This window comes from Aythya fuligula, chromosome Z, assembly GCF_009819795.1.
Source record: "Aythya fuligula isolate bAytFul2 chromosome Z, bAytFul2.pri, whole genome shotgun sequence".
Taxonomy (NCBI): domain Eukaryota; kingdom Metazoa; phylum Chordata; class Aves; order Anseriformes; family Anatidae; genus Aythya; species Aythya fuligula.
The window spans coordinates 80978716-81267073 of NC_045593.1; the positions used below are offsets into that span (position 1 = coordinate 80978716).

Genomic DNA, 288358 nt, shown 5'->3' on the forward strand with positions numbered 1-288358 from the left:
GTGCTTGGCGAGACGGCAAGACGTGAGTAGAAGCAATGAAAAAAACCCACGCGCACCCCGAGGTGCTGAAGGGAACCCCAGAACCTGTCGTAAGAGGAGCCGCGAGCAGATTTCGGCTGCTTTTTAAAAAATTAGTATTATATTAGGCGCTCCGCCGCCTACCATGCTGACACTCCCAGAAATCACAGGCGCGGATCTCACCCCTTTTACCCCGGACGCGCCCCTCCCAGCCCCCATTCCGCATCCTCCCTCCCCAGGGAGGGCAGGCAGGACGGAACGGACAGAAAGACGGACAGACGGCGCTGCTCGGACCGGTTCCCACATCGTCGGGGCCTTGGCACCCTCGTTAAAACCCAGCTTCGTTAAAAACGGGAGAGGGGCGGGGGTAACACAAAGTTTTGGGTGTCCGCCGCGCACTCCGGAGGCGTGCGCACGGCGGAGATGCTGGGGAGGTCTCCGCGCCCCAACCGAGCCTTCGCGCCCCCGAAATCACACTCGTGAGGGGCAGGGGGGGCTTCGCGGCAGAGGTCTTCCTTCCACCCATGTCCCCCCCGTGTCCCTCACCCCAGGGACGAGGCAAGGTGACCGTGACAGCCAGCGCGACCACCCGCCCCAGCCCTCCCACCTTTTTTTTTTTTTTTTTTTTTCCTGTTTTTGTGCCGATTTATCCAGAGTTATTCAACAGAAGGTGCGTCTTTAAGAAGCCCGGGGGTAAAGTCCCGCGGGGGGGGGTCCCTAGGGGTCCCTGGAGGCACTCACCCGCTGGGTCCGCTCCCCGCACCCCGTCGCTGACTTTCCTATCCCGACCCGACTGGGGAAGGACGAGGGTCGGGGAGAGGAAGGGGGCGGCCTCGGAAGCTGTCCCCCCTCGTTTCCCACCTCCCTCCCCTCTCCCGCCCCCAGAAACACGCGGAGGAGGAGCTGGGGAGCTCCCCCCGCCCCGTGTCCCTGCACTTTCGGGACCCAGTTTGGGGACGAAAAAGGGAGAAGGGGGGTGTTGCCGCTGTTAATGACGCCTCGGGGCTAATTGGGCGTGAATTTGGCACCGTGTCGTGGGAGGGTTTAGGGTTACGTGTGCGCTGTTCCGGACCCTGCTCCACGAGGCCGCCGGGGGAGGGAGAGCGCTAATGGCGTCAAATTAATGAATTAGCCGGAATTAAGTTATGTGGACAAAGAGGCTGGAACTATTTTTTTTTTTGATATTTTACGATTAAAAAAAAAAAAAAGGAAAAAAAAGCGTTGTAAACATCCCATGTTACGTTCAGAAGTTGTCTCTGTTTTTGTATCTAGGTTGCTGTTATATAAAGTGATAACACAATAAATACAAATAGCTACGTCGGAGTAAATTATTAAAAAAATGATTTAAATTAACTAAATAAAATCAATCGATTGTTGATTTTCGTTCTAAGGAGCACTGAAACGTTTTCCTTCTAATTTACTCATTTTCAGAAAAGAAATAACAACGTGTTGCGAGTGGCTTCCTCTCAGATCGGGAAAGTTGGCATCAGAACAGCAGTCTGCCGGTGCTATAGCCCGTAACAATTACTACGCAAGCTCTGGAATTTGCAAATCACTTTTTCTTTTCCTTTTATTGTTTATAAACATTGCTTTTGATTGCACAGACTCATTTTCTCGTTCAGACAACGTATTGTCTGCTGTCGGCAGTTTCAGAATGTGCTAAAAGCCAGGTTTCTTCTTCAAAGTAGTTACTGGAACTACGATAACTTCAGCGTGTATTTTGATTTTCTTTCTCTCTTTTTTTTTTTTTTTTTTTTTTTTAAATTTATAATTCTGTAAATGTAGGAATACAGGAAAATTATTTTCGACTAGAAAATAAGAGCTAAGCTATTTCTGGCTAAAACAGCTAAAGTGATGTCGAACTGTTTTCAACCTCGAAAAAGCAAAGAAAGGAAAATAAAAGGAAAGAGTGGGTTGTTCAGGATCGAATGATTTCCAAACTGCTCTAAAGCCGTTGAAATCGGTACAGCTGATTTTAAACGGGCAGCATTTGGCCCAGTTTTCAAGTTACAAGGGAGTGTAGCTGCTCTTTTTAAAATACGTCTCTCATCCCCACCCCTCGTTAAGCTCATGTTTTACATGTGGCAGGTGAAAGCAAAATACACAGCTTTTACAGAGAAATTTAAAGGAGGGGACTGTTGAACTCACACACAATCAACCCCCGAACTTACTGGCTTGTTTCTCCTTCCCAATAGCAAACTTGAACGGGACATTATTATTATCATCTGGAGAAGCCTCTCCAAGAGGCAGATGCCCTTCGGCCGGGGGTGCAGTGCTTTAAATCCTGATTCTCCACTTGCCACGACTCAACTCCCCCTCCCCATCCCATCCGTGACAAGCTTGAAAAATCGCGATCCTGACAGGAACAGGTCCATGGTAAGGACAGGGCAAGAATTTTTTATTATTATTATTTAATTTTAGTTTAATTTTATCTTAGTTTCATTTTATTTAATATTGTATTTTGGATTTTTATCTTATATTGTTCCTTTTATTTTCTTTCTTTATTTTACTTTATCGTATTTTTATTTATTCTTTTTTTCTTTTTCTTTTTCTTTTTCTTTTTCTTTTTCTTTTTCTTTTTCTTTTTCTTTTTCTTTTTCTTTTTCTTTTTCTTTTTCTTTTCGACCTTAGTCACTGAGATGCTTTCAGGCTGCGGTCCGGCAGCCGGGCAGGACGCTTCTGCCGGGGAAGGACCGGGGGCAGCCTCGAGGCGCGGGCAGCGCGCTCGGTGCGTGTACAGGCAGTCATTTCCTAAAAAAAAAAAAAAAAAAAAAAAAAAAAAAAAAAAAAAAAAGAAGACCTAGACGGGGCGTTATTATGAAAAAGCACAGAAGTGACAGCCCCGAGCTCCTGCACACACAGCGCGAGGCCCGCTCCCACTCCCACGGGGCTGTGACGCAGCCCCTAGGCGAGGACATGACGTCACCTTCCTGTTCTATGTCAGAACGAAGGAAGGAAGCAGCGAGCCTGACCCGCCCCCAAAACGAAAGAATTTGGGATTTTTCCCGGCCGACAGGGAGCGAGGAGCAGCAGGCGGTACCACGGCGAGTTGGGCTGCGATCGTCGCTCTCCCCGCAGGAGAGCGGGGAGCTGCCTACGTCTGCGGGTTTGCTTCGTTAACTTCTCTCTTCCTCTCTTTCTTTCTTATTTTCTTCCTTTTCTTTTCTTTTCTTTTTTTTTTTTTTTATTTTCTTTTCTTTCTTTTTTCTTTTACTTATTTTATTTTATTTTATTTTATTTTATTTTATTTTATTTTATTTTATTTTATTTTATTTTATTTTATTTTATTTTATTTTATTTTATTTTATTTTATTTTTTCACTTATTTATTTATTTATTTATTTTATCTGTTTTTCCCTTCCTCCTGTTTTGGGGGATATATATATATTTTTTTTCTCTTTCCCTGACACGCTCAAAGCGGACTATTTTCCCCAAGTGGCTTTAGAAAACCGGCAGGAGTCATTTCCAAAAGAGCGCGCGACTTCTCTGCCAGTTTGTCGCCTTCCCCAGACGAACAACTCCAGCTGCTGCACCCCGAGTCGGGGGCGAGGGAGGGGAAAAATATAAAAGAAAAAGAAAAATCTTCTAAAGAACCTCTAAAGCCCCCAGGTGTACAGAGCCGAGAGGTCAGGGGAGCCGCCTGCAGGTGGGAATCAACCATTTAAATAACACAGTAATAATAATAATGGTAATAACGATAATAAATAATAATAATAACAAATCAAACCAACAATAATAGCAGCAACAACAACAATACAACAACAATAATGATGATGATGATACAAAACCCACAACCCCCCCCAAGGGCCTGCCCTGCCCCATTCCGGTCCCGGTGCGGCGGGGGCGCGCAGAGGCGCGGGTGCGCGGGTCGCTGCTGCCCCCTGGCGGATCTGCCCCGCTCCGCACCCGCGGAGCTGCGCGCAGCCCTGGGAGAGCGGCGGGGCTGGGAGCGCGGATCGCCGCGTCCGTGCGGGGAAGAAAGGAAAAAGGGAGTACGAAAAAATCAGAAAAATCCTAAAACGCCAATGAAAGGAGGCGTTCTGCTGATTTGGAGTTCTCCAAAAGTTGGGAAAAAGCAGTGGGAAGCATGGAAATGGGCATGAGACTTTGCTACTGGGTGGGCAGAGCTGGGAGCAGGGAGAAAATTTGGAAATTGTGCTGGGGTTGGAAGCCTTTGAGGAAAAGTGACCAAATTTTGGAGTCACTGCCTAGGCAGCTTCTCCATTGCAGGTTGGCTCTGCAGGCCTCTCTCGGGCCCAGGGCTGTGGTGATGCTGGCTTCAGAGCACTACAGTTGGGATTTTGGCTGCTGCAGGTGCCAGCTTCCTTCATCAGGGCCATGGGGATGGATCAGTGGCCTCATTTCTGCTGCCAGGCCTCCACCTACCACATGGCCCTCCTCCCCCTGCTTTGGTTGTTGTCGTTCATCCCAAAAGACAGGGAAAAAATAGAATTTCTTCCTAAAATATGTATATTTTCCGCTTTTTTTTTTTTTTTTCTGAATTTTCAGTGGAAGGATTTTTCCTCAAGATGCATGGCAAATGTTTTCTCTGGTATTCAGCAAATGAAATTCAAAAGTCAGGTACAATGAGAAGAAAGCTCCAAGTTATCTCAAACACAATCACCTTACAAGCACTGCTGTATGTTATCAAGATTATTTTCTTGGCTAAACTCTTCTTCCTCCATGGACACGGGTACAGTAGTCTTCCTTTCTGATTTCTTGTTTAACAGTTGCTAAATACAATGGTTAGATGTACAACTGCCTCTCCAGAACTGTATCAAAAGGTTAATCACATAATTTTACCAATTAGAAAACGGACAATTCATAAAGAAGAATCCAAAGTCCTTTCTCTGCGTTACATGCTTTTGAAACCAAGGGATAAAATGGATTGTAGTAAACAACAATTTTTAATTCCTGCTGTGTTCAGAACTACAGAGGTAAAAGACATATTTTAAATGTTACATGTTTGCAATGGGGCTTGGGGCTTCCTTCCCTTCCTTCTATACCTACATCTAGTTTTGAGGATCCCCAGGTTTTTCCTGTGTTTGTACTCTCTTGGTAAAGCAAACTGTGGGCTGCAATATGGACATTCACTTTCTCAGCATGAGTTACTGTAACACAGAACAGTGACAATACTGTGTTTTTTGTTATGTATTTAATAACTAATCAAATATGTGAATATATTGTGAGGGTGCAAAAAAGTAACACCAAGTTCAACTTTATGATTCCTTTTTCTCTGCATTGATTTTATTAAAATGTTGTGTTTTAGACTATTTCACTTTCAGAAACATTGAGCAGTCCTGCATTGACAAGTTTTTTATTTTAGCATTGCAATGTAAAACCAACATGCCCTAAGCTTTGCTGTCCCGTGTGGGTGACTCTCACAGCACAGTGGCATGCAGAGACCTTCACTTTCTGACCTGCAGATGAACTTGTAACATCGCTGCTTCTCTTGCTGCAGTAAGGCCAAGGAGGATGGAGGGAATTGCCAGCTCCAAGACTTCACTGAGTCTCCCCAAGGCAGGAAAAGAGCTTCAGTCCTAGAGGTGAGGGGCACGGACCATGACTGAAGTCATTGCTATGGTAATCCGCACACTGTGGGAACCAGTGAGAGATTTAAAAATGTTTTAAGCACACATTCAGAAATTCAGGTTGTGTGTGTTTCGTGATTTTATAAGGATGAAAGCAGCAGTTTATCCCTGAAGATGATGTCCAGCACAAAATCAAGACTCTTCCTGACACACTGCCTTATTACACCTTATTTTGGTGGCCAGGAGGTGGATTCTTCTGTGGGTAGAATTAGCTTCAGCAGAGGAAGGAAATATTTTTAACAGAACAGTAAGTAAGAAACTTAGGTTGTCTCTTCGGCTCCCTGGTACTTGATACAACTCAGGGTTACAAATGTTTGCCAGGCCAGAAATCAGCAATTTGTCACTGTCTGGAGTATAAGTTGTGTGTTCCTGTAGATGTTACTTTTATAGCTGTACCAGATAAAACAATATTTATCAAATTGCCCAAAGAGATCCACTGAAATGAGCACCTGTCCCTAGAAAATACAGCTCTCTTCTTTTTTTAAAAAATATTTATTTTATTATTATTATTATTATTATTATTTTTAACAGCAGACAGATAGCCTCTTTAATTTCCTAAAAGCCACCACTTGCCTCCTTCACTTTCCCATACCAACTCAACCTTTAAAACTGGAGGAAGATTGTGATTAAGTAAACCGTAAATATTCAAACTTTAAGCTCTATTTTCAGTTTTTGCTCACATGAAAAAGAGCCAGATAGTCAAAGAATTATGTTATTATTAGCATTTTTTTGCTATGAAGAAACTGATGCACTGTGGTAATAGGCAGCAGTGTGGGAAAGCAAGGCTGAGTTAAATAGGTTAGTTTTGTTATTTATTAGCAAAAGAAAAAAACACACATAGTTTATGGATAAGCTTTTTATTTCACAATCATAGCCATTTCCTGCTATGCATATTGTCCTGCTCAATTGTACAAACATTGGTTCTCACATTTGCTGCTGCTAGATTATGATAGCATGCTCCTTTGGCATCCAGCATGGGATTTCTTTCCCATTGCCTGCAGTTTTATCTCAAGGTGACACAGGCTGTGTGTCCCAAACACATCTGCACTTTGCTTACCCTCCTGCCTTCTTACATGCAGCACCATATTTCTTCAGCAACCGGCTTGCAGCCGCCCTCCTCACCTTCATCCATCCTGACTACTTAAGTCTGCATTTGTCTTGTCCACTCTGCCAAATCCACCCTCGGTCACCGACCAGATTCTCATTAAGAATTCCACAACCCCTGTTGCACACTGCCTGGATCCACTTTCAGAACTGCATCTTCTCTGAAGATGCTGCTCTTTCTGGCTCCTTCTAGCTTACAGAGCCTTTATTTAGCATTTCTTTTCAGCTGCACCCAACCTGATGAGCTCCCAGTGCTAAGACATGAGGGACATCTTTAGCAACATAAAGTACATAATACACTAAATTCACACTACTAGTGACCTACTCTTTGCCCCCAAAAATTTAAATGGAGAAACACCGCTCTCTATTAATTAAAAGAAGAAAAGTGGTGAGTTTCTTCAGAGGTGTCAGCGATATCATAAAGCTCACTGGTTTGTGTGGATTGCAGGAATAGAAGCAGCATCAAGTCAGACAGTGTTTTCTTAACATCTTTTGTAGTCATGTATCACCACACTAAATGAAAATGCACAATCAGATCTTGGCTTTTGATCGTGAGGTCAAGGAAGGAGAGAGAAGAGAAAACCCACTTCACGTGACCTCGCTCTGTTTAATTTTGCTTCATTATGGAACGGCAGCCTGGGAAGGATGCATACCAAGTGTTAAAATTGCTAGTATGGTCACTGAAGGCTTTCCAAACTCACGTGTCTTTCTGAAAAGGTCATTAAATTTAGTAGGGCTCTAGGGCCTAGAAACTTACCCCTGGTCCCTGTAGTCCTCTGATAATATTATTTCCTCAGGGTTAACATGCTTCCAGAAGTTATTTGGACTGATGCTCTCTCTCCATGCATTCCTCAGCACGAGGAGAAATGCATGGCTTTCTGAGTGCATCCTGGAGTTGATGGAGGACAGAGGCACTATCATGACCATCACCTATAGAGTGTCAGGCAACGCAAAGAGCCATCTGCTTGCCCTGCTACCAGAAACTCTCTTAACATGATGTCCCAGTTCTTCCTCTCTTCAGCTGATTGAATGTTGAATGATGAATGTTGCAGTTTCACTGCTTAGGAAATGCAGCAGTCATATATACAACAATCTGTTGCTAAACAACAAATACAGATGATAAGTTGTAAAAGAGAGTCAAAATGCAGCCAGAGTTGGCGGATGTTGTATCTAAAGCGTTCTGAAGAAAAATGTCCTCACTTCACACAAAATTTCTTTAAAATCCAAACTTTCATGTCTGGGAAAGTCAGTTCTGGAGATTTATACTTCACTCAACACATCATCTATTAACTATCTTTGAGTTATCATTGATTTCAGTACATTGAAGAGAATCTTTTTTGATGGTACTATTGTGCAAGTGCCCTTAGGGAAAAGAGGGCAATTTATTCCTTCTTTTCCGATGTATGTTGCTTATTCTCCAGTCTTGCACAAAATCTGAACTGTTGACACATTTTGTTAGTTATTTATTGAAGAACATAGGCAATTTTGAATAGTTTTGTTTGCTTGCTATGCTTTGGGACCATATTTATTGTCTCCTGTGTCAACAAATACACACACAAAAAATCACATTCAAGATTTATTTTGAAATAAGTAATTTTCTCTCATGATATCATGCTCTGTGACCAAAAGTTGATGCTTTGTTGTGAAACCTATCTGATTTTGTACACAGAATTCTCAGCCTCATAACAGTAAATAATAGAAGAGTGGCTGTCTGAAAATTCAGTGCTTTTCCTGTATAAATATATATTTTAATATATCAGGTTGTGATTGAAGTTGTTAGGACTATTTTTCACCAAATATTGAGTTTTTGTGAACCACACTTAAATTTCATCTCTCAAAAGGTGTACCTTACTGCCCCTAACAATCCTCTTTGTACTAACCAAAGTATTGAGAACAATTCTGAATTGCTTTGGTAAATTTTCTATCTTTCTGTACAATTCTAAATTTTATTTGGAATATGGTTTAACTCAGGACAAATTAGATAATGAATTTAGCATCAATCTGAGTCAGCACAATGAAGAAACTGATGCCCAATTAATCAATAAGAAATTGAAGAAAAGGTGTGCAACTAGTACCAACTCACAGTTTTATGGAAAGTTGTTTTATTCAAACAAACATGACATCATTTTGTTTTATGAGATAACTGAGTTGGCTGATAAGCGTAACCACACAGTCCTGCACAGTGCTGTTTGTTTAGCCATAAATGACTATCTGACTGAAGACTATCAGGTTATCAGTAAAGCACACATTATTATGGATTAAGAACTGTTTGACCAGTAGACCTCAAAAAGTAGGTTTTAGTGGAAAAACTATCAAATAAGTGTTTTTCTGATGAGATTCTCATCAATCAGTTGAAGACACTGTTCTTTCCAATATTTTATTAACTCTCTGAAATTAAGCAGAAAATCACAACCAGGCGTATTTTCTGATGAAGTCAGCTTTGGACAAGAGGGAAACAGTGATGATTTCAGAGCAGTCATACAGAGCATTCTTGATTTGTACCTAATTAGGATGAGTCAAGGCATTTTCTAGCACATGCAAATGAAACGCAAAGCTGTGTATCACAAGACAACTACTGTACACCACACCTGTGCTGTGGTGGCAATTCCAAAAAAGACTTGCTTACAGGACATAGGTAGCTTGACAGTGGGTACTCAAGGGGTCTTCCCTGCATGAGGAAACTACATCACGGATGGGAAGCCATGTGAGCCAAGCAGAGACACTTATCATTAACCAGCAGGGGTTAACAACCTGTTGCAGAGATGAGAATTGCTCCCTATCTCTTTCTATCTCTCCTCAAGGATGTATTTTAGCAGGTTATTGGCCAGCTCAGTGCAGGGCTTCATGTGAAAATTTGCGGCCCACGAGGCACAAGAAGTCAGCTGTGACCACCTCAGGTTCCCTGTTTTCCCAGCCTGTGGGGAACACTTAAACCACCCATCCTTACACACTTAATTTGTGAGGCTGCTTCCTGCGGGCACTCAGCAGTCACTGGAGGGAGACAGAGTCCTCTGTGAGAGCGTCTGAGGACTCCATTCAGTATGAGCCCTGTCTTTGATTCCAGATTTGGGATGTTACTGGCGCGGGAGCACTGCACCTCCATCTCATGCTTCTCAGCAACTGGAAACACCTGGGCAGGCAGCTCTTACCTGGGCACGGTGGGAAGAAGACACCCCAAAAGTGTCGTCTTTGGAGCAGGTGCCCCCCAGAGAAGGAGAGGCTGAGTGGTCTTCAAGATCAAGGAGCGTGTGGCATTTCAGGTGAGGCGTCTGCACTGAAGCGAAGGAAGACTGGGTATTTAAGGGACTAGCTCAGCTCTGGAACAGCAGCAGGTGTCAAGATGAGTGGCATGTTTGGGTGCCAGCTCTGTAGCATACATTGCTGGGACAGGAGCGTCAGACAGCTGGTGTGCGAGGCTGGGTTTCATCTGCTCCTGCTGCTAGGAGGGAGAGGTAGCACTCTGCTACAGGCAGTGATAGCCAAAGGGGAGGAGGGTGACAAAAGCTGGTGGCACAGCACGCATCCAGCTTCTCTTCTTGCACAGGCGAGACGCAAAATGACGTTCCTGTGAAAGCAGAAATTCCAGCTGCCAAACCACATGCTCCTCTACACAGTAAGGAGAATCAAAACATGCTTACGCTCATGGAGCAAAATCGTTGTGTTTTCATCCCAATAAATCTTCACACAGCCCATGAAGAGGGATGTGCCTCCCTCTGTGAGCACCCTTTATTTCCTGCAACCATGAAATAAAGAACCACAGGAGCTGCCCCTTTTCCCTTTTTGACTCATCCACGTCCAAATGGTGTTGTCCAATTGGTGTCACATATTTTGGGGCTGAGTCTGGGCAGTGATGTGGGTGGCTTGGTGGTCATGGTCATGCCAGAGACACCACCCAGTGGGAGGACTCGTTGTGGCTACACTGGAGCTGGTCTGCAGCATGGTAGATGAATGACCAACAAGCATGGGCTCCTGTCCCAAACCACCTGAGACCCTCTGCTCAGGTCCTTGTTTGATGGTGGCTTACAAGGGGGTGGTGACAATGTTACAAGAAGGCAGTGGAAAGAGATTTTCATGTAGGAAAGTCTACCAGGCCCATTAGAAGAACATCTTTAAGATGTCTCTTCAGTACCTGCTATCAGCTACTGATTTTACAAAGTGGTGGGGCTAAGCTCACAAAGTCTCCTAAAAGTTTATATTACGTTATTGTGCATCACAAACAGTAAGTTTAACTAGCTATACGCATAAAATGTATCACACAGAATTCACACAGAATTTCTAGGTTGGAAGAGACCTCAAGATCATCGAGTCCAACCTCTGACCTAACGCTAACAGTCCCCACTAAACCACATCCCTAAGCTAATACAATTCCTAAGCTAATACAATATACAATTTAACTAACTATACACACAAAATATATACAATTTAACTAACTTAAACATAACTAAATGCTTAGTTTGCCTTACTCAGGCTCTGTGAGATACAGAGAACATCAGCCATGCAGGATGCAGCAGCAAATCCAGTTCACAACTAGTGATTGATTTTGCCCACAGGCAGACCAAAACAGGTGGCTGTTGGCCTTGCCGTGGGCAGGGAGAAGGTTCCAGTGAGGGTAGGCTTTGGGGCAGCTGGTCACACAGCAAGAAGCCTTAAAATCTGCCTTTCTGCTTCGCCTCCCCCAGCCATGGCCTGCAGGCCTACACTCGTCCCTGGGGAGGTGCCAAGGTGATGAAGGAGACATGGTCAGAGACTGCACAGGAGGAATATCTATTCCTGTGAATTTAAGTCGTAATTAAGGAGGAAAAATGCCTAGACAAGACTCTAGGCATCTAACACGCAGTTAATAACATTATAAGGTCCCAGCAGCAGAAGTAATGATTTCAAACAGGAACTTAGCCAGACAGCTACAAAGGCCTCGCCGCGGCCCAGCATTGCTCCGGAAAACATTTTCCTCAAACCCTTCCTGAGCAGACGTCTCTTGCAGCATGCCCAGAGGAGTGACAGCCCGAAATCATATATGTAGGTTTCAGAACAGACAGGAGGTTAAGGTTATCAGTGTGGCCTCGACTTCAACATAGCACTCCTATGCCCTGGCTTGGTGTGTTCCTGCAGCATCCTTTAATGAAGACCTTTAAAAGTGTTTCTGTCTGGTTGTCTGCCTATTCACTTATTCTGTTATTAAAAATAAGATTATAACCTGCTAGCATTCATTAGAAGAGAACTATTTTGTAATTAAAGGTCTACAGGGTACTGGAAATGAGTGGAAAAAATTACTATTTTTTTTTTCTTTAAAAACATTGTGAAGCTCTTTTGAGCACAGAATTTAATTTTAATTTTATTTTAAAATCTGATTTTAATTTATTTTTATTTTCATTATTTTCATTTTAATTTCCATTTTCATTTTCATTAATTATTTTGATGAAAAAAGGCACAACTCGGTTAGAGAGACACTTTTTTTTCTCTCCTGTGCCATACAGGCAGGTAAGCAGTCCAAAACAAGAGATCCAGAGCACATCCCCTGATCCCCCATGGTGGCATAGATGGTTCAGAGAAGGACCATCTCTCTGTAGGTGGTCCCATGCAGACACCTGTGCAGTAACTGCATGTGCCACCTCAAAGCCCCACAACTGCTGTGCCCAGGACCTAGGTAGTCTCTGAAATGTCTCCCCCATCCCCTGGAGCTGTTCCCCTTCTCTTCCAAAGCCCAGGTTTCAGCAGAGGCAACCCCACCCTCAGCTCTAGCCCCCCTCCGCCTCGGTGCACACCTCATATTCCCTGCTGTGGACGTGGTGCATGCGCACCCTACAAAGCCAAGCAAGCCTCTTCCTTCCACCTGGCCAGCAGGGCTAGAGAGGTTTTTCCTCACTCTGGCCCCAGGCAGCATATTTATGCTGAAGGAGGAGGGTGTGGGAAGGTTTAGAGGGTGCTGTGTGTGTGCAGCCAGAAGAACTGCCTTTGGTTCTGGTGAGGAACAAGTGTAGCTGCCCTCAGGCACTGGCTGCCTCTTGGACAAAATCACCAAATGCATGGGTGATCGAAAGGAAGGCTCTTTCTAAAGCCTCATACTCTGTGTCTGCACAAACAGGACTGAAACGCTGTTTAGAAGAGTCTGCTGGCAGTTATCTTCCTGAGAGGTGTGCAGCCATTCAGGAGATGGGAAGACTAAGTCTGGCTAATGCTCAGAGGTGTCTGAAGGTGACTGCTATTAGCCTTTGCAAAACAAACAAACAAAAAACAACAAAAACACATCCAAGCTTGGCTTCATGGCCTGACCCCAGCTGGCAACATAAAGAGCAGCCAGCTCTGAGTGGACAGCCTGTACTCTCACAGCTACAAAAACTTACATGATAGGACACTGAATTAGATGGAAAACATGTAGAGGGTCATGCTTCCTACTGAAAAGTGAGCCCTACTGTAAGGAAAATTTACAGTCTTTTACAAAGTGTTATCATTCCAGTGTTTGGTGTTGTGAGGAGAGTTGTTTCTCCATGGGATAAACGTATTATCACATTCCATCTTCCAACTTCTGACTAGGGAAATATAATTTCAGTAAGTAAGGAACCAGAGAGCAATTTTACAGCTTAATGCACAACAAACATTTTGGTACATCTTGTTTGTGCATTGACAATGGCCTAAAAACCCCATATCCTCAAATAAATGTGTGATGAGACTGGGCTAAGCTCAGCCTTGGGGTGGCACTGTCCAGCTTTACTTACCATGAGCATCCCTGACCTCTCAAGCAAGACTTTCATAAAATGTGAATTGCTGCACATGTGAAAAAATTTCCAACAGGAAAATTTTTCTCAGGCCTTCAGGAAGACGTATCAAATACATGCAGGGGAATTAGCTCCCTTCTCTCCCTCTACCTTGCAGCCTTCCTTCTGCTCCAGTCCAGCAGCCTTTGATGTCCTCTTGTGCTGCACACTTACAGAAGTGCAGTGAAACTCTCTTTCATGCAAAGATCTCCTCAAATGGAGATTTTCAATATTTCCACAAACCATTTCTTCATGGCCAAGTGTTCTTGCAGGTGTAGACACACATTTAAACAGCACTGTGTAGACTGAACCCTAATTCTTAGCTTAAATTTTCTAACTAAAATGATTTTTTTTTTTTTTTTTCTGGAAATATATGATTAGCTCTCTTTCTAGTATGGTAACACTCTGCCTTCCATTCTGGTAAGTAATATAAAAACATCATCAGAAATATAAAAAAGGGACAAATTGGCACCTCATATAGAGGGGATATTAAAAATAATAAAAAATCATGACAACTCAGGAAAATTTCGGGATATCACTTTGCATAAGGAAATGTTCTGAATACAAATCCATGCAGATATGCTCTTATATTAAATCGTCTATTTTTTTCTGTCCCCCATCCTAAATGTGCCAGAAGGAGATAAGCAACCTCTGAGGTCCAGCATGAAAGAAATGTGCTTCAGAGTCTTGCCAGAGCACAACTGAGGCAACACAGCAGAAGGTGGCTGAGGAAAGAGATTTTTTTTCCCTCTCCTGCTTTCTGTCACCAAAGGGATGGAAGGACAGCAGAATGCTTGTTACGGCTTTTGCTCTGCTGACTATACATGCACACACTTTTACCTGTCTATGCAGCACTTTTTTTTGTGTGGCTTTTCTGTAACCAGCCTTCCCTAAAACGATATCTGAGTTGGGACTGTGGCTCAAAACTGCTGCTCATCGGAGAGTTTGCTGAGGCAGAAATAATCTTGTTTGTTCTGGGGCATATTGAGACAAGGAGGAGGTTTTGAGTGTGTCCTGAAAGTGTTTCAACATGACGACGACTAAAAAGGTAAAATGGTATCAGTTTTGGCTTAGAAGTTTAATTGTGATATGTAGCTAGAATTTAGGAGTGAGAGGCTCTGAAAGGCCATCAGTGGAAAGAAGTTGCAATGAAAAACTCAGGAGCTGATTGTTGGGTATCGGTTTCATGTAGGAAGGAGAAAAGCCCCCCAGATTGTATCAAATCTGTGTGTATACCTCACGCATATCCACATTTCATTTTATGTAAATAGAAGGAATCAGGCATAACACTGGATCAGAATGAACTCTTCTACATTTTTAGCAGGCAGGGTGTGCACTTCCTCTACTAAATTCAGGAATTAAGAAAAATCAGAAATTCCTGCCTGTATCACATTCCTGTGTGTGTTGATCAGACATCTTTGCTATTCTCAAAGCCTGGTTCAGTGTCATGCTGTTCTTACTCTTTTCAAGTTCCCTTACTTTTGAAAAAGGATCAGAAGCCATCCCACTGGTAGTTTCCCTGGCTTGACCTGCAGGTTGATTCTAGTTCTGGAAACTCCAGAGTGATTGCTATTTACACTTCTGAGCAATACTGGCACTGTTGTATAGAAAGCTAGATCAGAATTAGCCTTAGAAGCATTTTAATGAAACTTCTACATTTTAGCCATTCAAATTTAGAACAGCTGAGATTTCAAACAGATTTCAGAAAGATGGCTCTGAAATGATGTTCGCAGACTGTTTACTCTTGCTGTTTCTTTTGTCCAACTGTCTTCTTCCATCTTTTCTACGATCTTGGGACAAAGTCTGTTTTTCAGAAAAACTTGGTACACTGAATTGTTCAGTTAGTATTCACAGGGCAAAAGGAGAGAAGAAGTCACTGCAGGAGACTGCATTTGGCGAGGGCTCAGCCTCTGCCTCTACATGCTTAGGTAATACAAGTTAAGACCTTTAAAAACAATTGCTATATTTGTGCTGCATCTGTCATGAGCATTTTCCATGAGTTGTTAAATTACTCCCACTAAATGATTTCATGGTTAGACTATTAATAAACTTGACTAGTTCACAGTCTCACAGATACAACAGCATTTTTGGAAACTCCCAAAATACCTCAGTCTACCCTGAAAGATAATGGATTAGAAATCATCATCTGGAAGTCTTTGAGTGTGATCCATGTAATATATCTGTGGAGTTTCACTCAGGAACTTTTGCACTAAGCCCCCGTAGTTTTAATTAAAAGGCAGCATGTCTTTTGTCAAGGTGGTCAGTCTAGATACAGAAAACAAAGTCTGCACAGGGCTGGCTAGTCCAGCGTATCCCTCTGTAAAGTGGTCTAGCAGACCCCTTATAAAAACAGTCTTAAAGCCCTGGCATGACACCTGGAACACATTTTCTCTAACATGTTCTGTGGAATTTCCGGCGTAACTGGGTACTCTGACCCTAGACAAAGTTTTTATTATTTGTCCTATGCATTTATATGCTTTCATAATTAAAGCTTAATGCCTATGTGGGCATATTTGCATATGGTACTCATTTCTTTTTCTTGGTGGGAATAGTCCCAGCGCATTAGCTGGCACTTTGCAGGTACCTAAAAATCCCTCTAGTGCTCTTCTGCCACCTCTCTGCATTTTTACCCCCATACCCACACAATCTCATATTGTATCTTTTTTTGTATGTGCACACCTTAATTCTACCAATCACTCATCTCTAACTGTACCTGTGCATCTGTAAGTTATGCAGTTTCTCCTTTTGCCTTGTTGTTTCAAAATAAATTAGCAAGTGCATGCTTACACTTAACTGTGTGTGCTCCACAGTATTGGAAAAGCAAAGCCATAGTAAATGGAGAAGTCTGACAGTCTTAGCTCTGGGTTTATTGTGCATGCTGATTTCTTCATTTGTCCTGCATTAACTCCTCTCACTGCAAAGTCAATATGTATAGTCAGAGAAAAAGGGTTTACAAAAAAAGAAAAAAAAAAAAAAAGGTTGGTTACATTATGTGATTTATCTAATTATCTTCTCCCTGACAGAGGTCTGTGAGGGATTTTCAGGGTGAAGAACATAAAACAACAGGGCATGTAAGAATTCTCCCTTAAAATACCTCTCGTTTTCCAGCAATGAGCAATGGAAAATCTTCCTTTTCTCCTTCGGTGGGTAGCTGTGAAAGTATTGTCATGCTTTATAGGACAGATGGAGCTGTGTCCTGTGAACTTGCCTGACTCCTTAAGGATTTACCCAGGCTTTTGGTTTCCACAGCATTGTTTGGCAGTAAGTCCCACTACGTAATGACATGCAATGTGGATGTCACATTTCCTTGTGAACCTGGTGCCTGATGTTTTCTTTGGACATCCCTTGGTTCTCATATTTTTTTGGGAGAGCACACACAGTAGCTCCTTGCAGATCTGCTGTCTGCACACCCTTCAGGTAAGGATATACTGCCAATTTCATTTATTTTCCAAGCTGAAGACTCACTTTTTTTGTAATGTCTCTTTCCAAGGAGATCTGTCTCCAGCTCTTCATATTCTATATTCCTTCTGAGGTGCAGTAACCTCTGTGTTATATATCAGGGTTTCCCATGGTAAGAAAATAACTGCAGAAATGTCGTAATGACGTTCTCTAGTTTAGTTCTCGGTTTCTTTCCAAAAAATTCCTAACGAACCAAAAAAGTTGCAGAAAAGTAACTTGGGCCTCCCACAAAGACAGGCAAATTTACTTCAGATGACTAAGTGCCAAATGTATTATATTTTCAGAGCCTTATCCTTGAAGGTGTAGAGTGTTGCTGTGAGTCAGCAACTGCAGTGCAATCTCCTCCAAGAGGCTGCCTGAAGCTTTGCTGACTGAAAGTTCAGTACCCACAGTCTGAGACTGCTGATGTACATCCGGCTTCTTTTCTCTGGCTACTCACTCTGAGCCAAGCACACTTAGGTCAGCAAACTCTTTTCAGCTTTCCCAAGTTAACTAATACGTATGTAGTACAGTACTCTGTGGTTATGTAAAGCAATTTTTTCTTAATAAATAAGTATCAAAGAGAAACCGATGTGTTGCATTTCAAACACCACTCTTCTGACATATACGGAGATATTTAGAAACAGGAAGGTATATTTTTTAAATTATTATTATAAAATTGTTTCCTTTATAATGATTTTCTCTGTGATTTACTTTATATGGTTCAGAATGTAAGCAGGTAAATGCAATCAGTTGCAACTCCGTTGGATATTTTGGTGATCTGACTGCTGTTACCTCAGCATCTCCACTCTTTGTAGTCAAATTTTATATGATTTTTTCTTGTTTCCTCCTTTTGAGCTGTTGCTATACAACACATGTTCATACACGCTGGTCACAGGATGCTGTGCTCTCACTGTGAGACTACACGACATATCCAGAGCAACTCCCCCAAATACAGAAAATAGGTGATGTAAAGTGCTGTCACTGAAAAAGTGTTTTACCACAATGATGCTTATCAGGCAAATAAACTACCTTTATCACCGTTAAGTTTTTCCCATACAGTAATAAGTATTCCACTTCATGTCTCCAGTCAAAGAAAGGAAACCTTCATAGCTAACAGAGATCAAATTCTCCCCTTCCCACCCTAAATGAGGCAGTATGTTTTCCAGCCTAAAACAGCATATGGTTCACTGTCCAGAGAAATAAAAACAAGTACTTGTCGTTGAAAACTGTGCAGGATACAAATGAATCACAGCCAGAAGCACAAGGACAGAACAAGGTAGAAAAGACAATTAGAACGGCACACTTCACAGCTTTTCTAAGTGATGTATTCATTTCAAATTCAACAGTCACAAAAGCATCCCTGTGTTAGCTTTGAACTATCTCTAGCAATTAAGCTGAGGCAGAATGGACTCATTCTGCTCTGATTGCATGCTCTGAAATCTGCTACAAGGGGAGGAAGAAACACATTCATCAGAAGAAATAGCAGTTTGCCATAACACCTGCTAACAACAATTAAAGTTATCTTGGACACGTGTACATGATCTGCATGGAACGAAGTAGATTTACCTATTGCAGGTGCTCTGAATACACAGCATGAAGTGTCAGGCACAGCATGTGAATACAAAATAAATGTGACTTTACTATGGCTACAATGTCTGAGCTTCCCAAAATCAGGAACCCCAGAAAACCTGGGTTCCATTTATATATGTAGGTGGGAACATTCACGGAACAGATAAAGCCTTGCTGTGCTTATAAAATCTCTGCAGAATTAATGAAGAATAGGCTATGCTTGTCGCTAGAGGCATAACCAAATTTATTTCTGCAGTTTCCAGAGTACATGACCTGATTGTTTTAAAATCATTCCTCCTTCCTCCTCCTTGGACCCTCTAACCTCTCAGTATTTTACCTGGGAAATGTTTGGCACTGTGTTTGAGGAAGGGTTGGGTATGAACAGGTCACAGCTATAACAGCAACAATATAAACAGGAACAGCAGCCTCTGCTTTCTCTTGGGAGGCATAATGTAAAAACCCTCAGGTGCCACAGACCATTCACTTCAGAATTGCTCTTCAAAGTGACATAGGTGAGCATGAAGTAAGAAACATTTAAAGAACTTGTGACCTCCACACTTGTATTGCAACACACATATTTTAAAAATGTTCAGAGCATCTAAAGCAAAGCAATCTGTATATATATGATCATGTTCTGGGAGGAAAACACAACAAAGCAAAACAAAGAATGCAAAAGAATTGCTAAGCAATTCCTTTTTCAACACAGGTGTAGTGCTATATCACTGCTAATCACACAGAGGAGTGACTGCAGGAGCCTGTACTCCCAGATGTGAATTGTGTAAGATTTCAGACAATATTACACTTCCATTGCTTTTCCAGAAATCTTTTGCTTATCCTTGCCAATAATGAGAAATAGTGTTTCTCTTGAGGAAAACATATTACATAATAAAACCACTGACATTTAATCTCAGTTTTAGCATCTAATTATTATGCTGTGTCTAGCACTCCAATACTAGAAACACTGCTGCTTAAAAAAAATTGTCATTACAGGCAACAGGTAAATAACAGCACAGCTGTTTTCTTTCACAAGTATATTTAGAAACTAGGCCTTGTAATGCTATTATGGAAATTGCCACATTCACTAAGCACCTTAAAATATTAATAGGTTGTCTGCATTAAAAAACAGCTGGTTGAAATAAAGTGATCCTTGTATTCTCAGAACTGAAAACTATAAATGTTGTGGGGTAGGGGGTGGGGAATAAACCCCCCAAAAATGCACAAGAGCAAACAGATCAATTCTGACACAGTCCCTATGAAGTTATGGCATGTTAGAGAATACACATATAAGGGATAGGTCCAATGATAAATGATGTAGACAATGAGCATGCTTTTTATGTGTTTCTTGCATGGTTCTCTGCACTGGTAGGAGTTACAGGACATGAATATTAGGGAGTCTGGGTCCCTGTCAGGGATTAAATAGCTAGAAGCCAGGCAGTATCTTGCCTAGCTACTCTTCTAGCTCAAACATCAGGGCCAGATTCAGGCAGGCTCATGCCATGACTACCAGGGCAGCACTGCTACAATCACTCGATTTCTGGCCCAAAGAACACAATTCAATCATTAAAATCCAGGTTCATTGAAGTTAATGAGACAGGATTTCAATGTCACACCCTTAAGGGTATTTGGCCATGAACTCCCTTGTTCATAGTCCTCCCTGCGAAGTGAGAGCCATTGGAGTTTCCCCGATTGTCTGGTGGGATGATGCCTGGTGGGATGATGTGTGGTGGGGCACTGAGATGCTCAGGGCGGCACAAAAAGGCACTTGATTTTCTAGCCAAGCACAAGTGACAGGTACAGAGACCTCAAGAAACTTCCGTTTGTTAAAAGTGTTGATTGTCTCACATACGACAGTGCAAAACACTAAAAACGGAACATAATTTAAATTAATAAAAAATACACCACAGACACCGTATCACTAAGAAAGCCAGTAACTTTACTGATTTGTCTGCAAAATACAAATTATACCTTATTTCCAGCAGGAGAATCTTTTGAAATTTTTCCATTTTTGTTCACTACAGACAGCTGAATTAAGTCCCTTGAGATACACAGATGTGGTTTAACTTAGTTATAACATCTTGTCATCTAGTGGCGACAAAGTCCAGCTTATGCCGCTGTGAGCCTCTACTTTAATATTTGTTGCAAATGCTTGTATGCTCCCATTTACAAGCTATTTTGTTATCACCATTGTTTTATGGAAGCAGATCCCCATGAAAGAGAAGAAAAAAAAAAAAAAGAAAAAAAAAGATACAACAAACCATCTGAAGCAATCCAAGTATAATGCCTGCGGTAACCCAGGTCTGACATTAGTTACTCCACAAAAGACTCTGGTACTGCAATTTTTTTTTTTTAATTTTTTTTTTTTTTTTTTTTATGAGTTACTTAACTGACCTTTTTGATTCAAACTGAGGTACGGATCAGTCTGAGGTATGAACAGGGAAGGTAAAAATGCAACACCTGATTATGAAAATAATCAAATGGATCCTTTTGATGCAGAAGGTCTGTGGCTCAAAGCTTGGATTGCTCCACATCTTTGGTTAAAATATATTAACAAAAGCCTTTTATTACATCTACAGTCTGAAGCATTCTAACAGACACCAATGTTCCATCAGTCCTTCAAGAGACCTGTAGTGGCAGGAAATTAATGCCATATAACTGACGACATCACAGCAGATGGCACAAACAGGAACAGATGAAGTATGCCATGCTTAGGCAACAGCCTTTATTGAGGTTTCAAGTGGCTTTTAAAAAATTACAAAGCATTTACCTTCAAGGCGAAGGAAAAAGGAAAACAAAACAGCTCTGTTAGGACTATAGATAAAAGAGGGTATATAGGATAACACATACAATACAAAAGGGTTGACATCCTTGAAAACAGTCTATGAGTTCTTTTATTCTTGTGTTAGCTTTACCTGAAAAAGATCTGATGACAACAGACATTTTTATATTATTCATTAAAAACTGCTAAATTCCTCTTCCAGGAAAAATATAAGCCATTTTGTTATAAAACACAACTTTTGAAAAACACTGAAATGATAAAAGCTTTACTGTGAATGGCTCAATGCGTACAATATACAGATTGTGCAGGTTGGGTATATCATATAATTGTCACCAGCAATTAAACACTAAACAACAACACCTTTTAATAGAGGTTAACTTAGCTATAACAATACTTGCAGATGTCTAGAATGCCACTTCAGGTGTTTGAACTTGCAATTAAGAATGTTGCCTAAAACATTATATAGCATGGGTTAAGGTAAAGTAAATGTTAATACTCTTTCAGGGCTCTGCCCCAAACTCCTTAAATACAAAGGAATCACACAATAAACCCAAATAAGCTTTGCAAATACAATAAATGGTAAGGTACAGATAAAGGAACAGAGAAAGGTAGACAGTTATAGTTTACAGAAAGTGACTTCACAATCAAAGTTGTGCTTCTTATCATTAGATCAGTTTGCAAATATGCATTATCCCCCACAATTTCGCCAGTACGTGTTAGTTGCCCTCAGTAGCAGGAACAAGAGGGATGACTGGCGTTAATTTTCACGTGATTCTATTCTATTTGTGTTTATATAAAAATCACTGTCAGAATTAATATACATTGCCCAGGCAATACGTTTCACGCTACTTTCCGCTTAGTTACTTGCAGTAATATATTACACTGCATCTTCCTTAAATATGTTATCTTTTCTTTTTCATGCGTTGCTGAGGCAAATCGCAAGGTAAACTATTTATATGGCTATTCTTCATATTTCAATAGACCAAATCCCCTTCCCCACTGACAAGTTTCTACTACAATACTGATAAAGTTGTATTTCTTGTTGAAATGTCAAAGTACATTTGCGATATATTTGCATATTTTTGACACACCAAAGTTTAAAATTCTCATAAGAGAATATGAGTATAGATTTATTTGAAGGTGAAGAAAGTGGTTTTGAAAAACAGTTTTGTGTTTTAAAATTAATTACGGGCCCCATTTCCCTCCCGATTTTTTTTTTAAATTTTTTATTTTTCTTTAACATGCGTATCTTTTTCTTTTACCCTGCATATCGCTACGCGAGATATGGTGGATGCATTATTAGCACAGTATTCTGCTTAAATAGTTTCCAGATAATGCACAAGCCCCTGCGTGGCTGAAAGTGCCTGTAAGGCAGGCTTCTGTAAGTCACGGTAAGTGAAAAGCGTATGTCCTAAAGCACGCTGCAGTCTGTTAGTCATCTGCTGCTACAGGGAGGTAGACTCTACCATCGAGCAGTGTGCAGCAACTGTGTGTTTAGAAGGGAAACAGAGTGTAGATTTCCCCTAAGACAATGCTCTGTGCTGATATTTACCTGTTGCAGCATATCTGTGTCCTTCATCAGAGTCTCAAGGTACGTGATCGAGAGCTGAAACAGCTCTCAGAAAGAAGAGAATGATTACAGTCCTACTATGGCACTAACATGTTGCTCGAACACAGTTTCCCTCCAACAGAAAGGTTAAACTGAAACACGTGAACATCCCATTTTCTTCTAATAAGCAAGAGGGAAAGAGAGGAACTAAAAAAACCACAATACTTCCCTTCTGGTCAAGCTGTTTTAGTTGAAGAAACGATATGAGGCAGGAGAAAAGGCGGGCGCTGTATGCCGAAGCAAATCTTTCTAGGGCGTAAATGCATGGGCAGCGCTGTTCAGCAACGTCCCCGCTGTGAGACAACATGACTGCAGAGGTCCGAGAAAAACACAGCAGCCTGGCCGCCAGCATCAGCCACGCACTGCAAACTGGTCCTGTAATTGTCGGTCTCTCTGAAAGCTTTAAATCTGAGAGAGGGGAGTCACCTTGGCAACAGGTGGGACTGCCGAGCCAATCCCTCGCCCGCTGCTCTCCCTACTGCTCCTGGAAACATTCACCTGCGCTCAGGTAACTGGCAGCCGCGAGAGCTGTACGTCCGATTCTAACAGGCAGAATACCAGCCTCGCTTGTGAGGAAGGGCCAAGCGATGCCGCTTTGTCATTTACCCCACGGGAATCTACAAGATACGCAGGACGTGAAGTAGTAGAAGGGCCCTCAACTTGTTACAATGCACAAAACAGCATGAAAGAACTAATCAGTATATACAATGAATCGCAGTTCACTCAACTGATTGTAAAATGTTGTATTAAAATGACTTTAAGTTGTTACACCATGGGTAAATTCAAACTTTTTACAGATCAGTCTCTCAACAGCTGACTTCGATCTGTAAAATGTATGCCCAGTAAAATAAAACTGAAAGAAAATAGTTAAATGTGCAACTGCACAAATATAATTCCCCACTATTAAGATAACAAAACCTTTTGCTATTACCATAATTATTATATATATTAGAAAGCTATACACAAGCATGTTAATTTCACAGATTTTTTTTTTTTAAAAGATTCTTAATATTTTATATAATTAGAAATACACATTTCAAAAACAAAACTTCTGCAAAGAGAAAACAGTTATCTTGGTTAGCAAAGCATGGAGTTCTTCATGGCTTAGGGTAGTGCTTTCTATACAAAAAGTCCTCTGTTTTCTTCAGGACTGTTTAAAAGATTAGCGAAGCTATCAAGGAAAAAAGAACACATTTTGGCTTAAGGAAACTACAAAAGCCACAAATGCTTTGCAAACTCTGTCTTACTTTTTAATATGAAAATAAGCAAAATGTAATGTACATATTTTTATATTTTTTTTTTATTTAATAAGTGATGCAGACCCAGAATTTGTTAAAATTAAATATGTTAGCCCTCGAACTCAACTTTTTTTTTCTTTTTTTTTTCTTTTTTTTTTTTTTTACAAGTATGGTCCTCTGTAAATGCTTTGATCCTTCTTAAACTGAGTGCCATACTCCAAAGATATGCCTGCATGTTTCCAAGCATTTTCACTACGTTAGGTGACCCAGTCTTTTTCTAGCATGGATTCACGGCCACCCAACTGCTGGGTCTGTCAAAACATCTGTACATTTTCTATATGTTGCATAACAGCTGCTTTCTCTCTCAGTAAAGGCCTGCCATTGCTGGCAGACGTTTTCCTTTTGTATATTTACATGTAAATAACGTTGAACCTGCAACATGACACTATCTATTGTAACATACATTTTGCAAGGGAGCACAACAGTGAGAAGAAGTTAGCCTTAAAATCTATTTTGTACAAGTGTTCTGTTGTACAGCTCAAGTGCTAAGCTTATCTCAGCATTTCTGTTTATCCTTATACTGTATCACTGAGGCAATTTAAAAGTACTTTTACAAAACAGAGTACCTGACTTTTTTTTTTGTTTGTTTTTTTTTTCCACACACGGCACATATAATGCATATCGACCCCCCCCTCCCCCATTAAGGTATAGCACACACACACTGCAAGAAAAAAAAAAAAGAAGAAGAAAAGAAAACCTAATAGATAATAATGTTATCATGTCGCCCATCCTTCAGAGAGCCGCATGCGCTTGACAGAGGGGCTTTCCCTTTCGTCCGGCGAAGGTCTGGTGAGTCCAATGGGGGAGTGGAATTCGTTCCGGTGGTCTTCACGGTCACTCCCGTCGTAGGAACTGCTGCAGCTGCTCAAGCTGTCAACGGGAGATCTCCCCGCCTCATGGCGCGTGTGCTGTGGGTATCTCGAGGGTGTGGTGGTACGGTCTCTAGGAGGAGAAACAGGTTCTGACTTGATGTTGAGGCTTTGAGTAGAAGGCAGGGAGAGATTTGTACTCTGAGATAAATGAGTGCTAGTGCAAGCTCTGTAGGAGGAAAGGAAACCCAGTTACAGACGGAGGAGGCATGGAGCCCCCGGAAATGCACAAACACTCACACAAAACACCAGTGTAAAGGCTCACGCAGTACCAGAGAGCACGGGGACGCTTTTCCGGGCACAATTTGGAAATACAAAGAGGCCAAAACGTTGGGACAAAAACAGTTGGATTGAGTGGGGCATGCCTGAGGTTTGTGAGTAGGCCTCTCTCTCTGTCTCCTCAAGAGTCACAACAAATTTGGGAAGCTGAGCCTTTGCACTGTTGGAACCACCTGCAGGTTTCGTTATTGTTAATGCTTGTGTGTGTGTAGGCACTGTGTGAGACAGGGGAGGCATGGAGTCTTGCCGGGATCAATTCAATTACATTTGTCCCTGTTCATTTTGACATGAAACTTCAGATGTAAAACGGAAACCAAAATTTTGTCCCTGCACATTTGATCTCTTTCAGAACAGAGTTGAACTTACTGGTCCTTGGACTAACATTTACAAAATTACACAGGCTGGGTGGGATTTAGGTATGGCTTTATACTATAGCTCTATTAATTCTTAATTCAACACAGAACATTTGTGAATAAACTCCCAAAGAGAAGTTGAAGAGCTGTGGAAGATGCCAGAGGGCTGCCGTGCTTGCATGTCAGACAACCCAGCTCAGAGGATGTTCAAAATTCAAGAGAAACTGATACTCTAAAAGTATTCAGAGACTGTATGCCTGTTCTGAGTTCATTCTCTTTCAGTGCATCTTTGTGGGCAGGTAACGGCACAAGAAATTTGAAGTAGGCAGGGTACCAGTGAGTACTTTAGTTCTATGGGAGAAAATGAGATCGCTTGCATCTGCAGAATGTTCTGTACAAAGTCGCCACCTACCGGTAAAATCTGACTTTGTTTATTATTTATTATTATTATTATATTTAAATAAAATTCAGCTATGAATGTGTGTTTCCCTCTATGTCTTATGTATTGATCCACTTCAGGGACCATCTGCTAGGCTGAAGATACAGTCTAACCCAAAGACACAATTTCAAGGTTTCTAGTAGTGAGAAATACTGAAGACAGTGGGACAACAGGACACTCAGCCTCACTGAGACTCTAAACCCAAAGGTGCAAGCAGAAAAAATACTTGGATTCAGAAGTATTTTTTTTAAACATGTAGAGGAAACAAAAAATAAGTTCAGATGCAGTCTTTTCCATTTATTGAGGTATTCCACTTTTTCTAATATCTCACTGACTGCGAGTTGAGCTTTACTTAAGCAACAGTTACTGTAACTGATGAAAGCCAAAATGTCATTTTCTTTTTTTTTGACAGATTTACAGTGGAACTCTATGGCGTTATTACTAAATGATATCAGATACTGTTTTCAGGAATCATTTCAGTGTTTAATAATGGATGGGTCTTGTTAGACAACAGAGAAAACAGGATGTTCTGCCTCCAACTGCTTTCATCTACCTTTCATTCCTATACAGACAAGTGTGTCAGCATTTGCAACGTCACACAGTATGTGAGTAATAGCCCTCACAGGAGCAAACGTAGGCAGTTTTTGGCAAAGAGGACTTTTTTTTTTTTCTTTTTCTTTTATAACTACAAAATTAACATATTTAAGAAACTGTAAATATCAAACTTGGTTATTACACTCTAGAGAAATATTCCACTCTCTTTTTTTTGTTTTTTCTCAAAAAAAAAAAATGTTGAAAAGAATAGAACAAGAATCAAAAATACATTCCTGTTTTTTTTTTTTTTTTTTTTTTTGCTTTTCATTTCCAGTGACTTTAATTTTCAGTTCCTTTGGAGATGCTAGGACTTCAGGTGGGAAAACAGGCTGCCGGTTTAGCAAGTGTGATAAGATTACATATGATTTTGGATGTCAAGCTTATAGCTAAACCTGCAAGTGCCTTAATACAGGATGGTGGATCCTGGGGATTTGATCTAGGAGTGTTTGATGTGACCAGATGATGTGTCACTTTGCAAAGCAGGGGACAGTTAAAAACCCATGCTAGTTAAAAACAGCATTAGTCAGTCAATTTTGTTCACATGGACCCTACTCATATTCTATTCTGGGACAACCCCCCCAAAAAAATAGAATAGCTGTATTACCTAACAAATAGATTTAGTACTGATACAGTGCAATGCTGATTTCTTAACAGTGTTTCTGAAGTGAATGTGAGAATGCATCTTGATAGACCTTCTTTTTTAGGTTCCTTGTGCTTTCTGAGACGCATTATGTAAACACCTGGCATGAAAGCTTTTGGCAGTATTAAAAATGCTACAGGTAGGTCTGCATTTTGAGGACATTTTTTGTAAATTGAAAAAAAAGGTTTATGAAGACATTTTGGCAGGTAAGGACTATTTTTTTCTAGGTTTTAAACAATAGAACTATTTAAGCTGTTGCTATGCATTATTTATTTATTTTTCTTTTAAAATTCTGTCTGATTTTTTTTTTCCCTGATAAATCTGTTTTTGAAATTTTGAAATTTATTATCTTTTTGTTGTTTTTGTTGGCTGCAATCCATATATTTGGTTAAAATTTTCTGAAATGTTTTTACCAGAATCTCATGTAAACTGATACAGTCAATCGAGGGAAAGGTCAGGCAAGGGAAACCTGCTACTACACGTAGAAGTCAATGGTGAAAGAGTGCCTACTTAGGTGCAGTCTTTAAGCTGTGTTCTCAGCAGAGAATGGATCTCTATTTTGAATAGAAGCTGTATTATAAATATATATAATTCTTTTTGCTAGTATTTTTTTTTATTATGTTATTTATTTATTTATTTATTTTTGGTGAGTGCATGTGTGTGAATGTAGAAACGGCTTCATATAAATACGCAGTTTTGGTTCTGGCTTGTGCTATTTTCATCACGTGAAATCTGCACTAAGTTCATTGAAAAACAAACAGGTTTTGAATATGGAAAATCCACAGAGAAAATAAAGCAAATGACTTTAAAGGATTGTGTATAACTACAAGCACTCTCTAAGTGCCACACAATATGTTATTGTTGATGTAATCATCTGTTTCCTTATATTTACTGTAAGAAAACATGTAACTTTTCTCTTCCTCATTGTCCCTGTAAAGTTTAAATTTTACACAGCAGTTTCTGCTCCGATCAGCGTGAGCGCAAATGTGACGTTGATTTAGCAGCCACATGGGAGAAGTGCTGGTTCCTATCCAGGTTCAACATTATACAGTGACAATTAAAGGAAGAAAGCACCTCACGTTTCTTTCCTTTTCCTTATAAACTTGTTTCTCTAAATCTGTGTACCTTTCTGCTTCATATATATATATATATATATATATATATGAATTTATATATTCATTAGGAAATAGAAAATTCACAGTAAAATTTAGTTATATCTGTACCTGGGAGAATACTGGATATTTTTGACCTGTTTGTAATGCAACCTTCCCTCCCCTCCTCCGTTTGCCTTTCAGGTAGAAGCAAAGGGTTTGTGTTTGTTTGTTTGTTTGTTTTTATATTATTTTGTTTTTCATATTTTTTGATCAATGTAAAAGCAGAATAACGATTTCTGTGTCCAGATATTTTGATCAGCACTCGCACTTTTTGGTCCACACTGTTAAAGGAAGTTTCTAAACACAGAATATTATGAAACTGAACCACTAGAGTATCTTATTTACAATGGTGGCATAATAAAAATTCTCTATCTGAAATATTTAAGGCTTTCATTCAAAACAATCAAGTTGGCAGAAATGATACATAAATTCTGATAATGATACATAAATAATGATACATAAATGACAAAACATAATGTCACTGCATCTAAATTTTTCAGTAAAAATGTTCTAAAGAAAATATTTAACCATATCTATCTCTGGCAATGAGCTAATCAAAAGTAGCTCTGATAAGTAGCTTGCTGGATAAGAAATACAGAACAAATCAACAGTATAAATTTATTTGAGTAAATCTTTCATTCAGCTTGGCTGAAGTTTGGAGAAACTTCTCTTACGTAAACAATTGTTTATATTGAAGATTCTCAAAATTAAATACTTTGACTGCATTTCTATGCCTGCACTTATATTTTAGGAAAGCCAAAATTTCAACTGTGGATGGTACTTGAGGAAGAAAAGATCCTCTCTTAAACTGAGAAATACAGAATGAGAACATTTTCTATCTAATGGACTGGTGTTTAAAGAATTTAGATTATTCATTTCAAAATTAGGAATGATGTAACCTTCTGTCTGTAACATGAGAGATGTTGAAGCAATATTCAGACAAAACCCTTAAGTTTTGGGAGGAATACATTTTGATTTTTAATAGAATTAATGTGTATTTTTTTTCCAGACATAGACCTAGTTAAAAAGCTGCAAAAGTACTACTTTGTTTTTTAATTAGAATGTTGAAGAGTCTGACTTGTTTTAATATCATAGTCACGTCAAAAGAGATGTTACTCTATGTTTCTGTCCTGTTCACCAGGCTTAGTACAAGCACGGAAAGTGAACTATTCCCATCTCAGACACTTTCCCTGAGGCTCACTGGCACCGGTATGGTTGCTAATTGCAGGGTCAATGTGACAGGTTAGACCTGGGTTGTAGAGATCCTCTGCAGTTATCTGAAAGATGGTTGTGAGAGTGCTGCTGAAACAGCGGGGGACTTATATGGAGCCAGCCAACGTACCTGAGTATCCCCTATTCTATTGCTAACCACATACTTCTGCCGTGCCTTGCAGAAGTAGAGCTGGTTTTCACCTTTGTACTCCGGTGTAAAACAAAACCTGCTGGAGAACTGGGTTGTCTCTTCCAGTAACTGTTCTTTTGCAGGTCTTTACAGCTAAATGTTACCAACAAACATCTCACTGTTTCCAAATCTTTCCAACATGTGAAAGATTTCCTCAGGATATGGGTGGTCAAATCTTTCTACATTCATTTTCTCAAATGCCTGGGGGTTACTACACTTTTGTGTGTTTGTTCTTATTTTTCTGCTAATTCTAGCTTAGGCTGACATGGACTAAATACGATCTGTACAATTTCAAGTTTTTTAAATAATCCAAAAGTTAGAGAATAGGTCCTTTTGCATGTACAACTCAGTGACTAAAATAAAGTAAAGAAATGCATGTGATTTTCTGCACACATGGAAGGCTTCATCAGAACTGTCAGTGAAGCAGCTTTTATAGCTGAATTCATTTACAAATCACTGAAAGAATAATAATAAAAGTAGCGACTCAGAATGTATTCCACCAGCCACAGCCATTACACTTCGGCATTCTGTGATATGAATTAGAAACAGATGATGATGTGTGACATATCTGGAAAGGCATGTAGTTAGTTTAGGATTTAATTTATACTTTTTTTTGGTTAACCAAATATCCTTATTACATTCTTTGGTACACCACTGAAAACAATCAGCTTATTGTAAGGTTATACATTGATACCTAACATGTGAGCTTTCAATTTATTTGAGATGTTATGTCTTTAGTTGACCAGTTAACCTAAATGTTGCCCCAGAAACACTGCAACCTCAAAAAGAAAATAGAAGAAACATAGCAGAAAGGTATTAAGACTACTTTTTCTAACACACCAACTATTTCAGTTTTATGTTTTTATGTAGAAAGTATCCACGTATGCTTATATATGTGGTGTTTCAAAAAGTCTATGCTTCTTCTAAGGCACTTGTATAGCTGTTCTTTAAAAATTCAACCTATTTGTACATGGTAAAGAAATTACAGTAAGTTATAAAATGTGGTCAGATAAATTAGAAGGCGAATTTTGAAATTTAAACCACATTTATAGTATTAAATATTTTCAGATTATGGCAACTGTCTTGCAAAAATTACTGCACTTGTGCAATGCCTCTTTCTGGAAAGAACTTTGCTTTTCAAATGCTTGAGAATTAAATTTGTCTCATAAATATACTTTAGTTGCTTCAGTTTGTATTTTTACAATGAAAACTCGATAAATCCAAACATCTCTGTCCAAACCTTAGTATAAGCATGTAAGCATACTGGTGAATAACTACAACCTTACTCAACAGAAACTGCAGATATGAGGATTTTTGAAAATCTTACTAGTCTCATTCACTTGAATAAGCAATTAGGTTTATTTTTCAATAATGCATTAGGTAAATTCCCCGTGTGAAGTTTTAGACTTTTAAAAATATTGAAACAGTTTAGCAGTGTGCTTCACCAATCTTGGAAGAAATGTCTCGAAATTAGCCACTAGAGGGCACGAACACCTATCCTCAACGTAGGCAAACCACCATGAGTTCTAAGGGTTTACTGATTCTTAGACCTAGTTATGTTATTTGCTTGCAGAAAACATTTCCAAAGAAACGAAACTTGAATGTCAGAACTGAGTAGAAGGGAGTGTGTGAGGGAGCCTTATATAAGGCTGAGGCTTAATCTCAGGTCAAATCATTTTGTAACCCTTACTTGATTAAAAATATTTGGAAAAATTCCAAGTTTATTGTAAATGTTTGTGCTATAGTAACTGGAAATAAAAAGCATAATGGCAAAATACAACAGCACGAGGTAAGTGTTTAGTTTTGCCCTTGTTGTGAGGTAAAATGCCATTTAAAAAAATAAAGAGTAAAACATAACCACTACTGAGAAAATGTCATAGACACAGAATATTCCATTCTAGCTACCTGGCAACCTTTTCATGAAATATGTTGTACCAGTCTGGGGAAATGGAGCTCCTAGAGATAGTAAGTATGTGCTGATCTGTTGTGTTGATTTATTGCATATTTGGGACTCCTGGGGATACTGAAGACATTGTAGAACAATATAGTAGTTTAAAGAAAACACTGCTTACCCCAATTGACTGAGGGCAGACGGCGGCATGTTATGTAGGTGTTGCTGTTGCCAGCCAGTCACAGAACCAAGATGAAGAGCACTGGCTGTATTAAATCCAGAGAGAGACGATATATCTGCACTACTCAGAGAATATTCTAGATTTGAAAATAGAACAGAAAATGATTAAAAGAGAATTAAGGAGGAAGCAATTAAACAATAACTTGCATCATAATTTTCACATGACAATTTATAAGCCTTTTTATCTTAATTACACCAATCACATCCAGTTTCAGCAGAAAAAGTAGACTCTCCTCTTCCCTCAACTCATTAAGTTGGTAGCAAATAATGCACTAATAATTATTCCATAATTTACTGGCTCTTTTTCTGGGTCTGCGAGATCCAAAGAATTCTTAGTCTTTATATAACCAACGTGACTATACATGCATTCTGACAATGTCAAAAAGTTGAAAAATATTGTAACACTTGGTTACAGTCTTTGTTGCAGAACCTGGTGCGTAGCCAGTGTCTGAACAGTGCATGTCTTCTCTAGAAGGACAGAATCTGCAGATCAACATGATCTATATAATAGCAATGTGCAACGGGAAGTTGAGGCTCTTTTGAGGCTTCATTTCAGTCTCCCAGGTAATTACGCGACGGCCCACAAAGATGCTGACCTCTGTTTTGAAACCAGTGAAACTGCTCACTAGCACTACCCTTGTGACTTTAGGAAGGTGCACCCAACTACAGGAAATTACCTGTTGTATGAAGAGGATTGAGAAGTTTCTTTTGAGTATTTTTTTGAGAAGTTTATTTTGTGTATTTTTTTTAGCAGTTTTCTATTTGAACAACTTAGCTTTTAAATAGACATCTCTCGAGTCAGTGACAGATAGAGAGTAAGCAAATGAGGTGTAAAAGCACATCAGCTATGAATCCTTCAGCTTCTCCCGAGGAACAGAAGCTAATTCATTACCAGTGCGGCCGACACTTGTCAGCATCTCGCTCCCTCCCCCAGCCCTCGCACGGCGCTCCGATACTCACCAGTACCATATGTTGTTGAGATGGCTGATGGGTATCCTCCCATCCCTTGCCCTGGTAGAGTAGGAGTTGCTACGGAAACCACTGGAGTAGCCAATGACTGAGCAGACTGGGAGTTATTTATCCTCTGATTCTTTTAAAGTAAGTAAAATAAACATATTATTGACCGGGTTTAAGCCATCCGAGCGCATTACCTTTCTGGGTGTGCTTTGTGCATAAGAAACACAAGCCGGTACAAATTTCTGGGAATTAATCGTTTAACATGTGGCTTTTATGAACTCTGCCAACCCTATCATTTGCAAGCCTCTGAGAGACCAGCAGTCACCATAGTAACCCTTTACATCAGTATCTCCTAGGTAACTGCCCTAGAAACGGGGAAGATTGATTTTGTTGTGGGTAGAGGAACAGATCGTGTGAGAAACTGATGAAATATGTAGGCTCCATCCTCATTGTCTTCCCTTTTGTTCAGATGCAAAGGAGAGACAGGAGGCAGAGGGAGGAACCCCAAACCCGGCCCTCCTGGCTGCTGTGCTCCTTTGGGGCTGCTGAGTGGTGACCCCTCACCAGCAGATGGTGCTCTGAACACTTCGTTTTTTGCAGAAATAAAGCAAACTTACAGAGCACTGGGCGCCACAGCAGCTAACGTGTTCCGCTGTAACTCTGGGGCATTGCACATTTTGCTGCAAAACCTGCACCAGAGAGCTCTAACCCTGGAAGTCTCAGGGTAAAATGTCCAGAGAGCCATCAAAAAGTTGTAATAAGGCCATGCCATCCTCAGCGGCACCAGGTTACATGGTAGCAAAACATCAGCACCAGGAAAGCTTTATATTGGCACGAGTAATTTGAATATGTGCAACAACTGCACCTTGTCTTCCATATTGCTGGATTTCAAAGATTATGATAACCTTTTTTGTTCATGATATAGCTATTATAATGTTTTCAGTTTGGCTTCAACCATTTCATCAATACAACATACAAAATAACATTTTTTTTTTTTTAATTTTATTTTATGGTTTCATTATTAGGATGAACATCACTACCACTTACCAGGAGCAGATCAACATCCTCAGACTGAGTGCATAGGAAAGGAGCATTAAAAATCAGTGAATGTAGATATTTACCAGGGTGCAGATTTTATAGCCTAGTGAATAGCTTCAACTGAGAGGGGCAGCAAATTAAATAATTTCTGAGCATAGTCTGGAAAAATAACACAGATCTCTTCTTTGTCCTTCTACCGAGATGTTTCTCTCAACTGCGAGGACAATCTATCCAGCTTGAAGAACGAGTCTTTCTCTAAGAGTTCATTAATTCTTCCACAGCCTGAGTGGCTGCAGACTGTGTAGCTATACCTGGTTTCAGGAGACCTGACCATTCACAGATTCCCTTGGAAAGTATCATTTTTAAGGACCTTGGAATAAATCATTCAATGCAGACAGCTTGTCACTGCCTTGGTCGACTTTGAGCTTTGCCTTGTAGGAGATTATTTGTTACTTAACCTCTCAGAAGCCAGCATCCCATTTGTGGGGAGTTTAGTTTGAAGTTCAAAGTTAATTTATAATGCATCAGGCTAAAGCAGCCAGCTTGGAAGTTGTTTTAATAGTGTCTGTTACATAACAGAAATATGTGTTTATAGCATCACTTAAATTTACCATCAAGATCCTTTTTTTAATCAAGCTCACTTCTAGTGTTGAAACACTCATGAAAGATTTACTTGCAACCACTAACCCACTTTTGGAAGGGAACTGCAAGATACTCACATAATACCTTCATGATTCAACCTTCTATCATAATAGCCTGCTTACATCTTGTTAATCCTGGCAGGAGGTAGAGCAGTTTGTTGCTCTGCCTTATCCTGCTTTATCTATGTACTACCTCTCATCATTCTAAAATTTGTCTGTTGTTGCTCAGAGTGATAGAGTTCAAATTCATTTATTTGTAGTTAACCTGTCATCTGCTGAGAGTCTGCATGACTAAATATTTAAGAAAAATATAGTAGGTTAGGAGTACTTTGGATTAAATTTAGGATTATAATAAATCCAGGGAAGGCTCCCCAGACTACTAGGAAGGAGAGTGAAGAAGTTCAGACTGTGCAGGACACAGTTCCTACTTTGCAAGTCCATAGAAAAAAGGGAGGAAGTAAAAATGGCTTCATAAATGCAGTCAAAAGGATCTGCCTACATCCTCAGCTCACTGTCAAGACTTAAGGCTATCTAGATAGAAAGACAAAACGATCAAGAATGTGGAATGTTATTCTACTGATTTTGGTTGGCTTAGCAGGCCTTGAAATTCTTAAATACTTTATCTGAAGGAGATTTAAAAAAAAAAAAAAAAAAAAAAAAGCTTTGAAAATGCATTACCACTGATGGCATTGTATTCTTGCTGCCAGGTGGAATAAGCACTCGGAGATCTGGTTTACGGTTGTTCATTCCCAAATTCATTGGAGGCGGAGATTTTGCTTGCATATTCTTGTTCAAGTTGCCAGGTGAGACCAGCAGACCTGGTGAGTTGCGGGGGTTGCCATACCCATTTCCTGTTAAGAAAGAAAAAGAAAAACCAGGAAAAAAAAAAAGAGAGAAGGATTGTAAGCACAATGGTATTTCTTAAGATCGAACATTAAAACTTTCATATACAACAAGTCAAGGTAAATGCTAGTGTTGTATAATGTGTCTTTATAAAAAAGACATGTTATAAAGTATGACACATGCCATGTTTGGAACAACTGCTCTTAAAACACTTTCTGTCATGGTAGCTGACATCTTGGTGATGTGCCGAGGTCAATGTGATTACATGACTCTGTTTACCATTGTATAGTACATAGCACGATATACCATGCACTCAGAACAGAAAAGATCTTATTTGTTCCTTACAAAAGAGTCAGAAAAAGTTGGCTTAAAAAAAAACTTCAAAGCTGTGTAGTGTTTTCTTGACAACTACGGAAGGTTCTGCCATGCCTGACTCAGCCCTTTCCAGTTTATGATTTTGTTTTGTTTTTAAACAAAGGATGAGTATAGTGAGGCTATAATTTCCAGAAAAGGCAGGGGTAGGACTAGGAAGATTCTTAAATGTTTTTGCACTCTCTCACCACAGTTTTTGGACCCGATTCTGTCAACACTAAAGTCAATGAGAGCAAGAGCATAGCCTTATTTGGAGAATGCCTCTATATCTTTCATCTTCATCTCTTTGCTGCTCTCTGCAAACCCCAGGAGCTCTGACAGGCAAATGCTTCATTAGTTTTTTTTTTTTTTTTTTCCTCCTCTCTTTTTATTTTTCATAAAAGGGTTTCTTTCTCTCACTAAGTAGTACTGGCAAGTGTGTATCTGTACTGCTACTGACCTACCACCGCACTAAAAATGTGACCTTCCTTTTCCATCCATGAAGTCTCATCTCCCACCTACAAGGTCTGGGGAAAGAGACAACTTTGTAGTGTAGTACTAAAAATCTGCCTCAACATGGTCAAGAGGAATACAGAAACTGCCCAGTCATAATACTGTCTTCATATGAGAACTAATACAGCAAAGGAAAACTTTCAGACAAATACTGGTAGAAAAAATGTTAGGGAAGACAAGTGTTAGGAAGACCAAATGTTTGGGCTCACTGTTAATTCACAGCTAGCAAGCTGTGACACACCACCTAGGAACAGTGTGGGAAGAAGAGTTAGGGAGAGTGGAGGTAGGTGCCTTGCACCAACACCATTTCTTTTGCAGTACTGAAGTCAGGGAGATACTCAGTGCCTCACTCTTTTCACATGTAAAATGGGGTTTATAGCCCTCCTGGACATAAATGGATTACGGAACTAAATTTGTTAAATCTGTGATGTGGTCATAAAAGTGACAGTAAATGCAAGTGAACCTGTTTTCTAGTTATGTTAATGAAGTGTGTCCAAGTACGACTAACATTAAATCATATTTTGAATCAGTGAGCACATCAGTTAATTGTATTTACCAGAACAGAAAACCCATGGAAGAAAAATCTTGCAAAGGCTATTAACCACAAAATCACTTTAGGCTCTGGAAGACCTTGAACTGTAACCATTAAGTTTTGGACAACAGGAAAAGTATCACAAAGCTCTTGACTTCCTTATTCATTAGGTACCTTTAGCCACTGGTCTTGCCAGGCTTGTTTGTTCTCTTGATTTTTCTTATAACCATCTCCCAAGCCTCGGCAAAGTGGAATTATGATCAAAGCTTAGAAGAACATAGATAATTTCAGAGATTTTAAAATAAAAATATTCTTTACAGTTAATCTTGTTATTTCCTTGATAATAGCTTACAGATAGTGAAATAAAATTAATTTACTTAAAAAGTGTATTTTATTCTTATCAACTTAAACCAGCAGAATGCTGGCAAGTTTTCCATTTTGTGTCAGTAGGCTTTTTTTTTTTTTTTTTAAACAAACAATTGTTCTCAGCATGGACTTGATACATACTATGCTTTAATTAATGCTATGCACTGTTAGAGATAATGAAATTAGAAGGGGCATTTGGAATATAAAGTTTTTTTTTTTTTTTTCTGGAAACTACAGCACCTTTTAGAATGTGATTGTACACAAACCGAATACTGCAAAACAGTTATGCAAGGAAGTGATCGACAGAAGAAACTGAAGCAGATGCAGGGTTGCTCTGGTGCTGGTTTCATACAGGAGGTATTTTAACAACAGGAAGTAAAGCTACCTTGTGAAATCTGTTGTATGACAAGCATTGGTTCAGAGAGTGAAAATGAAGCTAAAGTATTTTATATATATGTCTTTTATTCTGCAATATACTACCTGAGATACTTAATGATAAACAGCACATTGTGTGATTTATATACTCTTTTCTATGGTTGTGTCTTCTGGGGAAAATAAATCCTTACAAGAAAAAACTCTCACTTTCCACAGAAGACCAACTTCATATAATTTTCTATTAAAATTAAGAGAAAGAATGCACCCTTATCAAACTTCAGTCTTCAGAAACTTTAGCCAGGCCTTTATATTATTTACTAATGTAAATGTAAATGTAAAATATTTTGAACAGTGATAACACATCTTACATTTATATTTTTGGAACATCAAATTATTTTAAGCGCTGCTGCAATCTTCTCTTTACTACTAGATTTCTGCTGTTCATGGCATATTATTCCAGCTAGCATTTTGGAGCCATATAATAACCACCCCTCTTTCCAGCCACCAAATTGTTATTCTTTTGGTATCATGTGGATTCAGGAATTCAAGACTGTGGACCTTAAACCAGTGATATAGAAACCCGTCATTTGAAAATCAGTGATGAATGCATGCATGCGGTTTACTGCTAAGAAGAGTCTGCATTTAAACCAGCTCTTTAAACCGTATCCTCTTTACTCAGAAAGCTGTGGCCTGCTCTGAGGCAGCTGTCCCACCTTCAGATAAATCTGCCAAAGAGAATGGTCTCATTTACATGCAGAGGCAAAAAAATGTATAAGACTTCTAATATACAAATTAAACCTTCCTTCATCCTATACTTTAAAATTACGCTTTGTCTGGACAATTATCAATTTAGATGTGACTGTATGCAGAACATCACATTCCACTATCCACTTGAAAGCACAAAAATTATATGTCATGTATGAATGGATTTCCTGATTATAGATTATATGAAAATGAAAAACAGATGGATTTTTGAGCAAGTTGGCTTTACATTTTTATTTGGTTAAAAGCCATATTTTTTCTGGAATAGAACATTTTTAAACATTATTGATAGCACTTGTAATGCATAATGAAAATAAAAACAGTAGATGTACAAGTTTTAAAGGGCATATGTCACAATTTGTAAATTTATAGCTTTCTCAATTCAAGAAGTTTTCAGAGAAAATTATTTTTCCACTTGTTGTTTGTTATACTGATTTGAAAGAGTAAAAATATTTTACACATAAAAGAGCTTGTTTCTAGACAGAACTAGTGGAGCAGCACGTATCATGAAACGCAGTGCCAGACTTTGTACTGGGACTAATGGCAGAATATAAAGACAAATGCCTTCTGAGCATAGAATGCTCTTCTTGGGTATGTTCCCACATTCTGCAATTAGGCACAAGTGCCATTGACTTCAGTGGGAATTTTGTCCATGTAGACACTGCATAATTAATCCCTACAAGATCACTTTTTAAAAACATCCAGAAAAGGTATTTTTATGCACCAGTAGTTAGTCAATACAAACAAAATATATTGATATATTAATATCAATATATATTAATATTGATATATTAATTAATCTACCTATGATTTGAACTATGTTGAAAATTCATGCAGTGCTATCTTGAATTTAAGGGCATAGGCAAAGCACGGGTTTATTCAGGACAGGACAGGGAGCAAAGTTTAGCTCTCTTCCTTCATAGTGGTGTCATTTGTGTCACAGTGATTGCAAAGTGGCTGCAATTCTTGATATTCTGTTAGGACAATGCTTCTCTAGGGAACATTTAAGATAGGAAGCTTCTCAAATGTTAAGGTAAAACCAATCAGGAGTCAATTATTTATTTCCATATCGCTCAGCATTTTAGAGCAGCAATGTTATGATTCAAAGTCTCAAAATCTTGAAAAAATGGACAATTTTTACATTCTGATTTCTTAAAGATTTGATCCTGTCACATTCCAACTTGATTTTTTCTTAATTTGTAATTTCAAATATATAACAATATGATGAATGAACAAAAACACTATAGTAGTCCTAGAAGAACTAAGAGCAAGACACACAATGTATATGTCCTTCCTTTGATCTTTCTTTCATTTCTCTAAAGCATCTCACTCACCATATGGATTGAGAATTTACAAGATCTTTAGGCACCTGGGATGCTTACTTCCCATTAATTTTAATAAGAAAAGAGCTTTCAAATTCTTGAACTAGTCTTAATAAATATTAATGGTAATTTCAACTTCTCAACAAGCATATGCTCTTACGTGTGGAAATTATCATAATTCTTCCACTAAGGATATGTACATTCCATTTCATGCAGGATTCCTGGTTCTTACTGGGTTATGTTAAATGCGCATCACATACATGACATTATGATAGACCACCAAGCCTCCCAAAAGGATTGTTAAATTTAGAATAAATCTATATAAATATGAGACCTAAGTATGCTATAATTTACCCTGGACTTGAAAATGTATAAAGAAGAAAAAAGAAAAAGATAAATAAATAAATAAATAAAGGAAGGAAGGAAGAAATAAATCAAGAAGAAAGGAAGAATAAATCAATGAAGTAATAAACATTCTGTTAATTTTACATCCAGTTTTGCACTCTTCACTTGATTTTGCTTCCCACTACCGAGAAGAATGATAATTGTTCCTAACAGTAATTAAAAAACAAAGAATGTGCTCCTTTTCTCTTTTTATGTCTTATATGTATATGTATTTTTTAATGCATACACACCATTGGAACAGGCTATTGTTTACGACCCAAACAACATAGATACTGACAATAATGCACTCATGCCAGGAAGCTGTACTGGTGTTTACCTACACATAATTTTTAAAGGAGATAATTGGAGGTTCTTACTCACGTCTTGCAGGCTAGTCATGTCACAGTACAAGACCTTTAACAGCTGCAAGCGGTAGAAGAAAACCAATCTGCAGATACACTCACCCAGAATAAAAGAAAATCTTTATGTTAAAGTAGCTGCCTATTCCCAAAGCATTACTCTAATGGACCTTCTTTGCTGAATTGCTGGGAGCCAACTGAGACAGATGTGGTATATAAAATCTATGGACTGTATGTGGAAGAGTTCTCAGGCATCTTATGAAATATCAGCCGCTTTTTGGATGGAAAGAGTAAAAAAGTGTAGTGAGTGTACAGACATTTGGAAGAGCAGTAGAAAAATGATCTCAACAACTCTTTGCTCTTGTTACAGTTTTAGAAACCAACCATTTAGAAATAAGGTAAGTATAACAGCAGAGATTTCTACAAGAACACACTTTTTCTGTGTCCCTGAGCAGGTTGCAGCACTTAGGCTCTGAACCTACACATACAGTATGGGCCTTATGGCTACATCTCACATCGACTGTCACTAACAGCCCTCTAATCAGTCCTCTGGCTCCCTGGGCCTGATCCTTATCCCCACCCAGGGGCCAGGAGCCTGATTCCCAGGGCTGGGACTGCCCTGCCTCCCCCGGGAAGCCCTCCTGGCTCCCCAGCTCAGCTTCCCCCTGCCCCTGTGGTGTCCTGGCAGTGTGCTCCTCATCATTAAGGAGATAAAGACCACCAGCTCCTCCTCTTTGTATCTTCATGCAGAGGATCTTAATGAATAGTTTACACGGATGTAGTAGTCAGAATTAGTTCTGACCCTGGGACAAGTGCCATCTGAAACCTGGAACGCTCTCACAATCTATTCTGCACGGAGTGTTTGCAGGTACACGTAACTACGGCTGAAAAAGGACACGTGTGTCCTATACTTCAGCAGGTTTCCTTCAGAATAGACAGGGTGCTTCTCAGGCAGAAGCTGGAAGTAAAGAAGTGGCCCTTTGGCCACCTGATGACAGAGAAAGCACTGAAAAACTCATTTCTGGAAATCTAAGGCAATGCCGTGTATCTAGGAGGCTAGCAGTATGAGATGCTGTTTCAGCCAAGCGGAGAAATGCATAGGTATATTTACATGCAGGATGAGAACAGAAATCTGACCATTACATTTCATGCAAATATTTTACTGCTGAGTCAACTGCGTAACTAAGTGCATCACAAACCAACCTGATCACTAATTCTGTGGTCATGTTTTGTTGCTATAATAAGATCCATATTTAAATATTTTTGAAGTAGTTCTTGTATGAAATATTCTCCCACCTTAGTCTGTTAGGAGTTCACACCTTAATAGAGTACATGTAAAAATGTCACCTGACTGTCTATGGAATTACCCTGTTTCTGCCCACACAAGGAACAGCAAGCACCCCTTCAAAACATTTCAAAATGAGGTTTCCCAAGCTGCAGGCAGGTGTTTCAGCACACCTCTGGACTCCCTCCTTGCAACCTTCAGAACAGGAGCATATACATCACAGCAAAAGTCTGTCTCAAGCTCTGTGTACACTGACAGAAGGGGGAGGCATGCTCTGCCTTCCTCAAGCTGACACAATTATCCTTATTCCTCATTCCTCAACACAGAAGGAAAGCAATGGGTAACCCATGCTTATGTTCTTAAATTGTCTGATGATACCATCTTACTATTTGCTTTCATAATTCTTTAAGGTATCCCATTTCATGAATCTCAAATTCAATTAGCTGCAATGCAGAAATGCTCTGTTTCCTATATCTTTAATTCTGATTGTATTGATTCATTTATTTCCACTTCTACAACACTGATTTGTTCTAACACAATTGTATCTATGTCTATCTCTAAAACCATATATTTCAAGTTACCTTGTTTATCTTGAATCTTCACCTAATCAGCACAGTAACTAAATCGAAAATTTCAAGAAAAATCACAGTGTTCTTCAGTTTTGTGCTTTATAAAGACTAAACTTCTGTAGGACAAAAATGAGGGCCCTGCATAATGTTTTTAAGGTCCAAGCAAGATTTCTGGGATCAGACTGACACTTGAAAGTGTATTGCCATGGTGAAAAAGTTATTCTAGTTGTAGCTGTTCCCCTGATGTCCCCGATTCAATGTTACCCTGCCTTGCACAGTGCTCCTGTGTCACTGACTGCTCACTTCTGCAAGGCTTAGCCCATTCCTTCCATTAGGAATGTAGCAATCTTCTGCACTACACTCCCTTAGATTAGGTCAACACAAAAAATCAAGGATGGTTTGCAAAAATGTTTATCAGAAATTTAGCTGGTATAACCACATTTTCTGAAAATCTTGCATTAATATCACAGACTTGATCTCTTAATGTGTAGTATGCACAAACCATAAATGGATCTCACTTGTGATAACCACCTGCCTGTGATAACCACCTCTCCAAAGTATATTTTCAGGACCGAGCTGGCTACTAGGATTATAACTTAATTATTATTCCAGAAAAACTATTAAATACTGTGTAATGTGCTTGTAGTGGAATCTTCCTTTACATTGTTTGCTAGCTGAAAAGCTACTCCATTCTAGTCCTGTCTAAAAACAAAGCAAAACAAAAATACCACCAAACTCATCCCAAAGCAACAACAAACAAAACCAAAACAAGCAAAAGATGCAAAAACAAGCAAACTTTTTTTTTTTTCTTTTTTGTTTGTTTGTTTGTTTTTAATACATAAGATGTTCTAGTGTCAGAAGAAAGCAAAAGCAGACTTGTGTGAGACGGAAAACTACACTGCTGGAAAATATAATATTATCTGAAGACATGTAGGAAAAATATATGAGCCTGGGAAGGGGACTTATCTCTTCTCCTGACTGCCTGAGTGAGAGCTGTTGACAAATCATCTGCTTTTGAAAAAAATATTTGCTGATGATGTATCCTTTGCTTTTTTGGATATTTGAAATAAATTACCGCTTTGCAGAAAATGCTTTTCAACAAAAAATATTTCAGGACAAGAAGTCATTCCAATTACAAAATGAGTATATAATTTGAAAATATACTTTATTGTGTCCCCAAAGACCTATCTGTTAAGATTTTTTTTTTTTTCCCTTAGGCATATAGCTACATGTAAAGTTGTCTTTACATGTCTGCTTTTGTTAAATGCACAATTATGAAAGATGATGAATGCAGAGTTTAAAATTTAACACCAGGAAAACTTCAAAACTATCTGTTTTAAACACAAATGATGCAGCCTATTTTTTAAAAACTTCCCTATGTTATTACAACTGATACGCGTACAAAAGGAAAGTGTTTTGCACTGAGATAATAGTGCTTAAGTTTGTTTTAAATTTTAAGTAGATACAAAGAATAGATCAGTAACTCACTGATACCTGTCTCCTCCTGCATTTATTTCCGGCAGACTGTTCCAACTGTTATTAAGGGAAAAATCAACTTGCAAGAGGTTTGGAAAACAACTGGAATCTATGTCTCGAATCTTTTAATTGTGGAATCACGTTAAAAGTTAAAGGGCAGGGGTCACATTAACTTAATACTGCCAGGAACTTCCACATGTGGCTGCAGTCCCAGCTTCAGGAGTTTAAAAGCATTTCTTGCTTTCCTTTTCAGAGCAACACCATTTCTGCATTCCAGATCCAGGAGGCATCTACTATACCTGTCAGGACTCGGGACAGACATGAAATCCAGATGTTTGCTTATTTGCAATGCCTTTTTGTGTTTTATGGATTGGAACGAGAATAGGGATGGCACTGTGCAACAGCAGACAGTGTAATGTCCTAATGAGCAAGAATGCACATAGAAAACCAGTAATTGTGAATTCCCTGTCTCACAAAAGTAAAGCAAGAAATTCCCACAGACCTCCCTAGGAAAAGGATTTTTTCCTAAGAATCCAAGCCATTCTACAGGAATATTTGTAACTGCTTGTCATAAAGGAAAAGGAGAAGTCAATCATGCCTGTCTTTGAAATCCTACTCACAAAGAACCACAGTTTGTATGACTCACTTAATTGTTCATTACATGTGAACTTAGGGCTTTCTCCCTTTCAATCCTTTCAAGCTGTCTTTTTATAAATACAAATATTGAGACACTGTTGATAATGGAGACAATGAGACAGAATAACTAAATAAATTACCAAGTCAACACACAATTGATGGAAAGATACTGCAGGCCAAATTTTCACAGATTTTCACTGAGATCTACTCCAAATGAGCCTACGCAGACCTCTTCATCAGTAAGAGCTAGCTGAAAATACATACACCCGACATTTGCATCTGACATATGCTGCAACGTTTTGTTTGACTTTTACATGGACAGAGGTATCCATCATTTCAAAGCCATATTCAGAGTTTCACCAATGTGACTTTTACCTGTGTGAAAAAGAGTCTGAAGAAGCTGTACAAAACAGATCAGTTGCTAGGGGCAGGAAGATAACTTAATTTTGGAAAGGTCTGTATTGACTGCTTGCATGGGTATGAAATTATATAGACTGTTTCCTTCATAGTATGCATTAGAAAACACATTCCCATGTTACTGCTTCATCATAAATCTGCTACTTATAGACACTTGCTGTAAACAACAACTCCTGGATTAATACAGGACTAAAAAACCAGCATGTATCCTTCCTATATGGATGAAAGCTTGGAAAAGCAATACTTACTGGCATACATTGAGTGGAAAAAGGCAAAAGAAAAAGAGAGCTGTTGTATTTTTCATTTGTCACCCCCCTCCACAGCTTTAAGCCAACCTGCCAATTTATGATTTCTTATTGTTTGGATTTGGCAGTGTTGCATCATGAACTCTGTTATGAATGGCTGCGTGTTCTTTCTTTTGGACTGTACACTTCCTTGGACAGGAACTGTTGTTTACTACACTGTTGTACCACATCTTGCCCAATCTTTAAATGAGAGGTCTGTGGGCAAGTGCACTGACTGAGCTGTAAGGGAAGGGCAATGACTATAATGCTCTCCTTGGCAAACCCAGTCCCAGCAGGATGCCCATAAGCTGTTTTGGGAATCGTTGTTCTAAGCTCACTTGTTTGTTTAACATATGCCACACTTGTAGCCTATGAATTACCTTCTCTTGCCTATGCCAAGCATGATTTCAGGGCACAGAAGAGAATATTTAAGTAACACTTTGAATTTTCATTGTTTAGTGCTCATTTGCTTTATTTATATTTAAGACTTCAAAAGACACTAATAGAACTAGATGCCTTTGAAACCCTTTTTTTATTTTTTTTATTTTATTATTATTTTTTTTAATCTATAATTGTATTGGTACTCCTAATAGGCTTACTTGGGCAGATAATTGTTTCTTGCTAGTAAATATTTTTTTTTTTTTTTTGAGATGGTACCACTCCCAGATTGCCTCTACCCTAACAGCTTAGAAAGAAAAAAAAAAAAAAAAAAGAGAGAGAGAAGAAAAATAACTATTATTTTAATAACTATAACTAATACATCCCTGTGTTTCTTGAAATGTTAGCAGAATACATTCACCCAGAGTCTGCACATGATCAAGAAAAGAAAAGTTAGCAGAAAATCACAAACAATTGTGATATTGGCAGGTAGATCCAGGTCCTCATTTCTCAGAAGACAAGAAGATAACTGTTAGCCTGTGCTTCATTTCCAGAAGAATATAACTAGCTGCTGGTTTACAGGTAAATATGAGATTCAATTACTGAAGAGACCTGGGATGAATTTTTCAAAATGCACTACTGACCTTTTCAGTGTCTAATGATTTAAAAGAACAAACTTAAAGGCAGTTTAAGGCTGCCTCATTTACAGAGAACAAGTACTTGACACAATGACAGCATTTTTAGACTCACAAATAATTTTGAATCACTTGCTCCTTTACTTTAATACTAATGTCAAGATGGAGCCAGTACAGAAACTGAACAGTGAAACAAATTATGGAAAAAAAAATAGAAATTAAAAATATGATTTTTTTGTGAATATTATAATACCCATCCCTGATTTAAAACTTGCTATTAAAAATTTCTTTTGATTTTATTATTTATAGTGGTCTAAAATCTAAAGAAATTCTGTTGACTTAAGAGGACTTATTTCAGTCAAGAAAAAAGTTAATTATAAAATACAAAATGCCATAATCTGAAAACCGTATGGAAAAAAATAAAAATATGACTCAATCTGAAAATACAACTCAGTTTAAAAATCAAGTTTAGAGTAAGATGCAAAGAAACACTTCCTCCAATACTGTAGCAGTTTGTTTTAAAACTACTGAATATTTTTGAAGTTGTGATCTTTTATCAGGCATTCAGCATAATCATTAAGCCATTACATAAAACTGGAGTTCAGATAATTTGCAGAACTAAAAGCACTACTTCACCGTTGTTATTAATTTCTGGTAAAGTTATTGTTGACTTAGCCAGTTTTGTTAACAACTAAATCCATTCCTCAAAAATTAAAAAGAACTTCATATGGTCTATTATGGGAATAGGTAACATGCTGCTTATAGTTTTCATGTTATAGTGTAAGCTGATGGATTTGATTCCAGAATGAGACTGTGACCCAGCAAACCAATCTGAGTCCAAAAAGAGCTTGTTCTCTCTTTCAGTCAAAAGCTTCTGGTTGGACAGAATAGTGCCAAAGACTTTGCTGTAATTTAGCAAATATACTAAATGTGAAGTTCACTTCAAAAGTTTTGGCAGTTGGTACTGTCACATGATAGAAACTATTCAATCAGTGTTTGGCTTAGAAGAAATTTACTTTAACAAACCTGAGATAACCTTTCAGTTAAGGTTTAAGTTAAGGTTTAGTTTAGGTTTAAGTTAAACATACCACTGCTGGTATTTAGTTGTGCAGGATAATAAAGAAGTAGTCAGCTTTCTTATGTTCTATTTACATCTTCGGTTGACTCCCAAGGTAAATTGTGGATGACTTCAGGGTTATTACTTAAAATAATCCAAACCATCAAAATAACATAGTTTTCAAAACACAGGCTTAACTAATCTTTTTCCATTTGTGATATTGCAGTTATAATGCAATTTGCAATAATGTAATTTGTTACAGTGGTGCAGAAACTGAGGCCTGGTGTTAGCAATCAAAAGTAGTTTCATTTTGTAGTGACAGAAATGAAACTTTTTAGACTCCTCTTCTTGGAGTATGTTATTTTGAATATATGCTATTTTTGTACGCTGCAGAAAAATGCAAATTTATAATGTTCTAATTTGGCCAGAAATATGAACCCTAACAGATTCAACCACATGATCATGCTACCAGCTTTTAAGATGCCAATTAGAAAAAAAACACAGAGGTCTCTGTTTCTTATGAAGAATGATGAACAAAGAGAACTTTTGATGTTTATTCTTCTGCACCCTTAAGAGAGAGGCCTGTCCAAAATAATGCCATTGTAGAATAATGCAACTAAGACAGAGGATTTAACCTTATAGTGACCTTTCATCTTCCTTCAGCCCTGTATCAAATTCTTCCTACTGCTCTGCATTTAAGAGATCTAGAAAACACTTCTTTAATGGTGCTTAAAGCTCTTATTGCCAGATAAGAAGAAAGACTATTCATATGATTAAATATTTATGGTGCATTCCTAGCAATGCCCCCCATATACATGCCCCTCAAATCAATTGCCTACTCCAAAGTTAGATTACTTGAGAGCTTAATGCATAGCATTGCATGCAGGAGATACAAATTCTTAATTAATGAGTAAATAATCAAACTATCCCTCTTACTATGCTTATATATGCTTTTAACATATTTCCAAGAAAAAATGTATTTAGAAAGAATATACATTTTAAACTAGCATACTGATATAGAGATTTTATTAATCACAAGAATTATTAAACCAAATGCATGTGTTGATGAGCTATTGTTTTAGTATGTGACCCTTTCAGAAGAAGACATTGCCTTTGTTAACTGGTTTCCAGCCTCTTTTTAAAGAAATTGGGAAACCAAGAACGAGAGAATGATATTTCTTAGCACACCAGTAGAGGGAGCTCCTTAACAGGACAATCAATTTACTATCCGAGTTCCTCCGCTGCCGTTCTTGAAGTTTCTACTATACATAAGATTAAAAAACGAGATGAAGTGCGAACATTTCCAGAATGAATCTTTCTTTATCTGTTTCACAGAATAACAAAAGATAATTAACAAAACTATAATTTTCTACTTTTTTTTTTTTTTTTTTTTTTTTTTTTTTTTTTAAATGATAAAGGGCACTAATATCTAAGTTCTGGTGTTCTGCTTACCCTACTGCTAAATTAATACAAAATTACCTCTCAAAGTATCAGCATGTGTTTAAAGCAGCTTTTTCCTACAATGCTGTGCAGTTTCAATTTTACTACAAATGCATCACACAAACATCTGTGACTCATCTATGTGTGAAGATAAAAGGGGGGTGGTCTAAAGCAGGCTGAGAAGAGCCAAGAAAAACAAAATAAAAATCACTGTATCCAGAATTTCTTTATAAATCCTTTTATGATAGAGGTTCAGAATGGCCAGATATATCAGCCTCAGTTTACAATGCACAAAATGTATCTTCCAACTATCTTCTGTACAATTCTGAGAGCAGTTAATCCAGTAACATGGGATATGCTCTGTGTTTTTACCACTCAGCTTATTTTCCTTGAACATATGTGTTTACTTCTACAACTGAAACAGTAATCCTGCCATTGTCTTTTGTAATCTGTATTTGTAATAATGCAACATTGCTGACATTGCTAACAAACCACTGAGTTTACTGAGCAAAGGGGACTACTCTGACAACATTGCTTTGGTAACACCGACCTTAACAAGTACAGTTCTCATTAGTAGCACAGGGACAGAATTAAAGGGGAAAATCTCTTCCTCTGCATGGGCATTTGGAAAATCCTTTCCCTGTCATGTCCCTGAGCACTTAAGTAAAAACATACAACTAAGCTTGAGTTAGTTGATGATTATTTAAGTAAACGTTAACAGATTTTGATTACTATAAATGATTTTATGTGTGAGCCTGAAATAAGGTATGTGCTTAATAGATGAAAGTTTAATGAGAAACTTAATAGCAAAATTTTTACGCAAGTCCAGTGAAGTCAATGCAAGAACTCCCTGTGACTTAAAAAGAATCAGGGTTCCAGATGCTGGCCTCAGCAGGAGTTTTGCCTGACCAGGGCAATGCAATGGATTCAGGTTTTTATGGAAAGGCTCTTGTGAAGGAAAACGAGCGCTTGTACCCAGGCAATTTGTTGAAGTGCAAGATTTTAAACACTGCTGAAAACAAGTCTAAAAAAACATACTCTAAAAAAACAACAACAAATACCAACTCCCTGGCCCTCATCTGGGGGAAATAAACCAACACTGATCACTTTCCAATATCCCATCTCCGATATGGAGCTATTTTAGGATTTAGCCTTCAGAGGAAGTCCTTTGTTCAGTTAAAAAAAAATAAATACAAATTATTTTCTCTTTACCTGCACTGGTGCCTGCACCGGTAGTGAGGTCCCCACCCATCAGGCCACCTAGGAGGTTGAAATGAAATACTATGAGTGAGTACAATAATTTATAACAGGCAAACATGCAAAACATTTTCTCTGACTTCAAACAGTCTGCTCCAATATGCACTACAATTTTCCTCTTACTTCAGCAGGCATCAGATCAGACCCATAGTCATAATATCATAACGTTTAATGTCACACATACAAGGTATTTGCCTTTCAAGGACAAATAAAATATGCAGTACCCAACAATTCATTATTTTACTTTCATACTTCCACAGCACAGGAAGTCAATTATTTTTGAAAGCTAAGTATTCATTCACTTGAAAATTGCCTTTAGGTCAGTGTTAGTCAGAGAAGCAAGGCTTCCACACAGGATTTGGAGGAAGAGACTAAAAGTTTCTGTTAGACAGCATAATTCACACACTGTCATACGTACTTGCACAGTTTTTCATTTTAATTTCCTCAGCTTTTCATAGGCATCCATGCTAAGGATTTTTGAAACTTCTTTTTGCAGTTGGAGACCTCACAGGTCTCTTTGAACCCTTAAGGGTGTTGATGTTGCTTCAACCAGGCACATTGAATTAACTTAATCCCCATTTATCCTATTCGGAGGTGAGCCCTCATCATTACCAGAGTGAAGCACAGCTTCTTGCTACACAAGCCACTCAACTATCATTTAGCCATTGCAGAACTACTGATAATAATAAATTCTGTGTTTAGCCTCTAAACTTGAAATTTAAGCAACGAGTGTCCTATTTTACTTGTTTCAATTTGTTTGCATTGGCCACGTTTCCCTCTGCCCCCTTAAGTTTTATGGTGTAGTGAGCTCTTACATGAATTAAGTAGACAAGCTGCATTTTTATGAAACAGAAAATTGTCTGCCCTTTTATCCTTTATTGATTTCCCTTAATCTCAGTCAATACTCAGCTTTTTCTAGAACTCTTTTTTTTTTTTTTTTTTTTTTTGTTTTTTCTATATTGGGAATAGAAACCTCTTCGGCTCTTTTGATTTTTCAACACAGCAATTTTGGACAAACTGTTATGAGTTGTACAAACAGCATTCTTGTCTGTAAGAGTACAGTTTAAAGTGACCCAAGGCACGCAAGCAGCCAATAAAAGAACATTTAAAGGGATGGGACAGAGTAGAGCCTACCTGTGTTACCTGCACTCGGAGGCCGATGTGTCACGCCAGGAGACATGCTATTTCTTTGCAAAGAAGGATGAGCCAGCGGCAAAAGGTTGGGGTTCCCCAGTGAGCTGACTGGGTTACTGTACACCAAGCTGTTGTGGTTGGACACTGGGATAGAAACTGGCATCTCAAAGTTTGGTGGTGGAACAGCCTGTACAAGCAAAAAAAAGGGAAACAAAGACGAGAATAGTACAGAAGCACAACAGCCTTCAAGTACAGTTACTCTATATTTAGTTCAAATATTTTGTAGTTGGTAGTTAAAATATTTAAGCTCCCTCAGACTAAGAGTCAAGAGAATAGTTTCAAAGAGTTACCAAAGCTTTTAAGTATGATTTTTTAAAAATCAAACTTCCATCTTCCATTAATACAGCTTGCCTATTTACTCGGTATAACTGGGAAAAATTTATCTTTTTCTTTTTTTTTTCCCTTTTCCTATTTTTTTTCTCCTATCCTTTTCCTCTCTCTTTTTTCTTCTTTTCTTTTTCTTTATCCTTTTTCTCTGTTTCTTCTTTTTCTTTTTCTTCTTCTTTTTCTTCTTCTTTTTCTTTTTCCTTTTCTTCTTCTTCTTCTTCTTTTAAACAAAACCCTGCTTTTATGAAGCTTAATTTGCTTTTTTTTTCTTTCATTCAGTGAAGTCGTAATTGTTCATTTGTGATATCTTAATCTAGTGTCACAGATGACTGCAAGATCAAAGGTGGATGATTATGATGACTTCATTGCATGGAGAAAAATTAGAAGGGGTGGAATGCAAAAAGGAAAGCTTTAATTTCAGCTTATGTTGCTTTAGCAACCAGAATGATCGCAAATTATGTTAAAGCCACCAACACAGTAAATGACATTTTTTAAAGTTTCTAATTGAGCTTGGGAAGGGCTTACAAGAAACAAAGTTCTACTCAGGCACATTTAGCAAAAGCAAGAATTTTAGAAATATATGACTCCCTGGGATCTTTGTATTTTATTTTTATGTGTGTGTTTGGTGATGTCTTTTCAACATAAAGTTGTCACCCTTTAAGGTAGCACCCTCTCCTGAGCCACCTTCCTTAGTAAGTATCCCTTTCAAAAGCACAGCAAATTGTGGACTACTCTGACCCTGTATCTGACAGGGAGTATGAGATGATTCTTACTAACTTCTCAGAAAGACCAGCTCAGTCTTTTTTGGTTGGTTGGTTTTCTTGTGTGCCTGAATTTCTTTAAAATCTTTGATTCTGGCATCACTCAAATACACCAGAACTCCATATTCATTTTTTTTTTTAAATAATTAATTTCCTTCCTTTTTGAATGGAAAAAAACTTTCTTATTTTTTTTCCGTCAGCATCTTAGTTTTTTCCCAACAGCATCTTAAATGTTAGAATACCTTTATGCAAGCAAAGTACCCCTTAATTTAATTTAAACCCCTTTAAAAATCTTACAAACCTCAACAGTCTCAACTCTTCGAGAAAATCTTTAAACCAGAATTGTAATAATTTCAGAGGAAGGAACTCACACATTCTAATTTTATTGTTGGCAGTTGATAGCACTAAGTCTTCAAGATCCTATGTCAGGCAGCAGAGACACCCTGACCTTGTACCACCCACATTTATTTTCTCTGGGTGGTTAGATCTCTTGGCTGTGCCCTGCATATTACAGCACTGGTCGTCAGATTACTTTTAGCCTTCCAGGGCTTTTTTTTTTTTTTTTTTTTCCTTTTCTTTTCTTTTCTTTTCTTTTCTTTTCTTTTCTTTTCTTTTCTTTTCTTTTCTTTTCTTTTCTTTTCTTTTCTTTTCTTTTCTTTTCTTTTCTTTTCTTCTCTTCTCTTCTCTTCTCTTCTCTTCTCTTCTCTTCTCTTCTCTTCTCTTCTCTTCTCTTCTCTTCTCTTCTCTTCTCTTCTCTTCTCTTCTCTTCTCTTCTTTTTTCCTTTCTTTTCTTTTTTCTTCTTCTTCCCTCTTCTGCCTTCTGTCAGCAGACATAATTTTGCTCTAAGTATATAGCCACCATTCTGCTTAACCACTAAAACACAGAGCAAGGTTTTAGTTCAGAGCCTGATGTGAAGGATGCATTACACAAATGCTTTGGGACTTATTTCAAGATGTTAATTTAGCTCTGAAACCTTCTGCATGGCCTGTGGCCTGGTTTTGTGAGAGATGGCTTCTCTCGTCTGTAATGGCTCAGACCAGTTAGGGCACCTGTCCAGATGGACCTGCTGACGTGGCTCCTCAGCTGATACCCCACATCTCTGGAACTTGCTTCCATTTGGCTGAGAACCTGAGGTGCATCCTAATGGCCATTTTTCCTGAAGAGTTGGTGGGTTTAAGTAGGGCTGGGTAGGGAAGAGTAACTACTTTGACAATCTCATTCTCCGTGTGTTCAGTGGATAAGCAAAAAAACTGCATGTGCTGCTATGTCTGTGTAGAGATTCTGAAATATATATATATATTTTTTCCCTCACAAATTAAAAAAAAAAAAAAGAGAACGTGATTACATCTTGAAAAGTGAAATTGCTGAGGTAGATTTTTTTGTCCTAGTTGTTCTTTGTTTCTTTTAGGAGCAACCTTCTTCTTCTGCATACATTTTTACACTTGAATTCCATCTCATGTGTGGCTTGTCTTTCAAAGGAAAATTTACAAAGCACATTTCTCAAGGAGCACCAGTTTATGTCATGATGAGTCCAGGCTCCTTGGAAATAGATTGACTGCATAATCTGAAACATTTTATCAATCTCTATGTACATTTTGCAGTGAGAAGTTCTCTTCATTAACTGTGAAAGGATCTAAGAGGTTCCCAAATTCCACATAAAGAAGAGGTGCAGCTTGGACCTCTCAATGCCCAGCTGCTTCTGGAATTTAAAGATACCTGCTGCTGCTGGTTTCTGCCTTTTCAAAAAGTTTAACCAGTGAATTCTCATGAGGATTGGCATCTTAGCTTCACATCCAGCCTAATGTAAGACTTGAATAAGCCCATGTAGAGCCTCTTGGCATTATAATACTCATTGCTGTGATGCAGATCTTTCTGCCTGATTGCTCTGAGCACACAGTCCAATTCCAAAGGCTTCAAACAATTCCTAGCTGCTTGAGTGCCATCCTATGTTAGATTGAGTGTCACTCACTGCAGATCTCTTTGCACTGTATCTTCTTCATCAGTGTCACAAGATTTGTGAAATCTGCACTCAGAGACAAGGTAGACAGCTGTTTTCACTGGCCTGTTTTCCTAATCTCAACTTCTGTCCATCTACCGAATATAAAACCCTTGAACAATGCAAATCAAGCTCATCTGCTTTTATTATTATTTTTTCTTCCACATTTGGACACTTCAAAGTTTGGAACCTTCTTTTTCCTATGTTAGTACAGAACAAAAGAGCCCCAGTCTTGGTTTCCCTTGTGGCTGCCACTCAGTAGTCATCACTGAATCATACAAAACATTGTTGAAACAGTTCCTTCGTTTTCCATTTTGTCATTTTAAAATAGTATTTAAACTACTTAAACATTTTATTGGTTTCTGCATCTGTAATGGATTCATTTTTATTGTTTTATCTACTATCTGGATATACTGACACTTGTTTATGGACACCTAAGAAGCAATTTTATTACTGCAAAGTCAATTTACTCTATGCTTTGCGGAGCAATACACATGATATTCTGGAGTATCATTGTTCTTCTTATCAGTAGCCAAAGGTTAGAGAGGGAATTTGTCTGGATAAGCACTGGTATTAAGCGGTATGTGTCTAGCTACAGTTTTCCTCTGGCTGCCCAACTTGTGTTACAGTCTCGTATATCCTTTACCAAGAAGTGCAACCTAGTATAGATCCTCTAGTCATTCTTGGTGGTAAGTCACAGGGCATATCTATTCCAGTTAGGCCTGATGGACTTTAAAGCTTACGATGTACTTGCGTAATATCTATATTAGTAAATTAAATGTGCCTAGGAACGAAGGCCATCTGAGGCCACAGGGCAGTACATGTTCATACTATTAAACTTTCTCAACCTCGACAACATCATGGCTACATATAAGCCAACAACTGGGAAGTGTTCCTGGCCTGGGCTAACTACCAAATAGAGCTAAGAAACAGTCTGGGAGAGCATTATTTGGCCTGTGCCAAAAGCATGCCAGGGACTGTTCAAACGATCCGCTGCAGAGATAAGTGCCTTCTGCTGCCTCAGAGTGCTCTTTGCTGTTCATTTACTAACACAGACATGGTCTGACTCTTAACATGTATGCAGTTTGCCACATTTTAGTCTTTTTCCCATCTTTTCTCCTTTGGACAAAACTGCTAACAAAAGCAGATTGCTTACTTGAAAGGGAAGTGACAGTGTCCAGCACTCTATGTTAGATGTGAGCTCCATGAGCTGAAGAGTGTTGTACAAAGCAAAATGCTGGGGACTCGAAACCCTTGAAAATTCATGGGCCAAACATTCTGTGTCAAATATTGTTTTTTTTCCCCTCCTATGTTCAACTAGATTTTCATTTATTTAGAGACAGAGATACTTATAGCTCCCTTTTGGAGGACTATTTCTGTCTCCTCTGCTTTCATCACTTATGAAAACTACAAATAAATGTGTAATTATTATCAGATGTTTTAGAACAATATAAATACTTATCCCCAGAAAATTATCTGAGGAAACATTATTGGCCTTAGCTGTTAGGAGGAAAAGCCAATTTTTTTGTCATTTGGCAGCAAATTTTTTCTCTTACAAGATGAGGCATAGGCTTTGCATCTTTTTGCATTTTTTGTAAATAGTGATTTAATGACTTGTTGACTTTTCGTTTAATTTTGCTTTCTTCCCCCAAAATTTCTTGGCTACCTTTGACGATCACAAGCAAATTAATATAACTTCTCTGACTTCCCTGAAGTTATACTGAATTGTACAGTTAAGGTTGATGTCTTATGTATACAAATGTCAGTTATGTACAAGCTTTGAGCTCCACCTTGCCCGTAAAATCTAGGCTTATGCTAAGAGAAGGAGCTCCTGTTGCATTAGGGGAAATCACCTACTGACTCTTCCTTTTGTGGTGAGCAGCTTGATGGAGCACACAAGCCTTTAACTCTGTGTGAATTATTCAAAGAAGGGATATCCTGTCTTACACAAAAAGAAATGGTGACATTTTGTAGTTCTGTGTCTCTGAAGCACCTTCAGAGCAATTTCACAGAAAGATAATGCATTGTACCTGATAACATCCCAGCAAGGTAGGTAGTTACATTGTAACCAAAATCCAGATCAGGAAAGCAAGACAATCGAAAAATTAATGGCCAAACAGGACTGTATTTGATATAGAAGTGGGAGATTTAATGAAAACAACTAGAGAGAAATTTCATTATTTTTTTGGGAAGGTGAATGTGACATACTATGTGTAGATTAACTATGCTGTTTTTCATTCCTTGAACTTTCTCAGTTTTGTTGTGAAGGTGATTTTCTCAAATGCTTAGAAGGTAAAGTAGGTGGTGGAACTCACTAGCAGCCAGAAATGAATTTTCTTATTGTTTTTCTTTTTCCCTCCATATCTTAATTAGAATGGTTATAACATGAGCTCCTTTGTCAAAAGAAAAGAGAGAATGCAAGAGAGAAACAGATGATCTGAAGAATCATGACCTCAAACCCTATTCAAATGTGGAACAGTTTCTTGGTTAAATCCTATCGGATTGAAATTTTTGTCACTTTATTTGAACAAAGGAAAGGTCATTCTTGAAAGAGGAAAGGAATAGTGATGGCTAAGATTTTGATGTGAAAAAGGGCTAAGCCTTTTAGCTTATAGTAGTCACGCTAAATGTTGCAGTCATTGTTTGTCAAACTGAGTTCCACCCTGAGAAACCAAACTCGTGGTGACAGCTTTAAAACTATTTTGTTGAGAAAAACTCGTACAGAAATAAAGTAAATAAAAAGGGAGGTAAGAAAGACGGAATATACATTTATACCTCCCTGATGTTCCATATACATGTTGGGCATTCTTAAGAAGTCATTCCCAACACTCATTTGTCAAATTTGGTGCCATTGTGGACTACCTGAAAAATCTTTATTATTATTTTTGCAAAAACATGTTTGACAGGATATCAAAACTTCATATTTTAATTAACTCGGGTGATTCTTTTTCTCCTGAAAATTCATTGAAAGAACATTTACACTGTATGAGACAGAATCTGTAAGAGGTACTCTCAGCTTAGATATCAGACTTTGTGCACAACAGAACCAACTTTGTCATTCTGGGTGAGCAGACATCCTCTGTGGTAGCTAACCATACAACCTCATGTGGGAATGAGTAAGGAACATATCCAAATGATCTTTCTTAGAAGCAAGCAGTTATTTATCCAAATTCAGATGCTTCCTTGGAGCTGGGCAAATCTTTGGACTGCTATCCTTTCTTCCATACAGAAGAAGGGCCAAATATATAGTCTTCATAACCTCCATATTCTTTTTGTCAGTTTTTAAAATCTTGTATTAAGCATAATGACAAAATGTTTTCCCCCTGTATGTCTTGTGCAAACAAAATAGCACATGCAGAGTTATTTCTCTTAGATATCTGGCAAGGCATATGACTGATGGTTAGAAATTTTGACTTGGTTAAAACAAAATTTAGCTCATGTTAAAGCATTAAAGAAATGCTGATGAGGTCAAAGCAAATTCTCTGATAAAGCTGTAAAATCACCCCAACACACAAACATGTCTGAATCCTACCATTAGGCTCTCATGCAGTCTGTTTCTCTGCAGCGAGCAAGTAGCTGTAACCCTTCAGTGCTGAAACTGAATTTGGCAGAGACACTCGAGAACTGAAGTGACACGCACAGAATGTACTAATTGCTATATATAAAGGAATTTCAGTTCTACATCATTTTTTCTATATCACCACAGAAAGTATTCTGTGGGTTTGTTAGCCTGTCCACAAAGAAAGATTTCCATCGTTATTTTTTAGGTATAATTTGTGCAAGTGGTGTGGTAAAACAGTTCTGTAAATCAAGTGAATATAATGTATATATGTATATTTCACTTCCTTCTGTAGGTTTCACCTATAGTAGGCTTTGTCTGCGTGTCAGAGGTAGAGACTTGGAAAAAAAATATGTTGTGTGAAATTTTCTGACCACAGTGTTTAATTATATATCAGGCTATTAAAGCCTGTTTCCAGCTGAAATGTTTTCCTTAAGAAGCCAGAACTGAAAGGGTTATGGTTTGTTACTGCAGCAGTTATCAGCAGACAGCCATCTAACCTTTGGTACTTACAGGTATTTTATGGCTCTTGATCATATTATCAAATTCTTCATTAATTTTTTTGTATTTTTCTTCAGTGCGTGGGGTGAGGGCGTAAGAGGAGTCAGGATCGGGGCTTTCACAACCTTTGTTTTCTTTCTTGTTCAATGCCTGCCAGGTTCAGAGAAATATCAAAAAGTAAAAAAAATGAATGGGAGCTCAGAATACTTACACATAATCTTTGTCTGCTGATCATTAGATCAATATCTTCATTAATTTTCCTGTACTTGTCCTCAGACTCAGGGCTGTGACCTACTGAATCGTCTGCATCGGGGTCTGGACTGTCACAGCCATTAAGTCCTTTCTTTCTCAATGTCTGAAATACATAATTTGGAAAGTTCAATCCTTGACATAGGCTGCAAAAAAGACTCAGCAGTGTTAGAGTAACATAAACCGTCCGAAGGTGGAAGGTTTTACATTATAATTTAGGGAAAGAAACTGTCTACGCCACAGTGATGCTATAGGTCTCCTGTTATGAGTAGCAAGACAAGACTATACAGACCTCCTCCCTCTGAAACTGGAAGCTGTCAATAAAGAATGAAGCTAGCAATATGGCAAAGTGTCTGTGTTAGTACCCCCCACTCCCACCACAACTGATAGCATTAAGAGGTTAAGATACCCACCCAGAAAACAACTCATTTAAACGTATTTACACATATTAATAAACACTAACAGCAAAGGACACATACTGTTTAGACTGGAATACCCTGTGTTTTCCTTTTTTTTTTTCTAAAGAAAGATATAGGAGGAAGAAATTGAAAAAAAAAAAAAAAGTAGCAGGCAGCAATTCATGTTCTTCACAGAAGAAGTAGTAACTAAATCAAATTCTTCCTTTGAATTTGATGTAAGGGATGACATTAACAGTGCCCTGCCATTCCTAAATGCATGCTTTTGGCAGGACAAGTGGGAGGAGAGAGTTGTGAACATGGCTGTGAAATACTGATTCAGAGCTTCTAGACATAGTGTTTACTTTTTATTGACTCCAGTATGCTACAAATGTGTAGTGCTGAAGTTTAACATAAAGGAAAAAAGCACTGCTAGAACAGATGCTTAGTAAAGAGTCAAAACAGATGAATTTCAGGTTCAGCAGCTCAAGTTGACGCTCAGAACCATGAACATCATCACCAAGATAAATAACAGAGATGAAAAAGATAAAAACCAAATAAAATCAGTAGCTAACAATTTAGGTATGTTGCCTGGCCTCTAACAGGCTTTAACTGATCTACCAGTCACCCACTGCATTAAGGTAAAAGAATATGAGAAACAGGTCTTTGTGGACTGTCCAATACAAGCAACAGTACACAAAGTCAATATTCGTAAGATTTCTCAAATTTAGCTTTAAGAGTTCTTTGGTCAAAAACACTTCAAAGAGTCCATTTGGCTGTCTACAAACATTATGAAACAGTTCACAGGTTTCAGCTGAAGCCTGGCTGAGAAATCTCAGTTACAACACATAGATTACATAGCACTCCTGTGTTGTTAAGTGGCTATGCTGATGCTGTGTGATTAGTGTCTGATGCTCTACCTTGTTTTTTTTTTTTTTTTTTTTTTTGGCTCCTAAGAAAGGCTGCCTCTACTCTGAGCTTTTTGTTTCTTTGGAAAAGTACTTTCCTTAATTGCTTTCTTTATGGCAATGCCCAATTTTGCACTGTTAAATATCCAAGTACTACAATTTCATACTTTGATTTTGTATACTGCATTTATATATTAAAAATTAGACTTCATTTCTGTATTTTACACAAGATGGAAGAAAAAGGCCATCTTAGTCCTGCAGAAGCCATAATGCTACTGAACTTGTGGAGACACATGACTTGAATCTCGTGTTTTCTTCACACCAACAAAATGGTGGTGTTCACCCTTATGAGATCTGAGCCTTCCAAGTCCATGTTGTGGACCTCTCAAACACATTTTGGTAACTGTGGAAGGCTAGCTCAGTGTAGCGCTTTTCAAAATTCAATTACCTATAAAACTTCACATTTAATCCTATGAGCTATTTCTGATTCACAGAAAAAATTAAAAATGCATTTGAATCGAACCTTAAGATGAGACAACTTGAATGACTCTCTCCACTTCTCCACACCCACTTATCTCTCCTTTATGGTTTAGATGTTAGCTACATGACAGAGTCATGTTTGATTTCTACTGCTAATAGCTTGAAACAAGCCAATTATAAAGAGGACTTCTGCAATCAGCTGTTGTTTTACAGAGTTAATAGACACAATACAATGCTGTAAAAATGAAAATTCCCTTATATATATATAAACTAATCCATTTTATATTCATAAACTTAGCAGGCACAGTAAACCAATTGGGTTTACATGGCAATGTTTTGGTATCAGAGGAGCTGCAGGGTGGCCTCTGTGAGCAGAGCCCAGCAGCTGCCCCATGTCAGAGAGGAGCCAGCTCCAGCTGCTCCAAAAGGGACCTGCCACTGGCCAGAGCTGGGCTGTCAGCGATGTAGGTTGGGCCTCAGAGAGCAGATTGAAGAACGGGGAAAACAAAAATCTGTGCTACAGCACCTGGGAGAGTGAGAAGTGAGCACCAGCCCTGCAGCCCCCAGTTGAGTGCAGCAGGAGGGCAGGAGGTGCTGCAGGCAGGCAGGCAGCAGTGGTTCCCCTGTGGGCTGTGCAGGGAGAGGCCCCTGGTGGAGCAGGCTGTCCCCCTGCAGCCCATGGGTCCCACATGGAGCAGATCTCCACGCTGCAGCCCCCCCATGGGTGGAGGAGCCCCCGGTGGAGCAGGTGGATGTGGCCTGGAGGAGGCTGCGGCCCATGGAGAGCCCCCGCAGGAGCAGGCCCCGGGCCGGAGCTGCAGCCCGTGGAGAGGAGCCCCCGCAGGAGCAGGGGGTCTGGGGGGAGCTGCCGCCCACCCGTGGGGGACCCGTGCTGAGCAGTTTGCTCCTGGGGGATGGATGGACCCCGTCGGATGGAGCCGTGTGGGAGCAGGTCCTGAAGAGCTGCTGCCTGTGGGCAGCCCCCGCAGGCTCAGTTCAGGAAGGACAGCATCCCATGGGAGGGACCCCACGGGGAGCAAGGGCAGAGAGGGACCCTGAAGGAGCAGCAAAGAAGAAGAGTCAAGGACTGACTGCAGCCCCCATTCCCCATTCCCCTGCACTGCTCAGAGGGAGGAGGCGATGGAGGGAAAGTGTTTTTTGTTTGCTTTTAGTTCTCACTGTTCTAGTCTGTTGTTAGTTGGCAATAAATTACATTAATCTTCCTGTTCAGAGTTTGTTTTCTCCATGACAGTAATTGGTGAGGGATCTCCTTGTCCTTATCTCAACCCATGTGCTTTTTTTTTTGTTTGTTTGTTTCATATTTTCTGCCCCAATCCTTTTGTGGAGGGGAAATCAGAAAGTGGTATGGTGGTGCTGAGCTACCTGCTGGTGTTAAACCACAACAAACCCAAAGACCAAAATCAGAAAAACCATGCTGGTATTCTACCCTAAATTAACTTTAACAGAGTAGAGGCAAAATTTTCCCTTGCAAAACTCCCCAGTCCAGTGTGATTGACTGGTGCCTTGGCTGACATGGCTAGTCCAGCTCACTGATCCTGTGCCCTTCTCCCTGCCCACCTCCCCTGAATTGCAATGTGATAAGGTTAGGCAACATAATTATCCACAAGTGTGCTTCAGTCCCAGCTCTAGCTTTTTGAGTGCTGGAACTAATGCCTTGTTCTGTATGAATTGCATTTTTGGGGAAAAGTGCAATGAACAGAGAAGATTTCCTGTCTCTGGGTCTCTCGAGGCATCTCTTGCCCCTTGCCCATCCTTCTGTAGGTCCATTGTTGCCTCTGTGTGTAAGGAATCATGCTGCAACCCTGCCTTCAGCTGGGATACTTTCTCACTTTCTGGGAATATTTTCCTGATCTCTTTTTTTTTTTTTTTGCACAGGAACACATTTTCATGAACCTTGTTGATATTTCATTGTCTGTAAGACCCCTGCTTTTGTCTCTCTTTTTGTGCCAGATTACCTTGGCACTGAATAAAGAATGAAAAAGTTATAAGGAAAAAGACAGAAGAACAGACTAGTAGACTGTGCAGACACATACACACAAATGCACAGTCCTCCTCTGGAGAGGGTAGCACGCTAAAAGTGACATACTTATCCTCTGCAGTAAGGTAACGAGTGGTATTCAGGACAAATATAATGATCCTAAGCATCTTATCATTATCTCTGGCTTCTCAACATGCAATACTGTTTTGTCTGTTCTGCTGCATTGTGTGTTACTTTACTCTCTACATTATTACCAAACCCATACCTCTCATAAAGCTCTTTTGTTATTGTGCTTCAACACATCTGATACAACACAACTAAAAGTGGAACTGACCGATATCTAACAGATTCCTCCTTATTCACAAGCTCTCTGGACTCCATGTCAAACTTTCCCTCTCCTGCTCAGCTCTGCGTCACCTCTTGATTACAGAGGCTGATTCTGAACCTCAGAGAAGAATGGAGTCATTAAGAAGGCCAACTGGGTTTCAGCAGGCTAGGGTCTTTGACCCAGTCTTGCAGTGACTTAGAAATATTTTTTCTTACCATGTTAAGCTGTCATAGCCTCTTGCAAACCCTGGAAAATAGCCAGACCTATAGCATCCTCCTGGAGATTAGCTAGTTTCCAAAGATTTAATGACTATTCAGGGAATTTTTAAGAGGATAAAATTACACAATTGTATAGTGCATTGCATTCTAGAGAACCCCAAGCCAGATTTCAGTTATTTTTAAAGAAAATAAGCCTTTTTATTTTTTATTTATTTATTTTTTTTTTTTGGTGCTATGGAGGCTCTACTTTTTCCAAGCAATTAAAGAAGTAATTATACTCCAATAACCTAAAACAAGCCATGGCATTTGAAAAACAAAATGGTTAAAGGAAAACAACCTTTGGCTGAAATCTCATATGCCAGCAATTTAGCCTAAATCCTGCTCTATAAATCTCTGAGGAGAAGTGCTGACTTAGTGACATACTGGCTGCTGTAAAATGAAGTATAAACAACTATTTACTTGCACTTCATGCAAAATTTATCATCACTACAAAAGCACAAAAGAAAATATGGCACTATCAGCCGGGTGTGGTTTTATCAAGGCAATGGAAATCATCACAATTTGAAGGCTTTTGAGGAGGAAAAGCCTTTCATTTTCTTTGTTTGTGCAGTACAATCTTCTTTTAGAATTTCTTTAACATGAAGAATGGAAAAAGCCAGAAATTCATTTTTTTTCTTTCTTTCTTTTATTTTTTTTTTATTTCTTTTATTTTTCATCCTATCTTTTAGTGTGTTCATCTTTGATCTTTGTAGAGGGGTTTCTCATTTCTTCTTAATAGCTTTATCTGCCAGGGAGCTGATCTCCATAACACTGTAAGGCTTGAAAAGCCACAGATACTTGGGCTGTAAATGCTTACATTAGCTGACAAAGTAAAAGACCAGGTCAGCTGATAAGGTCCCCAAAAAGTTTAGACTAGCCCAATCTGCATGTTCTATTTATATATCCTGTGGATGAAAGACTCAACTATCTGTTACAAGGTTAATCACTATCTTCATTTGTGTTATGAGAAGTACTATCTCATTGTCATTTCATCTGTACTCAAAACTCCCACTACAGAAAAATTAAGAATTGCGGGTCTGCTTTTACTAATTCCCGTATTTGTTATGTTGTCTAGAGGTTACCATAATGATGTCTAACTGATAACATCACTAGCAACCATAAGAATCCACAAAGATGTAATTTGGTGTATTACACTCAACTGTCAGGAGACAAAAACCACAAGTGCCCTCTATTTTCCACTATCTCTTTCCTCTATCTGGATAGGAGAAATCTTCCAGCCACAAATGAAAAATGGTTTGGTCTCCATTTTGCTCACTGGAGCCACATATCTACGTGGCAGGGCAGAAAATAACCAATTATAAAGAAATCATATGCTATTGTGTTCAATTGCTTTAGCATTAATAGCCATTCCAAAGCACCCAGCCAAATTTATGGAAACCCTCTAAAATGCAGGAAATATTTAAATCATGGGCCTGATTCATTTAAGCATCTGTTTGCTCTCTGTGCAACAGAAACGTTAAAGTTAGTAAGTGTGGAGTGAAGACAACCTTCACTGTCTTCTCTTGCACAGTTATATAATGATGAAATTTTATGATGAAATTGCACTGTACAATGTATGGTGCAATCAAGTAATGAAAGATTCTAGTGAAATGAAAAACACAAAGAGGAAGAGGTAGGTTGCTATGGGAACCGTCCATCTGAATTCCCTGACTTCTGTGTAACTAAAATCTGAAATTTTATGTTCCATTAATGTAGAGTTAGATTTTTACGTTGAATAATGAACATAAACTAGTATGCTGGTACTAATGCACTTTAATTGCATGTTTAGGAGAATCAGATAAAACATTATTATACTTACTGTTATCTAACAAGCTCCAGGCAGAAAAAAAAATGTATACCAGTAACAGAGAAAAATGGAACATTTCTTACCTCTTTTGTATAAATTGTAAAATGCTTTTGTGGTTTATGCCTTTTTTGAGATAAGCTACAGGGCTTATACAATAGCTGAACTTCTAGAACCACATGTTAACCTTTTTGTTACTATTTTATTTTCACATAAGTTTCAAAGAAAAAAAAAAATTTCCATTGTCTGGTCCTGTACGTCTCTCTTCTTCAAATGAATACACATAAGCATGTTTTTCACTACAATACACCAACCCTCAGCTTGGATTTGTGGCTCAGTTTTGCATGCCAAGTGATTATTCTCTCCTCCTTCAAGTACCTTCTCTAATCACACCTCTTGTGAAACCAAACAATGCCGACACCCTGTGCCAGTAGCATCTGCTTCTCTTTGCTTTCAGATGATCAACCAGCATGTTATGGATGCCTTTATGTATATACTGCAAGCTCCTTGGGCTGCAAGGTTTCTACCTGCTTGCAAATTTCAGCCTGTTCCTTTCCACTCCTGCTCCTGACACGGGCCAAGACATATCCTCCATAATATTTTGTCATGCAGGTACAAACCCAAATTAATCCACAGTGTTCGGAAAGAGCACTGGGACAGTGGGGTGTTTGCTTCTCCTCCCTGTAGGTCTGCTAGGTGACTCAGGCACAAGGGAGCTTCTGTGCACCCTTGCTGCCTTGACTGCCTTTTGGGGAGACAGGGAGGCTGGAGGTGGGGATAGAGTGGAGGTTTGCTCCCTAAAACAGGCCCAGCAGGTTCAACTTGCCAGGGTTTGCATTATGCAGGACACCATTGGCTTTATAGAAGTACAGACAGAAGATGGATATGTCAAATTCAGAGATCTCATAGCAACTAATCTAAACCATGCATATTTCTGGGTTTTCTCAGAAGGAAACAAAACCGAATCGCATGACAATGCTGGCATTAAAGCTTTGTATTGAAATTTCTGTCATTGCACATAACACAGCTCACACCGCTATGCTCACAATTATTTCATGGGATGTGGAAAACATGCCCATCCGTCATCACATTTGTAAACTATTTTTTAAAAATTTCAATCTGAGTAATTCCTGAGACTATAAGCAGGGTCATTTCCTTATCCCTCAAGCTTATCCTCATCTGTCTTTGCAGGTATGAAGACCCCGCATATCCTGTGGGCAGCTGAGGTAGGATTCCTGCACTACCCTCAGTGGAGGAGATCACACTTACTGGCTTTGATGGTAGGGACAGGCACAGGCAGCAGCGGGTGAGGCTGTGCATCCCTGCCACCCATGGGTGGCTCTCCCTGTCCCCAGCCCTGTCCCCAGCACTTTACCAGTGTACCACTGTCACGGTGATGGGATTAGTGACATAAATGCAATGCCAATCTAGTTGTGATTACACCTTCTGATAAAATCATCCCTGCAGATGATTTAAACCCCTACATAAGAGTGAAATGGTAAAAAATAAAATTAGATGTTTTAGATGTTAGTCAAAATTTACCGTACTATCAAATGCACCCTTTCCATCCAAAGACAGGGTTAAAATTAAAATCGTGCGCAGCTCTGCTGTGTTTAATAAATAAATAAATAAATAAATAAAATAATAAAAAAAAGCAGACAACTTCCATGAGATTGACTTTAGTGCTTCATATACTAAATTAGCAGATTATTTACCTGGATCAAAGGTATATTCTCAGGATATTTGTGTTTTAGGATTGAACAGGTCTCACTGCTCCTTGTGCAACCCTGTGACTATAACCTCAGACTGGGGGCCCAAAGACCAGTTGCAGGCCCTGTGTTCAACTAATGGAAATATGGAAGATGTGGGTTAGGACAGAAAACTTCATCCCGCTCCCAGTTCTTGCCAGCAGTCTTTATGCATGCTGCCCTGTCTACATACGTATGCCTTGGGCTACAGCACTATGACCTTAGGGACATGATTTAGTGGGTGACATTGGTAGTAGGATGATGGTTGGCCCAGATGATCACAGAGGGCTCTTCCAAACTTAATGACCCTATGATTCAATGACCATCTGTAGAATGAAGGTCAACGCCACAGCACTGTGGCAAATACCCAGCTTTCCATTCTCTGTCTTGGGATGTGGGTTTACAGAAAATAGACTTCCATGGTCTCACAAGGGTCAGTATTTGTGGGACGACCCTGTGAAGACAGCGCTTCTACATCCTGGCTACTTGCAGAAGCTTTGAGGCAGACACACCACCAGCCTGCAAGCAGCCTGTCTGCCAAGGGATGCAAAGATGGCCTCAAGCCAGAATAGATGCATCTCTGGCTTGCCTCTTGCCCCTGGGCCACAGCATGGTATCAGTCCATTATGTCTTTAACTGACTTTTCAAAACAGTTAAAATATACAAAGTATTAAAAAAGCCAGATTTTCTCTAAACTTTATTGGGCATATTTAAAACAGAAGAAGATATTGTGTGACATAGTATATTTGATTTGTACTAGGTTTTGCTGCCAAACACAGAAAGTGTATGAATGGAAAAATAAACTTTACAGTAGTTCAGCAGAATCCTCATAGCTTCTTTAGGGAATAGGAGGCCACTTAAAAATAAACACTGTAATCATCAACAGGTTGTTATTTCCCTCCTTTTTATGTTTGTCTATCTATAATCCTTCTCCACTGACTCCATCCCTTCCAGATGGAGCGCTGCCCTCAACATTTTCATTTGTGTCTAATTTAGTCAGATATATACACAAATGCAAGGCTGAAGTCAGATCTCATTTACACTAGTGTAAATCTGTGGCTGGAACAGCTGTAAAGACACCAGTTGAGTTATTCTAGATGTACAGTGGTGTTACCAAGTCTGTTAACATCAGGGTTGCTATCGCTTCAAACACACAGTATTTGAAACATGCAGGCCTTAATATAAATGGCTGCAGAAACAATTAACTATTTCAAATGCAGCTGGTGTTTTTCCATGATATAAATGATAACCTTTAATACTAAATGCCATAGTCAAAATACTTGAGAAACATGATAAACAAAGTAACGCATATTTTACAGAATCTTTTTGTTACAAAAAAAACTTATTAAAGAAAGAATGGCAGCTGATAATGAGGTATACTTTGCATACATTTTGAACATTATCTATGTTCTAGAAGATCCTAAAAAGACTCTGAAATTGAATGTTTTAGGACTGCTTCACACATCATTAAAAATGCAGCCATTCTGGGGTGAACATATAGTCAACTTGTGTCAGCTATACTAGGCAATGAAGTTTCCAGGAGTAGAAATGGCAAATATCTCTGACAAACAAAGCTGTAACATAGGATGTAAGTTATGGAATATTTCCTTGACCAGGGGCAAACACCTTTATTCTTAGTCAGGGGACGAGGGAATCTTTGATGACCACAACATTTTGCTTTTCCATTTCATCTGAAACAGAGCACCTCCAACATCACTGAACTGGTGCAGCAGTACTGACGCAGCAGTAAAAATGCCACCCACTGAGGCAAGAACACCACTTCCTTCAGCACCTGGGTTTTCTTTGGAGGTCTCCCATAAAAACCTTGAATGTATCAATGTTCTGAACAGAGGGTTGTGTTTTTTTCTTTTCTTTTTTTTTTTTTTCCTTTTTTTTTTTTTTTTTTTCTTCCCAGAATTTGAACATCTATTTTACAGCAGATCAAATTGCAGGTTATTAAAAAAAAAAAAAAAAAAAAAAGAAAAAAGAAAAACACATAAAAAAACACCACCAACAAAAAAACCCCTACCAATATGACAATGAGCAAATGTTGCTGAATAGCTGTTCCTTTTAAAGGCAAAAGAACATCCCCTTTTATTTTTATAGTACCATAATTGTTTTATCCATTGGTAAAAATGCTCAAATCAATATATATATATTTTAAATGGTGAATTATAATAGAGGTTAGATCTCTGAAACTCTAGCCTTCTGTTCCTTTGGAGAATGGAGGTCTTAAATAGCAACAAAGCAATAACCATCAGCTCCCTGTTCTGCTGATAGAGTCAAGTTTTCACCAAGGAGAAAGAGAAGGAAATTTCTCCACAAGGCTTAGAGTGAGCGAGCACTATTTGAGAGGAAAAATTGGCCCGTAGTTTTAAATGTGAAAACAGATGACTCAATTGATGCAGACTTTCATACTTGATTTAAGACATATTTTTTTTTCTTTTATTTTCTTTTTCTTTCCTCGTTAGACCAACAATTTATATGAGTTCTGTTATTTACCAGAAACATTTGTGAAAATTGTATCTATCATTAAACAGCTGCTAAGATCTCCAGACTGTGATATACATTTGTCTGCTTACCATAGTGTCATCTGCAAGTAACAAAGGAGTGGGTCCTGTTTTCCCATGGAAAATCCTACAGAGGTAGCAAGATTCAGACAGCAACTTTTCAAGCTGAACCTTACAGACATCTCACCTAAATACTAACCAAAGAAGGAGTGAGAGCTTACAGTGAGAAGTTGTGTGGAGGAGCTGGATGAAACTACCAGACTGGATGATCATCCCAGGAAGCCAGTCCTTCAGACAACCTCACAAATACCTGCAAAAAAAGGGCTTACATGCTACCTGCTGTAGCTTTGTTGAGTACAGGCTAAGTTGAACTAACATGACAATGGTCAGCTTCAGCACTCTGTTTGGTAGGGAAAAAAACTTGAGAAACAGAGCACTTCTAGTATTGTCACTGCTTGAGAAAGGCAAGCAGACTCCAGTTAGAACAGTTTGACCAGAAATGTGTATGTGAGAGCAAAGTTTATGGACCTACTAGTACCTTAATGGTGGAGAGGGTAAAATATACAAGAAAAACAAATAAGTAACAAAAAAGTCTTCATTCAGAAACTGAACATCTTTCCGTGAAAATTTCAGCTTCTTTTAGAAACAGCTAAAGCATATTTTAACTGGTAGGGTTTTTCATTGTAAAACTGGATTTCTTTTTTTGGACAAAATTACAGTTTTGTAAAGAAAAATTGGTATATTGGCCTGCCAAAGCCCCGCTGTCTGAAATCTTCAAGCCTTTAATCATATGGTATTCCCACACAGAGAATTATGTGGGCTACAAAAGATGTTTCTCCCTGGGCCCACTAACTTCACAGGAGGACCAACAGAGCAAGGCTTAGGCCTGTTTCCATGCCTCCATGACTTGGTGGAGGTGGAAAGAAGGCCTCTGCAATGAGTGCATGCGCAGTGCTGTCTCTGTAAGGATGTCTGAGGGCTCTGGGAGACCAGCTTTGGTGTCTTCTGCCACTGTGGAGTAAATTACCTTGCATTGCTGCCCAAGAAGAGCAACTTGAGGCTGCTTGGCCTGCACCCAAGTGGCGGAGCTGGAGCAGCTGAGGGGTGGGCATGCATTCCCCTCCTGTGACTCTGCTGGTAACCTCTGTTGGGGAGAGGCAATAAATAACTTGGTGGTATAATGCTGTCACAGCTGTTTCCTCAGACAGCCTCAGTCAGAGTCTTACAAAACCATGTTGCGTGTGAGGAATTGAGCTTTTCTTAAGGAATACTACAGGGTCTCTAATATTTTCTGTACATTTGAATTTGAATATGAAAATTAAATTTTAAAATCAAGCAGAAGCTGATTGTACAAAAGAAATAAGAGACTATGACAAGACAAGATAAGCTTGCCTCAAAATACATGTGGTTTTGCCTCTTACTATAGAAATCTTAAAATCAAAAGTCTGGCAAACAGATCTTAACTGACTTCAGCAGGCCCAGACTTTCTCACAGCACTTACAGTAGCAAATGGGACAAGCAATATCCCAAATAATAAAAATTTCAGTGAAAACCACTGCTACAAGATTCTTTACATGAAGAGGACAGTTGGCACATAAAGAAAAAAAAAATATGAATTAGACATATAGAAACATCTTGTGTTTGGAACTGCACAATTCTGTTCCTAGTCTCTGCAGGCAGTTTCACAGTCTTGAGGTTTGTTTGGAGTTTCTCAACAACGTGAAACTTTCAAATATGCTACAGCATATTACTTAAAGTGTTTCTAAAGTTTGGCAGGAGTTTCTGCCTGGGGTATGCTAGATCACAAGATCCCTCAATAAAATATCAGTGGGGGGAATGGATAAGTACTTCTTTTATTCCTGCTAGTGAATTGGTCATGGAGATAAGTAGGAAGCAGATGTTACTGCAGAATGTTTGGTCATCTCTGTTTTGCTCCATCACTGTCAGTTAAGGAAGAGGTGGAAATAAGACCATCTCTCCCATGAAAAAGATTATACAGAAGGAGTAAGAGGGACTCTCAGACTTCTTAATGGGAAGGGAATGAACAATTTATTCTGTAAGAGAAAGAGGTTTGTATAACCCTCAGGGACCCAGCATTTTACCTGAAGTCCAAGGTCAGAAGCTTCTTACCTTTGTTCAGCCTACAGCATAAAATGTCTGTGCAGCTTCAGCTGTGAACCCCTCATGGGTGTTACCATCAGGTAAGTTTCATTCTAGAAAATGAACTCCTTACTGCTGATGCAAGCCAACTCAGAACTGTTGCATATAGGTATCTACAAGGGTCCTCACAATTCAGCAGTTTGGCTAATGAAGCCAATTAGACAGAACACACCCCTATACCTGCCAACATCTGAAAGCTATAAATGAAAACATCTAGGGACAGAGAAATGAGAGCACACCTTTTTAAGAGTCGTTTGGAAAATAAACATTTTTTTAAAGGGACATTGTAGAAAAATGGTCATCGAGGAGTGTTCCATTTTGGCCACATTGCTTTGACATGCACCCAAGAGCTTACAGTGAAGCCATAAAAAGCAATCCACACCCTGCTGTAACTCCCTTGCCGCAAGAAAGGGCCTTGTAACAGGAAATGGCTATGGAACATGTCCAGTAAAGGATTTAGGGACATAGAAAGTTCAATTTGGCAATAGTTAATATTTATGCACCTGACCTCCAGAGAGGCATTCTCACTGCTAGGGTGTGAGGCTTCCTATTAAGGACACAGTATGAACTTGGTGCTGTAGAACAGGCTCCAAGCCCAGCAGCATGTGGTTAGTATGTGAGTGGCCCAGATCAAGCAAATACGGTTTCAGAAATCCCATTCCTCATCAGAAGTTACAATGCAGAGACGCCTTCACCCATGAAGACCTATGGGGCATTCAAGCATTCTTTCCAACAATCAGTCTTTCAAAGATCTGCGGAAGAGTCACTTTTCCTTTTAAGAAAAAGCTGCTGATGATTTTCCATATCATAACTAGCCCTTAGAAACCTGATACAAAACTGGAAACAGTTTTTGTTTTTGGTTTCTTCCTTGACGTGAATGTGTTGAAACTATTATCAAATTATTATTATCTCCCATGTTCCTATCAAGGTTAGGATTTACACAACTTCCCATGCTTTGTACAATTCTAGATGGATTAAATCTCTGCACTTCCTGGTTATATTCTCTCTCTCTCTCTTTTTTTTTTTTTTATTATTAACAAATATATCATTTGTTGGGTCAGAGAAACAGAACTCAATAGGCAACAGAGCTTTGTGGCTTGTTACAGCATTTTCATCTGAGGGGAGAGTCTGTTGAAATATGATTTCTGCTCCAGAGGTGGTGTTTGCATTTTGCATTAAAAAGACTCTGTTCAAATGCAGAAAGAAAGCTTAAATAAAGGAACAAAACTATAGTCTCTGTTCCTTTGTTATGGTGGACCAGCAGTATTTTCTGAATCTGTTTTGCGTAAAGCTTGGTTTGTGCATTGCATTAGGTATACCTAGAAAATGCTTGCCAGGGTTAATTTATTCAGAGAGTGCTGAGAGTTCCTAGATATTTGGGGGCTTAAACAGGGAAAAGACTCTCCATTTTGGTCCAGATTGGGTTCATCCTAAGTGAGCACAGTTCAGGCCCCTACAAATCTTCAATATCGAACAACAAGGTTTCTCACAAAGTTCATATGCCTCCAATTAGGCTTTTTGCTAAATGACCTTTGTTGCCATATTTTAAAGGTTTTGCGTAGCTGCTTCTCTGAAACACTTTAGGGTATAGGATGGAAAGAACGGAGCGTAATTACATTTTTTATTCACAAGTTAAACAATATATGTGGGTTGTAGGAGAATTTACCCTTTTAAAGGAAAGCTTCTTTTCACATAGGTTATAACAGAGTACAGAGGAAATGCTAGAGCGCACACTTACAACTGCTGGAGACAAAAGTGTAAAGCTTCTATTTTATTGATAAGTGTTTGAACATGCTAGAAGTATGTAATAACCAAACCTTGGATTATAACTGTGAAAGGATAAATTATGTGTTTTTATGTTTGGTCATGTTATAGCTATGATTCTATTGTAGTAATCTAAATACACTTTAAACAACATACATTCCATTAGGAATTGCTTCTTTGTCAAGATTTTGATCTCTTTTGAATCAATCTATAACAGCTGTGTGTTGTTTAAAATACTCTTATTGACTCTTCTATAATTTGCTTTCTTTGAACAGGCTGTGTGCTCTAACATTTGATCAAAGAAATAAACATATACTTTAACAACCCAAAGTAAAGTGCATGCACATTTTTTATAACTGTGCACTATAAAATGTAATTATAGTTGTCTATATATCAAACAGGACGATGTAAATAATGGGTTTGCGATTTTTTTTAATGCAAGCCTATTCAATATATCACAGATTTTTCCCTTTAACATAGTGCTCTATCATGCAAGAGCATTAATGCAGTTAATTAAAATTTAGAGCACAAATGATGCAACTTCTTTTAATAGTGTGTTTACTCCTTCATTAACCGGTAACCATATGTAAAAGCACCCATGGCAAAATTAAAAGAGAAAGGAAAATCTTGACTGAAACCCTGTTTTAAATGCTTTTTTTTTTTTTTTTTTTTTTGGTCAAGGAACAATGGATGTTTAAGTACTGCAAATGCTTAACAGTTATGGCCTATGGACTTCAATTCATTGCTGACCACTAGACTTGTGAATATTAAAAATGTAGAATAATAAAACAGATGTGTTTGAGGTTTTATAGCCTTGCAAATTTGGTAACTTACATTAATTTCAATTGTCTTTTATATAAACAAACACATAGTGGCCTCCTTGAATTCAGGGCAAATGGAGTCCAATCAATACGAGCTACATAATACATAAAGGATGAATGCAAATCTTATAGTACACAAATAAATAATTAATTTATTCCTTCTTACAGTAACAAGGAAGAAAAGTCAGCACATTCTGAAGTTTAACAAAGCTTTTGCCAGAACTATGAAAACTGTGGGAAGACATCTCAAGAACTGACAGCGTTACCTGTGTGCAGACCAGGGGAGAAGAGAAGTGAGATATTTTGCATAGTGCAAGACAGATGGGTAAGGTAAGCAGGCCAGCTCCCTATAACAGGTCAGGCAAAGTACACAGAAAGTCAGGGCTAGCCACACTTTTTGTATCCCCATCCTCCCTGGTGTTTCGTGATGAAGCACCTCCTGTGCAGTGCCTTTGTTGCTCGGAGAGGGGGTTCACTGATGTTAACTCTGTGGCACCGAAGGGATGTGCACATTTACTTACAAATGTAAGGAGAGTAAATGCTACTCATTGTATGAGTAGCATGTAGGTCCCAATTCTGCCACTTGTACTGACAGGGAAACTGCTTCAGAAATGAAGCTACGATACTGCAAATTTTTACTGGAGCATTCAACTCTCCCCTTCTAAATAGTTTCACTGCCTGAAACAGAACTTCTGTAAATGTTTGTAGAAATAAAACCTATCATAGTCTTGCTTACTACAAAATGCGATAGAATCCGTAGAAATTGGTGTCTGTATAAATTGTAACCAGACGGTTTTGAAGTCAGTCAGAAGGCTCTCATTGACCACTTCAGGCTTTAAGTCAGGGGTGTAATCAGACCCGAATGGTGGAGTTTACATCACAGAGGTTTTTGATTGTTGATAGAGTAGGACTCTTTTTACTGATACAACTATGAGCAATGGCTAAGGGCCCACATCTGGAAACATTTATACACTGAAGAAAAACCTTTCCCTGTTGTAAGCATATGGAGAACTGTGCATCACTGGCTGATTTTGCAGGAACCTCAGAACACCCAGTCTTCAATGGTGGTTTGAAAAAAAGGAGCTGACAGCTTATGGGAGCCCAACAAAACAAAAAATTTTGGGGGACAGGAGGGCAAGTCCAGCAGTTTACACTAAAGGTAGTTGTGAGTTAACAGAAGACATAACATTTTTGAACTTCTTATTAATATTGCTGTGTAAGAATCCAGGTAAATTACCACATTTTGTATTTACCTTTCAAAGCAGGGATGTCTCAAAAATGAAAAATGGGTTTGCTCACAAAAGCCTTTGTCTCTGGAACACTGCTATAAGTAGCTCACTATCTAGGTTGAAAATGGTAATACAGGGTAGTGTGTCCTATTTTTCCATGCTTGCAGAGAAGATACAATACGGGAATTCAGCCTTGGTAATTACTAATACACCACACAGACACAATTACACGCTGTGTACTGCATAAAGGAATCACTTGTGGTCTGCCTCCATTACAAAGAGCAGTAGGGGGCCGGCATGCAAGAAGACAAAATGCTTTACAAGGAGGAAGGAGACCAGAAGAGTTGATGTACCCAAATACAAGGACCTTGATTCTTTTTGGAGTGATTTAAGTCCCCTTCCATCAATTATCGTCCTTTGTCTCCAGAGTCTTATCACAAGCAGCATTACAGGAACTGAACAAAACAATACTCAGGCCCAAATAACCCTGTGAACTGTGCTGACATTTCCACACCCTGTTGCTGTGTTTGACCAGGTTACTCAGATTTAAAAAAAAAAAAAACTCCACACAGAACAACAACAAACACTCCTGTTTTAAATAACATGCTCAGTCCTTCCTGGTGTCTTTTCTGCTGTCATACCATGGTGGTGAGGTGATATAAAAACCTTTTTAGCACAAATTCAGATTGACTTTCTCTAATATGACAGCTTTTCAAATTAAGATTTTCAGCTTTGTAGAGTTCTTAATAGGATTATTTTTAAGTTAATTAGATCCTTCCCCTTGCCATTTGCATGTCCTCTAACCCCTTGCACAAATCTGAGCTTTGGGTAAATGAAGAATTACAAATAAAAAACTTAAATGTATTTCAAGAAGTGCTCTGCTGATATACTTTGATTTCTGGATTAAATTGGTCAGCTCTCTACTCATCCACTTTTACTGCTCAGAACCAGAGTAATAAACTTTTCTTTATGAAGTTTTGAGGGTAAAAACGTGAGTATGAGATCAATGAAAAGCATCTATTTTTTCATTCATTCAAACTAGATATGTGACATTTCATGGTATTTCTTGACAGGACATTGCAGCCATTGCTCATCTGAAAACAAATTAAATAACATGTGGAAAGTAAAAAAAAAAAAAAAAAAAAAAAAAAAAAAAGGACCTTAGGAAAGTCAGCTATTTTTGACAGTAACTCAGCTTCTGTGAAACAAAGCCTTGTCTTTCAGAAAGTATTTATGATCTATGAGAAAAAAATATATATCCTTGGGCTAAAATGTTTATTGGCACCTAGGAGTCTGAAGAGAGCAAGTCAGGCCTGTGGTTTTTTGAGGGCACTTTATCATCGCCTGCATTCTCAAAGGGATCTGTGAATGAATAGAGCTGGATTACTCAGCCTTCTATTCCACGCCTATTCCTCTCCATTTTCCTTGGCAAGACTGAGAGCCAAGTTATTTTTAGTTAGGCAATTTTCTATTTTTAGACAAATATCAGTTAAGAGACATTTGTTAGGAAAAATCCGAAAAAAGAAAAACACAAAAGGGGGAGGGGATGAAGCTTCCCATCTCATATTGTGAAGCAAGCCCTTCAACCTGTAACTCCAGGCGTTTCAGCTGCTTCCAATCTTGGAAAAATAAAGAAAATTCAGAGTTCAGGGATTTAAAAATAAACCTACCCTCTGGCAAACAGACCAAAATACAACAAGCTGTTACTATGTGAAACAGTGACTACAAAAACAAAGAACATTCTCCAATGACTAGATTGGGATAAAACTTTGGAGCTATTAAGCTATAAGAATGTTACACAGACATGTAAGATTTTTCCAGTTTCTCGGCCAGATATATCATGTTTTGGAGAAAGAAACAGTCATCTGTGAAATAGACCTAGCTTTAAGACATACAGATTTAAGTTCCCAGTTTGACAAAGAAAGGAAACATGAACAGAGTTTGAAAGATGTATACTCTGTACGTATTTTTACCCTTGTTATCACATTATTTTTACAACAATCCAGCCAAAACCTTTCCAAAGATATTAAAATATTTTAAAAATGATTACTAAGAACAAAAGAGTGAAAGAAAAATAACACGAGGATATGACCAAAAACAAGGACTGATCCTCAATAATTAAAACCAAGGTGGCCCCTCAAAATATAATCAAAAGTAGCTTTTGCTATAACATGTGCTTCAGAGCAACTGAATTTGCATCTATTCCACTTTTCTCTGTCCCTATTCTCTACAACCAGTTATGGAAAAATGAGCTATCAGGTGAGCTACTTCACTTTATTTGACATCCATTAGGATTAAAAAATAGGTTTCATGCCAAATAAGTCCTTCTTGCAAATGAATCAGTGGAAAACTAGCCTTCATTATTATTATTATTATTATTATTATTATTATTATTATTATTATTATTATTATTATTATTATTATTCAGAGAGAGAGAGAATGTAAAACAAAAAAGCCAAAGCAACTAATTATGCAACTTTCCCTTAGCTTCATTTTTTGAGGTATACTCAAAAAAAAAAAAAAAAAAAAAAGTCTACATTTGTCCTGTTATCTTTCTTACAGGTTGTAAAGCATCAAAACTCTATCAGTTATTAGAGTTATTAACAAGATGCTGCATTTATCAAGGAAAGCTTAAATAATAGCTTGTGGATGGAAAGATAAAGAGTCAAAATCTCATGTGGATAGCTGGAATGGAACAAACTGTTACCTACTGGGTGTAGTAGAGAGACTAATTTGGACAGTCCCAGTGACTGGAATAGCTATCCCATTCAGGGACTACTTTGGACAGAATAGAGTTGCCTTTCACAATTTTTCAGTTTTGATTTTTTTCTTGTGGTCTTGTAGTAGCTAATATTTACAAAAAGTCCAAATTGCTGGAATCATGAGATAAGGTAAGAATATCATCTTTTGTTTAAAAATATTCACTTCTAAATTATTTGCTTGAAAAAACTAATGAAATTAAGATTTAATTGTTTTTTTTTTTTTTTTTTTTTTTTTTTTCATTATTTGAAAATGGGATATTTTCCCCTTCATGACCTTTTTGTACTTACCATGGTTAGGAAAAATATAGGAAAAAACTCATATGAAAATATTAGGTTACAAACATGTTTTCCAAAGGCTCAAAACTCAGAAAGCAGAGAAAGACCAAAGTAGTATTGCAAAAATGCTGAAGATCTTGAAGCCCATCCCATGATTTTGTCATACGTGAGGTTAGCAATAATGGTTTGGCTCATACTTACTAAAAATGAAACAAGAAGCAAGCACTTAAAAAGTCTAAATCATCATTTAAATGAAATTCTTTGGCCAGTTGACCCTGTCCAATCATCTTCTGGCCTGTGGAAACTGGTAATAGTAGCTGTTTTTTTATCTAGCTGGTCTTCAACCAATTTACAGAGGAAATCAATAATGCTATCCCCATTTTACAGACAGGGAAACTGAAGCATTAAGAGGAAATGTAACTTGTCCAAGGTCACACAACAGTATTTGGCAAAGCTATTAATAAAATTCAAGTCTCATGAGTCCTAGTCCAGGGCAGTATCCAATAGACTGTACTGTCTTTAGATCACCCTGAATAACCTTTCTTACATTCAAGTTTACTTTCTATACTGTCCCAGATCTTCAGCCCATGGTAAGCTGAAATAATTCCACCGATTTTAACAGCTGAAGAGCTGACTTGGTGTGTATTTCTTGGCTTGTTTATATTCAGTATTATGTTATGATGCCAAGACAAGAAAATACTCTTATTACATTAAACAAACTCCAACAGTTGCCTTACTTCTCCTAAAAGAAGCACATTTAGGGAGTTATATGGGTTTATTTACTACAAATATACAGATAAGAGTCTTAATTGATATGAAGAGGCTTTCAGAATCTAATTAACCTCCCAGCTAGTCATTAGCTCTGTGACCTTTAGAAATAATTGGCAGAATGATATTTTTTTCCTTCATCTCATTCAGAACTTCCCCAACAAGTGACTAATCCTGCATGTGCTATAGGACCCCAGCTCACCTGTTGGTGAGATAAAGTGCAGTAAGTCCATCATCAAAACAGGACTGTGGTATTCCTCTCAGGCACAATACACAGCCTACCACATGCACATAGCTTTTGCCGCTTTAATGCTATTCTCATCATCTCCAACCTTCCAATGTGCTAAAGATGTGCTAAGTTTTATGTCTCAAGGGGACTCATTGGAGACTCAGTGGCATTTCTTGCATGTTACCCCTCTGTTGCTGGTCAACCTAAACATCTATCAGATTTTCAGTTTAAGCAAGTTCTTCTAGAAAGCCACAGAAGTATTCATTTTTACCTATCTTTAGTTGCATGTTTTCACTGGACATTTTTTAGAGCAAAATCATTTCTTAGAAAGCAGCAACACACACACACAAGCAATATTATGAATGCCACCACCCTACAAGCCTTGGTATTACTTTGTTTCCTAACATCTTAACAATAAGTTGTGTAAAGATGTCTCTGTGTGTTGTAGAACACATAGGATGTGCAACCTGCAGTAAGAGTTTCAAGTGTTTACAAGTTTAGCTCTTTCCCTAGGTGGGAAATGCTGTTGTGATTGGCACTAATCTCTCTTGCTATGTGCAGTTCATTCTCCTGCACCAAACACAGGAGTACACTGGGGAAGGAAAATGCTCTACAAAAGGTAAATGCAACAATTACTAGAACAATGAAGTTGTATGAACCTACAGAGAACAAATTAAAATGACAGTGCCAGATTCTGATTATCTTTAAGACAGAATTTATCATTGGCAAATTACTCAAAAACATGTAAAAAAACTCAAAACTTCTTGCAAATCAGAACTACTTTTTTTTTTCTTTTTTTTTTTTTCTCTTTTTCCCCATGGCCAACCAGCAATGCTAACACAACAACCCTAGGCTAATTAAGGTCTCCTAAAGTAGCTCAGGCTAATTCTTGACACAGTCTTTGGTGTCTTTAAGAGTTCACCCAACATGAGAGAGAGAAATATGTTTTGACTAAAACAGAAACTAAAAGAGGATAGATTTAGATTAGGTGTTTAGAAGAAATTGTTTACTCTGAGGCACAGGCCCAGGCTGCCCAGAGGAGCTGTGGCTGCCCCATCCCTGGCAGTGCCCAAGGCCAGGCTGGATGGGGCTGGAGGCAGCCTGGGCTGGTGGGAGGTGTCCCTACCCATGGCAGGGGTCTGGAACTGGATGATTTTTAAGGTCCTTTCCAACCCAAACCATTCTGTGATTCTAAGATAATCATGTTACAGGATCGTTATCACCTTATTTTGCTACCTGTTCTTACTGTGCCATGTCTGAAATAGGACTGTAAATACTGTAAGGTGGGACCAGTTAGTGTCCATTAAAATACAGTAAAATGCAGTTTTGCGAGAGTGAATGGAGAGGTGGTTGAAATGGTATATTATGCTTGTAAATATTAAGGCTAAAATAAAACAAAACAAAATAAAACAAAAAAACAACAAACCAAAACCAGAGTAGGACAATGTACAGCTGAAAAGCCAAATGATGATAAGGTTTTATTGAAGGAGAAGGATTTGATGGTGTATTGCAGGAGCTGACTTCTTTCTATCTGTAAAGCTAGGTGCTTGAACTCCTTCAAAGTGTAAAAATGATTTAGAAGACATAAGAAAGAAAAAAAAAGAGAGAGAAATAAAGGATTATTTGAAGAAAGATGCCACTGAAAGACAGAACCAAAGGCAGATAGGAAGTCAGATATATCAAAAAAAGGAAAAGACAGAGAGGTCATGGAGGAGTTCTTGTAAGATAAAAGACAACTGCAAAGATCACAGACAAATGTTTATGCATGCATGAAAAGTAGCAGTTTTAAGGAACAAACTTAAAAAAATCAGAGAAGATCTGCTGGGTGATCAGCATTGATAACAGAAGCTCAGTTAGCAAAGAGAAAAAACGGAGGAAGTTAGTGTTGTTCCTCTTTTTTCTCTACCAGTGATTAGTGGTATGGCAGAGGGGAACTGAGGAGGTGGATCTGTCTGTGCCAGAAAACGGAAGATATGGTTAATGGGATGAATTTGAAAGGGCTGACCTAGTAGGAGAACTTGAGTTAAATGTAGTGACCACTGAATCAGCAGACAAATAGAAGCCAGCTAGAGAAATGGGGATGATAAGAGCAGAAGGGTCAAAGCAACTGACAGATCAGCGACCTGAAAAGAGCTGAAAGATGAGGCAGTTCGTGAGTTGTGGGGGAATGATTTACGTGCACACAGAGAAAGGATCAGGGTATTAATGTCAAATAAATAGAATCAAAACAGGGCTTGGTAAAAACTCACTGGAAACCTGCTAAAGCCAAGACAGTGGCTGATGCTTTGATGTGAAAAAAATGACAAGGAAGACAGGACAGTGAGAGAGAAAACAGGCAGGAAATTTCACCTTAAATCAGCAAAGTCTTGATGGCTTAGCTGAAGAACCACAGTAGATTTCTGTAACATGGCTAGGATTGTGACTGTAATTACATTTGCTGCCAAGATGCAGTATTTATACTGTAAAGTACACCCCTCCAATGGGATGTCCTTTCTGAGCTCCTAAGCACCAAAGCTTGCTGTGCTTTCGCATGAATTCTCTTCTTACTTACAGTGTGACAAAGAAATATCACTGAAATAAGTTGTGTTGCATCCAATTTGGTTTTACAGAAGAAAGGAGATCTGGCCTTATGCTAAATAAACACAAAAAATGCATAATGCATGTAGTTGTCAGTTGTAAAACTCTGACACACTTGTTCCCCATTTCCTCATTGCCATAAAAGAAAAAACACACACACAAAAACAAAACCTCTTGACAATACAATTGTGCTGATAATGTTAAATGACAGACCTATAAAGTAATTTTTTTTCTGTTAAAGCGAATAGTAGCTGGAGGTATTGAAAAACTTCTAAGGAAAATTGTAAATCTAGTTGTAAAAAAGCTACTTCTGCACCAAAAGTATGTAGTAAGTACTGCAGGATTTTGTAATGACTGAAAATGTAGTTCCATTTTAAAGTAAAGAATTACTAATCTTCTAGTAATTGTGTGACAGGACTCTGAATGAGAGCTGCTGAATGTATTGTTTTTGGTATATACATATGCCACTGGGAAGTTAACATAAAGGTGAAATTAATCTTTCCTTTTCAGTGTCCAAGGGTATAGCAACCTGGCACAGGTTCTGCTATTCCCTAAAATAAGTTACTATATCCAGCAACCAGCATGCACTTTTTAACTGAAGCAAAATTGAATGAACGTCTGTGGTTTTGTGGGTGAGGACATAAAAGCTTCAATTTTAGGAATACAGTTAACTCTAAACAGAATTCTCAGAATGAACATCACTCTTTTTTTTTTTTTTTTTTTTTTTTTTTTTCCAGAACTAATACATTTTATAAAACTGCCACACAGACTTCAGTGAGATTTGCAATAATTGTCATTGTCGCTGAAAATGGACAAACATGAGAATGGAGCAAATTATTTCTCCTTCAAGAATATGAGCTGATTTTTGGTTACCAGTGGAAGTCAGAAGTCTATTTACTGGGTAATAACTGAAATACATTCAGCTGATATATAATTTTTATGAGCTGAAGAACTCAGATAAGCCAAATTGCATGTTAATCATCTCAATTTTGAATGAGGCAACTGGAAAAGATGATCTCAATTACATAGTCTTATAATTATTAATATTACATGTGAATAAAATTGCTACATGTGTAAAGAAAGTATAAGCTATTTTTTAAAATCATTAAACAAAAAGAGTTTAATGAACAACACTAATTGAACTCAAAAAAGAGTTTTAGAATTCTCTTTAATCTTAACCACTTCATTTCACATCACACCAATAATCCGATTATATAGAGATAGGTTGAATAGGACCAAATTGCTTGATCTGCAGAAACACAAATATTAAAATTAATTTAAAATATTTTTCCCTTGAAAAACAGTGCAGTGCATGTTAGATACATAACAGTTGGTGTTTTCTGATATTTCAAATAATAAATAATAGCCTGAAGACTCATTCTTTTGGAAATGCTAAACATAATTAATCTGAGTAAATAGATTGAAAATGTCTGATTAATAAAATGAATAACCTACATGAAAATTTGTGTATTTTTTCTATTTGAGTAACAGTGGTTTAACTTAAAAGTAATTAACTACATATTACAAACCTACTCTTTTTTATTTTAAATACAGATTTTTCAAAAAAGTGATACCATATTCTAATGACTGATAACACAGTTCTACCACAATTGAGAAAGTAACTAAATAGTTAATTTTGTCCAATGTGAACAGAAATTGGACTCTAAATTAAAGACCTTTATACAGTTGACAGTTATATTTCAAATTTTCATGTCTACCTAAAAAAGTTTTCTTTCTATAATTCTATGCAGAGATCTAAAAGCACAGCTATGCCCTTTTCTTCCACTGAAATATAGTTATTGAACAGTCATTTAGTTAAAAACGATCAGATTTAATAACACTGTCTAATTCTCAGCTGCTGTTGATTGCCCTAGAAGAACATGATTAAAAACCTGTAAGTGTGAAATCTAGCTGTCAGAAAGCAAGAAAAAATGGACTACTTACATGGAAAATATGTGTAATGTAGTCACTCTAACTGATCAATTTAAATATTTAAATGTGTGGCAGATTTATATCTTGTATCTAAAAATATATCCAAACTATTTCTCAGATTGCATACTTTTGTGGGCCTTGGTTCTCTATTGTACTATTGTTAAGTGATAATATTAATTAATACTGTTAATTATCAAGTAAAGGCATGGTAATATTGGACACTTGTTCAAAACCTGTGCTTGCACAAGCACTCCTTTGATCCTGAAACAGAAAACATGGTGTGGCTTATGCATTTTGCATCACAGGCAGAACATTGAAAACCATAACAGCAAAACAATCAAATGCCTTAATTTAGAGCTGACAAAACAATTAAAAAACAAAACAAAAGCAGCCAAAATAATGAACAACAAACCACCCCAAAACATAAAAATGCACTTCATTGGTAGGTTATTGAAATAAAATACTGTTTGTTTCAGGTACTTACTTTCATTTGGCTGCTTTTAGAGCAATGAAAAGGGATGCCCAACAAATTTTGGATATAGCTAGAAAAATATGCATTGGCATGAAAAATTGCCTATCAGCCTACCCAGACTGGGACACTGTTCATGCAGGAAATGGACTTGGTAGGTGCAGAAATTACTCTTTCTTAAAATCACAGTTACACCAGAATGGACGTTATCTTACATTTTGTTTTCACTGCCCCGCCCCCCCCCCCCCCCCCCCCCCCCCCTTTTTTTTTTATAAGAAAAAGCATCTTCATCCAATGTGAAGAAGTAGTGAGTCCCTTGCAAGTGGCTAACTTTCCCAGTTCCCACAAGAAAGCCTGCAGGAAGAAGTAAAGATATCACAGGAAACTTTTCCTGCTAAGAATAATCTGGCTCTGTGCCACTGAAAAAGGACAGGGAATTATTTTGGGGACAGATTTTGAATTCCGCTGAACAGGACATGGGCTGACCAGCTTTGGGTGACAGGAAAGGCTTCATGTCAATATAAGAGATTTGAACTATGAGAGGAAAAGAGATGATGGAGAGGAGGAAGAAATTATGTACTTTCCTCTTAGTCCTAACTCACATTAATTTTGCTTCTGCTGACAGAACATCACCTTCTCCTAACAGGGGAGAAAATCTGCTAGGAGATCATGAACAGCCCCATCCTATATGCTGACATGACGATACACAGAAATGTGATATACATTACTGTGTTACAGTCTTTGCAAACCAAGGTGTTGGACTGTGACATCTCGCAACAAGTGTAATGATGCCCATTATGCAGTATATTTTCTCCATCAAAACAGCATATTTGTAACTTACACATTTTCCTTCCTCCATTGCTAGTCTCAAATACAGGGATGATGCAGGTGTTAATTCCAAAAGCAACAAACTCTCATTTTTGACAACATACAGATTATTTAAAAATCTGAAATTAACATTAAAATTATCTGAAATAATTTAAATGTGTAGGCGAATGATGAAAGTTTCATTGATTTTCCTTCCAAAACTCTGTAAATGATACCACTAGATGCCTGACCAATTAGGTGCTTTGAAAAAAAGGACTTGTGTAAGCCACGTAGGCAATTTTTCAGATATTACTCTGAGTATTTTGCTATTCAAACAGAATTATTGAAAGCTTCATTTACTTGGGATGGCTTGAATCTTAATGTGATTAGATATTAAACTGATTTTTCTGTAAATAGTACAGCTTAACATTGAAAATACTGAATTTTAATGAATAATTTCCAGTAATGGTAAATACAACTTGCCCTGACTAAATTAATTTTTGAAAGTAATTATAAGGTGTCTCCATCATTTTGATAGTGTTGCTTCAGTACTGTTATCATTATTATTACCATTACAGCATTCTGTATGAGAGAGAGATGTAACATTTGTTATTATGTGTAGTTATCAAGTAAACTTTCCTTGCAATCTGTTAAACTTCCCATTTCTGTAAATAAGCAAGAGCTTCTAAAAAAGTCACTTGAATGCCTTAAAACAGTGGTTCTAAATCTCTTTAAATTTTCTTCCATGTCTCTTAGAATGCCTTTTTTCTGTTCCTCCTGGCCGGAGGACATCATAATTTTTGGAATGAGGAGACAATGCATGCAATGTTTTCTGGGGAGCACATCTTTAGGAGCTGCTAGGAGACAAGGAGAAGATTCATCTGGGAGGTAGTGGCTAAGACATGGAGAGGACTCAAGGGACAAAGCAGCACAGAAATCTGAGTAACTGGGGGCAAGAGATCCCATCACAGGAATTTCTGTTGAGCATTTGAGGCTCAGCAGGAGAACACAGCTCACAAAATATATGGGTTCCCTCCAGTCTCTGCTGTTCTTCCATGTCTCACACCATCTCCATCCCCCCCAGCAACACTCCTCCATCCATGTTCTGTTCTCTTGCTGCTAGGTCACTCCCAGGGTGTGACCCTTAAGAAAACACGATTGGGTCTGTCAGTTTGAACACCTTGGTCTCAAAGCAAAGTCAAAAAAGAGCCCTCAGAGAACACAAAATCTTACCTCAACAATATCTGAATTCGTTCGACTCTCATGCGGCTCATTATACTCGGTATATTTCAGCAGCACTTTGTCCATATCGGTGCTGGCATACTGGAACAGTTTGTTGGTGCTGTTGAATATGATCAGAGCAATCTCGCAGTCACACAGAACACTCAGCTCATAAGCCTTCTTCATTAACCCAAATTTCCTCTTTGTAAATGTCACCTAGAGAAAAAAAAAAAAAAACTGTCAATAATCCCCAAGTTAATCTTTGTAGTCCTTCTTATTTGTTTTGGAAATATACATGACTGCTGTTGTCCTTGAATTGAGCAAGTTCAGAAGGAAAGCATGTAAGTACAAAGAGAGTTCCAAAATAGAATATAAGTATGTGTATTTACTATGTAAGTGAGGAAATGTATTTACTCTCATTACAAAATATTCAAGGTACCGATAAAGGCTACAGTACATTTTCTTGTACTTCTACAGATGCTACATCTTTGTAACTTTTTAATTCCTGTAGTTTTCCCTTAAACACTCTTTATACTGTGTACATCTCTGTCATCAATGTCTTAAAGGTGCAGCTTCGATTTGCAATGGCAAATAGCTAGAAGCCATGCAGTCAGTTTCTGGTTTTGATAGTGATTCACTAAGATTCAATTGCCACACAACTCACACTAAATTTTAGTAGAAGAAATTACTTCATACAGAATGTAAGTAGTGTAAAAAAGATACGTTGTTCATGGAAACACAGAATAGTTTTGAGGAAATATCTAGGACTAAAAAGTTAAGAACACCTTATTTAACGCTCAAGTTCTTATTTAAAAAATTAAAAATATAAAGAAAGAATGAAGAACATTAGTTTTCCAGCAAGTAATACCATCTTTAAATAAGGTCTTTTTTTTTTTTTTTTTTTTTTTTTTTTTTTAATACATAGATGTAGCACACTTTATCTCTTTTCAAATTAGATGCTCAGAAATACGAACTGACATTTTTTAGTACAAAGGACTTTGGGTCATGTTATAGAGGTAAAAGCAGGGATATGCTGAGTGTTCTGAGTAGGCCAGCTCATGTCCTAACACTTCATGAAAGCCTAGGCAGTAGGAAAAACATCTGAACTCTACATAACTATAACTTTCTAGAGAGACTGTTTTGACAAAGAAAGATTCTGCACAGCATATAAATGCTTTTCCTCTTTCTTTTCTGCACTATCTTACAAGCTCCAGGAAGACATGTGGCTTAGAATAAAAAAAGTCCATTAGTTGCTTTAGCTAATCATATGTTTGAATTTGTTTCTCTTTGTTCTGTTTCTTCATGTACGCAATTTCTACCAAGTGCATGCAATAACTGTGAATTTTTTACATCTATTTTCCTCTCCAATAATTTTGAGTGAAAATATTTTTTTTCAGATAAAATATGGTTTTGCTAAGGCTATAACTAATCAAATTTAATATGTAGACAGGCTATTTGATACAGCAAGGACAGGTGATCGCAAACCAAGTTTGTAAATCAGCCCAATCCCATACTTGTTGCTCAGTTTCTTAATGAGTAGTATCTCTGCACTTTAACGCTGTGGCAAGAAGATTCCTTTCTATGCAGTTCATAAGCCTGCTGTTTTATCTTGTCATACTCCTAAGGCAGGTTAATGCTAACTGCAGCCCCAGCCTACCTTACGATCCCACCAGGCCATGCCTTGGAAAACGTGACCCCTATTTGTTAGCCCATCCCAAAAAGATAAGACTCTATGTATGAACAGGTATTCTCCCAAATGTATATCAAATATCATTCCTTTTCTTGTCATTTCCATCTCTTTAGCCTCTGTCAATGTACTCTTAAGAAAGATGGACTGCTATTAAATACAATTATTCAAGCATTTTATAAACACATTTTCCACAGTCCTGGTCTCAAGTATGTATAGTTGATCGTATAGTTGATTGTAAATTTTATCTAAATTTGTCTGTCTCATTAGCTTTTGATATTTGGAATGAATAATGTGATAGGTAACAAAACATCATTCAAATTCTGAAAAATAGACTAGCATTCCAAATACTGCTTTAATGTTTTCTGTGATTACAGAAAATTGCAATGTATTTGTTGAAACAAATATATATGTTTAACATTTAGAAAAAGCTAAACATACAGAAAATAAAATGGACTAACTCAACATATTTTTCTGCATCTAAAATGCCTTTCAATCAACTTTTTGACCACAGTGCTGTAGGTGGAGTATCTCTACACAGTATGGTTTCTGTTGCACATAAACCTCAGAATTTAGCATGTTACAGCTTCTTACCATCAAAGTACACTCCAGTACAGAAATATCTTTAAAGCCACTGTTTGTGTTTACTGTTAGATCCTCCTGAACATTTAGAGTAACCACACAGCTGTGCTGCATAGCACATACTTATTTCATAATACATATCCCCAGAATGATACTGGTTAGAGTTCCTTTTTGTGGAAATTGAAAAAAGAACATGAGATAAGCTAGACTTTTTTTTTGTTGTTGTTGTTGTATTTTTTTTCCCTTTATTTGAAACATAATCTTAATTTCTCTGAATTTGATTTGCACTTAACAGATCTTTCAAATATTTTCAAAATCTATCAGATAATATTTTAGCCACTGCTGCTTGGTGCATTAAAAGCAATCACTGTCTGTGCAGTGATCTGCAATATTACTTTTCCTTTCAAATATGCTATTCATAGTGTCATATCTTTATGTATATATTGCATATTCATATATATATAAATTAACTTGATTTTACAACAGTTTCTATGAGTCAACCTGTATTTTAAAATGTATAAAGAAAGGTCCGTAACCTCAGGAAATATTAAGAATAGTCTTCAAGTCATATAGAAACGAATGGCCATCTTTCATACTCTCTTCTATGTGGCTACCTAAGTAAGATGAACAAACTTCTCTTCCATACTGCATAATATTTTGGTGAGCTATAGAAGGAGGCAATATCTTTATTGCTTAGCTTCTCTCTATAGTCAGAATTTGTTAACCATTTGTTATGTTAATCATACTCAAGTAACCTAGAAGTATCTAATAAACTTTCTTATGATAGCATACAGTATTATAGTATTGCAAAAAAAAAAAAAAAAAAATCCAAGTAGTAAAAAATAACACAAATTATTTAAAACATTTGGTCTTTTTTTTTTTTTTTTTTTTTTTTTTTTTTTTGTCTAGGTGGAAGGCATGAAATCATCTCTTAAGATGCTCATCCTTCACTTTTTCTTGAACTGATTCAGCGCTGAAAATGAACAAGACACACACAGTCCACATGAGCTTTGGAGTAGCTGCACGGTACCAAAAATCTGAGTGGTCACATGGTCTCAATGTCCTATACTGCATTCAAAATTTTCAGTCATGATAGTACCGTATATCAGCTTACAATTTAATTTTGTCATTTGACATAAAGAGCATTAGTGAGACTGAAAGTAAACACACGTACAATGTGACAATTCATCAACTTATTTGAAAAAAGTATAACCAAAAGACTGCATGCATTTCAATAGTACCTGCTAATATTTAACTTTTTTTTTTTTTTTTTTTTTTTTTTTCCAGTGGCAATAATCAAAACACTTAAATATTCTTTTCTGTAAATATTAATTAAGATATGATTAATTATGCCTGCTGTCTAAACCACTGATAATTTTCAGATCTTTTTCAGGTTATAGCTTTTCTGATTTTTAGAAATGTGATAGGCAATGTATGAAGTCCTTCTCTTTGTGGGCTATAGTATTTTATAACGTTGGTGTGAGAATTGGGAGGAATGAAAGTGCAGTGGAGGGAGGAAGTGGAATAGATAAGAGACCAGTGTTCAACAGTTTTTCAAACCCTTTAAGCATGTATATATAAAACACAAGGTTTGCAATAGTGACACTGTTCCTAAATACTTTTATGAGGCTTTTTTATGCATAGTTTAAAATGTATTGCAAAAAGAGCAGTGTGTAGAGAGTACCACACTTGCCTCTTAAACATGAGAAAAAATAACTGAATTCCAACCCTGTACATTAACAACAAAAACAAACACTAGCCTAGTATTACCACTATCTTAACACTATAATTCATTTATTTATTTAAAGTTCACTTTAAAAAACTTAAAACCATTGTCTTAACAGGAATAGTGGTACCTAAAAGTTAGGTTACTAAATCCTGCAGCATTTTTATATGTGAAGAAATATAAATACTTATGACTTTACAGACGCTGTTTTCAAATATTGGGAAAATTAAAAACACAGTGATGGAGTGAGCTTCCAACTTCCTTGATATAAGTCAAGGTAAGCTTTTTATACATTTCAGATTAAATTCTGGCTAAAGATGAAACCTACAGTATGTGCTAAAGGAAAGGCATTTACAAAAGAGGACATCTTTCCACTTCAGCTCTGGCTCTTCTTTAGCAAGATGGAAACACTTCTCAGCTAGCTTTTCAGGCATAAAGCTGCAAGAGTCTTCTGATGGATATTTGATGGACTAGTCACTGTAGACAGCCTGAATACATGGCTACATGAGCACACACTCTGATATGTTCCATTTAGTTGGTAATTTGGCCCAGGGGCAGCCTTTCTTACTTAATCTCTAGTAACTAAAATGTACTAAAACTAAATACACTAGAAGGTAATGTTTTTTGATTATGAGTAAGAATTCATTCATGTCCTGAAATTTAAATGTGTTCATATGTGCATGTGTGAATGAGTCCATCCCGTTTTTCAAACCATAGTCTACTAGTCAATGGTAACAGTGGTCACTGGCAATGGTCTTTATTCAGCTAAATCTGTAACAAGAAGAGTGAGCTTCTTATAGATGCTAATTCATCAGTAATTCATCAGACAGAAACAACTACAAACACTCCCAGCCTTCAGGGACACTTTATGTGTTTATCTATCTATCTATCTATCTATCTATTTAAATTCAGGCCCTTCCAGTCCTTCTTCTGAAAACTCACACACTCTGAGAGGCTGATTTTAGATGGCCAAGCCATTACACTGATACTATTATGAGTACTCCATATTCATCACTAACAATCATATCATATATGCTAACCTTTTCTGGTTTGAAAATAGCAGTCCTGTGATCTTTCAAGCAATTCAGTCCAGTCTGTGGTAAAGTATCAGTGTTCCCCTTACTTATTCCTATCCTGATTATAAAGATATACAGTTGCTGACATAGGAAAATGAGAGAAACAGGCACTGTGCACATAATACTTCCTATGTATGTTTCCTGCCATTAAACATGTGTGAGTGACTAGTGAAAAACAGGGACAACTGATGCATAGAAGTATCTGTTACAGATACTGCCTGGTCAGTAAGAAATACAATTCTCTTTCTCCTTATTTCATCCAGAATGTCTAAATTTTTGACACCAGGGCTGGAGTAGGTATGGCGGATAAAAGACATGTAACAAATGGGAGGTACTATGTGAGCAATCTACCTAACTTTCAAAAAAAATAAAGTTAAACTGGCAACATATAAACCAAAGGGCTCTTGACTAAAATGCACTGTCAGGCACCTAATCCTACCGTATGTTGAAAACCCAAATCACTACCAGAGAGGCAAGAGCTCTTGTTGTATTTTTTTCTTCCACTTCCTCCTATTCGATTTGTGTTTAGAGCTGTTTGTCATATGATGAGCCTTGGCTGCAACAATCTTTACAGCAGCACTCAGTGGGCCTGGGAAGAAGCATCAGTGCAGGATTCACTCTAGACAAACCTCCCTTTATGCAACACTTAGGCATGTCGTATTAAATGAAAGGCTCTTTAAAGAGCAGTGAAGAACCCTTTGGCAGCCTGCTTCCATATTCTTGTTACCCTCCAGCATAATTTACAGGGATGAGACAGCAGTGATTTATGCTGGTAAAAGAGCTATTGTCTTGGAAAGCCTCAAGCATATTGAGCTACAACTTGCTGAATAGTCCAGATAAAGAGGAGTTCTAAGCAGGATGCCCTAAAATTATAGCTATAACAAATAAAATGTTCATGATTAATCTCTTCAAAAAAGAAGGTTTTGTACTCCTTTTTTATGTCCCATTTTTAGTATATCAGTACATAAATAACAGATCAAAAACTTAAAATAGTGATACTGTTCAGTCTGCCCAAATCCTACACATCATGGTGGATCTTTGAAATGAATTTTTCCATTGTAAATCAAGAGAGGAGGGATAATTGGAAGAAGTGTTAATTAACAGATGATACCACAACTCAGAAATTAGTAGGTTATGCTTCCCACTTTAAATTACAAATTAAGATCTAAAAACAGACAGGGAAGCAAGAATAATAATAGTTAATCTCTGATACATCACTTTCTTTGTTGAATCAGAGAGATAAGATTAATTTCATTATATACAGATGTACATATATATATGTATTTTAGGTAAGGAGTTCATATTTATGAAATAATCATCTTTATCAAAACCACAGTCGATAATACACAATATTCAAGAAAACTAATTTTTTTTTTTTTTTTTTTTTTTTTTTTTTTTTTTTGGTATGCTACACTAGTTCAGGCAGGTACAAATAGATGTTTAGGCTAAAAAACATGTTTACTAGTTCTGTGCTGCTTAAATGTTCATAAGGTAAAGGTCAAAGAATATTTCATTCCCTGCTGAGCAAATGGTCAGGAAGCACATTTGTCTGCATTTCCTGTCATAACAGGAAGAGTGTAACTTCTTCCTCTCTACAATGGCTTCAGTTCTGCTTCCCACCTCCAGCTCTTTCTCCCTCAGGGCTTTCCAAGCCATTCCTTGCAAGACAGCAAGGCCGTGCCTCTTTCTGCACTGGTTTTCAGCTCCGCTGTGCTGGCAGATGCCTCATTCACTATTGCTCTCTCCTTAGGCTTCTTGCTCACACTTAAAATTGAAAGTAATTTGACCTAAATATTTACCTTATGCTAATTCACTTTAAATTATGTTCAGAACATACATTTGCAATACAAGCACACTTAAGCTGAAATATAAGGCACTCTCGAAATTCATGGTTCAGATCAGCAGCTCTCTTCCAACTTTACTTCTCAGGTAGTCTCATGCAATGTGAAAAATGCTGTCTCAGTGCTTAAAGATCACTACAGTTTTGGAGTCATTAAAACTTGGGATTGTATTCTTTGCTAATGGAAGCCTAAATTTACCCCTGAAAAACAAAACAAAATAAAACAACAACAACAAAACAGAAATGTGGTCTAACTGTAATGCTAAAACATGTTTTGTGACATGCTTTACTGTGTACAATTTAATGTAAGCAAGCAAGCAAGCAAGGTAATTCAAATATGTAAAAGATAAAGGATATGTCATGATTAAGACAATGGTTCATTGAACAAAATGATGCTTGTTGCAGAGATAAGCATCTATGGCTTTATATGGAAACATTCTCTAGGGTGAGTGTGTGTGTGTGTGTGTGTGTGTGCGCGCACGTGTGGAAATCACACAATTTCTGATTCTGAATAAAATTGAGACTGAAAATATCAGGAAATTGATAGAAAAAAAGTTTCTTGTATAGTTCACATTCATGTTAGTACTAACATGCAATGCTTTCCTCTGTTTCTACAGGGGAGTTTCTGATTCAGCTGACAGTCTCTTACTCTTTGCTTTTAAATAGAAGTGAAGCATAGATAAAAATAGATGCATGAGGCTGAAATTAGTTTTGAAACTAACAGCATTAGGTATCGAAGTCAGTAGACCAAATCTAGGTCTTCCTGCAAATGGTCATTTCCCTCTAGGATATTCTTCCCCTGTTCCATAACCTCACTTTACTTATCTGCCTTAATTTGTTCTCTATGGTGCTGATAGCTGCAGTCAGTCTTGTTTTATAACTTTACAGATCTGCTGGAATCAAAGGATGATAAAAAAATCTATTAATGAAAAAGTTAAGTAGTGAGTGTTTATTACTGTAATATCGCGTATAATTACTTAGACGTGATACTTTAAAAGGGTGTTTTAAATATTTAAGTACCTTGATATAGAAATATACACTTCCTATGGTATTTAATAAAACTTGAGACCCCAGCAACTCATTACAAATTGGGAGAGTTTTAAACAGTGTGATAAGTTCAACTCAGTTTTAACCATGAATCCATCACTAGTGTGCTTCAGAAGCAGGAAAAATAAATGTAGAACTAATGATCAAGGTGATCAGAGTGATCACCATATAAGAACAGATCTTTCTGGATACAAACTAGAAAAATCAGCATGTTAAAATCAGAGGGTATTCCAGACCTGAAGCCAGAATGCCAATGGGTTAACCAGCCCTCTTTCCTGGGTCAATGTACCTCTGGGTTTAGCTCTCAGACCATGGATTTAACAAGACATTTTGCAAGTGACCTTGTGTAGTAGTAATACAATATCATTATGTCATTACACATATTTATTTTAAGCCCTGTCTGGACTGTTGTGAAGGAAATTTCAGATGATCCCAGCCTACAGTAGACCACAAAAGGCCTTCACAAAAGCTAACAAAAAATTTCAAACTGTTGAAAAATAAATAGAAAATTTATAAGGACTTTTCAGAGGAGACTGAATGCAATTTCTCTTTCATATGCTGACAACAACAGAACTAGTTTCTTTTTTTTTTTTTTTTTTTTTAGTTAAAAAACCATGAAAATAATTTTCACCCACGTCTTCGCAAATCCCTTCCTCTTTTTTATTTATTTATTTTTTTAAGTAATCCAGAATTCTTCATAGCAGCCTTCACCAATGTGTTTAATGGCAATTTCTGCATACTGAACTTGTAGCTGTCAGGAGCTTTCAACATCCATTTTCAGTTCTAAAATTTTTGGCTATCAGTTCTATTGGTGGTACAACTAATATCATGTATACAGTTGACCCTGGTGGGTGGTAGTCAAGATTACCATAATTTCACGAGCCCAAGCAACAACAGCAGCAATTTATTCCATACTTATGAAGAGTACATACCCAGTGTCATAATAGAAACAAGAAAGTGTCTAGTCATATTGACTATTTATAACAGGATTCTCTTGAGAATTTTAATTTACATTTAAGACCATGATGGTAACCAAAATACCCAAATAAATATACACTCTAACCCTGTCCGTTATTTATACTCTCTCTCTCTCTGGCTAGAAGCAGAGTGAGAGGGATTTTTTCAGATGGGCATTTATGAAAATTGCACAACTGGGGTTAATCACAGAAGATTCAAACATCCTTGCTGCCTTTGTCATCACACAGTAACTATGACAGCCAGGAAAATATAGCCAACTGGCAGCCCACATGAAGCAACGTTAAATTAATGACTCCTCCCAGTTAAAACACTGAATTCTTCACTCACTGAAGTCAATGACAGAGCTCTTGCACAGTCCAGCATTACAGGACTGGGCCTCTATCAGTAGGTTGAGGCCTAACTGAGGTTGCAGTAGTTTTCCCAGAATTTTGAATTTTCAGATAGTTTCTGGAAAACTACAGATCACACAGCATATTGCACATTTCCATGAGATTTGCAGCCAGAGAAATATAACTCTTTTCACAGTGTCAACTTATATTTATTACTTGTTTGGTCACTAAAGTACACAAATCCAACCAACTGGACTTGCTCTAGAAGTCCTCTTGAAGGGAGGTCAGCACTATTTTTGTCCTTCCCTATCCACTTGTACAAGCCCTTTGAACAGTAGGGGAGTCTCCTGCTACAGTAGTGTTGAAGAAAACAGCTGTTATACTGAGAGAACAAGGACCCCATTCAATGGTTAGCCTAAAGAGCTAGTCAGGACACTGAGCAAATTAGTAGAAAAGCAAGGACAGCAATCATCTCCCACAGGCCTTGTAGTGGTTTAAAGGTTTTTTTTGCACAAACTGTGTTATCTAAAAAGATTCATCCTTGCAGAGAGGGAAGTCAGAAGAATTCAACTTTAGCTATCACCACTGGTTCAATACACACTTTGCATATTTCTATGTGTGCTGATTGAGAATCCATGTGCTTGATTATGCTGAGGATGCACAGTCATGTACATCATGTTCCCATTTTACATGCCTTATACTTGTGAAACCCATACTGGGTTTGCATTTAAACAAACAAACAAACAAACAAACAAACAAAAATACAGTTTCAAGTCAACTGATTTGCTGCTGCTTTTGTGAACATGTTTTGGACAGGTGGTAAGAAGGGAAACAAAACAGAACAGTTTTGTAAATGGAATAGTCCTTCATCCATATTCAGGTAAGTGGAGTTACAAATAAGTGTTGCAGAACTGTGCTTTAGCTGGTACCTTAATTTTATTAATCAAAACCTTTATTTATTTATTTATTTTGTGCAACTTTTAATCTGTGCTGTTCTTTCAGGATACTTATGTCATCAAATAACAACAACAACAAAAAAACAACAACAATATAAACCAGTTACTGTTTTAAGGTTGCTGTATGTGTATAAGTTAGAAAACAAATCAACTGATGGACCTTCTAACATAAACAGCAATGGCTCATGGGATACATTATATTTGAAGACATAGTGAGGCTTATGAAACAGTACATATCTTAAAAATAGTTAAAAGTATAACCAACTATTAGCAAAAAGCTAGTTATGTTTAATCGTATATATATCTCTAAAACTGAAAAGCCTGATGCTATTGTCCAAATGAATCAGTGGAAATCTTTTCACTGGCTTCACTGAGCTTTAAATAAGGGAACTATATGCAAAAAGGATAAAGTCAGTAGAATTTCTTTCTAAATTATGTTTCAATATATTAATTGAAACAGAGAAGCAGAGTCAAGCCAATTATATAGAGTAAAGTAAGGTAAATCTATACATTCAGCTTGACAGTTTATCTGACTAATCAAAATGATGGAAATTATCAAATACTAGCAAGATAAACACTTTGTGTACAAGATAAACACTTTGTGTACTAGATAAACACTTTGTGTACTAGCACCACAGTTGTTCATATTCTAGCATTTTAGTTTTATTGATGATTATTAGACCTGAATGCTGGTCACAGAAGCCTTGAAACTCTACAGTAATTTACTTGAAACACTAGCTGTATTTATTTTTAAAGTAAATTTAGCCTATTGAAAAGTATATCTTGTGCAAAACTGGGGATTATGTTTTCCATAAATATTATATTTGAGTAAATAGTTTTCCATAATAGCAAAATTTTTCAATATTATTTGCAATATGATAATTCAGATTCACTTCATAAAGAAAACCTGGCAGTGTGGCAAAGTTCTGAACAACTGGTGTCTTAATGTTTAATGATAAATGCAGTTCAATATTTCAAATCCAATTTCAATTCCAAGCTATAAAATAATTAAAACAGAAACAGTGCTGTATTTATCTTGATAGAATTATTGCTTCTTGGCTTGGCCCACAGCAATAGGAAACCATTAGGGTTAAAAAAAAAAAAAAAAAAAAAAAAAAGATAAACAACAAACAAACAAAAATCACATAGTTTTTGCTTTTAAGTGTGATTTTATGTCATGAACACAAGTGAGTACACACACTACAGGTTTTAAAAATTTGAGGAAAGAATACTTAAAAATAATAATTCGTTGTTATGCCTAGATTGATTTTTATGATATTATGATATTATATAAAAACCTAGAAGTCTAATGACAACATAATCACCTCTTAAGAAACGACCTGGAAATATGAAGAAATTAATAGAACAAATAAAAATAATTAATATACTAATAGTAACATAGTATCAATTTCTTAAAAAACAACAACAACAAAAAAGCTACTGAAGATTACTGCTAAATTGCAGGCACGTGTATGAAGAGTGCTAATAGTAGCATTACATAATTTTATGGAGAGCTTCTCACACTTGTGAATCTCCACTTGAAACAAAACATCCATCCATTTGTTTACATCAAATGTAAACAGCATCAGCTTTTCACTGACTTTATTTTACGATGCCAGTTGTCGAATTTTATCTTTCTGAAATAGGAAAGCACTTTCTCTAGTTTATGACCATATTTTAACTAGCAGAGATAATGTTGATAACATGTGATGGCTACCCAGTCATTTCACCTGAAGCAGTGATATTAATTAAATAACCAATCCTGTTGGTTCTATTTAGCCATAACATCAGTAAGGGAGATTTTATTTTATAAATACATGTCAGTAGTATTTTATGTTGATTTTAGAATTTCTTAGGTTACTCAAATTCTTTTTAAGATTCATGTTCAGACAATAAAATACATGTTCAGACAATAAATTGTAAGATTTTTATAAAGTAGTGTCATTTTTACATGCTAGAGGTAAAAATAAAAACACTGAAAAGATGTAGAAAAATAATTTGTTATCTATGAATTCAGAAGAATTTTCTTCTGCAAATAAAGTCATAGCATAATAGTTCATAAAATATAGTACTAAAAGCATGAATCCTGTAAGAACTTGCAGATGTGCTTAACCATGTACATTACTCACTGAAGTCAAAGCAAATACAGAGTATTTCAGTATTTGCTGATACATGTTCATCTTTGATAGAGTCAAGGCACTGAGTAATAAATTCCTAGGTATACATGTTTCTAAAATTAAAAATACCTGTGTGTGAAGTTTCTGGTCGTTTCCAAAAGTACTTTTTCTTTCGCAGTATGTTGTTTACAGATATATATGTATATGTTGTTTACAGATTTATATGTATATGCACTTATAAAAAGTTATCATCTTTTCACTCACTTATGAGAGTGCTTGAGTCATCCTGGAGGTAAAATTATGGTGCTCAAAGCCAGTATTTTTTCTGCTTACCTGTCTGTTACGTTCATCCATAATCCTTGTAATCTGAATCTTTTTTCTCCCCATAGTCCCCGTTTTTTTTTCTCTCCTTCTTCCTTAAAATTACGTATTTTTCCCTTCTCTTTTCTTCCTCTTTCCCGTTTCCTCAAAACAAGCCTCCTTCTTCAGCACTTGCACTACTCAGTTCACAGTCCCCTGCATCCGTTCCTGCTAAACACAGAAAGGAAATCAAATATTACTACTAAATTGATAACTTCTTGAAAGTTGTTATATGGAGCCAACTACGCATCATAATTATAATGTACTGTACAAGAAATTATAGTAAATTTGTACTGTTTCTAGAAAGAAACTTACAGAAGTCATAATAATATTCTTCTTCTTTTTTTTTTTTTTTTTTTTCTTTCCTTTTCTCTTGTTTCCCTCCTGCTTATGGACAAACCCATCAATATATCAAGAAATGAAGAAAAGCACTGAAATACACACTGGCAAAACAACAGAATTAAGAACCTGTGGTTTTAAATATCACTTACTGCAGTAATATGAAAAATTAGCTAAATCAGAGACTTAATGAACCTTTCTGTACCTATGTATGCTAAGTAGGCCAGCTAATTCATTTCTGAAAGGAAAACAATCTTGTGTTTTGACAGCAGAGGTGATAATGTCCCTCATTATGCAAATAGGATGGCCTTTTATTAAAGTGCAATTTGATATATGAGAGATGTCAGCTAGTTTAAATCCAACTTTTTAAAACTTTATTCTTTAAGAATGTAGATTACAGCAAGTATTATTCAAGATACTAGAAGAAAACATTAGTGTGTTTTCCCTCATTTCATTTCAACATAAATTCCAAAGGGCTCTGACAAATGATTTATAAGCAGCAAATATGTTCATCTTTCCTTATAAAAATTCTTGCACCAGAAGCTATGCAGCACAAAATAATAGGGACAGATGATAAATTAAGAATGTTTTGAAAAATACTTTCACAGTTTTAGTAAGAAACCATTATTAGCTCACCAAAGTTTACAATACTGATTCTGTCACAAAAGTGAAGACTTAGATATGATAAAAACACATGTTGCAGTAAGCATTCCCTGCTTCACAAAATCTCATAAATCACAAAGTTAATTTCTGTCATGTCCAAAAAATTTTAGCATTACAAGACTAGATAAAAATGAAGAAAATACAGAAGTGATGTTCAATATAGTTCTGACGTAAAAAGCCTTTTTTCTTTTTTTCTTCTACCTTTGTTTGACTTATTTTTACATTTACATATTCTGAACAGAAGAGCACAGAGTTCTTTTTAATACAAAAGAGGAAAAAATCTTATCATCTAAATCATTTAAAATGATTTTTTGTGCTTTTATATTTGTTCCATTGTGTATTAAAAGTATTACCTTGGAAATCGAAATGTAGTGAACTAGAAACAGAGGCTGGTGTTTCCTTATTTATAAGTTCATAGTCTTGCAGCCAACCTGATATATTCTCTCAATATGTTATGTAACACTAAACTGATGTCCTGGCCATTTAATCCATTATTTGGCTCAGATTCAAAGCTACTGAGGTAGAAAAGCTAGACCTCACTCAATCTTCAATTCTCTCTTGCTTTTCTCTGCATACATTAAACATTAAATTGCTCAATGTTCTATCACTCTAAAAAGAAAAATAAGTTAACAAGTAACCAGTCAGTCTGAGTTTTCTAGCTATCCACTATAATATAAACAATTTGTTGGGCAAAACAAACTTTCTAGTGTAACACTTGCTGCCTTTCTTTCCATCAAATCCTTTTTATATTTATGTTTTATATTTAAGCATATTTACACATGCGTTAATCTTTACCATAACGCAGAATGTGTCATATAACACGGACAATTGCCAATTTTATAAAAAGTACATGCTGCAAACATTTTTTGCCATATTTTAACTTTTTGAAAAGAGTTGAACTTTTCACTGCTTAAAAAAAACATAATGGAACTATTTACAACAATAACAACAACAAAAAACTTTGAAAAAAAAGTAAAATTGATCACATGTATTTCTAAAACTTTTTTTTTTTTTTTTTTTTTCTAAACAAAACTTGGAGACAGTCTTATCTGATACTCAGTGTTGACAAACAAAACCAGCCTATTTTTAGAAACAGTTTTGAATTTCCTTGGACTGGGTTTCTTTCCTGTTTTTCCTCCAGTCTTACCTCTGATACAAAGAGCAAGTTAGAATGGTGTTTCCCATGCACATGCAGGACCCAAAGGAGCCTAACAGGCTTTCTCTGTAATGGTAAGCCAATACGCTAATCCACAGCAAATGCATATGGAACAATTTCCTCTCCTTTCATTCAGCTGAAGCCAGTGGCACTATCGGCTTACAGTGCTACGCCTGCCTAAGCTCATATTCACTTCAAGGTGGAAGGTCACAGTGGACAGATTAGAGCAGTGGTGACAGGGTTAGCAAGGATGAGAGCTGCTTTCTAGATCAAGATGCCGATGCTGAGTGAGTTCAGAGAAAATCACTGAATGCTGAGAAAATTGATCAGGAAGGACAAATTTTAGCGAAGGACCTATATGTTGAGTCCTTCCCACACATTTGTCAGTTCCATATTCAACAAAATACATTTTAGTTCCACATTGAACAAAAACATTTATAGAGGGTTTAAAGGCAGAACCATAACAAGTCCTACAATCTACACAATGTTGCCTTAAAATAATTCATAAAACAGTTGAATGGTTGAATTTTGTTCTTCATTGCCTGGAATAATCCACTAACCACACTAACTTTATCTTAAGTGGCAAAGTGGATGTGCAGGTAGACAAAGATGTAGGAGCAAGGATGTCTTTGTTATTAAATATTATTATACAGTCTGAGAGAAACTGAAGGAGAAAACAGAATGTGTTAGATCATATGTATCTGACATACAGTTTGCAAGGAAACATGTTTCTGCTTTAACAGGCAGCAGGTTATGTTTTCTTGCACAGAAAAAAAGTCTCTCTCCATTTGCTTTTTGCTTACTAGTCTAATTCCAAATGAAAGGTATTCAGTTTGTCTGGCAAATATATTTCCTTTATTTTATTTTATTTTATTTTATTTTATTTTATTTTATTTTATTTTATTTTATTTTATTTTATTTTATTTTTTCTTTCTTTCTTTCTTTCTTTTTTTTTTTAAAGGAAAAAAACCAACAAACAATAACTTCTGCTATTTATACTGCTACTAGAAACAATCTGAGAATGCTGTAGTTTCCTGTATCTCTGTCCTCCTCTTTATAAACGTATATATATACCAACACATACTGCTCTACATGCTATGCTTAATATGTGTTTGCCTATAGTTCTAATTGTGTCTTCAGCACATACATTTGCACACATGCATACATAAAGCAGATAGCTGGTCTGATTCCAAATCAATTGGATTCAGATGAGTGAATCTAGACATCTGATTCAAGGGTTATAACCTTCAAAGGCTGGTGACTTCTGAGTCTAACAGAATGCAAAGAACAGTCGAGACCAACAAATCCCCACGGCTGTTTTAGGACTTCACCAATGCTCCTAACACTTTTTGAAAGTTCCTGCAGGATTAAGCACTACAGTATCAACTATTCAGTTTCCATTAACTGATAAATTGTATTTCCCTAATATAAATAAAGCACACTAGCTAGAAAAGTTGAAGATCCTACATGACTCAATAATACTTGCAAGCTTTCATTATCTAAAAAAGAACTTAAAATAATTCCAGAAGCTTTGCTGAAGTAACTGTCCACATAAAAGAAACCTTCCAACTTAATGACATGGTTACATGCAAGCAGTTTGTATTTAAAGAAACACAGTTACATGCTATAGTGCTACAGTCTTCAGCATTTTTTTCTTTTTGCAAACCCAAACATGGAAAAAAAATCAGACTGCTTACAAAAAGAGGAACTTCATTTTTGGCGGGCTTCTGTTCACTATATGATTTGGCAGAGGCTGTGATAGCTGACAGAATATTGATCTGAGATTTGAGAAGGGTGAAGAAGACTAATGGACAAATGCAGCAGACCATTCGACTGCTCCTGTCTCTCTTTGCGAATGCTCGTGCACAGACATACACATGCGCGCACACACACACACACATGCACACACACTATCCCTTCTCTGCAACACAGAAGAATCTTGATAGAATGGCAGGAAACACGCACAGAGCGGGCAGGGAAGGATATGATGTCAGCAACCACAAACAATAAAAGGTGTAAAGGTGCTTCCTTCCCTAAACTGTTCCAGAAGTGCAAAATGGGAACCAAAACTCTCCACTTCCTTCTCCGAGCAGAACTGTCTGAATCTGCTTTGCTGCAACACCCCAGATAGAGTTCTTTGAACAAGGCACACCAGGGGCAATAAGGAGTATCAAAACAGGAGAGTCACAGTATTTAATTTATAAACAAGAAGGTGGCCAGAGAACAGCTAAATTGAAAGGTGTGGGGGCTTAGTATTTTCATGGTTGCTTTACAGAAGAAACAAACTCATCATCAAGATTTACCTGTTCCATTATGTAGCTTGCATTCGGAATGGATTAGTTTAAAACTAAAGAACCAAACCAAATCTTTTTTATTTTCATCATGTAAGGAAGCAAACAAACAAACAAAAAATGCTGTTCCTGTTCTCTCTCCAATCTTACTTAAGACAAAAGTCACTTCAAAGTCTATGAAAGCTTTGTGTGTAAGCCCTTTTGTTTATTCAAAAGAGTTTTGAATCAGATTATAAATAAAAATCTAGATGTACCATGAATACATCAGCTATTTGCTTAATGAAAAAATAGCTGCAAAAAATGCAACATAACTGTGAAAATTCACAGCAGGGAATACATACTTTAAATGAAATGGTCACTGAAATATTATCTGTAAAAGCCTTAGCTGACCAAGACCCATATGCAGACAAAGACCGTAAAGAAACAACTGGGCATACTGCATCAAATAAAGTCACTGCTCATTTTGGGTCTGTCACCTTGAGCCAGATAAACTTGCAATAAATACAGAAAAGAGCGAAAGTAATATTCATCTCTCATGTTATCCTACTGAGATTAGCTGATATTATATCCAAGATAGAAGTAGTCCTTCACATTTAATGTGGTTTGGTTGCAGAGTCATTACAAAGGACACAGTTTGGCCCATTAACAGAAACGTTATGATAAAATTATATATGTCATCACCACGGTAATACATCAGTAAAGCAGAAATGGCACAATCTATGGTATGGTTATCCAGGCAGAAAGCCATGCAACAAATGAATCTGAGTCATCTTAAGGTTTCAAACATCTGTCCACAACATTCTGATTTAGAAATTAAACATAACCTACATTTATGTGTTTTGATCTTATGGCCAGATTGCCACATTAAAAGATGCGGAAGGGAGTTCATTTTAATCTACTAAATTTAACTCTCAAGAGATCATGCATTTTGCATGAAGCAAACATTTAGGCCATAATGAATGTAATATAACAGATGAAATACTATTGACTACTCAGTATGTCAAACTGAAAAAGACCACAGATAGAGAAAATATTTGTAATCTTTAAGTACCAATGCTCATTCATCTTGTCATTTACCTAATCTAAAACAAAAAGGAACTTCGGAAAACAAACGCAGCCTTCCCTCTAATTTATGATGCCAGTTTAATTTACAACAGAGAACAAATCAAGGGCAATGAAGTTCTGCATTAATCCAGGATTAAAAAGTTCATTAACTTGCAAACAGCAAAATAAATCTCTGCATTTAAGTTATTAATTGAAAGTTTTACTGAAAAGTTGAATTATTTGATATGAATGCATATTTTTTTTGCTACTGATTTTGAAATCATCTGCTGAATTTTTAAGATTTTTTTCTCTAACAGATATTTCCTGTATTTATGTATTTATTTATGCTTAAATGATAGTAGAATGTGTTTATTTTTAAGTCTTGTATTCAGGAGATCTCTCTCTCTCTCTTTTTTTTTTTTTTTTTTTTTTTTTCCCATTGACATTCGTATTTACTTATAATTTGATTTATTCTCATTATACTGAAAATTTAGTAATGAATTTCAGAAAATTCTTCTTTTTCAACTGATTTGTTGTCTTGTAACTGATACCATTAGTTAGTTGTATGGCCAAGAGGAAGAGACATGAGAATATCTGGCATTTTCAGATTTTTTAAATTTGGAGTTAAATGAATACTTTGGATCCCTTGAATCTGACAGCTGTGGTCACTGTAGCCTACAACTCAAATACTGTACCAAGTTATCTCATAGAGCAAAAACTTATGCAATATGGGTGCAGGAGTTTCAGTTGTTATAGTTTTGTGAAGTTTGCCTGAAAAGCTTGTCTGGGCAAACTCAGCATCATTGCCAAAATAGCTGAGAAGATGATACTCCCTACCAGTGGTCCTACCTCATCATGCCACAGACACTGCTTCTGAAAGGACTGGTATCTGGATTCTGAAAGTGGAGTCTGCAGCTGCAGAGTTTCAGCTGATCCACACCTAAGTCAGAAGGAGAGGAGTGACTCTAGCCCACCTTCCACAGATCGTGCTGTGAGTTGTCCGTCAGGCACAGAGGATAGCTTTCTGAATGGTGCACACATACTATATCAGCCCTGGATATGCTGATAAAGATTCACGGAAGGAGGGCCAAAGGCCTTCCGAAGGATTGTGGAATTTGCTACAGACGGTGAGTCATTCCTTGCAGCAGTGCACCAAAAGAGGAAGCAAACACTGGTAATCTAGATGAAAACTGATTGCCTGCAGCCCAACAAGAAGAGATATGTGCCTGCTATGCTTGAAAAAGAAAGAAAGACTTGGCTAGTTTACAACATTTTTTTTTTTTTTTTTAATGGAATAGGTGAAGAAGAATATTGGATTTGAAAAGCAAAGAACATATACAGTAATGCATATTTTAAGGAAAGCAATTAAGTGAAATGCTAGAATTCTAAAAGAAAACATGCTCACAAAAAGTTGCTTTTAAATCAACAGTGACTTGCAGGTGATATTTCAGTGTCTATCCACCACAGAATTGGAAAGAAAAACAAGTATTCTGAAGGAAAAGCTTACAGGTTCATGGCAAATCTTTGGGTAGCTAGACAGATATAATGGGAGTCTGACCAATAAAAATGGAATAGGATCCTTGAAGTGTTTGGGAGACTGGCTCAAGTTTATCAAATCAAACAAACTAATAGTACAAGGGAATAAAGGATTGAAAGCTGAATCACTTAAATTTGTCTCAAATGGAGACAGTGACTAGGAAAGTGAACCTGTCTGAAAATTAAGCAGGGAAATTGGACTGTTGGAATTTCAGCTGGAAGTCTGAATAGTTTTGAACTAATATTTTGATTGCATGGCATTATAGCTAATAGATGTCTACTAAATACCAGGAGAAGTGTTTTACCAGTTCAGTCCTCCACAGAACTGTCTGGAGGAGTAGAGGAATCATTTCAGTGTTCAACAGGCTAAGATTTAGCATCTTTTGTTTTGCAGAGGTGCCTTGGAACTACTTTGGTCTTGATTTAGCTATACTTAAAGAAGATATTCATGTTTACAGTTTGGGAGTAAAGAGTTTTGGAGGGTGTTGGCTTTTTACAAGAAAAGTCTAAGATTTCTAGAGCTAAGTCATCGTATAACCTGTAAGTAATCTCTAGCTGTGGTTAAGGTCTAGATTTACAGATTTGTTACCATTGCTTGTATGTGAGGAAGTCTGTGGTAAGGAACACAAATCTCCACAATGGCTTTTAAGAAACAGGGGACAATTCCAGGTATTTCTTGAAGAAATTATGTACTGTAATTTTGAGTCTAAACCCAGGTACAAGTACCTGGAAATGCTGATACAGATGGCACAAAACTTTAGATACACTTCCATTGAAGAAAATAAGGTCTGATTTTCTGAATTATTCTTTGTTATTGGAAAAGATGTTTGAGTACTTCATAATTTGCTGAATTGCAGTAAACTTGGTTCATGCACTTAGACAAAAGAGCTGGAGACGGCTGTCTGAGCTGTGATCAATGATCAGTACTGAAGCAATAGAGAGAATATATGGAGGAGACAAGAGAATTCTGGGTAAAACAAGTGGACTTGTTCAGACTACACAGACCTTCTTCATCCAACATGCTCCAAAGGAATTTCAATCCTCCCTTTCTCACTCAAAGGGCATGGCAATTTGTAACAAAAGCTGAGTTCTGCTATTCTAAGTTTGTGCTGCACCACCACTTCATCTTTGTGAGGAGGAACAAAGATTAAGGTTGTAGAAACCCAAAAATCATTTAGAAAAGTGATATCTTGCACATTTGCTAATTAAAAATTTAATTTTTAGAGAAAACAATATTTTATAAACAGGAATTCTGTGACATGATTTAAAAGGCCAAAGCATAAGAAACAAAAGTCTTTTTAAAATACTAAGCAAGCAAATGAGTGAGCACTGTATTTGGCTGAAGGACTACACTGAAAATTAGGAAGGATCATATAGAATGGAGACAAAAACCAGGATGAAACTATCTTTAAGCTGAGAACATAAGTGCATAACTGAAAAACAAAACCCAAGATATGAATAACTTCCTCATTATAAAAAATATATGGGCCTCTGCCAGAAAACAGATTCTGTAAGAAATGTTTTGAAGGGGTTGATAAAAAGGAACGCTCTGCAACTTGAGCAAAAAAAGTGACAAAAATTATCAAGGTACAGCTTGGATTCAAGTAAAACTGTTTTGGATTAATAATGGGAAAAACCTTGACAGATAAACTGTATAAATATGATATGGTTGTATAGCTTATTTTTTTTTCTGCCTGCAAATTGTTGCTTGTGGTGTTGCTATTTTAAGTGTTGTTTAAGTAATGGTTGGAAGATGAAAGAAGACAGAGTGGATAAGCTTACTGCTGGTGAGTATAACTTCTCTGATCTTATAGACCTGGATACTTCAATAAAAGGCAACAAATAAAATATGTTCAGTATTGTTTTATGGAGTCTTGATTTATGACCATGAAAGAGAAGCTGAAAACTGAGATATATTGGAAGACAGTTCAGTTATAGAAAATACAAGAAGAGAACTATTAAGTAAAACTAAAACAGAAACATGTTTGGAGATACCAATGATGAAGAGGGGAGCTCATACTGTGAGCTGCGCATTAATACCTGATAACGCACATTAATTCTCAAGTCTTGCTAAATTTAGAGAAAAAAAAAAAAATCTTGTAAAGAGACAGTATCAAGGAATTATTTTAGTCCCTTGCAAGTTTCCCTGTCCCATAACTCATAAGCAACTCATAACTCTGTGAATTTGGATAACTATTCAAGCCCAGAAGGGGCAGTATCTCTTACTGATATCCCCTAATGTGGGTGCTGGCTGCACATTTCAGCTTCCTGACAGGGAGCCAAAGCAATCAAATGTGAAGGACTTCAAGTAGGTGTCTGAAAGCCACAGACGATCCTCAAATTCTGACCAAATCTTGTAAATATCTAATGGTTTTGTTCCTTTTATTTTTGAAAAAAGTACTCTGTTGTAACCAGTCACCCACAGCCATCACTGACATGTCACAATGGACCGCTTCTGAGGCAGAAATTTTAAATCCAGAAAATGACTTAGATTTTTGTGGATCTACCCCTTTATACTAATGTAAATATAAGGAATGATCCATCATTAGCACTGGAAAAGTTTGACAAGGTTTGCAGGCAGAGGTAATATCTATCAATTGATTATATTGAGTAACATAGTTGGAAAAAATAAATCATCTTTAGGCTGTACGAGTTGTTTAGATCCTCAGGGTACCCAAAACTCACCTTTATTTCCAGCTGTATTATCTAATACAAACATTCTCCTATTTACGATGTTACACCATCTCAGCTACAGTTATATTAGCAGATTTTTTTCTACAAAATAGACCTAAGCACATAACTTTAACAAATAATTACTTTTATTAGTTTTCTAAAGCAACCTAGGGTAATTCACCCCAGCAATCTATTTCTTAGACAGGAATGATCATACACAAAGATGTCCTACTTCTCTCTTTTGTGTATCCATTTCCATAAACATGCTCTTTTCATGTTAATTCCTGACCTTCCCAGAATTGTGAAGAATTAAATATAGTTCTAAAATCTAAAGTAGACTGCACAATATGGAAAACTGCTGAACCACTAAGTTTTCATACATTTTGTGTAAATGTTAATATGATAAATATGAGCATTAAAAGCTCTGACACTCCCTGGACTGAACTGCTTGCCCAGAGACAGCTGCAGGCTTGGTAAATAAATAAATAAATAAATAAATAAATAAAGGCAAGGGAAAGAAGGAAATATATCAACCTTCCCGATGACCATGACAGCTGAAAAGTCTATGTTAGTGCTTCCAATCCCACTCAGACATTTATTTATTTATTTATTTATTTTTTCCCAAGGACAAAAGGAGATGAAATGTATGTCAGGTACATAATAAGGCTAATAAAAAAAAAGAATGCACCTGTATTTCACTGAATGACAGTGAGGAACTGTCTCTGTGAAATAAACATCTTTTTCTAATGACAAAGCTCCTAAATTAGGATGGGTTGCTGCTTTTAAATACACGAAGTACATACAATTTAAGCAGAAACTACTGAAATCAGAATACACCTGTTCTTTAAAAAAAAATAAAAATAAAAATAACAGATGAAAGAAGAAAAGTACTGCGGCATCAGTATAGCAAAACAGCAGTTACATTGTCATTATGAAAATCTGATACCTCTTATGAGCTACATGATAAGAAATGTGTGCATATTGGCCAGTGTCTGCTGCATGGAATTTTGCTTGTTTAGGATGAGACATACGTTAGAAAAATGTAAGGTTCTGACCGCCAAGAAATGATATAAACTAGCTGTACCTGCTGTTGCTAGCACCCATCATTCATACACTGCGGCTACTTGCTTTCTGCTTCCTGGCTGTGTCTTGCCAAGAAGCATCTCTCCAGACTGGATTCTCACTGGTTTTGAACCAGAAAAGATGCAAAAGCAGACTGTACTATAGGAAAAGATAACAAGGAATTTGTTATGATGGAGATATCAGGAAAAAAAAGATTCCTTGAGACAAGAAATAAGCAAGGTGCCTGAAGGATAACCTGAGTTATATTATCTGTTAAGGAAGAATTTTTCTGTTGTTCTGGCTTAATGGAATATTCTTTTTTTTTTTTTTTTCTTCTTTTTTTTCTTGCTGGTGCTGAAAAGGGAAAGCAATACGTGTGTTTATGTTAACAATATTAAGTGAGAAAGAGAATGGTGGAACAGAAGATACATGTCACACTGCAGAGTTTGATATGATAAAGAGCTAAAAAAACTCCAGTTTAGATACTGAAGATACGCCTTGAACCAGAAACAAAGACGTAAATAGCCCCTTCTAGTTTATGGTGCTATTCAACCACATTACAGTTCACCTTTGGTTTTTAAAAATTGTATTAGGTAAGTAATTTGTACTGTCCACATGAAGATCTGTTCTAATTTTTCACAGAATTGGAGCCTAACCGTTCTCACATTAAGACCTGTAGAAGCAAATTCTCTACTGAAATAGAAGGTGTTTACCACAGAGATACACCTAACACTGTACAAGTGCAAAAGCCACATGTGAACATCACACCCTGCCTTCCAAACCCTAGCTGTAACCGCTCCATTAACACATACAGCTGTATTTATTTATTTCTTACACAAGCAAAATACATTATATTTGGTAATAGCCAATGCTAAAAGTCAACATCTTTGTCAGATATTAGTAGAAAATACTAAAACATGTTTAGTTTGCAGAGGGTAATACAGTGCAAATTGCTTGACAGTCTCTTCTATTTTGAATGAACAGTTTTTTCTAAACAAATCATTGACAGCATTGCTTGTATTATTGTTGTCTTATGAGTATACTGAAGAACAAAACAAAACCTTAATCAATAAACACAAAGATACATTAGCTAAATTTTTTTGTGGCCTTGAATATGCATTACTTTTTCTCAAAAGTGACACTCTTTGAGCTCTATTGGTATGCAAGGTGATTTTTGACAAAAATATTCTCAGAAACAGAAGGCTATGGCTAAATTATCATGCAGTATAGCATAAAGAATTGAATCTAAGATTGAGATACAAACACAGCTGAGATGTGCTCTTCTTCCTGCCAAAAATATTTCATGTCACCTTCATTTTTGACTCAGTTTTTCTCTTGGAAACCTGGAGATAAGAAACCTGGGGATTTGTTCACGTAAAGATTCTGAAAAGTAAGGTGAATATTTATTAAAAGATAATAAAATTATGAGTGCTTTTAGTAAACATACTGTAATTTCCCTTTAAAATAGTAAGCAAATCATTTGGCATATTTTAAAATTATCAAAGTAAAGGGCAAGATTACGACCACAAAAATAATAATATCCATATTTAAATCACTGATTTCAGAAAGTTATAATTATCCTATATATCTCAAACATTTATATACACAAGTTGTTCTAGCACTATAACCTTTTATGCTAATGCATATCTTCTTAAAATAAAGATATTTGACAGTACTGTCATATAAGGTCCAACATGGTACACAGCAGATTCATCAATTTCCTGTTTCTTACCCTCTTTATCTTACAGCATCCTAATCAACCTAATTAAAGCTTCGTTCATTTGAAACCTCAGATGACAATTTGTTTAACTCTATCCCACTGTGGTCTTTTTATAAAGAGAATTAAATTTGATCTTCTGACAGCAATTATTAAATGATCCCAACTGGCCCCAATTAAGACACATGGCTTACAGGCCTCAAAATCCAATAAAGTGCCAAGCCCTCTCTTTCACTTGTACATCTTCCTTTACCTTGTTTTATTTTTCTGAAAGCCAATTAAGCTTATCTTATCAAGTGGAACTGAATGCTATTGTGTAGACTAATTCAAGATACAATTCATCAACTCACTTTTATAGTTATACTGAAGTAAGAAAATCATGCCCCAAATTATCCTTTTGAAACCCCTCCCTGATTCAATTCATCCAGCTTTTAAGGAAAAGAAATGCTTTAACACCTTTCACCATGTGCACGTGACCTATATATACTTACTTTTAAAACACTGCCTACAAAAAGCAGTGATTAGAGTAATAAATCATGCTCCTCACTATGTTTTAATATATTAAAACTCCTTGCTATGAGTTTTACATTACTCACAATTCTTCTTATAGAAATAAGTCTCTTCTACAAGCGTTTCCATTGGGTTATCATCTTCTCATTTCAGAAACCTTGAAGAAATGTGACACTAACTTCTGAGGTTAACCTTTTTTTACCTTTAATTTCTGCTCTAATTTTTTCACATTTTTTCAGTAGTATGCTGTGAAAAAATGTTCCCATGATTTCACATAAAGGCAGGTAGCCCCAGGATTTGGAACTCATTGATTGTGTGATACTCCAGGGATACAGCTGAATTAAAACCAGCCTCATGAGACTGAAGTAACTTCCATACACATCTGGCTTTTCTTATTCTAAACCCTAACACCTGCCTGGAAATTTAACCCCTGTCTTTTCTCTGAAGAACAAACGGGACAGATTTATCTACTGCCATTTGGTTTAGGTCAAAGCTGAGCTGTATGATGTTCTGCTAAATTAATTGCAATGTAATTGATATTGTTTGACACAGTTTTTGAAAAGATGATGCTCCATCCATTTTATGACCAGACTGCGTTCTCTGTACTAAAATATCTTAGATCTTATGTTTCTGTAGATTCACCTTGAGCACAGCTTTGAGTAATAACTTATTAAAAAACAGCACACATTTTCTATCTTAATATTTCTAATGAATTGCTATATAAGATAAGATCATGGGCACAGACTTCATCAAGGGAGTAAGTAAAAGGGAAAAAAAAAGCTCAAAGCAATACTATTTCAATTATGGTGAATGTTTTCTATATTTCTGTAATTTACATTCTGAACAAATGCATTCACAATATTCCTTAAACACAAAGAAGATTGAAATGTACTAAATTTCAATGCAATAACTCCTTTATTTGCAGGAAGATGTAAAACATAATTAGACATGTTTCCTGTCCAGCTTGGAAACACACTTGTCTTTGTAAAAAAATAAAAATAAAATGTGATGCTAACCACTTTTCAAAAAGTAAAATAAATTGCTAAATAACTGCAAATGTTGTTTTTATGAAATTAAAAAAATATTGACTTAGAAGAGCAGGAATCAGATTTACTCCCACGAATGCTATGTGACATCACTAAATATGAACTACAACAAGCAGTAACAGTTGATGCAGAATTTCTAATGGAGCATTGAAATTTCTGAAAAGTAAAAAAGATTTGAGTACACTGTTTCACATTTTTTTTTTCTCATTGTATTCTAATAATCCCTTACAAGATGTTAATTTTAGATCATTCTTTTGCTAAAAACAGCAAACCCTGAAACAAAACTAGTGCAAAGAGCTGAAAATATCCCGTGGAAAAAAATCTGTACAGAAATCAGATCAACCCAAATCCTGCCATTACTCAGCACTGCAGTGACGTGCAGATGTTTGTAGTGGTTTAAAGAGCCGGGGGGGCTGGAAACTCTACGTACTCAACTCCAACATGATTGCAATTGAACCTCATCAAAGTAAGAGCTCATAATTTGTCACAGAAAACAGCCAATTAACATATGTTAGAAAAAGGCTCCCATAAAGATAATATATGATTAAAGATCCAATGCAGCTGTCACAAATAAAAATTTTGCATTTTAAATAGAAATATCAGCCTGGGTTTTTGAATTTTTATTTACATTGATATACCATATATATATATAAATATAGGAAATAAAATAAAATAAAATAAAATAAAATAAAATAAAATAAAATAAAATAAAATAAAATAAAATAAAAACAACAAACAAACAAACAAACAAACAAACAAAAACACCACAAAGCAAACCAAAACAAACCAAAAAAACAAAACAATCAAAAACCCATTAACCCTAATTATAGTATTTCCTCCAGGTTTGGACTTACAACTTAGGGGGATCTGGGAGCTAAGGCAGTATTTACTGTTCTGACTGTTGTGCTGTGAATAGCTAAGACCCTTTCCAAAACACAACAGTTATTTTGTTTTAGTACTACTTTAGAAGACAGACCTTCATTGTGAGAGAGATGGCCTTCATTGATGCACTCTGTTGTCAAGACATTCCTCTGAAAACGCAGCAGATCCTTATTGCTTCAAAAAATACAGTACTGTGTATGATAGCCCCACAGCCAGTGCTGTGATCCTGGCCCTTCAAATGCACAGCCATAAGTAAATCTGGACTGCAGCCAGTTCCATTATTTCACATTTACATTGGCGAACGTGAGATAGAATGTAGCCTGCAACCACCTTTTAAATAAATACTTTGATTAAATAGTTTTCACATATATGTGCATAGAAAATGAAGCCTGTTGCTTTATCAACACAGAATTCTGACTGTGACACTGACTGCTACCTATTCTGAACAATAATTTTTATTCCTCAAGTTTTGCACAGCAATATTTTAATTACTGAAACTGCATAACTGGGATGCTATTTCTTATAAGCATTATTTGTTTTTCCTGCTATCATTTAGGGCTCTATGTGGGAGTCAACAAACTGAAATTATTTGAATGGTATTCTATTTTGTATGTCTGAGTGTGTATGTCCTTGTCTTGACATCATGTTGTAAAAGGAAGTGCTTCCTCTTTTCTGTTTGAAAGAGACCCAAGAAAAACAAAGTTTTGAAACTCAGTGGTCTTACTGGATATTAGTCTGTATATATTTTAATATTGCTTTAATTCCTGTTCAGCCAAATATAAAAGTAGGGACAAATTTTAATCAAAGTGAACAAGTAATAGAATGGAAAAAAAATATTCATAAGTGATGATGATTTTTAATATATATATATTTTTTTAATCTTTGAATTCTTGTAATGTTTCAGAAATGCTGTTTCCATTAAATTAAAGACCAAGACCAAAAGCACTGCGTGTTTCTGATTCACTTACATGGTGCAAAATATCCTAATATCCTTTAATATTCTTTATTACATTATATTAACATGAAAAATATTCCTTGTGAATCACTGTATTGTTTTAACAAAACACGGTGAATAATGTTAAGGTTATGCTGCCTTTCTTTTCCTCAAGAGTGTGTTCATTGATTCCCAAGCAATCAGTAAAATTTTTGATTAAGATCTCAGAAATAGCTGAAAATCCCAAAGCTTCTCTGCTATTGAAACTTCCCATGTCTTTGACTGTCCCCAACTAATGACAGTAAACTATACAGCCTCAAGCTAAAGAGATTAATTTCCATTCTGCAATGAATAGACAAAAAGTGGACAAAATCCATTTTACCATCAAGTACATTGTTATGTCTATTCAAGGAAATACAATTTTGGCCCTAGAAAACAAGGGTGGAAATAATAAAATTCAAGGTGCAAATCAATTTGTACTTCATAAAAGATATAATAAATAAGAATTAGCCAAGAACTATATTTTGTTTGTATTTTTTTTTTTCCTTTAAGAACAAGGCTACATGTCATGGAGAAGCCAACTTCAAAGTTAGTATTTATTCCTGATTATAAAAGTGCTTTACAAAACCACTGCCAACAGTAATAACAGAATAATAAAAAGCAAGTTTTGCATGGTAAGGAAATATTGTGTCAGTGATTTCCTATTCTGTAAATCTAAATTTCCTCTCTTCACAGGTAAAATCAGATAATTTTAGAAGTTAATGACAAGTGTCAATCAAATGCTATTAAGTAATGCATATTTCAAGCAAAATTATGAAATTGACGTGCTGTTTATTTCATACCTGGGATACCTCCAGGTATGAAATTTCCTTTTTTTTTTTTTAAATTTAGATTTAACAGAGTGTGCATGATGAAACATTTCCAAAAATTACTTCCAAAATATACATTCTTCTATCTATCTATCTATCTATCTATCTATCTATCTATCTATCTATCTATCTATTTAATGTTGCAGAATATTAAGTGAAAACCATCCAAGGCAGTAACGGCTTCTACTAACTGGAATTATTGAAGACATGTCACAACGTAATTCAAAATGTATTTTTTTTTTTTCTGCAGTTATTTAAAAAATCTAATTGTGCAGCTTGGAAACAGAGTTCCAGAAAACAGCACTATACTTTCTGATTCTTTTGGTGCAACTATAAGTTTGCAGCATTTGTTCCGTCTATTTTAATATTAACACTAAGACTTTGGATGATGAAAAAAAAAAAGAGGGTATTGTACTAAATGTCCAAAACCACTCTGGTTTCCAAGCTGCAGACTATATAAACTCTTGCACACACATCTCTATAGCATTATCTTGTTGAAATAAAGGAAAAATATGTTGATGCATCTCAGCATCTCTGATGAGTCCAGTGCTTGGCTCTGGAGAGGAGTGATGATGAGTTACTATTACACAGAAGGCTCTAAATCCTCGGGCTACAACAATGTGGTAGAGTAATAAAATATCATAAAAATGAAGCATAAAACTTTCGAAGTACTTCTCACAATTAAAAAAAATAAATCTGTACAGTCATGTTAATAGTGTTAATAGTTATGTAATGTTATATGTAATAGTTATGTAGTGTTATATGTAATGTATAAGTAAATAGTAATGTTAATGAATACTAACACTTTTGCAGTTAGTGTATATAAGCTATAGATGAGCACTGAGGAATTGAAGGCTTCATTTTGCAGTTTTTGCAGGTTTTTGCAGTTTTGCATTAAACAGCTACAGAACCTATTGAAAATATTCAAGTATAAATTAGGAACTTCAATTGCAACTACACTTTTCTCTGTTAAAATTTCTAAGTTACTGAAAACTAAAAGGGATACTTTCAAGTCATTTTAATCATCCAGCATTTCCCATACCAGCTCATGGATTTACTTTTCAACACCAGCAGCTTGAGACAAGAACAATCTGATTTATAGCCTATGCTAGAGGAGCTTGCTGTTCAGTTGTCATTATTTTCTTGGCTCCAGTAGATGGAAGCAACTCTCTTGCTGTGTTTTAAGTTTAGTGTGGTTTGGGGGCTGCTTTTTAGGCCAAAATCTTTATTTTTATATTTATTTTGTTGTCTGTTGATCCTTTGATGTTGGATTCCCAGATAATTTGTTCCAGTTCCCAGAGTAGTTTCTTCAGATGAGGGCCATGCGTTAGTAAGTCTGTAACTCCTGCTGAAACCTCTTGCAGGGATAAACAGAGACTGTTGCAAATCCGCACCAGCTTGTTTCTAGAAACCTCACTGCTGCTTAGTTGGGCAGAAATAGCCACTGACAAGAGACATCTAAGAAATTGTCTGTGGTCTCAATTCAGGTGTATATGGGCTGGTACTTGGCAATCTTACAGTACAACACCTTGCCAGATAAAAAATACACAAGGTCCTGCATTCTTTTCCTATTTCAGTTAAGCCACAGCATCACTCACTTCCCTTCACTGGTAATGAAGTGTGCTGACCATGACACTCAGCAAGGTGCCCAGGGTAGGCAGGTGTTAGGCTCTAGGACCACAGGCCACCCTGCTCAGCCTGGAAGGTCTGGCAAGAAGCAGAAGAGCAGCAAGAGCAGTGGTCTGATACTACCTGGAGCAGACTGTAAAGGTTTGTCCAAAATTGAGCAGGCTTTGCACCTGCCATGGACAAAAAGTATTCTGCGTCAAGATAGATTTGCATACAGGAGAGTAATAATATTTGCCCTTATTTTCTCAGCCCATAAGTCAGTGTCATGCTCTTCTGCCACCTAAGAAGGTGAGATTAGACTTTCATCTTTTTAAAGACCTGTCACCCTCAATTAAACAGGTGTCAACTTCTCTTAACCTCTGTGACATATGGTCACCTCGTTTAATGAAAAGATACTTTTTTCCTGAGTCCCTGCAGTCAAACCAATGTGTGCTGTGATCCTGTTGATTCTCAGAAGCTAATCAATGTCAAGCTGGGTCAGATTTATGTACCACACGTTCTTTAGGATAGGGACAGTTTCTCCCTACAAGCTCCTATAATACAGAAAAGTAACAGGTAAAATAAAGAGCCTTCACTCATAACTAGAACATCCAGATATTACTGTATTCTTTCACATATTTACCTGTACCTGACAGAAGACCTCCACACATGTACAGGTCATCTATAAATTGAAACATTTTTCAGCCAATGTTGTTTTGAAGGCTAACAGAAATGAGATTGTTCCCAGTTAGTTGCAAAACCAAGATTCCGATCACCGTGAATGTTAGTTAAAGATGAGTGACACTTTCTCACGGGTTATAGTGATAGGAAAAGGAGTAATGGTTTTAAACTGAAAGAGGGTAGATTTAGATTAGATGTTAGGAGGAAATTCTTCCCTCAGAGGGTGGTGAGGCCCAGACCCAGGCTGCCAAGAGGAGCTGTGGCTGCCCCATACCTGGCGGTGCCCAAGGCCAGGCTGGATGGGGCTGGGGGCAGCCTGGGATGCAGGGAAGTGTCCCTGCCCATGGCAAGGGGGGTGGAACTGGGTGGGCTTTAATATCCTTCCAACCCAAAACATTCTATGATTTCATGACAATCTTTATAAAATGAATTATTTCTAACTTCTTGGCCAAATTACATCTTGGATCATTATTCAGCTCACATAAATTATAATGCAGTTGAACAAGGCATTTTTTGCTTTTTGATTTAGACATATTTGGAGATGTTTTGTCCTGTAACAAGTGTCAGTATTTCACTTTGGCTTTGCTTTCAGATTCAGGTAAACTATATATGTCTGTTGCTTATATTTTGCCTTCAGTGGTTGTATTGAGGCCTGATTTGTACTACACAATTAGAAAGCATTTTTATTAATAGGATTTTTTTCATGTCTGAAGTGAACAAAGTTTTCTTTCTTACTGCCTTTTCACAAAAAGTAATGCATAAAGAAAAAAATACATACAAGAACCTCCTTAGTGAAGATTAATCAGCATATGAACATTTTACACATATACATATATCTATTTTTATTTATGTCTAATTAATATCTACATTTCCTCTTCTCAAAAGTAACTCATTGCAATATGGAGCTTTTGGAAATACCATTTTATAGATGACTATAACAATGCTATGAAAGAAAACCATGAATTAAACCTGAAAGAATGACAATACTTAAAATTCTTGAGTGCTATCTGAATACACCTAACTCAATTGTTAATCTTAATAATCATATGGTTTATGTGGACACAGCTAACAGATAAGAGAAAGAACAGCTTCTTTTCATTCAGGTCAGCTCTTATCACAACATCAGAAACAAAGGTTCCTGTAAAAGCTGTTACAGCCAATACTCTTCTTTGTATTAGTTAACACAGAGAGTGATACAGATCAAACCAGTGGGCATAAATTGGCCAAAAGGTAAATCATGATATTATCCCTGGAATGCAGAAATCATTCTTCATGTAATTTGTTATTTATTTATTTTTAAAAGGTCAAATTTTCCATTTTAAAACTGGATTTAGTACTCAGTGTTTTTAAGAGCCTCTTTCTAACTGTTTTAGTTAGAGTTCTTACAGAAAGCAGATATCTTATGAACAATGGTTTTAGTAGCAGCATTTACAGTCATACCTGTGGGGAATTTGATAGACTTTTAGTGCAGTCTAGCCATTTTTGTCTAATTTTTAATATGGTTGTGGCAATGATTACTTTTTATGGTAAACATGTCACTTATTTCTTAGTAAACTGATGTCCCAGTTTCATGTCAAGATGGAGATGTCAAATCTCCCTATTTTTTAGAAAATGTTTAAAATAGCCAAATTCTGATGACAGGAAGGAGGGGTCTAATTGCATGACTGGTAAATACGGCCACTGAGATTTACCAGAAAATATATGTAAATATATTTTCCAGATCTATTTCTCGGGTATTGTCAGTCTCCATAAAAACAGATTCATATTAATATTAGAATGCATTAACACGAGACACACTGAGGACGTGAAAATCCGTGCTATGCTGCTGACTTGGCATCATGCAAAAGACTACACAGAAAAGTAATCCACATCAAAAAAAATATTATGGAGGCAGGAAAGAACAAGACTTTTTCTTCTCAGACATATTTAAAGTTTGACACAGTCAGTCTAAGAAGGAGGTTTCTGTATTGCATAACATTTTTTTACACTATCCATTTATAACATCTTTATAGGTAAAATCCATTTTCTCTATACTATTTTTGAGCTGGAGAGACCAAACAGGGAACAGATATGTCTGATAAATAAGAAACTCTCTCTGTTATCAAATTTTCCTTCAAGAACTTCTCAGAACAGAAGTTTTCACATTGTGAATGAACAGAAATCACTGATAAACAGCAATGAAGCTATTTATAGGTATACTATAATGCGCTATTATATGATAAGAGTTGGATGCACTTTTAAAAATTGATACTCATAAGTACTATTTAGTAACACTATTCTGGCATGTACAACACAGCTATTGGTGTAGAGATTTTTTTATTTTATTTTTTATTTTGTCAGTGATGCTGGATGAGGTGATTTATGTATTCTCTATTTTACAGGTTGAAAAATTTATGAAAACTAGATTTTCTTCAAATTCTACTGTTTGAAAAATGTTTCGGAGAAATGTTCTTCTGCATATGCATGGCTTCTCACTGAAGTTAGGTAAACTTCTGTGGGTATGAAATCTGCTTGCCTACTCTTCAAGTCATGTTGTAATTTCCAAAACATAAACCAGTTATTCCAGATTACACACATAATGAAATAAACCAGATCTGAAGTGCAATTCAAGTCTTCTAAAGAAAAGGTTCAATGAAAAAGTGCATATAATAATGGCTTTTAGCCTTGTTAAATTTGTGTTTTAACATTAAAAATAAAAATATAAACAAACAAAAACAAACAAAATTACCTGATCCTTTTTATTATGTGTCACAATAAGGAAACCTATATGAGGGAACACAAGTGACATGGGAGTGGGCAGAAAACATCAGAAACTAAGTTTAAATTGGGGGAATAATAGCCATCATTAACTCTGAAAAATTCCTAAATTTTTGACAAACGATGCTTTAGCCTAAAGTCAGGCTGAAGAATAATTCTTTACAGAGCAGTATCTATTATGTACTGAACAACTCTGAATCTGACAAGATATAAGAAGCTTCTTCTTCTGTGTTTAAATGTCTGTCACAAAAACATATGAGTGCCAGCTTTGGGTGTGGTCAAATTCTGTTTCCAATTGGACTGAAAGTTCTCAAAAATGCCTTATATTAATTCTGAGGCAGACACAATAATCAGAAATAGCAACTTCCAGTGGGTGCAGAAGCTGAAATTAACTGAGACTAATCTGAGGAAAAATTATAGCACATGCACTGATTTAGTTTCTATTGAACCATATTAAAACAAGAAAACACAAATTTTAAAACAGACATTTTACTGTGTTACTTTTCTCTGGTTGACCACATTAAACTTTATTTCAAATAGGTTAAAAAGAAAAGAAGTAGTTAAATAAGATAAAGGTGGTGATGCAGCACAAGTTTGAATTTCTTAGTATTCTGTTTGGAAGAGCTCCAAGGGCAAACGCTCTTTCCAAGGCTGTATCTGAATCTATTTTGTCAAATGCCAATGGTGACTTCGAGTAAGTTGTTTAATGTTTGGTACCAGTAATAGGATACTTTAAAAATCTGAAACTGTAGCCTACAATTAAAAATAAAGAAAGAAAGAAAGAAAGAAAAAGTACATTTTCCAAGGTACAGTCTGCAAGATTCGCTTGTATAAATTCATTTATCATTAAATTTATAAAGGACACCTTATATTCCATTTTGTTGTTAAATTCCATAGGATGACATGGTTTTATTTTTACTTAAATTAAAAGGATTTTTTTTCCCAAATTTTGGTCATATTTCAAATCAAATGCATGGCGTTTTCCTCCTGACAGGCTAAAAATCATTCTGGAATATTGAAAGACTGAAAATTAGTCATAAGTAGGTTCTATAGAGGCCTATTCTCACTGAAAGAAAAGCAGATTGTAAAAAATAGGATGCAATATACTTGATACATTAAGATTATTAAAAAGTATTATTTTTAATAAGAATTATAAACTTACATCCTTTGAAAATGATAGGATGAATATTAATATAAACTGTCACATTGTTTTTGATCAACTGCATAGTTTTCTAGTTTTTAGTGCTGAAATTAGGCCCACTGTCATGACTTTATATGCACACAGTAGTCTTGTCATGTACATTATGAAAACAAGAAGTGCAAAGGGTTAATATATGCATACCATAGATATGGTGGCTAATCTCAGAAATGCTGTGTACCTGTTACTCTTTATTTTTTTCCCTGTTCAGGGAATAATGATGAGTAACAATAAGCAATTTATTTCTACACTCCTCTTCTGCCAGTTACATAATAATGAAAAAAAATCCTCGTTTGCATTCGAAGAATGACAGTGATTCCCTGTAACTGAAAATTTGGTAAATCTGTAATATAATGTTTTGTCCTTGCACTTCTCAGTAAATCTAAGATGTTTTTTAAAGATCTGTACTGAAGCAGAGCACTTCAGAAAACATTCTACAACTTCAGTTCACTTTTAGTTCTGTTGCTTACTAATGATTTAACCTGAGATGATGCAGTGTTCCCCAATTCGATTACAGCCTGAAATCTCTGTTCTGACTTTTTTCATCCATGCGCATGTATCTTATTTCCCTTTTGCCATCCATAATAATTAAATGCTTTAGTTATATGAAATGGAATGGAATAGAAAAACACTTTAAAGGTGCAATAATTTCACAGCTTTCATGTATGCTTTTAAGAAAAACTGCAATGCAAGTCAATGTTATATGCAGTATCCTAAAGAGATAATTCTTCATTAGACCATATAGATATTTAAGTAACAGAGAACTAACCAAGTAACTGACTTGGTCAGATGTGTGACTTATCTACTGTCCTCTGTCTCAGTACCTGAACACTCATTAATGCCCTTGACATCACTCCTTTAACTTCTGCTTTGTTTGAAGTCATGTATCTCCTTTGATGATGGACAAATTTCATCATTTTAGTTCTTATGTCAATAGACTAGAAATATGTTCCCCCTCTCCAGCCCCATAAATTCACATGTAATATTTCACTTTTAGTTCACTAAACAACATCACGTGAGCTTGTCCAAATTAATGACAGAAAAAGATTCCAGAAGTTACCTTGACACATTCCATCAAGTCTCAGGGTACTACAAAAAGGACTGAGAGAGATCAAACAAGATCAAATTGCAGATCTTGGGCAGTGCCTTTTTTAAATACATTTGTTCAAGATAAGAAGGAAGAGGAAAAATAAAATATGCATTCTCTTGTTAAAGTAAAAGCATTTTTTTTTGGTGTCAAATATATTAGAGAAATTGTTCAAGAACAGTTCATCCTTATACAAAGATTACTTGTGTAAATGTGAAGTTCAGGGTCAGCCTAGGTTATCAGACATGGACTGTAAGTGCCAGACAGGCAAGCTAAGCTGCCTTCATTCTCCTTTCTAACTGCAAAACAGTCACTTTCTAATCACAGAAAGAAATACAGGTGAGCAAAAAACTCTTTCCCTTAATTTAGATAGAAATGTTGCATTCTGACACACTTATTTTTTAGTTGTATAAATTCAGACTTATGTAGGGCATAAATCCCTCAAGAACAGTGTCCTAAGCGTTCAATCTAGAGGGAAAATCATATAAAATAATGTAATTCTTTAAGGATAATTTTGAATCATCTCACTGTGAGGATATTTCTAGTATGTATTTGCAAACAGCTCTGAAGTATGTTATCTATTATTTAATGTAGCAATTTTATGATTTTGATTTACAGCAGTGCTTTGGAAAAACAGCCTGAAACAGAATAATGCATTATTTAGTAATGCCTTGTGATGCTTTGTAAAATATGCTGCATATCTCTATCTGTAATTGATCAATATCCTTACTGTGAACATTAGGTATAGCATGACTAAGAACAAGTAGTATGTTATATTGGTTATTCAGTCCCTAAACTGTAACAGAGCTATTTCTATACTTTGAATAAAAATAGATTAACACATCTCTTTTACAGTTTTGTATCTAGGGAGAATAAATCATAAAGCCAAAGAACATAGGTATTCAATGATGCCACAATAAAATTTGCTCACAGGAACCGTTGCTATTGAAAACCACCACATTCTGCCGGGACTGTGTTTAAAGGCCTCATGATTAAGACTAAGTTACCCTAAAGACTATCCACTAATGAGGATTTGTAAAATCCCAAATTAATAATGAGCAATACTTTCAGATTGTTTCAAGAATTACTTGGGCTAAAAAAGTTCCTCACTGACTGCAATCCATTAGAAAACTACTAAAAATAACAGGACAAAAAAACTCACTCGTTAAAATAATCATCTATTTAGCTGACCTAGCAGAACAAGGAGGTTGTATTGAAGTTAAATTTAGAAAGATCTAAATATAATGAAGTTAGCTTCAGGTATGCATGTCAACTTCCTCCATTTTTTTTTTTTTTTTTACGGAAATAACTAATTTGTAAAATTTTACTTAAAAAAAAAAAAAACGCCTTTTTTTTCCATTTTCTCAAGAATAGCTTGTACTTTGTAATAATACATACAGTTTAGAAAATGTTCTGAATTCTTATCATTTTAATCAGACTATTTATGTAACTTGCATCTACGGAATACTTTAAAATTCAAAGGATTTCAAATAATTTATAAACTCATATCCAATCACGCAAAAGCTGAAGGGGGGCAGAGTGGAGAGCATTTTACTTGGTGAAAGTAATTGTGACATCGGTACAACTTCCAAAAATAGTAAACTTGAACAAATTGTGAGTCTCTACAGTATTATGGCTTGTAGCCCCAAACCCACAAGCATGAACATATATGTCTAATTTGAAACAATTGAATAGCTCACTGAAGGATGCAGAACTGTTCATGTACCTAAAATTAAGTACACATGTAATGGTTAATATGAATGAAATCATGGAAGTTGTTACTGTGTCCCAATGAGCGAAGCAAGACAATGAGAACCTGAAATCAATGAGTACGTTAGAAATGCAAGATCAAATCCTTGATATCACTCATATATCTTTAGTGGGTACAAGCTGCATACATCTGAACACAGACACTACTGACATGAGAAGTAGTACTGATTATCAGTGCATGGAAGAACATTTAAAGCAATTTGGTAAACATCTCAGATGACTCCAACACCGAATTCAGGAATATAACATACAATTAATTATTGAGCTGAAAATGCACATGCAATAGTGAAGAAAAAAAACAAAAACAAAAACAAAAACACAACATCTTACGTGTTGCATGAAATACTTTATAAATGACCACAAGTGCAGGATCTGTCTGAACTCATTGTGGCCATCAACTTTTGGCATCTAGTTTAAGCTTCTTCAAAGGCTTTCTTTATCATCAATGGAAAAAATCAGACACCACGTAAACATAGATGTAGACCTATGTTTATCTCACCTATAGAACTTTGGTTATCTCACCAAAATTACAACAATTAGAAGTAGCAAGACAAACAAAGAGGAGAAACTTCCTTTACATTGGAAACTGGAGCAGAAGCTTATTGAGTTAGACTGCAGAGTGGGAAGAAGAAAGGAATAATTCCTTGTTAGGAACAGGAGTAAATACTCTTTTATTTGGTTACCAAATGTACAAATGGCATGTGTATTTAGTTACCAATTATATTGACACTCTGCATGTGTTAACATGGAAAAGCTGTTACCTTTATTATGCAATGCTGAACTCACCATTAAGAAGTCACTATCAATAATATACATTCTGATCTTTTTAACGTTTTCCCACACTACACCACTAATATGCTGAGGTTATTCTACAAATAAGGGAATGAAAAATTTGAATTAATGTCTCCAACAAGAATAATTGAGAGCAAACATAATAATTATGGTCCTAATAGGACGCGTGCTGAAAATAATAATGGGGAAAAATAAGTAGCCAAAATTTGAATTGAATGTTAATGTTTTGTGATAAGGATATATAGTTCGAGACAGATTTCCTGGGGGAGTTCCTTAACTGAAGGCCTATCACGGCAAAGGACATAACTTGCCAACCTAAGATGTGATGCTGAGATTCCTAAAATGTGCTATGGGGGTGGTGATATCTGTCAAGATGATATTTGTGGAGGAGTTCTTCAAAATAGCCAGGATCTAAACCATTAAGGATTTCAAAACTAAGAGAGCAAACTTTAAAATCAGCTACTTCATAGCAGACAAAGCAAATGAGTTAAGGTGCAAGAGGGATGATCATATTTGCTCAAGACAGTATGGAAGTGTGTCACTGCATTCTGAGCAGGCTGCAAGTGACAGAGCTGAGCTGCTGGAAACCTTTCTAGGAGGGTATTACAATAATCCTCTCCATCAAGAGGGCATGTGCTGATGCTATGAGGCCATCACAGGATAAATGAGGGCACTGTCTGCATCAAGCACACCCTTAAAAAGACATTTTTCTATCTTGTTCACTGCAGAAATCTCCACAGACGAGAGGAGAATGAACTGGACATCAGAACGTTTGCTACACTTTCCTGCTGCTCTCAAATCCCCTCAGCCAGTAATGACAGGTAAACAGAGAGCAGACTCTTAAAGATGACAAATACACGCTGGTGAGATGTGTGCTTTCACTGCAGCTAAGACAGAGGTAGCTGGCAATCCTGCCTGTATGAAAACAGAGCTACCCTTGTGGAGTTCCTGGGGTGAGAGACACAGCTCCTTATCACTGGACATGGGCTGAAGCCTTTGATATTTAGCATTCCTACAATACTCACCACAAGCAGGCACTTAAGGACTCTGCAAGCTAACCTTGAACTTCAGCGCTGCCCTGAATAGCTATAAAATGCTTTTATCATAAATCTGACATTCTATACAACAGCGTTGTTCCCTAACACAGGCATAAGGTTTAGTATTTGGAATACAAAGTATTTGATTTCCACACCCTTGTACAAACTAAGAGTTCCCTGCTACTGTGCATTTTGAATTGACCCATAAACTGAAAAATATATGGGGTATTAGCACTGAGAACCTCCTTGTGATCTTAAACAATGAAAATATTAAATATTTACACAATAACTTTTTTTCACTTCATCAAACTACATTAAAGTAATAAAGCATAATTAAATACAATTTCTAAAACATATATAGAACAGGTACATCTTGAAAGCATGTCAACTTACTCACGTTGTTTGTGAATTACCGTATTCAAAATCAAAAAATTTTTTTGGCCTTTGGTGAGCCAAAAAATAGAAACTTTTCAAAAAATAGAGAACTTTTTTTTTTTTTTTTTTTTTTTTTTTTAAGATAAAGCTTATGCGATGTACACACTAAAGGAAACTTCTAGTAACATGATTATTAAAAGTAACAGCTTGTACCCTTACAGCCTGACTGGGTTTGAAAGAAAGTTTAGAATGGAGTAGGGAAATTAACTGATGAACTTCTGTCATCTATAGTGGTAGCCTTCATGAATAATTCAATATATGCCCCATTCCCTCTATGTCTCAACAGACTAACAGCTGCAGCTCTCAAATGACAAGTGTTATTTTATTTTATTTTTTATATTTGGAAGCTTCTGAAAATAGTATACTAATTACAAAATAAAGTATATAATAAAATAAAGTTTTGGTCCCCGCTTTTCACTTATTACTTCTGACTTACAGTAACCGAGACATCCAGCCTGGTCTGCAGGGCTCAGCATTACTTTTAAGGTTGAGATTTTCTCCCCCACAATCATTTATTTGTGGGGACTGTTAGTGTTAGGTCAGAGGTTGAACTCGATGATCTTGAGGTCTCTTCCAACCTAGAAATTCTGTGATTCTGTGATTCTGTGAACTAGAGAAGATTTGCAGAAAAAGGAATAATTTTCAAATAGACTTATGTGAGTTATGCAGCAGGTCTAGAGAAGGAGTTGGGAAAATAATGAAGGTCCGCTACTAAGGATTTGGTGGTTTATCTTAACATAACCACAAAATTGACCCAGGTTACTTTGTGCACCAAAACTCATTAATCTTGGTGAGTAGCATTGTATGCCAAAACAGCAAATTTACATTTTCATAACATGATCTTTATCTTGTTTTGATATAAACTGGAAGAAACTTTCTGCTCTGAGGTTGCTGTGTTGAATTAGGCATTTTCCTTAATGTTCTCTGCTTTATACTGAAAACTTGGCACCTCAGGATGTCAGGAAATTCACTGAACATATTTGGTGAATATTCTAACATAGAACAGATTCTCCTGAGCTAAGTAGGCTTCTGTAAAAGAGCAGAAAGTCTTAAGGAGATAGTATCATTAATAGTAACATCAGTTACTAGTAACATCAGTTCAGCTTAGGAGAAATGGTTTTCACAGGATGGCTTCTCAGACTCTAACAAGTCAGAATATAGACTGTAACAGTATGCTTATGTACAGATTTTGTTAAGAAAATAAGCAAAGAAACCAACACCATGCAATCTCTAACCTCTCAGATAGACCTTCCACTATCACCAGGCCTTACAGCATGAAAGAACAGATTTCTCAGAAAAGTGTATTTAAATGATCTGAGCATTTTTGAATTTGCTGAAAAGATTCTTCAGTGCCATTATATAACAGTGGGTAGGAAAACATTAGCTTAATATAATGCTGAAATAGCTACACACATAGCTGTTTCATAATTTACTGAGAAGCTATTGCATACAGCACTTCTGGCTGAAAGCTGTAGTGGGTCTAATCTTTTTGGTGATATGGTCTGAAAGATCAGCTTGCTACAGTTGTGTTCATCTATTTATTTATTTATTTTGCTGTTGGTAGTTTTATTTATTTATTTTTTAAATACAAATAATGTACAATCTTTTTTTTTTTGCCCATGAACTGTCTTCTGTTCCTAGGAAGTATGCTTTAAGTACAGGAGAGGAAAAATGCTTTGCCTTTCATACCCTGGATATACTCCACAAAATTTGAGCAAATATTGAAGGCTTGAAAATGATCTTCTTGCCAAAAGATAAACTGAAAAATTTCTTTAACATCTGTTTTACCGGCTTGTAATGAACTGTTTCTCTTCTCAGCTCCAGAAATGCCCTAAATCTTCTTGTTCAACATAATGGCAAGATCCTTTGCTGCTTGAGGTATTCAGTGGTCTGGCTATGCATGACATTAATTGTGTTGAAAAGTACCGAAAAGACCTTCTGAGTAAGTTTTTGTGCACTAGGTATATATATATAAAATATATATATATATATATTGTGCACTAATTATATATATATATAATATAATATATATACACTTTTTTTTTTTTTTTTTTCCAGAACTGGTGTTCTGTCTCCTACTAATTCCTTGTCAAAGAAACATAAAGAAAGTAGATTTATATTGTGGATTGCAATTTATATTCCTAATTCTGATGGAGAGCTTCCATTTTGTTCCATCAGATGGGCACTTTCTATATAGCAGGAATATGAACAAACATAGAGCTGTAACGTGTTATATTTTCCACTATTTACTATTCATATTTTAACAGTTAAGTTTTCAAACAAACTAAAAGGCAGTTATGGGTCTGGAATCAATAAAGCTATCTGTCTATTTTCACATTTTTTAGCTAACAAAAAATTGGAACAGTGTATTTGAAAACTTAATAACTCTGCCAATTTAAAAAAAAAAAAAAAGAAAAAAGAAGATAACTTAAGAAGTGTTATTATGAAAAGGCTGCTTTGTCTTTAGCCATTGTAACAGCAGAGTTAATTTCTCTGAATACTGTGAACAGTAAACTACAAAATACAACATTTTCCTAATAAATAAATAAATAAATAAAAATAAAAATAGGGTCTGTATTTTTGTCAAGGACAAATTGTAAGAGAAACGGAAAGACATAATAGAATTAACCAGAGGATTGTTTAATGACATTTTTGTTTGTTGAATGTAGTGACCCGGCTCAAAATGAAGGATTGGGAGATATCTACTATGGTATGCAACTTCTATTTATGAGATCTATGCTAGTGAAGAATGGATAGAAGAGAACAGCCAAATCCATGTTCTGTTAAGTGTGAATAGTCAACTCCGACTCTAACCAGACAGTCCCCTTCTCTTTTAGATCATGGATAAGTATAATTTATTTTTGAGTAAATGCATTGGTCCCATATCCTGGAGCAAACAGATAAAAATGGTTAGGGTTCTGTTTAAGAAGAATAAATTTCGCAAACAGTGCCTTCACTAGTGATGGTACTAGCCCAAGATAATTAAGCTGTCATTATTAGTGAAGAGCCCTACTGCATGAGCAATACATTTATGGGACAAGGTCACTTCAAAAAAATAGGTTGTGTCTGTTTGTGAAAGACCCACATCTAGGCTGATAAAACGAAAAAAAACGACTCATACCACTATGAGGGGTGGTTCCCCCATTGGAAACGCTACTGGCAAGGTACTGGAAAAGTGTTTTCAAGTCCAAAAGCCCATTTTGTTCATACCTTGAGAACAGAAAGGAAGTGTAATTTTTTTAGTGTTGATTTTACCTTAATTTCCAATGTATAATCATAAAACAAACTAATATCTCTCTTGATATTTTTCAGTTAGAAAACAAAAAAATATAAATGTGTAGGACTTACCAGTTTATTCTACATATCTGTTTGTACAGATATCTTTACCCTACCACTTAAGTGTTTATTAAAATTTATGAATATTTATTACCTAAATATTATTGGGAGCCTGAAAATACTATTCTTTATTCAATACATATGAAAGTAATGGAAATACAAAGCTAAGTGATCTACTCTATGTTAACTAATGTAGAAAAGCAGCTCTCAGCCTTTTTTTTTTTTTTATGCTAATCACCTCATCACCTTTTTTTTTTAAAAGATGGACATTGTCAGCTATGTATGAGAAAACAAACAAACAAAAACAAACAAACAACAACAACAACAACAACAAAAAAACAACAATAAAGCACTTAAATTTCTTCTGTAATACATCTACAGCTAAGACCAGTAGTGATGCCTGTACGCTCAGTGTGATGCTCTGACACCTATAAATGAAGAGAGTTCTACGTAAGTCCTCAGACTTAGAATTTATCATGTTTTGTCCAACCTGGATGTATGTAAATTTATTCTTTTTTTTTACCGTATCAGGTTCTCAGCAGGATCATGGAGCACCAATCACACAGATTTGAGATTCCTGTTCTTAGCATTTGGATCTAAAAGGAATATATTGCTATTCTGGCCTGTAGTTCAGTTTATACATTCTTTGTTTGTTTGTTTAACAAAGTATAATACATATACTGAATTTTACAGGAAAATGCTTTGAAAAAAATCATAAGGTATATACTAGTTGACAGAATGAAGGGGTATTTCATTCAGTCTTTGGCATTCTTCCTGTCACTTCATAGAAATGTCAATTCTTGTGACATATCATATCAAAAATCTACGTGTTTAGAAATGTATTAATTTTTCCTTTTCACTTTACATAGGCCAAACTACCAATTTCTAGAGTCTAATTAGCAGCCTGGCAGACAGGAAGCATAAGAAATCATCTGAGGACCCTACTTCCTCTTATCATTCATTTTATGTATCACACATTATGTCTGATAATTGATCTACTGAAAATGCTTGTCTGGTGGAGATAAATATATTAACAATTCCTGTCAAAAAACAAAACAAAACAAAACAAAAAAAACAACAAAACAAAACAAAACAAAACAAAAAACAGACTAATTTAAAAAGTAATTAGTATTGCAGAAATCCTAGAAAGATCTAGCTTGTAACAAAAAATAAAATTAAAGATATAGTAATGGAAACTGGAGCTTACAGCCCTTTCTAATCCAACTCGTCTACAAACTAAAAAAGATATGTTTGGGATGCTTGTATATATATTTAATTCACATACTGGCATACACAAAGAAATAGAAAAGTATATATATATAAAAAAAAAAACAAACAAATAACCATAATACAGAAGAACTGAAGTCTAGAGCAGTAACAGAAGAAAAACTTTCACTTTACATATGCAAATAAAGAGCACTGTGTGTTTATGGACTGATTATTTTTATGATATCTAACTATGAAGAGACATTTTGACAGTTTTATTTACATTCTAAGGTATACCCAGAGGCAAGCATATACTTTTTGAAAACCATATATATTTGTATATAAAGCACACGTGTACATATGTACATAACTCAGCACACATGTACATATGTACGTAACTCTCTATATACATGTACACATGCATAAATATATGTACATGATCACAGGAAGTGATTTTACAGAAAAACCACAAACCTAGCTAACATGGCAGCCTTCCACTGTACAGTATATCTGGATGGGACTTTTAAATATATCCAATCAAGAACATAAGTCTGAAATGATTTGAGAAACAAAAATATGATACCCAGAATTCAAAGGTTTAGGTATATAAAAAAAATCCCCACTATGATATAGTGTTTAAAAAGACATCCTAAAAATACAGATAACATTTCTTTAAATATATTTCATTTATGTAGCTACTTCAAATTCAGCCAAATCACTAAGCTTATTATATTGGTCTTAGATTTTGGGGAATTTATGGAGATCTTCACTGTCAAAGAATTACTTTTTAATTTTTTAGTTGTTGATAAAGAAAAACCCAAAACAACTCAGAGACATCAACACCTCTGAACAAAGTACAATTTAATAATAGATGTTAGATTGTTAAGGATGAATCTCATAGGATTACAGGCTACATCAGTTTGTAAAACTAATTCTATTCATTAATAAACATTTCATGTGCCCATACATATTTAATGTCACCAGTTTTTTAACAGCTCAGGCTGTAACCTTCGTAGCCCAGTGTGGAATTTATTATTGTCATCCCTGCCCTTAGAGGGACAGAGGCAGAAGGCAGCGAAGTAGTAAGGTAAAGTTGTGTTTATAAAATTTGAGCTGTTGATTTATTTTCCACTATCAAAGAAATAAAGGGAAAACCCCATCACATCATAAACAGTATTATATTGGTTAGACATCTTTCATGAAGTTTTATTAAGACACTGACTCTTCCTACTGAACACTGAGAAGAACTGCAAGACATTCTTGATAGCAAAAGGACCTGTGTTTCTCTTCCACCATCATCATTGTTTATCCTGGTTTGTTCACACCATTAATTCTTTGAGGCAGAGGCTGTCCATTCACATGTGTTTGCACTATATGGTCCTAAATCTGTTAGAACTTGTAGCTGTTAACACAACAATACAAGGTAACAATAACAATGTTTAAAGATTTTTTTTTATTATTATTTTATTTTTATTTTTTATTCTATCTCCTCAAACTCTTACTGGACAAGTACTTTGCACTAGAAGGAACTCACACTCCTTTATCCAATATCCTTTTGTGTTCTTTGTATGCTTGCAGGATGATTAAGATGTTTCATCTTAATTTCATTTTCAATGTTGAGCAATATTTGTAAATTGCAATATAAAATTTAAAAGAAACACTATAGTATTTTTCTAACTAAAAGTTACAGCATTTGTTACAGAATGGCCAGGAGTGATTTCCACCACTTGAAACAGAGGTCTGCTGACTTACTTTGATGATTTGCTATACAAATTATTGGAAACATTGGAAAATCTATGTTTTACAAAGTAGGCATTAAAAAGAAGCTAAGATATTAAACAAATTCCCTGTTTAATTTGATGTAGAGTAGCCTGGATAAACCCCTATGACTGAACAATCGGTAAAAAAAAAAAAAAAAAAAAAGATCAAATTTATTCTCAGTTACTTTTTAGAAAAGAGATCCTGTATAAGTGACTACAGCAGCATGTTCTGTCACATTCTTTCCATAAACTGAGCCCTGTCAGTGACAGCAAAACAGATTGTGTGCATCTGCTGGGAATGGGCCAGATGACAGTGGAAGAAATACACATGGATACCTTGGCACAACAACTAAAGAAGTGGAAGAAAAATGGACAGAAAGAAGCAGAAAGTTCTAAACTTTAATTAAAATAGGCTCTCTAGCAAAAGTGAAGTTATCTACAAGTCTGCTGCAGACTGCTTTGCTTTACACTACTACTTTCCAAAAGTAACTACATATTTATACTATGCATTGTCTTGTTTACTCCCCATGGTATTCATATGGCCACCATTCCCACACTGTCTGGGCCTCATAGAATTTGCCTCAGAAAATCCTCATTCTATAGACACAAAACTGATGCACCAACAAAGTGAAATCCTCATAGTCATCTAAATAGCTTCTGAAGAAAAGTTCAGTCTACACTGCCCAAATGCATGCTGCCATCCTAAACATTAGAATATCCTTCCTGTGTTTAGTTCTGCTTTCAGACAAAAATGTGGTTATACCTAAAATTAATATTAAGCAAACACCCTTCTAGTACTCTAGCATTACAGCACTAGTGTATCCGACAAGTTAAATTGGCAAAGTCAGCTTTGCTACTGCTGCTTGTAGCCTCTTAAGTTTTACTATTGAGTATATGGATTGAGAGCCCAAGATGTCTACAAATGATCAATTTTTTACAGTCTTCAACACAAAACTTCTACAGCAAAATAGTAATTGTATATTGTCAAATATAAAGAGCACCTGATCTTCACTGATAGTTGAAAAACACTCCCAGACATTGACTCGTCATGGCTGCAGAACCACATGCTTATGTTCAGGAATGAATTCAGGAATCTGCTGAGTCTTTAAAATAAATCTTTTATTTCATGTGGAAAGTAACTTATCCCGTTTCTTTTTTGGCTTTATCAACTGACAAACAGAAGAAACATGGAAACATTTTTTCTTCTAAAAAAAAAAAAAAAAAAAAAAAAAAAAAAAAAAAAGAAACCAGGACATACAAACTCTACCGACTTTACACTGATGTTTTACACACAGTTTTGCCTTATATATCAGGAATAAGATATGACTGCCAGATGAGTAAAGATTAGTATAGCACCTAATGGTCCAAGCAGCTAACATTATCTACTTAGAGCATCTGGAAGCCTCATGAGGCCAGCAGTTACAGTCTGTTATATATTCCATATGCAGTGACTATCTAATATGCTGATGGTATTTCAGAATCACATCAGCAAAATGACATAAATTATTATTTATAAAAATCATATATATCATAGATCATATATTTAACATCCAGACGAGAGAAGCTAACATATAGAAGCTAACATACTTGCCTAGCCTCAGAGAAGCCCTAGAACAGCCTATAAGGCCCCTCCATGTTCTACCTCATTTCAGGATATGTGAATGGCAGCCACCCATGGATTTTCTTTAATCCCTAGATGAGGATGAAAAACTGCCTAAATCTGTTTATAATGTTTTTGATCCAAGGAGTGGTAGATCTCTACATACTCTCATGACTATGAGTATATTTTGTCTGGAACAAAATATAAGGAGATCTTTTGAAATGCTGTTCAAATGGTACCCTTTTTTTCTAACAAGTTTGGCAAAAGTGTCAGAGTGGAATTGAGAAAATGAGGTGGATGTTAATTAACAATGTTAATAATTCTGTACATAGAGCAGTTTTTAGTAGGTCATCAAGTCAGTGGTGTTATACTACATGAACAAAGAATTTAGTTTCATATATTGTTACATCTGTAATATTGCTAATCAAACATTAATATGTGTAGATATAAGTTCTCTTTGCATTCATGAAATCAGAATTTCCCAATTATGGTGGAAAGAAAATAAAAAAACAAACAAACAAACAAAACCCCCCCACATTTTTACAATTTATAAGCTGTTTCAAGCTCTTGGATAAATACTAGTGAAGACTGAATATCAGCACAACGTTTAACCAGAGTTGTTATTCTTTTTCATTTATTCAAACATAATAATGCGGTCAGGAAGTCAGGTTTGGATTCACACCCACATATTCAACAGTCACATTAACTGTCCAAGAAATTGGCTGAAGAGGCATGTATGCTAGGCCACAAGGTCCTAAAGGACCACCCAAGCGTCACTGAAGATGACTGACAACAGGCACATAATGGCTATTTTTGAAATGTTTGTTCTCATAAAAGTATATTAAAACATTCTTAGATACCCTGAGCAATGTATCTTACACTGACTCCGTACTTCCTGTCTCAAACAACTTACAATCAATGCATTACCTACCTATAAAATGTTCATTGTCTCCGCATTTAAGCACCTCTTCGTGTTTCTAATTCCTATCCAAGATTTCAGAGCTTTGCTAGACGTGGTATGGCTCCATTCAAGAAAGACTCGGAAGAATAAGACCACTAAAGGGTATGGAAGACTGGCGCAGAAGTATTTATAAAAGAAGCAGTTTCATATATTTAGATGAATATATTTGTAAATGCAAAGATCAACAGGGCACTTTCTTCCTCTTCTATTGTACTTCATAAAGTAAAATCAAACTTCTCAGATAATGCAATGGAAGACATTGCATGGAAATTAGCTTTTTAAACTAGTTTGAATCTATATTACAGGCTAGAAACATAGAAAGACTTATTTTTTGAGTAAGAGATATAAAAAAACGCAAGAGAACAACTCAACAGCTAAGGAACTATGGCGTTACAGTGAAATATGACTCAATTACAGCCCTTCATTTGATGAATATTTAATTATCTATACAAAAATGGCATAGACTTACATAGGGAAACCGAGAGTAGCTTTCTCGCAGAATTCTCTATAGTCAACTGATTAAGGACCATTCCAGAAAGAAGGAGCTGTATTTTCTGTGAACTGCTCCAAATTAAGGGTATGAAGTAATTTAAATCAGGTTTCTCAGATCCTTAGTTTGTGCAGTAAAAGTTAAACCAGCGCTTATACAGAATTTATAGACTTAATCTGGGGATGTGGACTCCAGCAGAAATTGGGATACATTGCAAACTAAAACTTAAATTCCCATTTTTTCGTGCTGTTCTAAGTCACTTCTAATCCATGCACATACACTCCAGCATCCCGAACAGATTTTAGCTTCTACAGCATCTCAGTAAAGTTTCCAATTTTCATCTGTTTTGTCCTTGGAGAACTGAGACACTGCATATCAGACTTTCACAAAGCAGGTTTGCAGCTGCATTTTGAATTGCATTCTAAATGTAAAAAAGGTTAGGTTCTACAATCTCTAAGTTTTTGAGTCCCTTTCTTACAATGCATGCTTCAGACTGTTGACTAGCTTCTGCTCATTATTTGCAAACTTTTATTTCTTGCTTCTGTTACCTCAGATGAAGTACATATATCTTTCATGAATTATATGTTCTAGATATACAATATATATATATATTAAATACCCTTTAATTATTCTGTTGTGTAATTCATACTGAAGGATTCCACTTCCCAATCTTCTTGAAAATCATCACCGATGGGTTTCATGTGGCACTGCAATTTATTATATTCAAGAACACTGTTTAAAATTTGGAGCACACTACAGAACTGAATTTACTGTGGTTACTTCGTTAATACAAAACCTCTATTCTGAGAAATCTAATTTAGATCACCATGCATTCAAAGTGTTCTGTATGCAGGCATGATAATGAATTTAACCATTCTGCTTTTAAGATTACCGTTTAAACCAAAAAACTAACATATGAAAATAGAATGTTGCTCATTCTTTTTTTTTTTTTTTTTTTTTTTTTGCAAGTATCAGCAGGGGAATTTCACAAAACTATGAACTTACAGATTTTCTTGAGCTTTTCAAGAGGCCTTTTTGAAATAGCTACCTTGTATTTTGAACTTATATCTATCAAATATGGAAGCTCTATTTTTAGGATGATGTTTAAATTACAGAGCAATCTTCTGATCCATTAGTGGAACAGCTTCCTCCTTCCAATCACATCTGGAAAACAGTAGAGTGAAAGGAGAGAACAAATACTTTCTTCCTGACCATCCTCAAAATTAGTTTTTATCAGAAATCTGGAGAAGTGCTATTCCATGTCCTGTTTGGTGTAGTCAAGAAATTTGGTCTCACGACAGGTTTCTCTTTAATCTCCTATAGAAAAATGTGGTAGAACATAGTGCTACTGCTTTACAGACAACATTTAGTGACTTGTAACAGAAGACAGCGCCAGAAAATCACCACTTGTCCAAACTCATGACAAGTACTACTCTTCAAAACAGACCAGAATATCTTTCTTTCATGTCACGCCTCTTTGGTGCATCAGATATTGCTTCATATTGTTATTCAGATTAAAAATAAATTAAAAAAAAATAATAAAAAAGTAGTCTACTTCGATTGAAACATCCTGGTGTGATGACTGAAGTATTTTTCCACAGCATTAAAAGAAGGAAAAAAAAATCCTAAAAGCTTTAAAACACCTTGCAAAAATACCATTTTTTCTATTTCTTTCTTTGTCATAAGGATTTGCATTATTGCTTTTAACAACCATATCCTATCCCTGAATCCTTTTATTTATTTATTTATTTATTTATTTAAATATGAAATTCCAGAGATCATCAGTAAGGATGCAATCAAGTTGACTATTCTGCTGGTCACCAAAATATGTAATACGGAGCTTACAACAAATATCTACTTGAAGCAGAACGGAACTAAATGCAATGTTCTGGGTGGGGATTTAAGTACTGGAACTTGTACTGAAGATAGATCCTCATTTTGCATTATCAATATCAACTTTTGGAAAAAACATGAAAATATCACTGCAGATGTCAACTCCTATACCAAAAGAAAACAAAGAAGAATACTGTTTCTGAGCTATGCATAAACTTCTTTATATATATAGATATATATATTTATTGCAGCATTAACAGTAAAACAGAAGCTCTAGATCCATAGCTGGAATAAATCTATTGTTACTCCAGTGAAGATATGCAGCTTTCTACCGACCCAAGGATATAGGTAGGCAGTCTCAATTTCTGTACATGTAATCACGGGCAGTTTTGCTTTAATTAGGTAACATGCCAATCATTTCATCATGTTTCCTTTTGAGAAAAATATGGAATATTATTTTCCAATTAATAAACATTTTAAAATCAATTGAAAATTATTTCAAATTGCTACCAACGCATCACATGTAAATAAAAGTACTAGTAATCCAACAAGCTTGGGCTATATTTTTAGTGTCTGCTCCGAAGAACTTTAATGAAATTCTGCTTCATTCTATTTAATTTTAAATGTGCATGCCAGTGCATAGGCTCTTACTAACATTTATGGTCATATTTCTGATCTCTAAAAATTTATGTATGTGTGCTTTGGATAAAGTTGTGCATTCTGTATACCACTGAAAGAATGCATTCCCTGCCTCAGTATTCTGACATATAAAAATGTGTCATGTAGAAGTCTGGGTAAGTATGCAGTTTCACACTTATTTCATACATTGCAGTGGAGTAATAAGTTGGCTTTTTCGTGTTCTGGTGCTATATCAATTCCTTATCTACACCCTATACACACAGAGAAGATAAAAGAAAGAACGCTGCTTTGATATTTGGAGGGTAGAAAAGTTCTCATCAAATACTGATTCAAAATCAGTTTCTTTTATGTATAAAACACATTTAAAGAAGTATTATTTTGTTAAGACTGTTGTCCTGCGTCTGCAGCAATTAAGTATTACTCATAACAAGACAAATTCTACATACTTCAGTAGGAAATTTGTTTGAAGTCTCCAAGATTAAGGTTTTAAGTACAACTACTGTGGATTGTCCACTCTCCTCCACATCTTTCCAAATAGTCCATTGCCACATCCTTCCTCATCTTCCTAAAAGCCTTCCTTTATGCTGTTTCTCCTACTTCTCCTATTCAGTACAGACAGAAGTTACATTCAGGACACAGATGGACGGAGATAAAGCAGGCCTGAGCAAAAGCGAACAGAACATACTGTCTCCTGCTGGTTTCACAGAATATTCTCCAACTGTACTAACTTTTTCTACTGAGTGCCCAGGCATTCCCGAGGGTTACTGCAACCAGAGGGGAGTTCCTGGCAGCATATGTCACAAGATAAAATTCCTGGATGAAAGGGATAGAAGGGCCAGCTCTACAAGAGGACCACAGAACCTCAGTGTCCTGTTGTTTCTCTACAGCTCCCCTCCTCCACCATCTTTAGGGACCCAACTCCAAGAAAATGATTTAAAATAGTCTCTACTGAGAACTCCATATGGAATTTTTAAATGAAAAGTGACGTCCTCCAGTATTTTGTGCTGGTGGATACATTCCAGAACATTTTAATTTCTGTGATGATCCTTCGGTAACTAATTTATTTAGATTAAAATAATGCAGTATTTTGAATATGATGTCATATCACAATGTACTTGTCAGTAAGAGGAAGATTTTATTAGAAATCAAATAAATAACACATACTATGTTACTTGTTACTTATATCACTAGAAGTAAAGTTTCACGTGGACAACATTATATTTACTTTCGCGGATGTGTTTTATAAACAATTTCACAATCCTCCCTTGTCCTTTGTACAGATTTTGCTAACAGCTATTGATTGACTACTTAAAAGTAAATAGTAAAATTTAGCTGAGCATGGGCTCGAAAAATGGCATGGTCCCGGTGACTATAAAAGCAACCATAAATAAAGTTATTTCTAATTCAGTTTATTTAAGTGTATATTTTGTAATTATAGGACAAGAGAGGAAAGACAGTAATCGCAGAGGTGAATTCTTTCAATGGGAAATGATTAACAATAATTTTCATGATAATCTTTACTGAAACAATTATACAGTTGGAAAAAAAATAATAATAATAAAAAAAAAGAACCAGGAAAGACCTGTTAGGTTGGAATCCAAGTCCCGTATCAGTAGTGCTTTGTAACCTGGGAAAATGAGGCAGAAGAGCTTTATGCCATCTGTTCAGTTCCATCCCTAATCTGCGTGTTGCCTTATGGTTACCTTAAATTAAGGCAGTAGATACTGACTTTCCAGGACCTGCTGCATTGGCCAGGATCTCTGAAGATTTCTCTGCTCGAACTCTTGAAGCCCTCCACAGTCAGGAAGGTGGCAGATGGCAGAGATAAGTACTTCTACCCTGCTGAAACAGGTGACAGCTAAATCACCTTCTTCAGCAAATTGCAAAAGGAGCAGCCTAGGCTAGAGACCTGGCTTTCGAGAGAGTTTATTCCATGTGATATAAAAATTAACAGTTCTCAAATATTTTATCCAGACCAGTTTCTAAATAAGTCAGATAATGTATTTCTAGAATTTCCTAGGATTTATTTCTGTAATCTAAACATATTTAGCTGTCAAACAAACAAAAATCCCACAAAACAAAAACCAAATCCAATAAAACAAATAAACAAGAAAAGGAAAAACAACATTAACAACAAACAAAACCCACCTCAATGGAGTCCTGTTTAGCTGTATTTCGGAGTAATGAGTAACAGTACTACACTTCTTAAACATTCTTCTCAATGCTTCCTTCTATTTCTCTTTCAAATTTACTTTCTCTTTGCAAGTGAAGAAGCAATGTAACTATATGAGAAAATGACAAAATTCTATCACTTTTGCATTTTAACTTTACTTGCTGAATAATAGATGGCTTTTTCATACTTTGAAATACTTTCAAGATACATGGAACTTTAAAGGCTAGGACACTATTCAATGTTTACTGACAGATCCCAGAATTGCCTCTTTGCAGTTTAGAACTAATGGGGAAGCAATGTAATACAATCAGGGTTGATGGCAGAACATAACGCTAAAAAATACATTTTTTTTTACATATTTTAAAAATAATACTGATTCTGCATGTCTAAATTTAACTTGCCGTACTCGCTAGTTAGTGAATTACTAGTTACTTATAGTTATAATAATTAGTTATTCACTGAAGTTACGCACCACAGGCACCTAACTCCGCATGTTCATTGAGAAGACACAGATTTTCATTACCTTTATTAACTGGTAAACTTACGGTTTTTGATTGCAAAATCACTTTCTTTTCTTTGAATTTTGCTTAGTAGAACAAGTATCTTGCAAATTCACAGCTTTTCTTGAAATTCTTTGAATAACAAGCTATATTTCGAATGTCATCATTAAATTGATCTCATACTTTACATAAAACTGCGTGACATTAAAATGTGCCAAAGTGCTCTCAGCTTTAGCTGCTGCTTTATCATTGTAAGACAGTACCTGACAGTTCAAATATACAGCTGGGCCCCATAAGTTATATTTTGTCACACTGATGCTGGGTAACTTTTTGAAAATTATACCCTCCTGTCAAAGAAATAAAATATGACACTGTTGTATGATATCAATCTAATATAATTGTTTTTTTTTTTTTTTTTTTTTTTTTTTAGGTATTCATAAGTTATATGGCCAGACTAAACTTGTAAGAAAGGACAGTATATTTCAGTCTTTAGCACTCCAAGCTCTGTTTCAATATTTTACACACACAAATTCCTTTTCAAAGGTACTGGTCATCCACATCTAGAAACAAAACTATGAAGTGAGCGTTTCACAGATTGGGAAACTGGCCTAATGCAGTATTTTTTCTAATACAACATTGAAATAACCAGGAACAATTACAAAATGCGACAACTTAACAATTCTTTAAGGACTATATTAAGCAAACATGTCTCAGACTGGTCTTTTTTCTTTTCCATTTTATTTGGCTGTGAGGTAGTTCAGAATATTTCAAACATTTCTATAACTGCAGTTATTGCCTATTACCAGGGGCTTACTTTTGGAAATATTATGCTACGAAAACTTTTTAAATTTCCATTTGAGCCCCATAATATGGTCGTTGAGAAGTTACTGTAATGCATATGGGAAACAAAAGGAGAAAAGGAAAATATATTCGTATGTATATGTATGATATAATCTACAGCTAGACAAAGCAAGAATCAAGGAAAATAAAAATGTGCTTTTAGGGTCCATTAAGATGAAACGTCTCAATTTACAGGAGTTTCCTGTCTGATTATAATAACACATACAAAATTAAATGCATAAATATTAATTTTATGTATCACATAAGATGAAGGCAATGAAAAAAACAATGTTTACATTTATGGTTGACTCATTAGTGTTTTATTATGTGAAACACTAGGAGGCATCAGTTGGGTGAAAAAAAAAGAGTAGGTTTTTTTTTTTTTTTTTAATGCTAAGAAATTAACATAGAAGTAATCAGCTTGCAAGTTTCATATGTCCAAATGCTAAAGGCTGTACATTATAATTAAATCATGCAAATAGCCAAAACTCTCCATTGTCCCGGACATATCACAGACATAGTTAATAATACATGGACAACATTTTATTTCTTAACTATTTTCAAACCAATCTACTGCGTTCACATGTGCAACACAAAGTATAGTTTTACTTTATATTCAGTATTTTAAAAATAACAGAATAAACACAAAGTAAGATGACTTGCTTGTATTCCTCAATATTATACTTTTTGGTAAATCTGCAAAGAACTGACATCTTGTACGTACTCTCCTCTGCACATAAGCTCTTAACAGGGTAAATGCTGTGAATTTAGTGTAGTCCCAAGCACTTTAAGAACTTTTAATTGCTACCTCAAGATATCATCTAGGCAAAAATGATTTTAAAAATCCCAGAACAATCATCTCCTATATTATATTTCCTCAGAACAGTGAATAAACAGAACTTTTAAAATTTTGTGTAACAATGCCACAAGTTGCTATACCTTTTACGATCAAGTAATACAAAACCAGTAAGGTCAAAACTGATTTTTACTTCCTTCTAATTGCATTAACAATGACTAAGCAAGAGAATTATAGTTGTCTTATAGAATAATCAATTGAAATTGAAGTGTGTCTTGCCATGCTGCAGCAATCAGCCTTTATCTCTGCCCAATCAAAATGACATGTGAACTGCCTAATCCTTCTTTTGTAAGGCACGTAAGACTTTGTTGTCACTGTTGGTTTTGTGAATCGCTTCTATAAGCTGGTCTGATTTCCTAAAGATGACAGATCCCGGTGAATAGACAAGCTCTGCTGCACTGCAGTCAATGAGAGGGTGAGATTAAGGTGGAGGACTAAAGACACTAGCTTTTAATCACCTGTCCACATGTAACATTGTGCACCAGTTCTGAGAAAATTACCTTAAAGCTGGACACAAGACCAAAACAATTCCTATACTTAAGGAAAACAGAAAATCAGGATTTTTTTTTTTTACAGTTTTTCTTTTGCACAACCAGTGCAAGAAACCTGAATTGTTCTTCTAAGCCCATTTTGCTTCTGAAATAAGATGCAAAACTGTATTTTAAGACTTCTCAAATACCAGAATTATATCCTTACTCTTAAGGCTGAAGTCTTCTAGCTGTTTGCAATTACACAGATAATTCTTAGTATATTATGTCTCAGTTGCTACAGAGCCTAAGTATGGGCATAGAAAAATTTCCCTGTTGAAATCAAATACCAAGATTTTAAAAGTTCAAAATACATCACAAATATAACTGCTTTGGTTATTCTTCAAAATGCTGAAGAAGAGAGTATAAACTTGAAATTATACGACAACTATATATGCTTATCTTTATAATATGTGTTTTCAAAAGAACACCATCACATTATATATATGATTTTTAGAAAATGTGTGTAATTTAGAATAATGATGTCCAACAGGTAAAATGGAGTCTACGTATCAAAAAAAAAAAAAAAAAAAGAAAAAAAAAAGCTTTTTTTTTCTTTCAAACACCTGATACTTGCTTATGACTGCTAGCTCAATGAGATGTAGAAATACTACTTAGTTGTCTCTGAAGATGAACTGAACTATTTTGCTGAACAAGAAATTAACCTGCGATAAAGAAAAGTAAAATTAAAATAAATGAAGACGGAAAAAGTATTCAATTCACAACTGCTGCTTAATTCTTTATCTTCTATAAAGATACATTTATCTACTAAATAATGAGTATCAAAATCTTTCAGAGGTAACTTTTAGAAAAAGCTTAAGAAAGCCTCATTTTCTTTGTCTGCAATGCTTTATATATCTCAGAAAGCACAGCTGTTTAAGATAAGTATCTGTTTTTTTTTGTTGTTGTTGTTGCTTTTTTTTTTTTTTTTTATACATGTTGCAGACATGCAAATAAAGAGAGATATTAAAATAGTATGAAATTTCAAGAACATTTTTCTGACCCTGTCATTAAAGAAAATTCACGGCATTCTTGTGAATTTTCTTTTGACACTCCAATATTGGAAGCTGAGAAACATAATGCTAAAATATTTAATCTCACACACATTATTTAATACCTCTTTCTATAAGGCTCTTAAGACTAAGTTTCTTTTTTTCTTGGTCAAGTAAACTTAAGAGGATTCAAACATATCTGATTCCCAAATTCATTTACAGGACATCAAAAGTGGCATTCTGTTCATCTTTTTCCAAAGAGAGCTATGGGACAGGCAAGAGCTTTAAGTATTTTAGGGACCTGACCCTGCAAAATATTTTTTATGTAACTTCTTCATTTTCACACAAGTTGTCTCAGCTTTATCAGTGGGACAAGCTGTGTAAGTACTTTTTGCAGGAAAGGTTTTCATAGTCAGGTCCCCACATTACCTTCTGATACTAGCTACATAAGGTATATCAGTATATATACTGATAATATAAAATAAATATAAGTATAATAAGTATATTAATATAAGTATAATAAATATAAATTAAATATATAAACAAGTTTTTAAACTAAAAAGATGTATACTACGAGGAACATGGAAGCCACAAATTAAGGGCCATTCACTCAAATTCATCCCTAAAGAAATTTTCCATTACTTCCAAAGGGACTTAAGTGTTAGCAGAGACTTCAGAATTAGACCCAATATGAACTATGTATTCATTAATATAGAAAGAATAATATAATAGGTGTTTTAATAAAATTGATAAGGACAGAAACTCTTGTGATTATTTTTTTCTGACTTGGGGTTAGGGTCCTAAAATCATGCAACAAAAATAATTTACGAAATAACGAATCCCAAAGTGGCCAATTGCATTTAGTGTTTAAACTGGAAATCCATATGTAATACAGAGGTTAAAACTGGTTCACAGGTGGTTTTATTTCCATGCCCTGCCAAGCCTCTAGGGATTAGAGTTATTATACTCCATATTAACAGTAGTTTTCAACCACAATACCCTGGAAAGTGCCAGTAAAAAAGAAAACTAGTCACATTTACATCTAAAATATTTGGTTTAGCATCCATCCTGTAGTTCTTTTAAAGTAAAGATATGAAACTAGGGCATTTGCCATTAAGCTGATCAACGGATATGTGCTATGAAAATGCATTCTGTGTCAAGACAATTCTTTTCTGATCACCAGTAAAACACAGGCAAATTGTATTTTTCTACTAATTCTCTTAAATATTTTTTCTTAAGTTGTGTATAACACTATCTGATTTTAGGATACAGGTATTTTCTAATAATAATTATTACAGACAATAAAGAAAATAGAACTCTTCTAACTCTTCTGTAACAGACAATGCTTAAGTTCCCACAATAATTCATTACGTTTTATTTGGATTTTTTTTTCCCTTGAGAAAATTCATGATTAATTTATCCTTCTTTTGCTTTTCAGGCTGACATAAGGTCACACTAAGTTTCATGGAAAATGCTAAGTATTATAGTTACATAATGTACCAATAGCCTTACAAGTCTCTTATTTACATTAAACTTTATCTTAGCCTATAAGTACATCAACTAGAATAGCCAGTTTTGTGACTCCCCTGTATTCAAAAATACAAGAATTACTGAAAGTACTATGTAAAGACTAAAACATACTATTCCCAAAGAGGTTCGCTGGCTATGACTTATGTACCCACATCGATGCAAGGGGTCTCTCCATCTCAAACTTAAGTACTCACAGGAAAGATGCACAAACTTAAACAGTTGCAAGCATGCATTACCTAAACTCAAGAACTGAAGAGCCTATGATGCAATGAAGTTCAAGAGCGTTTCCCTCAAACTGGATTGTTTCCTTAGTCTGAAAAATCAGGGTGCAAGCACTACAAGGTCATAGCATTTGGTGAACTATTAAAACAAAACAAGCTTCAAACACTTCACGGTATCAAACATAGAAATGACATAAACTAACTTCATCAAAGTTATGACATGGACAAAGACAAGTCTGCAGTAATTTGAATAGCCAGTGATTTAACTATATTACTTGTCTGAAAAGTTACTTGTAAGCAATTGACAGAACAATCATACTCTTAAAAAGTCTGCAGGCAACCTCACTCCCAGTCTGCATGCACTGACTGACACATTCTTCAAAGGCAATAGTAAACGTACGTAGGGCTTCTGCCCTATGCCCCGTCTATTTTATTCCGACGCTGAATTTCACATGTACTTACATGATAAACATTTAGCTGTTTGGGTGATCAGACTAGTCCTGGAGATATTTTCCTTTCATAGGAAAGAGCAAAAATCCCCTTACTTCTTCCAGCCTTAAATATTCGCCACCTGGTTCAACATGCAGCCTCCTTGAATCACACACACAACCTTCGAAGTCAATCCAATAAGGAGCCAGAAGACGTCTGGTGTGTGTGTGTGTGTGTGTGTGTGTGTGTGTGTGTGTGTGTGCGCGCGCGTGTGCGTGTGCGCGCGTGTGTGCGTGTGTGCAGCGTGGAGGAGGAGAAAGTGGCTGAGCTGCTGGTCGGATTAAAAGTAACCGGACTCGTCCCGAGAGCGTCCAGGAAGGAAGTGACAGCAGGCGAATGGGAAAAGCCGAGCAGCTCACAGCCTTTGTAACATCGCGGAGGGGAAGGGGGAGGCAAGGAAGGGATTCAAACTACACGCCTGACGAGGTGTCTGTCCTTGTGTGCTGCTCTCCCTCTTCCTCCCTTTTCTTCTCCGCGTCTCTATCTCTCTCTCTCTCCCACAATCCCAACCGAGTGACTCTCTCCTCCCGAGCTGGAGAAATAATCAGTTTCACTCTTGCAAAAAGGGGGCGGGATCAGATCCCGAAAGCGTTTTAATAAAACAAACATAGAGCAGCGGCAGCAGCAGCAACTCCTTTCCTTGCCCCTCTAGTCTAAACTAGATTGATAAATTACTCCACTACACTACTTTAATTATGTATATGGTATGCAGAATAAATCACTGAACATCAGCACCTCAATCAAGCACTTTTTAAATGATAATTGCATCTTGGGCGAATCAATCTTTCCATTCCTGACATTTTGCTAATTTTAGTTTTACGGTGGGGGTAATGGCATATGCCACACGCAAACCTAATGACAATCCTTTATTATACCGCGCCACGACAACGCGGCGAGCCAGTGCATATTTTCCCCCTTCTGGCGAGGTACAGTAGCGTGAGGGCGCAGATCCCTGCGAGGAACCAGGGGAGTGGTGGTGGGGAAACACATCCCGGGGCCGCTCCGAAAGCGGCAGCGCAAACGCTGCGCACGCCGAGTTTGCGGCGAGCCAGGCGAGGGGCTGGGAACATCCTCCCCCCCCTCCCTCCCTCCCCCCGGCACGTCCGAGCCCTGCGAGCGGACAGGGACGGCCGTGCGAGGCCGGCGAGGAGCTTTTCGGGAGGGGACGGCGCTGTCAGGGGGGCAGCAGAGCCTCATCCATCGCCGCTGTCACCAGCCGGCTCCTGCAGCGCCCCGGGGACGCCGCTTTGCGCCCCCGCTGCGCTTCGTGTCCCGTCCCCTGCTCCTTGCCTGCCGGGGCTCCTTCTCCGGAGCCCTCTGTCTGCAAAGCCACACAAAAGTCCTCGGGCTCCGCACCCGGCCCCGGGCGCGGAGCTGAAGCGGTGGCGAAGTTTGGGGCAGCATCCCTCAGCCTTAAAACCCTGCTCTCCTCCCCGTGCCCCAGCCCAAATCACAGCCGTCTCTCAGGGATGGTCTCGGCTCAGACTGATCCACGGCCGTGCATGCCGTATAAAAGGGCAGGACATTTTTTTTTTTTTTTTTTTAATAGTTGCATTCGGTCTTACAACCAGGACTGTGCTGTATGTGAGCTTGAATCCAAATCAGGCGCGTGTAATACTCTGCGAGTAAAACTGGACTTTGCAGATACTTGTTTTTATTTTCATGTAGATAGCCAACTTCTACAACCCTTTGAGAGCAGCAGGGGAGTTTATAAAGGCACAGACCATTATTTTTATGATAGATTACAGTACTGGAAATAGGAACAGCATGCATGATAAAACCAAAACACTGAATTCAAACAGCAGTGATAAATATATATTTGGTTTGTTTTAATACAAGTTCTTCGTCTTGCAGTCTTTTCCCCTATAAACATCTCATTGGGCCACTGACCTACTTTGGAAGCTCCATATTTGACAGTGAATAAATGTCTTCTAAATTCTACTGTACTTAAAACACGGATGCGCAAAGCACGGCCAGAGCAAAATGAAGCTCTAACAAGCACCCTGCGATCGTTCTCAGCTCAGATTCCTGGAGACCTGACCTCCACTGACTACAGGTCTCAGGGTGCCCTAAATCTCGTGAGGAGATTTAGACACAGAGAATAGACAACTTTTAACCTGCAGACAGTTACGTGGTATAAAATACCCCGACAAGAGCAGTGCCGATGTGCCTTGAACCACCAGGCAGCTAGACTTCAGCCAAACACCTTGTGTATGGAGGTGAGAGGCACAGGAGTGTGGCAGGGTCAGCAGTGGAGCCCAAGTAACACTGGGAATTTAAACTTTCTCAGCCACAGGTCTGGCATGAAGCGCAGGAGGAGAGGAATATCGAATAGTTACATGGGTTACATCGCCTTGCTATGCCTCTTCTGCAGGCAATTTTAGTCTCCCGGCGCGGCACCCAACTTTCCAGTAATATTCATATTTTCTTAGCGGCAAAAATAGAAAACTGTGTTAAGACTTCACACTTTTGTGCTCTAATTGAAAATGACTGTCATCTGCTTTATTTTGTGCAGGATATGTAAGTTTTCAGGTTTTTGGCTAGTTGATAACACAGCCCTTCAAGTGGCAAGACAGAACTTGAGTACTATCATGTCCCGAAAGCAATTATCAGAGTAGGCAAGTATTTCAGAAAATAAAATATACAGCAGTTTAGCACATTTACAACACCTTCATGTGGGCACTGGTGGCCTAATCTTTAAATAGTTGTGACCTTCACATATTGGGAGTATCTTTAAGCCATGCCAAGTTTTTGTCATGAGTACAATTCATCAAATGCATGTAAAGGACACCTCAATTTTTAAAACAGGGCTCAGATGCTAGATGGACAAACAGATATCAGGAAAGGGATTGTGCTTTCTCACTCATATCAGGGTTAGATAAGGCATAAATTTGTGCAATATCTTTTGAAGTATTTAGGATTTTTTTTTTTTCTATTTTGCTGTATTTAATTTTAAAATCTGGAGTAATTTCAAACAGTGAAAAACCTTTGTTCTGGTGTCTGTACTTGTACTGATGTTCCACAAATGCAACCTTTTCAAATTTCTGGCAGGAGACTCAAATCCACTCTTTCTGCTGTTGACAGGTCGTGTGTAGGTCTGCTGACTTTTTTTTTTTCCCTCAGTCCACCACCTGAGGCATTCACCATCTTAAACAGCGACACATCAGTCAAAATGCAATAATTATAAAATCAGACCTCCAAAGTTTTATCTAAGAGTGAAACGTGCCCAAGTATCTCTTTCCTTTACAAGTATGATTATCTCAAGGTGGGCTTAGAAAACACTCCTTTGAAGATGATTATCAAAGTCCATTTTTGTTCTTTTGTGGCTGCTAAACATACCTTTCCCTTAGGAGAAATGAGGTTGCCAGCTAACATCTTTTAATGGCGTTTAAACTGAGAAGAGGTAAGGTTACTATGAAATGATCCACCTCCTTTGCATCCTAACCCTGGGGTGGCTTGGTTTCTATTTTCCGTTCAAAGTTCTGCTCAACCCCACTCCACTCCACGCCTCGCTCTCTTCCACCACCTCCCTATCTTGTAAGAGCAACGCAGTATAACACTTCTTCCCATGTCTGGCTGCTTTTAAACTTGGCCCACGCTGGGTGCAGCGCTTGAAGTGAGCTTTACAAAATTATTTTAAAGTGAGCTGGGGCGGTTGCCACAGCAACCCACCCTGAGAGAAATCGAGGCTATAGATTAATCTACCCCATAAGATTATTCAACAGTACTGTATTTGTTCTTCATTCATTCAGAATATTCCCTCAATCCATATTCTTTTCTGACGATCAAAAGATATAAACTCGGATAATTTCAAGGATACATATTCCAGGAGCACAATTTAAATGCTTTGCAAACCACAGTACAGAGCTGAAATGTACATGATTCTTTGCAAAATCATTTAATTGCAAAAAATATTTGCAAGATAGGCACAGCTGACACATGAACTTTAAATAAAATGGCATGCCATTACTAAAATGGTGTTATATACATCAGGCAATGATTACAGAAAACCTTTGTCACAGGTGTACCTGTAAGTACATAATACAGCAGAGCTTGCTCTCCAGGCTTTGCTTTTAACATTAAATCTGAAAACAATAAATAGTACTTTGTAATACCAAATGCAATAAATATTAAACACTCACCACATACACCCTCTTTATTGTCAAAATCATCCGCCTCCAATGCTTTACTTAATCTTTTCCATAGTAGTTACTTCACAGTTTACAATTCGTGTTCGGCACCTTGGATGTTTAAAAGCACAAAAGTAGTGTATTATTAAAATGCAAACCCATAGTACTTAAATATATTTAAAGAGATTTATGAAACAATTTCTATAAAAAGAATACAAGCCTTTACCGATGTGCACTTAGGACTAAAAGGAGCATCACTTGTAAGTAACTTGAAGTTTTCAACTGTCATAAACTCCATCTAAATCCTACCTCAGGGATGCTGCGCTACCCATAAAATTACAAAAGCATTGATCTTGGACCCTACTAATCCTCCAGCAGGTACTTAGACAATAATTTACGCGCCGATGTACACTTTGAAAAGAAGCAGTTGTCCCATTGTTTAATAAAGGCCAATTGAAAACACGCCGAAATGTTAAAGCCCAGGCTGTTAATTCCTTCCCTGTTGCCCACAGCTGCTTGCTGTGCCGCTGACCCAGAACGTTCCCCCTGCAGGAACGCAACACCCGGCACCCCAGTGGTGGCTTTACAACAGAAACGCCCGTTTTTGGACAACGTGGGTGTGATTACGTGTGGGGAGGGGGGCGCCTGAGCCCGCAGCAAACACTCGGCTCCACGGCGTGCATCGGGGCAGCGGCGGCTGCGCTCCCACCCCATCCCCGTTCCCTGTGCGCGTTTGGCCGGTACCCTCCTAACGTTTGGAGTTTATTTATCCTCCTAATGAGCGAGGAGGCGGTGCTGGGTCCCCGCAGCCCCGCCGGAGGGCGCCGTGCAGTGTGTGTGAGTGTGCGAGTGTGTGTTTCTGCTCCTGGAAGGCTCCGTGGCCCTTGCACCCCTTATTTTACCCTGGAGTAAAACTCATGGCCTCCGCGGGGACCTTGGAGGTAGCCTCATCGGCGTCATTATCTCTGACTTCCCAGGCTGTCAGAAAGTTGCTTTTTTATTTTTTTTTTAAAATTCCCCCTTTTTACAAAAAGCGGGATTTGTTTTCATGGCATTTTCCCCTCGATGGTAGTTTCAAGGGCTTTAGTGGGGAAGAGACTGATTGCAGAGGGGAAAAGGCTGCCAAATGCACTAAGTCAACAATGAAAAGGGGGGTTGTTTGTTTTGTTAAATTGATCCTGTTCTAGTAATCTGAAGTGTTACATTGTTACAAAAGGCAGTTTCTGAGGCTGTAGCTTGCAAGTTGATATTGTCCTCTAACTACCTCACAAACAGTTGTCCAAATATTATTTTTATCTGTGATTTTTTTTTTTTTTTTTTACTGTAGTGTTTGCTTTGTTTCATTTTTAACAGTGTTTTAAAACTACAGATAAAGAGAAACTTCTCTGTTGACAAATACACTTTCTTTCAAAGATTAGATATTACTAAAATTGTCCCGAAAGTGTAAAAATAGCTTTATTACATTGTGAATGACAACACAGACTAATATTGGACAGCAGAGATCTGGAGCTAGTGATAGCCAGTCTTCCAGTTTGCCACACATACTTTTTAGAAATAGGTTTAAGGCCTGTCACTTCTTTGAAAATGAGGCTGCATTTGCATCCAAAGGAGTTAACAACTCTATGGAAAAGTTAAATTTAGTGTTTTATGTGGAACTGGGATGCTGTGGGGCTTACGCACCAGATCCAAACTCCCCTAAAGTCTGTTGAAATCCAATGCACGCTGATGGGTTTTAGATGAGACCCTAAAATGGAAGCTCAGGCCCACATCAGCAGTCACACAGATCCTATTCCTGCCTCAGACTTAATCTTTGGAAACGATTGAACTCCAATACTGGGCACTGCCTCTCTATAAGGTATTCAAATGTTCTCATCATCCTATGACAGCATTCCACCAAATGTATAAAGTTTATATATACACATATGTATTTTAGGGGGACAACAGTTGTAGTCAATGAGCTTACTTAAGTGTAGCTAAAGGAAGAATTTAACCTACTAACCTTTCCCCTGTTGAGATTTAGGGACTCCAAAAATGTGAGTCTAGACTTGCATGGAAGAAATGTATCAAGGGTTTTGAAGTTCGTCAGTGTTAGCCAGAAGTAACGAACAAAACTTTTGTCTCAGGCAAACTGAAAAGCTCTGTAACAAGTTTCAACTTTTCTATTTTTTTTTCTTTCAGAAATATCTTCTGACATAAAGTTAATTAGGTGAAATTTCAAGCTAAATGGGATTTTTTCCTAAGCAAAAATATAAAAATAGATTAAATATAAGCTTAGAGTGGAAATTTGGAGTCACTTTCCCATCTTAATAGTGTTTAAGTACAGGAATGTATCTGAAGAACAATTTTGGAAATGTTGTCACTTTGCATGAACTGCTGTTCATCAGTCTGATTATTCTGCATCTTCATATGCCTCAGAAACATTAGATTTTTTTTTTTTTTAATTTTTATTTTTTTTAACAAGACATTTGGTGGAAATGTAATTCATATGCTTTAATACAACTGTGACTGAAGTTTACCTAGATTAGCAAAAAGCCTCCCCCACCATGAGATGCAGTATCCTTGCTGTCATTAAAGGCAAATGGTAAACCAAGGAGACGTGCTGTGCTTTGGTGGTCTTTGTCCTGAACCAAACAGAGATGGACCTGGAGCAGCTGTGGGATGCCTTAATGTGCTGTAGGGACCAGGTAGATTGCTGCCTACTGCAAAGGACACCAAGAGTACCTATTGCTAAACTTCCCCATCTATCTTTTGGTATCACATGCAACCTCTAGGCTTGATGAAGTGGAAGATAAATTTGTGTTTCATTTTTAATAGATGTGGTAGTAGATGGTTTAAACCTCTTCACCATTAGTTGAGTTTTAAAAAGTTTCTGTTAGGACAGTTCCCCTTGCCTCTCTCTAAGAAGAAAGTTTCCTGAAAAATAAGCTTCAGAATGAGTACTGTAAGAAATGCTTGTAACTGCCATTTTTTTCATTCCTACTGACACATTTATTTGCCCACATGATTGCCCCCAGTGGAATAAATAGAATCTTCCTTTGATCTCCCTTCATTTTGGAAAAAAGAGTGGGGGGAAGATTTTTTTTTTTTTTTTTTTTTTTCCAGCTATTTATTCCCTATCCTTTAATGAAATGGTATTGCCTAAGGTATTGTGATATTTCCAAATATTTTGCCAAAAATCCCTCAACCCAAAACAAAAAATATGATTGCACCCCCTTACTAATTGTGTGATACTCAAGCATTTGTCTATCTTGCACTGCATGATGATGCGATACAGAAGCAGACAGCCATAGATGGCTAGAAAACGCTTAATTAAGTATTCTGCAGCTGCTACAAATTAGATCAGCATCTGCATCTGTGTAGACAATGAAATTCATGATAATTTTGAGGGCCAAGCAAAGTAGAGATTTGTTTTGGATAGGCCCCCTAGCCACAATTCAAACAAAATTCAAATCAAACCTGTTCTAAGTATAGGAAAACAGTGGTCAACTTCATCTCCTGTTGCTGAAGGCCACTGTGGTTCGTCGTCCTGGCTTCAGATGCAGATTCCAACATACCACAAGAAAGGCTGCTGTTATGGCATTCCTAGCTAGAAGAGGAAATGCCTTTTTTGAAAAAAAATAACATAGATGTATACTTTTTTTTGAGAAGCAAAATTCTCAGGAGTTTTCTAGAGTAGACTGAGATGTATTTCAAATAAGCACCCAGATTTTTGGACGTTTCTCTGAGAATTTGCATCTATTGCAAATTGCTTACCACTTTCTGTAACTGAAGCTTGAGTAAATGATATGCAAATTTAAAAGGTCAATCATCCTGTCTGTTATAACAGAATATGCCGTATGATATTTGCAGCACAAATTGAGTATAGCACAGAAAAGCAATGGATTAGTTTATGGAATGAGGTAATAAAGATTATCAAGAGGTAATATGTTAGTTTGTGGATATTTTGAGAAAATCCACTTTCTATTTTGTTTGTAGAAGTCCTCACTACTAAGTTCCTGTTTTTGTTTTGCATTTGAGCAGCTCCAGGCACAAGGGTTGTCTATAAATGCATCTTCTAAGCATTTCCTAAGTGCTGGTGTAATATCTTGATAATACTTCTATTATCAAGATAATAATTAATATGAAATTTTATTAGCTGTTTCAGAGAGGCCATTTGAAAGTTGACAGCTCTTGTTGATATGTGAGGAAGAACTTGTAACCTCCATGGCTGTAAAATGTAATTGCAGAATAGTTGGGTCAGCCTTTAGATGCGCTTGTGCCACTTGTGTCAGTCTATATTAAAACTTCCATGAGCCTCCAGCTGTGATGTCATCGGTTATAACTCTTCCCATGGAAGCATTTTAAATACTGAGGTTAAAAGGAAACTAAGCCTCAGAGGTCATGTTTGGATATGTACTTTGGTTTAGATGTATTTCATCTGAAGTTATTGTTGCTGTCATATGATCTAGTTTGAGCATCTCTGCACAGCTCCTGGATGATATGGACAGGTTTAAATTCCCAGTTCTGTCCTGTTATGTTCTGCAAGCCTATGCCAATCAGCCCAGTTACACCTGATTTCAACAATAATTTTATGGACAGCTACACTGACATGGTTAAAGGAGAGGAAACCTAGCTGCTAAATCAGGGAAATTTCTGGACTAGGGGTTGCTGTATTTGTCAGCCAAGTACAGACCATATAGAGCCAACGTCCTTCGATTTTTTAATTAGTCAGTTAATTTCCAGTCATATATATATAGAAATCTTTTGAACTGACCCATAAACTGTGTCACTACCCCCCTCCATTGTTGAACTCTTAATAAATAAAAGTTAAATGTTTCCATTCTGGTAGCACTAGCTGTTGTCCTTATGTTTGGTATCTACAGGAGCCCCTTTTCTCCAGTACCTCCAGACATTGTTGTCCTCTTGGTGGTGACTGAGATAAGGAGTAAGGCCTGGAAAATAGGAGTGTGTTTGGTCAGGAATTAGGAGTTTTTTTTTATATGTAAATGAGAGTGGAGGTTCTTTGGAGGTCCAGGTATTTAGAAGTAGTGAAGATGGGGAAAAGGGCATGTGGGTGTAAATACAGAAGGACTATCACTAAGCAGGATAGACAGATTAAGAATTTCTGGATTAAACTGAGAGTCAATGAGTAGTTCCTGCATCCTTTTTGTAGACCCAGAAGCTATTGCAGAATAGCTTCTCTCAGGAATGGAGGGACATGTGCTTCTTTACTCAAAGTGGGAAACTGTTCCCTCGTGTTTCTTGGCCAGAATACAAATCAAAATCTCATTTCAGTGAGGCTCTGTGTGCCTGAGATCTAAATGCTATCAAAAGCATAGTGGTTGAGGAGTGAGTGGCTAATGAAGTCAGACAGTGCAAGGACACATAATTAAGTGGGTAGCCATGTCAGTCCATGGGTAGGGACTATCTCCCAATATGGAAGTAGATTATTTCACAACCTCTTCTATTTTTTTCAGCATTGATAGACTCTTCATTAACTTTTATAATTATTGCGCATGATATTAATTTGTTATTACCAAATATTTTTCTACATTATTTCAAACACAGGAGATGGACTGATACTGGGGAAAAAACTATTTGTGTATAGTTATATTGGATATACTTTCCTTTGCTTTCTTATGCCAGCACATAAGACAGCAAAGAAAAAAAAATAAATAAAAAATGCTGCAGATACCTATAGCACAAATCATACAAACCATTGATTCTGTATACTTCTGTATCATTGTTAAAGTAGAGAGAGAAAAAAAAAATTACTGGGGAGATCATTTTTCCTTTTTTTTTTTTTTTTTTAAGAACAAATACAGAAAGGTTTGTTTTGCTGAATTACTGGTTAACTGCTGGGTATTATACTAATCACCTTTTAATTTTTTGCCTTGATAGATGCTGTCATGTTTCAAGGTACAGCACATTGGGTACATTAACATTATGTTGAACTTTATATACTGCAAGCACAGCTTTTAAGTATGTATGTAGTACTAGCATTACTATACATATATATTTATATTAACAAATAAAGCAGTAATTTCTGTTTCACTCATTCTGTGCAGTTATTTTACATGTTACCATCAAACTGATATGCCCTAGCTTAAATCTATATGTTTATCTTAGTAAACTGCATTTATTGAACTTGATTTAGAACCCTGCGTGTGTAGAGTTGCATTGTGCATCTGTCGTTCTTGAAAATTTCTTTAATGGTACTTCCAGAACTTGCTACATAATGCTAGTTGCTTTCAAAGGAACAAAATCTGATTTAACCATGAAATAAATTGTTTATACTTGCACTGGAGAAGAAAACTCAGTTAAGGGTCTGTGCATCTGTACCTTTCAACAAGGGGCAGGTTTCAAGGCCAGCCTTGTGCAGGGTGAACTGGGATGAAAAGGAATAGTGGGGAGGAGCTGTGAGCAGCTGTGGGGAGTGGCATGGGGACGCCAGGGGTGTCTCCATGTGTCCCACAGGGACCACAGAGGGGTTCAGGGGTGGGCCAGCTGGCAGCCACTGCAGCAGCCTCAGAGTTCATGAGGCAGCCAGGGGAGGCAATGACTGCTCACATTGCTCCTGAACTGGCAAGGAAGAGAGTTCCCTTCTCCGTTGCTCCCTAACGTGCCTCTGTTCCTCTGACTTTTAGGGAGATGCTGTGCAAATGATTACCACTGGATTTTTGAACAAAAAGTGAGTTAATAAAAGGCCTTGAGAAAGCTGTATACATTTGTAGAATTAGGTTTTGTTTACTCTGCAAAGGGTATAAAAAGGGTATCGTTATAAATGTAAAACGTATATATACACATATATATGTACACACACGCTTTACATACACAAATTCATAAAAGAAATATAAAATGGAAAATACTCATGTTTTAAGTGTGGACTTATAAAGCAGTTCTAAGGCAACTCAGCCTACTTTTATCATTTCTACCATGCAATTTCATCTTTGTATCTAACTTCTAAGTGCAACTTCATTGCCTTCAGTGGAAAGTTTCCTGTTTTCACCAGTGTAAGTATAGGATAACAAGGCACAATATGCTTTGAAAATACCACGCAGCACTGTATGAAAAGCCTTGAAATAACTTTTGAAGAACGCAACATAGAGTCACTAAATCATATTTTTGCAAAGCTTTGTGGTTAAATATTTTCATGCGCTGTGGAATAGCTATAATATAGACGTCTTCCTGACACTAGACTTTGGATTTACTGGAAAAAAACTAACGTGGTTGAAAGCTGGGTTCAACTGTAGCTTTTCAAAATAAAAAAGATAAAAAGATAGTTGAAGAATAAATTACACTAGTTAACAAAATAGACAACTGAGAAGAACCAGGGAGTGGATGGGATGTTGATCTCTTAGTTAACAGGGAAGGTCTGGCATGGAAATAAATACATTTTCCACATATTTTAGGGTTGATTCTGCTTCTAGTTGAAATAATTGTGAAGTTTTAGTAAAATAATTATTTTTTTTTCTATTTTTAAAAAAATCTCTCAGTATTTCATATTAATAATAGAAGTATTTTAGAACTTCATTGAACATGCTTATCCCTGACAATGAGAAAAATAAGAAGCAAAAAGACTAGTAAAAGGCACGCATATAAATTTGATTCTTTAGATTGCCAATGTGTAATCTCCACCCTTTGCAATGTTAAACAACCTTTTTCAAGAAAAGTAAAATACTCTGTTTTGGAGTTTCATTTTATGGTGTTTTTTTTTTTTTTTTTTTTTTTTTTTTTTAATTTATTTTTTTTTCCCCAAATACAGTGCAGAATAGACTAACTTGCTAGGAATTTCTTGAAATTACCCAGGAATTTTTCACAGTCATTACTGTTTCTGAGCCTTTAAAATCAACACAGTAAAATGCTGATGAGATTACAGTTCACGGAAATAAAGGCTCTAAAGCAAAGGTTATGAATTTTCCTTGGTTAGTGCAGCATGTACAATGCCTAGTTAACTCTAGAAACTGCCCTTACTATTTACAATCTTCTGATTTAACAGTGCATGGTTTTAATGTCTGTTTAGGGGATTTAGTTTCTATACTACAAATGTTATTCATGAAACAACAATTTTTTACAGGCATTGCTTAGTTCGAAGGCAGTCCCTTTCATACTTCATCCAAGAAAGTATCTTGGATATTTAGAGGTTTACTTTATACTTTGCCTAGTAATGTTTTATTCTATTGGTCTCTTATCCTAAGATTCAGTAGGATATTCTTGTACCAAACAAAGTTGTGATGATTTTCAGACAGCATGTTCCAGAAACAAAAATGATCTCTGCCGGTCTTTTTCTGTCTCCCAAAATGAAGAAACGCCTGATCTATCTCTAGAGGTTGGAGTTCCTTGTCAGTTTTACTGGTCCCACACCAAGTAGTCTAGCTTAAAAAAATAAATAAATCAGGGGATGCTTAAAAGGGCTTCAGATATTATTATCTGGCCTAATCTTAGTCTGTCGATTGCCGATAAATCATTATTTTGACATATGGGGAATATCCACTACAGAAATAGTATAACTGTATATTGACATACAATTCCTTTCTTTCTCCTGTTAGTGTCTTCTATGATGTGCATGTGAATTGTGGATGTGGAATATGTTTCCTCAAAAAGATTCATATGGTCAAGTTTTCTCTCTGTTTACTTGCTTAAATAAATGTTTTCAATTTAACACAACAATTTGTAATGAATACTGTGAAACAAAGTTAAAAGAATGAGTTCTTGAAATAGAAATCATAATGAAAATGCTTTTCTCCCCTCCAAAATATTTATTTTAACATGTGGTCACATTTTCCTACATTTTCACATTAATTGAAATCTTATTGTTCTAGAAGAATAAACCTTCTTCCCTTCCTTTAGTTTCCCAGCTCTTACAGAAATTAAAGAATACACACGAGGGCATAATTTGTGGTTTTAAAGTAAGCATAATTGTGTAAATTCATAATAAAAAGCATTATGCCAAGGCAGTACTCTCATACAGACCATTTTGTAATTTGTCTTTCCACTTTAATGAAAGGAAACAGTTTCTTCTGATAATCTTCTGGTGACTGAGTTTTACAGAATGTTCTAAGTATTCTAAATTTCACTCCTCCTATTACCAAATAATCTTATATTGATGTCCAGAAGGAGTTTCTAAGGCTCTGGAATGTCAGCTGAAGCTTCAGATACTGGGAACCGTCTGGAGACAAACAAAGACTTCCTATTTATTTGGAAATTACCACTATAATTCCTGTATTTTAAAGGAGGCAGTTTGGGGGGGGGGGGGGGAGGGGTTGAGGAGGAAAGGGTACAACACCAGTGCTGCGTCTCTTGGTGTTCCTGTATGTAATCTTGTATGCTTTTTGCTTTTAGATTCATAGAAACAATTTGAAAAAAAAACAGACTATAAATATCCAGTCACTTTCAAGAAACTTTTCTTGGCAACAGAAGCTAAAATCAAGCACCATATCAAATAAAATGAGAATCATGCTACAAAGCTTATCTGCTTTCTCTTGAAGAAAGCTTTGTGAGCATAGCCACAAGCCTGGAGCCGAGTCACCCAGTGCTGTGGCAAGCAGAACCACTCTAAAGACTTAAAATCTTTTTTAATAATTTTCTCTATTAAAACTCACCAGTGCCCTTCTTCTGCTTCTCCAGGAAGTTGTACCCGTCAGCACCTGCTGAGGGCTTCGTTGATCAAACCAGCAGGTAAAAAAAAAAAAAAAAAAAAAAAAAAAAAAAAATATCCCGTAGAATAAAGCCAGACCAGCTGGCTTTGAAGAGAAACCCCCCAGTTTGGGTTGTGTTTGCCTCACTCACCCTCTCCTCATCAGCCCTGGGCTTTTTCTCCTTTGGTTGTTGACCTGTAGGCTGCGTGATGCGGGCGCACAAGTGTCTGGCAGGCTAAGGTGCACCTGCCTCTGTCACTCCTGAGTAAATTTAGCTGTAAAAGGTATCACTGACAAGCAGATCTTTGTCAGCACTGGCAAACGAACACAGCATTGCTGTCCCCCTTCAAAGTCCGCTGCGAGTTCAAGTGGAAAATATCAAATTGGTCGTCTTAACCAGGAATTGCTTCTTCGTGAAGAAAAAAAGGACAAATTGCTTTCACATGGCACAAAACTTTCCTCCTTTATATAGATATTAAAATTACATTCCAAGAATAATCTCTGAACAAGACTGGGTTTTGTTCTATTAATTGTGGCTGGAAGGAAACTTTTTTAATGGAAATACAGCATACACATATTTCAATTCAGGTTATTAAACTGTGTTAAGTATTAAAGTTGATTGCCTTTCTTTTCACTAACTCATTGTGCTTTTTTATCCAAAGAAATATTAGAAGACTAAAACCTCTCAAATAGGAGGTATTAATCTCATTCCCAAAATTAGAAAGCATGCAGTGTTGAGAGACTGGATGTCAAAATTACATGTTCGTAGCACTTATGCGGTGGGTATCTAGGAACCAACCACTTTTAAAAGTGGGAGCTAAAGTAAATGGGAGTCTTCTGAGAGTGAAGCCATCTAAGCTTCATGTTGTTGTCCTTATTGCATTAAGATAAGGGTATTTATCATTTCTATCTGTCCTCCCCACCTTTTTTTTTTTTTTTTTTTTTTTTTTTTTTTTATTCCTGGAAGTGGCTTCTGGTGATAGAAAGATGTAAGCCTTATCAGAGAGTTTCAAAAAAAGATTTGTCAATATAGGCTTGCCAAGATCAGTAGTAGCATACCTAGGTACTCCATTTTCTGCTTGAAAACCATGTCATAAACTCAGACAACTTCAGTGAAAAATTTGAAAAGTGTTTACTACAATATGCTGTTTAAAAGTAGCAAAATGTTCCTTCTAAAAACGCGATGAGAAAAAATGTGGGTCAGGAGCTCTTTGTAAAATAAACAAGGTTCCTATTTACTTACTTGTATAAACAACCACTCACCAAGCTGTATGTCTCTGCAGGGGCACCCTTTCAGATAAAAACATGGACCTGATTGGCATCATCCTGTATCCATGGAAACGTTTTAAGTACCTCTCTCTCAATATGTACTTCTCTTATTCAGGGTTTAAAAGCTGAGTGCTGAATAAGTAAGTGTTTTTATTTAATAATTATACAGGACGTACTTTGTGGAAGGTTGGTGAGGGGAACAGGTTCTTGGGTTTTGTATCTGTCATAATAAAGCTCTTCTGTTTTCATCATATTTGATAAAATCATGTGTTTCATTTCAAGCCTCCCATCAGCTCTCATTCTTAGATTAAAAATAATGTTCACAAAGTCCTAATGAAAGGGAATTCTGAATTTTTTGATGATCCATTAATGTTTGAAAAACAGTGATCATAGTTCATATTACCTTCAGACTTAGGCATAGCTGTAATTGCATAAACTAGAATTTTTATCTCTTTGAAAGAAAAATAGTAGAAAAAATAAGAATATAGTCTGTATTTTCATTTGAAAACAGCTATACCTGCCTATATATCTGTTTAGTAGGTCACAGAAATTAAGAGCTTAACAATCAGCTTGAAATCTAACCAAAAGACTGAAAATAAAGGAGATGCATTAGCGTAGAAATAAGTCAAACAGAAAACAATAATTTTCCTATTAAGATATGTCTGTCTTACAACTTATTTAAAATAACAAGCCAAAGAGCTAATATATATATATTTATTATTATTTTTATTTTTTCCCGTCTCCTATTTCCATGCAAAGAAAGAAGCATAAGGATGAACTACATTTATTTTCAAAACTATTGTTCTGAAGAAATCCACTGCAAATCATATGTAGTTATTGCAAAGTTGGCTTGGCTCAATTTCAAAACTTTTGGAGTTCCACCTATTAGCTGGAAAAACTAATGCATGCTTTAAATGTAGTTTAAATTAAAGGGTATGCATATGATTAATATTGGTTGTCTTCAGTTAAAATTCTAAATGCATTTTTTTCAAAACCTGTCTTAATTTTATTGATAGAAAACATTTTATCCACCTGGGTCAGGTTAAAACACTAAAATGTCTTGCTAATTACGAGTGATATCAGAAAAACACATTTCTGTCTAGAAATATCCAGTAGTTCTCATTGAAACCCAACTGCTTTAGGGTCTTGGTTTGCTAAGTTTGTATCTCTGCATATTATTTTCATTTACTCCTGTTACCTTTATGATTTGCCACCTCATCTTGACAACCCAGTACCTGCTGAGTGCAGATGGCACAAACGATCTCTCCACTGATGAGGCTGGAACAGCCTTTGTAGAAACTCAGTGTAAAACCTCAACACCTAATGAAAATTGATAGCTTTCCACATGCTAGATTCTCCATAAAAGTCTATTTGTTTGCACGTGTTTACAAATAAGTAAAGAATTTAAGTTTTGTAATTTCAGTGTGGGTCACTTAAACGTGCTTGACTTTCTCTGAAAGTTTCAGTGGGTGCTCTGTCTGTGGGATGGCTCACTTGTTCTGCAGATTGCCATATGAGACCTAGGATTGTGTTTGCTCTCAAGAACTTGTACTCTGAGCCAACTAAGCATATCAGAGAGGTGAAACTTTCAGCCTCCAGGGAAGGATGCAGCACACATGACAATTTTGTACATTTCCCTTCTATCATGTGCCTGTCCTTGCTTACAAGGTCAAGGTTGCTGGGGTACAAGTTGGGAAAGTAGAAACAGAGACTAGTCTCAGCTCAGCCCTCTGTGAGTTCAGTCTGATATGGATAAGGAAGCTCTGACCTTGCTCGTCAACCTAAGCAAATAAAATCTCAGTTATGTACTTGAAGGATTGCAGGGTTGACTGCAAAATACAGTGAAGGCTGGACTTGACACTGCCACACTGAAATTGTGGAAGCATGATTTGCCTTGTTGCCACTATGAAATGGGCAAAAATCTGAATTTCCCTAGCCACAGATAATGTGGAAAGAAAGGGATGAGGAAAAATGCTAGTGTTATTGCTCGGGCACATAAATCTTCATCTAAGTAATATGTTCTCAGCTTTATGATTTTTAGCTTTTTAATCCAAGATGTCTTTTTTTTTTTTTTTTTTTTTTTTTTTTTTTTTTTTTTCTTCTTCTCCCTAGCATTTGTTAAAGAATCACTTCCAAAATGCTAGAAAGTCAGCCTGAGCATATTGCAGATAAAATCTGTCTCCCTTCTCCATCACGTAAAATAGAGATACAACATTTGGCCTATATTCAGTTTTTCAGGTGCTAAAAAGCTATGACAAAACTGCACAGATCGTATGATAATGGGCATATTATACAACTGTAGATCATCATCATATGCCCAACTTATTATTACTACTTTAGTTTTTGCTACAGACCACTTTTATAACACCATCAACTTACATGGTACTTCAGAAGCATAAAGGCTCATTACATGCTCATTGTATTTATAGATGAAATATAACAATACAAATAAGCAGGGAAGAAAATAGAAAAATGTTGAGGTGTATGGCAAAGATGTAGGGAGTGCAGCTGTGGAAAGAAAAGGGGGTTGAGTTGTTTGAAGGATTTTAAAGATGATCAGCAGGCTAAAATGTAGACAAGGAATTCTCCAAGGAGACTTCCTATACTTTTGGACACATCACAGTGAAATCAGGCCCCAAATGCTGAACCTTCCAAGCCTGAAATGTACACAAGTGAAAAGGACTGAGTAATAAAACAGGGTAACTAAAAAGTAGCTGCCTATACAGCTTATATACAGTTACATTGGCTCAAATTTGGGCTCTAAAAGAGGGTTGAGAAAACTGAAAATAGAGAAACTGCTTCCACTGATAGGAGCAGACAGTTGCCAGCAGGGGAATACAGTAGTAATATGATAGAATGTTAAATCCCCAGTTCATAAGTGCTGATATATATGTGTAATGTTAAGCCAAGGAGCAAACATTTGTATGTGAAATTGCACGTGGCCTTCCATCTTTCATTATGCATAGTCTGATAGAAGAAAGAATGTAAACACACATTTGGCAAGCAAGAAGGGCAGTGTTATGTAGGTTTTCCTAATACAAAAGTGTAACTGGGATTTTGTTCCTGAAGAGCAAGTAAATCAAGAGCCATCTAACAGTAGGGTATGGTTTGAACAAAAGTAACTTCAGCAGCATTCTGAACAGTTTTGAGGGGTGGCATAGGGTAAAGGTAAATAAAGTGAGATGTCTTTCCACTGAAGTGTGGATGTTAACAGTGCTTGGGAGCCAAATTTCAAATTAGAAGAAAATTATTTAGGAAACTAGTTGCAAGTGAAAAGGTTATGAAGTTCAGAAACATCCAGAATCACAGAATTTCTAGGTGGGAAGAAACCATCGAGTCCAACCTCTGAGCTAACACTAACAGTCCCCACTAAACCATATCCCTAAGCTCTACATCTAAACGTCTTTTGAAGACTTCCAGGGATGGTGACTCCACCACTTCCCTGGGCAGCCTGTTCCAATGTCTAACAACCCTTTCAGTAAAGAAGTTCTTCCTAACATCTAACCTAAAACTCCCCTGGCGCAACTTAAGCCCATTCCCCCTCGTCCTGTCACCAGGCACATGGGAGAACAGACCAACCCCCACCTCGCTACAGCCTCCTTTAAGGTAAATGTAGATAGCGATAAGGTCGCCCCTGAGCCTCCTTTTCTTCAGGCTGAACAATCCCAGCTCCCTAAGCCGCTCCTCGTAGGACTTGTTCTCCAGGCCCCTCACCAGCTTCGTCGTCCTTCTCTGGACTTGCTCAAGCACCTCGATGTCCTTCTTGTAGCGAGAGGCCCAAAACTGAACACAGTACTTGAGGTGCGGCCTCACCAGAGCCGAGTACAGGGGGATGATCACCTCCCTAGCTCTGCTGGCCACACTGTTTCTTATGCAAGCCAAGAGCCAAGATGCTGTTGGCCTTCTTGGCCACCTGAGCACACTGCTGGCTCATATTCAGCCGGCTATCAACCATCACTCCCAGGTCCTTCTCCGCCAGGCAGCTCTTCAACCACTCATCTCCCAGCCTGTAGCTCTGCTTGGGGTTATTGCACCCCAGGTAGGTACATTGGTACATGCACCATATGTAGGTCCATAAGTTAAGAACAAGAATGGAGTAATTAATAAAGACCGAGACAGGAGGTAGGGAAGGAGTAAGAAGGAAGAGACGGTGTTTAAGTTGGAAATTTCAGTCTGTAGCAGAGGCTGCCTGTAGCCAGAGTGATATGCTAGGAATATTGCAGAAATGAAGTCAGATTTGGCAAAAATACAACTGAAGGCAGGGAAAAAGATAATATCTCTGAGAGTGGGGAAAATATAAGACTTTGGGGTATGTCTCTATTTTTCTCTTTTATGTGTTGTAAAATGAAAGCAACTTTTTCAGAAGGAAAATTCAAACCACAGATGGGGAAGGTGGAAGAGAAAGGAGACTCTGATCTTATATGAATTACCAGCTCTTCTGAAACACTGTGCTTGAAAAAGCTGTATGCAGACCTATACAAGTGCATCAGATTCTCCAAATTCTAAATGTAAAAGATTTAAAAGAAAGTGTGTGGTGAGATGTTGCTAATGTAGGCAGAGGAAGTAATTTCTGACACATGCATGAACATCGAGTAGCCAATGTGCTTGTGTAATGTAATATGCAAAGCACAAAAGCATGAGGGGATGAAATGACATGGTAGGGCCCAAACTTGACATTTCATGCACAGAAGACTCTCTGCAGCCCAGTGCCATGTGTAGCACTGCCTCTGCCACATCAGGTTCACACACAAGTATTAGATGACAGGCTGATTAAATAAGAAGGCCCGTTCCAAGAAGCACAAATAAGTAACTTCATAACAAAACCTCTGTCTTACTGGATTTAGTCTGAGTTAAAGAACAAGGAAACAAACAAACAAACAACAACAGAGAAATAAGCAACGAAAGTCATTCTGGGATATATGCTAATAAATCTATGCCATCGCGCTGGGGAAATGAAAGCAGTATGAACAGTTGCAGCCTGTGGGAACACAGGTATGTATATGCCATTAATTTAAATGTGCTCCAGGATTCTGTCAACAGAGAGAAGAGAGGAGAACTTACCCAGGAATGTTTACTGCAGAACAGTAACACTGATTATAAGTTATTTTAAAGTAATAAATTAATGGTGACCCTCTCTGCCAAAGTATGATTTATTACAAACTGATCTGCTGTTTTGTGTAACTGTTTTACATGCTAATTGCCAGTATAGTTGCCCAAGAACTGAAACATAAATATGATAAGGAGTGATTCATAGATGGTGTCTAAAAGCAAAACCAAAAACCTCAAAATGTTACAATCTTTTAGAACTAAAACATTTTAGTGCAAATCAGCAATATGGTGTATTGTCAAATTAATTATTTGAAAAGGAATGTTTAGAATAAACATTGGAAAGAATCGGCAGGATAAAGAGTTTTGCTAAACATTCCTTATTTCATGTAAAATGATATAACTCTTTTTCTTGCAAGCCATTTTTCATATTTTGCTATTGTTTCCAAACTCCTGCAAGATCCATTTTTATAAATAAATTGTGTTCAATAGGTAGGAGGTTTGTTTTACAACTGTCATGATGTTGACAAAAGATGCTTACTAATAAATGAGTAAATGGGCCTCTTCCTTGTTTTATGCCTTTTAATACTACATGAGGAGTTGATTTTAAAATTATTATTTTAGGTGGATCTGATACAACAGCCATGCACAAGGTTGCATGACTGTTGCATACAATTTTTGTTACATACAAGTTTTCATTGTATGTAAGTTCCAAAATTTCAACCATTAAGATTTAAAGATAACCTTTTTGGGTATGTGTTTTATCCTGGTTTGGTTGCAAGGATTCAGCAGCTACTTGAATTTAACAGTAGAAGTATTCCAGATATGTTAAACAAACAAACAAACAAAAAACACAACAACAAAATACATTTACAGTTGTTTCACTGAGAATCTCTAACACCTACAGATTTTGAAATAGTGGAAGAAGTTCACTGGGGACAGTCTTAGGAATGTACCTGAAGCCTGCCCAAATAGCCTATCTGCCAAAGAGAAATTTGCCAAGAAAATACCAGGTCATGTATACTTGTCTGAGAGTTCAGCTGGGAATCTGGCACCAAAGAGTGGGAGGAAGTGATTAAAAGCTGTTGGCATGCCTATATGCATGGAGCCAACTAAGAGCTGCATGGCAACTAATTCTGATATTTGTGATATTTTAAGTACTGTGGACCTTCTTTTTCCATAGAATCTAAGGGCTTCCTAAGGTTTCCTATATAGTAAACTATGTATGCTTTGCTCTGTGTAGGGGCAGATATGTCAGCTGCTGCCCACACCTTATCTGCTCAGCCTCAATTCTTGATATAGGAGGATGAATGTGGTTGTCTCTGCTCTTCTACTTTTTTTTTTTTTTTTTTTTTTTTTTTTTTTTTTTTTTTTCCCCCTCCACTCCTTGAATGACACAGAGAACTAACTTCCTAACTTCACCTACCAGGTGTCCTACCTCCTACCAGGTGTCCTACCTTTCCTACTTTTAGTATTGCTGCAAGCATTGTCTGGCTTTCCAACTAGGAGAAGGAAAAACTGTGTTGTGCAGTAGCCACTTACATGTACATACAGTGTAATTCTGATCCTCTGTTGTTTTTTTGGCATTAATGTACCACATTCACTGAGACTGGGAAAACTGCTGCCTCTCAGAGCCACTGATTTGGACAATTATCCAAAATCAGATTATAATAAATGGAAGTCTTAAGAATTTTGATTAACCTCTAAATAAATGTTACTTTGGAAAAACCCTGTCAAATGCATTAATGATAAGTTGTGAAGTAGTAGTAATTGCAAGCATGGTGTTATAGATAACATGGTTAATTGATACCACCCTCTCAAACATGTATAGCACATCAGCTGCCATGAAGCTGAAGTGATTATAACAGTATTTACAACAGTTTAAAAAACATCAGATAAGATATATAAAATGGAAACTCAGAGTGCTTGTTACAATCATCTCACTTGGTCATTTCATGACTTTGGGCAAATATGTTTTTAGTATATCTTGGCCATTAACACTTCCAACTTTCTGAGGAGATAAGTATAGACTGATCTGGTCCAATTAGATTTTATGGGAATGTCATACGGTCCAAGATGAAGACTGTAATTAACTAAAGAAAGATGGGTAGCCTTGCCCCTGCAACTCAGTGCTTGTTCTTTAGATGTCATTTGGATGACATTGCTGGGCTTTGGGATTACTTCACTCTCTTTCATTTTTGGTATCTGGTAATGCAATATATATATTTTTTTCCTGTTTTATATTTTTCAATTGAGAATTTGCAAAAGAAATCCAGAAGGACTCATTCTGCTTCATTCTCTTTCATAAGAACATAGTTTCTTCCTTCATACCAAACACTTGATAATATAAGGAATTTGTCTGAGGGGTTTGGCTGAGATTTGTGATAAGATGACTGATTGCAAAGGAAGCAAGACTGTGTTTTTCTCCCATAACCATGGAAGAGGCTGTTATTGTTCTTAGCTCATTACATCTCCAACTCTGAATAGCTTTGCTGTTTCACTGGAGAAATCTTGACAGTTAAAAATGGTAGTAGAGTGTTCTGTAATACACCTATTTGCACCTTCTAAGGAAAAAATGAAGAGATGAAGAAATGAAGGTAAAGGCTGTAAGTACAATTAGGGCCTTGACATATTCTTCCCATCTCCTTCCCATATCAGCACTTCCAATCACAGGTCAAAAAATGCATCTGCCTAAGTCTTTTTTCCACATGACTATGGTAAGAAACATTGTGTTTAGGGATGAGTTCAGGTTGAGGTTATGAATGTTAAGTGGCAAACGCTTGTCTCACAGGTGTTCCCATAGAAATGCAGTATTTATCATACATGCAGACTTGAGGGAAGATGCTATGGCTTTGGTGTTTGTTTACTTTTATATATATATATTTTAATTTATTTTTGTGATATGTGGGGTGGTGGTGCATAGAAGGAACGGCATGCATTTGGTAAAGAGTCCTCACTCCACCTTGTTTCATGCATGGCAGCAATGTTTAGGTATATGTTCACCTCATCAGTAAATTAGGAAAAACTAAAATGTGTGTTGATATTGTAGTTGTACAACTTTGTGAAGCCAGAAGGAGGTTTGTTTCAGCAAGATAGAGATACCGACAGAATGAAAAACTGAGACATGTAGCAGACAGCCAGTACCAGCCCTTTAATCATAAATTCCCAGCACATCAGTAAAGGTGCAAGGATTAATTTTGGAGGGAATTTTTTGGCCATAGCACTCAGAAAAAAACAACTGAGTAAAAAAAAAGGAAGAAGGAGTGGGCATGTTTGTTTCAACAATGGTGGACAAAGGGTGTCTCCCAGGATGGAGCACCAAAAAGTGACTCTTCAAACAGGTAACTCCTGCACCTGTAGCTGACCATACTTTACCATTACTAGGCAGTGCAATTCCATTGTCATGGAAATCCAGGTATTTCATGACCTGGATAAAAAGTGTAAACTGCTTCTTGGCTGTGGCCTACAGTGATGAGAGTAGAGACCAATGGTCAATGATGCCTGAAGTGGGCTTTCAGTTTCTGATTGCAATTCTCTCTGTCTTACTCCTTGGCGTGCTAGGTGGCACAACCATCAATTTCTGTACGTCAGCCAGGCCAATCATTTGATATGACTTCTAGTATAGTGCAATGAGGGGCAGCAGGGTGAGAGGAAAGCTATCAAGTATAAATTTGATTTGCTGAAGTAAGTCTTGGATATACCCACTCCTGTCTCACATGAATTAGGGAGGATAGAGTGACGGGTTTGACCCACTTGGTTCAGCGAATACAAACCTGGAGCTACCAAAGAAATGTAACTATAGCTGTGGGGGCTTCAGTACTCCATTCTCTGTCCCTGAGATCACAGGTTATGAAATATAATAGGACATCTGTTCAGGAAAGAAGTAGCTTCAGCTTATCTTCCTTCTGTAGATGGTCTGTGCAAAGGCTATAGATGTAGCTACTTGAGAAACAGAGTTGGAATGCTCTTGGGAAAATCAGTTGAGACTAAATCCTCAGGCAGGAGAGTATGCTTTGTAGGTGCTATCTCTTCACAGACAGAATTTGCTGGTTAATGCAAATATTTTGATAGCTGATTCTGCCATCTTAATCCAGTTAATAGTATAAAGCCATAAGGTTGATTTCTAACCATCTACTTTAGCATGTTCTCATTCATTTTCAAATAAAAACTAATAGTGTTGCACACTGCACCACTCTGGTAAGAGCAAAATACCACTATTTAAACCATAAGTATAGTTGAAATATAGAGAAATGAGGGCACCGTTTTTTGACTTGAATGACTTTTCGGTAACATCGTGTACGAGCAGTTCATAATTTCAAACTTCTTCTTCTTAAGTAGCATGAATTTTTAAGTAGCATAGGATTTCTTCAAATTAAATCTATCTTGTTTCTGGAAAAGAAAAAAATAAAAAATAAAAAGAGCAAATAACAGAATAAGCCAAAATCTCCAATAGCAAGCAGAGCTGTTCTGTGAACACTAATGTGTTCCTACCACTTTTGTCAATTATTTGAATTTGTTTTCCGGTATTAAAGCCGGCATGAAGGACTACTTTACAGTGAATAAAGTCTTCAGTCTTAAATGTGAAGAACAATTTTTTAAGTTAAAGTTTTTCTTTTGAGAGTTGTCCAAGGCTTCATTCCATGAACTTCTTCCTAAAGCTACGGCTGCATAAATCAGGCTTAAAGCATACCTGTTTACACAGCTGTGTCAGGGGAATAGTACAGGAACTTCACCTTGCCAAGGGAAGGATTGCACTATGGCAAAGATCCACTCCCTCTCTCATTCCTAGCTTCTTTCTCAAGGTGGAGGAGTAATGACGTATCCTAAGAGCAGAAAATGGGACAATGCTCCTGACTGATCAACAATGATTTTCATTGCTGACTGAGAATAAATAAACCTCAAGGAAATTCAGAAAAAGTTTTTTTTTAATCTTTTTTTTTTTTTTTTTTTTTTTTTCAGAGAGGGGGAGGGGAGAGGGGTGGTGGTGGTGGAAAGGAGACAGCATCTCATCTTTGAGAATTTTTGAATGTAAGATTACTAACAGGAAACTTTATACACAATTCCATCTATTTTCCCAGTCATTTTCCATGCACCCATCCTCAGCCAACACCACTGGCATCACTCCCACAGAACAGACACTAATTTACAGCAGCTGAGGTCCTGGATCTTATGTTACTTTCATATTCATATACTATAGTCTGGGAAATGTCAATAAAGCATGCAGGTTTTGAAATGCATAAGATACATGACCACAACATAACTATTTTACATATGGACTTGAAACAGAACTGTTACTTACGGCTGGCATACTATGATATGCTTTCTTTAAGGCCCTATCTTATGCTGCAGCTCACTTGACCTAAATTCTGCTGCAGTTTCTTCTTACAAAAGACTGAAAATTCAGGCAGAGCTGCAAGTAAATTAGAAAAATGGAACTCTTTACCAAAATGGTATGATGGATTCATAATTGTATGGCATTTAATCATATGTTGCCTCCTATTTATTTTATGCCAAACTTAATTTTCTATTTTTAAGTGAATTCAGTATTAGTACCAGGAATATAATGTTGGTACTAAGAGTTGTGAACACAATAACCAGAAAGTTTGGGAAGTACGTACGGGGAAATTGACATGTATTGAATATGGGAAGAATGGAAGATAGTCTTTGAAGCAGAGATTAGGATAACAACCATCTGTGAAATACTTAGCATCACAGACCGTTTAAATAATGTCTATCAAGTTTTCTGGTTTAATTACCAATTTGAATAAAGGGGGCAATTCATGCCTATTAGAGCCATTGCATTAGGCTACTGAGGCAAACTGCAAACTTGGGCATGTATCTCTGCTTGACTTTATTTTCATTAACATCTGGAAGATTTTCTATGCCACTAAATGGGAAAAAAATCCACCACCACCACCAAAAAACAACAGTAAAAAACCCACCATCCTATTCTAGTTTTAAAAATGACAGTCTGCATCCTGCAGTGTGTGTCTGCAGCAGTGGGTGGATTCTCTGGCAAATTTAATTGCCACAGAATCACACAGGGCCCTGACTATTACCAAATGGTGTGTGATAAACAAACACAGAAACTTATTTTACTAAAATATTCTCTTCATTTAGTACTTAAATGCACTAGAAGTGGCCTTTTGAAAAACATAGGTCATGGAGCAACAATTGCTCTTGGAGTCTCTGGATTGCTTCATTGTTTATTTAATTTGACAGCATGCTAGCTTCAGTTTCACAATTTAGATCATTTATTTTTATGGTCAAAATGTTTGTACAGTAGCAAAATGGTTTAGTGTATCTCTGCAATGGAATAGTGCCTCATTTTGCAGCTGCTCTGGCTTTCTTTAGTTCAGGCTTCATGCAGAGTGGGTGCTTTGGGAACCTGGCAAACTGTTAAATCAGCCTTGTGCTAGCCAGCAATGCCTTCCCTGTTGTGCCAGTAGTATTGTGCCCACAATGGGAAAACCTTGGGAAGCTCATTTAAGGACCACTTTCTAGTGTTTCAGGTAATCCTAAGGGAAGAAAGAGAGATATTATGTGATTTCTCTTGAATAAAAGAGGACACAGATACAAAGGTGCAATTCAAGAGCCTCCTAAAGGAAAGAAAAGACAACACTATTAATGTGCTGGTGGTATTTTTCATGTTATACAGAAGTGCTTCAGTGAACAGAAAGAAAATTCATTAGTTAATGTCAATATTTAACACTTATAGAAACTTTATAGAATCCTAGAATGGTTTGGGTTGGAAGGGATACTAAAGCCCATCCAGTGCCACCCCCTTCCTTGGGCAGGGACACCTCCCACCAGCCCAGGCTGCCCCCAGCCCCATCCAGCCTGGCCTTGGGCACTGCCAGGGATGGGGCAGCTCCTCTGGGCAGTTTGGGCCTGGGCCTCACTGCTCTGAGTGAAGGATTTCTTCTGAATATCTAATCTAAATCTCTTCTCCCATAATTCAGTATCATTTCCTCTTGTTCTACCACTATCTGTGTTAGTGTCTTAATGTGGGGAAGTCAGGAATGGATTTTATCTCAATCTCTATTAGTCTTCTTCACTGTGATGTCTGTGAAGAGCTCAAATACCTTTGATTTGCATTCACATCATCTTTCTGATACTAGTAAGCAATAAATAATAAATCAAACAGAAAAATAAGATCGCCCCCTCTAGTACAATTCCACTAAAGTGCTTAGAGAGTACGAGAAGTACACAAAGGACAAAAGGAAGGCTACTTGCAGATGCCTTGTTGGAAGACATTTTGTTTTCTATCTACAGCTCAAGATTTCACGACCTAGGACATTACCTCAGAAAGTCAAACTCCTCTCAAGAACCAGGAGTCTGAGTAGCAGTGGATATCTAGAACAGAGAAGGACACCTTTCTGGTGGCCCTTGTCTCTGCTAGTTTCTCTGAAGTGAGCACAGATCTTTCGATACCTTTGGGTATTGTCAATGGCAAGAGGACAAACCAGCTGAAGCAGCAGCAAATATTTGGATCTCTGGTGCTTTCTCCAGGTATGGCATACCACCAATACTGGCAGTGAAAGGAGGATGATGCCACGTGCAGTTCACAAAAAGACAGGTTTTAGTTCCATGGATCCAGACGCCAGGTACTTGGCTTACTCAGGAGGTGCGTGAATTTTTGATATTGTTATATATCTATTTAAAAGATAATAATAATAATAATAATAATAATAATAATAATAATAATAATAATAATAATAATAATAATAATAATAATAATAATAATAATAATAATAATAAATTATTATTTTCATTTTAAGTAATAAATTAATTTCAAATAATTAAATTATTTGAAAACTAGTTTTCATCACTTTTCCTGTGCTCTACAGCATGTGGGTTGTAGCAATGGCAAAAATAACATCTTGACTGCAGGTAACTTCTCCCTTGTTGTAAATTCTCTGCTTGTTCAGGCTATGCATGCATGCCAAAGCACGGTGTGACTTTTTTTTTCTTTTTCCTTTTTTCTTTTTTCCATCTCACATTGGATGATTTTTTTTTCCTCTAAGAGCTCTGTAAGATTGGCATTATCCTGTAGCAGTGTCACAGCCTGCAGTCGTTTAATGCCTCTTCTTGTGAGGCCGGGATTCCACGCCCAAGTGCATTTAGTAGGTCAGTACAGTAATTTTAAATGTCTTTCTTTCAGTCTTTTGCCATCTTCAATTATACCTTTCCACCCTACTATTTGTGTAATTTTCTTCTGTCTGAAGTCTCTTTACTGTTGTTCTCTATTGCACAGCGTGACAAATTACCCATCAAGCCGTATCTTTTCAGCCCAGAAATGCGCAGTAACACAGAGTCATGGCATTATCACATGTTGTGCACTTTATTTCCTCACAGTTCATTCAAGTGTGTCACTTTATTTTCCTGCTTCCTTTTGTCATCATGAAGATTAACCATTTTATTCTTCCTAAACTTTAGAAACAATTAGAAATGCATTACGCTGTAAGCCCAGAGCAACACCTAGACAACTCCATGCAACTTATGCTTTCCCTGCATGGCAAAATTATTCTCCGTGACTCTGAGTCTTTGCAGAAGCTAGGGCTTTCATCCTTATTATACAGCTGAGTAACCCTGGCTGTGGGCAAGAGAATTATCTGTAGCCCCTGGCCACCAACCAAATTAACTGTGAGACACCATTCACTTTGACAGCATGCTCTGACTTCTCCCGGGAGTTATGAAACTCTCTGGGCCTCATGTGTACTATGCCCAGAGTCCTCCTCTCTCTCGCTCTCTCTTTAATTCAAGATAAATACCAGTAATTGTACAGCTTGTGCTGAGATATCTCTCAGGCATTGCAAGTATGTGTTAGAAAAATCAATCGGAATAACTCAGATAGTCAACAGGGCTACAGCTGGTCTATAAAACACATCCTTAGAAAACGTGATTAAGATGATATAGAGAATGTTTTTTAGTAGTGGAATTATTTAGAAGAGCACCAGTCTTCTCTTGTTAGTATTCCAAGGGAACCAGGCAGCAGTTTAGGGGCCCAGCAGCTCTTGCAGCATTAATGTTTGAAGAGACTCACAGAAGTAAATTCAAAGCTTTCCTCAAACTGTATCTGAGATGTGAGGCAGAGTCTTTTTAAACAAACATTCCTGGTTCTTCTTTACAAGCTATTTCATAATTCATTAGTATGAATGGTCGATGGGAGAGAAAGCACTTCTGTAAAACAGGCAAGAGGGATTAGGAATTAGCTAAACCAGTGGGATTGAATTTGGTTAGAGAAAACAGTAGAGACTTTCAGATTAACAAAATGCTGACTGTTCAGTACTGTTCTGTTTTATAATTTTGTAAAATGCTTATACCTCAGAAAGGATGAGAGCTGAATATAACAAGCTGAAAGAGTTGTGGTGCCAAGGATGCCAAGGGCCATTTGCAGATTTGTGTTCATGGTCCTGTAACTTGCAGAGTGGCAGCTGCTAAGAGACCAGGCTTGAGACGTGCTGCAGGAGCTGAGAACTACCCATGGTATACACATAGATTAGGCAGCAATCCCAAATCTAAATGAACCTAATCCAAAACACAGTTTCTTTTCAACCTGCTGCAGCATTTTACCATATACTTTTTGCTATTTTCTTACACCATAATATAACAAGCTCTTCATGTTGTCCATTAAAAAATCTCTCTCATCAGTTAGCAGCACACACAATTTAATTTGGATATATATTTTTTTCAAATATATCTTTGCAGGCACAATGGCAAGATTAGTGTACAAAGAAATATGTATGAAAGTTTCATAAAAAGCCTGACTTTTAAATGAAAGACAAAAATATTTTTACTTCAGTTTTTGTAACTTTTTGTGAAAACTCTGAAAATTGCTTTAACTGGGACTAGAAGCTCTGGCTGTTGCAGTTCGTTTACTTTGTAATGCTCTCTAATTAATTTACTTTAGAGTGTCAGGTAATACAAAATCCAGCTCCAGTGTATTTCTCCATATATACCCCTTATGGAAAATTGTTGCTACAGCTGATAAACAGAATTATACAAGCTTTGTCACACAAATCACATTATAAAAGGTTCCAAAAAACTTGACAATGTTGACAGTTGTTTTCAGCAAATGGCTGCTTTACTGTAGCACTGTCAATGTTGATGTCCTTGTGCACATGTAAAAGAGCAATGTGATTAAGGCAAGCTTGTCCATGCTAGATATGAGCCAAGTTTTCAATCTCCTCATGGCACTGAAAGATTGCTCAGCTGTTGCAGATAAGGCAAGAATAGCTAGCAGATTTCTGCCATTAAATAAATAAATAAATAAATAAATAAATAAATAATCCTTCTCTTTGGGCATGCATATATAGGAATTTGTAACATCTGCTACTGACCTTAAGTTATAGATAAAAAGAGCTCATATTTGTAACTCAAATTGATATTACTCAGTTTAGATGATGTTCTTCCAAGGAGATTACTGAAGTATCTTTGTAAGAATGGATTTATCTAGACAGCAGTTTAAAGTGTGATACAATTTCATAAAGTGGTGAAGTATCACCATTCCTCTCGTGCCAATTACCACTGCAATTTACGTCCACCTTATGTTGAATGTAATTTGCATAAATAATTTATATCGTCTTTTACTCGGAGACTGTTTCATATTTATATATGAAAATCAATGCATGTGCCCTACCTAGGACATCAGTCATCCTTTCCATACTTTTTTTTTCTCTCTATCAAGTAGATGAAAGGAGTGGAAAACTCAGTTCTTTAGCCAAAACTTTGTCAAGGGAAATGAGCCTGAGTTAACACAGTCATATCCTCCATCCTATTGACCCTGAATTTTTTATGCAAGATGTCAAAGCCATGGGACTCAGTAGATTTGTTGTCATGTCTGGGTGTGGAAATAATGGGAATAAGCCAATTTCAACAGCATAATCTTAAAACAAACCCATGGGGATTTTCTCATATAAATTAATGTAGACTTTTTTAGTCTAAACATGCTCAGATTTCCACTTAGTATCTGCTAAAAATGCCTTTGAAGAGCCTGGTTTTCTGACAAAAGCCTGGAGGAGAAGAAGGAGTGGATTTCAGGTTGGCTGAGTGTGACCAGCTACGTGTTTCCCAAAACCTCTAGTATGATGCTGCAAATCTTGGAATGTCGCAGATGGTTCTATGCCTTCCTGAGATTATGTGGAAGAATCTGTGAACTGAAGCTATCTGGTAATGACTCTTTCTGACAACCTTGTACAGTGACAGAGTGTGGTACTAAAGGGCAGCATTTCATAGTCTTTAATTATGAAACCATCCTTTCTCTTCTTGCAACACAGTGACATGTTCTCTGTTCTCAATTAAACCCTGAAACAAACATCTCAGACAAAAGTCCCCTTCAGTAATAAATCCCAATTGAAGCCTAGGAAATGATCCACTCTGTGCACTGAATGAGGCAGGAGTCTGACAGAAGAAGGGACTTGCGATAAGGTATTGAAAGAACATGGCATAATACCTGCAACCAAGGGGAAGAAGAAAATTTAAAGATACACTCCTGACCCTAACGTTGGTATTTTCCTGCATTTTAAGACTTGGTGTTGTCAAGCAAACGCCTTGAATAACATATTTACAAAAAAATAATCTTATTCTAAGAAATTATGGGCAGCCTTAACTATGGGCAACACTGCCTATATCTCCTATAATTACTAAGATTAAAATAAAAGTTATGGTGTATGATAATAAAATAAAATACAACATAAAATGATAAAAAGTGTAACAAACAGAGCTCTTGACAGAAACCCTTATTAGTTTTGCATTTCACATCACTTGGGTTAAATGAGGTGCTGTAATAAAAGAGACACTGTGGAAGATGTCCTTGTTTTGATGCCACCCTATGAAATTCATGCTGACTTCTCCCTTCCCACAGTCTCAGACAAGGTTTTGTACCCAGGCACTCTGGACTCAGGAAGTAGCTGTAAGACTCATGTTCTGTCATTCTCAGACTCTGGTTGAAAATCTAAATCTCATAAATGAAGGGCTGTAATTATCAGCTAGTAAATCTTTGTACCAGTGGTTATTCTTTAAGGTCAATTAGAGTGAAGAATGTTTCAATCTCAGCATATTACAAACGAAAATCTTTCACACAGAATTGATGAAGCAGGAATGCTTCTCACTGCAGTGGTCCGCTCTTTGCTTTTTGTGCTCCTCTAGTACAGCTGCATGCATGAGCAGGCTGACTTTGCTTTGAAAATCTTAAGCCGCATTCTTCAGAACAGTTGCTTGGTGTTGGTCAGATTTCTCTGCAGCCTTTTTTTTCCATTTAGAGCCACTGAGGCTGACACATAGTTTCCAAGAACTTCAGCATGTCTTGTGTCTCCTGAATCCCAAATATTTCTCAAGTGGCTAGCAAAAGAATATCCAGATAATCTTTAGACTGGTAATATAAGCGTTGCAAAGAAAATCAGACAGCTCTGAAAATACGAAGTAAAGTGATTATTTCATTTTATGTCAACTTGGTGTCTTTGTTACATGTATAGTGTCATTGTTGCTCTAAGAGCATTCATCAGATCTAATGATGCTATGAAATCCCACTAAATCTAAGACTAATAACATCTTTTGCTGGTCAGACTGTAAATGATATTGCATGATGATTCATTTGAAAAAGCAATAATGTAGTTTGAAAAATAAAAGATGAGCAATAAGCTGAAACAAAAGACCTAGTAGTTGCCTTTCCGCAAGCAACGCTTTTTCATTCCTGACCTAGGTTTACTTTTTTTTTTCCCCCTTCTTTAAGCATTCTTTACATTATGTACTAAAAATAAAAGCATTCAAGGTTCAAACTTTAAGTCCCAAATTAGTGCCTTTCAGATTCTTTATTATCCTTTCAGGCATCTAAAAAAAAAAATAGGTCAAAGCAACACTGCATAATTTGGAAAGTTAACAAAATGTTGTTTGTGGAACAAAAAAGTAAGTAGATGTAATTACAATAACCTTTAAATGCATTGTTTCCCTTCCATTATCAATTAAACACTTTAAAGAACTGAAGTTCTACACAAAGGTGTTTTTTTCTTTTTTAATTTAAAAACATATTTATTTATTGTTGCCTTCTCTCAGTAAGAGAGGGAGAAAACAACTCTGAGTCACATGACTTGAAGTCCACCTGGATCTCTGTCTTCTTTCCGCAATTTGAGCGAGCTCTGGCTCACAGCCTGAGCACCGCCTGGCTCAGAACCTTTTGTTCTCTCGCAAAAGCATCATGCCTAGGTATGACAGGGAAGGTGAGCACTGAAGACTGACTCACAGCAACTGCAACTATAAGTACACATCACAATAAATAAGGTTCTGATCCTTTAGCAGCTTTGTCCAGGCAAAAACTCCCCTTTCTGTTCTCAGTTGTCAGACAAAAATATTTTTGCCCTTGAATTTTTGTATTTTCCTGAGCTTTAACTTTCCGAATATTCAAGGTCAAGTGGCTAACAGACATAACATTGATAGCACTCGATAATGAAAAAACAGTGTGCAAAGAAAAAAGGAAATATTTATTTCCTTGCCATAGCTGAAAACAGTGCAGGAGAAAACATTCAAGAATTTGTGGCCACAGCTGATAATTGAGCCAAACTTCTCTTTGATTTTCTACTTTTTGTGCACTGGATAAACTGTGTTTCCAAAGCTTCAGAACAAATCTCTTTATGTATTTTGGGATGGAATCTATGCCCTGCAATACAGAACAAAGGAAAGAGGTCACTGGAGCTGTTTGCACAAGGCTAGCATAGATATTGCCCTGAAGCTCATTTCCACTAGCAAAAGCCACAGAGATGTTGGAAACGCAGATAGGTTGTTGCTGGTGTTTTGCACCTAATGGCTAAAAATGGTTTCTCACCTGATAAATGGCAAGCTTAGACTCAAAACTTTAAGCTCTTTCACAGTCAGTGGCAGGAGATGGACACCATCACAGTGCCTATTTAGAATAGATGAACCTGTCCCTACAGCTGTCCACTAGTCCCATGACTGTCCAGCAAGTCCAGACAGCTTGCTTAGGTGAGGTGGCCAGATTTCAGTTGGCTAAAGTCAGATGCTGTCTGGCCTTTTCACTAGTGGTACCAAAGATTTTTACTGAAAATTTGAGTACACTCACAACTACCACGCCCTGTCATGCTATGGGTATATCTTGTAGATACTGTCTATGACTCCTCTCTCTTATGACTTCTGTAAGGAAGGACTTCTGTAATTAAGCTTATTCTGCATTTCTACAGATGTTTCACTTTTCCATCAGTGGCACTCTTAATTTAAGGCTTAATAATAAGTTCAGAAAATCTGCATGATGTATTTTGAACTACATTTTAGGATTTTCATCAGACAGGCACAGACACATGCAAACACTGTAAATAATTGAAATTATTCAACTACACTTCCCCTTCCACACACCTTGAACAAACACACACACACACACGCATGCACGCACACAACTAATATAAAGCCTATTATAATGTCCATAATATAGACAACCTAGGTTTCTACAGCACAACAATCTTACAAATGACAAATGTGTAGGCCAACCAACCTCTGGTCTTTTGTCAAATGTAGAAGGTCTGATAGTTATTCTACAAGTTTTAATCTAGATATGTTTCTAAATCCATTTTCAGGACATATTACTTCCTTTCAGTGTTATACACCAAAAAAAAAAAAAAAAAAAAAAAAAAAAAAAAGACAGAAAAAGAACCTGGTATGGGCCAGAATCACCTATACATATATATATGAACAATATAGGCCTAATATTGATTATTCTAAAAAATGATTGGTAAAGATGGATGTTGTTAGATTTAGCAACTCCTAAACAGATATTCTAATGTGAAAGAAAGAGGATCTAGAGATGTTCTTTTTTAGGCTGAAGAAATGTTTTGCACACATTCAAGAAATCTTTAAGACACTGATAATGAAGATTTGTTGTCTGTCAAAAGTGAATGAACTAAGTGACCATGAAACCAATGTGTTGTGGACCAATGTCATTTGTAGATTCACTATGGTATTAATTTTGAGAGCCCAGGATGTATCATTCTTTCCCAAAAAGATCAAGGAAAGTGTGATAAGTTTTCAGGATAACTCCTAAGGAACAGATGGAGGAGCAGATCTTCTTGCTGGTATTGTTTGGTAGGATATGAGAAAACACTCTTTCCAAAACAACTTTTTGCATGAGTGTGAGTATGTGCTGCTATTGGAAATAATGAGGTAACTGATAAAAAATTCTATTTTGTTTTTAAGAGGAAGCTGGATGTGAAACTTGTTTTCCCAAATTTGTAAGGAAATCAGAAGTATCAATTTTTAGGCAAATTTTCAGTGTTTTCTTTCTCTCAACTGATTCATTTAAATCTTGAGACAACACAGTTGTGGTCTGTGTAGGAAAATATTTACTGTGGAAGGCAGTATTTCAGGCCTTGAAGTGTATATCTGCTCCCCACCTGAAGATCTGGGGGTGTGATCTAGCAAAAATGTGTCTGTTAGGCACCAAATACTGAATATTGCAAGTTCTCCAGAGACAACCTGGATTTTGTGTATGTATATGTGAGCACATGCCCTTGCGAACTTGTGCATTTGTTGTACCTGTGTTTATTTATGTGGTTGCATAATTAATTGGCTCTGTGTTGCCTCAGACCTAATTGTGCTTGAAATAGGCAGGAGCTTGTTCACAGGAAGAACTTAAGAAGCTTTCTTCCTCAAGTATCCCCTTTTTCACATGCTACTTGCCAGATGTATAAAGCAGTTCCAGACCTGTTACACAGCCTAGCACAACGGGCAGAATTTGCTGGTGCCAGCTTCCCTGAATATCTTGACTGCACTCAGATGAAGACAATAACCCTTGGCGGGGGTATCAGAGGGTGTACTGGAGCCAAACCTAGCTCTGTTTGTACCTGCAAAATATCTCCATGGTGAGATATTTTGAGATCTTCATTTTGGGCTGCCAGGGATGCTCTGTGTTGGAAGGCAGCAGGGACACAGTGTGCTTGCAGCCCCATGGGAGTGATGGGAGAGAGGTTAGAGAGGTTTTGGGGACAGAGCTGCAAAACACAAAGCACTGCTGATTCCTGGCATTTATCAGGGCTGGGGTAGCTGTGTGCTCTGTTCATGGGTGCTCATGTCTATGTGTCCCTCAATGCTTTTCAGAGTGGCTACACACTTACACCCTGCTGTAGCAGCTTTTTTAGGAAAGGAAAAAAAAAAAAAAAAAGGCTTCAACACCAGGAATGGGGGCTGATCATCATATTGGTGATGGTGTGGAGGATAATCTTAATTACACTGTCTTGGCTCCGATGTGTGGCTTCAGGGGATTACATCCAAGTCAGAATTCAGCCCATTTTAGGACCATAGACAAGTCATTTAGCTCAATTCCAGCTAATAGAATGTTAAGGAAAATGCAGAGCTGAGTCCCTTGACCTTCACCAAGTCTCTTGACTCATCACTGGTCCCCTTTGCAGGCAACAGAGCTTGCTGGGGTCGATAATCACACATCACGTATCTTGCCTTTCATGCAAACAGATCTGGTGCTTTTCTTATCTATGTAAATCGATCTCCAGCAGCAAACAACAAAGCACCCTACAGATGCCTGAAGTCATAACAACAACACAGAGTGGTTTTATGAGTTAATAGGTGAGTGAATAATAAGCACCGGAAGGATTAGGGTGGAACACTAACCTTAAGTCTTTTGCTTCTGACCTCAGAAAGAGGTGTTATATATATGTTTAACTCCTTGTTTTTCCCCATGTGTAGCAGATCGGAACAGTCATTTTCTGAGGCATCAACCCCTCTCTGTCTTCTTATACTTTTGTATTTATTTTGCAGCTGGGGATCAATGTGAACTGATGATGTGCTTTCTCCTGAGTGCTGTTGTTACTTCCATCTTCATTATCCATACACAGAGCATCGCAGGGAGTGGTGGGTCCCAGTCCCCGATTAAGTTGCTGCACCCGGTTACTTAGCACTTACCAGCAACTTAGTTGCTTACCAGCAACTTAGCATTATCTACTTTCAAATGCCTGCCTTACAAAAAAGTGAAATTCTGACAAAAGGAATAGAGATTTTTTTTTTTTTTTTGAACTGTCTGAAATTTCTGATGATTAATTTGTTTTTGTTGTTGTTGTTGTTAAAGTTGGCATGCTACAATTTTCTCTTTGTTGGCAATTCAAGACCTTGTGTCTTCAGTTAAGATTTCAAAGGGACAGAAGGAACAACAGCTAGCAGAATCAGGCAACCGTGCTGGTTTGAATAAGATAACCAATTACACATCACACTAAACATTTTTTCCACTTACTAATTTTTTAACATAGGTAACCTTTTGGAACATCTTCATATATAATAAATTTGCTTTTTTTCTACTTTACCTGTGAATCTCCATTAAGAAGATGTAATGTACACACTGTCTTAGTGCCTGCTATAAAACTCACTGAAGCCTATGGAAGTATGTCAATGCATCTCACTACACCGTGGTTTGAAAGAATCCTGTGTGAAGAGCATTTTTTATGGCTCTACAGCACAAACATCCTTTAGTTTTAATAGAAGCTTGGCTAACCTAAAGTAAGGTGTTTTATTAGTCTGTAGCCTAATGCATTTTGTTAGTGAGAGTACAATTCAGAATTTCTGTTGTTGAATCTAGAAAGTATATCTATCTTGAACTGTGGCACCTAACAGGAAAAAAACAAATTCTCTATCAACAACAAAGCTTGAATTCTTTGCATGGTGACACTAATGGTTTTAATTTAAACTAATCAGCTCTTTGTCATAGCAGCAACCATTTGAAAGTACTTTCTTAAAGTCATTTTATTTTATTTTATTTTATTTTATTTTATTTTATTTTATTTTATTTTATTTTATTTTATTTTATTTTATTTTATTTTATTTTATTTTATTTTATTTATTTTGTTTTATTTTTCCCTGTAAGGATCAGGCACAGTTTTGAAAGCCCAGTTCTTCGAAGATATATATAAGCTAAAGTAGTTGCAGTGGATCATGAGCACTGCTTCCTGCAATGACATTACTAAGGAAGATAGGCATGTTCAGGACTGGCCCATGGCATTTAGTTTGTTCTTGTAATCCCAAGTATGAAAAATCATTGAAAGTGTCTTTTTGATTTTATTATGGAAATGAGGTTGGACAGTCTTCATCTGGCACAAAAAAAGTGGCAAGATTCCTTGTTTCTCCTGATCTCTGCTCATGTAAGTATAGAAATTTGAAATCAAGCCATGTACACTGTTGCCAGTTGTTTTAAGGCCACCACATGAAATGTGGTAAGGCCTCTAAATGAAAACCTTTAAAAGAGTCATAATTATAGACAGCAGCCTTGTTATTTAATTACATCCCAGTGTAGCCTCTGCAACTGAAAAAGTTTACAGGCAGTTTAAGAACTGAGAAGTTAAATGTATTTTAAAATGTGTACACTGTGGTACTTCTGAATAATTCTTTGCTACTACTCAGTGCCAGCTCAGAATTTCACACCCTTGAACAGATTGACTGGTTTGGCTTGTGTAATAGGTACCCTGCTATCCTGGACTAGTTGGTGGGTGGGTGGAGATGGGTGCTTTTGGAAATGCCAATTGATAGCTAACCATAACAAGTCAGAGCTATGTGTGAGTTGAGAAGGTAGAAATATCTCAAGTAAAATGGATCTACTAAGATCTCTAGGAGGAACCATAATATGAGAAAGGATGCTTTACAAATCAGCCAGGACCAGTTTTTGTATCTATTGTCAAGGATTCTGATAGGGCTTTTGGGGCACAGACATAGGGATGCTCACGCTGGTCAGCCAAACCTACCAGTTAACCTGTGTGATGCTGTGTTGGGGGCACAGTTTTCATAGGAGGTCGTTCGTTGGGACAGAAGTGTGTTGCCTTTTATGCTTTCGCTTTCTGAACAGGAAAGAAAGGCACGTCAGAAGTCTAAAAATGGGGAATTTTAATTCAAAGACTCCACATAACACCGCCCTCAAAATACTTATTCCCAGGGTGTAAGCTGCTGAGAAAAGACTACCATCTTTGAATCACTTATGCATACTATAACACATTAAATAAAACTTGGTGGACTTTTGTCTTTAAATTCATAGAGAAAATGTAGACCTATATCTCATGTTTTTTAAGGATCAGCTTAGTAGATTTTTTTTTTCCTTGCCTTCCTAAAAAACATCCAAACAAAATGACTGCATTTCAAATTGTTTCTTATGTATGTAACACTCTTAGTATTGCTCTATATACTGAGCAGCATCTTTGTCTTGGAGTTATTACAATATTCAGTGGCTGAGATACTTGAAGACAAGCTTCACTTTCAGCTTAATGAGTTGACTTCTGTCAAAGTCACCTTAGCCCAGCAGGTCTGGTCAGAAATGTCTGAAATCCTCCCAGGTTTCAGGAAGACGGGCTGATTGAGATCATACAGGGCACTGCTGGCAGCACACAGCACATTCCTGGGTTTACAGGCCCTACATGATATTTCAGGCAGCTCTTGTTTCTGCGGCTATGACCTGTTGCTGAGAGTCAAGCCACTATGTAAACAAGAAGGACTTCAAACTCACAGTGTGCTGCTTTCCAGAGCAAGTGGTCATTTGTTCCAGTTTCCCATGACCACATTACTGCTTCAGTTTGCTGTTCAGAAAAATACATCAATTTGCAGCATTAATGCTAGGCAGGGAAGAGGGGTTGGAAATACAGACTGCACTAGTACGCATTATTAAACATGCCAAGAGGATAATGTTACCTTATCCCAGTTTCAGCACTTTAAAACACTCTTCTTATTAAAATTAAATAATAATAATTAAAAAAGTCCAAACATTCAAACTTGTGTAGCCAGAATCTAACTTAGGAAATACATTATTTAGCTATTAGCAAGAAGATCTGACTTTTAATCTCCATCTGTGATACTTGTTTCTGTATTTATGTTTTTCAAAATCATTTATTTTTCATTGCATTTATAACTCCATCCAGAAAGAAAAAGGAAAAGCAATATAAGAGGGTGATTTACACTACACTGGGTTTTACTGCAGCTTGGCATTTTGAACGAATCTTTGCAGTACTTGAAAAGTACATAAGGAAAAATCAGTTTCTAATTTGCTGAAGAAAATATTCTGACATGGTGATAAGTGAGGTAACCAAAAATCATGGCTTAAAAACATTCTGAATGATTGCTGTTTCAGCTGTCCCAATCCACAAGATGGTATTAAAGCAGACTGGTAGTAAAAGACACTCACAGCCTTTTTCTTCCTGATAATATTAACTCTCGCTTGCTGACTGTTACAGGGAATTAATGTGGACATTTCCAGTCATGTGCATTAGTGCAGCTTTTATTTGCAGAATCAGAGGTTCATATTTAGTAATGTGCAGCATAAACTAGAGGCCATTCTGGCTTCTTTAATTCATGTGTAAATCCAAGGCAAATACTCTGAAGTTAGTGAGGTTTCTTCAGATTTGTGTCTCTGTTGCTAAAAATAGAGCCCAATGGTCTATTTTTAGATAACCTAGAGTAGCCATATATAGAATCCTTGCAAACATATTACCTACCATGGTGTCTTCATGAAAAAGCTCTAACCTGATTGAAAATATAAAATAATTTTAATACAGTAGTGAAACCTTTGCATGCAAATATGCCACAGTCTTCAGGAGTCTGCCTGCTGCTGTATCTAACTGCTGATGGATAAAGGTCCTTTTTCTTTGCAGAACCTTTCAGACAATCCCTGTTTATGGCACAATTATTATTATTATTATTATTATTATTATTATTATTATTATTATTATTATTATTATTATTATTATTATTATTATTATTTTCAGACAATACTTAAAGAGTATCTAAATATTTAACACAGCTCAGTTTTAACTGATAGGAAATATGTTGATTTAGGTCGTTCTCAAGACAGTAAAATCATTCCTGGCCCTGAAAAGAAAAACAGGACTGTAGTGTGTTAACAACAAAGCTGATGGAAATGTGCTGCCTTTTCAATAGCCTGAGCCTCCCTCAGCCTCGCCTGCTGCAAGAAGAAAGCAGTAAGTGATGCCGGGGGCAGGGAGTGCCCCTATTCACGGGGGATCCCTCCAGTGTGAATCCATCCAAGTGTACCCAGACAGAGTCAGTGGTCAGGGCAGCCAAGCTCCCCAGGACTAGCAATTAAGTATAAAAAGCCTGTCTTTACCCAAACAGGCTGTCTATATTTTGGAAATTTCCACCACACTTCCTTCTGAAGTTTTACTTTTCTTAAAGTGCACAGCAGCACAACCAGCAGCAGTTATGCAAGGGTAGCAGTGGCCATAAATTCATCCATGCTGAAGGACTAGGATGATCTATCAAGTCAACATGAGTGACCCTTATTACTACCAATTTGTTTGTTCTTTTTAACTGAGGATTTTTTATTTTTATTTTTTAAATTGACCGAATTTTCCATTGTCTGTCAGAGATCACCTGTTGTCAGTGAAAGTTTGACATGGATGACAGTGGCTGTGGGTGGCACAGCCTGCATTTGGTATTACCCCCATGCTACTTGTAATCTGAGAGGGCTTTAGCTTCTAAGATGTTGGTGCCTTTCATTTGGGCTTTGGTCTGACATTCCCAGCATAGCACGGAAGTTCCAGTGCCTGTCCTGGGGCTGGGGCTGGTGGGGTTGGGGTGAGCAGAGGAGGAACAATGAAAAGGAAAAGGTGGCTGGAGCCCAGTAAAATGTTATGAGGTCTGAAGCTCAGTTTTTCAGAAATAATGAACCAGATCACAAATATGAGATCGTCTTCTCAATTAAAAGAGAGAGAGAGAAAGAGACTCTACCATACACAAGTCAAAGCCAGTCATCAGTATTTCATTCTGTCCAGTAATCAAATATATTTATGTGTTTTTTTTTTTTTTTCATTTGTCTTCTGGTTTCTCACTTAGGACTCATGCTTTTTTTACGGTAGTTATAAAGGACTGAGACTTAAAAATACTGGATCTAATTGCCTGAGATCAAGAGTAAGGATTTCATGGAAACCACCAAATATCCTGTGACTGGTGACAAAATTGCAAGTGCTGGCAATACTGATTGGGGTAGGATTATTATGATGTTAACTCAGTTAACCTAATTCAATAAATTGAGTATTTTGTTTTCTTTGATTAGTGTTGTATGTGATTGAAAGATTTGTTTTCTCCTAATTGTGGATCTGAGCCAAAGTTGTGATTAGCAACTTCTTATATCCTTCAAGTGTCAAAGAGAAGAAAATACTAAGCCTTGAAATGCATCTTACCTTCTAAAGATGAAATACAGCTGGCAGGAAAGAAAAAAATAATAAAAAAAAATGCATTTCCTACAGGAGAATAATATATAACTACTCAGTCTGTAAGTTATCTCTGATTTGGTACCTATTTAAAACTGTAGTATTTTATGCATGTGCTTGTCTTTAAGATATAAAGGTAAGCACATGCATAAAGTATCTTGTCCATTAAAACCACCTTATTGCACCTTAGTGTCAATATATTGAGGGACAAAAACTGTGAGGTTCAAGACATCAAGCTGAGCCATCAAACACTGATGAAGAAACATGCATTCAAGGTCTGAGATAAAGGTCCTTTACAAGGTGCGACCTTAAAATATATGGTTTTAAAACAAGATTTTCAAATATAGATTCTTTGTTCCTAACTTCTTACATCCCAAAGAAGGAAATAAATTGGGAGGAAGGGAAAAAAAAAGGTGAGTCAAATGTACATATTTTGGAAATTCATGCTTAGGCAAAGCTTAACAGAAATGTCTCACTTTCGCACTTTTCCAACAGTAGATTTCCTACCTAGAATGCATGTCCAGTTAAACATCTAACATCAAATATACAGGAAATACAAAAAGTTAAAGAAATGCTGAATGTAATTGGTACCATAATGAGCACCGTAGTAGTCGTTCATACTTGTGCACCTCAATCACAGACAAATTAATAGCTAAGCATGCAAACACAGCATTATCTCCAATCTCTCACTGTGAGCAAAGGGCAGCGAGATCGGGTGTTGGACCTTTGCTCACAAGCTATCACATGTTTGCAAACACCCTTTTTATGTATGGTGTGATTGCAGCCACATCACTGAGCAAAAAAAGCCAGAAAAAAAGCCAATTCTCTGATGGTGCATGCCTGTTCATTCTTCTCAGGGAACATGTCTGCCTGCTGCAGTGGCTGAGTTTGTCCTCTAAAGGCAGGGCCTATGCAACCCGTTGAATGGGGTCATGCACCTCTACTTTCTCTACTCCCTTTCCACTCAGCTGCTCAAAGATACACACTACCTGAAATTCAAACCTTCCACATACAGTCAAGAACAAAGCAAAGCACAAACACTGGCCAAATGCAGGCTGTATACCCCTGTAATGTCCTAAGGTGTGTGTACTGACACATTGGTCTGAATATTGTCTTAATACAGTTTCCAAGAAGTCTGGGAAGGAGGGAGGTAATTTCTTTCTTCAAGTAGCAGTCTTATCTGTGGCACCTGAGCCCCAGTGTGGTCTCAACTTTGCCTTCGTGCATCCACTGGTGACCCTCCCTGCAGCAGCTTAGAGCAGCAGGCACCAAATCCATCAAAGGATGTGGAAGACAATTCAGGCTTCCAGCCATTACTGTACTCATTTTCATAATTTTACAGTGTGTCGCTTGCACAGCATTGCCTTAGAGAAAAGTAGCAGCTCTAGCTGATTTTTACAGTAAGGTCTCCTAAACACTGATAGCTTTCTAGACCCAAATCACAACTGCAGCTAGCTGCTGTGAAAAACAACACCACCTTTTCCTCTTTTCCAGTGGCTTGGGATATGACAGAGGAAAAAGAGGGGGGTGGGGGTGGGGGGAACAACAACACGCTGCTAGTAACTGTGACCAACAACTGGAGCTGGTGCCAGAAACTGAAACCATGATTTCTTTAAGTTATGAAATGCTTTGCATAGCCTAATGCCACAGTAGTGACCCTACTGGGGCTTTTCTGAACAACTTAGAAAAATAGAAGGGGGGGGGGGGGGGTAGGGGAGAGGGGGTGGGGAGAGGAGGAGGGTAAGTTGTAAAAAAAGAAACAAAACCAGTGCTTTAAGCATCAAATTACTAAATAATAGAAATGGTATTTTCTGACTTAGATGTTTAAGAAAGGCTCATGAAAGAGATGAATATTAAGCCAAACATTTGTTTGGCTTTGCTGCAGCCGGCTGCAGGAATGTAAACTTTTTTTCAATGACTTCAGCTCCTAATTTAAAAGCTAGGATTTTTAGCAGTGAGCAAGAGACTATATTTGGCCAAAAAATTCTGCTGGCTTTACTTAGTTACCCGGCTCATTCAAAACAATACTCCTTTATCAAAAAACAATAGTCTGTTTTATTCACAGCACATGTAGAAGTTGGACCATCCACCAAATTCCACTTTCTTCTCTTGCAATATGTCTGTTGCTGGCTAATGAGCTGCGACAGTGCCTGTGCTTCATTTTCAGCAAATTAAATTTATGCCTCACAGGAATTGTGGTCTGGTCATGGCACAGCTCCTAGGTATGGGTGGGGTTTGTTTCTTCAACCATTTCTTGGTTAGCCACATGGGTACGTGCTGTCGCACCACACAACAAAATCTTCTCTATAATGACTGGTTTAAGTAGCCATTTTCCCCACAAAAGTGGATCCCATCTAATTTACTTTGTGTTTACAGCACTCCCTTTCAAACTGTATTGTTGGCACAGATGGGTATTTATACAACTTTTATTTTAAACTATTTATTTAGAGTTGAGACTTCAGTAACACTCGCCGTCAGATTTATACCACGTGTTTAAAACCGAGGTTCTAAAAATGCAATATTTCGAAGGGGAGGAAGCAGACAATGACCTTACACACCGGGGAGCCTTTCCTCCCTCTGGATGCATGCAGCCTCTGCTGATGCTGGTGGGAGATGAGCACGCCGTGGATGGAGGGCTGGCACTGTGGAGCCTGGTCGCTGAAAATGGGGATAAGGCAACAATATCTTTCAGAAAATCTTCACTTCTCAAAGACAGCAAGAGAAAACCATCTTCCACTTTCCAGCAGGAAGTTTCACACAGGACTAACATTCAAGCTTCTTGTGGTGGGGAAAATATTATTTGGTGAATAAATTAAGAAAAAAGTCTTCTTAAAAATGGGTGTTCTGAGCTGAGCATTTGTTCTCGGTGTGCTGGTTCTCCATAGCTAGAAGAAGAATGAGTGGCAGTACGTGCGTGCCCCACAGAATACTTTATGTGTACAAGAAGAAATGTTATGTTTAATAAAGGCAAAACTTTCCCTAAAAAAAAATTTAGTTTGTCTTTTTTATAAAGCTGTAACTTCATATGTCTTCCCTCCTCGCCCTCACAAAAATCTCAAAGCTATCTTTTAAAAGCCACTGATGGCCACACCTCAGTGCTCCCTGCAATATTTAAATAACATGGAAGACTAATGAAGGAAAAATCCTTGTTAAGGATCTGATTTTCAGGCTCTTCCAAGTTACAATAACACCCATAAAATCACTTGTCAAACTCGTACTCTTGCCTTGGTATTTCAGAACTAAAACTTTGATTTTCATAACACTTCTCTTCCTTCCTCCCTTCCTCCCTTCCTCCCTTCCTCCCTTCCTCCCTTCCTCCCTTCCTCCCTTCCTCCCTTCCTCCCTTCCTCCCTTCCTCCCTTCCTCCCTTCCTCCCTTCCTCCCTTCCTCCCTTCCTCCCTTCCTCCCTTCCTTCCTTCCTTCCTTCCTTCCTTCCTTCCTTCCTTCCTTCCTTCCTTCCTTCCTCCCTCCCTCCCTCCCTCCCTCCCTCCCTCCCTCCCTTCCTTCCTTCCTTCCTTCCTTCCTTCCTTCCTTCCTTCCTTCCTTCCTTCCTTCCTCCCTTCCTTCCTTCCTCCCTTCCTTCCTCCTTTCCTTCCTCCCTTCCTCCCTTCCTCCCTTCCTATTTTTCTCTCTTTCTTTACTTCTTTCCCTCTTTGCTTCTTTCTCTCTTTCTCTCTCTCTCTCTCTCTCTCTTTTTTAATTTATTTATTTATTTTTTTTTCTTTTTTCTTTACTCCCAGATGGGAAATTAGGGACACAGGGAGGTGAAATTACGCAACCACTCTCAGGAATTCAACAAGGAAACTGACAGTAGGTTTCAGCACTCCTGACTCGCAATACTGTGCTGAAACTTTCAGGGCTCTACTTTTTTTAAAGCTTGCACTCTTAGTAATACTTACTGTAAGTAGTTCTGCAGAACTCAGATTATTCATGAACAGTTAAAAGTGGGAACAGAAGTTGGAAGGAGCCATGACAACCTCTTTTCTGTCTTCATATTAAATACAAAGAAATGTTAAAATAAAATAATAAGTGGTAGAAAATAAATATATACCTGTTTATATGTATGTATAAATGTATATATGCATCTGCATGAAGGAGTGTTGGCCTTAAAACCTCATTAAAATCCCCATTATATAACTCCACTATATTCTACACCTTCAATTGGCTACACTTGTTGACTTCTCATTACATAAAGCAGTAGGATCTGGACACCAAAAAATGAAACTCCAACTCAGGATATTCTATGATTCTATGAACACTGTCCTTTTCAAAGGGCCAGGAATAGGGTGTGCACCTGGAAAATGCAGCACGGCGACCTGTGGTCTTTCCAGCTCACAGCCTGTGCAGTGGAGTAATGACACAAATGGCGAGATGCTCCCTGTCACAGGAATACCAGGCTGCCAGCAGCTGAAGAGAGACCCCAGAAAGATGTTACTCGGTGCTCTTACTCACCCTGGGACTGTTTTCCTCTGGGCAGCCAGTGGGGACAGTTGGTGGATTTACTCCTCAATGATATACTTACACAGTGGTGAGTTACACTCCAGTACCCTTACTGAAAAGTTAGTGGACAGTGCCATAAAATAGTTTGTACTTGGATTAGAGTACTGATAGTGATGATAATGTAATAAAATGATAGCTGGATTCTCTGTAAGACTTTCCATTACTTGTTTTCTGGTCTCTGCTGAGGAGGTAAGTAGCATTGTGTTAGCCACACAGTCAGATGCCCTTCAGGAGTTACTCATGGGAGGATCCTGACTCAGAGCTAATGCTCAACTCACTTGGATATTATGAAGTTTAGTTAATCTGTGTTTCCACAGGACTCAAAGAATATAAAGCCCCTGCAGAAGTGCAAAACCTTACTGATATTATTTTATCATCATTTACGACTGGTCCTCCTCTCTCTGTGAAACCAAAGGTAAAATGACTGAATGACCGCAGAGAGTCTTTTGGATGACAGCATATTTTTTCACCAGATTAACTTTGCCTAATCGTCAAAAGTAGCTACATTTCTGTGCTTTTCCTTGTGCTGCCCAAAGGCTGTCTCTGTGACTCTTCACCAGCAATTTGGGAAACATCTGTAGAGTGGAGTCTGAATGTCAAAGCTGCAAGTGGAGTTTCAAGTGGTTGCAGACAAGTGCAGGTGATCAACACCAAAATAGTGTTGTTGTTGAGCATTTAGCTTATTTATTTGTAAGTGGTACAAGGCAGACAACACGGCAACGAAGCCCTCAGTCCTTAGGCACACTGAGCAGGCCCCAGGATGGGACACCCTGAGCAGGTTTTCAGGAAATTAATTGTGCAGCAGCAGGCAGCTCATTATGAGCGGCGTGAAGAGGGCTGTTTTTTTTTTTTTTTTTTTTTTTTTTTTTTAATTATTATTATTTTTAACATAAAAGTCTCAATTGAAGGTTTTAGTGTGAAGAGAATTGTAATAACAGTACAGAAATTTCTGTGAATGTGCATGTGTGCACTGGTGTTACTTTGAGTCATTTTGAACTCTCTCGTCTTCTTCAGGTGGTGCAAACTGTGTACATAGAAGCAGCTCTGCCTGTAATAATCCCATATTCCTCATAACCATTTCAGTAGTAATTACACAGTGCTCTAAGCTGGGCTGTCCTACAGAAATGGGCCAGTGTTGGCTCTCTTTCAAAAATAATAGGAAACTGAATTTGCTGTTTTTGCTTGCATTGCCCTGTGATATAGCATACAATTTAGGACGCTGGCATCTAAAAATAGACCTGGACTTTTTCCAAGAGAGTCAGAAAGTAGTACCCCTGTTAAAATGCCTTTCTAGAGTATAAAGGTAAACATTCAAGTAGAGCTCTTTGTACATCAATATTTTCTAGCAGAGTTTAAGCAATTCAGTTCTCACAACATTAAAAAAAAAAAGAAAAAAAAAAAGGAAAAAAAAAAAAAAAGGACAAGGAAATGAAATGGTATAATTCTTGCTTCCCATTTTATTTGGGGGAAATTTTGAAAACAAGCTTTCTACTTGCCCACCCGCCCCTCCCCCCACCCTTTTTTTTTAAGCACTTTTTTTTTTTTTTTTTTTTTTGAGGTGCCTAAATTCAGGATTTATTTAAAAGCCAACGAAAACATGTTTTAAATGATACATGTGGAAATAAAAAATAAATAGTTTCCATGTAGACTTTCAATTGTTAAATTATTTTATGTTAAAAGCTAGGAAATTAAATACTTCTAAATATAGTGCATAGGAATTTTCTTATCAGTTAATTCTTTTAGAAGCTCTACACTTAAGAGCACCATAGTAACAGCTCTGCAAGCTGATTCTTCATTACAGTTATCCACCGAGAGCTTCACTGAAGACATTTCCTCTGGGATCACAGAGACTAAAAATCAATTCCGATAATATTAGAACAAATCTAAAGAGCAAAAAGCCCTAGAAAGTATGTGATGAATAAACAGGGAGATCTTTATCCCCTTTGTGGTCTTTTTCACCCCTTTTCTTTTCTTTTTTTTTTTTTTTTTTATTTATTATGATTTTTGCTGCACTGTAAACAAATACTTTCAGGTTGGAAATGTTAACACCTTTTCATTCTTTCAAAGGATTTTTTGTAAGACTCGAAGCCATCCACTCTTATTTACACTGGTGTTTAAGTTACACAGGTATGTAAGTTATTGAAAAACTATTATCTACCAAAGGTACTGTCATGAGGTGAGAGGTCACTGTAAGGAGGCCATTATCACCACCATGACCAGTCACTTGTGATTTGAGTGCGCCCACCTGCTGGACATCTTCTCTGACACCTCCCATTTGCCTTGCTGAGGTTTCTCAGGGTGAAATGTGGCTGCAGAGCTCACCTCCCCACTGAGTCACCGCAGCTTACAGACTCCAACACTGCATGTTGAGCAGAAGCATGAGATGATCACCCCTATGCTGTTAGAGCTATCCTGGCACAAGCTGCCTTTAAAACCTTCGGGGCTGATGGATTATTTTGGGGGTGATATGGGCACAGAGATCCATGGGTGCTCATGAATTGCACAGTGGAAACTGCCTTTTGCAGGGCTTTGTGCAGCCACCCGGACCAAAAAGGTCTACCCCAACACTCCAGCATAACTTACTGCATTCACTCAGCTAGGGTTTAGGTTGTCCCAGTTGCACGTTATCGACAATTAAGAAGTGTATGGGGTGCCTCAGCCTGGCTGCAGGGCTTGGTGTTGCTGGAGTGGTGCCAGCGAAGGTGTCATGCTCTGCACTACCTTGTCATCAGCTGTGGCTCTGGTTTTGCAGCACAAGTAGCAGCTGTGCTAGGCAAAAAAAATAATCTGAATTCTCACACACACTTTTCCTAAAGGAAATGGCTCACACTGAATAGCATTGCTGGTACCAGGTGCTGCTACACCTGAGGGCAGTTGTGCTGGAAAAAAAAAAAAAAAAAAAAAAAAAAAAAAAAAAAAAAAAAGTTTTATGAAAACAAGACATCAACTTGCTGTCTTTTGTGACTTTCAGATGTTGTCTTTCATCCTGCCACATGCATTTAGTCCAGACTGCAACCAAAAACATGCTGGCCTTGGTGTTGCATGGGGGTGCTCAGTAATGCTTCCATACACTCCTGCCTGTGTATTTCTCAGAGGCAGGTTTTTGGGAAATATGGCACAGAAAGAGTCCTTGCCCAAGGCACGTCCTATGCCCAGAGCACAGAAATCAGCAGGCAGTGTCAGCACTTCTGGTGGCAGATCTGCAGAAACAAAAAAGAGATGATTGTCACTTATCTCACTTTCTCCCATTTTTTCCTTGCTTTGCTCTTTAACACTGTTTTCTCTGCAGGGAGAATGAGACACAGACTCCTTGATGAACTCTGCTTAATTAGCAGCTGGAAGCTGAGCTGAGGGGAGAGGCAAAGACAGAGAGGGGAAGGCTGTGCCAGGGGCATTGCTGGTATGCACTGCATGGCATGGTATGTGGGATGAGCTCCCCAAAACCTCTCACTTCAGCTGTGTCATTGCAAGCACTGAGGAGTCTAAACTCAAGAGAGCCATGAGTATTTCAGGCCTCCTGCTGCCTAGGTTTGGCTCCATGCAAAGTCAATTGTCAAAATGCAAAGTCAAAAAGTCAACCCCAAGCCAGGGAGTTGCAACCTAAATGGTTTCAAGTGTGTTTCACATGGATAAAAATATAGGTTTACACCAACAAAACCCCAGGGAAGTGAGGCACAGGATGCAGGGCCCTGGGACAGAAAGTGTGAATCTCTCCAGCTGGCTTGATCACTAGAAGAAGTAGCTCTATGCATAGCTGTGCCCTCTGCCAAACTTCACCAGGCAAAGTGACCTGCACAGTCACATAAAGCCAAAGATGCCCGGTACACCTGCTGGCTACAGACCATGGCGGGTTTGGATTATCTGCTATGGATCTGTTGTGGTTATTTGATCAGCCTGGTGTCCATGCCCAAGGGCTCCATGTGACCTTCATAACACCTGCTGTGTGGGGCGCCACAAAATCAGCAGTCCTTGGTCTCGTGGGTTGCGGTCAAGAGAAAGTCTGATAAAAAATGAACGAGTGGAAGATGATTATGAAATTGGAGAGTGCTTTGTCTAATCTGCTCTTTTATGAATGAGAGAACAGTGTTCAGATGATTATGCCCTCAAAGATTGTAGGAAATGGTGGCTTTTGTGGAGGAATTTGAGGAAAAGCAAGTGTGTGGGGGCTGCATGCTCAATGAAGGGGGAAGAGGGAGGATGAAACAGCAGAAAAGCACTTTTGGAGGCTAAGAGGGGGGGAAAAATGAAGAGAGTTAGAAAAGACGGGTGACTCTTCCCTCTTCAAGCAGTGAGGAGATATTCTGTAAGAAGAGAGAACCTTTAAAATGACAATGAGTATAAAACAGGTGTATACAAGATTTAGAACCCATGGAAAGACCTTAAGGGGAAATTGTACATGTCACATACAAGTTTATTTCAACATTATTTTATGTAGGTTGGAGTAGTGAAGGGTCAACTTTGAATTTGGAACCTTAGTATAACCTTGTCCTCATATAACCTCCTACAAAGGAAGAACTAGAACTTAATATTTCTGTACTGCATTTGAAGACATAAGTTGTATCCGGGCAAGGTATTGCCATAATTAAGCAAAAACCCCATGCGTAACAATAGTTATACCAAAAGTTCAGGACTGGAATAACCTCTAAATGTCACAAAAGTAACAATTTTCCATTATTAAAAATTATTTTTCAGCATATCCTTTCACATTCTCTCTCACTTGGAGATCTCAAAGCACTCATGTTGTTAAAATTGGGAATGGATGAAAATTCAGAACTTTACCATGATAAAGTGAAGTAAATACTTCCAAACAAATATATGTAATAAAGAAAATGAAAGAATAGTGAGTTGTGGAATTGCCCAAAGTCACTGTTTGCTTACAATTCCATTTGTAGCACCTGACACAAATAAAGGTGTTACAATACCTCTTGTGAGCTCAGGGAGATGGTTAAGTGTGTTATTTTGAGACACACCTTCAGTACATGCAGCTGAGAACCCTGTGCAGTTTTCCAGAGCCATACACAGGGAATTACTAATTTCTGGGCAGCGTAAAACTTACCAGGGGCTGGATGGTGTCAGCACTTTCACCACAAAATCATCGTTGTTAAGCAGACAGAGAAAATGTCTGAGTCATTTGAGTCTGAGGGAGTGGCAACTATACAAGATGGAAAAAAATAAAAGGAATATTTCCAGCCATTCTCTTCGTTAGAAACATGAATAATATTAGTGCCAAAGAAAATGGAAATTTGCCATTTTGACAACTCATCCCATGCTTTTAAAACATCTTGAAAAGAAAAGCCAGCATTGGCTATCTTCACAATCCAAACCTACAGAATACAAAACTGAGCGCTGCTTCATCATCTTCTGAACACTGGGCTGTGGCCCCATATCCCATCATGAATAGCTTTTGCAGCAGATGGTCCCATGCAGAAGTACAGGCAGAGACACCATAAGTGAGGGTGGCAGGACTTGCAGTGGGGTGAAGTGCCTCTCTACAAATGTTGGCTCCCATTGTCTCCATTGAGAACTCAATGGTCTAGTGGTGGACTTGTCAGTACTAGGTTAAAGGTTGGAGTGGATGATCTCATGGGTCTTTTCTTACCTGAATGAAAACAAACAAACAAAAAACAAAACAAACAAACAAACAAGAAACAAACAAACAAACAAGAAACAAACAAACAAACAAAGAATAAACAAACAACTAAACAAACAAACAAACAAAAAAAAAGAAACACAAAAATCAACAAAACAGAAGACTCTTCAGCTGGACATGGCAGGCTGGAGTGACTCAAAGCCACAAGACTTCTCTGGGTCTGTTTATGCCATGGACAAATTGTGGTCTCAGGAAGGGATACTGGTGGGACTTCATCCCTGAAACAGGATGAGTGAGGTGCCACAACACCGAACAGTGGAAAACAAAATCATTTGCTGCTTCCTCATGATCACTGCTTGCTTGGCAAAAGAGGAACCATGAGTTGCACAGAAGGATATACCATCATGTGTGGTTGTGTTGGGTGAACTGAGTGCTGCTCAGGAGACCCCCAGCATGGCATGATGAGCCAGTATGACTGCACAGCACACGTATCCTCTCATAATAAAGCTGGTGCAAAAGGCTGGAGGATAAAACATACCAAATGCCTTCTAAATAGAACTATTGACCTGTAGCAGTATTAAACATCACTTGCAAAAGAAATCCTCATAAACATGCCTGGAAGACATACATGTAGCCTGCCACAGGCTGCAAGTGAAACTTCAGATGCTGTATTACTATTTTTCATTGGGTTCCCTCACAAACAGAGTTACACAGTGTCACAACGATTAGCTTACTGTCCCCATTTAGCTCTTCAATGAGGTGTGAATATTTTAGCGCTGATGCACAGTTGGTTTTCACTAGTGTTTCATCTACATTTCATCATGCTGGGAGAAATGAATCTTCAGACCTTTCTGAGGACTTCTGTGAACAAGATAGGCATGTTTCCTAATAGTTTTGTCATGAGGTGTAATGGTGCTCCTCTTTCATGTGGTGCCAACCCAATTTGGGGGAATTTTGGAATAAGTATAAGAGCTGTGCTCTTGTCTGCTGGTGTTTTCTTTGTGACTTTGGCATGGGCAGAGATATGTGATCATGAGCAGAGGCTCTGCAATGGCTGCTTGGAAGCTGTCAACTGATTTGGGGAAGAAAAAAGTTTTCCTCTTCACACATTTTGAAAGAGAAGGAGTTGGGTTTATCTCCCACACTACTTTTGTGTTGTTACAAGGTGACTTATATCAGTCCAGTGAGCCCCAGAGAGGAATACCAGATGTGACTGCCATTAGCAGATATCATCTGCTCAACAGCAGGACAAGCACAACCCACAGATCTTCCTATGGTTACAAAAACCCTGCTCTTCCTGAATGCATGACATCAGGTATTCTGGGGAAGACATTTACAATTTCCCATTTTGTGATGAGTCTTAGGGTCTAATGCCCTGTCTTGACTTTATTTTGTACCATGAGCTGCCTTTTTGACTTTTGTCTTTTGAGGAAAAATGACTAATGCTATTACAAGGCAGTAGATTTTGTAAAGCAAGTATCTTAAATTTAATTTTATCTTAAAATATCAACTGTCACTTAATTTAAAGGAAAAACAAAAGGGTCAGCTTGCGTTCTTTAAATCAGTTGATGTATTCTTTCAGTGCTGCTGCCTTTTTTCTTTTCAGAGCATCTCCTCATGTCTTCCCACCATTCAGGGAAGCTCTCCATTCAGTCCTATCCCTTCTGAGACCAACGCCACTCGATGTTGTCTTGATGCTTCCCTCTCAGGCCATACACATACAAACACGTTAAATTATCACAGTGATATTATTATTCTGTTTCTGAAAAGCTGTGATGAAAGAAGATGATCCCTAAAGCAATTTAGCTCTATGACCAGCAGGGCTGGAGGAATCAGGGCTTCATTTGTTATACCTGTAACCATGTTCCAAGGAACTGCCTGCTTGCTGCATTCAGCTGCCACAATGCACCTGCAGGATGGGATTCTGAGCATCCCTCATGTTCTACAGCTGAGCCCACCTTGTTCCCAGTGGGACAGGCAGGACCACAGCAAGAACTGCTCTTTGCTTGGCACTTTTACATAGAAAGAGGGTCCATATTACACGGGCTGCAAAGGGGCATTAATCAAATTTCTCGCAGCCACTGGAGTCCTTGGTTAGCTCAGCTAGGGTGACTTACAAGCCACACGTGCCTGCTGGCTCCTGGCAGCTCTCTCAGCAGGTGACACGACTCTGCTTTCCCATAGGAATTTCTCAGGAACACGTGCTGTGTAACGTAATACTGTCCTGCTCCCTCTCTGAGTCCGTGGGTTGCTATTGTGAGGGAAAAACTTGCTACTGTTGTATAGTTTAGTACCACCTAATGTAGAAGTCATCAGTTAATGTATTTAAAGTATTAATTAGGTTAAAAGTGGAGAGGTACTACACCAGTGAAAATGAGGAATCGGTACTCTTCTGGTAAATGAGCGGGCTCATCTATTCCCACCTTGCAAGGACAATCTTCTATACTACACCCTTACAAAGAACAGGGATTTCAGGAGTGCTGGGCTGTATGCAGATGCACAGAGACAATGAAGGCTAGCCTTGGAGTGAGACTTGAAGCCAGCAGGAATGGTAATCTTTAACCATTGCTTAGGTCATGGAAAAAGACTCAGCTCACAGCTCTCAGATATCTGTCCATGTGCACACAACAACTGCATACCTCCTAGGTCCACCCCCAAGCAACGACAGAGAAGGCAGCTCCCAGTCCTTGACTCCTGATATGCCAACATGTGTTGGCAGGGCTTTACTTTATAGGAATTCAGTCATCTCCCGGGAGTAGGTTTCACTGGTCTGAGAAAGTAACAGGCTGTTCTTTACTTCCCTCTGCTACATCTGAGTATTCCCTTCCTGTAACCTCCTAACATAGCTCTGACATGTATATCCTACTGGTGGCCATGAGACATGGTCAAACCTCAGAGCTGCTCTTTGCCCAAATACCTGTCAGTGATCACGTCTTGCCTGACTTGAAGTTTTGGAGTGGAGATGATAAAAACATAAGAGTATCAAATATTTTTTGGTGGGGGTTTGTCTCTGAGGCTTCAGAAAAAAAAAAAAAAAAGGTTTTGCATTTCCAGGTCAATAAAATTGCTTTACTCTCTATGTGCACTTTCGGAAAGCAACAGGCAACACATACATACAATAACTATATATGAAGTTTGAGATATGGAACTTTATAGAGCTCCTGGTAAAGCTTCATCTCCAGTTAATCCTGTCCTTACCCTGAGACCAGCTCTTCCACTATACAAGGAAGAGTATGCAGAGGTTAAGTGCCAGCCTTTATCCAGGAATGTCCTCCTCCTCTCAGCTGTTGGTGTTCTGTCATGGTCAATCTCCTTTGGCCTCCCATCCCTTTAAAGTATATAAAGGAAGGATTTCATTAAAATGCAGCAATTTCTTTGTGGCAGCATGCTTGTAAAGGCCTTTTAAGAAGAACTGGGTTTGGTTTTACTTCTCCTGGAGTCTCTGCCTGAGGCTTGTGTGTTGATTAACTTCTTTTCCAGGTCCTTTGGCATCACTTTATTCCAGATCAGTCAGTAACAAGGTATTGATGGAGTCAGCAGATAGCTGGGAAAGGCTATTGGTATTTGAGCACTCTTCTGCGTCGTAAATATCTCTGTGTACTGTGGCGATGTAGTAAGGCATGATGCAGAGCTAAAATTTGCATCCGTGTTGAGTGGTCATAAGAAAAGAGAGTAAGCTAGAAGAGGCAGGAAAACATGAAGTATCTCTAAATTTTGGAAAATGTACAGCCACCTCAAATGAAGGGTTTCGTTACTGCAATGGAGTTATTTTCTGATAAAAGTAGATTAACTGACATCATAACTTTGGATAGTCAAAATAAAAGCATAAGCAAAAGCCTTTTGCCAGCTTCAGAGGGATGATGGCTGGTCAGGGATCAGGCAACATCTAAAAAGTGAAAGAGGAGGGCAGAAAGGGAAGAGAAAGAAGAGGCTTTTAAAACTGCAGCAGAGCTCCAAGTGCCACCGAGCAGCCTCCGAGGCCTGTCAGTGTTTTGCTGATACTGCATGAAGTTTGCTTGGTGCAATGTTTCCTGCTTCCTCTTTTGCTTTGAGATGAAAAGGGAAGGTGGGGGTGAGGGAAAGTGCTGTCCCATGAATTTCAATGATGGCTAAAGTGGGAAGAGGACCCATGCCCTACGTATCAAAAGCTAAAGTTCCACACGGCCATTGACTGAACTGTGAGATCTCCTCATGCACTGAGCCAGATTGCAGGGAGCTGCTGTTTGCAGAGGAACAGCATGCAGGGTACCGGGGTGAATTTTGATTCTTCCTTTCTTTTCTTCATTTTTTTTTAAATTATTATTATTTTTTTTTTAATTATAATGATAAAAGAATTTCACCAGTATTTTGTCAAAGCTAGCAGATCTGCAAACAGATGTTCACTTAGATCCTGACAAGCTACCATCAGCCATCAACGAAATTTCCTTCCACAAAATACGATATCCATTTTCCTTGCTTTACCTTTTTATGAGAGTCTGGAAAAGGCCTACATTTACAAAGTTAACTTAAGGTTGTTAGTAAGAAGCAAGCACTATATTATTAGTCTCATAGCTCTTCTTGGGACCAGAGCCAGATTTCCTCAGTCAAACTGATTATTGGGAATAGTTTCATTGATTTTAGTGGGGCTGACTCTGAAATAGGATATTCAGTCTTCACAAGCATATCCTCCTCTGGCCGTAATGATTCCAGCCTTCCCCTGCAGACCATCCTTGTAGAGAGACCTTGTAGACCCCATGGCTTTACTGAACACTTGCAGTATCCCTGGAAATACTGTGAAAAACAGTTCAGACATTTTTGTTACAACATTCTTTTTTTTCCCCAAGAGAAATTGGCTGTATTGCAACACTTTTTTTTTTTTTTTTTTTTTTTTTTTTTTCCTAAGTAAATAGATATAGTTTATATCTTCTGGCAGGAATAAGAAAGCAAAAATAAAACAAGCCCTCACAAATCTTGGCTAGATGAATCTTCCAGGGTTTGATCCCTTGGCAAAGCTTTGTGGTTTGGCTTTCTCTCTTCTCTTAGCATTGTGTGTGTATGCCTCATTTTCTTTGATTTCATAGCACTATTTTTGTTTATCTGCTAGCTTTTGTCTTAGCTGCCAGTTCCTTTTCCTTTTCAAGATAGTTCATCCACTCGACTATTATATATCGTCTTTTTTTGCATAGTTTTTACTGCATTTCCAGAGTATCCATTCCTCAGGACAGGACTTTTTAAGCCACCTTTTTTGCTTTGACCCACTTTCTCTTTTCCAGTTTCCTTTTTTTCCCTATAACTTGGTCACTCTGGTCATTCCCTGTTTCTTAGTCTGCTTTTTGGAAAGTTTCACTTTTTCCTTTCCTTTCCTTTCCTTTCCTTTCCTTTCCTTTCCTTTCCTTTCCTTTCCTTTCCTTTCCTTTCCTTTCCTTTCCTTTCCTTTCCTTTCCTTTCCTTTCCTTTCCTTTCCTTTCCTTTCCTTTCCTTTCCTTTCCTTTCCTTTCCTTTCCTTTCCTTTCCTTTATTTTTTCTTTTCTCTTAGCTTTCTTATCACTTGTTGTTAATAATGCATTTGTACAAATACAGCTACTTGCTTTTGTGTTTCCATAATGAATTCCAAAATTTGATTTCATTAGACATTTTGGAAACCAAGTTGAAATCTGTATTACTTTTTCATCATGCTACAGGATTAGAAAATACCTTCTGAGTTTTTAACAAAACCGGAAACAGCAACAACAGCAACTGCTCAACTTTTTAACAAAACTGGAAACAGCAACAGCTCAGGAAAACAGAAGATGTATTTTCAGTTAAAGTTTTCTGTCACTAATAAAAGGAATTTGGGACCAAAACAGAGAATTTTCTCTTTTGACAAGAGATAAGTTGTGGCAGAATTTCTTATTGTTATGTCCAAGGCCTCTGTGGAAATAATCCTTCTGCACTCTCTTCTGTTGCCTCTGAATTCATCTGTTGGCCTCCCATTGATAGAACAGGAGCAGTGTTATACCCACGGCGTTAGGCCTTGAAAACAGCTTTAAACGTGGGGACTTGAAAACTTCTCCTGAACTGCAGGAGCTCACAGCTGCAGGAGTATGCACTGCTGGGCTGTGAATAGAGGCTGCCTGGAGAAGTTCAGAGCTGCTTGTGCGGTGGGGATGGGACAGACAGTAAGTCCTAATCTTATCAGCCTTCCCAGTTTAAGTTTGTCCTGCTCACCGTTACTTGGCTCCAAGGGAAGGAAAAAAACTTAGTAGAAACTGTGCCTCTGCATGGAAGGAGAAGTTATCTACGACTGGGTTGCTTTTGCAGAATCAATTCTAGATTTTTAGGGCTAATTTATTTTGTTTGCTCCAAAGTACAATACTAATGTTATGCTGTTGGGTAGACATTGTTCTAAAAAATGTTTAATCAAAAATATTGGAATTAACTGGGTCTAATGGAAGTGGTTAAACATATATTTATTTTAATTACTGAAAATTAAAAGGAACATCTTAACTTAAACTCTGATTTTGTGTCCTGCCAAATCAAGCAAAGATGAATGAGGCATATTAAAAATGAACACGGTTCTTATTTGTATTGGTTACATGGCCACCTTTCTCACTACATACATCAGTTAACAAAGTCTGCTTTCAGCAGTGGAAATTTCATTATCACTTCTAATTCTGGTTTTGTAGCACATTAAAGTTTCCAACAGTTAATGACTCTGGTTTCTTTCTCTGCAGGTCTACCTTTCATGAAAGGACATGGAAGAGGAAAGAAATGACAGTAAGACTGAATTATGAACTCTCAGAAGTTGAGAACAAGAATTGATTGTATTGTGAGAACTGAATTCACTAGTTGTGATTAACGCTGGGCAGTAGCAGTTAGTGGTGATCACATGCATGAAATTGCTGAAGCAGATGTAGTGAACGCATTACTCACATGGGCTAGAAGGGGCAAAAAGAAGACATTTATTCCAGTTCTCGTGCCGATGTTTTAAGAGTATCTTAAACACCACTAAAAGTCTGCCAGTTGCTTGTAAACTGATGCCAGAATTTCCTCACCTTCTCTGTAGATCCCCTGAGACAGAGATTGTCCTGCTCCAGACTTCTGTACCAGTGTTGAACATTCCTCCCCTCAGTTCTGAATTGTGCACTCATAGCCCTGAGATGGGTGGTCAGGTGCTCACTGTCATCGGTGTTGTTGCTGTGTCCATGTCATTGTTACCCTGTGTCTGTTGGTGACCAAAACACTTGAGGTTACATCTTGGGTATCCACCCAAGTCACCTACCACCTCTCCTAGGGTCACCGTGTTGCAGGATGACCGTAATCTTCCAGGGGTGTTGCAGCTCTTAATTACATCGTCTGCAAAGTGCTTGGAGGTTCCCTGACAAAAGCAATTTCAGCATGCAAAATGCTGCAGGAACATAAACTAGTCTAGATTGTAGAGGTCAGTCCTGTCTGTCTACATTAACCTAACAGCCTGTGCTTTTCCTCGTCCCTTCACCATTTGCCAAAACAGATACAGTTTGTTTTTTCCTTTGATCCTATGGATTTGACAGTGACAGATTACTTTCAGTTTGTCATCCTGAGCCTTCCCACTTTCCTGGTGATGTGACCCGTGACATTAGGAAGATCTGTTATCACGGACAGCTGCCTCTCTGAGTGAAGTACAGATACAACAGGATAGGTGGAACAGGACCACACAGAAGTCAGTCTTCCCAGCAGAGCCACTGGGTCCTGCAGATCAGAGGTGGAAAACAAATATGTGAGACACGAGATTTTTTCAAAGGTTAATATGGTCACAAGGCAGCTCACTTATGTAAAATATATATATAATAATAATAATAATAATTATTATTATTATTATTATTATTTTTAAACGGAGTAGAGATTCTGGGTCATTCTGAATGTACACATAAGAGACTCCAGTGGTAGGGTCCCTATGTAATATGAACTGCATTTATGATATTTTCACATCAATCTGAGCTACCAGGAATGGTAAGGGTTTGTTTTGTTTTGTTTTGTTTGTTTTTGTATTATTTTTATTATTATTTATTATTTATTATTTATTATGTATTATTTATTATTTTATTATTATTTATTATTTTGTATTATTATTATTATTATTGGTGTGTGTGTGTCTTCAGTCTTCAAAATCTGGAAAACTGCTGAAAGTGGGATTTGGCAGAGAAGTGTAGGACTCCATCCTGCCCACATCCAGTGATCTGGCACCAAACACATAATCCAGGATTGAGGGTAACAACAGGCTCAACAACTGTCAAGATTGGTCAGCCCTGTTACTCTCTGCATCCCCAAGTTCTCAGTGTTCTTCACAGCAAATTAAAACCAAATTATATCTCATGAAGTCTTACAGAATGCAACTTTAAAGCAAGTGATCAGCAAAAGATTAATCAGAGTCATCTGAGACTTTTGAATTATTGAGCGTATACGCAGACACAAAGTAATTCATGCTGGAAGTGACCTCAGGAGGTCTCCTCTTTGACCTCCTCCTCAAAACAGAACAAGCTCAGAGGTGAGACAGGGATGCTCAGGGATTTTCCCAGACCCATCCCCAAAACATCTGATGTTGTATGTTGCAGACTGCACAATGTCTCTGGGCTACCTGCCCCACTGCCTGGTGTCCTCATGGAGAGAAATTCTCTCCTATGCAGTGCAACCTCCTCTTGTACAGACACCATATACAATTGTCAAGGGCCTATCTCCATCTCCTTCTCAGGTCCCTGAGCCTCAGTGGTCACCCTCACTCAGTCTCACCTACAAAATGCATGTGAAAGCACTCCAGCACCTCCTCCACTCCACTGATAAAGATGCTACAGAGGACAGATCCCACAAATATTTCGACAGCAGTCACCACTGATACTAGTCTGCAATGTCAGTACACCACATCATTTGCTTTCAAGAACAAAAGCAGTCTCTAAGACAAAGGAGAGCTCATGGAGAAAATTGTAGTGATACATATGAGACATGAAGTTATTCTGTACTGTACTAGAGAAAGCTTGTCTGCTGGGGTTCATTATCTAAATCAATGCATCTTTAACCTTTACAGCTCTCAAAAGCTGTTGATTTCAATAAGACCCTGCTCAGAGTCTAGCCAATCTGATTAAGAGCAAAGGGATTGGATTACATGGTTTTCAACAGTTTCATGTAAGAAATAATAAATGATTAATGGTGTCATGTTTTTTAAAGTTCTCCAAACTCCTTTAGCAAATGCCTGACCAGAGAGATTTGGGTTTTTACAAGTTAATCATCAAACTTGTATTGTAATTTTTCCTTTTACAATGTTATTGCAATGTCTCCAAGGGCATAGGATGGCCACAACAAGACAGTTATCAACAGGACTGATTTTTGGGATGGACTTCTCCAGGAAGACTCCAGGCACTTACAGTACGAAAGTCCTGCACTGGAGCTCCTTGATGCTCATGTTTGAAAGCTTTCAGGGCAACACGCAGGACAGAGAATTTAACATTAATTTGATTGTGTTTTCACTTGTTTTGCTTTGGAAAACTGAAATCACTTAAACAAATTATTTACATGGACTTGGCAGCCACAGTAGCCAGTTTATGCAGTACTTTGGCTGTCTAAGCAGGGGTAATTTTTTGTTGTTCTTGATTGAATTTTATGAACCAGCTAAAGGCTGGAGGTCCTAAATAAATCACAATATGGTGTCAGCAAGTTCTAGGTTAATACTTACTTATGTTAAATAACCTATTATTTTATCCAAAACTTTTGCATGTACAGTAGCTACAAAAACTTTGCAATGTACAGGAAATTGTTTAGATTTAGGAACTGTCTGACAGTTCTCTGATGGAAAACCTGCTAACATGCAACAAAAGCTTGCCTTTTACCTGAAGAAATATCCCTTCCTTATGCAACACACATAGGAACTTATATATTGACTGGAGAGTAACAGGTATGCATGCATAAAAATTTCTGTTTTAAGTTTTACATGTTGTTACATCTATTTTGGAAGAACACTGGGAATTTTCCTATGAAACTCTCAAAGGTCACTCTGAAAGTAAGGTTTTCATACAAACCCATAGGAATAGCACCATCTGTGTCATTCTACTATTTTATAGCACCAAATTTATTCTGTCTTCTCCATTATATTCTCCTGAGATTGCTTGATGCAACAGAAGATCACAAAATTGCTGCACGCAGGTAAATGCAGCATCTGTGTAGAAAGATACCTACCCAGTTTAATGCACATTTACAGTCTGTTTTAAGCATAACAAATGTATGTTGTTGAGATTATAGAATTAGTAGTGTAGAAACATGTTCACACTCTGCTCCATGGCTGCATGAACTTTCCTGGACTCCAAATTAAAAATGCATGGAGATCTGTCCAATCCCATGACATAAGTGTGGGAGAGGAGATACTACAAATGTCTGAGAAATGAGAAGTTTCAGGCAGGTATTGAGCTTCTCCTGATTGCGGTGCATGCCAAAACTATTTCAAGGACTCTTTCTTTTTTTTTTTTTTTTTTTTTCCCCCTCCAAACAAAATGCAGAGAAAAATTATAGGTGTGTCAATCTCCCTAGAGACTGTTGATTACATATAAAACCCAGACATGGAGGCAAACCTGGTTGTATTTCTGTGTACACACCAAATGCAGTGAGTCTCAGGCTACATGGAAGCACTGCAATAATCACCGTGCATGTTTCTGTGCAGGGATGGTAAATGCAGTCCTGGGAGAACTGCATTAGCACTATAGGTACAGTCTTAGTTTTGTGCTGTTGCTGTTGGCCCATTTGCTTAAAATTTCTGCATGTCCATGTCCTGTAATCCTGCTGGAGCTATCAGTGCAGCTCTGCTCCAAGTGAGTTGCCAGACATCCAGAAATCCCAGCATCCAGAAATTCTTGAGAAACATACATACTTCTCAGCTTTTGGGATCGTGAATGAAATTAGAGGCAAGGAAACTTGGACGGTATATAATACAGTAACCATAGATTCGCTCTTACTGTTGTTGGCAGACATCACACCTACACGTCCACCTTTTAAGTGTGTTGAGACACTTCTGAATTGACTCAGTAACTTACACCAGCTGGAGTTAAGTTCCTTAACTATTTTCAAAAACATTCAGGCTTCAGGCTTCTTAAGTCTTGTTAGGAAATAAGAGCGGAGAGGGACTTACGAGAAGAATAATAACAAAACCATAAATATGTCCCTGAGTGTTTCCATCAAATGAAGGTTACTTTTTAACCTATATCAGGGTTATAGAGACATAATTACTTGCATCATTCTCTATGTTATTAAAATGACATATTGAATAAGTTGCTGAATACATAAAGAATACAGCTTTGAGATGATCCCACAGAACAAAGCAATTAAATCCTCTGTATTCTGTGGAGGCTGCAAACGTTAAGTCCTGCCTACAAGAACATACAATGCTGCTCTCCATGAGGAAGAAGTACTTGAGTGACTTTTCCATAAACAAACACTTAAATTCAGCCAAAATATTGCTGAGAGTGACTGCCTGCCTTGGTGGTTTGATGTTTTCTCTGTCCTAGAGAGGGTCCCTGCACAATTCCTTGTTTTCTGCTAGGCCACTTTGCACTGACACCTCAAAGGCTGAAAGCCTTTCCCTTCCCTCCCAACCACTTGATTTGCTTTTCTATCACCGCACGCTGAACATGTGAGGTGGAGCTGCCTGTTGACTTCAGAGATCAGCACAACAGGAGGGCAGTGGAAATCAAACAAACCTTCAAAAACACAAGGGCAGTAAAGCACCCACAAAATGAGCAAATCTAGATGGGTGGCCAGCTTTATCCCAGACAGTCCATCAACAGCCTAACCACAGGTCAGACCAACCTCAACGTTGTTCATGCTGTCCTCTGGCATTTACCAAGAGGCCAGATATTTCTGCCTGAGGAATTTCCTCCACAGGGAATGTCTTTAAAGAGGGAGAGGGACAAGAGCTTCCTAAAGAAAATGCACAGTTATGTGACGGAAAAAAAAAAAAAAAAAAAAAAAAAAAAAAAAAAAAAAAAAAAAAGATAAGTCAAACCTATGTTCTTCCACCTTGTTTCACCTCAGCCTCAATTTTACTAGACTTGAGGAGACAAGAATTTAAAAAGCTTATTAAAGTTTGTCTTCCCTCATAAATGAGCTCAGGAGGGGTTCTGTTAACTCACTCTGTGCCCATCCAGTAACCAGTACATGTACTGAAAACACTGCAGTTTGAGACTTGTTTGCTGAAAACACTTTTTATTTTATTTTATTTTATTTTATTTTATTTTATTTTATTTTATTTTATTTTATTTTATTTTATTTTATTTTATTTTATTTTATTTTATTTTATTTTATTTTATTTTATTTTATTTTATTCATTTCACTGATGCAAAACAAAGGATCCAGGTACTTTTGGAGGTGGCCAGCTGTATTATTTTTTGTTGAAAATGCCAGTGCTCACAAGCTAGAAACTTGGTCGAACCAAAATGACCGCTGAACAGAAAAGGAGTGGCCTCAACCCCAAATATCCTGCAGTCTAAGACACTAGACAACATTCCCATATTCAATATAAAATTTAACATTGTTTGTTTGGTTCAGTTGCTCCAGACTCTGAAGACTGTTTTATGTGGGCACACGTAGGGCAGCTGGTGGGAGTCTCAGAGGACAGATGAATCTACCCACAAGTAAGTATGAGAAGAGGGACTTGGGGTCTTCATGGCAGGGTGGGTTTAAACCTATGCTTTAGCTTTCCACCCGTAGTCCAACTTCATTCTGTGTTTTTAAGTTCATTCCAGTAAAAATCCAAAAGCCCTTGCTAAATGTACCTGGTCTCTTTCCCTTCTCTTTCAGCTTTCCTACCTACTTGCACTTCTGTCTATTAAATGAGAGAAATGACTGGTTTTGTAATAAGAAAAAGTGTGATTTCCAGCTCTTGATCCAATTTCTTGTTAACAGAATTCTGCGTATAAAACACACGTAGGAACTTGGACAAGGTGTAGTTTTAAGGAACCAGCACAGAAAATGTGCTTATAACAGAGATTTTCAATTATTTGTTTTGAGGTACACAGGCAGGTTTCCTAGGACGAGCTATCAGGAGGGACACTGAATAGAAGGAAGCTGGTAAAATTAAAGGGATTTTGCTGTCATCCTGCCTTGAATTCTGTAGAGTGGATGAGGGGCAGGACTACCTCACACTTCTGTGTAATTAGCTTTCACTAAACTGTGCAGTGAAATCTTTGATTTATACATGCCTGCAATTTCCAATCAGCTAAGCTGTGTGCTATGTCATTGTAAAGTATCTTTGATACTTACTGACTAGAACAAGGCAGGCATTAACTTTTTGTCAAAGAACAAAGTGAAATTCTGCATAATCCCCATGTTATGTCTCCTGTTCTCTCTAGTTTAATCTACAACAGTGGGAATTTGTTATACAACAAGAAACACATTTTAAGAATCGTCACATTTTGTAATTCTTTTTTGTGTTTGGAGCGTCACAAGCATTGTGGCTCCAGTTCAAGCCAACTGCAGCCTGGAAAATGAAATATAATCTAAAAATACCATAAAAATGGATATATATATATTTTTTTTGCGTTAATCTCGTGCAAGTCTTTTACATTCTGTAGTAAAGCTATATGAACCTGAAAGAGACTCTGACTGAAAATCAAGCATCTCTCCTACAAGAAGTTTCAATTGTAACCCCAGACATACTAGTTACTTTGTGCTGAAGGTTATTGACTGTATGATATGGAGAACAGCTCTGATGAGAACAATTGCAAGGACATTTGCAAAGAAAGTAGGGAAGGAAGAAAGAAAGGAAGGAGATATGGATTAACTTTATCCCATACCTTGTAAGAGGGTTCCCTGGGAATGCTGTGGCCTTATAGGCCTGTGTTGATCCATCACTAAAGCTGGACAACAACTTGATATGCCTCTTCAGGACCCTCAGAAGCTGCAGAGGAGTGAAGGCCTAGCAAGATAAGCTTTGCTCTTTTAGTGTCTGGAGCTTGTTTGCTAGAGTCACGTATGTGAAGTGAAAGACCCAATGGGACCTTTTTCCCCCAGTTTCCTTCTTTCTGTTAGGCAAAATTCTGTAATTTACACAGGTTGTATGTCAGGGCTGAATAAGAGCATATACAATTTTCAAATCTGCATTAACAAAGTATCGTGCTGCCAAAATAATATGTATTTATAACACATCTAATGCTCTTAAGCAGTCCTGTGGGTGAACCTGAAGGGCTGAAGTAGTATTTTTATGCTAATATGCTGCAAAATGTCTTAGCAAAATAAGCAAGTCCCTCTGCACTGGGTGTTTATTTTCCTTGATATGATTTAGAAGATTCTCCTGTGACAATCTTTTGTGTTGTATTTGTAAAATGATCTCTATGAGAATAGCACACTATTATAATACATTACAATCTGAAGTTGCTTGAGCAGCATAAAGCTCCTAATACAGTGCTTCACAATGGAGCACTTAAACAGTTTAGTACAGCTTTCATGTACAGTATTTTAAAGAACTGCTACATGCCATGTTTGCAGTGCTTTCAGGAAAGCAGGGTAATATTGAGGAGAAAGCTCCTTACCAGAGAGCTTCCTGTCACTGAATGATCGTGTTGCTGTTCCAGCAAATCCAGGTGGGAACATTTTCAAGGAAATGTCGAATACTTCTCTTTTTGCCCAGAAACAGCATAGCTATTTTTAGGGATATTTTCCATTGGCCTGCAGCACATTTCAGTTGCTGTAGCATAATGGAGAGTGGCATATTGTATGTTACGTTGAATTGAGAAAATGACTATGTTGCATCATGTCTGTATTTGGCACTGAAGGATGCTGAGATATTCATATTTCCTCATACTTGTGCCAATTTGTATGCAATGCAGATACATAAAATGTAGGGTATGGGATCCATCCTGCGCTCCTTTACCCCTCGTCAGGCAGGTGCGACACCTCAATCGCACACAAAAGAAGCCAGTTGAAGTGTGTTCAGATAATAATTTGTTTATGGTATTTAAAAATAATGTAAATGGTGCTGTGGAAGGAGCACCAGTTAGTGTAACACAGGCTTTAAGGGTTCTACCCTTGCAGTCTTGTCAGGCTCAGGAGTACAAACATCCCCAAATTATTCATTATTTTCAGGGCATTTTCTAAACAACGTGCACAGGTTGATGCTCTGGGTGTGAAATCACTTGGATGGAAAATGTCCCATGTGCAGTCCAGAACAAAATGGGTTTAGGGCCTCAGGGGGCTGTTGGATGGAGAGACAGCTATGCTGTCAGCAAGTGGCTCTGCCCCTGGGGCTGTGGTGCAGTAGTGTGGGGAAACTGGTCCCCAGCTCTCTTTGTCCCCATCCACTCTCTGATGGGATGGATATTTTGGGGAAATGACCAGGCTCTGTGGGAGTGGAGTAACAGATGAGTCCTACCACTGGGCCAAATTGGGGACTGGATGATCTACTGCAAAACTTCTTGGTGATGATTTCCTCCCTAAATCTTGTATTGTATCTAGGGAGAAACAAAGGGAAAAAAAACTTTGGGCACTATTTTTTTTTTTTTTTAATTTCTTTATTTGTTATATCTATACAACCCTTACTCCTAGAAATGGAGTAGTATTAAGTCAAGTTTATATCACTAACAGAAATGTGACTGGGGACAATTACGTATCTGCCCTTAAAGATACAGAAACTGGAGTGGTTTTCCATATCTGGCTTGTAAGCGACTGGGCTCAGTAGCAATTTGTCTTGCCCTGCTTGATACAAGTCACCAGGCTGAGATTGCATAAGCATTGCATTACTGTTAACCCTAAAGATTGCCACTGGCTGAGTAACGGGGACATGACAAGCTGATATTGTAACTCTCTGCTATTAGAAACAGGAGATCTTCGTTTTCAAGACTGCCATTACTGCAACCTTTAAGGACGTGCATCTCTATTCCTTCAGAAAACGGTGCATCTTTTATGTGCAGATCTCAGCAATAACCAAGAAAAGACTTTCTGATTTAAATTGGAAAGATCAGCTACACTCTGTTTGGCAAGCTGAACTGCATATTAAAGTCACTTTTGATTTAGTCATTTTAAGAGATCCATCCCTATTACAATTGCCTTCTTTAGCCCTTGACAGTGCGTTGAGGATGCACTTCATTTTTATATCTTATTTAGATAAAATAGCAAACAAAAGTATTTCCAGAAGTTCTTCTAAACTATTTTTTAAGTAGTTGGTGAATATTAAATGAATGAATTCATGCAGGCAGGCCAACCTGCTGCACTGAAAGATAATATTTTAAATGGCTCTAAGAACAGCTGTGTTGGGAGAAAAATGGGGCAGAGGCCCCTTGTCCACAGCAAGCTGCTTATGAGAAGGGGTGGCTCCATTAGTGCTGGCGAGGACTTATCCACCAACTTGAGGTTACAGTTTCAGTCAGGATGAAATATCAGTATATTGACATTTAACCCTGTATTCTCAGCTGGTGGTGAGTTAAGTAGCAGCTCATTAGAGAGAAATGTCTATCCCATGGACTGCAGCAATGATCGGGATTTCACGCCCTCGCACCATTCCCATTGCTGTGTGGTATGTAATCTGATGTTGTACATATCTTTAAAAAAATTAGGACACGAGCCACATTTTTCTTTTTGTTTCCTATCTGTTCAAATGCAGACTGTAACATGCAGCGCTATCACTGTTCATAACTATCACACTTAATTACGCTTCATGTGCCGAATTTGGGATCTGAATGTCACTCAAGTGGTTCTTGCACACTTTATGATGGATATTTAATCCAAAGGAAAAAAAAAATAAAGAAAACAGATCATTTAATTTTCTAATCAGTTTACCAGATACAGGCTGTAAGGCATGGAAATATTTTGAGCATTTTCCATGTTTTTTAATGAAGTGTTACTACAGTGTGAGGCGGATGCTGCAGCCCAGCTGTTGCAGCAGCGGTGCTCCACGTGGAGCTGCACACCTCCAGCCAAGGAAAGCCAACTGAGAGCAGCTGCTGGAGGTAGCACCATTCTCCATTTTTTAAATTTATTTTTTATTTTTTCCCCAGTGGATAAATATCTAAAAAAATTTGGCTTTTTGATCTCTGCTAGAGGAGGAAGAAGGGAGAGTAGACACTTTTTCTTTCTGCCTTAGAAAAAAAGTTGTGGGGAAGTTTCTTCAAGGAGCTCTGTGGGTGGAGGGGACCCTCCAGAGCCTGTCTCCATCACGGTATGTTCGCTTCTCCACCATACTACCCATTCTGCTGTTTCCTCTTCCTTTAAAGTTAATCTTCTAAATCAATGATATTCTGTGGAGACATAAGATTTATGTTTTCCCTGAAAGATGTGGAGCAAGCTTTTCCTTTCGTTGCAGAGTGCCTAAGATAATGGGGAACACACTAGCAATATTAAAACAAATGTGCGTCAGATCCCCAGGGGACTTGAATGCCATGCATGCAGTATTTCCTCCAAACATCTGAAAACAAGCATCATTGTTCTTCCAGTGCATTTCTGGAGCAAAGGAAACAATAGGACATGTCCATAAATCTTTTCAAAGAAGGGCAGAGAAGTGTGCAAAACAGTAGGACTCAAAATTCATGTTTGGACAGTGTAAGACATGGGTGGATGCAAGAAGCTCATCAGAGTCTTTCCTACCCAGCAATTTCATGTGAACAAATATATGCACACACACATTTTTTATTATTATTATTATTATTTTTTTCCCTGAAGAAAGTGCTTATTTATTTACTTGTTTATTTACTTGAATTAAAATATCATCAGAAGAATTCTGGGTAACTACAGGAACTTGAAAACAAAAATAAAGCTCTACTCATATAAGCACTTTAATTTTTAGGAGCAGAGTATACAGCAGTCTTTTTAAAGAGCTGTTGCTAAGTGAGGTAGAAACAAAGAAGTGTCCATAGTCTGTCAGCATCCCAAACCCTGACTAGTAGGCAACTGCAGAGATTAGAAATTGATTTTGTTTGGAAGGAATTATTTCAAAGTGACTGCATAAAACAAAGGATCATGTAGTAATATAGCTGAGGTAAATATTTCTTATCCTCCAAGGCAAAAGATACGTACTGTTGGAGTAACCGTAGCTCAATATTTTCTGCTTTTCTCCTGTTACCATTATACCCATTTAAGGTCAAATAATAGATGTGCAGCAGTAAAAAACAATGTAAGTGGAAAGAAGAAAGCTTGTATTCCCCAGGACATTGATTCATTTACATGATTAGAAGTCAGAGCTCATAGATATTTATACTTTAAATCAATGCACAGTGAAAAAACGTACAACTGACTTGAAAAGATGGAATCTGTGGTGTTAAGCTTTCCTGGGAGGTGCTGAGCACTTCTGACTTTTAGCATCATCTCTAGGATCTGAGTGTGTCTTGTGGCTCATAGACATTAAACTCTACAGAGACAGAAAAGTTTGAAATACTCTGTCACAGTGGTATCTGTCTCAGGAAATATTTTTTCTTCAAAGACTCCAGAAGATTCATTTTAACAACTGTCTTAGCTCTAGCCTTGCTTTCCTCATGGTCCAGCACATGTGACTTAACCCCTCAGTGAAAGGTATGAAAAATCATTTTGTTCAGTTGCCCCAGGAGGTAGTTGTTGAGTGTAAATGGAGAACCTTCTTATTTCTAGGTCCTCACAGATCTTTTTTTTTTTTTTTTTCCTCATTTGTTTTTGTTTGTTTGTTTGGTTTGGGTTTGTTTGGTTTTGTTTTCCACATTGGTTCCAGTCTCATTGGATACCAGGTGTAAAAAAGGTAGAGAAACTTCACCCCTACTTGGAGTTAAAGCTTTACTCTCTCTTTGTGTTGCACTTTGTAGTACATCTGAAATAGCTCTCTGATCCTGCTTTGTAGAATTACACAGTGTCTGAAGGTAGAGAGTGACTACTTAAAGAAGCGGAGATCAGCCAGAACAAAATTATGGAAGTAATTATTGAGAGCTCTTCTCATCCTTTTGTAGAATAGTTCTTTAATTTTTAACACAATGGATATTGGGAGTCTTTATAATTATTTTGAAGTTTAAATTCGGCTCCTGTAAACTCATAGATCAGTCAGAATTTGACCTTTTGAAGCTGTGCTAAATAACTTAATTAATTACTCAATTTATTTATTGAAACTCTTGTTTTACCAGGACTAGGCAGTAACTTCTCTGTGAAATCTAGTTATTGATATAGAAGCCCTTTTAGATGGCAGAGACATTTGCTCTCCGTGTTTAAAATGCTGTTATTTTATTAATATGGCAAAAATAAGTACTGGAATACTTTTATACTGTGCTGAAATTGAGTCCAGTCACACATGATGTCAAGTGCTTTCTAACTTAATATTTGGGAATTCAGCCAAGAAGTCATGTTTTTCTGCCAGAAGTAGAATAACACACCAAAAATATTTCAGTACTCTACAACATTCTTATTAGAAGAACAGATCTTTTAACAAGTTTTGCATTATTTTACCTCTCTGTAGGTAATTATTGTGTTATCTAAAATGCTGAGATCTGCATGTAGTTTGCATGCATTTTGGGCAAACCAAGACTAATTGCATAATTATTTTTAAGCAATTACCAGCTTACATCTTTGTACACTCATTTTCTGTTAAGGCTTTTAACATTCTCTTCACCAAATTCAGCTCCATACAGTCAGGCTGTTGCAGGACAGTGGCAGTGAATTAGACTCCATATTCATACACGGATCCTTAGTAGAAGAAGGTATGTAAAATACCTCAAACCTAGGAGCTGTGCTTTAGAGGTTGTTGGCAAATGTCTCCTTGCAGTAGGATTCCACATGATGCCGCAGACAATAACAACTGATCCTGATGTGAGATGGCTGCATGGCTGTATAGTTATTATTTTCTCCTTATAAGGATTTCAATTAGTTTCTATTTTTCCAAAGCTGAATTCTCAAAAGTCTTCAGCAGTATGTTCACAGTGAAATCTAACTTTGACTTTACTGGAAGCATAGTGAGACTCTCAAAACTTCAAGCACTTGTGGCCTAGTACTTCTAGAAAGCCCCTGTATGCATTTTTGTTTGTTTGTTTGTTTGTTTTTGTTGTTGTTTTTGTTTTGTTTGTTTGTTTGTTTTTCCCAGCTAGGATAGCAGGAAACTTTTTCTTTATTCTGTCAGAATTGTCAAGGGTGTCTAATAACATTTTCAGAGCCATATTTCCTTAGCTGCAATTATAATATCTAAATAGCCTTAAATGAGGCTATCAAAGTATTATATGTGAAATAAAGAATCCAAACAATATTTTTTTAAGGTCGATAAAAAATAATAACTTAATTTTACATAGCAGGAAACTGAGGCAGAAATTTTGAAGGACTTCTTGAACAAGCAGTGCAAAATAGAAAATTTCAGGCTTGCTAGTCCCACGAATTTTCTAGTACAGGTTGTGTCTCTAAAATTGATTTCCTCATTTTTGGCTTTCATATTAAACGCAGAAATATACATCTGAGTCCTTAGTATATAGTATTTGCTTTACAGGTTACTTACATGGTTAGATAATTTACTGGTTATTTTAATGATACAGAGCATTCAAAACAGGTGTCAGCTGCTTATGAATGGTATTTAATAAATTTCAATTCATAGCCTGTTGAGGTTCTAAAAAAGTAGTATTGCAAAATTACCAGATAAAACTGTAAAACAAAAAATTCAAAATAAAGCAAACAATAGTAGTAAGTTGTCCTCAAGAGGCACCTGGATTCACAAACAATGGATAAAAGAACAACCATGACTGTTTGTAATACTGCAAAAAATGGCTATATCCATATCACCTTTATTGGGAAAGAAAGTAAAACACACTATGAGTTGTCTTAAAAACAAATACTTCTGGTTCTCCAATACTGAGTTCATTAAAAAAGCAATGCATTTACAGCAATGTGAACATAAATTAGTGGTATACTCACAGAACACAGTCAGCATGGAAATATTCCTCAAAAGTTCTAGTAAAGAATGGTTCTATGCCAGTTTTCTAGACAAAAAGTAAAATTAAACCTGAATTATTGTATGACATTGATATTCTCTTTGTGTCAAATAGATGTCTCAGAACACTTTTGTTATATGTATGCATTGAAAGGGCTTTTAGGACCAGGATCAATAGTCACTAGAACATTATATATGATTCCGAAGGTCTTGGAACCACCACCTGTTGAGGTTGGAGAAGTGTGCAGGGATGTTAAGGTCTCATGTTCATCTATATTTATTAGCTGTCTGCATGCCTATTTCCTGTCTTTGATGGAGAGTAGGTGACAGGCTAGGTGTACCTCTGCTCAGAGCCAGGGAGGCCTCTTATATTCTAAAGCTTGTGCTGGGCTAACATATCTTAACCTCATGTTATTCAATTTCATTCTTCTCCTTGACTTCAACTTCACAGAGCACTGACATGCAGGGCTAATTTATAATCTCCTTCAGGCACTTCAACTTTTCTCAAACATGCACGAGAACTTCTTGACGATCTGGTGTCCCTGGTCTTCAGTTTTCAATCTAACAATTCAATGTATGGTGCAATCTCAGCATGACTGTCATGCTGCCCTGTCTTACTGCTTAAGTACACCCCTGTTAAAATTACTGCACCACCACTGGGGGTGAATGAATACAAGATAAGAACTGCAGTTTGACAGTTTCAAAGGAAATGGCATAGGGATTTAATTAGACCCTCTGTGTGCGCCTCATTGATTCCTAGAGAGGTTTTCGTTCTAGTGGAAGCAGATGTGTATGGTAGTGTCAGAGTTAGGATTATTTTGCAAGTTTTTATAGATAACTTCAGAAAGAGTAAAAGAGCCAGACGTTAGAGTCCCAGATGGCAAACCAAGAGACTGGGTAGGTCAGCAACTGGCTGCATTATTTTTCAATCTTCTGATGCACAACATGTATTAAAATTGAGAAGCACAATAATACTACACAGCTGTCAAACTGCTTTGGAGAGTAGTGTCTATGTGGTGTGTTTGGTCTCTGTTGGATAACTGAGCTATATTGAAGAAATTGTATAATCTCATCCAGTCATTGCCATCCATGATCTTGAGCATCCACAGGATCCCAAGAAAGAAAAAGAAGTCTCTGTTATTTACAATTTGAACAATTATAAGCTGAAAGACACTGGCCCAAGATCTACTAAAAACTGGTGAAAGTTTTCAGCATAATCAGAAATCTGAGGTCAGTGTTTGGAAAACATGGGAAGCTAAGTTTTGCTGCCATTGTTCCAATAAGGCACATTCAAAACTAACTGCTAGTTACACTTCATGAAAGAAGGATCCATATATGAACAGAGAACGTGGAGTTTTCCACCTCTGTAATAGGTGAGACTTTTCTGCAGGTACTGATTTCACAGGAGGACCTTTAGCCAGTGTTACCTGTGGGCCTCCTGGTAGACTGGTGGAGTCAGGAATCATTGCCTCCTCATTCCAGTCATAGAACATAAGCTACATTACTGGCAGCGTCTTTTAATATGCTCTTAGGAATAAAATGTCATGTGAGAATACATTAAGGGTTTCCATAAAGTAAGAGATTACTAGTGGCCTGTAGAAGAAATGGTCTCTTCAAGCTTTCAGGTTCCACTCCTCTTTTGAGTTATTCTTTCTAAAGAAGACTGAGAAAGTTTTGACCAGTGTCTTTTGTTCTATCCACATTCATTTTTTTATTTTTTTTTTTGCTGGTGTTCAGTATTGGGTTTATTTTGGTGGTTTATCATCTCTTTTTGGCTATGGAGTAAGATGTAATAACTCTTATACTCCCAGTCTTTGATGCCATTGACCATGAGTCACTATTGAAAACTCTGAGAATAAAATTGAGTCACATGTTACACCATCCTGGATCAATGCCCTAATTTACTGTGTAGTAAATGCAGTTGCTCACTTTTCCCTTTGTTATGACCCTTACACAGGCACAGACAGCTGTTTCACCCCGACTGTTTTCTGTGTAAGATGCTGCTCAAGAGGTATTAGTTGAATGCTGTAATTCACAGTTAACAAGGAACTTACAGCTCCCTGAATATCTACTCACATAGAAATTTGAGTGAGTTCAGGAATAACTGTTTGCCAAGCATGAGTTTTGCAGATCCTTGGTATATGTCCATAAAAAGGAGTGCTTTTTTGCATTTTTTTTTTTCCTTACAGATGGCCACTGCGTACAAGTCTCAGTGATGCAGATCAAAAGCTTCCTCTGGAACTTGTGCTATGCAGCAGGCCAGTTCATGACAGCACAGCACAGTGAAAGTTTACATGGCAAGACTTCATCCGTGTGATACGTGTCTTGTATCCCCATTCTGTTCCTAACAGGTCACCCTTTGATCTGCTCATTATTCTCCTCCATGCTGAAAGGTTTCAGTTTTCCTATACAGAAGCCGGTGGAATGAGGGATTTTATTGTCTCAGCATGTTTGATTTCCAGACTCTCACAAAAAGGATCGAGGAAGCAGACCAGATGCTTATTCGGATATGACAGCTTCAGTATCTCCCTGCTTCTAATATAACTCTCTTCTGGGGGTGGGTATTCGAACTCCATTCATGGCTATCCACTTCATAGCTTTTACCATCTTGCAGTCTGATTTCTCTGAGATCATGGAGTGTTGCAAGATATATTTTCTCCAGGGCCAGTGTGTCACATGTGTGTCACATGTCTAATGCTAGTGCTAGAGAAGAAAGGATGCACAGAAATTCATACTACCCTGATCCCAGCTTCTATTGCACTACTCTGCGGCAAAGAACTTTTTCTGTTACAATTTATTTTTTAAATAAAGAAAATATACCATCTTGCTTCCAAATCATTCCACTTACCTATCTCATGAGGAGTTCTTAACATAAAGATATTACAGTAGTTAGAATTGGCCATAGGGTTTTCTTTTTTTTTTTTTTTTCTCCTTTGAAAAATGTGACAAGAGATATAGAAAATTTCCTGTCAAAATCTAGTGAAATAAATTTCTTTCTATAATGCCAGTGACCCTGCTTCTTCTCTTTCTCATTGACTTCATATATGTTTAGATAACTTCAGGGGGTTTTGACCAAAGGTTGAGAACTAAACAATTTTACAATTAAGTTTATATATTTAATGGGGAATTTTCTGCTAGCCCTATTTGTATACCTAGGCTTAGTATTTGAAGCTAGTTAGCTTTAACTAACTTGTTTAAACAAATAAATAAATGAATAAAAGCCCAGAAAAACAAACAAACAAACAAAACAAACAAACAAACAAAACAAACAAACAAACAAACAAAACAACAATAGAACAACAACAACAAAAAAAGACAACATTATTTTCCCTCTTCCCTAGAAAGCAGAGCTTCATTTATGTAAGGACTAACTCAAACTAACCATGTTTGCTTTGCAATCACATCATTAAACTGCTCATCAAAAGCTGATACATTTGCTTACTTTGTAGGAGTAAGATTGGAAGCATGTATCACATCTTCATTCCATCAACCTCCTAAACCGAGATCATCAACAAAAGAGTTTTGTGAATGTTTCTTTTTTTGGCATTCACTAACCTAATATATAGAGTTGGAAGTCAGTTAGGGCAAGACACTGATCTTATGAAGAATTGATCTGCCAAATCTCTATAGAGCTGGAGAAATATGAGGAAAATTTAGACTGTTGAAAGTAATTTACTCAACTAAGACGATTTGAAAATTGTGAATGAAAAAGATCAATAGTAATATGCAGGAAAACAAAACAAACAAAAAAACCCACTTCTGTTTACATGAGCACCATCTATCCAATGGTAGATTTTAAGTGAAATGAAATGGCATCAGTCCAAGCAAACTGCGAAAGGATTATAGCATTTCTCAAGATGCGAGTGCACTACTTTTCAGACAGATTGTTGTTTTTTTTTTTTTCCCCTGAACTGCAAAGGCTCTGATTTTCTTTCTCTCAAGCAGAGCCTGTTTCAAAACAACTCCCTGCCAATGGAAAATCTTCACTAGCTTCAGATTGACAGGATACATTGAAGGACAGAGCTCTGTTATCTAAGAAGGTCTCTTTATTTTGAGATTGGGTCTCAAAACCAACCCAAGTTTGGGCTGTCTGAAAACTGTACTCATCTGTACTCATCTGCAGCATGAAATCCATCAGGAAATGTCCTTGTGGTTTGTCTTAACTGCTGGGTGCTGTATGGGTGATGTGCCTGCCTCACATGAGACACTTGGTAATGTTTCACCACAGTACCTTTTTCCTTTATGGTGCTGTGTGAGGTGTCCATTAGTCATATTTCAGGGGTTGGGATTTGATGGAGAAATGTGAACACATGGCAAATCTGTTCCAGAGCATGTGTTTTATTGCTGTGCACAAAAGGAAAGAGATCTGTAAAGTGTCCATGCCGACATGTCATCTTTGGATTACTGTCACTTCCACCTTTATTCACCTCTTCACCACTGCAGTTGATCTCTTCCTGCAAATGTCAGGGATGTTCCTCAAACTTTTCTTTGCCGTGTTGGATTTCGTCAGGGAAACTTAGTAGGATTATGGCATCTATGTTTCTTCACTAACTATAAAAGAGAGTACATATCATTTTTCTGGGTGGTAGAAGAAATAGGAAAAACAAAAAACAAAAAACAAAAAACAAACAAACAAACAAAAAAAAAAAACAGCAAAATAAGGAACTGAGTCAAAACAAAATGAAAGATTTCCTATTCCTTTCTGGTCAAAATTTGGAGAAAAAAAAAAAAAAAAAGAAAAGAAAAGAAAAAGAAAGAAATTATTATTATTGGGTTTTCTTTGTGTGTTGTTTCTTCTAATGTTCCTTCTAAACATAGCTTAATGTACAGTTTTACAGTGTACAGTTTTAATGCTAACAGTTTAATGTACATTCTCTTTAACCTTATCTGAATTCTCAATATTTAGGGACATGGTTTAGTGGTAGGCTTGGCAGTGCTAGGTTAATGGTTGTACTTGATGATCTTAGATATATTTTCCAACTTAAATGATTCTGTGATTCTCTGACATCTCAATTACAAATTTCAGAAGAAAATATTCTGGAGTTTTCCAAAAAGAAGAAGAAGAAGATTGGAAAAAGAATTTTTTTCTTTTTTTTTTTTTTCTTTTTTTTTTTTTTTTAAGGGTAACCTGCTTTTTATTTTATTTATCTATTTCTCAATTAATATAAGTAGTAGTATTATATATTTTTTCCTTATTCCATTGCCATTGAAGGCAGTGTTGAACTGGATCAAAGGAAGGAATTATCATAGATTTATAATATGTTTTCAAATCATATTTCCTCCCTCCCTTTCTAAAAATGGCTGAAACCCACAATTAAATGTAAAGCTTTTGTGAAGTAAAAGCTTATTTTAGTTGCTGATGAGGCAAAAAGTTCATCAGGATGTCAGGACGAACATGATGTCAGCAGCAGTTCTTGACAGAGTTGCAGAACAGCATTGCTATTTCTGGGTTTTCATTCAGAAATATGAATGATTGATTGCATTCTACATCGCTTTACATTTTCATAAATTATTGTAAAATTATATATTAAAAGAGTGAGATTTTTAAATGCAGAGCAAAAGGGAAAATGTGGCCTGTTTGGAAATTTAGATTCAGATGTTTCCAGATCTGAATTTTCCTGGGACAGTGCTGTTGCTGACTGTTTTTGTGAGTGACCTGTGTTCACCTCATTTGTTGCATCATTCATCTCTGCATAGATCAACGCAGCTGTTTGTCTCATTATTACCTTGATGAGATTAATTATCTTTGATTATTTTAGTTCTCTAAAATGTGCATTCTGCCAGTATTGTATAACAGAGGAAGTTAGAATTGTTACCCTCTGAAAACAACCTTGTGGCCTATTAACAGATAATTTTATTTTAATTTTTAGGAAATGATGAAGTAAATGAAGAAAAATTGTATTTTTGAGTTGAAGGGTTTATATATATATACATATATATATATATAAATGTATATATATATAATTATTATTTCTCATTTCAAAATTCAGTATGGAAATATTTTAAAAATACAATCTAATCTTGCAAACCTCCTTATAAATTCCAAAGAGCTGAGAGAAAGATTTCTGGTTTCTGATTTTTCAGATTTCTGAACACCTTAGCTCCCCTTTTAGAAGTCTATTGTTTGTACCATGGCCATGACAGGCACTGTGAAATGACAGGCATTGCTACTGTTCTACTATGGCACTGGGTTGCTTTTGCTGAAGCTGATGGATGGTATGAAATTCAGGGAGTATGCTGTTGTCCCAGGCATTGCCTCCCAAAGTCCACATAAAACAAGCATCCACCATTCTACATTGCTTTTATATAGGTTACCTAGGTTGTTCTTACATAGGTTTACATAGGCTGCAGAGTAAAATTGCCTTCTTTGTTGCACTGAGGTGGACAATACCTGGAGAAACCATGCCAGAAAACTTGCTGAACCTACAAGTTGTTATACAGCAAGAGGTCTATCCCAAAGTCAACAAATCTCAAATGATTTGCAGATTCCCCTGCTAGGAAAGTTAGGAATTGCTTTCTCCTTCTCATCTATGGAAGGGCAAGAGAACTACTCTCTTCATTGTTTCTTCTCCCAGAGAAACTTCACTGTTTATGTTTTCATTTTCCATTCATAAGGACTGTAGACAGTACAGTGAGCTAATGCTTCAGCTTTCCAGCTTCAACAGTCTTTGCCTTATGAAAATAAATGCAGATACCACAGACAGTGGACCCAGTCCTGCTCCTTTGGGTGTCTGTTTTTTTGTTTGTGTAGGTTTTCCAGTGGGAAATCTTCCCCATGACCTTCTGTACATAATTCCCCTGATGCTGGGTGATTTGAAGACACTTTGTGAAGCTCATCCAGAGCTTTCAACAGCTGAAGTGTATCACTTCTGGGGTGGAAGAAAAGAGCAAGGAACGCTATGCTGTGCATATACTGAAATGAATGCAATTCTTCAAATTGGAACTCAAGTCAAAACACCATGCTGGTGCCTTAGCTGACTACAACTCTCTGGGAAAAGTTCCATCTAATGAATCACCAAAAAGTCTTTGTGATTCTGCCCTCTGTGTTGGTTTAAAACCACATTCCCAGAGCTTGCTTGCCAAAAAAAAAGGGCTCAGGTCTGTATCTGCATGGCTGCCAACAGACACCCTTGCAGACTCGTACTCAGCTCTGTTGATACATCTGCATTTGTACAACCTTGATAACAAATGTGTAAAGCACGAATTTCTCCATTTCTGACTAACAAAGACATAACAAGTAACCAAATTAATTCTGGTCATAACCCACCCTGAACCATGTGAGCACAGTTCCCACCGGCTTCCTGGAAGCTGACACTTTGGTCTTGGGAGCAGTAGTTTTCCTCTTGTGCAAGCACAGCATGATCAAACAGCTTGGGCATTCTTGGGTGCTCACTGTCTGCTTTCCTACCGGGTACTTTATTGACTGTATTAACCAAAAGCATTTTAAGGAGATCTGCAGATAGATAAAAAAGTTACTGGAGTCTGAACTATGAAAGCTTCAAAATCAAGGTCATGACTGCACAGAAGCTTTGAGGGAAGAGAAGTACATAAACTGCTTGGGAAAGAACTGAATCCTATGTATTTAAATATTCACAGCACCTACAAGTTTTGCTGTTGCTCTGTGAAATACAGCTTTGTTTGCCAGTGAATCAAGCTTATAAAAATGGTAATTGTGAAGTGCAGTTGCTAACTGTACAAGAGAAAAGGGATTTTACTTGTAATGGAGATTCTTTATAATGATAAATTATCTAGCTCCTGGCTACCATGTATGAGTTCTATTAACTGCCAATAAATTGTTCATCATTAAATCTAGTTCACTCTTCTTAATTAGGCCAAGGATTTTTTTTTTTTCCCTTTAAATCTTCCCCTTACTTTAATATGGAAAGATACTTGAAATCCCAATGATCCTAACAAACAGCTGCACCAGACATAGCACTGCAGAGTCACTTAAGGACTGATGTTACACAACTGAAATCTGGAAAGATCCAAAAACCTATGTATGATACTAACTTGGGCTTGGAACACATGTAATAAAATTGCACCACAGTGAAACACTGAGCACATACCTATTTTTTTTCAGCTAAAAAAAAAAAAAAAAAGACCTCGAAAGTCACAACCACTACCACCAAAAAAAAAAAAAAATCAACACCCCATAAGAATTTTGGTTCTAGAAAAGACACATACCGTTACCTGGCTACTTGAAAAAAGATTAAAACATACGCTATACAGAAAAATAAGTAGGGAAAATATTGAGTCTGAGAAATTGGTGGTTAGAGAGATCTGGGTAAGTACCATATCAGAATACATATATAAATACAGGGAAATTCATGGGAAGGTAATTCATAGATCTCCTTTCTGAAACCTTCTGCACAGACCACTCTGAGGAGTGAAATACACTTCACCCAAGGTACAGCACTAACTTTTAAAATTTTGATTGTTAGCTTGCATTTATCAATTCATCACTTCACAGTGAATGACAACCTTTAGTCATAGCTGAGTCCAACTGATCTCCCTGGGGTTTCACCAGCACAACTCTGCTGTTAGTGCTTCTAAACAGTGAAGTAAATAAACTGCCGTCTAGACAAGGCAGTTAAGATTTGGAAGTACAGGCTCTCCATTGTTGGAAACCTGTATTTCGACTCTCTCTTTCATTGTCCATCTCCAGTAAGAAGGTAACTGCACATGCATTTGATGTATGCATTATCACTCACTTTGCATTGTTAACTGGCTCTCTGGATACCATTTAAGGTTCAGACTTAATCAGTCAGCAATTTTCATACTTCTCCAGCAAGATGTGAATCTTTTCTTCAGGGCAGACACAGTGCTGGACTTGAGCGACAGCAATTGCGACTGCAGGGAATCCCAGTTGTCAGAGCTAGAGTTGAGTCAAACTCATGTGACTTTTCCCATGGGATATAGTTAGCAAATCTTCCTGACAGAGGCTAGAGGCAAGAAGAGATCAGATGTGCTAGAGCTAAAATGTGTTTGTGTGCACTGAAAGATAGCTTCACTCTATCTGCTGAGCAATTAGGAGCAGTTTAGACAATTGTACTATTGCATTGTGCACCTCCTGTAAGTGCCCTTTTCTGCAATTTAGCCTACTTCAGCACACTTCACATCAGTGGGAATTTCAGGGCATTGATCGTGTACAGTCCAGGGTGAGCAGAGGAAAAAAAAAAATGACCAAAGATTTTAAATATTATTAAGAACATCAGTGCCATGGTAACAAAATTCTGGCATAGAACAAACACTTATTTTGATCTGAATAGCTTTTGAAATTTTCTAAATGCTACATTAAAACGCTCATTTTTAACTGTTTGATAAGGTATCAGAATATTATTTCAACTTACACAATCATACATAAATCACAATAAAGAGAAAGCATAATTTCTATTTTTTCCCCAGTTGGGAGGGGCATAAGGAGTGATGTATGAAGTTGGGGTGACCAAAAAGAAGTATTTTTTCAACAAATTCTCATTATTAGCTAGTATTTAGAGAGCTAAATTTTGGTTTAGTTTCGTCTGGACCAGCAGATATTAAGAGAAGCTCATCTTCAGATATGAAAATCTTTCTAGTTATATGCACTATACAATTTGCAACACGTTCACTCCCTTTGAACATTAGAGGTGTTATTCTTGCTTTTCACCTTCCTTACTCTCCCCAGAGCTCTTTCACACCTTTCAGCAAAGCATCCCAAACCTTGCTTTTAAGTGGCCAATTTAAGCCAGATAGCAGCAGAAGGCACACCTCTCCTCCTTCCCTTGCACAAGCCAGGTGCCCTCTGACTCTTATTGTTTCCCAGCAATATTTTCTCTCAGTGGTTTAGAGCATTACAGCACACTTAATAATCAATAGCTAGCCTTTTCACTTCAAAAACATTCTCAACTATTTTAGATCAGATATGTTTGATGGAATATTAGGTACATTGGAAAAGTGTCTATGAATCAGAGAATAACTGGTTTGGATTTTAACTCACCTTTGGAGGATGAATGCAGATTCATTCCTTTCTCTAGGCTGCTTCATACAATATTAATTTTGCTAGATTCTCACTGCTTACTTTGTATTTCACTTTAACAATGCAAATGTCACTAATAGATTGTCAGTGATCATTTAATAAGAGTTTAAATTCAGAATTAAATTTCATGATTTAAATGACATGCAAGTCAATATTATCCATGAAGTAAGGCAAAGCTAGCTGTGAATCAAAAGGCATGTACATGTCATGAGTTTTATCAGGTTTATGGATTCTCTTACCTTTGTCCAGGGTCTCAATAAATGGCAGTCCCATGCATGTTACAAATTAAGAAAACAATAAAAGGCTTGTATTTCCCCCACTTTTAATAACCAAGAAAACAGAAAAGCCTTGACTTAAAATCAGAATTTGGAGTCACCTTCAAACTTTCACTTTCTGGCAATCTCACGTGTAGCTGAACACTTGATCAAAGGAAACTATTTGGGGTTCAAATGTAAAACTTTTGACAAATCAGGATCACAGAAATTAATATTTTAATATTAAATTAATAATAAGGATAATAAATAAGGATCACAGGATTAATATATTTTTGGAGTCTGATTTTTCAGTGCAGTAAACAACTTCAATTCCTGTCCAAGCCATAAAATCCTTAGGGCACTCAGCTTGACTCAGGATGCACACAGCATCTTTCAGATTAGTTCCTTGAATTGTAACATAAATGTGTTTGTTTTGCTTCTGTATCCTTTCTTACTGCAGCAATGATTTATTCTTCCAAAATATTTGTTATGATGCTTATAAATAATTGAAATTTCTACTTTTCAAGGATAAAATCATGTGAGAGGGACGAGAGTTTTAGATTTCCTGTTCATAAAGTATGTTCTCAGCCTTTCATCTTCTAATTTAAATGTATCTAAGTGATGTCTCACGTCCTTTATGAATAATTAGTGCACAATGTTAAGTGACAAAGAAATCATATCGAAACTATGCCTTGCTGTAATTAAATACTGCCACATTAAATAGATTCTGACTTTTTTTTTTTTTTTTTTTTTTTTCCCCACCACACAAAGCAGTTTTAAACAGAAACAGAAATCAAGAAGGAGACTGTGGAACAGTGCAGCCTTTCTTCTTTTCTGTTCTATGGTCCAGAGACCCAGAGAGGGGATCACGTGCAGGGTAACAGCAGCTCCAGCCCAACAAGTCATCTGCTGTTCAATCTTGCTAATTCCCAGTCTGTCTAGCCTTTTCGTCTGAACAGCAACACTGTTTCAAACCATTGGAATGGGGGAAATAACAAAAGGGAATATTCAATCTAAAAACTGGTGTACATCGAAGAAGTGTCTGTGAGTTCATCTGTGAAATCTGAGATAGAAATCTGAGATATCCTCACCACTGTGCCTGTTTTTTGTTGGGTGGTAGTGGTCCTAGTTTTTTGCTTTCCAGCAGAGCCGGGGACCCACAGCCTGCTGTTTTCACCACAAAGTTTCTTTGGAACTGACATTTCTTGTCTAATGGCAGTGACAGGTTTCAGTGTTACTGAAACTCCAGGTTCATTCAGGACCAATGAATATCAGCACTGGAACAGAGAGGGATGAAAAAGCAGCTGTGTATTTACACTGATATTTTGTAAGTCTGCTCTATCACCTCCACCTGTGGGGTAATAGTTGATGTTAAAACAGATTTGCAGAACAAAAGCCTTACATGTGCAATAAAGCAGGAGAAGTTGACTGTCATGGGCCTGAGACTGAGGTGGTAGAGACATGGGGCTTAGTCTTCCATGGAGTCAGGTTGTTGGGAAAGTCAGACCAGAAAACATAAAAGAATGACCACTTCTGTTCCAAACAATGTGAAAAAAATAAGACACCTAGACATAAGTGGAGAGGAGGGGCATTTGGGGAGGGGCAGAGGAGGAAGAAAAACAAAAACAAAAACAAAACAAAACAAAAATGGCACAAGAAAGTTAATCTCTAACTTTGGAACTTATTTTTCACACCAGATATGTCTAGACCCATGTTGTGTCCTGCCCATAAAGTAATCCCAGCAAACCTGGAAACTATTGATAGGTCTGCATTACAGAGCCATGAATGTCAGACAGCAGCTGCCTGTTTCCTACGATCTATATGCAAAAAATATAAGAGAGGAAATGGGAAATACAGAAGAAAAACAAAAAGATGATAGGCCTGCATTGTACCTGGGGCACTGCCTCCCCTCTCCAACTCTTTACATCCTCCACTGAATGAACTGTGAAAAGACCTGGAGCTATTATAGAGCTACAAAGAAATGAGGAACTGGTACCAGATGGGACCTCTTGTCTCCATCTCTCTCCAGCCCAAACAATCTGCTGCAGAATTTAGAAAAGAAGGGTGGAGAATCTAATAGTGTCTCAGAGTCGAAAAGATGGCTCTGGCTCGAGCACTGCCAGCCTGTTCTGGAGGAGGATTATTATTATTCTGTGTGCCAAAGGATATGGCTATTTTTCTCTCTTACTTGCTCTTTGCAACAAACATTCGGCTACTATTAGCCAGCTGGCAACTATAAATGAAACATCACGTACCACTTAGTACAGAGAGTGCCATCCACGGCTTGCCAGTCGTGCAGTGGTCCGGCTGCCAGTGCACATCGCTGCATGTGCCGCACGTCCATGGCGAAGCACGCATGAGAGCTGCGGGGTTTCTTGTAGGGAGGGAGGGAGGCAGTCCATGGATTGGTTACAAGACATCTAACGGGAGAGTCAGGCCAAGATCTGTCTCGTAAAAGGTGGTGGACTGGCTATATGCTCCAAAAAAATTCATTCCACATCGCTTGTTTATGGCAAAACCCCTGCTTAGTGGTTATGTGGAATAAAAGGCAGAAAATGCTGAAACTGCATGTGGAGGGAGCAACATTTATACCTGACAGGGTGCAAATGAGAAACAGCCCAGGATGCATGTTTTGCTCATAGTTGGGTCCATGCATGTCCTGTGCATGATATTGCCTGGATGTAACAGAGCAGGAACTGGCCTTCTCCTGCTCTGCCACTCACTGTTCTCACTGCCTCCTTTTTGTTCAATTTTTTTTTTGTCTCATATTTTATAAATATTTATCTTTTGCACTGGTCATGTCAAAGATCAATCAAACTTTTTTTTTTTTTTTTTTTTAATCTAACTCTTCCTTCTTACTTCCCAAATCATTTTTAGGCATAGAGTATGAGACCTTTATTTCATTGGCAGGCAATATCCCAATGACCTATATTTAGTTGTATGGTAGCCTAGCAAGCTGATTATTCAATACTTATAATTGTCTGCTATCAGAGTTAACATTCAAGACTTGAATATTTGCTGTTGGAACAAACAATGCCATGTGGTATCATAAAATTGTTCCCAAAGATTTTACAGCAAAACTAAGTAGCTATTTACTTTAAATATGCCAATTAAGCGTTACTAATGTACAGTACATTTCTAGGCTAAGGATGATTGATAGTAGCATGCAGTGAAATGTTCTAAAACTGCAGTTGGAAAATGTAAATGTACAAAATGAAAAAAAAAAAATCCTCACCGACTGACAGCACTATTTACATGTTTCAAAACAACACTTACAAATTGTTCTTTTATTGTTCTCTAAAGCTCTATTGCTTTTCTGATATGTACTTCAACTGGGTGGTAGCCAATGCAGTCTTATCAGAATTTTTGAAGGCTACAATCTCTTTTAGTACATAGTTCAAAAAGATCTTATTCTAGCTACCTTTACTTAATGGAAAAAAATATTGATTTGAGTACAAAGTGATGGAGAATGGGGTCTTGACAGAAAACAAGAATTTGATTGTGCAAAAACTGTCAGTTTCCTTTTTTTTTTTCCCCTTCTTTCTTTTGTATAGGAGTAAAGAAAATAATTTCAACGGAAAGAGAATGAATGAAGACTCTTTACAGCTCCACAAAAGCCCAACAGACCCAAAAAGCCATCATAAGGACTGAATTTGTCAGATTCAATACATCTATATCCTTTTGAGGTTCAAAATTGAAAGTTTTGTGTTATTACAACTTAATTTTGGAGGAAGTGGGGGAAATGATCTAGCTGGATTGATCCTCAGTACAGTGACTACTGGAATAATAAAAGCCACCAAAAGGATATATTCCATGGCCTAGTTAAGGTATTGCAACCATTCCAGGTTGAAAGGGAAGATGCCTTAAGATGGAGCTTATGCATTTGATCAAAATCACTATCTCTTGTTCACTTTCCTTTAATCTAGCAGAAATATGCATTGTTTACAAAGAAGCACAGTTATTCTTCTCCAAGTTGGAACAGTCTGCAAATACCGAGGTTTCTGACTATATTGCAGTTGTGAACAGGTATAATAGTACTCTTTTTTTTTTTTTTTTTTTTTTTCCTTCAGAAAAAGAATAATCAAAAAGATGTTGACCGTTTGTACTGGAGATTTATCTTAAAAGCAAATAACCAATTGCCTACCTCCTGCTATATTAGGTGGATGATTGAAAAGATCAGTTATTATAATTTGCTTTGCTGCTGTTGGGATGTGATCCTACATATGTGCTTGATGCCCTCCATTTTTATAGGCTCTTGAGGCTGGATGGAAATTGAGGGGTGCATTTCTGCTGATTTTAATGAGCTTTGGATCATGTTGCAAAATAAATAAATAAATAAATAAATAAATACAAAAATACAATACAAAATACAAAAAGAGAAACTCCTATCAGCAAAGAATTCACTTAGCTGGGTGCCCATTTTTGCCCGATGTGTTTATACTGAGTAATTTGACAGCAGTGGAATATGTGCAGTTGAGCCATACACTGTCATTTCATACTAACAACACTCACTGGCTTTGTGAGACAGTGTTAATAAGCACATTTCAGTTTCAAAGGCATCACCTGCATTATTCTTTTGGATTCCAACAGGTACAGCAAATATAGACACTTGTTTGTGATGGAAAGGTCTTGACTCAATAAATCGTTAATGAAAAAGTAACTTTTGAAGAAAGGCCTTTTGGGCCTTCTCTTGAGAATCAAAGTACAGTAGCCACATTTCTAGAAAAAAAAAATAACGTTTTGAACTCAGTGGGTAGCCTTCAAGACTTGTATCTGTCTTTTACACATTTAAGATTTTCTTTGTTATTTTTAAGAACATAAACATTTCTTATGTTCTCTGATACTAGAGTCTATAGTACATGTCATCTTTCATGGCAGTTAAAACGGAAAGTTGCTCCAATACTTTCTCTCTGGATAATATATATATTTTTTTCCATCAGTGTTTAAAGTTCTGGGGAAGGAAGAGATTTTTCTAGCTGAAAGCATCACGGTCATGAAACCTGTCATTTATGAAAAGTGGTCTTCCTATCAGCCTGATCCATTAGCAGCTGCTGGCAGCAGCAACAGCCCCAAACTGTCAAACAGCCTACCAGCAAGGATTATTTCCAGTGCCAATGAAGGACCAGCAAAGTTTAACCTTCAGAGAACATTGGGCCAGAGCTTAACATTTATTAAACAGGTTGTAATTTCAGGAATAACATGTTAGTCATTATAGTGGAGAGTGCAAATGGCTGTGCAAAAGACCTGAACCTTCTGGTCTGAAATATCTGTGATCCATTGCTGCTGGCAGCCTGGCACACATGACATGCACAGATCCCTCTCTCTTCAATGTCCTTTTCTCTACCATGTCAGATTATATGTCACTTTATTATAAGTATGTTGCTGTTATAAGACCCTGAGTTAAAAATTTCTCCTGATGTAAGAGCACAGAAACAGAAACTCAGATAGTGAGCTGATATTGAGGTGGATGTGTTCTGGAGGATGAGGACTCTCTCCTGAACCTCTCTCTAACTCTAAGAGTTCTCCACCCAACCTTCCTGGAAAAGGTTGTGCTGGCTTGGCTGTTTCAGTGGCTCTTCTCCAAATCAGCTCCTAGTGATGTAATTAAAACAAACAAACAAACAACAAACAAACAAAACAAAACAAACAAGCAAACAAACAAACAAACAGAACCAAACAACTAACCAAATAAAACCCCAAAGAAGCAACTTTTGTTTAATTATTTTTTCAAGTGTCTTCAGAGAGCCTGTTAGAATAAGTGAACATGAGTAACTGAAACATCTCTACTGAAGTAACTAAAATTATACTTTACTAGAGCATAACCTTGGCTGGAAAAGGGAATGGAGAAAATGCTCAGTCCCTGAGACTAGACTTGCTGCCAAAAGGCATCACACAGTAGAAGAAATGCCTTTTATTTATTCAACTGTTACATGATTTCATATCTTTTGGAATCAAGGGTGTGTCTTAAGACACAAATTTTTGATTTTCTGTCATTTTTCTCTGCTCAAACACTTATTTCATAGAAAAACAGAGATGTCATCTGCCTGTTTGCCACTTTTTTCGCTAGAAGAGTCCTCAAAATTCTACACCAGGTACAACCAACAGTTCAATAATTATAAGGAACTAAAATGATATTAAGGACCCATTTTGAGGGAGCTGAGTTCATGATACTTTCTTAGACAACCAAGTCTAAGAAAGTATCACCTTTAATTGCTCACCTTTAATTGCCTCAAGTTGGGCATCTGAAAACTGGAGCCCTTGAGATGATTAGTAACTGCAGAAAAATTTGGCTCCGGTTCATACATATGCTAGCAGAGAGCAAACATCATGCAGAGGTACTGTATCAAAGAGCATGTGTTTTCAAATGTCCACCCATGTGGGATATCTTTCAGCCTATCTGGAAGGGTTTTAATTGCTCTGTCAATGACTTAGTTGAATTCTGGAGTGTGTATGGAGGGTAACTTAAAAGAGAAGAAGAATGAGGTAGGGACTTGACATCACATGCCAAGATTGCATTCCCCATTAATGTTGCTACAAGGAGAGGAATTTGTCTTGTTGGCCAAAAGGTGGTGGGTACTAGACAAAATAATTCTATATTTGGAAATTTCTGGAGAACAGGGTGATTGACAATTAGGGAAGAGGGAAAACAAAACAAAACAAAACAAAAAACACAATGTTGTCTTGGCTCTGTATTTCAGATCTTTTGCTTGGGTCACACAGTTCATAGTTCAAAAAGTTGGCTTTTAAGAACTCTGTGTTCAGTTTTCAGCCTTGGAAAATGAAAAGGAATACTTCAATGATCAATGCACTAGGAATCCTGGAAATATTAGTAAGTAATGCAAAGGCCTTGGTCTATTTTTCCTAACACTATGGGAAACCTCTGATAGTCCAAATACCAAAATTCTTGAACATCTATTCTATTGTTATTCAAACATATTTAATAAAAATCTGTTGTTTTTATAAGACCTATAAAAACCATGGCTGGTGAAGTCTGTGTTTTTGCAGTGATATCCAATTTTTGAATGCTAATCTCACAGTTTCAGTAACATAGTCACAGATTCTGAAATGAAAATACTGGGGGTTTGGTGTACTAAGATAGCTTCTCTTGGCAAACAGAAGCAGTTAAACAAAGGTGGCCATGTTAACTTTAGATCCATTTGCAGGAAGGAGGAAAAAAAAAATCAACAACAAACAAACGAGAACAAAGCCAGTGTTCTTCAGGTTGAAATGAACTGACTGACAAAAATAATCACATTAGTCAGTAGTTACCAAATTCAGCAGTCACAGTAGGGGCCTGAAATACTAAATAACCCTGTGAAGAAAAGATCACTACCTTTCCTACAGACAGACAGTTTAATGAAAAGGCAAGAGCTTGCCCCCAAAACATTATCCATATGGTTTTGCTGTTTACCCCCAGTCTTCTTAGAGAGACAGTGACTATGGTGAATTGTGACACTCAGAACCTTTGCTGACTAAAACCCTGAAGTCAACTTCTCTTTATGGAAGTGAGCCAACTCCTTTCATGGAAGTTTAGGCAAGGAGAATGAAGTTCATCCTTTCTGCTGTGCTAGAGAGGTTAAATTCATGAATGAAATGCTGTAGCTATGGATCTGAAAACAGAACAGGCTTGAAACAACAGGAATAAATTCTGAGAGGTTAGGAATGATTTAACACAAAAGCAGCTGTTTGTCATACAACAGAGCTTCATCTTGCTATAGGTGAATGATATCATCATTTGCTTTAACAAAACCAATGTGCAAACATATGGACAAAATGTGAGCAAACCTTTTCCACGTGAGGAAGCAGTTCAGTCTTATACACATTTTCTGGAATGAACTTCGTGAACTTTTGTTTAGAAACAAAGTTTTAATTCATTTCTGCCTGAAATATCAATTATTTCAGACATTATAGTCATAATATTTGTTACTTTTAGCATCATCCCAATAGTAGTTTACAAATATGCAGTCATGGTTTAGATTGTCAAAGATGAGCTCATATGTTCACAGTGGATGATTTTTACTTGAAGAAGTATGATTGTGGCCTCAATTATGAGGGAGAAGATGTCATGGTACTTTGACAAGGGAAAATAGTCACTCCACTGTTTCTTTTCATGTGGAAAGTTAGGTTTCTTTATCCACATACTCTCTTATTCCTACATATCAGTGAATGAAGAGTAAACGTGTTACCACTGCTACCCAACATGTTTGTAAGAGTGCTCAAAATCGGATGTGCTATTGGGAACTTATTCATTTAAATGCTCCTGCTTGGAAGGAAGTGTAATTTAAAATAAATAAATAAAATCAGAAATACATTATAGCTACTATTCTAACAGTCATAGAAATATATGTATCCATTCATTAACAGCAATTATAAAGTTTGTACATTGGAGCTCGGCCTGCTGCAAGTTCTGAATGGACAGCAGTGAGCATTAATAGAGAAGACATATGATGGCTTTTTGCAGGAATGAGATCACAAGTTCAAGATCACATACTTTGGCAAAACTATAATGTCTCATACCCAATAGGCTTTGCTGATGACTACAGGTGACTTTCCAAGGAGTAGATCTGTCTGGTTAAGACTGAGAGATGAGACACCTAATATCTGTATGAGATGTATCTGAGATGAGACACCTAAATATCTGTAGCAATAACACCACTAAGCATCAGTTCCCATGTTCAGACCTTTCTTTAAATGATTTTTATTCTTCACTGTTTGTGCAGATAGAAAACTGCAGGTAAAAATAAATAAATAAATAAAATGTTATGGTTCTTCAAGGAGGAAGGGTGTATGGTTGAAGCCAAAAGATTCAAAAGGCAAAAGTGTTTTACTGAATTTTGAATTCTTATTTCCTTTGAATACAGGATATGTTGACCATATGTGCTTTAGGTCCTACCTGAAACTCTTCTCATCCATATATCATCAGTTTTAACACAGGATATAGCATGACTGGCAGACAATCTGGAATCAATCTGTTTATCTTTAAAATGCTGCTGAAAAGTTTTAGAAGTTGCAAGGTCCTGAACTGGAAAGAAAATCTTGGAAGTAACAACAAAGAAATATTGGAAAGACAGACAATAACTTCAGAGTCTTCTATCTGGATCCTGTTGTGCAAGAGTATATATGCCATCTCTCAGAAACCATTTCAGTGGAATAAAGTCTTCCTCATTTATTAATACAACCAGGCATCAACCAGGCAGTTTTTAATTAGCATTGTAATTTTCAAGAAGTGAAAGATGGTTGCTTTATAGACTTCATATGCAGCTCAGAAGGGGCTCCAAACACAGCTGCATTTGTTTATAATATACTTCTATTTTTTAAGAGGATGCATCTGAGATACTGTATGCACTTGAAGACCTTGTGCTGCATAGTTAGAAAATTTAACAAAAGCCATGAAATCAGTGTATTGCAGTTTTTCTCTCTCATGCTTTTCTAGGCTTTAGAAATCATAGGCTGTAGATGGTTTGCAAATAAACACTGTTGAAGAAAGCTTCCACATGTATATTAATAATAATAATAAAAAAATCCACAAATAGATGGCTGGTTACAGAGGGGCAAGTATAGGGCAAATATTCTGTGTTATGTTTGTTCTGCATTTTGGCCATATCTGACATTTAACTGTAATATTTCGTATTCTTTTATCTCTGATACTCAAGGATCACACAAATGCTTTACAAACATAAGTGGGTTAAGTCTCAAAATATTTCTGAAAATAAGATTCATACATGCCTGACATCTATTCCTACAGTCTGTAAGTTTCTTACCATTCATATTATCATACTTTTTTCCTGAATCAAATGCAATCATCTTAGCAGGGTTCTTACTGGACCTTTCTGCTCTCAGACAGTGGTTTCTACTTGGAATTATGTATGTTCTTCATATTTGTCAATTCAGTGAATGTAACTCAAAGTTTACTAAAAGAAAAAATCTTGCTGCTTGTTCTGAACAAGGGCAGAATTGTAGATTAGTTTCACAAAAAAAAAAAAATATATATATGTATATATATAATTATTTTTATTTACAAGGGATATAATCTGATTTCAGGAGCTGCGGAGTGCCTATTGATGTCTAGCGGAGAGACAGCATAACCGAGAGTTAAGTTTGCCAATATATCCCTGATTCATGAACTGCTCCTTTATTGCTCATAGATACTGTACCTTTTAAAAGATGAACACACACAAACACACACAAAAAGAACCCATTTTTAATGCCTTCTTGGAGGCTTCTACAAATATGTTTTCAAAATTTTGTTTTCTCCACTAAGTTCATTTTTTAGGGACATTTAAACCTTTCCTGCTACAATTTGTAAAGGTTGATAAGGCCAAAATTATTAAAAACCCCTTTGCCAAGGCATACTAACAAACAAGGCTGTCGTAAGTTGCCGAGTCCCCCCTGTTGTTTTCTGTCTGAGCTATGTTGAGTGTTTTATCAGAGAAAGGAATAAGAAAAGGTTTCAGATTTGGCTCATAGTCCCTAATTGTCCACAATTGTTCAAAGTGCATTAAAGGACATGTATTACTCAGGTTGGTAGAGCTTGATGGTGAACCCGGGGAAGGTTTCCAGGCTGATTTCCATAAATACCATAACTTCTCCACACTCACCATAGGCTTGGCACTCAAGGTCTGACATCCAAGCTCTTGCTGAGGCTAACAAGATACAGCCAGCATTTCTGGCTGGAGCTCCTGGCTGGCTCTTGCATACTTGCTCTGCACATGTGGCTCGGTCCTGTGAAGTACTGATGGTTTTCTTCTCCCTGAGAAGTCAGTGGAAATATCCTTGCCTAATGTGCCTAGCAGTTTTGAGGATCAAGCCCACAAAAAATGCTATTGTTTGGAGACTGAGTTGTGGTAAGCCCCGCTTTTGTACCATAAGTTCATTACTATATATGTTCACATTTCCCCACAGTTCCTGCTGAAGCATACTTTGAACAGCAAGCCCCCATGTTTTATTTGTTCAATCTGGTGCTAGTTTAGAGACATTTTGTTTTGTTTAGGTTTTGTTCTTCCCCACGGGGTATGGCCTAACTTTCACTAGAAAGGAAAGTAAGAATGGTTCCAGGATGCCGTGCGTCAAAAATCAGCCACATGAACTTAGGCTCTGTGTCTAAAGCATCTGTCCCTCAACAAGGGGAGTAAAATTCTTAGATAAAGAAACCTTTTTCCTATTTTTGAGCAATGTTCCTAGTTTTTCATTGCTGTTAGTGTCATGCTCTTAACCTACCTGCTGTCCACTAGCAGAAGACATTGGTGTAGCTCCTGTTTCAGCGAGGTAATTGAGTAAAAGCCTTCCCTAAGTGCATATCACAATTCCCAGTGCAGTTAGAAGGGCTATTTTGTTTTGTTTTGTTTTCTCTCTTTTTTTTTTTTTTCTTTAATTGTTGTTGTTTTGTTTGATTGTTGCTTTGTTTTATTTTGTTAAATTGCTTGCTGAATCCTGGTTCAAAACCAACCTGACAGAGGAATAGTTTTTATTTATTTATTTTTCCTGTTTGACTTGAAGGACAAGGAAGAAAATTTTATATGTTAAAAAAAAAAAAAAAAAAAAAAAAAAAGGAAAGAAAAAAAATTATCAGAGCAAGAAGCCAAAGTTAACTTTTTCTTCAAAAAGCAAATTTACAGAAACATCCATGGAAGGTTATAAAACCTACACTGTTTGCCTGAGAGACTTTTCTAATCACTTAGGTAAACATAGGAGGTAGACTGGGTAAATACATATCTAGGATAGGCTAAATATTGAGGTATTTTAAAGGAATATTTATTGAGTTAAATATATTTATGTATACACATACATACATATTGGTACCTGAAGAATATGTATTTTGCTATACTACTTCAGAGCCATAACACCTCTTGGCTGTACATATTTGGTGGTTGGAGGAATCTAATTTGAAAATCAATATTGAGAAAACCATAACAAAATATCTATAAAATTACAGAGCTTTAGTGCATTAATTGTAAACTTTTCTCAGTTCAGTGAGACCTATGACCTCATAACTTTGATGAAATCTCAAAAAATTAGATACTGTTGTTCATCTGGTTGATGCCTATAGAAATAATATTATGCTATTTAAATATCTAAGTTCCTTTATATAATCATTGTTTTAAAATCTGAAGGATAGACAAATATTTAGTATTTTTCTTTTTCTTGGCTAATAAAATTTAGGAAACTTAAATCATTTGTAACTTCTAAAATCTTTTCACAGAATGTCTGAAAGTTTTTCGTTTAGAAGACAACTAACATAATTTGAAAAAAGTGAAATTAAATCTGTAGATGCTTTTTAAAAAAATATCTCTGTTAAGGACATTGAGAACCTTTAATGTAGTGTTATTAATCCTGGTTAAAACACCCTTGTTGGAGACAAACCTCAGGGAACTTTGCAGGAAGATATTTTGAGGTATGAACTATAGAAATGAATAATTAATGAAATAAACACAAAATAAACATTCTGAAAATTGCTGTTAATGGGAAAGATTCTGTTTTACATTAAAGATCAAAATCAAATAGACATATAAAAATAGGAGATACAAGAATATAAATACTAAGTCATCACTATTAAAAAAAAAAATTACAAAGTTTTGGGTTTCTGCACTGAGAGCAGTCCTCTTAAATCAAGTTGTTATTGAGAGCAGTTTTCACTTAGATATAGTGAATTAAAATTAGAAAAAATTGGTCCAGCTGCCATGTAATATAACTGCATATACCATGACCATGACCATTGAGACTAGTGAGAAAACAGATATCAAATCTTCTTAGCTGTTTAAAAGTAGACAGCCACTAATACTTTTTAATCACAATTTGTTATTGCTTTCATCCCAGACATATTTTACTTTGTGGCCAGGCTCCCTGTTTCCACGTAAGCTTCCTCTGGGAGCACAATCTGCTGACTCCACCTCTACTGACAGGAATGCCACAACATAAATTAAGTCAAAAAAAAAAAAAAAAAAGAGAGAGAGAAAGTTGTTTTGGGTGGGGGGTGACTTGACAGATAAAAAGCCACTGTGCAGCTGCCTCATGTAAAGCTGTCCAGCAGAGCACTGATAATATTTATCACAGGGGCACACATATGAATAATCAGCCTGTGGTAAAACGTGTAAGAGTGACGTATCTAAAAGGATGTTACAGCTTGACAATGAAATGGTGGCAAAACGAGCTTGCTATGCCTGCTTGTGTGTGCCACCTTCTCCTGTGGTCTTCTCGGGGTTGCAGAAAAGATTTCTGAGCTGAACAGGAAAAATAAACAAATAAATTAAAAAAAAAAAAAAAAAAAAAAAAAGAGAGAGAGAGAGAAAAAGAGAAAGAGAGAAGAAAGAGAGAGAGAAACAGTTGGAGTATGTCTGACTCAACTGAAATCCCAAATATCGTTAGAATTTCACCCAAATGACTCACTGTAATAGGTCATCAGGCTTAAGGTGTTTTAATGAATTCAGGAAAGCTCTTGAATAAGCAAAATGGAATGTAGCTTCTTTTGCTAAATAGAATTGTAGGTATACATTTTCTCTTTCCATTTCCACATTTCCAGTCACTCTCGTGTTGCTTGCTGCTCAAGGGAGTAAATACAACACATGGATACCTTGCTCCGTCTGTTTTTTTTTTTTTGTTTTTTTAAATCAGTTCTCCTGGGGTCTGGAAGAGGTAATAACAAAATATAATAATAATAATAATAATAATAATAATAATAATAATAATAATAATAATAATAATAAATAAAAATAAAAAGTGAAGCATCCTCTCATTTAAAGAAAGATCTGGATTAAAGGAACCATTGGGAGGAATGGAAAACTGCAGAGTTAAACAATAGCATGAGAGTGTTTGTGAGAGATGGGACATGGATTAAGAGTGATCAGTGAGTCACACAGGTTTTGCTCATATGTATGTGACACTCCCGAAAGTCTGCTGATTCACTCTGGGAAGGACAGGTTCTTCTTTCTCTGCTGCTGACATTTACAAGCAGCGTAAATGAAAATGGTAGTATTTTACACCTGTGCTGCACATGTGTAAACGGCTGCAGGAAGACCACAACAGCTGCAAATCAGGTCCAGAGGGTTGAAATGAGAAAAAGCAGAAAATTCATAAAAGAGCACAAACTAAAGACTATTGCCAACATGGACAAAGAAGAGAGGAGAGAAATAGAGAGGAAAAGGTCAAAGGTAGCAAGAGAGAGATAGGCAGAAACTGGAACCAGGTTCACAACAAAGAAGAGGACAGGGGAAGAGAAAAAAAAAAATAAATCAGAGGGAAACCATTCAAACATACTGGAAAGAAACCTCCACAAATAAAGAACAGGACTATCAGTGTGCAAAAGGGAAATACTTTCCTTCCATTCATGGTTGAGCAAAAATGAAAAACTGCACCAACCGTGCTATTGCAAAGGAATTAAATGCAAGAAAAAAAAAAAAATAACTGCTCAGGTGTATTAAGAGAAGCTGCACGAAGCTTAATCACCCTTCAAGAACCAATGTCACCTCTCAAGAAAGGTGCCCTGGGACCTGCTCTTAGGCTTTGCCTGCCATTGGGTGCAGTTGTCAGCATACTTCCCACAGGACACAAAAAAGCTCTGTGCACTGCCAGCACCCAGCACATTTCCAGGGAGCTTTTCCCCTTCTAGCCTCCCCAGTTTGTGTTTTGTATTCTCTACGCCATGAGAGAAAGGTATGGAAGCACTGACCAACCATGCAGGCCAATGTTGTGTGGCTCCTTCCACTTCCCAAATGTGAGAGGGAAGAAGCTTGCTGCTCTCGAGAGCACCATGGTATCATCCATCCTCAGGGAAGCCAGGGAGGGCAGGCTCTGTGGGGGCAAGCTCTTTACAAGGCTATAAATACAATTTAAAGAGAGAAAGAGGTAGAAGGATAAGTTTTCCTCCAGTTTCTGTTGCTATGGCACAGGAGATATTAGCAGTGCAACTGGTAATAGCACTTAAAATAATACAAAACAAAACTTTTTATTGTTTTTCAATATCTGTGCAGAAAAACGGAATATAAAATGGGATTGGAAGACTGTACTATAAATTTTCCAATGTCTATAAAACAGGTAGCTGATCAAACAATGTGCAAAGAATAATACCCATAACTGTAGTTGTTGTATTTTGCTGCCCACTTGGCTATCACTAAGGGCATAAATATCTGGGGGAAAAAAAAAAAATTAAAAAAATATAGCAGGTGCAATACAAAAGTTTGTCAGAAAGAAGGTATGATAGATAGCTGCATTAGTCACATATAGCTAAGATGCAATTGACTTCTACAAGTTATCTTTACTCATTCATACTATGTATTCTGCATAGGCCTCATATATTTTATATCCTTTCCCCAATCTCAGGTGAGACAAGAGAATCACAGAGTCAGGGAGGATGAGACACACACAAAAAAATAGAAGTGCTCTTCTTTAGCAAGGATTTCTGCCTTGGAAACACCATCCTAAAGTTCTACTCAAAGAAACTCCAACAAAATAAATCAAATAGAGGTGGAAATAAAATAATAATAAAAAAATAATAAAAAGAAGTCTGCTGCTCCAGGTCCCCAAAAATATACATAAAAGGACACCTTATTTCCCTTCCCTGATGATCTAAAATACTTTCTTTAACTATGCAAATTGGGGATAAATCAGATTTTAATAGTGGTAGTTTTTCAGTATCATTTGATGATTATTTTCAGCTTTGGGGAAGAATAATGGACACTCTAAAAGGGGAAAAAGAGCTGTTTATGACTTTTGCATACAGTTAAAAATGCTGTCTGTCTGAAGTTGTTCTATGAGCAGGAATAGTAGAAATTACTGTGACAAAGCCAGGTGGTCAAATTGGCACAATAATCCCCAAAATTCTGATGTATTTTTTATTATGATTCTGCCACTTATCAGAGAAATATTATCACATTTTACATGAAACATTAATACTGATTTTGAGAATCGGTACATAGTTTACTTCATTTGTCACAATAAAATTGAGCTTTTTGGTGATTTTACACTACCTAATTATACTATCATATTATCTATAAAAGGTAGAATTTTATTCTGCATGGTGTTAAAAGTGCACACAGGAAAGTGATTGTTGATTTCATTCCACTAATGCCAATTTTTATTAAAATCTAATTCCAACTGACACCTTTTCCTTTCCCATTTTGCCACTGTCACACTTCTGTCCCACCTTGACTAGGTGAAGAAAAGAGAGCTCAGGTCAACAGTCTTACTGTCACTTTTAAGTGCAAGCACCAAGAAAATCTGAAACACAGTACCCTTAAGAAAAATGGCAGTGGAGGCTGTGAAACAGAGCTGGACATACCTTGATGTGTGTATGTATGTACTCCCATTGCTGGACAAAGGGGTGAACCTCCTGCTTGTGAGGTTCAAGAGGGGTGAGAGCTCAGCTACTCGACTTGTCCCTGGAAAAGGAATTACTGGGCCATCAGGTCTCGGACTAGCAGCCCTAGCCTAATTGAATGTTTAGGTCATTTAGATGCTTTAGGAAACAGTAAAAAACTTTTGTCTGGAAGTCAGTTCCGTTTCCAGACTTCCCTACTCCTACTGAAAGAGTCTGCAGAACCCTCTAATGGCTGGGAACTCTCTTCTGATTAAAAGCATACACTTACTTGCTCATTACAGTTTATGTGCATTTGTTCTTGTGCCAGTGCTGAACTTTGCTATAAGTTGTTCTTTACTGGTAATGTATTTATAGGGTACCGTCATAACCCTCCTCCGCCCTGTGTTGCAGAGTAAAGAAGTCAGACCCACTTCTTTCCCCTTCAAGAGGGAGGCTCTCTGTTTCCCTGTCCAAGTGCCAGACCCAAGGAACCTTTAATCTGTGTGGCTGTGCATGATAGCCCAAATGCAATTTCATCAGTGCTTTGTATGACTTCTCTGTTTCTACAGAAATGCATCACTCTAGCAATTTTTATGGCCACAGTATTACTAACTCATAATCATGTTGTGTGCAATTAGTATACCGGTCTTTCTCCTGCTGCATTGTTTCCAATTGATGAACTTCAGCTGATAGCACAAATTCCTGTTATTAGCCCCCAAGATCATATTGTTGCATTTTGTACTATTAAATTTCATCAGCCTTCAAGGTCATCCAATTCTTTCTTTGTACACTGCAAAAGTACCAGCTTACTGCAGTTCTTCCTGTTAAAATATGAAAGATGGTGTTGTATTAGTTTGCTTCTCCACAACAGGTTAAAAACTGAGCCTCATGCTCAAACCAACTGCCTACCTCATAGCTGGCAATATTCTGCCTCTGTACACAGAATGTTTCTGAGAACTGAACTAGATTGTTTTCACCAAGGAAACCCTTTTCATTTGCAGTTTTTGGTAGTTTGAGAACAAAAGGCATCAGAGTGACTAGTAAATGGAGGACAATCATTTTCAGGTGTGAAGCTATCCTGGGGATTTTTTTAAGCCTCCCACCTTCCTACATGGATGTCAGTATCATGCAATCCAGATGTTGCTGGCTTCTGTTCAATGTGTCTCTGTCTGAAATGGAAGGTGTTAAATTGAAGTCAGGCTGAAAAGACAGGTGAACAGGATGCTCCAAACACAGAGAACATGAGGACCAGAGACAGACCCAGCAGCAGCACCAAGCTCCTGTGTTAACAGTGGTCACGCTTTTGTCCCCGAAGTTAACCCCTTCCCACCTCCCTTATGTAGGTGCTAAGGGACATATCCTCACCTGGGTGAAGTCATGGATGCACTCATTTTAATGAATCTGGAGACCAGCACAAATGCTCCAGCTGCTTCTTCACATCATATTAGCTCTGGAGTGAGCCTGAAGGTAGACTGTGTTTTATTTTTTTTCTCATGATTTTATCATGGTGGTGAGTTAAGGCTGACTTCCTTGATTTTGTATTTGTCATCTTGTAAGGTATTTGACTTTCTCTTTAGAACAATGAGGCTGTATTTACTGCATCTGTAATTTTTGGTTTGTGGATAACTATCATAGCAGCAGTTTTTCTTTTAAAACACAAATACAAATACAAAACACAAATATACATTTTTAAAAAACAAATACACATTTTACCTCTCAATTCACTTTAAAACTATTCCTTGGGCCTATTTGACTGAAACACCACAAACCCCACTCCTCATTATGAATGCATATTTATATGTACTTTTTTTTTTTTTTTTTTTTTTTTTTTCTGGCATGGAAAATGGGAGAAAGAAGAAGATTTGAACAAATTTTGAAAAGTTGTTGTTCTGAAAATGTATTGTCTAACCTTAAATAAAAATAAACTCCAACAAAACTTTGTTGAATTTGTTCCAGGTTCCTAGTTTAGTTACTTGTGCATTTGATTTCATATTTTCATATAACAAATGTTACATTTCTAAATGTCATGTTGTGGAATCCATTTGGAAAATGCCACTTGATCCCAGACAGGCATTTTATAGTCTTTAATACTCTCTGTCTTATTATGCTTGCCTCTACTGTAACATTATCTGCTGTACAGGAGCTATCTCTTGGCTTTTGCAATAGTTTGCCATTAAACAGGGTAGAGCATGTCATAAATAACCCTCCAATATGTGCAATAATTAACTTTTAAGACTACCATTAAATCCTTTTAAAGCGGATTGATTAGGTTTCAATTTTGTACATAGCTTCAGATTTTCATCTAAACTGGTGTTTCTTTAGGCTATTCTGCAGCTGTGCTTGCTTTCTAGCACTGACAGTCATTCAAATCCATCTTGTGCTATTGTAACCTGCTGTTAGCCCATTAGTTGCAATCTGTGGGAGGAGAAGGAGACAAATTGTGTCACTATTCCTTATCAAGGGACCACACAGTTGTTTGCCACTTTGACTCCATGATGGATAGTTATCTTGAGATGTGACAGGTGTGAGACTAGAAATTTAGCAAGAAACAATGCAGGAGCCCAGTAGCATTTTGTTATTGACACTTGCTAGATAACAACACAGGGTTAATCAATCTCTTGTGTTGTTCTTAACCCCCTATTCTTTTTGTCTTCAAGATGTAGTTTTTCTCATCAGACTGACATGGCAGGGAAAAGGTTCAAATAGATAGCAGACATTTTTCCTTTGTGATGTACTGGAGGTACAAAGTCAGATTCCACAAAACAATAAACAAACAAGCAAAAAAAAATAAATCTTTTTTCTTTTGACATTTTCTTAAGATCCCTTTAAAGTAGATCAGGGGCTTGAGAAAGTAATCTAAAAATCCAGAAGTATCCACTAATAGACATCCTCTCTTTGAAAGAGAGAGTCTTCTTCCAAATTGATTTTTGTTATTGACTGTTTTTTATCAGTATGATTCTACAAATTAACTAACACTAGCCCATCTTTTATTATTTCTTTCACGGATACATGTTATAGTAACTATGGCGAAACAAAACTAGTATCTTGAACAGTAAATGATCACATTTACATAGCCTTTTGCTCGAAACAAACAGTTCAAGAAAATTCTGATCTAGTACAATCTAGGCTGATACTGTGCATCATATTTTAGTACTTTGATGGCTTTCAGAAAATTGAATGCTGATAAAAAATTCACGGGGTCTTAAAAATGTTAACGATAGTGTTTAGTATATTTTGGAAGCACTGGGAGAATGACAGGAGTTTGTGTATAAGCTAAGCTTCATACTGAACAAAGATCTACAGAAAAAGCAAGGAAATGGTAAAACTACTAGAGTTCTTAGAAACAGGAATGTACATTGGAGTTCCACCCTAATAGCCTGAAGAAATGGTATTTGGCCCAAAGATTTCACAGCTGAAACATTCAAGACAAAAGATGAGGAGAACATTATCATCATTGCTATTTCACTAAAAGTGATAAAATTATATAAACAATGGAGTCTTTCCTTATGTCTCCAGGAGACTTATGGATAAAGATAAGAGATGATGTCCAACCTCCAAGATCCTAGGACCATGTATAACCTACAAGGTGCTGGTAATTTATCTTAGTTTAAGGTCTTCTGGTTGTTCTATTTCTTTATCCTGCATTATTCTCTTATATAAACATATTTTTTTGGGCAAAGTCTCCTGCTGAGACTTTGCCTAAAAGGGAAAGTTTCATGTGTGTTATACATTCTTTGGAGTGATTATATAAAAGGACCAGCTTGCTCATACACTGCATATTATATAGACCATGTTAAATGTCATGTTTTTGGTCAGAGAACTAAATAGTACATTGTGGGAAAAACAAAACAAAACAAAACAAATAATTACCTCTTTTCAGTTTTGGAGTTATTTGCTTAACTAGGTCTGAGGGATGAGTGCAGTGCTCACAGATAATTTGAAAACCAGTAGTTTCATTAGCAGTGCCTGCACACATGGAAGCATCCATGCCCATCCTGAAATGTTTTTGGTAATCTTGATGGACTGAGGGAGCTCTGTGGCAGCCAGGATGCTCTGTGCTATTCCTTAGCTCCCCATTCAATGTGATACAACAAGTTGGTGAGCTGGTGTAAGGATGCGCATTTGCATTTCGAAGGTCTGGATGCAATGAACAGACTTTGAATACATTTGACTCCTGCTTGCTCATTCCTCTTCTACAAAAGTTTGCATATATTTGGTCATACTCCTTCTGCAGTCACATTTTTGCAGGACAGATTTATGATGTACACCATGTCAACTTTTTCTGTCTGACAGACGTTTGCATGAGATCATTTCACCTCCACTGTGGGAAATGTTAGAGGATGGAGAGTGTTGTGCCTCTGTGATTCAGAAACATCTCTATCAAGTTTCCACATTACACTGCTCTCACCACTTCTTTTCTCTTGCCTTCTGAGTTTAAGTACCTGCCAGTGAAATCTTAGCAAGGTCTCATTAGACTTGAAGCTTCTGTTAGATGGAGCTGGAGGAAAATTTATCCTGTGAGTTTCATGTGTGAGATCTGGCGAACTTGTTCCCGTCCATCCGAATCACATCCAGTTCCCACGTGTAACTATTGACTACTTGAAAAAGTAACTATTCAAAGGAAACAATATACGAAATCAAAAATCCTGATTAACAAATGTAAGCAGTGACTCCTCACACAACACTTGCCCTTCAGCAATAGCAGGTGACTACCCACTTCAGCAGGATATGTATACACTACATCTGTTCTTGTGTCACTGTGGCAGAAAGGTACTTTGTGTGCTTTATAGCTGCCACATGGCTTACATTGTTATTCCATAACCTTATGCCCCTGCTCTTGTGCTCCATGCCCTTAAACCTTGGCTCTTGCATGCTTTTCTGTCTTCCACCTTAGCTCTGCAACAGCTGAACTACACAAATGCCCAGCAGCAACTGGGATTCTTAAGCAAAAGTAGCAATAGAATAACATACCACCAACATGAAGGAGACATGCAGGTTTCTGAATGTTTTGGTGGAAATTTTTACTTATCCATGACAGTCTGAATTCAATCTTTTATAAAGAATTACCTTGAGTCAGTTAAATAGATAATATTTTTCATGAAAATATTAAGAAGATGCTCCTGTCACATGGGCTGATAAAGCAGGGGTTCACTTCCAGTCTAGCTGCAGCCTTCCTGTGAAATGATGAAACATGACAGCCAGGCTTCTTGAAAGTATTTGAAAACTACTAAAATCCAGCTGCTTTTTAGACAGAACAGGAAAAAAAAGCCTTTCATTCAGTGTGTCATTTTGAAAATAGAGCAAAGAATTTCATTAAATCAGAAATTACTGAGCTGCAGTATACATATTAATCATCATATCTAAGATATTTCCAAGTACTACCCAGCAACAGCTCTGAGTTGCCTCTATGCCCCCAGCATTCACAGCCAGTAGCACACAACTAAGATCCCAGCATCAAGTACATCATCCTTGTCTGAAGAGAATTAAATGCCTAAATAGCATAAAGGAGCCACAGTTTATTATAGCACTTTTAAAAAGGGGAATATTTTATATAATTTCTTCTAGTTGTTATAATATAAATTTCTGGGAAAAGGGAGTGTTTGATACAGTGCTGTGTTCAGTGTGTATTATGGTGGGTCTTGATTTTGACATGGTCTTGACAGCCACAGTAATACAAATAAATAATAATAATAGCCTAAGGACATCAAGCCCAGAGGGAGGACAGAATGTCTTTTATACTTACAAAAAGATGATGTCAATTGATCTAGATTTCAGAAAACGATAGAAGAGAAGACAAATATAAGTTATTATTGTTAAAAGGTATGAATCTGGTAGCCTTTGATTTATTTGTAACACCGTTTAGCACACTGTTAAGTACAAAAAGAGTCAGAAGAACATAATATAACAGTGTAGTTGCTAATATTCTTTAGAAAGAGCTAGTAAGGAACAAAAAGAAAAGGCATAAGAGGATTTTATCTAATACAATTCTTTGCTCAAGTCTCAAGCAATGCTCTATCTAATGCAATGCTTTTCTCTCTGGTTAATCAGAACAGGGTTCAGATGAAATCAAATAATTTGCAGATGAATTGCTAATATGTCCTGTCATGCATGCCCTTCTAACAGCATGTCTTTCTAGCCTGTTGAAATACTTACATCATATGGAGAGACCTGAAAAGTTTGAACATTTTGGTTCACTGCCAAGAAAAATTATTTATCAATGGCACATACTGTGCTGATATATACCACAAGAACAGATTTTCAAATAAGAACGAACATTAGGACAAGACCCTTCCCTTCGTTTAGTGCATTAAGACAGACGGAAATGCTGTGCTCTCTTCTCCAAAACCTCCAGGAAGAAGCCTCAAATCTATCTTAGTTACTAATGTAGCTCTATGAAATAATATCAAGGAATATATAAGATTCAAATTCTTTGATCTTACAAGCCTCCTGAGGAGCAGGACTGTGCCTTTCTCACACTGTATGGATGTGGAACTGAAGTGCAAGAAGTCTGTGTAGGTGGTACGTTGGTAGCTGTAGATGATGAGATGTGTTTTCACACCTGGAAGGGCAGGCACTTGCCTCTCGGGTCACTCTGAACCCTGTGATATGAGGCTACACTACCCCATGTCACGATCCTTATAGTACCACCAAAACTAGTGCAGACGATAGTCAAATGAGTGGCCATATTATGTTACAGGCTTTCTTCATAAAATGTAGTTCCGTGTCTTTTTGTTAAAGTCCTGGTTTAGCTGTGAGACAGATAGTGACTGAACTAGCCCTTAATTGTCTCAGCAGATTCACAGTAGTCATCTATTTCTGAAAGTAATTTCTGGAGTAAATACTTGCTCGTCAAATTAAACTTGAGTTTCAAGAGTGATTTTTTTCCCCATTATTCCTGCAGGGAATAGTATTTCACAAAAAAAAAAAAAAAAAAAAAAAAAAAAAAAAAAAAAAAGGCTTTGTTCCCTTTGGCAGTCAAGCTAAAGCCATCAAAGAAGCTCAGGGAGAGGGAGCTCAAAGTTGTCATTAGAATTTTAGGTGGATTTTGGTTGGGCTGTGAAGGGTTGCTGTCATTACATGTCAGTTTGCTCCAAAGGTCAGCCAGATCAAAAGCTCTGCTCAGCAGCCAATTAATGTATTGTTTAATATCAGGGAAAATAGGAAAAAGAGAAATACAATTAAAATTTCAATAATGTAAAAGCAAGTGACTGCAGTATAGCCTACAAGTGCCACCCAGGAGGGCTGGGATAATTTGCTATGATAGGATTAATTTACAGTTCTATTGCTTTTGGGGGGTTTAAGTCTTCAACTTAAACATTTCTTTGGTGCATTATCTGCATTTGCATTTATCATTGGTTTCTACAATGGAATCTTCACAGGACTTGACATTTTGAAGTCATAACTTAGGGCTTGGTCCAACTGCCTTTGAAGTCAACAAGAAGATTGCCACTAAATTCAATGAGAAGTTGGATCCAGGTCTATAATCACTGTGGACTCATTATAATCTCACAGCTGGTTACAACCCTTTAGAAGTGCAGCATAAAAACTGCGGTACTGGCAGGATGAGTTCAGTGCGAAACAGAATCCCTTCAAGTTTAACATAAGTTTAACAATTTAAACAGATTTTGGAATTAGCTGCTCTCTTTGTACACTATCTGATGACTCTTTCCAAAATTCACTGAAAAGGAAAGAGCCTCTGTACATGCACTGTGAGCTGCCTGAAGCTTTCAATACACTTCTGTTTCTTTAATTGCAAATCCTAGAAAGAATGAAAATTTCCTCTTTACCTCCTTTGCCACAGAAAACAGTTTTCTGCAAAATGGTTGCTTTTCCAGTGCTTTCTTAAAATGGCTGCTGTCAGGACTGGGTCTGGGAGCATGGCAGTTGTAAGATGCAGCCTTTTTCCCATTACACTTCACAGTTTGTCTACAAGTAGTGACACTTTGTTCTCACTGCGTGAATGCTCAGATTGCTCTGATGAGAAAATTGAGGGCAGATCCCTTCAAAGTGAATTGAGGCTTTGCAAAACTCTTGCAAGAAAGACTGCCCAAGTCATGGCATGATTATAAACTGGAGTCGCTGTTTCTGGAAAGCCCCTAGGCTCTCTAGCCTGAATTAGACATACGCTGCTGTACTGCAACCACTTACCTTTGTGTCCTCCAAATATACTTGCAACTATCAGTGCCAAGATGTTTTACAGCCGAACAAGAAAAGCTTACAGTGGAAAGAGAAGGTAAAGAAGGCAGACTCAGAATTGTCCAGGTGACTAACAAACCCTTTGCACGTTTACCCACCCTTTGCACATAAAAGAAGGGTGCTTTCTTGAAACTATGTATGCAGTTTTGTGTGTGTTCAGGATTCATCCTTTCACAAATTACTCTAAAATCCTAACAAAATCCAAACCACTTTCAGATCTCTATTTTTTTTTTTTTTTTTTTTTTTTTGCAGTGTTGGAGATTTTGTAGAAGAACATGACTCCCTCTTCAGACCTCACACAGCTGAGACTACTTTGAATATAAGGATGGCTACTTTTCAGGGGTGAGGAAACAGGCCATAATTTTCCTTCCACAAAATATGTCAGGCAGAAAAAAACATTGGATTCTGGGTATCCAGAGAAGACACACAGGTAACAAGTGGTGTAACGACAAGTCACTTTCCATTGCCAATATAATTTTCCAGTTGTGCTTATAGAGATGCTCACAAATGTCACTGCTCAGAGCTGTATGAAAAATCCACAGGGTGGTTTTTTTTTTGTTTTTGTTTTTGTTTTTGAGTTTGTAAGAAAACAGGGGTTCAGGGTGCAAACCAAAGTCCCATTACAATAAAAAGGTATTGTAATGATCGCTGCCCTATTATTATTGTCTTTTCTTCTGTTTCGTTTTGTTTAGTTTTCTGTAGTCTTATACACCAAACTATCTCCACTGCCTATGGGAAATAATGCCTGCATGGGGTAGATCTTTATTTTCTATATTGGTTTCTCTTCAGGATAGAAATATTTAAAGCTTCAGAACCCATAGTCACACACAAACCCACATAGAGTAAAACAGAGTAATCCTCCATACCATGCTACAGTAGTAATCTAGCTTAATGCAGTCTTCGAGGGTCAGCTAAGCCAGTGAACCATTTCTGCTTTACTGATGTGGTTTATGTGAGGCACACAGCCCCAGGAGAGAATGATTTCCTTGTAATGTAGCAGGCCATCCATTACTTTGTATATTGAACCGATCAATTGACTTGTTTATGACATGCTTAATGTTTGGGGAATCTGAACTTCTGATTCACTTCAAGTCCTTTTAATTACAGTATATTCCTTGAAAACAGATGCTTTTAATATTCAACTTGAGTGTTTTATAAGCTATGCAAATATTTTGTTTGTGGTATTTTTTCTGCTGCTCACAGCCAAAACATGCTAGTCAATTTTTCAGAAGACTATTTTATCTCACTGAAATCTAGGGAAATTCCACTTCCCCAGAGGTGCTTTTTTACTTGCGGACTGTATTGCAATTTACATTAAATTTTACATTGTATCATATCTTCATTATTTTTGTCTACTAAAGGAAAGAGGATATAATATCATTCTCTGACAGATAGAAATGTGTTTGAAAATGCATAAACAAAATTTGGATCCTTTTGGCTAAATGAAGGAGTGGGGTCATTTGGAAATATTTTATCCTGAAAATGTTTTTTGTCATTGCACAGCTAGGTTAGCTGTAGAAAGGCTGGAAGCCCAGCTGGCATAAAACTGTTCTACTTATGTATTACATTTTGAAGTGAATCCACTGAAATATGTGGGGAGATGTCAGCTTAAAGAAACCAGTTAAGGAGACAAAACTGAGCAATACTGAATTGCAAATCTGGTACACGTAGAGATATCTGAACTTTGACCTTAAATCATTTTTTCTCCATTACATTTCCAGAGATAAGCTCTAAAAACTAAGCTAAACATGATGATAATCGTGCCAGAGTAACAGGGATTGGCAAGAAGGGGTCACTCAGAGGTTGGTATTTCTAAGCTCCAAATGAGTTTTTTTTTCTTATCCCTCCCTACGAAAGAAATCCAACCCCCAGCCCACAAAAAACAATCTCTCAGACTGATAGGTGTTAGAGACACAAATACTTACCAGCACATCCAGTGCCCAGCATTACAGCCTCAGCCCTACCCTGTGTGCTTACCAGTGCTTTCTCACACTTAGTGAGAAATGTTTGATGTTTCTTTCTGATGTTTCAAAGTGGAGGCATGGTTTCTACCAAAAGAAAAAATAAACTTAAAAATCCCCTTGAAAGCAGATGTTTGCACCAAAAAGTGTGGTAAGCAGTATTAATAAAAACAGGAAAACAAAACAGAACAACAACAAACAAATAAACAAACTAATTATCATTAAAGGTTTCCATTTACAGAAGCAAAAGTGTGAAAATACTCTCAAATATATATTTATATATATAATGTGTACATCCTGAAAAGCTTTGAGGCCTTTCGTTGTAGCACCATTTTACTGAACCCCAGCTATGTCTCAGGGACAGGCTGATCTCAGCTGTGCTTATTGTTTCACACCTGATGTTGGCCCTCAACAGCCCATGGCAGGGCAGCTGTGCTAACCCTTGCTGCCCTCCTGTCACCATATACAAGTCAAGCACTATGCTGTATATGTCTCCATTATCTAGAAAAAATTGCCCCCAAAAGCCTTGGGTGTTTTTTTCCTGTTCCTCAAATACTGCTGAGTTCACCAATGTTTTCTTGTGTGCAGCACTAAATATTATTCCTCTTTCTGCAGAGGAGTCTTAATAGCTTGAATGCAGAACAGAATTATTTTCTTTTTCTATCTCCCATACAGTCCAAAAGTAGTCTCTCTTTTCTGATTAGAAATATTTTGAAACAAAACAAAACAAAACAAAAAACAAAAACAAACAAACAAACAAACAAAAAAAAAAAAAAACAACAACAAAAAAAAACACCTAATTTGGTATTTACCTCATCTCCTAGCCTTCTAAGGATCACTGCTTTCCACATTTCACTTTCTCACTGAATAATATCTGTACGAGCTCACATATGCACATACTCGTCCCCCTGCCTGTATGCAGACACTAGATAGTGTCTGCAAGTTGCGTCTCCTTTTCCTGGAAGGTCTAATTCCTCCCAGCCAGTCATTAGCTCTTAGGGACGAGCAGAAATGCTTTCCTGAATCAGAGCCTGAGTGTTTAACAACGTGAAGTAAAATGGATGGACATTTTAATGTTTCTCCTTGTATGTGAAGTACTCTTTCATCTCTGTATATTAGGAACATATTTTTGGGATCATTTTGAAATAATGTTCTCTTGTTTAAGCCCAGAGCAGAAACACGCATCTTGAATCACCCAGTGTGCTTTTCATTTGGAGATGGAGGAGCGGGCACTGGCTGTGCTTTTGAAACGGTTTTGTATGGTTGTGGGTGCTTGATATGCATGATTGCACCCTCAGCTCAGCATGTGCACAGCCAGCCGTATAGACATGTTTCCCAAGAGCAGGAGTGAGGTTCCTCTCCCTCCTTCTGGGTGCCGTCATTCCTGCTCAATAGCAAAGAATGTCATTTCTCAGAAGGAGATGAAGACACCCCAAAGAAGGTTGTCGAGCTCAGATTTTCCTAACAGATGATTTTCTTCTCCTCTTCTCTCCAGCTCTACAGGAACAACCTCACACACTGCTGCTGGAAAGTGGCCAATGGAGTTTTTAAAGTTTGTTTTTATGATTTGGCTAAATTTTCAATCCCCCTCCTCCCTCCCCCCCCCCCCCAAAAAAAAAAAAAAAAAAAAAAAAAAAAGATCCTGCTAAGTCATTGCTCAGTGCTCCACAAGTCTCCAAAAGAATCATATGCAATAAAAATAGATTGCACCCATTCCTACTGTTAAATATCATGAAAGAAACAAGAGCATTTACAGTATGCTGAAAGGAAAATGCCTCCTTCCACCCATAATAAAAACGTGTTAGTTCAGGGTCACTTCCTAATAGGTGTTATTTCCTCTATTTTAATAAAGGTATTTTAACACCTGTATTCCATGCCAGACAGTATTGTCATTTTTTCCACTGATTGGCTCAGCCAAATGCTGGAATTGGGCAAGCACTCCTCCAGCTTCACTGCTCCACGCCAAGCACAACGAACATGCACAAGAAAGAAGCCAGAGAAAGCAGCAGACGCCCCTAATTAGAGCCAGCCGACTTCCAGTCCAGTGAGGAAAGGCGAGGCTTTTCGGATGGAAAAAGGTCAGGAAGCCCATCTAGGTCAGCCAGTCTCCGGCTTTGAATTGGCACTTGTGCTACCCTCACCCACCCCCACAGCCATGCACAGAGACTATTTTTGTTCTCCAAATAGTTGCCCAATGTGTGCTGAAAACTATTTATACTTGTCGGGCCCGCCTCTGTCCTCAGCACTTTTCTCCATACAGAGCGGTGACCTTTGCTAAGTGAAAGACCAAATCTCCTGTGTATGGGAAGTGTGGTGGCTTCTATAGGAGTCAGCAAGAAGATTTGGGAAAAAAACGAGCTCCTGTTGCACAAGAATTTCATACTACTATGGACTGATTTTTCTGTTTGCCAGAGCATGTTATTCATGAAAAACCTTTGACACCCCCCTTCACCAGAGCAGGAGTGCCCTGGAAGGTTTGTGTCAAGCAGAGGCACCACATCCCTGTCACCCAGCTTCTTGGGAAGCAGACCTCACAAGCTGGAGTGCTCCAGCTCTTGTGTGAATTATTCTCACAATGACAGCCCGTTTTGCATCCTTACTGACTTCCACACTGTGACTTGGATCCAGCTGGGCTGGGGACAGGAAGCCAGCCAAAGAGAGGCATTAATTTCTTATGGATTTGTCAAAATAGAACCAACAGACCTGTGGCCACATGAAGGAGAGTGCGGTCTCACTTGAGTAGTTTTTTAAAGCCTTAGTGTTTCTTGCAGCTATACTCTTTGTCACTATAACAGAAGATAAATCTACATATGTTTCCTGTGATTTGGAGCTTGGCAGCAAAAGCATTAGGCAGGACGATGAATATATGTAGTCTTTGTAGACAGTTCTGAGCATTTGCTTGGAACTGGAAGGTCATTTCACTCAGAAAAATTACAAATCTGTTAAAAAAAAAAACTATAATACTCATGAGCTCTGTTGATTTCTTAGCAAACTGCACTGAAAGTGCACTTTTTTTTTGCATATTTCCTGTGTTTGACAACTAGAATGCAAAACTCCACTGTGTCAGTATGACTGAAGGCCAGCAGATGAAATAATAATTATCCATAATACTGCAGAAGCATAAAAGATGCTCTTTGACTTTTGCAATAGGCCAAGCTGCACAAATGAATTTGCTAAACTTTCTTAAGTACTCAACTATAATATTCTTCTGTGCAGACATAATTGGCATGGGCTTTTGTTCTGCATGACCATGGGTTATGGGATGGTGGCCAAAAACTGTCATTAGTACAACCACAGTTTATTAGTCATATATGACTGGGTGTGCTGCAGGAACTGTGGGGCAGAACTCCAGAACCTGTGTGATGCCAAAGGTCAGACCAGTTGACCCTAATGGTCTATCCTGGTTTTAAAATATATTAATCAATGTTCTTGCAGTACTTAAGCAATAAGTATAACAGCCAAACTACTGAAGGCTAACATTACTTTCACAGAAGAACCAGAACTAGCTTTGACACAAAACAGCACATATATCAAATATTAAAAAATAATAACATAAACAAGTACCAAAGGTATGGGAGCCAAAAGCCTTTAAGGAGTTTGATGCTAACACTTCTTTCTCCCTTTATAAAAAGCTCTGGAACAAAGGCAAAAATATTTTAAGCATCAAAGTGGCTGATGAATCGGGAAGCCAGGATATTCAAATACGCTTAGAGACAGTATTGTCAGGAGTTGTTTTCTGAGCTATGATACTAAAGATAGTAGGAAACAGCAAGGAAAAGAACACTGTAAAAATGCAAATCTGCTAAATGTTGAATCTATTAATCCATAACACACTTTTTTTTTTTCTGAATCATACTTAGATGTACAAGCAACAAAAAGTATTTATAATATTTGCATAATTTCAAACACCCAGTTCATAAATTATTTATTGGTTGTGGTCAAATGAATGTTAACGCTTTCATAATTATCTTTTGTGTGAAAGGTTGCACAGTTTACAGAGATATTTCAATGGCAACTGAAGATCTGTGAGTTCCTTTAATATTACAGAGAAGAAATGGCAGCTAATTGTAAAGTTGCTACATATTTGCTCTTGAAAAGTGGCAAAGCTAAAAGGATTATGATTAACTTGAGTTTATTTTTAAAAGAATGATTACTTTTGGATAGAGTCCTAGCAAATTCCATAGGAATTCTTGAATGCTGGGCATTCAATTTGGTTATTCAAGAATAACCAAGAACGGAGAGTAAGTTCACAAAAGTAGGGTTTGTTGTTGTTGTTTGTTAATTTGTTGTTTTGTTTGTTTGTTTGTTTTTAATTTACAGATATGCCAGACATTTTTCAGTGAAAGGAGGCCAGATGTTTGTTGTGTTTTGTAATGTTATCATTTTTTTAGGCTGAATTCTAAATAAGTGAAATATTTTCTATAGTAGACTGTCAGAAAACAGGACTCATAAAAAAGCCCAGTAAAGCCCTATAAAAAAGCATTATTAATAGTTCGTTCACCTCCTGCTGAGTAACTTCATAAAAGACACCATACATAACGACTTTGGTATGGGTTCATGCCAAACCAGCAATACAGTGGCATAATTCGAGCCCAGTGCCATGCCTGCACCAGGTCAGCTCTGTATCAGGGCTGTGGGACTAGCAGTGCATCATCTTTCAGCATCCTCAGGAATAGCAGGGCCACTTCTCCTTGCAAGATGGGTAGACTTGGCATAACAGAAGGCATGGAGAAGCACAGTATGGGCAGCAGTTGGGGTGTATTTGAGCAGAGAAGCATGTAACTGGTAACTGGCATTGTGCAGAGGTCGCTGAGTTGGCAGGTGACTCTAGAGCTGCTGTTGGGATCTACTGTCTCACGAGATACATGGATTGGGCACACTTATCTCTTATTAATATTTGTTAACTTAGATGAACTTGCTTATACTAAATTGACTGACACTTTTAAACACTTATGTCCAACAACAATGAACATTTAATAAAAGTGTAAATTTTAGAGTTACTTCCTTTATTTCTTTCAAGTGAATGTGGGTAAGAGTTTGGTTTCATTCAATATGCCAGATATTGAAATATCTGGTGTACAGCCTAATCTACATTTTATTCTGAAAGGAAGAAGGATCAGAGAGAGAGAGAAAGATTCCTGAAATTTGCTAGTAATGTTGGATTAAAATATTTAATGAATACCAATAATACAAAGAAATAAAAAATCTATTGCGTAAAGGAAGAAGAAATCATATAAGGTAGAAAAAAATGTAACTGGGGAGGAAGCAGAAATGAGCCTTATTTTCACAGGACAGCAAAATGAAATGTAAAGCCAAAACTGCCGTGCATTACTAATGAACAGATGACAGTAAATTTCAGGTATGGCGATTTCATTAAAAACATTGCTCAAATCCTCCATAACCCATCACAGCACTACAAGCCAAAGAGGAAGGACAAAACTTGATGACCACCTGGGGAGCCTTCCAGACTGAAACTGAGCCTGTTGCTGATTTTGGCTAGTTCACAGAAGTCAATGAGAATAAGGCCCTAGTTTTGCTGCCTTGTAGGATAATATATCCAAATGCCAGTAAGCCTTCACAGAAAATGGCCTGGGAGCCAATATTCAGGCATAAAAATTAGAACAGAAATCTGAATTAGGTATATGAATTCTTTTATGTAGACAGGGAATATGCTTTTCCACTTCAGTTTTTATGGAGAATTTCCTAACTACGTCAGATTTGTGGCACTGACTCATAACGTCATGTCCTGTGGGTAAGTTAGACACAGCTAACTCAGGCAATAAGAGAGCTCACTTACTGCCAGCATATAATATGTTGAGTTTATTCTAAGAGGCAAACTCTGCTTGGAGTTAGATGGTATATTTTCTAAACTCTTTATTTAACCAGATTACATTAATTTCTTGGTTAGAGCATTTGGCTTTAAAATGTTCGAAATCCTTATATAAGTTCCTGGAAATGATTCAAAATACTGTGAAAATACATTTAGTATCAGAATACACATGCCTTGTGTCCTTTTATATGCAATAGATTTTATGTACTTTACACCAAATTGTAGAATTAATTTGGACACATTTGGCGGGAAACAAGTTTTTGCATGTATGGGAATTGATTAAGTAATGTAATGAATGTGGCAGTTGAGTCAGACCTGTGTAAGTGAATTAGGAAGGTTCCCTCCACTTTCCAGCAGGAGAAAGCAAAGTTGTTTAATATTTCATGAGAATGAGTGTTTTAAACAGTTTGGAATGGTAAAACCACTCATCAGAGGCTGTGTGAACATTGTGGTGCATCGTAGCAATGGATTTGCTGTCAAAAGGGAATTGAACAGAAGTTTTTCTTTGCTACCACTTGCTTTTAAGAGCATAATGACTCATGCAACTGGCTTAACCAGATTTGTAAATCTTCATGGTTGAAGATGCTGGAGCATTTATTACAACTCATAACATCAATATGTGAATCCATCATATATGGGAAGACTGATTAAATGGAAGATCCTAAAAGATTTGGAGAAAGGTCTTTGTCATCTCTTTTTTCCAGCTGAGAATGTACTAAATAGAGGGGATGTACTAAATAGGAGTCAACAGTTTTCCATTCCTGATAACCTCCCTCTAAAGGGGAATACAATGGTATCTGGGAAAAAAAGGCATTTTGTGAGGACTTGGAAAGACAGAGCACAGCTGGAAAAATGTTATCATTTTGGCTGAATTCTGCTTAAGATTTCATATTCAGCAGTGGTTAAATAGGATGTTCTGATTAATCAAAGAAAGCAAAATAAAAAAATCACCTAGGCCCAAGGCAAAGAAAATAATTTCCTATGGGAAACAAATATATATGTATATATATGTATATATGTAATAGTCAAATGTACTTTTATTGGGTTATTTTATTCACTGGGTTGAAATAAAACTCCCTAATAAGGGAGAAAAATGGGAAATATTCAGTACAATATAATCAATGTGGAGAGGATTCGAATATGGAAAAGCTGAGGAAGGAAAAGCTGCAATTTTACAAAGCCAAAAAATAATCTGTTCTGGGGTTTGTTTGAGAAAAAAAAATCAGAATGACCATCGGCATATTTCTCTGTTGACATTCATTTAAAGCCACTGGACTTTTAAAAATTAAAACAGAAAAATCATTATTTTAGAGGTTATCAGATTTTTTTATTTTTTTTTTTTATTTTTTTTTTTTCCTGAGGAAAGATATGGACTATCATTTAGAACAAAATAAAAGTTTCCTAAGAATAAGCAAAATTATAATGTGGAAAAAAAAAATAAAAATTTCTGCCCATAAGTACTTTCAAAATGTTTTTCGTGTTTGTCCAAGTATCTTGGAATGAAACCTAGAAATGCTGCTCAGCTTCATTCTCCACTGCCGAGCAAATGCTACCACCCGTCTTTATTTGGCATTTTCCCAACAAAAGACACATACTCCTCTGAACACATTTGACTGAAAATGAAGAGGAAACTGTAGTTCAAAGCTAATTACATCTTGCTAGATCTTCTTTTCTCAGTCATTCATTTCTGCTCACACATGCTACTGCTTAGCAGTCCGCACTGTTCTCGGCCTTCAGCAGAACCATCCCCATTTCTTTCTGCTGTTAGCTCACACTATAAAAATACACACAAGCAGAAAACAGCAATTAACAACTCTAAGTTTTCTTTACTGCACAAATCAATCAATAATGGCTGGCATGACTGGCAGCACAAAGTATTCCAGCCTTTGAAATAAAAACTATTTTCTTCAGAAAGTTCCAGCTTTAGTGTAGTAGATTAGAGAGGCCAAACAGATTAAAGAGACCAAAAACCTAGTTCAGATGCACTGAACGACTTCCTCTAGGCTAGTTCAGATTGGTTTAAGTGGTTTATCTGGCACTCAGAAATGCTGTTGCCCTGGAAGAAACCCACGTGTTTGTGATTTCATTCTTCAGTTTTCATTTGAAAGCTGTATTAACTAATGTATCCAGTAGACCACACCATCTTCTGAGTCTTGAATAACATGGTGCCATAATATGTCATTCACTGACTACCCACATCACAGTCACAAAGCAGGAGAATTATGCTTGGTTGGTGACCCCTCAAGTTCCCATCAACAGTTTGAGTCAAGACACTGGCTGCATTCAAAATCTACTCACAACAGTGTGTGTAATCGAGGCAGATGTGAACATGGAAGTACATTTCATGTGTAGTTGTGGCTTTCTTTGGTTCACCTGACCACTAGTTACTGAGCAGGCACCACAGTTTTCACGTCAGGTTAATCACTAGATCTAAATAAGTGAACATTCCTGAGGTATTCCTTTCCTCCATAATTAATTGAGTTACAGACTCTACTTTACATAAAGCACATCTCTGAAGGTTCTGTAACACCATCGGTGATGTCATGTATTGCCATGACTTTGAGACTCATGTCATCAGGGATAACAATGCAAGTGGATGCTATGCTTACTGTTCATATCATTTCTCCACTCATTTTAGTTTCTTCACTTGTCATACCTAAATTCTGCTGGGGTCTCAGGTTTTTAGAATTTTCCTAACAAGTAATGTTGTAATACAAGTAGGACAATATTACATGATATTTGAACAGCATGTCAAAGATGCACACTTCTGGGCATTACTGTTTTTCACCAAATGAAATATCTGATCAAGATGGGAAAATAAGAAAAGCTGAATGTGGAATTAGATTGTGAATTATTACTGATATACTTACACTTGTCTTTCTGATGTTTTAATGGGTTTGGGGTCAAGTCCTTTGTTAAGTAAGAGCAGAGAGATGAATTTGAGTAAAGGTGCACTCATCTGCATATCAGATCAATTGCAGGAAGATTGTTTTCATTCTTCCAGTGAATTTTTTCCATAAATCTCCATTTTTGTCTAATTCCTTAAGTCCACTGAGATGCTGCTTTAATTATTCTGCCCTTGGCCATTAATGATCCATTAAACAGTGCCTTACCAGTTTCAAAGATGATATAAGATTGTGGCTTCTTGAACAGGATATACTGATCCAGAAGTCAATGAAACTGAAGAGTAAGAGTCCCATTAGCTTCAGTGGAGATTGAACTGGGCACTTTGCTTGACAGGAAATAAAAAGCAGAATTGGAAATACTAGGTGTGATACTCACAGTATGCTATGGTTTCTGAGTTAAATAATCAAATTACAAATTCCAAAAATACCCCTGTGAGATAGGAGAACTCTTTACAATAGCTAGCCCTTACCCATTTCTCATTTGATAGAAAAATGTGCATTATGAGACACTGTGGACTTTGAGCCAAGTGTGGACAGATGTGAGTGGTAAAATGGATGTGGAGAACCAATGTATGATCACCAACTCCCTTAATAAGTCCCTACCCATGCCAGAGCTTTGCCATGTTCTTGACCATACATATTTTATAAGGACTTATATTTTTACAGCAAAATGTTCTGAACAGTTTTTGAATATTTTGAATAGGTTCATGCACTGAACAGGAATCTGATTGCTAGCTGTGTACATTTATTCTTGGTGAGCAAAAAGTGTCTTCCCATCACAGACTTTTACACCATTACCTCCATGTGCATCAAACTGAGGGTTCTGTGGCCTGAACCACTGATATTTCAGGAGCTTCAGGAGACTGCTTGGTGTCAGAGAACTTATTTGCTTAAACAATACAAAATAAGCATTTGCTCATCTCTGTTCACTTGTTACTTCAGTTTGGACTTGATTTTGAATTCATCTTTTCTCTTTTGGCTTCTTTGCTGATACCTGTATTATACTGTGGTTCAGGCAAAATTCCTGACTTCCAAATATTTTAAACAAAAGGAAGGATTTTTATGTATTAATCTTACTTTAAAATAAATAAATAAATAAATTAACTAATTAATTTATTTTGAATTTCTTTTGAATTTCTTGCTCATTTCTGGCATCTCAGTAATATTATTTTTTAGGTGTTGGTCTGACAAAAACATACTGACACAGTGCTGAGAATCTAAGATGCCATTATCCATTATCTTAAATTTTTTTTTTTTTTTTTTTTTGGTCCTGTATCCTAAAGGCAGTTGGATTCTCAGCTTGCCTTATGGCAGATCAGACATGCATTTCTGATTCTAAAGAAATAAGAGAGGGAGTGCAGGGAAAAGAACACATGGCTTCTTCTTGAGAAAGCAAGTAGCTGAAGTCTTTTAACTCAACTGACCCATAAAGAGAGAAGGATAAAAAGCTGCCCTTATGAAAGCTGTATGTCAGTCTTTCAAAAATTAATGCCCAGGTCAACCTCAGTATACTTTAGAACACTGTTGTGCAGTATAATGATGCATGCACTGAGTGCACAGTTAAGTATCTGTGTAGGATCCTGCAATTCACCTCAGCATCTTTTCAGCTCCAGTCTGAGACCTCTTCTGGCTGGAGATGCTCTGATGTCCTTTGGCTCAAGGAGGGACATATATGTCCACAGAAGGTAAAAATGTCACCACAGATTATGTAGACATCTCCAAGCTAGACTGCTTGACTGTAACAGAGCTGTAGCCATGGCAACATGGATCTCTTTTTAAATTTGTCATCTGAGGATTTACCTAGCATCTCAGGCAAGTTGTGAAGCTCATGCTGAGCTTCATATCTGCCCCCCCATACACCATGAGTGGTATCTGAGAAGCTGTCTGAGAGAGGGTGAGACATATCTGCATGTATTGCTGGTGTGGCTTGGACTACAGTGTTCAGACAGTCCATTTCTTTGTCCACAGAAAGAGAAGAGGCAAAATGAGTTTCCTTCCTGAATGAAGCACACACACATATTTTGTTGCTGGTTTTATCTCATGACAATCACAAGTCTGGAATCCATATAGTGTTGCACAGGAATCCTTTCAATGACAAGTTGAAAGCACAGTATTACCACAGCCTGCTCTCCATGCTTTCCCTTCAGAAACATTGGAGCTGATCATTGGAAGATGCTAAGGTTCATATTTCTCATCAAAAGGAGTATAGCTCTGTGAGTGCCGAGAACATAACCTGGCCTGTGAACTGTCAACTCCAACTCAAGCAAGACTTTCCCGGGCCCTATCAGTGTATGGCAAAAAAAACATCTCTTTACCAGGAAGACCTCAAAGATAACAGCTGCCATTCCTTTCCTTTCCTCTGCTAACTGTTCTCTATTTTGTGTTTAAGAACTGAAGTCCATCTTGAAGTGACACTGCTCAGAAGACATTGGGTTGCTAGATCATCTCCTGTAATAATCTCAAGCCACAATGTAACTAGTTTGGGATGCTATTTTGTTGGACTGAACTACTTTGTCTTTCAAATAAAGGACACCCAGAGTTTTCAGACATGTTCTGTTTTCAGGACATTGCCAGTGTTTAAATAATTTACACAGATTCCACAATACTTTGAAAACAGAAACAGAAAATTTCATGATACTAGGAATCCTGTAGCATGGAAACCAAAATGTTTGTGCCAGAGGTTTTCTTTGTTGTAAATAACTGACAAATAACTCTGAAATATAGAGGAATTTCAATAAATTATTTGGGACTTATGCAGGAATTGCTGTTGAGGTTTAATCACATGTTACTGTCAAATGGTATAATCATAATAGCTCTTTCTTGGTTTTAAAATTATGGTTGTTTATATAAAAAAAAAAAAAAAAAAAAAAAAAAAAAGATATTTATGGGCTAGTATCAGCAACTATAAATTCAGAGTAATTCAAAGTACAAGATAGTTGCTGTCCAGCTTGAACCTCTATTTTTCTTTGGGGCAGAGGTCTCTGGATCCACTCTTCCTCAATTGTACCTAGTGACAAAGACCAGTTCAAGAGATGCAAGATCAAGCAAGAAAGGGAATCACCATCTACCTGAGTGATGTGTTCATATCCCCCATAAAACACATGCAGTTGAATAATATTGTTGAAAATATCAAGTCTTTGTTTTAGTGGATTTACTAAACCACTCAATGTTCGAATGGAGTATTTTGACTTCACAGTTCTGAGTCTGATGTTCTTCTGCTTCTGTACTAGGACATATGTAGTTTAACATTAATATATATATATATAAAATTTTATTTCTCAGCAATAAAATGAACTTTAAGTAAGTACAACATTCACAAATTTAGGTGTTATAGATTTTTATTAAACTGCACGTAAGATACAGCTTTCTCTGATTTGATCCCACAGTCTGTAGCTATGCAAACTAATAGAGAAATTGAAGCTACAGCTTTTGTCACCTTATCATTCTTTATGAAGCTGCTTTTTGCTACAAGCAGTCCTTTTCTGCCCTGCAAAGTTAGGAGTACTAGCTCCTTGAAGTGACATGTCATAAAAAACAAAATCATATTAATAAAAAAGAACGGCATGGAATAACCAATAAGAAACTGTAGGCAGAAAACATGGATTTTAAGGGCTTGGATTTGGTGTTCAGCTATTCAGCTTTGGTACCATTCCTAGTCAGTAGCAAGTCATCCAACATGAGAAATGTCTGCAAACTCTGAAAACATTTTTGAGATATGCTCTATTTAATGATTTCATCAGGATCTTTTCTCTTGAAGTTTAACATAAAAAATAGTACTTGCATTAACAGTAGTACAATATATTTTGTTATACATTGAAAAATTTTTAATTGTTCTTAGGCACCAGCAATGCAGGTTTCAACCAAATGTTTTTAATGATTAGCTCTTGAACTTTGTTTCTTTGTTTGGCTTCAGCACACTAGAATGTATAAAATGTAAAGTGTGGTCAGACAGCTGAATGCGAAATGACATGTGTTCTTACAAAACATGAATCTGATTAAAATACTTAATGTTCACAGCTCAGTAAAGATTCAAGAAAGTAAGAAATTATATGTATTTTAATTGTTGTATCTTGCAACCAGTTCTAGAAAAGGTGAGCATGGCATGAAGTAGGAAGCTATGTGAAGGTTCTGATGATAGTTTTAATTGTAATTACCTTGAAATATAAAGATAAATCCAAGAAACATACAATTTAAAAATGATGATGACCTCCTTTACTGAGGCAAAAATAATAATGTATTGCCTTCCCAGATGTGTCAGAACTGCATGTTTTGCATTGGCAGCAGGAGAAAATCAGGGAAAACCAAATTAAAAAAAATAAATAAAAAAAAAAAAAATCCCACAAAAGGAAAAAATCTTACAATAAATGTATAGACAATAATAAATTTTGAGGGCTGCTCCAAATCATGTTTTCTGGGTTAGTTCCTCTTCTGGAAAGTGCTGAAGCACAGCAGCACTTTCTTTTTGCCCTTGCCCATCCCGAGCACACCTCAAACAAGCCTAAGGTCAGTGGGAGCGGCAAGTTTTGTTGCTGCCCTCCCTGCAGCTGACAAATTAGCAGCATTTCTTCAATCCTGGATTTCACACAGTGATTACTACTGATAACAAAATGGGTATAATAGATTGACACCTTCATTTCTGCTCTAATAAGTCTCTCTATTAACTGTGATAAACAGCAGGGAGATTTTTAAAAATTAAGCACTCTTTAGTAACTAGAGTATTAAATGATTCTAATCATGCTCTTTATATGTGATTATTTTCCGTAATTCCTTCCCTTCCCCCCCATCCTCCTTCCACCCCTCCCCCAAGACTACTAATTTCCAGATTTAAAATCATTCTGGACTAGACCCAAATTATTTAGAGTAGGTGCTACAGCATTTATATATTTTTTCTTAAATATTATACTTGATGTTTTCATATATTGTTATTTAAAACGCTATGTTTAAATCTTTCGTATCTCATGGCTATAATTCAGTGCTAGGAAAAGGTAATGTAATGACTACAAAAACTGAGATCAAATTTAAATCAACAGAAATCTGTTGGATTAAGACAGCCTCAGAGAAACTACACTGTTGCTGCTCTTGCCTGTGTTCTAGAAAAAATATAGGCTGAAAAAAAAAATCTATTCATGCTTTCCCCTTGACTGTTTTGTTGAGGCTAACAAAAATAACAGTAATTCTAACTGTATTGTTGTAAAGCAATATATATATATATATAGCTTTATATATTGTTACTTATATATATATATATAACAAAATTAAAATAATTAAATGACTTTTACTCTTATTTTAAAACATTGATGACATTGGAATCCAGATGAGACCCAACACAAGAAAAGTTTACTAAGTTTTCATACCTTCTAAACCAACCAACTAACCAATGTGCAAGTACATAAGCAGCAAATTTTAATAGTATGGGGAAGACTAACATTGCCTCTGTCACTCTTCAGTGGTTAACACTTGTAACAGCCTGGGTAAGGGGCATCCTTGTGTCAAACTGAATGCATAGTGGTGGCATCTGGGAGAATTGAAATGAACTAAGATACTTTTATACTTTTACCAGTAATATTTGACATTATTCTGCAAGAATTTGTGTTTCTACCTAGTACTCAGACTGTCCAGTAAACACCAAAATTTCATGTGAAAACTTTGGGGCTTATTAAGGAATTCACAGTACAAGAAATATTTCATGAACACCAAGTCTTTTTCTGCTAATGGTTTAATGTGACATCCTTCACTAATTATCTCTTTAATGTGACAGATGAATGGCAAATGGTTTTTTATGCATATTCAGAGCTCCTTGAATTATATTGGTTAGCTGTAATCAGCAGATAAGTCTGATGGCATGGTTTCTGTCCCTCTCTCGATAAAGACATTTGATATTGAGTATTTTTACAAACAGCTTTGATATTCACATTCAACAGTCACATTCACTTGGCTTTAAATACCTTTTCCTGGGATAAATGTGACTGTCATATAGCATACATTGAAAAGTAGTAAATAAATAAAATAAAATAAAATAAAATAAAATAAAATAAAATAAAATAAAATAAAATAAAATAAAATAAAATAAAATAAAATAAAATAAAATAAAATAAAAATAAAATAAATAAAATAAAATGACATTAAATATCAGTTAGTTGTGTTTACATTATGAAAAGAAAACTTTTGGGTGACCCCCAAAAAACTTTGGAATTCATTTCAGTTAACTGCAGATTCATTGCTCATACTGCAGAGTCATTGCTCTTAATGCTGTTCTTCCATGTCAGCTGCAGGATCAAGGTACAGTCATACTCTATTGGATAAAATTTTTATCACTTCTACCACACCAATGGCAAGCTTGCTCAGGGGCTGTTTAGAGAATGGGTGTAAAGTTACCCTCTGAGAGAGGTAATAGATTTTAACTGAGTGAAAAGTGATGATTCCATCCCATCCATGTAGATCCCACGCATAGCTGTTTTATTAATGCAGTTAATTTACAATTCATTCATAAACATACAAGTTGAATATTGCACAAATAACAATAATGTTTATGAAACTCTCCTTCATCACTTTCCAGCTGAATTAAATTTCTAATTTTAAATTTTCTTGCTACTTGATCAATAGTAATGGATTTAGGGTAAGGTTTCTATTAGAGAAAATTTTAAACATGATGTTTAGTTTAATGCAAAGTTAAATTCTATTTCTACTGTATTACTATATATGGAAAAAGCATACATTACATCTGTCTATAACAACTTCTGCCAGATATTTTTTTTTTCTTTAAGTTTCCTGTTAACTGTAGCAGTGTCTAATATAAATATAAAATAGATAAAGAAAGAAAGGGATGGTCAGATAGAGGCATTTTTGTGAATGATATTTGGATTATAGTTGTCTGGAGGAAAAAAAAAAAAAAAAAAAAAAAAAAACCGATTTTTTTACAAATCTAAAATTTGTATTCTTTCCATAAATTGAGGCATACAATCTCTGGAAGGATTTTTGGAGGGAAGGGTAGTAAACATATATTTACGTAATAAAAATAAAAGATTTTCTGTATAATGCAGCAGATGCAGAAAAAGGCAAAATCCTATGAAATATGAAACTGCTAGAGAACACAAAGTGGTAAAAATAATAGAATAGAATAAAATAGAATAAAATAGAATAAAATAAAATAAAATAAAATAAAATAAAATAAAATAAAATAAAATAAAATAAAATAAAATAAAATAAAATAAAATAAAATAATATATAGGACTTAGAAGACTTGAGGATTTCATGTTTTGTTTAGTTGTAGATAAGTAGGTGTGACTTCCTGGGATTAGGGTAGATTCAGGTTACTTTTGACCATGATAAAACAGGAGTGAGATGAGTGTGTCAGGAATCCAAAGACAGCCCCTTACTTAGTAAACTAGAAATGATTTTGAACTACTTTTTTTTTTTTTTTTTTTCAGGCAGTCATTTAAATGTGTGATACCAAAATACAGATAAAGAGCCATTTTCCATGGGACAGATTGAAATTTTCATGCAATAAGGGTCTTAGTTGAAACATGTCATTAAAAATCGCTTTAGGAAGAAGATTTATTTATTTATTTATTTATTTATTTATTTATTTATTTATTTATGATGTTGTAAAGATAACGGGCTATTTTTCAATAAGAATTAAAGGCATATACAAGTTCTCTAAACTAAAAAGTCGATTAAATTTTCCTGGTGATTAGCTGATTAGCAGCTATTGCTGTTCTCCAGCATCTGTACTCAAAATTCATCAAGTCTTTGGGATAGTAAATAACAGTCTCTATTTAGCACTCCTGTAAAACAAAAAGTTATTTAGATGCATAGTTCCCAATTTTGCCTAGATTACTGGTCAAAATCTGAACTTCATAGTCTGTGAAAAGATGAAGTAATATGAAGAATTAATCCTTCTTTGATATATGAGGAAAGAGCTAAAATGGACCCTAAAGTAATGTTACTAAACTCTCAAATTCTCATGCTGTTTGACCACAAAAAGACGTGAGCTGAGATGGAAAACACAGCGTAGTTACAAAAACCCATGAAGAAAAAAAAATATATATAAATAAATAATTAAATATTAATTAAATATTCATCAAAATATAGGAATATACTCAGGAAGAAATGTGATTCCTCCCCCCCCCCTTTTTTTTGGTTGTTTATTTGATCCAGAAGGCTGGATCAAAAACAATTATTTGTTTTTAAGGAGAAAAAATCAAGACTTTTCCTTTAAAAGGCCACTGAACTCAGCAGCTCAGTGTGTCCTTTGGAAAGCAGAGGAGAAAGTCTTCTTATTGTAGCTGTTTAAACTCAAGGGTCAGATGACTGATAGAGTGCATTGTCTGGAGACTTTCACAGTTCAGGTTAATGCTATCAAACCCTTTAATTACACCAATATACAGCTGATAAGGGGCCCTAATGGCCCTTTCATATCTGTGTGGTAACTGGGATGTACACCATATATGGGTGTAAGATTGATACCTATATGGCTTCATTCTGATAACTTGACTTCCTGTCAAATGATGCATTGCAGAAGCTACATCCAGCTTCTCATCTCTTTTCCTTCAGAGTTTCACACTGCTGAGAAAAGTTCCAGATTTTTAGGAGTGTCTATAAGCATGAAAATTTTAAAACATTACAGGAAATTCAGGCAAAAATGCTTCTTACCCGATTGCATTTTTCAGCAATATATAAATTTTTAATCCTTTGCCAAGATACTTACCAGAGTGCCTAGTCTTTTTTTTTTTTTTTTTCTTTTTTCTTTTTTTTCACTTTTTCCAATTAGTTGTGACCTATGGTATGGAAAATAATATTTCTAAGAAATTTAGCAGAAACAAATAATGGCTGTAATTGCTGTACCACTAAGTGTACTGTTTACTGTGATTATGTCATTCCTCAGTACTGGAGACTGGCTCTAGATATGTATTTTATGTTGGTTATCTTGGTTTCACAGACTGAAAGAGGCATGTATTTTACAAAATGGAGATGCCTCTCTTGGCATCATAGATCATACCAGTAGTGTTAAAGAGTTTGAATGCTTTTGGAAGAGAGTCAGTTCCATAGGAACTGCTAGTGACATTTCCTATTATTACCAAACCAGTGTGAAAAATAACACGTCCTGCACCTTCAGAATTCAGTCCAGCAAAGCCCATTCATTTCCAGGCTGCTTCAGCTGCTTTTACTACTTTAATGAGCAGTATGGATATGCTTAAAATTTAATGTGAGTTGAAGTGTTCCTCTGTTAGGGGTCTTACACAAGTACAAAAGCAGACATGGCACAATGAATGGTTGCCATTGGGCAAACACAACCATTCAGAGGAAATATCTCTATAAAGATATGTGAAATGGAAGATCTCATCCCCTGCTGAATGATTGTAAGGCTTCTTGCTGGTTGGGGAAGTAGCATGCAAAGCTGCTGGCATGCACATGTAAAGTGAATTATTATTGTATTAAAAACTACTTTCCCCCAAACATTTGTTTCTCATCTGGCATCAAATAGAGTTTAATTGCAAGTTGTTTTATGTCATTTTCAAAAAGATGCACAGGAGGTTCCTAAACTTCCCATGTATACACATCTCATTATATCTCAGTAGGGTTCGTGTTTGAACCACCTGCTCACAATTGGGAACACTTACCCTAATGTCTCTGTAACAAATTTTAGCACTGGGCTCCTTTTGACAATGCAGTTGTAATCTTCATAACATGGTTATGTATGGCATTTCCAGAGGGTTATGTTAAGAACAGAAATATGTAATTTCCGATATTTAGATTCTAAAAAAATACAGTTCAACAATTTTGCTATTTTTATCTAATGAGCAAGAGAAGTAAAGTTATCAGGTTCAAATCTGAATTACAGTTGGTTACCAGCTGTTTACAAAACTGAACAGCAGAAGCATAAAAAAAAAAAAAAAAAAAAAAAAAAAAAAAAAAAGATTTGGATATGGATAAAATATCAGCTTTCATGGGCTGTCTGCCTCTTTCATGAATATTTTCTTGTACTAATATGAGAGGGGTATGGGCTTTGTATTTTTAGGACAGTTTTGGATACCATGCATGTTAATAATTCCAGGATTAATGTCTGTTTAGCCCATTTGCAGTGTATTGCCAGGATTACTTGTTTGCCTGTGGGCCAGAATAGTGAGTTAAATCCCACATCAGGATTTGGGCTTAGGTCCAATGCTAATATTGCAGTGTAATACTAGGAGAGCTGTGCTGTTAAAAGAGTTGTGCTTTAGTGAAGATATTGAACTAAAGCATCTTCTGTTTGGCTCTGATTGCCAACCAAGTGGCATTTAAGGACTTCCAAGCCATTTGCAAGAGAACTGCAAGATGATTCCCCAGAGCCATGGACAATGAGCAGTGTCAGGTTAATGGGAGCCCCTACAATATTAATTGTTTTGTACACACTGAACACAGATGCTGTTTTGTGGAATAAATAAATAATATATATATATATATAGCATTATGATGCAACCAATGCCTATATTATAATGAACATGTATAGGTAGATTATGAAAGTGAATCTTTCCTTTCTTCCACCTCCAGCCCCTCACCACAAGGAACCTGCCTGTGGATGCTTCCCTCTTTTGCCATTCCCAGAGTCAGAGGGGTAGCAGCAGCATGGAGAACTGAGTTCAGAATCCAGACCAATTTCTGCAATGTGTCCATAAAAAGCACACATGCTCTTTCTACTCTCTGACTGGTATTTCAGCACAGTATCTACTAAGAGATACTTATCTGTTCAGAGAACAGTCGGAGCAACCCTGGACATGTTTGCTTTTGTTTCCCACCCCTTACTAGAGCATCCAGACCATATCTATGCTCTTCCATTGCAGAACGTAGTGCTGCTGCTACTGCTCTGGCGGCAGCAGAGGTCTGGACTTTGATGAGCATATTCATGTACAGTAATTCTTTTGACAAGCTGCCCAAATTTTCTTGAAGAAGACAAACCACAGAAGATATTTATATCTTGGATATTTATATCTGGGACAAAGGCTCTTCTCCAGCCCAGAGGCTTTCTCTTTGCCAAGCTCCGAAAGCATGTTTCCAAAAGAGGTGTTAAAACTTCTCAAACTTCTCAAGAAAATGCACAAAAGTCTTTCATAATGGGAAGTATTAAACAACCAATGTGCAGGAACCAGGACAGGCTGCCCCAACTGCAGGCCCATTAGTCACCAGCTTGTCCCAGACAAACCACTCCTTAGTCTCCATACAAAAGTCTACAGAAGTCTTGAAAATTCCTGCAGAAGGCATTAGCCATGTTAATATGACTTGGGCAAATTGTAAGAAACTTCGAGGGTAAAAAAAAACATTTCATTTGTTTTGTAGGTGATGTAATTTTTTGTGTTGCTTTGTAGAAGCATTAAAGGCTCCCAAAATATGTTGTTGGTAGGAAGCATGTTTCTAATTTTCTCCTGGAGCTGGTCCCTTGCAGACCACTCCTACTGGTGTTGCAAACCTCTGGCATTGCTGTGGCAGCTGTGGAGTTCTTTGCACTGAATCAGGAATATTCGTGCAATTTGGATGGGTTTTCAGCATATTGTAACAACTCAAAGTGAGAGTTTCCAAACCAGCTTTCTCCACATAGCCATCCTCTGTTTCATGAGACACCAGATAATTTACAAACTGGTGCTGTGCTGTGTCTACAGAATCCTCTCTGACAAGGCCTCATATTGACCCAAAATTTTCTTCAAATTTGCTGGACAGCCCAGACTTTAACATAAAACTTCACAGGCCCAATAAGATAAAACACCATAGAGGAGAGGGAAAAAAAAAAAAAAAAAAAAAGTTTATGTTTCTCAGTGTCACTTTATCAGACCTCCTTATTACTGTCACCAGAGTTATCTTCATGGCCCATGCATTTGTTTTTTTTTTTCTTTCCCCCTCCCCCTTGATACTGGAGCTGTTACCTATCACTGTGCTCAACTGAGGAGTAAGCGGTTGCCACTCTGTGACCAGATGGCAGGGATCAGAAGAAAAGGGCAATAGTCCTACAGCTGGAAACTATTTGGAACATCCCACCTCAGAGGTGCTGTTTGAATTAAAGTTGTATGTTCACTGTCATGTGTAAAAATTCTTGGTGACATAAGAGAAACATATTGTTAATTAATTGCAGTCTGAAACACATGTCAATCAAATGCATTTGCGGCTAGTAATCTTCGTGTTAATCACTTTCTCAGACAACACCCTGGTCCATCTGAATTATGTCTAAATTAATCTAAGCAAATCTGTACATCTTCTTCTTTTAACCTAAAGTACTAGTATCCCACATTCATCTATACACAGATGAACTGTTAGTAAATCAAGGAATAATTTGAGATTTTCCTTGGAATTCAAAGTAAAATTAAATAAAAAATTGGGACGTTGAAAAATCATAACTTATTTACCAGCATTGTTTTTTGTTTTTGTTTAAATTCATGTATGTTTGCATATATCTGAATGGTTAAAAAGTACAATATTTCCATTACCAGGAATAAAACTCATAGTAGCCCTTGTACCAAAAGACAGATGTTTTCAAAATTATGGGAAAAGTCTTACATTGTTGATTACAGAAGTGAATACTGGAGAAGCTTCAGAATAATATTTATTGTTTAGTGAGCTCTGGTGCATTTCAGCATAGAAAATTTGGATTCTTATTCAAACTCATCTACTTACTGGCTATTTAAGCTTCACCCACTACTAAATATAAAAGCCCAAATTGAACTACAAATGTAACTTTGGCCAGACTGTGAGCACTTAGCTAGTGTGTACTGATGCCAAAAATCTATTGAATAAATGGCTAAGCCCTAAGGTAGTTAAAAATGATTATAAGAGCCATAACTTGGTGATATGTTGAGAAATGTATATAAATAAGTTACCTGGATATCAATGTCAACATTTGAGTAAATACATGGCAACTTCCACTGAAACAGAGCTGCAAAACATTCTGAAATATATCATGTTAACAGGTGATTTATTCCTCACAAAGCTTCCTGTTAAAACTTCCCTTTCATTAAGAGTCTTCTGCACCATACAGTTCCTAGAGAAAAACTGAAAATTTGCCTCTGAATCTATGAAAAATAAAATTACATAAATCAGGTCTCTTAAAAAATATAAGCAGAGATAAAGAGAATATAACATTTAAGACAGGCTTTTTCAGCTTTTTGTTTATAATTATTGATCAAGCCCAGTCACCCTAGGATGTGCTCTTTTCCTCTCTCATGGTCTAGACAGGCTCATGGACTTGCAAATCAGTCTCTGAAGACACTGTAATCAGCATTCAGTCTCTGAGGTTAAATATTCTTCACTTCAGGATCTATTTTATCCAAACTAGAAAAACAAATTGTATTTGACTTCAGGACCAATATGGCAGAAATCCCAGAGCTCTCCACCCATATGGTAGGAACATATGTGTTCACTCCAGCTACACTCCCTTATTCTGACTCCACTCGGAAACAACTCCCTTTTCCCTGTTCACTCTCTCCAGGACTGAGCCAAAGCCTATTAAAGTCTTTAGGAATGTTTTCACTGATTTCAACAAGCTCTGGATGGTGCCTTCCAGCTTCCAGTCATTTCTGTCATCATTGTTATGCTGACCAGCAACAGCTTGATATTCTTCCCACTGATGTCTTCAGGAGAGAGTTATTCCAGGTTGTCCAGACACAAAAATGTATTTCTAGAGCATTTTTCAACTTACAAACCTTCTTGCTCACGATATCAAAAAACTGGCAGTGGATTCATTTGTTTGAAAACCCCCATGTAATTTTGGCTTAACTTCTTCCCTGTATTTATCAACCAACACAAACAGAGGAAGACTTTTCTCTGGTATAGATGAATGACTCTTCTGGGCTGGGGTGCATCCTGAAGACAGCATACTGTGCAGCAGTAGTCCCCTGATTTCTGTCTCTCTTTGTGCCTATAAGCCATAGGAAATCTCTACACTGAGGCCTGGTAGGTGGATCATGACATAGCCCCACAGTAAGCACAGAACCACAGGGAGGAGAAGGCCTGGTTCTGTAAGTACTAGTTCAGAAAACCCTCTCTCACTCATATCTGGTACTACCTACCAAAGATGGTTAAAATACAGATGTCACATGCTATGTAGAAGAAAGAGCTTCTGTAGCTAAAGGACTAAGAAACAACCCTCTTGGTTCTAGAAATCTGTTATGGTGTCAGCATCAAGAGCTTCAGCAAGACCTCTGCTTCCTCTAGGGGCTATATAGTTCTAAGCTTACTGAGTAACCCCCCTTTACTCACACAGTGAAGAGGATCTGGTTCATACTGTGTGTCTGGACTCTGTCTCTAGTTTTCAATATGCTCAGATAAATTTGTAGGTGTAACATTTCACTAAGCACTATATTCTAAGTTAATGAACTCTTCCTGTTTAAAAAGGTAATTCCAGTGAGTCTTCCTCCATGGTCCCTTCCAATGATTTTGCAACTTGTCTTTTGTTTTTAGAAACCAAGAGATTTCATCATTCTTCAAACCTGTCTTCCTCCAGCATTGTGATTACTTCTGCAAAAACTCCTGTTTCTTTTGCTGGCACATAATGTTCCAACAGTCCATATCACCTTTGACGAGATGCCTCACTGGCAAGAACATGAGTGGCAGCTGCATGGGCAGCAATGGCTAGCAAAGCTAAATTACTGAGATAACTCATAAAGTCACGCTGCAACAAGATGCAACTTCTCTGTGTCTTCTACAGCACTGCTATTAGAGCAGTTCCTGTTTCTAGAGGAAAAGGGACAGAATCTGCGAATGTGATTTAAAATATTTTTTTCCATGTTGTGTATTTCAAATATTTGGTACCTGGGCCTTGGATTTCTCTTTTTTAATAAGAAGCATAATATTTCCATAACTCACATTTGGAATCATTCCTGGATTTTGGAAGCAAATTATTAAAATTGAGCATATGGAGGTCTTAAAGTAGAACCTTATGGGAGGGGGAAAAACAGTTGATCAAGACTATTTTGTATCATCTTAAAATAAAATAAAATGCTGCAAACTCCTGATGAAATAGGATTTGTTCTCTGAGGAGCCCTTTTTCATCCTCCAATGCCAAGCTTTCCTAATGAAGTAAGCTAAATATTGGGTTGGAACTGAATTCTTTCACCTTTAAAAATTTTCATGCCATTTGGAACTTTTTATTTTATGTTTTAACCATATTACTTTAGAATATGGAAGATTTAGCTATTTTTTGTATGATATTCAGAGAAGCTTACAATGAGAGAGATATATAAATTACTTGTATATTTTTTACCTTGCCGTAAGAATGATGGCGTTGAACATTAATATATGACCAGCTGCATGGACTTTTTCCTAGACCATAAGAACCATTTATTAATTTTAAGAGCTGTGAACTTGGACTACTATAAAAGAATATATGTTGGGCATCAGGTTCAGTTCCTCAAGCTATTTAGGCATGCTCAAGTTGCACTGTTCTCTGAGGATAATTGCATTACAAATGCTTCCTCTAAGAATATATTTTTCATTTCATTTCATTTCATTTCATTTCATTTATTTATTAATTTTATTTTTCTTGCAAGCTGTTTGCACTGATCAAATGTTGTGCAATATCAGTATTGCTAAGCACAGGCAAAGAAACAATAGCCTTCAAGGTCTAAATAAACACTCTCCTTTACCTCAAGCCCAACTTATGTTGTGTGAGTCCTCAATGTAAATGATAATTGCTTTCATTGCAGGTGATTTTACTACAAGAACGTAACTTCCAATCCACCAGGATGTCCTCAGCATAGGCCGTTCTTACAGCACATCAGTAAGGTCATACAAGATCTATTGAACATGAAAGGTATTTGCAATGAATAAAGTTCCTGAGGAAAAAAGTAAAGGGTATGGATATTGGTGGTAGGTTTATGGACTGTCCTTCAATGTATTGTTTTTTGTCTGTGAACAAATTCTTAGTTAATGCAACATGCATTAAATCTAAATTCTTTGAGTTAGCATCTACTCTATCAGCTATTCTGATATACGATGCATAAAATCAGGCTTCACTGCTGTTTGCAGAATAATGTGGCAAAATATTTATATCAGAGACAGAAACACTGTGGGCTACAACAGTGCTTCTAGGAAGAGTGGCTCTTTTGACTCCATGAGATTCATAGAAGCCTACAAGAACATAGATGTTTGCTTTGGTTTGCTTGAAAAGGCTCCATATTCTGTTAGAGAGGGGAAATTCTTAAATTCTTTGTCCATCCTAAATTCCATAAAGAGTCCATCTCCATTGAAAGAGTATTGGGAGAGGTCTCTACCATGTATTTTAAGTGAGCTTTTACTTTATGAGATCACAACTGGAACACATGTCTTAGACATACATTTCCAAATTCTTAATCAGAAATGTTCATATAAAAGAAAAAAAGGAAATTAGGACATCAGTAAGTCAGTGTTTGATTATTCACCTGTGCTTATTTATGTAACTGAGTCAAATCTTTGTACCATTTTAAGGGTTCAGTTGTCAGTTACACAACTGCCAGGACGTAAGCTTTGGTTAAATTTCATTTATGAATTTCTAATCCTGAGAATAATCAGATGTGTACATACATTTGTGTTGTAGGACATAAACGCAATTCCCTCCCTTCCCTGACAGTTCTTTGTGACATCTTTCCAATTTTAATTGATATCACAGCAATCAAAGAAAGACCACAGTGAATCAGCAGTGTTGACAATGTGCCAGGGTGTTTAGAAAATAGGCATAGCTAGGGAAGAAGAACATGTCAAAATACATTTTGAACATATTGGAATATGTTATGAAATAAAATGTGTTTACCTTTTTGAATGACGGTGTTGGGTAGTGCTGGCGATGCTGAGGAGGAGGAGGGGGTGGGTGATGTAGCCCTAGAACTGGACCATGTTCCCATTTTGTTATGCAAGGTACAAATACGCAGTGAAGAAATATGACACTATATGACAAATCGCTTCTCTAATTCATTGGACTTGTCAAACAAATTAACTTCAGTAAATCTACTCAAGTGGTACTGGTGGTGGGAACATTAGTACAGTCAAAATGCTGGTGGTTGCTTAAGTTCTGCTATCACATAGTTTAACCAGGCTTAGACAAGTTTAGACATCCAAGTACTAAAAATACAGGAAGATAGTAACATCTGCTCCAAAGTAAAACATGTGATGACGGTACCACTGGTAGCAATGTACTAAGACATTGGATTTGATGGGGTGATAGAAAAGGTGTCCTAGGCCCACAATTAAACATCTGAATGTAGAATGAAAGGAAAGGGGACGAGAGATGAAGACATGGGGGGGGGGGGGAGAAGGAGAAAAAGGCAAGGCAGAGAGAGAGAGAGAGAGAGAGAGAGAGAGAGAGAGAGAGAGAGAAAGAGAAAGAGAGAGAGAGAGAGAGAGAAAGAAAGAAAGAGAAAGAGGGGAATGAGAGAGAGAGAGAGAAAGAAAGAAGGAAAGAAGGAAAGAAGGAAAGAAGGAAGGAAAGAAAGAAGGAAAGAAAGAAGGAAAGAAAGAAGGAAAAAAGGAAAGAAGGAAGGAAAGAAGGAAGGAAGGAACGAAAGAAGGAAAGAAGGAAAGAAGGAAAGAAGGAAGGAAGGAAGGAAAGAAGGAAAGAAAGAAGGAAAGAAAGAAAGAAGAGGGATGAAAGGAGGGAGGGAGGAAGAAAGAGAAAGAGAGAAAGAAAGAGAGAGAGAAAGAGAGATAGAAAGAGAAGGAAGGAAGGAAGGAAGGAAGGAAGGAAGGAAGGAAGGAAGGAAGGAAGGAAGGAAGGAAGGAAGGAAGGAAGGAAGGAAGGAAGGAAAGAAAGAAAGAAAGAAAGAAAGAAAGAAAGAAAGAAAGAAAGAAAGAAAGAAAGAAAGAAAGAAAGAAAGAAAGGGGAATATCCCAGAAACTGATGAAAGACAGATACCTTCTCCACTTGTAAGGTGTCTAAGAATACCTGAGCCACCACAACCTTTAAGGATTTTGCTTCATTTTAGGAATTCTCCTTTGCCATAAAATACATGGCATTCTGTCTGTTCATCTGCATGAAAACTTAATCAAAGACAAAACACAAGGAGCAAGTTCATATAATTGTGTTTCAGGCTCTCCTTCATTAAGTAGCAAAATCAGCCATTTTATAGTCCAGTTTTTTTTTTTTTTTTTTTTTCCCTAGATTGACTGAACATTAAAAACTTGTTTTAACTTCTCTCACATTTTCTGCTGCTTTCCTGCAGCTTCCTCATGCATTCATTGACATAATTTGTCTAGACTGAGTCTGGTTTTAAGAGCTCTTAACCTTTTAATAAACTTTTGTTTTGTTATCATCCCATCTTCCTAATTCATCATCTGTCATATTCTGTAATCTGATCTGTGATTTGGAGACACGAACACATTGGAATACATACACTGTCTAACTGGTTGAAAATAGATATGCTAAATAAAACCCATTATTTCTGTAAACAGTGATACATGCTATTACTTCTCACAGTCTCATTGTCACAGCTATGGTACAGCCATTGTCATTTTTTTCCTGGTGTTCTATTTTTATAGCTAATGGAAATTATTTTATTTAAAAATATTTTGACATTTTTATCAGTTTCAGGTATGTTTCACATGATTTTCTCCCACATCCATAGTTTGCTGATAGGGCAATATGGGGTTTGGGAAGACATGCAGATCATTTGTATCTGTGTGCCCATTTCTGCATGTCAGAGAAGTACAAAACTGTTTGGTATGGGTAAGGCAGACGGGCAGCATCTGCTGAAGAGCGGATGAGGTCTGGAAGAACAAGGGCCGTGCGGAGGGCAGGCTGTCACATTGCCGTCTGGGCTCTGCTGCGGCACTCAGACTGTTTGATCACTTGGGTCTGGCTCAGAAGCTTGCCTCCCAGTTTCATGTGAACTAAAATAGTTCTATGCCTGCATTACTAAGGGCTCCAAGTGACTCTGGCGTGCTTTTGAATAATGCATATGAGGTGGGTGTGGTATATTAGCTTCAACAATAACACTTGATACTGACTAATTGCACATCTCTATGACCCCAAAAGTCATACTTGGATGCCACCAAGTTCTCTCATTGTAGCTGTGTACACAGAAAGTGAATCTCACTCTTACAGCTCCAGACAAACCATGTAGCCACTATTGTTTTCCTGGGAATGAGAATTGTGCATGCACCTTCTCACAGACTTAAGTAAAAATCTCTTTGTGAACAATGCAGAAAAAAAACAAAACATAACAAAAAAAAAACAACACTCAAGCATGCCACTTTTCTCTGGGACAAGGAGCAATACAGGGACCAAAAAGTTGGCTTTGAAACAGGGAATGCAAAGAAATTGTGTCCATCATCAGCATCAGAATAGGTTGCTGGGGATGACGAGGTATTCACTGTTGCGCATGTGAAAATGCTGAGTGTTCCTTTTATTTCACTAAATTTGAATTTGACTGAGATCTGGAACTAAATGGAGCAGTGAGGGGAATTATCTGCATGACGACACACTGCAGCCGTGAACTGCAGGTCTCAGCGGCCCACCCACCCCACCCCTGACAAACCACTCAGGGCATTTACGTACTGAAGAACAAATAACCAAAATAAGTAATGGTATAATTATTTTAGACAAATTAAAAATGTTGCCTTCCCCCTTAGAGCAGCCTGAGAATAGGACGATTCATTGGTTAAATTTTAATGGAACAATCAAGGAGCAGTTAATTCCACAGCATGGGGTACCCTCGGTGGGCAATTATAGGGTTAGGAATGCTCCTTCTCTGCACTGACCTGATTCATGTAAAGTCCCTTGATGGCTTGCAATGTTTGTTAAATTGGCGATAGTGTATACTCAGATATACCCTATTAGCCAAAAATAATAGAGAGTTTAGTTGCCAGTTTTAATGTTCATATGTTGCAATCAGCAGGGTTTTTTTCTCTCTCTCTCTCTTTTTTTTTTTTTTTTTTTTCCTTTTTATATCAGTGTTTCGGAGGTTAATCTCTGTTATCATCATCTTAAACTCACTCTTATTCTTATCAGTTATATTTAGTGGCAGATTGCAAGCTTTCCTTATTATCTTGTTAAATCAGTAGGTGAAAGCCTTTCAAGGCATTTCTTTTTAAACATCTTTTATTAATGTTAATATGCCAGATGGGACAAATTAAAATGGTTCTGTTCTTCATGCTGCCACTACCCACAATTTTACCACATCATTTGCTGGTTAAGGAAGCATATGAAAATGATAGGTACAGGACTCCTGTAATAAAAGTTCAGAAAATGATAGTATAACCTGTCTAGATTTTTTTTTCCCAGTTAAATTTATATATAAATAAGATTGCTTTCATTACTGTGCATGCAGTAATCAATAGACAGTCATAGATGAGAAGTTCAAGACTCTTGATCAGAACAGTGTGGCAATATACCTTTTCTGCCCTTATGAGCACAATAGCAACTATTATGGGTGCTGTTATCCTGGTGGCTTTGTGGCACATTCTGTGGCATCACATGTTGATGGTGTTATTCCCACAGACTGTGCAGAAAATGAACCTGTTCTTTCAGGCTGGGTCCCTAAGAAAGAAAACAGTAAAAGTGAAACCATCCATTAGAAACCATCCATGTATGATAAAATATTCCTCATAGGGCAGCCTCATTGAATTTTCATTTCATTTGGGGGCTGAAAGTCTTTGTGATTTTGTCTTATTTATTTATTTATTTATTTATTAATTCCCAATGTTTGACTAAAGCCTCCAGTTTCACCAAAAATCAACTCACTGATTTTGTCTCTTTTTCTCCTGCTGAAGTTTCCTCACTTCAGGGAGCTGGGGTAAACTGTTTCCTTCTACGGTTTCAGTGAGACGACTTTTACCACAAGTAATCACCAAAAACAAAAGGGCAGATCCCTTGTAATTACAATTTTCACTGTCATTACTTCTTCCTCCTCTTTTTGTAATGTAATATCCGGAACAGTGGGCTTTTATTGTTTGCATGGAGACCTCAAGAATTGCTTCATGCATTCCATTAAGTGACAACTGTCATAGGACCACAAAATTGGGCCTAGATACAGTCAAATCCATGTCATAGAGATGTTTGGGTTTCCCTGTCAATAGTCAATTCATATTTCCTGCATTTGATCAAATTTTACTCAGACAGAGACTGATAAGTAGGGGAGACAACACTTAAAAAGAACATATGCGAAGACAGTAGAGAAAAGAGCTCATTCTATGAAGGGAACGTGGATAGTGTCTAGGGATTAGCCCAACATCCAATTTTACCATAAATCTACTTCTAATATTAAAAACAACTCAGTTTCTTTATCTCTCAGTACCAGCTAGAAGGATTTTAGTTTTCTCCATCCAATGCTACTTCAGGCTGCATACTGAATCTGATGTGCATGAAAATCACTTAACATGAATATAATAGAAAATTAAAGTCGTGCTGAATTATACTTAGCTTCTAGAATTCAAGAAGGCGATGTTAACATTTGACCATTTTAAAATATCTGCATATTATAAACTGTTGAAAACAAATTGCATTTTTATAACAAAATGCAGTATTGTTTAACTTATGTCCTGGCAATTTCAGGGATGTTTTTCCCTGTAGTCTTCTTTGTGAGCAACAGTAGGAAAAATAAAAACCGCTATATATGTTATCACTGGGGATAAGGAGGATATATATATACACGTATATATGTATATGCGTATAGATATATTTAAAAAATGTATATGTATGTGTATGTGTGTATGTGCATCTATGTGTATATATATTTTATATATACACATAATTATATGTCTTTTATCTAGATATGTGCATTGTCTTCCTTTTGGCTGGTAAGGACTGTGACTAAACATAGGTTGTCAATCAAGGTTGAAGGAAGCCACAAATATAACAGGATGACTGTAGCTTCAAAGACGGAAGACAGTGGTTGTGCAAGATTCTGTAGGGGCTCCATGTTTGCCACTTATTTCAGGACTTAAGATTGAAGCACAAAGAGTTGACTGGGAAAGCAGAAGACCCAGTGCTAGAATCAGCCTCCCAATCTTTCTGAGATGCCATTAACCTGTGTTAACACATAGTGTTACCACTATGGCCTGCAAGATGGGAGGAGAAGTAAAGGGGAAATATGCATTTATGCAGTTTATCCCAGTGAATTTTTCAGAGCAGACTTCATACCATTAATGAGTATGAGAACAAAACATTAGAACTGCTGTGAATTGAACAAAAAAGAAAATAGTTTTTTTCAGTATTTCCCAATACATAATGTTTTCCCATGATGTTTGCTTTCAACTTCAGAAAAGTCCATTTCTCTTTCTTCATTACTTTCTAACTTTTCTTTCCATAATTATCTGTTCCCATAAGAAATACGAGGAGATCTAGGAAAGTATCTCAAACTGATTTTTATTTATTTTGTATTTTATTTTATTTTATTTTATTTTATTTTATTTTATTTTATTTTATTTTATTTTATTTTATTTTATTTTATTTTATTTTATTTTATTTTTATAGTGGTGTGATATGCACAAGTTCAGAAATATTCAAAATTATGTGGGAATCCCTGTCAAACTCTAGCAGTCCTGGATTTAGATTAATTCCAAAAATTTAGATTAATTCCAAAGCATTTACATGAAGAAATGTGATTTCTAGAACATATAAAATTTACTCAACAGAGTCAGGTAAACAGTTTTAGATTTAACATGAGTTTATGCTCTGCTACAATAGTCTATGGGGATGTTACAATAAATGCCATATTGTAAAGTATATTCTGGTTAATTTGGGAAAAAAAAAATCAGACAAAACATGTAAGTCTTGTTAGGCTTCAGATTTTATGTTAGGTAATAGGTACAGCTTAAGAACAGGTAATATATGAATAAGCACAATTTAACTTTTTTGTTTCATAACCAGAGAGCCAAAACAATCTTGAAAGATGAACTCTGAAATTAGTTTTTCTGTAATATTTTATTCATATTACATGTGAAGTATGAAAATATTTCAGACAGAGCACAGACCACGTCTTTAGGTATCTGAGTTTTCACATATTAAATATACAGAGAAACCAACAGTGTAAATAAACATGACTTATACAGATTTCAGCTGGAGAAGACCATTAAGTCCATCTAATCATCCTAGAGGTGATGGAGTTTCAATACAGGGTCCAGTCTC

General features: G+C 37.1%; 1 protein-coding gene across 8 annotated transcripts; it reads right to left on the reverse strand.

Moving 5' to 3' along the window:
• Positions 1–24245: 24245 nt before the first annotated feature.
• MEF2C (myocyte enhancer factor 2C) lies at positions 24246–146871 on the reverse strand. 8 transcript variants are annotated; one of them, XM_032205442.1, is made up of 11 exons: positions 146639–146871; positions 98599–98796; positions 85940–86143; positions 58530–58589; positions 58247–58384; positions 51030–51216; positions 49851–49898; positions 35333–35505; positions 32979–33108; positions 31960–32095; positions 24246–25195 (listed from the first exon to the last, which is right to left on the reverse strand). In XM_032205442.1, exons 2-11 carry the CDS (start codon positions 98650–98652, stop codon positions 24874–24876), a joined length of 1452 nt encoding a protein of 483 aa, XP_032061333.1. In that variant the 5' UTR covers positions 98653–98796; positions 146639–146871; the 3' UTR covers positions 24246–24873. The 8 variants fall into 8 exon arrangements, with proteins under 8 accessions (XP_032061333.1, XP_032061327.1, XP_032061329.1 ...); XM_032205436.1 differs by lacking the exon at positions 58247–58384 and adding an exon at positions 34023–34046 and having other exon boundaries at positions 58446–58589; positions 98599–98793; positions 146639–146870; XM_032205438.1 differs by lacking the exon at positions 58247–58384 and adding an exon at positions 34023–34046 and having other exon boundaries at positions 51039–51216; positions 58446–58589; positions 146639–146869.
• Positions 146872–288358: the final 141487 nt, after the last annotated feature.

Excerpts from the sequence above, each read along its gene's own strand:
- MEF2C (XM_032205442.1), bottom strand. The coding sequence starts at position 98,652 with ATGGGGAGAAAAAAGATTCAGATTACAAGGATTATGGATGAACGTAAC. Across the intron at positions 58,385-58,529 it reads ACCCCGATGCAGACGATTCA|GCATTGAACAAGAAAGAAAA; the intron begins GTAGGTCACAGC and ends TGAACCTGGCAG. Across the intron at positions 32,096-32,978 it reads CTCAACAACATATGGTACTG|AATATTCTCTGAGTAGTGCA; the intron begins GTGAGTATCGGA and ends TTTCAAATCTAG.